At 44.3% G+C, this 207,060-nt stretch overlaps 1 protein-coding gene and 8 non-coding genes across 16 annotated transcripts; 1 reads left to right on the top strand and 8 right to left on the bottom strand.

The window, feature by feature from the left end:
• Positions 1-9,836: 9,836 nt before the first annotated feature.
• TRNAS-AGA lies at positions 9,837-9,918 on the bottom strand. The gene has a single exon. It is a non-coding gene; the product is annotated as a tRNA-Ser (tRNA).
• A 452-nt stretch (positions 9,919-10,370) lies between these two features.
• On the bottom strand, positions 10,371-10,452 carry TRNAS-AGA. Its single transcript has one exon. It is a non-coding gene; the product is annotated as a tRNA-Ser (tRNA).
• Positions 10,453-10,902: 450 nt separating this feature from the next.
• On the bottom strand, positions 10,903-10,984 carry TRNAS-AGA. Its single transcript has one exon. It is a non-coding gene; the product is annotated as a tRNA-Ser (tRNA).
• A 450-nt stretch (positions 10,985-11,434) lies between these two features.
• Positions 11,435-11,516, bottom strand: TRNAS-AGA. The gene has a single exon. It is a non-coding gene; the product is annotated as a tRNA-Ser (tRNA).
• A 10,616-nt stretch (positions 11,517-22,132) lies between these two features.
• Positions 22,133-22,214, bottom strand: TRNAS-AGA. Its single transcript has one exon. It is a non-coding gene; the product is annotated as a tRNA-Ser (tRNA).
• Positions 22,215-24,231: 2,017 nt separating this feature from the next.
• Positions 24,232-24,313, bottom strand: TRNAS-AGA. The gene has a single exon. It is a non-coding gene; the product is annotated as a tRNA-Ser (tRNA).
• A 411-nt stretch (positions 24,314-24,724) lies between these two features.
• Positions 24,725-24,806, bottom strand: TRNAS-AGA. Its single transcript has one exon. It is a non-coding gene; the product is annotated as a tRNA-Ser (tRNA).
• A 458-nt stretch (positions 24,807-25,264) lies between these two features.
• Positions 25,265-25,346, bottom strand: TRNAS-AGA. Its single transcript has one exon. It is a non-coding gene; the product is annotated as a tRNA-Ser (tRNA).
• Positions 25,347-41,480: 16,134 nt separating this feature from the next.
• Positions 41,481-197,479, top strand: BPTF (bromodomain PHD finger transcription factor). Of its 8 annotated transcripts, none has more exons than XM_030208438.1 (32): positions 41,481-42,789; positions 63,705-64,527; positions 85,617-85,840; positions 90,708-90,920; positions 97,189-97,374; positions 98,096-98,284; positions 113,749-113,939; positions 114,345-114,700; positions 125,719-125,850; positions 126,595-126,724; positions 126,991-127,126; positions 127,684-127,947; positions 128,691-131,106; positions 135,986-136,110; positions 137,021-137,149; positions 140,595-140,745; positions 141,452-141,575; positions 143,022-143,274; positions 145,593-145,757; positions 147,024-147,175; positions 155,355-155,481; positions 156,199-156,419; positions 156,779-156,998; positions 158,556-159,553; positions 161,155-161,237; positions 164,559-164,784; positions 165,230-165,558; positions 173,485-173,658; positions 175,556-175,748; positions 176,768-176,852; positions 190,961-191,147; positions 196,487-197,479. In XM_030208438.1, the coding sequence occupies exons 1-32, from the start codon at positions 42,276-42,278 to the stop codon at positions 196,521-196,523; spliced, it is 9,753 nt and encodes a 3,250-aa protein (XP_030064298.1). In that variant the 5' UTR covers positions 41,481-42,275; the 3' UTR covers positions 196,524-197,479. The 8 variants fall into 8 exon arrangements, with proteins under 8 accessions (XP_030064298.1, XP_030064300.1, XP_030064297.1 ...); XM_030208440.1 differs by having other exon boundaries at positions 98,093-98,284; positions 141,452-141,494; XM_030208437.1 differs by having other exon boundaries at positions 98,093-98,284; positions 145,596-145,757.
• The last annotated feature ends 9,581 nt before the right edge of the window (positions 197,480-207,060 follow it).

Genomic DNA, 207,060 nt, shown 5'->3' with positions numbered 1-207,060 from the left:
CCGTACTTTATTTATTTATTTTATTGCATTGCATTTGTATCCCACATTTTCCCACCTATTTGCGGGCTCAGTGTGGCTTACAATACATTGTGAATAATGGAAATACAATTTGTTACAAATCAGTTATGGATTACATTGTGAGAAGTTAAGCGAAGACAAAGTCAAAGTATCGTTGGGGAATAGGACAAGGAAAAGAACAATGGAACAGTGGAAAGAGACAACGGGAAATTGATAGGATAATAGAACATTAGCAAAAGAACATTCCGTATAACATTTTCTGTGAGTAAAGGTATAAATGTGATAAAATTACGAGGGATGAGTGTTCAGAAGAGAATGTATTGGTGTATTTCTGAAACAGTGAGTCTCCGTACTGAAAATGGCTGCCTTAAGTTTCATCGGCAGTCTTGCAGCAGCCATTTTCAAGGAGCATAGGAGGATCACTCCTGTGCCAGCTTACCACTAGGGCTTTAAGGTAGGCCCAGGAGGGGGGGGGGGGGGGGGGAATGTGTGCTCTTTACAATGGCAGGAATGAGTAGTTGGAGTTTCCAATAGGAGGCAGTGCCAGCTGTGGCAGGAAAGAGAGGGAACGGTGGAGGCTATAGGGACAGTGGTGCCGGTTATTAGGTGGGGAGGACAAAAACACTGGTCATCAGGTGGGGACTTGAATATAAACAGATAACCCCTCCCCCCCCATTTGTACACCATTTTTTGGTCCAAAATCTCTGTTTATATTTGAGTACATACAGTACTCCTGATTCTATAAAGGTTACCCAAATTTGAACACAGATCTGAGATTGCATGCAAACTAATTAGTTAATGAGCCATTAATTATTGACCTTCAGTGGCACTAATTAGGACTTAAGAGCAGATCTGCCTAAGCGCTATTGTATAATACTGCATGCTTACCTTAACTTGTCTAACGTTTAACTCAAAAAGGGAGCATGGCTGGGTCAGGAACATTCCCAAAATTTAAGTGCAGTGTTATAGAATAGGGTTGTTTATGCACCCAATAGCAAATGACATGGGCACAGAGTTTGTCCCCACCCTGCCCCTCCATGTTTTATAGTATTACATAAGGCCTTTTGTAGGCCTATAACCAAAGAAAAATATTAAATATATATTAATCAAAATATTGTTATGATTTTAATCTGTGGATGAATCTCAGGATTGAGTCTAGTTCTCCTTTTTTCCCCACAGTCCTTCCCATAATAGGAAATTTGCTCTCGGAAGATGTGCTTGTAGCAGGAATGCACAGGATCCCCCATGCAAGTTTTCCTAGTTTTGGCCTGCTCTTTTGCTTATTTTTCCAAAATGAGACAACATCATCGTCTGCATTACTTGACCATAAATAACTGTCCAATTCCAGACATTCCAAGTCACAGGCATTTGTGCCCTCCTCACGCATATTCTAGCTCCCAACCAATGTTTCTTCCAGGCTGCATGACCGCATACCATTTTTTTTTTTTAAGTTGCTGCAAAAGAGTTCTCTACTGCTGTGCAGCATGGGCACAGGGACTTTTCCTCACCTCTCTCCTGCCACTGCCCCTGCTGCTTCTGTAGACAGAGGAGCAGCAGTGGCAGCAAAAGGAGCTGTACTTGCTGTGGGGCAGGACTCTCTATAGGTGTGGCTGCTGGTCCTTCCCTCTTGGATGTCACTTCCTGTTCCAGGGCAGAGCTGACAGTTGCACTAATGAAGAATCTGGCTCCACAGTGAATGTAGCTTCCTTTGCTGGCATGGGTGTCAGGGCAGCAGGGGCAAACAGAGACGGGGACACACCCTGGATGGAAGGGGGGTGAGAGAGAGAGAAAGAACATACCCTGGGGGGGAGAGGAGGAGGGCATAAGAGAGATGCTGGTCCTGGGGGAGGGAGGTCAAAAGGGACGAAGCTGAACAGGAAGAGACATAGGGACAGAGAGATGTGATGCTGGACATGGGGGAGGGAGATAGGGTCACAGAGGAGTGCTGCTGGACAGGGCAAGAATAAAGATACAGAGAGGGGAGATGCTCAACATGGCAGAAAGATAGGGATACAGAGGGGTTGAATAATGGATATGGACAGAGAAGAAATGGGAGACCCTGGCAAAAGTACTAAGAGAAGACAGAAACCAGAGACTGGAACCAACTTAATTAGAAAAAATTATAAGACAACAAGGTAGAAAAAATAATTTTATTTTCTGTTTATCGATTAGACTAGGTTAGTTCTTGTAATGTACATGTGCCAGAACTGGTGTTGGGCCTGTGAGAAAAAAAAATCAGCTTTAAATCTCCAGCTGTGGGATGGGCCACCCTTGGTGTCTCTGCAATTCATTAACAGCAACCTTCAGAAGAGACATCCTATATAATAATTCTCACATCCAACATTCTATGTGTCTGCCTGCCTGTGTCTGTAACTTTACTACTACTACTATTTAACATTTCAAGAGCGCTACTAGGGTTACGCAGCGCTGTACAATTAAACATAAAGGACAGGTTTAGAAGCTCTACAGATTTTTCAGCAACAAAAATTGAACTGGAGTTGTGCAAACCATTCCATTTTAGTAGTTTCCTTCATGGATTACAATGTAAAATACCACCAACGTTGGAGATATCTCACATCTTGCCTACTGCCCAAAAGACCTGGAGGTGGCTATGTAAACTGCATCATTGTTCTTACAAAGTGACCCCACTTTTGCCAATAGGAGGAAACCCGGAATTCCCACCAGGTACCCTATACTCTATATTTACTAGATGGACAAAACAAGGAGTCACGTATTTACAACCCATACTTACGGAAAATGGAGACTGCAATCTTATGGGCAGTTACAAGGCCTAAAGCTTCTAGGACCTAAGGACCAGTTTCACTACTGCCAACTAAAACACTATGTGACCAATTTGCCCTGGGAAGCACTTGCAGAGGATATTCAAGAGGAACTTCCAGCAGCTTTGTCCTTAAACTCGCAGCAGAAAGTACCATTATCATACCATCACAGGCATATAAAAGACACCAAGTCGGAACTGGACTATGCTAAGTATGCTAGAGACTGGAGTAAGGAGCTATCGGTGCAGGTAACTCCTAGCATGTTTAAGGAACATGTATTGACATTAAAACAAACAACCAATTGGGCCGCGTACTGGGAGACTCAATACAAGTTTGCCCTCCAACTTTATATTCCACCGCGAAGGGCTTTCCACATGGGTTTATCTCCGGACGGGGCTTGCCCCAAGTGTGGAGAGGCTGGAGCAACTCTGGGGCATATGTTCTGGAGTTGTCCCCGGGTTGTGCAGTTCTGGACTAGCCTAGTTAGGCAAATAACAAAACTATGGAAGACAAGATGGATATATTCGCCCTTACTGTTATTTGGTAAACCGCAGCTCAGCAGGCCGAGACCTAAAGGTTATTCTGAATTTGTGAAAAGAGCCATCATGATAGCAAAGAAATCTATCTTAGCAGACTGGTTGGAGGTAAAAGGGCCATCGATTCAGATATGGAGAACTCAAATGATACTTTTGATGAGGTTGGAGAGACTAGCATGTAAGGAAAGGCCTCGCACAGAGCTTGATCTATTTATAGTCAGATGGAGCCCATTCCTTGACACAATGCCCTCGGAGGCAAGAAGCCTATTATTGAATATGTAATTATGTGTCATTGTTGTACGCTGTGAATAGTATAAACTGGGGGAGTAAGAGATGGGTTAGAGGGAGGGGAGAATAGGGAAGGGAGGGGAAGGGGTAAGATAGAGTAGGGAAGGACATATATAAAATGATGGTAGATGTTGGCTTAGTGGAAGATTGTTTGAATGTATTGTTTCATACCATCAATAAAAACGATTAAAACATAAACATAAAGGACAGTCCCTGCTCAAAGAGCTTACAATCTAAAGGACAAGTGAACAGTCAGTCCGATAGGGGTAGTCAAATTGGGGCAGTCTGGATTTCCTGAGAGGTGAGAGTTAGGTGCCGAAGGCAGCATTGAAAAGGTGGGCTTTGAGCAAAGACTTGAAGATGGGCAGGGAGGGGGCTTGGCGTAAGGGCTCAGGAAGGTTGTTCCAGGCATAGGGTGAGGCGAGGCAGAATGAGCGGAGCCTGGAGTTGGCGGTGGTGGAGAAGGATACTTTCTTCTCAGATGGGCTCCGAAGCCCTAGCTGATGTCACTAGACCCATTATGACACGTCCTATATAATTCTCACCTCCCACCCCCAATGTTCTATGCGTCTGCCTGCCTGTGTCCGTAACTTGCTTCACAGATGGGCTCTGAAGCCCCGAGGGTTGGCGGCGGGAAGGGGGGCTCAAGAGGGTCACGGCAGGGGGGTCCAGGGGTCAGGAACTCCGAGGGGGGGTCAGGAAATCGGAGGAAGGAGGTCTGCAAATCGGAAGAAGGGAGGCAGGGAGGTGGGGTCTTGGACTCGGAGAGAGAGAGGGGTCTGGAACTCCGAAGGGGGGTCTGGAATTTGGAGGGGTGGAGGGAGGCAGGTCTGGAACGGGGGGAGGGATGGGTCTGGATCTTGCAGGAGGGAAGGAGGGGGGAATGCACCACCTGTACAAAAACGTTTTAAAAACCGGGGGGGGGGCGACGACCCTGGAACTCGGAGAGAGGGAAGGGGAATGACGACCCTGGAACATGGAGGAAGGGGGGACACTAGAACTGGGTGGGAGGGAGGGGCCCCAGGCACACACACTGTCTCACAGACACACTCACACCCAGTCTCACTCACACACACTCACAGATTCACTCTCACACTCAAACATACACACTCCAAGGAAAGCCTTGCTAGTGCCCGTTTCAATTGTGTCAGAAACGGCCCTTTTTTTACTAGTTCCATAAAAGTTGCTCAGAAAACTGTTAACATCCATTTTCATTCTTTTGGAATGGGGCTGCTAGACTACAAGGCAACCAACCCTTCTATGCTGCCAAAGACCAGGTGGTAAATTTCTCATATTGCTCTCACATTAGAACATCCTGTGAACGTCACTGCCTTGCTGTAGAATAGACAATAGGCTTGTTGCGATACTGTGCGTCGTCTACTGTGCGAGTTAATTCAGGCGCTGACCCCCCTTTCTGCATTGTTCACCTGCTAATGTGTGCGTTGAGCTCTCATTTACCACATGCTTCTACCCATAGTACCTTTCTGCATCAGCACAACCATAGGCACAAAATTAGAAAGAAAAGACCTTATGAATAAAATCGTGTGACAGGTTTTTAGTAGAAGTTGCTTTTGACTGGCTGGGGTTCCCTCAGGACAGGTTTAGGAATAACTGAGGTGTTAGGAACACCGCTATTAGAAGCCTATTCTAGGTACATACTTATGGAATATATCACTTAGCTGGAAACTTCTCAGAGAATGAATGACATGAGGACAAAGTTTGTCCCCACCCCATCCCCGCAAGCTTTGACATTCCAGCAAATTCTGTTAAAATTATTACCATTACTGTGGATCCCTATCAGTGTTCCTGCTAAGGTGAGCGCATAAGCGATCGCTCATACAAATTGGGAGCATCGCTCACTTAAGATCAATACGTGCTCACTTCAGAGGGATGCAGGAACAAAACTTTTTACCACCCCACAAGAATGGTAAAAAATGTTGTTCCCGCAGTAAAATTATTTTCTCCCTTCCCATCTTCCTTCCCGCAGTTCTCACAGGATCTTGCAGCTGGCAACGATTCACAGTGTCTCCATGGCCTTCCTCCAGCGTCCCGCCCTCTACTGCAACTTCCTGTTTAGTGTCAAACAGGAAACTGCAGTAGAGAGGGCGGGACATGGCAGAAGGAAAGCCATGGAGATAGCTTCTGTTTGTGACGGTTAATCGCTGCCGGCTGCAGGAAGCCAAAGAGGTTGGATAAAAACAGGAGATGGACTGCTGCATCCATATTGTCATTCTTTATTACTGCTAGCATTTTTATTTAATCTCACTTATATATTTAAACATGCCGGCTTGTGCAGCATGTGCATGTACGCGGAGGAAGAGGAAGTATAATGGCGGAATAACTTGGTTTGATTAGTAACTGAGGTTACCTGTGTCCTGCTCTTACTATCTTCCTGATAAACTATTGACTCCTTTATTCTATTTCACCCCCCTTTTTATTCTATCCTATTAACAAAAAAAAAAAACCCTGTCCTTTCATGTGCAAAGGGTCTGACCTCTATAAGGTTTTCTATTTCTGTTGATGGCTCTCTCATTCTCCCTGTCTCCTCAGCTCAAAACCTTGGGGTCATCTTTGACTCTTCTCTCTCCTCTGCTCATATCCAGCAGATTGCCAAGACCTGTCGTTTCTTTCTTTACAACATCCGTAAAATCCGCCCCTTTCTTTCCGAGCACTCTACCAAAACCCTCGTCCACACGCTTGTCACCTCTCGTTTAGACTACTGCAATCTGCTTCTTGCTGGCCTCCCACTTAGTCACCTCTCCCCTCTCCAGTCGGTTCAAAACTCTGCTGCCCGTCTCGTCTTCCGCCAGGGTCACTTTACTCATACTACCCCTCTCCTCAAGACCCTTCACTGGCTCCCTATCCGTTTTCGCATCCTGTTCAAACTTCTTCTACTAACCTATAAATGTACTCACTCTGCTGCTCCCCAGTATCTCTCCACACTCGTCCTTCCCTACACCCCTTCCCGTGCACTCCGCTCCATGGATAAATCCTTCTTATCTGTTCCCTTCTCCACTACTGCCAACTCCAGACTTCGCGCCTTCTGTCTCGCTGCACCCTACGCCTGGAATAAACTTCCTGAGCCCCTACGTCTTGCCCCATCCTTGGCCACCTTTAAATCTAGACTGAAAGCCCACCTCTTTAACATTGCTTTTGACTCGTAACCACTTGTAACCACTCGCCTCCACCTACCCTCCTCTCTTCCTTCCCGTTCACATTAATTGATTTGATTTGCTTACTTTATTTTTTGTCTATTAAATTGTAAGCTCTTTGAGCAGGGACTGTCTTCTATGTTTGTGCAGCGCTGCATACGCCTTGTAGCGCTATAGAAATGCTAAATAGTAGTAGTAGTAGTAGTAGTATAAGTTCCTTATCTGTCTCTATCCTATTGCTTATATTGCACTGTGATTTTATATTTTTATGCTGATATTGTCTTAAAGGGATTTTAGAGAATTGTGTTTGGAATATCTGTGCTAGTGATTTAATCTTTTTATGCTGGAATTGTCTTAAAGGTGTTTTCATTGGAACTGTGTTTTAACCTGTGCTAAGTGTTTTAAACCTGTGATTTAATCTGGTGACATTGAATCTGGTGTCTTGTTTTCATTAGAATTGTGTGTTGAATCTACACTGCCAGAGACTTAATTCAATCGGTTTTTGTTACATAGCATCTGGTGACTCATAGCTCTGGAGGAGGGGCAATTTTGTTTTGAGCTGGGTAGTAGAACTTACGTTTACCTTGTGAGCTGGGAGCTGTGCTGGGCATTTTCAGACTTGGTTTGATTGGTAACTGAGGTTACCTGTGTCCTAGTCCCACCCACCCCTAGGTAAACTCCCTTTATATAGGGCAGTGGCGTAGCCAGACAGCCAGTTTTAGGTGGGCCTGAGCCCAAAGTGGGTGGGCACAAATTTTTCTCTGCTCTGCCCTATCTCCACCTCAAAATATAAATACTTTAGGTAATGAGGATCCTCAAGCTCTGTCAGCTGAAGACTTTCTCTGGAGGTGGCCAGAACTCTCTTTTACCAAGCTTGGCAGGCAGCAGCAATGACCCTAAGCCACTGATGCCAGCACCCCACACATGCTTAGCTGTCGATGGCTCAAGGATGCTGTTGCCAGAGCTTGGTAGAACGGAGTTCTGGCCGCCTTTGGAGGAGGTCCTTAGCTGGGGATGCCTGGGAATCCTCACCAGCTATACAGGGACTGGTGTTTGACCTGCTTGGGCCCAGGTCAGAAAATAAAGGAGGGCTCCCCTCCCCGATTCCCTCTCCTCTTTGCCTCCCCTCCAATTTCCCACCTGCCATTACTATCACACCAACAGACCCTCACCAAATACAGAACAAGGGATCACAAATTAGAAATAAAAATATTTAGACTAAAATTGAAAGGGAACCCCAAGAAGTTAAACATACTGTAATACTGGAAACAGAGAAATGCATTTCCTTTTCTACAGAACACAATACAAAGGCGTTTGCTATGCACATTTCCAAAAGCTAACATATTCCATTTAAAACATTCAAAATAAAATGCTTTGTTTCTACCTTTGTCTGGACATTTTATTTTTCCATCTTGCTGGTTCCAATTTCTCTTTTCTGCTTTCCTCTCTGTTGTCTGCTAATTCTTCTTCAAGCGGCTACAGTCCATTTGTCTTTTCTCCTCTCTCCTATCTGTTCCCTCACTATTCCTGTCTCTGAGATATTGATCATTCCTTTTTAGCTCTTTTCTGCCTCTCTCTCACCCTTCTTCGTCTCCTTTTTACTTTTCAACTCCCTATCAAATTTCCATCTTCTTCTTTCACCCACTAGCTCTCCTATTCCTCATCTTACTCTTCCCCATCCCTACTTTCTCTTTCATGTTTAATCTACTCCCCGTTACCATATTTCTATCCTCTGTAATCACTATCATTCATTTCCTTGCCACCCCCTCCTCCCCCTCATGGCCTCTCCCACAGGGTTCCACCATTCCCATCGTCTTCCTCCCTCCACCCTTCTAACCAGCATCTGATCCCCTCCCCACCCCACCCTGGTAGCCTTATATTTTCCTGCCCCTTCTCTCTTCATTCCTGTCCTCTCCCCCATGGCCCAACATTTTCCATCTTTCTCCCTTTACCTCTCCCTCCCTCTCATCCAACCCCATTTCCATCTCCCCCTCTCATTCCCACTGTCCACCATCTCTCTCTCCCTTGTGTTCTGGGTCCAGTATCTCTCTCCCTTTCTCATACAGCATCTCTACCTTCCTCCCCTCTACCATTATGTCCAACATTTTTCTCTCCCTCTCCCTTTCCCTTGTGTTCTGGGTCCAACATCTCTCTCCCCTTCCCATGCAGCTCTCCTTTCTTCCCCTCTACCATCATGTCTAACATTTCTCCCTCCTCTCCACCCCTATGTTCAACATTTCTCCCCCTCTCATCACCTATCCCCTCTCTATGCAGCATGTCTCCCTCCCCTCCACCTCATATGCAGCCAAGACTTCTCCCTTCCTCACCCCTCCACCCCTTTGCTGCATCTCTCCCTTCTTCCCCGTGCCTAGATCAAAATCAGTGGCATACCGAGGGTGGGGCAGTGGGGGCGGTTCACCGCAGGTGCACGCTGCAGGGGGGGGTGCAGGGAGCAACTGCGTGGCTGTCGGCTCCCTGCTCCCTCTGATGTTACTTCCTGTTCTGGGGCAGGGCACCAGTAGAGCCAACAGACGCGCAGCTGCTCCCAGCACCCCAGAGCAATGCAGGAGGAGGGGGGTGGGGACGACAACGCTTCACTGGAGGAGGACTCGCAGTGGCGATCTGCACTGGGTGGCAACTGACCAAGAAACACCACTGTTAGCAGGTACATATTTATTTATGGTTCATGGTAGGTCACAAACATTCATAGGTTTGATTTATAGTAAACTTAATATTGAGGATCATTGTACTTTGGTAACTTATATCCTGTTATTAATAGGTTTTTAAAAATTAAAATTTAACAAAATAGTATTAATGTATTGGTTAGAAGGGAGAAATCACTAGTCTGATTTTTTGCCAGTGATAATTTTTTTTTTAAGTTTCTCTACAATACATGACTTCTTGAAATTAAAAACAAATACAAAAGGTGTATCAATATTACTCACCAGTAGTTAATGATACTGTACAATTTTGTTTGATACTTTTTTTTAATGTTGACCTTTATTTCTACATTTCCAAGTGGACCAACAACCAATGTGCTCCCCATCCTAGAGAAAACAGAGCGTAGTCGGCAGGATTCGAACCTGCGCGGGTAGAACCCAATGGATTTCTAGTCCATCGCCTTAACCACTCGGCCACGACTACAACTTGGTTTATGGTCTTTGAGGAATCCAGTATCTTCTGCAACAAAATAATGTAGCCTCATCTTCTTTTAAGTGATCGTTTAATCAGAGGAGAGAAGCGGAAAATTCAAAAGCAGCCCGAAACGAGTAACACCTTGGGCAAGAAGTAGTTCGGGAGATGCTTTTTTTTTTTGCTTTTGGATCCTCTCTGTAGCAGGAAAAGGAGAAAATTGGAGTAGAATCGGGGATAGCGAACGCTCCAAGTCCAAGACAAGAATTAGGTTTCTGCTCAACAAAAATTGATATAAAAGGTGTATTAAGCAATTAATTTTGGAAGGGATACTGTGCAATTTTGTTTGGATACCTTTTTTGGAAAGGTTGACCTTTATTTTTACATTTCCAAGTGGACTACCAGGAAGGAACCAGCTGCTGCCATCATAGAAATTAATTAGTTTTCATAGAGTGAAAACAGAGCGTAGTCGGCAGGATTCGAACCTGCGCGGGTAGAACCCAATGGATTTCTAGTCCATCGCCTTAACCACTCGGCCACGACTACAACTTGGTTTATGGTTTTTGAGGAATCCAGTATCTTCTGCAACAAAATAATGTAGCCTCGTCTTCTTTTAAGTGATCGTTTAATCAGAGGAGAGAAGCGGAAAATTCAAAAGCAGCCCGAAACGAGTAACACCTTGGGCAAGAAGTAGTTCGGGAGATGCTTTTTTTTTGCTTTTGGATCCTCTCTGTAGCAGGAAAAGGAGAAAATTGGAGTAGAATCGGGGATAGCGAACGCTCCAAGTCCAAGACAAGAATTAGGTTTCTGCTCAACAAAAATTGATATAAAAGGTGTATTAAGCAACTAATTTTGGAAGGGATATTGTGCAATTTTGTTTGGATACCTTTTTTGGAAAGGTTGACCTTTATTTTTACATTTCCAAGTGGACTACCAGGAAGGAACCAGCTGCTGTCATCATAGAAATGAATTAGTTTTCATAGAGAGAAAACAGAGCGTAGTCAGCAGGATTCGAACCTGCGCGGGTAGAACCCAATGGATTTCTAGTCCATCGCCTTAACCACTCGGCCATGACTACAACTTGGTTTAGGATCTTTGAGGAATCCAGTATCTTCTGTAACAAAATAATGTAGCCTCGTCTTCTTTTAAGTGATCGTTTAATCAGAGGAGAGAAGCGGAAAATTCAAAAGCAGCCCGAAACGAGTAACACCTTGGGCAAGAAGTAGTTCGGGAGATGCTTTTTTTTTGCTTTTGGATCCTCTCTGTAGCAGGAAAAGGAGAAAATTGGAGTAGAATCGGGGATAGCGAACGCTCCAAGTCCAAGACAAGAATTAGGTTTCTGCTCAACAAAAATTGATATAAAAGGTGTATTAAGCAATTAATTTTGGAAGGGATACTGTGCAATTTTGTTTGGATACCTTTTTTGGAAAGGTTGACCTTTATTTTTACATTTCCAAGTGGACTACCAGGAAGGAACCAGCTGCTGCCATCATAGAAATTAATTAGTTTTCATAGAGTGAAAACAGAGCGTAGTCGGCAGGATTCGAACCTGCGCGGGTAGAACCCAATGGATTTCTAGTCCATCGCCTTAACCACTCGGCCACGACTACAACTTGCTCCATTGAGGAATCCTAATGTCTTCTGCAACAAAATAATGTTCTATTTTTCACCTACTTCCTTTTACAAAACTGGTTAAAATAAATGTTCTAATCGTATTTCAGCGACATTACAAGTTACTTCCACAACATTCATATCACTAAACACGTGCTCCCTCTCCCCTCCACTTTTCTAGCTCAGCAGGATCCTCTCTAATAACCATTATTCTCTGAATGGTCAGTGTCATAAACTATAGCACCGATTTCTCAATCAACCTGATCGTATTCAAAAGTAGCCCGAAACGAGTAACACCTTAGGCATGAAGCCGCTAGGGAGATGCTAATTTAGCGCCAATGCTATTGGAGCCTCTGTAGCAGGACAAAGAGAAAATTGGAGTGAAACCGGAGAAGGCAAGTGGGGATAGCAAATGCTGGAAGACAAGAAAGAAGTTTTGCTCGCCAAAATTGCTGCTTATTGTGTAAACAAGCTAGGGGTATACCTCCAAGTGTTCATTTAAAAGGAAAACTACGTGTTGATCTTCATCTACGCTACAGATTCTACAGGTGTCTCAAAAACATCTCTGAGTACAGATGAAATTCGCAGTGCGCCCTAATTACATTGTGACGTCATCAATAATCGTCAAAGTTAGTGGGTTACTGGTTGGTGCTACACAAGGAAGCAACCTAACTAGGAAGGGTTTTAAAGACCTCCTTGGTGCCACATGTGCTATGTTATTGATTTAGCGAGGGTGTACTGAGATTAATCAGTAATCTGTCAAGTGACAAATTCATCTGATATGGCTGCTATATAGCACTGAAAGTTTTTGATCTCCTTTTGCTACATAACAATTTGAAAATTAAATCGAGACGCCCATGATGCACCCCTGTGAATTATTGAGAGAAAGCGCTACTGCTGCTTAAAGCAAAATATATGTTAAACTCTCTAGAGAACTAATGGCCGGTTCGTGCACTAGGCAGTACGGTAACAAAATCCAGAAATACCTTTATATAATTATGTGTTGCAAAAAAAGATAATTAAATACATGCATAGTTCAGAAAGATGAGACTTCACAAATCATACATTTTTAAGAAAGATGCACAAAATCAATAAGAAAAAAAACGTTTAGGAGCCCCATCTAGCTCTAGTTTTCTTACGTCCCTGTGTACTAACAATACTAAACACTGTCACTAGCAAACCTGCAGTGATGGTGAGGCACTTGCTTGGTGATTGGTTGCATGTGTAGGGATGGGTGAGACAGTACCTGCCATACATGGTTTCAGTGAGTCCAGCAGGCAGTGATACCCACCTCATACAAGTTGCACCATCACATTATTCCAGGCTTGTCCACTCTTTTTCTATTGAGGGTCGCATATTATATTTTGTAACATTTGGAGGGCCAACACACACACCATTGTATTTTGCTGCATGTCTTGTCAAATAGTGGTAAAATATGACAGTGTGTTGTCCTCTATCCAGCCTTCACCGATCTTCTCTCCCTCTCTTCCGCTCTCTCTCATGTATCTCCCCCCCCCCCCCCCCCCATTGTTAAAGGACTTTTAATTACAAACATTAAATACGTATAGCTATATATTGATGTTTCTTCCTATCTCAGAAAGTTTGGAACATTTTGCAGTAGCTGAACTAAGCATTTAGTAACACATAACACACTATATTTTGAGACTGGGTAAAACCGGATTGTTCAGATTCATTCTATATCCTACTAGCCGTTGAGCCCGTTAAAACGGCCTAGTTGGTCGCCGCTGCCCCCTCCACCTGAGGTCGCCGCTGGCCCCTCCCCCCCGAGTCACTGCCGCCACCCCTCCACCTGGCCCGTCTCTTCGCTATTCAACTTACATCTCCGCAGCAGGCAGATCAGCTGAGCTCCTGTCGGCCTTCCTTCTCTGCCTGTGCCCCGCCCTTGTGTGATGTAACGTCGGCGAGGGTGGGACACAGGCAGGGAAGGAAGGCCAACGGCAGCTCAGCTGATCTGCCTGCTGCAGGGTTGAATAGTGAAGAGATGGGCCGGGTGGAGGGTGGCGGCAGCGGCGTCTCCGGGGGGGGTACCAGTGGCGGCGACCTCAGCAGTTCCCTCCCCTTCGCGCAGTTTCCCTCTCTGTCCTGCCCCCCATCACGTATTGATGCGGGGGCGGGACAGAGAGGGAAGTCTCTACTGCGCATTTGCGAGTGAGTACGGTCACTCGCTGTTTATATGTTTGATAGTCTTGTTTGTGGAGGATCTGACTTCCCAAAGCAGCTGAGGAATCAGAGCAGAGCATAAGTAAAAGCCAGAATCTTCATGAAACAGATTATAGGAGGTTTAGAACAGGTACGGGATAATCTGGCTTTTACTTATTTCCAATATTTAAGCCCTTGGCGCATACCTAGTTTGCCTTAATCCAACCTGGAGAACACATTATGAGCCACATACAACCAAAATTTAGATTACTTCAGGAAATTTAATTTCATTCATTCTTCAACCAGTACAGAGCATGATTTTTTTTTTTATTCCTGTGGCATCACCCTATTTGTTGTCTCATTTGAAAATACACAACTTCAAATCTCTGTCAAACCTTCAATAACTCTTTCTTTAGGTATATTATGTGTATGAGATCTGAGCATTCATTTTGGTCAGCCAGAGCCAGTTTTGAATTCCAAGACTCTGATGGGAGAAGCCTGCTGGAACTTCCCAGTTAAAAGAACATTTAGTATTATTTTTTAATCTGCTAAGAGTAATTGATTTTTTTTCTAACTGTCCTTGGCTGTAGGTACATTTTAATTTTAGCTTTGGTAAATTATTTAGGGATAAAGTGTTCTGTCTTGGTGCTGTTTGTTTTTAATTCTGTTTGTAATCATATCTGTCTGATTGTAAACTGTGTACTAAAGTCTGGTCATATTATTTGTGGATGCTGTAAAACATTTCAAATATTTTATGAAGAAAAACCATACCAATATAGTAACACTTGCATCCAGAGCGTGTGCAAACTGAGGGTCCGATGCTCAAAGGTTCATGATAGAGTGAAACTCCACTGTGAAAAAGGCACTGAAAAATTACTGTGGCATGCTCAAAGTAATGAGCATTCAAATTCATTCCACATTAAAATCACAGCAATAATCTGTTGCTCGGCGGAAAATGTCAACTTTCTTGTCAGTGTCTGAGCGGTGAATGTCTTTGGCTTTGACAGGAAAATTGACATTAAAAAAAACATGCTGCAATTCAACCTGACAGCTCTTCCCACCCCCCTCCCCAAACATATCCCTGGTGTCTAGTGGCTCCCTCCCAGTCCCACATATTCAACTCTCTTATCCCCAAAACCTTTAAAAAATTGCCCTGGTGGTCTAGTGGAAGCCCACTCCTCACGCCAGCCCCCCATACCTCATAGGAGGCAGGAGTGATGTCCACTCGCTTCTGCCTCTGAGCATCATCATCTTCAAAATGGCAGCACCTTGCCCCATTATTGAAAGATAACTGAAACACCGTCAGTTCAAAGCAAGCAGCCTTGACTCTGTTGAATGCATTACATTGTCGCAAAAGGCTTCAGGATGATTTACAACAATACAGACAGAATGAACATTTGCTATAAAAGCTACAACTTTTCAGACATATTCAATATCAAGTAATCATAAGCAGTCAAAAATCAATCATAATTTAGAAAGCTTGCAAAAATAAAGCAAAATGTCACTCATGTTATTGCATTGAGTAATATGCAGCAGTGGCGATCCTTAGTTGGCTGCCACATAGTGTGGATCGCCGCTGCGCACCCTCCCACCGGGTGAAGCAGTGTCCGTTCCCCCCCCAGGTGCAGCACGACACCCCCCCCCCCCCAGTGCATCAACACCCCCTGGGTGCATTCTTACCTGCTGGGAGCAGCCGCGCAGCTGTCGGTTCCGCTGGTTCCCTGCTCCCTCTGCCCCGGAACAGGAAGTAACCTGTTCCAGGGCAGAGGGAGCAAGTAACCAGAGGAGCCAACAGTCACGTGGCTGCCCTCTGCACCTCTCCAGGAGCGTGCACCCGGGGCGGACTGCCCCACCACCCTGCCCTCAGTACGCCACTGATATGCAGAATTTAAGTAAGTTCTTTATTTAGGTACATGTTTAGTTATTTAGTTATTTATTTATTGGGATTTATTAACTTCCTGTATGAAGAGATTCACTGTTTAACATAACATGTACAATTTTGTTAACAGCATAACAATAGTAAAATAACCAAGAATAAACATAATTACAATAAAGAGTTAAACTTGAAAACATTAAATTGAAACCTAATAATAGATCTACCGTGAAACAGTATCAAAAATATACACATTTAACAGCACTGGAATTCAAATAGCAGAGATCCAATACAATGTTAGCATAATACTAATGATACACCCAATAAGCAGCATTAGAACATTCAACTAACATAGATATGATGTGTAGGGGTATTTCCCTATGATCTAGCCTGAGCTGGTCTTGGCCTATACAAGCCTATGACAGCTTGGTACAATAAGATGGCTGCTGCACCCTCTGACCTGCACATCTCTGTGTCAGCAAGATCCAGCTTCAGCTTGTGGAAAATCACTGACAGGCTTACTGAAGCCAAGGACATTCTGTGTTCTAACCATTCCCCTTCTATCTCTGAGACGCTGGGAAGGGAGTCATACTCATGGCACCAGAAGTTACCATCTCCAAGGTCACAAAACAAAGAACTCTTCTTGCCCATGCACTGGACTGTACGAGAGGCTAATTGGTCCGGGCTATCACCTGACCGGGAGGTCTGGAACGCGGGAAGAGTGGGAGAAGTTGGTTAGTCGGAGACCCTCGGAGGAGGAGTACCAGTGAAGGACCTGAGAAATCCAGCAAGGCTCGGGGTGAGCTAGAGACTGTATGATACCAACCTTGTGACCTGCATAACTGGTGCAAATACCTGTGGCAGAGATATTGGCTCTGCAAACCAACGGAGAGACGGAAACCTGCTTGTTTGCTGAGGAAGACCTGCACTATATCTAAGACACAGACAGCTGAGATAGCATCTGGGGAGATTCTGCTCCGGTCTCATCTGAAGCCATCATCAGGACAGCGTGGTGAGATCACAGTGATATATTTCCTAGTCTGGGGTTACGCAGTGGTTTTATCTAAGTACGACTGGTTTATGTCAGCTCTTGGTCAGGGAAAGCTGCTAATGTGTATTTTGCATAAGATGTGATAAGTTTTCATAAGGATCATTAGGATATCATTTGTACTGTTCTAATCATTACTGTACGTAGTCTCAGGATAATCAGAGTGTAGTTAGACAATATATTTTGTTAGTGTGCATATCAGTAAGATATATTATATTGCATATAAGCTATTGCAGAGTGTTCCTATTTTTCTACCTATAATAAATAATAATAATATCATCTGTGACGTGGCTTCGGTTCTTTGGCAGGGAACAAAACACTGGCAGGGTGCCAGCACCAAGGTTCCTGTATAATATCCCCTAGACTGAGCTAGGAACCTTGTAATAAGTATTATCAGGGAATAATTATTGTCCTAATTATTTATTTTCACCCTACAAATGAGGGCTTGCGTCCCGGGATGTCATTCAGTTTATAACAGTTTAGACCCCTAGGTTTGTTCTCTGTTACACAAAGAAATCCTAAGCTGCACAAGTCTGAGCTTTGTTGTTTACATTCTCTTACTGTGTGTTCACTGAAGGCTGTTGAAGCGTGTCTGGTAGTCGTAAATCTGTTGCTTTTGCCAGATTTATGACCTGGCAGTGAACCAGGTTTTTTTTTTTTGTTTGTACTACCTGTGTTAATTGCTAACTGGGTTTTTTTGTTTTTTTTTATTTCACTTTCCTGTCCGTTCAGTGTCAGTATGGCGGCACCTAGCCATAGGCTCTCGCCTCTAGAAGTAGCAGTGTTTGATGCAATGGTAGCAGGGGCCAGTCTAAAACTCTTACGGAGGGCTCTCTGAAGTCTATGTTGTCCTTCTTTCGCAAAGAAGATGCACAAAGTTTCAAAGCATATGAGGCAGTCTTAAACCAAATCTTGAAGGTAAAGCATAGATTGACTGTTCCAGCATTGGTGGAGCTCTCATGCACCCTGCTGGCCAAAATGGAAAGTGCAGGTTGTATTTGCTCTACATTGCAAAACGAAATCCAGCAGTTGTGTACTGAAGTTGACGCCCTAACAAAAGAGAGACTTGATTTACAATTGGCTCTTGAGAGCAAAACTTCACAGGCAACTGGTGGAAGGGGGGGGGGGTGACTGAGAGTTCCCATGATCATGGTATATGCGCCGAATGTGTGGGCCTTCAAGACAAATGTGCTGCTTTAGAGTAAGACAGATTGCATTGGGAACAGACTGCCCAATCTTTACAGACTGATTTGAGGCTGAAAAATGATTTCCTCTCTGCTAAATCATATCAATTAGAGGAGGTGATGCGAACTTTCAGTTTGCGAACGAAAGAAGTAAATCACACTCACTCCTGGCAACAGGAGGAGAAAGAAATGCATCAGGATATGATTTCTGCTTTGCGTAGGGAGTTACACCATGAGAAAGGGAGTCATAGCTTTACTCAGCATGCTTGGCACAAAGCCGAGGGAGAACTAGCGGAGTCCTGGGAGAAAAATAATACACTGTCACTGCAGTTATCTCAGGCTTTGCAGGATAAAGAGATGTGTATAAAAGCACTCAATCAGCATAAAGGAGACCTAGAGATGTTGCGGAAAGAGCTATGTGACTTGGTGGATGAGGCTACGGCTACACCCACGGAGTTGCAGGATAGGGATGACATGAGATCACCCAGCCCTGTGCTAGAACAATTTTGCCTGCCTGAATGGGTCCCTTGTAATGAATTAGAGCAGGAGTCTAATCCTTTTCAGTTGACAGCGCCTCCCCAGTACAGTACTCTTGGTCCGCAGACATTTGACAGCATGCCGGAGCTCAGGCTCCGCCCAGTCCGGTCACGGAACACTGTATCCCCCGATGAGGACACTGACACTAGTAATCAGAGACTCCCACCAGTCAGGTTCCGGAATACTATGCCCACTGATGAGGTCACTGGTACCATTGGGCCTATGCTCCGCCCAGGAAGGGCACAGCTTTCTGTCCTGCCTGATGATGTCACCAGGAACAGTGGGCCTGTGCCACACCTAAGGAGGTCACAGCCCTCTGCACTACCTGATGACATCAACAGTACACCCGCACCACCATTTTCGTCCCCTACTGGTGAGCAGCGGTATTCCTCTCAGACACTTAAAAATAACACTTTATCTAGGGAACAACACTCCCAAACAATTAAGACTATTCACACTATGATCAGACCTTTTAAGAAGTCTTCTAAGGTATCCATACATGCTCATTTGCGGTCAGTCCATGAAATCTTTAAGACTTTACAGGTCACTGCAGAGTCAGATAAACTGGCTTTACTTAAGTGGACGTTTGACGAAGAATGTCAGGTGTACTTGGAGGCTATAGTGGAAGACAGCCCAGACCTGTTTACTGTGGAACAAGCTTTGAAGAAGCGATATGGTCTGTTTGCAGATGACACGGAAGCAAAACGGGCGGCCTATAATATGCTCTGTGGTCCCAAGGAGAGTCCATGCAAGTGGGCCTTTCACTTGAAGCAAGCCTTTTTCCAGGGGCAGGCCATACCAGACGCAAAGGATCTTGAATTTGGTGAATTCAGAAATCTTTTTCTGAAAGGGCTGCCTGAACGAGTGAGATTTCACTTGATGGGACAACAGAAAGAACCTTATTCCAAGCTTCTGAAACAGGCAGATGAGGTTTTTGATATGTGTCGTGCCCGGCCCACGGTGGAGGCACCCAAACCTGCATCAAAGCATCACAGCCCGGGGGCTCAACCCAGTGTTTGTGCATTCACCTCCACCCTTGCACTGGAAAACAAGGTGTCAAGTCCATCGACACAATCACGGCCTAGCAATACCCAACCTCGCCAGCCAGGTGGCACCGCGCAACCTGCTGCACATGAAGGACAACAACAAGACCCGAATAAGAAGCATTTTAACAAAAGGCAGCAGGCTCAGGATAAGATCAGGAAGCAACAAGCACAGATTGAGCAATTGTTGGCGCAACTGCAACAAACAAATTCTGAAACCGCACCTCAGCCATCCTCTTCACAAAACAGAGGAGGCAACTTTCCGAAGAACAAGGAGAAGCCTTTCGGGCCAACCACAGTGACTGGGCCTAGTGTCAACTCCATTGAGATGGAACCTCTGTCCATGCCTGAGGAAGATCAGGCATGACTAGGCTTGGATCCACCTACACCACCATCCATGCCCACAGTGCAGGTGGAAGCTATGTCAGCTGTCAGTGATGAGTCTCCTGTGACCCAAGCTGATGTCCACCCCTCAAACCCGGAACGGCCTCTATTATGTGACTTGATTAAGGAAACCAGGTACTTTATGGGTCAACTTACTCCTAAAGGTTACAGATATACCGTGGAGCTGTTGATTCAACAGACATTTTCCTGTCAGGGTCTGCTGGATACAGCCTCAGAGGTGACTTTGATTACCCAAAGCCTGTTTCAGAAACTTGAGGCATCTCTGGGGGGGGGGGGGGGGGGGGGGGGGCGGGATGTGCTGAGTGTCACTCCATGTGATTTATCCCTAATGGCCTATGGCAACCAGAGCATCGGTATGGTGGGACAGGTTTGGCTTTCCTTACAGCTCGGTGAGATGAGTATCAAACACCCTGTCATCATTACCACCAGTGCTGGCGAAGAATTCTTAATTGGCAATGATCTGTTAAAAAGATTGCGGCCTGATTTGGATTATCACCATGAAGTCATCTGGGCCCAAGTCATAGGTCCCCTTCCATATGGGAAGGTACAGCATATGAGCAGAGTCAGTGGTTCCAGCTCTGTGGGGCTTAGGGATTCTCCATGTCGAATTAATTCACAGACTACAGAAAACCCTCTCACCTGGGAGATCCAGTTGAGTGGTGCACCAGGGGGGGGGGGGGGGAAGTCCAGAATGCTGAAGTAATCCAAGTCCAGACAGATCGGATAACTGACATCGTCATCCATGATGACAAGTTGGAGATTGTTTTGAATAACCCGCCTACGACTCATGACACTCCAGATGATGCTACAGACATACCTCAAGAGATCACGGCATCCTCTTCCAGTTCTGACCCACCACATCCTCACAAGTTGATTGACATCCAGCAAAAGGATGATGCTTTCACCATTCCTGTTCAGATAGCTGACATCCGAACACTTCAGTCCACTTTGCTGTTGCCTAGCAATGTCTCCTTCATCAGTGACACTCTGTTCTTCCGTCTGCGCAAGTCTGTGCAACTTCACTTCAGTAAGTGTTCTTCCACTTCGGTGCAGGTACCTGGACAAGGTGCCAAGACGCTCGTGGGAATGTGCAGTCTCCCTTTGACCGTGGGACAGAAGACGTTCACACACCACTTCTCTATTGTGAAAGGCCTCCAACAGCCCTTATGCCTGGGCTCCGATTGCCTTGTGCGACTGGGAGTTTATGTGGATCTGGTGAACCTTGTCTTGTGCAGTAGACTTGATAGCAGCCCCGTGGAATCCGAGGTAACGCCTGTTAGCTTGAAGTCTGGACAGACCATACCCCAGGTCTGTGAAGTAGTCTGTGATAAAGATGTGATCATTCCGGCAAGAGTGAGGGATTTTTCCATCAAGCTCCGTCTGGCTCAGGGACAGCGTCTGTTGGACAAAGTGGTGTACTTCAACCCTCATGCTCATTTTCGTGACCTAGGGTTGTCCATCGGTGTTCTGCCATGTTTGGAGGTATCTGATGCTCCTTTCCACTTGTTGGTCACCAATCTGCAATCAGATGAAGTTGTTGTGTCTAAAGGAGACACTTTTGGATTTCTGGTGGAAGTCTTTTACTGATGTCGAGGTAAGTTTGCCTATTATTGGCAGGCTGCCTTCCTCTTGGAACACCTGCCGGGGGGGGGGGGGTGGAGACTGAGAGTCTGTTTACCTCTCCCAGAGGCCTCATATCTCTGGAGTTCATGTGGCCATATGATGCAATGGATTCACAGGTGCAGTTGGAAGACGACTTCTTGATTTTGTCCAGAAGGATGTCTCTACCCCAGAGGTCTAGAGTGGGGTAGAAGCCACGGCTTCTGAGATTTCTTTAAAGGTAGGGTGCGGGAGCTGGTTGGACGGAGTTGAGGAGGGTAGGCACTGGGTCGGGGGGGGGGGGGGATGACATCGTACTGCACCCGGGGGGGGGGGTGCAACGGTGAACCGCCCCGGGTGGCAGCCCCCCCGCTACGCCACTGATTATACTGTTTGTAAGTCATATCCAGCAATAGGTTTAAAAAATGAGAATGAAAAAAAAAAGAGTATTAATCTATTGGTGAGAAAGGAGAGGTCTCCAGTCTGACTTTGTAATGAAACTGCTGGGGCCGTGATTTTTTGTTTTTCTTTGAGTAAAGTGATGTGTGTTTTGTCTTTGTATGTAACATTTCTGTACAATAAATAACTTATTAAAATTAAAAACAAACACTAAATTATTTATATAGAAGGTGTATTAAGCAATTAATTTTGGAAGGGATACTGTGCAATTTTGTTTAGATACCTTCTTTGGAAAGGTTGACCTTTGTTTTTACATTTCCAAGTGGACTAACAGGAACAAATTCGTTTTCATAGAGAGAAAATGGATCGTAGTCGGCAGGATTTGAACCTGCGCAGGTAGAACCCAATGGATTTCTAGTCCATCGCCTTAACCACTCGGCCACAACTACAACTTGGTTTACCTCCCTTGAGGAATCCAAATATCTTCTGCAACAAAATAATGTAGCATCGTCTTCTTTTAAGTGATCGTTTCATCACAGGAGAGAAGCGGAAAATTCAAAAGCAGCCCGAAATGAGTAACACATTGGGCAAGAGATAGTTCAGGAGATGTTTTTTTTTTTTTAGCACCAATGCTATTGGATCCTCTCTGTAGCAGGAAAAGGAGAAAACTAAAGTGGAATCGGGGACAGCTGAATGCTCAAAGACAAGAATTAGGTTTCTGCTCAACAAAAGGGCTGCGTATTGCGTAAATAAACTACTCCAAGCATTCATTTAAAAGGAAACTTATGTTTAGATCTTCATCTAAAGGTGTTTCAGAAAAAAATCAAACACAGAGTTTTAAATTTAGACCTGTAAGGAACTGGTCGCCAGTGTACCATCACAGGGATGAATTAGTTGGAGCTGATACAAACTCTTTTTTGTTGGTTTAGCCAGTGTACAGGGCATTACAGTAGTCTAGTTGTTATCATGGCATGGACCGCTGTGGTCAGACTCATCTTTTCAGTATATGGAGATAGATTTTTTTTAGCTGCTGTAGATGATAGAGGCCATTTTTGAAGGTTGTTTGAATTTGTGGGATCAGAGTGAGTGATGAGTCTAGTAGTATCCCAAGATTCCTGACCTGTGATTTTGGAGTTAATACTTCCCAAAAGGTATTTTGAAGTCTGGTATTTGTCCATGTGTGCTTGGTACCCAAATAATCTCTGTTTTAGTTGGGTTCAGGCAAAATTTGTTGTTGTTTGCCCATTCCTGAGTTGCAGTTAGGCAGGCAGGCAGGCAGTTTATTCAGAGTTGTGGGTTGATCGGAATTCAAACATGCGTGGGATATGCATAAAGGAATCCTGTGCAGAAGGAATGGATCCTCAGAAGCTTAGCCAAAATTGGGTGGCGGCGCAGGTGGGGGGAAGAGGGGTTGGTGGTTGGGAGGCGAGGATAGTGGAGGGCAGACTTATACAGTCTGTGCCAGAGCCGGTGATGGGAGGCGGGACTGGTGGTTGGGAGGCGGGAAGTACTGCTGGGCAGACTTGTACAGTCTGTGCCCTGAATAAGGCAGGTACAAATCAAGGTAAGGTTTACACATATGTTTGTCTTGTTGGGCAGACTTGATGGACCGTGCAGGTCTTTTTCTGCCATCATCTACTATGTTACTATGATCTGGTTCTATGGGTATGAATAGTTACACATCGTCAGCATAGATTTAGAATTTTGTGTCCAAAGCAGCTCAACCAGAGGCTTGAGATAGATATTTCATAAAATGGGAGACAGTATGGATCCCAGTGGCACCCCACAGTTTAGTGCTCAAGGTGATGATGTGCTGTTGCTGATCAGAACAGATTGTTGTCTATCTGACAGGATTTGAATCAAGTAAATACTGTGTCACTGATACCTGTTTCTGCCAGTCTGGTAAACATGCTATTATGATTCACAGTATTGAAGGCTGATGAGAAATTGAGCAACATTAGTGAGGCAGATCATGGTGGGTCCTAATTAAACATTCATAGATCTGATTTATGGTAGACTGTTAATATTGAGGATCCTCCTTATACTGTTTGTAAGCCATATCCAGTTATGAATAGGTTTTAAAAAATGAGAATGAAAAAAAAAAAGTATTAATCTATTGGTGAGAAGGGAGAGGTCTCCAGTCTGACTTTGTAATGAAACTGCCGGGTCCTGCTTTTTTGTTTTTCTTTGAGTAAAGTGATGGGTGTTTTGTCTTTATAAAGTGATGGGTGTTTTGTCTTTATATGTAAGGTTTCTGTACAATAAATAACTTATTGAAATTAAAAACAAACACTAAATTATTGAAAGGTGTATTAAGCAATTAATTTTGGAAGGGATACTGTGCAATTTTGTTTGGATACCTTTGTTGGAAACGTTGACCTTTATTTTCACATTTCCAAGTGGACTAACAGGAACAAGCTGCTGACAACATAGAAATGAATTAGTTTTCATAGAGAGAAAATAGAGCGTAGTCGGCAGGATTCGAACCTGCGCGGGTAGAACCCAATGGATTTCTAGTCCATCGCCTTAACCACTCGGCCACGACTACAATTTGGTTTACCGCTTTTTAGGAATCCAAATATCTTTTGCAACAAAATAATGTAGCATCGTCTTCTTTTAAGTGATCGTTTCATCACAGGAGAGAAGCAGAAAATTCAAAAGCAACCCGAAACTAACACCTTGGGCAAGAAGTAGTTTGGTTGGTAGATGCTTTTTTTTTGCTATTGGATCCTCTCTGTAGTAGGAAAAGGAGAAAATTGGAGTAGAATCGGGGATAGCAAATGCTCCAAGACAAAAATTAGGTTTCTGCTCAACAAAAATTGATATAAAAGGTGTATTCAGCAATTAATTTTGGAAGGGATACTGTGCATTTTTGTTTATATTGACCTTTATTTTTACATTTCCAAGTGGACTAGCAGAGGAATAGAAATGAATTAGTTTTCATAGAGAGAAAACAGAGCGTAGTCGGCAGGATTCGAACCTGCGCGGGTAGAACCCAATGGATTTCTAGTCCATCGCCTTAACCACTCGGCCACGACTACTATTTGATTTATCGTCTTTTAGGAATCCAAATAGCTTCTGCAACAAAATAATGTAGCCTCGTCTTCTTTTAAGTGATCTTTTAATCACAGGAGAGAAGCAGAAAATTCAAAAGCAGCCCGAAACGAGTAACACCCTAGGCAACAAGTAGTTCGGAAGATTTTTTTTTTTTTTTTTTTGCTATTGGATCCTCTCTGTAGTAGGAAAAGGAGAAAATTGGAGTAGAATCGGGGATAGCGAACGCTCCAAGTCCAAGACAAGAATTAGGTTTCTGCTCAACAAAAATTGATATAAAAGGTGTATTAAGCAATTAATTTTGGAAGGGATACTGTGCAATTTTGTTTGGATACCTTTTTTGGAAAGGTTGACCTTTATTTTTACATTTCCAAGTGGACTACCAGGAAGGAACCAGCTGCTGCCATCATAGAAATTAATTAGTTTTCATAGAGTGAAAACAGAGCGTAGTCGGCAGGATTCGAACCTGCGCGGGTAGAACCCAATGGATTTCTAGTCCATCGCCTTAACCACTCGGCCACGACTACAAGTTGGTTTGTCGCCTTTTAGGAATCCAAATATCTTCTGCAACAAAATAATGTAGCCTCGTCTTCTTTTAAGTGATCGTTTAATCACAGGAGAGAAGCAGAAAATTCAAAAGCAGCCCGAAACGAGTAACACCCTAGGCAAGAAGTAGTTTGGGAGAAAAGGAGAAAACTGGAGTGGAATCGGGAACAGATAATGCTGCAAGACAAGAATTAGGTTTCTGCTCAAAAAAAACTGCTGCGTATTGCGTAAATAAACTACCTCCAAGCGTTCATTTAAAAGGAAAACTACGTTTAGATCTTCATCTAAAGGTGTTTCAGAAAATAAATCTCTGAACGCTGTGTCCTAATTATACTGTGATGTCATCAAAAATCGACAAAGTTAGTGAGTTACTAGTTGGTGCCACACAAGGAAGCAACTCGAGGAGGTTTAATGACTTCCTTGGTATTAGTGAGAGTATATTGAGAAATCAATAATCTGTCAAGTGACAAATTTCGTCAGATGTGGCTGCTATATAGCACTGAAAGGTTTTGATCTTCTTTTGCTGCATAGCAATTTGAAGAGGCGCCCGTGATGCACCCTTAGATTAAACAATATGTTACATTCTCTAGCGAGATAAGACAGTAGTACTGTAACAGAAGCCAGAAATATCTCTATATAAATATATTTGTTGCAAAAACATCATACATGCATACGATCAGAGGGATGAGACTTCACAATCATAATTTTTTAAACAAGATGCGTAAAATAAGAAAAAAAATATATATATATATAGTGTGTGCTTAATTCAGCTACTGCAAAATGTTCCAAACTTTGTGTCTAAACATTTTTGCAACAAATATAATTTAAAAAAAAAAAAAAGAGAGAGGAAGAAACATCAATATATAGCTATAAGTATTTCATGTTTGTAATTAAAAGTCCTTTAGCAATGAAGGAACAGATTGCATTAGCTTAACATGCCCTACACAGAATTTAAGAAAACCCCGGGAGTCGGGACAAACGTTCTTCCACCACTAGGGACTCACGTAGAATGACTGACGTTATTCGCGAAGAGAGATTCATTTCTAAAGGGATATCCTGACATTGACATTTCTGAGTTCTGGCTTTATATAAGGGGGTTTTCTCTGGAGGGAACACCGTCTACGATAGACTAATATATGCATTTCCATGTGTGTATTCCTCAGATCACGTTTTCTATAGGAGATTTCATTTAAATCGCTAGAATAAGTCTTTAGAAGGATTCCACGTGACAGTAGCACAGCTTGAAATGTCCACAGCGGACATCAGAGCTTCCTGTCATACAGGGGGCTAAGAGGGTAGGTGCATTCTATTTATGCTACAGATGAATAACCCACTTTCCATTAATCATAGGAGCCACCTTTTCAACATTATTGGGGGTGCTAAGCCCAATGGAAATGACCCCTCCCTGGACACATACAAGGAATTTTTTCAATATTGGGGGTGCTCAAGCACCCACAGCACCCACAGAGTCGGCTCCAATGCCATTAATATTCAAAGCTGATATCACGTTAAACATAGACGAATCATATCATATTTAAGGGCACCAGTCAGTGTGGTTGATTTACTCACGTTGTGATTGCAGGGAAAGAACAGATCAATCGGTTCCACTGCATTGGTTTATACGGGCGACATTCCAGGCTAATTATTAATAATTAATGTATAATATTAAATACAATCTGTTAGATTACTACAATCTAATTAGAAGTCAGGGCGAATACTTGGTGCAACGGCTATGTGGTTGAGTGACTAATTGCTCAAATGTACCTTTAACAAACAGTACCTGCAACAGTGGAAACCTTAAATAAAACCTTAAATATACTCCACTTTCTGTTGCCAGGATTTCAATGCAAGCTTCTGTCTTCTGGTCTAAGCATTCCTACCGTTGCACCACTTAAACCCTATAAATGGTTGGAATGAATACCAGGGGCGTAGCCAGACACCCACATTTGGGTGGGCCTGGGCCCAAGATGGATGGGCAGAACTCCGCCCTGTCCCTCAAATGATTTGGTCTCTCACTCTCTTGCCTGCATGCCATATAGTCTCTCAAACATCCCCCCTACCCCGCATACCTTTTAAATAGCAGATTTTCACCGGCAGCGAGCAACAACTAATACACACTGCTCATGTTGGCCCCACAGCCTTCCCTCTGATGCAACTTCCTGTTTCCGCATAGGCGGGAATACATCAGAAGGAAGGCTGGTATGCAGGAGGGACGGTTGTTGGGAGTTTTCGGCTGGTGGGGCTTGGGGATCCCTGCCAGCCACATCATGAGCGTGCTGCTACTGGGTGGGCCTGAGCCCAAAGTGGGTGGGCCTGGGCCCATTCAGGCCCACCCTTGGCTACACCAATTATGAATACCGAGGCTAAATAATTGCTTCTAGAACCACTTAAATTTGCACAGGCCTTCATTACTCAGGTAGTAACACCATAATATTTTCTTCACATCAACGTATCCTATAATATCTAGTTTCAGCTCAGTATTAATAGTCTCTGAAGGAGACTAAACATAGCATTAACATACCTGACCTTGTTCCAGGTGTAAGGTAGCCACACCCTGTGGTTTAGTACTTATTTTTTCTTTGAGAATATCTGACTGGCATGGGACAAATACATAGCATTGGGTGGACTCGGAAAGGACGTGCTGCTCTTCTCCCACCCAGTCAGCAGCAGCACCAACACAGATCACTGGAAGGGGAAGAGGAGTCAATATCCACATTGCCATGGGCCCATCTATGTTAACCTGAAGCCTCACTAAAAAAAATCAGCTCTGGCTGCACCGCTGACATGAGATTGACTTATCCAGTCACTCGTTTTATTTATTGGGATTTATTGCCCATCTTTCTTCGTCCAAGGCAGTGTACATCAGGTACAGTTTAACATAAAATGTACAATTTTGTGAATAGCGTAAAATGGAAAAATATAAACATAAATACAATCAATTAAGTAAACTTGGAAATTGCAAATTGAAAGCTCCTAATAGGACTAACGTGAAACAGTATCAAAAATTAACACATTTAACAGCACTGTAAAAACAATTATACAACAGTAATATGATAAATTGTCAATACAATACAAACAATACCATAATAGCATGGAAGGACATCCATATAACATAGAAGTGATATAATTAAACACCTAATAAACAGCAACCAGACAGTGAAAATATCTCTCTGTCTATCTATCTTTCTATCTATCTATATTCTATTTATTTATTTATGTTTTAAGGTGGCAAAGCTGTGTTTGCCTTCTTTTGAGATCTGTGTATATTAGACTCCTAAAGCAGGCACTGCCGTCAAAACACGGCCCCTGTCAAGTCATGTAACTTATTTTAAGCCAAATTGTTTATTGAAAGTTTTGTTGAGAAATAACTTTGGCTACTCCTTGGTACTTGGTCATTTCCACTGTTTGGTTGCTGTTTTTCTATTTGTGGAGATTTGACCCTTTTCTTTGCTTGTATTTGACATCTAACAAGCACGCATTGGAATATTCAAATAACATAGATATGGTGCTAATGATGATTATACAATACAATGAAACATCTTACTATGTAGACAAGGGGCCAAGTGCAGCTGAGATACATAGACAGGAACAAAATGGGTAGTAGAAAGTCAATTGGGTTAAATAGATGGGTGGCTAAATTGAAGGCAAATTATATGTACAGTTGAATAAGGCAGTGCTTCGCAACCCAGTCCTTGGGGCACACCCAGCCAGTCAGGTTTTCAGGATATCCACAATGAACATATATGAGATTGGCATGTATTTTACTCCTTGGTATGCAAATCTATCTCATACATGTCCTGAAAACCAGACTGACTGGTTGTACCCCAAGGAATGGATTGAGAACCACTTGAATAAGATATGAGGAGTTACAGGGTGTGCAGCAAACTAGTCCAGGTGTACAGTGAGTAGATAGTCAAGTCACCACAATTAATGTACATAGATATACTTTTAAAATAAATAGGAGGAAATCTTTTTCACTTAAAGAATAAGTAACTCAGCAATTAGCTTAGCGGAGTTTAAAAAAGGTTTGGATGGCTTCCTAAAGGAAAAGTCCTTAGACCATTATTAAATGGACTTGGGGAAAATCCACTATTTCTGGGGAAAGCAGTATAAAATGTTTTGTACATTTTTGGGATCTTGCCAGGTATTTGTGACCTGGATTGGCCACTGTTGGAAACAGGATGCTGGGCTCGATGGACCTTTGGTCTTTCCCAGTATGGCAATACTTATGTACTTATTGCGGAGAATATGGTAACAGCGGTTGGCATATCTGGGTTTAAAAAAGGTTTGGACAAGTTCTTGGAGGAAAAGTCCATAGTCTGCTATTGAAGCAGACACGGGAAGCAACTGCTTGCACTGGGATCTGTAGCATGGAATGTTGCTGCTCTGTGGGTTTCTGCCAGGTACTTGTGACCTGGATTGGCCACTGTTGGAAACAGGATACTGGGCTAGATGGACCATTGGTCTGTCCCAATATGGCTATTCTTATGTTCTTATGCATTAAAGGCTTGGGAGAAGAGCCAGGCTTTCACTTGCTCCCTGATACAGAGGTAGTCTTGTTAGATGTAGCCCCTCTGGGAGTGAGTTCCAGTGTGGGGGCTACTCCTGAGAAAGCTCTGTGGTGGTTATTACATTGTGTGATTTATTTTGATAAGGGTACAGATAATGATGGTCCTTGAGAGGACCTTAGAGGTCTCAAAGGTTTGTAGAGAGCTAACTTATTCTTGAAGTATTCTGCCCCATTTTGTCAGAGGACCTTTAAAATCAAATATAGAGTTTTAAATTTAGCCCTGTAAGCAGGGATGGATCACAAGTTTGTGGGTCCCTGGGCCAACTCGCACATAGAGGCCCCTCCCCCTTTCCAACCGCAACTGCCAAGTACATCGTTTTACTAGCCATCACACAAGAAACAAAATATACATGCTTGCATGTGTTGGGATAAGTCCCTGCCTGGAAGGTACTGGTAGCCAGTGTAGTTTTTGTAGGAAGGGTATGGATGTGGTCATGCCACTGGCAGCTTTCTATCAGTCGTGCTGCAGTATTCTGAATTAGTTGGAGCTGGTGCAAACTTTTTTTTTATTTGACCAGTATATAGGGCATTACAGCAGATCAGTCGTGACATTAGCATGGCATGGACCAATATGGTCAGACCCGTTTTTTCAATATATGGAGAGAGATTTTGAAGTTGCTGCAGGTGATAGAGACAATTTGTAAAGGCTGTTTGAATCTGCAGAATCAAATAAGTGATCCCCTGGGATTCCATATATGGTGCTCAGATTTGCATGCCCAAATTCAAGCACACTTCCAAGATGTGCATGCAAATGAATTGACTAACAAGCTCTTAACCTTCAATAATCGGCTTCTAACAAACAATTATTGACGTTAATTGGCACCCATTAGAATTTGTGTGCGCTTCTGGTTGCACGCTGTTCTGTAAGACATAGTTCCTAACTGCCAGAGCACATATCTTAAAAGGAAGCATGGCCATGGGGGGGGGGGGGGCATATCAGGGGTTTTCCAAAAAGTTTCCAAAAGCCAGCTTGGGCATCAGCATTTACATTGGTTTTCCGCAAGCGTAACTCTGATGCCTAACATTTGGCATGAGAATTGGTGCCAAGTGCGATTCCATAGAGGGGGCACACCCATTATAGAAACACGTTTGTCCCAGGATTCTATATATGTTACCTTAATTTCCACATGAAAATTGAAGCGTATTCTATAACAATGTGCATTATTGAATTGGTTAACTAGCTAATCAACGCTGTTAATTGGATGTTAACAAGCAATTAGCACTAATTGGAATTAATTGAGATATACATGCACAACTCGCTAAGCATATTCTGTAACATGGCATGCCTAAATTCTAAGTTACATAGTTGAAAAGGGGGCGGGGCATGAGCATTTCTAAAATCTATGTGTATTATTACAGAACACACCCGCTCTGTGCCTAATTTAGGTGTCTGGATTTATGCCAAGTAAAACATAGCATAAATGGTTGCAATTATATTTGGTTGCGTGGAGAGGCACTCAGCATTATTCTGTATACCGCATGAAAATTTACACCTATTCTATCAAATGTAGGCACACTTTACAGAATACGCCTAGGCATATTTCTTTTCCAGCGGAATTTTCAGGCACCATATAATCTAGCCCTTAGCCAGTGGCGTACCAAGGGCAAGGTGGTAGGGGGGTCTGCCCTGGGCGATCACAGCAAGGGGGTGCAGGGAGCAGCCGCACAGCTATCAGCTCTGCCGGTTCCCTGCTCCCTTTGACATTACTTCCTGTTCTGTTGCAGAGAACTGGCAGAGCCCACAGCCATGCGATTGCTCCCTGCACCCCTGCCCTGGAGGTAAAAGCGAATGCTGCACGGGGGTGGAGATGATGCGCCGGGGGTGGGGGTAGTGGAGGTGATATGCCCGGGGTGGTGATGTGCAGGGTGGTGCTTGCCTGTGACCCACCCTGGGTGTCAGCTGACCTACGAATGCCACTGCCCTTAGCACCTATCTTTTTCGGTGCTTTTTTAAAAATACCATTTATCTCAAGGTATGTGAGAATGTTGAAATCTTAGAAAATCTGTAAACACATGCTTTCGATTCTGTTATTGTTATGTTCAATAAAAATGATTTAAACATAAAAATACCATTTATAGAATTTCCCCCTATTTATCTAGAAGTATACCAAATTCCTGACCTGTGTTTTTTTAGGGGCAGTTCATTCTTCACAAAAAAAGTGTTTTGAAGTCAGATACTTGTCCACCTGTGTTAGAACCCCAAAGTATCTCTCTTTTACTTGGTTTCAGGCAGAGTTTGTTGTTGATTTTTTCTGTTCCCATTCTTAATTTGCTGTTAGGCAGTCAGTTTAGTTCAAAGGTGTGGCTAGATTTACTTCAGTGGGTAAGAGAAAGAATACCACCTAGATTGATGGACTCTGGATGTTCCTTTTAGTGCCTATACTTTGGAAGCATGTATCCAGCTTCACACCTGTTTGGCGTCAATGTCCTGAATATGGAGAGAAAAATAGAAGCACAGTTTAGAATAGGTCCTAGTCCAGATTAACATGGAGCAACAGCACCAATCATATTTCAAACAGGGCCTGGTTGAGGAAAGGGTTTTCTTCCATGCAATACCTGTGTGAACTCTCATGAGATCTATTGGTCAAGAAGGAACTAGTGTAGATGACTTTCTTGAAATTTGAAAACTTTGCTGTTTGATCGATTCTTTGCTCAATGTTGCTTTCTGTTCTATCTTTGGAGTTTTGTTGGCTGTGAGAAGAATACCTGGGGCTATAGGACAGTTGAGTTTACAAGGGAGAGTGGTGGAAGGATATATGGAGGGGGTTTATTTATAAATTGGATTAACTTTTGTATTATTTTAGATGTGGTTTTATGTTTCCTCAACAATACTAACACAGGAATCTAATCAAACAATACTTCCTCCATATTAAATCCAAACAATCTTAAAGAAAGTTCTTACATTAATCATAACATTATATTGTGATACAAATGTATTTATTTAAAAAATCGCTTTTCTAATAATAGTAACATAGTAGATGACGGCAGAAAAAGACTTGCACGGTCCATCCAGTCTGCCCAACAAGATAACTCATATGTGCTACTTTTTGTGTATACCCTACTTTGATTTGTACCTGTGTTCTTCAGGGCACAGACCGTATAAGTCTGCCCAGCACTATCCCCGCCTCCCAACCACCAGCCCCGCCTCCCACCACCGGCTCTGGCACAGACTGTATAAGTCTGCCCAGCACTATCCCCGCCTCCCAACCACCAGCCCCGCCTCCCAAACACTGGCTCTGGCACAGACCGTATAAGTCTGCCCAGCTCTATCCCCGCCTCCCAACCACCAGCTCTGGCACAGACCGTACAAGTCTGCCCAGCACTATCCCCACCTCCCAACCACCAGCCCCGCCTCCCACCACTGGCTCTGGCACAGACCGTATAAGTCTGCCCAGCACTATCCCCACCTCCCAACCACCAGTCCCGCTTCCCACCACCAGCTCTGGCATAGACCGTATAAGTCTGCCCAGCACTATCCCCGCCTCCCAACCTTGACTAAGCTCCTGAGGATCCATTCCTTTTGCACAGGATTCCTTTATGCTTATCCCACGCATGTTTGAATTCCGTTATCGTTAATAAAACACAGCAAACTATCAAAAACATGTAAAACATAATCCCACATTCATCCATTCATTCCCACATCTATAGCTTAATTCACAGCAATATTTAGCCATGCTGGCAAATGTTTGGTCCTCATTTTTTTGTTGTTGTACTTATCTAATGCATTTTATTTGGTCTCCCCAAAAGATATGTTTAAACAACCTCCATATCTCATGCAATTTTTAACCCTCATAACTGCTCCTTATAATTTCCTTTGATTAAGGGGTCCGTTTACTAAGGCAAGATGCCCATATGAATATAATGGGCTTCTTATATGAATTTTGCTCACATGGTTTTCAGTACTCGAGGTAAGTTATAGTCAGGCAATGGAGGGCTAAGTGATTTACCCAAGATCACAAGGAGCAGCAGTGGGATTTGAACCTGTCACCTCTGGATGTTAAGAATGGTGCTGTAACCACTAGGCCACCTTAATTTAGGACATGCTAATGCTGTTAGTATGCCTTAGTAAATGGACCCTAATTAGCTTCATTTATTATTCTTCATCCAGTGCATAGGTGTTGGAAACAGGGTGGAATACCTGGGCCACAGCTTGACCAGCCTTGGCAAGACAGTGTACTAATTAGCAACTTTCTCTGCAGTATCTGGTACTTGTCCTCCCAATGTGAGATTATCAGACATTTAGCCAATGGGAGCCCTCGTGACTCCTGTGATCTAATTCACACACAGACTTTGCACAGATGTAGAATAAACACATGGTTGCTGGAGCCAGACATGTGCAGAAGCAGCTGCGTCCGCTGCCTGCACGGAGTAATTACTTGCTGTCACAGCTGCTGCTGCTGTCACATCATCCACTACCCAATCTCATGAGCCTGCCACCATTTTGCTGACATCAGTTAGTACTGCAGCATTCGCAGTCTGTCTGTAATCCCTCCCATGATCACCTGTTGCCTGCTTGTCCTGCAGCCTACCTTTTGGTCCAGCTCTATGAAAATTCAGAAGACACTGAGGGGGTGAGAAGGAATAAGATGCTGGTCAGACAGCCTCCCCATTGAAATCAGTGCTGCACCTTCCGTAATGCATATGTCAGAAATCCATGACTGAGCTAACATCTGCCTTTTGAAACTGAGTAACTTGGCAGCTGTTCAATTCAATTCAATTCATGGGTCAGTTATCCCATTTGCAGGTCCACACCGAGGCTGAGAAAAAACAAAGGAGCAGGAGAGAACTGGCAGTTGAAAAAAAAAAAATTGGCAGTCCTGTCCCTATCTTCTTGGATGCAACCCTTAGTGTGAGAGAATAGCACATCGCCTGGAAGGCTGGCTCCAGCTACAGGATCACTTCCTGCTCCAAGGTAATACACTCCTTCCTGGTGACCTTGCCCTCTAAAAAGCACAGGAGCTCAGGAGCTGCCAGAAAGGAGGTGGGACTGTTCAACTATATGTCCCTAAAGGTATAAATTATACCCCTCTATCTGCCTCTGCTCCTACAGGTCTGCTACTTTATCCTCCAGAGCTCACACTAATTCTCGGGGAGCTAGGAGCTCTTTGCACCAGTTGCACACATATGACCTCTCCCCAACATAAAGACAATCATCCATATGCCATTCAGTATAACAGATTGAATAGCCCCCCCCCCCCCCCATATTACTGATGTCTGTGTTTCTTGTTATTGAGTTGTTAGAACAGGTAAGGCTTAAGGAAGGTTTTAAAGTCCAAACTATGTGGCTTTAGATGTTAAGTTAGTAGTTTATTAATAGAGATTTAATACAGCTAATCTTTAAATTAAACCAATACTGCAGGGTGTGCTCAGGCATCTCAATAGTTTTGGCGTCTGCACGCACTTCCCACATGCTATGTTATTTTTGAGTGCTGGGGCGTGTTTGGGGGTGGAGAGTAGGCGTACCCAGTGCTAATCAGTTAGCACAGCTATATCACCACGTACTAACTGATTAGTGCATGGTTAGCGCCTGAGCCCTTGCCACCTAGTAAATAGGTGTAGTTAAGGGCTCACGCACTAATGACCACACAATAATGGGGAAATTAGCGTGCAGCCATTAATAGAGGAAATGGGAAATGCCTCCATTTTACAGCTGCATTAAAAGTGGGCCGAGCGTGTGGAAAACCCATGTGCTAGTCATAGTACAGGCCACTTTCTAACGCAGCTTAGTAAAAGGGCCCCTTAGATTGTTAAAAGTCCCCCCCCTTCCTTCTATTTTAATGTTAATTGTATTCATGCCACCTCTGATGCATTGTAAGCCACTTTGAGCCTGCAAAACTGTGGGAAAGACGTGGGATATAAATGTACAATAAATAAAGAAATAAAATAATAACCTAGTGCAGTGGTCCTCAAGGACCACAAAGGATGTCCCTAATGAATATGCATATATCATATAAATGCAGCTATATATAAATACAAAAATGCATCAATGAATATGCATGATATATTTGTATACATATCATCTTCACTAAATGCAAGTTTAATGCATATTCATTAGGGGTATCCTGAAAAACCAACCCGTTTGTAGTTTTCAAAGACCATCAGTGAATATGACTGACGTAGTACCTTTTTCCTTCAGCTTTCTCTGCTTGTGACATAATGTTTGGCATTTCTCTGCACTGAAGGCTCTCTCTTTAGATTGTAAGCTCTCTTGAGTAGGGACTATCCTTCCCCATGTTAAACTTGTACAGCGCTGCGTAACCCTGGCAGCGCTATAGAAATGCTAAGTAGTAGTAGTAGTAGTAGTCTCAATTCAGTCTATGCACTATTATTCACCTTTGTTTGTATTGTTGGGCGCATTAATTAATGAAATAATTCCATTCCATGTTACTGAAGATAGAAGATCTTGGTGAAACAGACTTTTCAGCAATAAAACATGCAAAATGCACAATTATTCTAAACCTTAAAGATTGCACGTCATCCTTCCTTTGACAATGCAATAGTTTAACAGGGGCCAAGAATAGGACTGAGTTTGATGTTCCTCTGCTCCCTGGACCAGTTAGGCTGGGGATGCTCTGAAGGCAGCACACAGACTCTGGGTGGGCGAAGTCAGTCATCACTTAGCCATGAGGCCTAGTGATTGGACACAGGGCATATGACTTCAGGCCACCAGAAGGACCTCAATACATGGAACATGATCCCCTGCTGAGGACCATCACTGCATTGACTAGGCTAAAGTGAACTTCAGGAGGGGGGAGAGGGGAGGGGGAGAGGGGAGAATAACAAACAAAAACTCTCTGGTTAACTGTAGATGTATGCTCAATGTGCCCGATTCCAGTTCATCACCCCCTACCCCACCTCCAAAAAGAGAGGAAAACAGTGAAATATACAGCAATAACACAAAAGGAATATCTGGTTGATTATTTTTTACACTGCTAGTTTCAATTCTGTTAGCATCTATAAGGCAGATGTGGCTTCTCTGAGAAGCGCATGTATGCATTCTATACAAGCGTTGTATCAGAGGAGACAACGAAGCACGCTCACCTTCACAACAGTCTTTCTAAAGACCTCCCTTTGTTGAGGATTGGCCTTCATCAAATAGTTCTCAAAAGCATTCAGCATTAAGACTCCTGATGCAGGCCTAACGGCCGAAACACGACGTTGTATCGAGTCTTTATAACTCAATAAACATCTTTATTATTATATATCCTTTCAGTCTTTGGAATCCTTGGTCGTCCTCCCACTTTTATTTCATTTCTTGTTGTTGTCCGTGGGGCGTCTAGAGTTCTCCGCCTTCTGGCGGATATTTTTTCTCTTGGAATATAAAAACAGCATGTTTAGATGACGGCTTTAGTGAGACTCTCACATTTCCATGCAGTGCATTGTATGTGACGCTTTTCTGTATCCAGATTCCCTGAAATATTTTTCGAACTTTCTCTAAATGTTTATTGGCCTGAACCTCAATAAAAATCGGAGACGTAAGAGAGGGAATCCAAAGCACACGCAAACAGGATAAAAATGTGAAACGTATGAGGAGCCTTTAAGAAAAGGAGCCATCAAATCCGTACTTTACTGAACAGACCCGATACGGTCCGTGTTTCGGCGAAAGAGGTCTTATGCAAAGGCAATCTTCAATGTGATCTGCCATGTAAAGAAAAAGAAGAAGTCTTAAAAAGCTTAAAAACAACGAAGACGCCCGTGAATGGCAAAGCGTCAAGCGAAATAGTAGAGGCACCGCCGCACAGTCTGAGCAGCGTAATTTGGCCGAAGGAAGCTCAGACTGCGCAGCAGTGCCTCCACTATTTCACTTGACGCTTTGCACCATTCACGGGTGTCTTCGTTGTTTTTAAGCTTTTTTAAGCAAGACTGCTTCTTTTTCACTATATGACTGATCATATTGAAGATTGCCTTTGTACAAGGCAGTTTCACCAAAACACAGGCCGTGTCAGGACTTTTCAATAAAGTACTGCATTGACATCCCCTATTCTTGAAGGCTTCTTGTGCTTTTTTTTGTTTGTTTTTATCCTCAATAAAAACCAACACCAACAAAAAAAGGGCAAAACAAATGAACTGAAATGATTTTGGTTCAGTATTTAACTGACTCTGAGTGGCCTAGTGGTTAGGGTGGTGGACTCTGGTCCTGGAGGAACTGAGTTCGATTTCCACTTCAGGCACAGGCAGCTCCTTGTGACTCTGGGCAAGTCACTTAACCCTCCATTGCCCCAGGTACAAATAAGTACCTAAGCCGCATTGAGCCTGCCATGAGTGGGAAAGCGCGGGGTACAAAAAATATGCATTATTCTTCGTTACCTATAGGGAATGTATGTGGTAAAGAATAGAAGTATCTATTTCAGAAGAGCCCAGGTAGAAGCATTTGGGTCTCGGAGGTAAAAGGTCAGAGGTTATGCAGTTAGATTGAAAGATGGGCAGAAATCCCTGGATCCAACCTTCTGTTGCCTGTTGGACTATCTCTAGAAAACCTAGTTAAGCTGGGTTGTGTAATTGAGTTTAAGTGTTTTAAGACATACAAACAGTTGAATTGGGCCATTAACTGATGTTTTAAGTTAGGTTGTCTCATTCTATGGATTGTGTGTATTGTGCTCCTGTTATGTGCGTAGATGTTTTGTTGTAACTTGCCCTGTGCGATTCTGGACAGAAAAGATGAATGTCTAATAAAAACCTAAAAATGAATATATGATAATCCAGAGCGAGGTGAAAAAATGATACAGAAATGAAAAGAATTATTTCTGGACCCCTCAAATGCTGCATTTGACTAAGAATTGCTGGATTTACATCTTTAATCCCTAACGTGGTTATATTAACAAATTAATGCATACCTTTTTTTTCCCTGCAAACACCTGGCCAAATGAATTGATTTAGTGTAGTTAGCTATAAAAACGTTTAGAGTTCAACGTTTTTATTGATGACATTGCAAACATTACAAGCCACAGCTCAAGTGTACAGACATACAACTATGCTGTTAACCACAAGATACTTCACTGCGATCAGCGCGTCATCAAGTTTTTTATATTTAGACAAATAACCCTGTCTCCAGGCAATCGCAACTTGCTTGTAGCAGCATAGTACAACTCTTCAACATATATTAACCCAACCCCTGAACTGCATCGTAAACTTCCCTTCCCCCTCCCATCCTCAACCCCCTACTCCCCCCAGACCCTACCGTCCATACCCCCCTGCAGAAGCCCCCCCTTTCCCTTCTCTCTCCCCTCCCCCCCTATACCTCACCATAAGGATCCAACTCTATTAATGTGAGACCTGGCCCTCACCCCGAGACTGCCTTGTTTCTCCCAATCTTAAGTAAGGGAATCTCCCATCGGATTGACAATAAAACTACGCGCTCGTGGCGCTAGAACCTGTATGTAATTTTTCCAGGTTAAATAAAACTCCTTTTGTCTTTTAAAGTGCAGGTGAACCTCTCGCAGTTCTATTAATAAGAAAGCATGCAGCCGGTCAAGCCACTGCCAGTATGTAGGAGCTTCTTGGCCCACCCAATTGACTAGTATGCATTTTTTTCCCAATTAAAAACGCCTTATAGAGTAGTAAGTTTTGATGGACAGCACCAGCCCCTGCCAAAGCATCCACCCCCAGCAGAACATTCTCTAGCTGTAGCGAGATACTGATAAAAGAGTCCACTCCTCCCATTAAGTGCAATCTCAGCTTAGACCAGTGGCGTAGCGGGGGGGGGGGGGGGGCTGCCACCCGGGGCGGTTTTCCGTTCCCCCCCCCCGGTGCAGCACGATGACACCCCCCCGACCAGCTCCCGCACCCTACCTTTAAAAAGAATGTCGGAATCCGAGGCGAGGCGCAGCCCCTCGCGCTTGCCCTGCACGTAAAAGAAATGTGGACCGTCGGGCCTTCTCTCGCTCTGTCTGTCCCGCCCTTGCGGAAATAGGAAGTTGCGTCAGTGGAGGGCGGGACAGATAGAGCGAGGGAAGGCTCGACGGTCCACATTTCTTTTATGTGCAGGGCAGGCGCGAGGCGCTGCACCTCGCCTGGGATTCTGATATTATTTTTAAAAGGTAGGGTGCGGGAGCTGGTCGGGGGGGGGGGTGTCGATGCGCCGAGGGGGGGGAGCTGGCAGGGAGCAGCCCCCCCGAGCTGACACCCGGGGTGGACCGCCCCTCCCGCCCCCCCTTGCTACGCCACTGGCTTAGATGTATACACTCGCAGGATCACCCTAACTTTTAATTACAAAATTTTACATAATTTCAGCACAACTGGAGCAACCCCCCCCCCCCCAAAAAAAAACAAACAAACAAATAAACTCTTCCTTGGAAGGAAGTGAAAGGTTTTATCTATCGGCATATGAACTGATGCCTCCATTTGTTTGTTTGTTAACTGTTTCAGTGAATCTATAAAGTTGAAATCCTTAACTAAACTATCCAATCTTCTTTCTGTTGTCTATTAGATTGTAAGCTCTTTGAGCAGGGACTGACTCTCTTTGTTAAATTGTACAGCGCTGCGTAACCCTAGTAGCGCTCTAGAAATGTTAAGTAGTAGTAGTAGTAAGGATATCAGTTAAGTATACAGTGTTATGTGTGCCCTGCCTATGCAGGACACATAGGAGCCAGCTCTGTGGGTACCAGTGGGTACTGAGCGCCCCCAGTATTGAGCAGGTTCTTTCACTGTGTCCAGAGAAGGGTAATTTGTATTGCGTTTGGAACTCCTGATCATGTTGAGATGTTGGCAACTATGGCAGAGGGCCATATGCTTGTCAAAACTGGATATAGGACTCTGTACATATGACCTTCAGTAATGTAGACAGTAATGTGTTGCCTCAGCCTGTGGGTGAAGTATATAATGTATTTATTTATTGGGATTTAGGCAGTACAGTTTAACATAAAACTTACAGTTTTTGTTAACAGCATAACAATAGTAAAATAACCAAGAATAATTATAAATACAATAAACGAGGTAAACTTGAAAACAGTAAATTGAAACCTAATAATAGAACTATCATGAAACAATATAAAAATTTACATATTGAACAGCACTGGAATTCAAATACCAGAAATATAATACAATGTTAGCATAATACTAATGATACACCCAATAAGCATGCAATAAGAATGTAAATGTTAAACATAGAACACATTCATTTATTAACAAGGCAATGGTCAATTCCTTTCAGAAATCTTCTGTAGCTTGTTTATTTTAATTTCATTGGGCGCATACATTTTGAGACAGTGAAGGGGATCGGTTCAGCAGCGTTCAGGTATTTCTGATACCTGGTTAGGGCTGCAATGAGAAAACGTTATATTCCTATCTAGAATAGGTTATTTCCATCAAGTATGCAAACTGAGCTTCTATTTTCAAGTAACACCGGCCTGATTCCCATTGCAGAGTTTGTGCAATATAAATGCGTCTAAAATAACTGGAATCGGGTAGGTGCATTGATTACGGTAATAATCTGGGCAACACTCAGGGAACAGGCCAATTATTTTGTCCATGGTGTACTGTAAAATCACACACGCGAGGCTAACCAGTAATATAATAAGCAGACCCCCCCCCCCCAAAAAAAAAAAAAAAGGCTGCCAGTATAGTCTCTGCAGCTTTATTCATGCAAAGAATGCGGCTGAAAGTGAAGCCGAAACTGTTTCGGTCCAGGTAAAAGGAGTAAAAAAAAAAACAACAACAAAGAACCGCATCGATTTTTTTTTTCTCGCTATTCCGATGACAGGTTGCGAATGAGTATCATATGAACGCGCATCTGCAATTGAATACTATTATTATAATACGCGTGCTTAGTTAAAAAGAAAAGGCAGATGGCTGGATAGCGGCAGCCAGACGGGCTTGGGGCACGCGCCGCCACAGACAGAAGAAGAGAGTCGCTCGCGCACGCATCCTGCCCATCCACACACACACACCAACAACACGGCTCGCGCGCCGCGCGCGAGACACAGAGGGGGGGAGCGCGCGCGCGCCGTCACGTTACCCCCGCGCCCAGGGCCTGGTGCTGCCGCTGTTGCCTTTCCCACAGTACAGGCGAGAGAGAAGAATAAAAATGGCGGCCGCGGGCGATCCGGAGCGGGACGCCGGCAATTCGCATTGAAAGCCTTCTTCCCTCCGACCGGGCCCCGAGGCCCCTCCGGCGAGGCGAGGAAGCCGGGCTAGGGGGGCGGGGGGGAGCGTCGCCTCCGAGGCCCGCCCGTTTTTCGGCCCCCCCCCCCCCGGTTCAGCGAAGGGGGAGGGGGCGAAAACGGAACCGTGCGAAATAGTGTTTTCACAGAGAAGAAGAGAGAAAAAAAAAAGCGGGGGCCACTTGTCCACGCGCAGTCACGTAGTTCGTCGGGATCCTTCCGCGTAGCTCGTCGGGCGCGGCATGAGGGGGAGACGGGGCAGGCCGCCCAAGCAGGCTGCGGTGCAGGACTGCTCGCCCGGCCCGATCGGGGGCCTGAGGTCCCGGCAGAGGGGCAGCAGCCGGGGCAGGTGGGCGGCCGAGCGGCTGGGCGCTCGCGCTTCTTCCCCTCGGGGCAAGAGGAAGGGCGGCTCGACGACGCCGTCGGGAGGCCGCGGGGGGCGAGGAGGAGGAGGAGGCGGCGGTGGCGCGAGCGGCAGCCTCCCCAGGTCGTCAGCCAGGAGGAGCGGCGGCGGCGGCAGCAGCAGCAAAGTGGTGTACGATGACCACGAGAGCGACGAGGAGAGCGCGCACTCCGACGAGGACGGGGACCCGGAGGAGAATCAGGACTCTGGGGAGGAGGAGGAGGAGGGCGGCGGCGCCGGGATCATCATGGAGGAAGAGTCCGACTACCTGGAGGAGGACGAGGACGACGACGATGCCAGCTACTGCACGGAGAGCAGCTTCAGGAGCCACAGCACCTACAGCAGCACCCCGGGTAAGAGAGGGGGGGACCTTGGCAAAAGAGGCGCATTGTTCAAAATGGAGATTGCAGAGCAGGGCCTGCACTTGGAGGAAAATGCATGCTCCCAAGCAAACTTTGCCTTGCACTTCTCTTGCTTATTTAGCAAAATTGGGGAGTGCAACTTCTCGCAACCACACTTGAATGCAGCAGGCTTTTTGTTGTTGTTGCAAACCCAGCGCTGTGTGCATGCTTTTGCTTTGCTTTTCTGCGAGGGTTTTGTGGTAGTGCTAGCTGTTGTTTTGATCATTGCTGCACAATTTGGACAGATCACATAGGTGCTAAATGCGGGCATGCAACAGTTGCCGTTGCAAAACTTCGCTGATCATTATTTCAGAACTTTTAAACATAATAAGATCGCAATTTGTAATAACTTTGGGAACACTTCTTAAGGTACGTGCTAAAAAGGACTTTTTGCTTTGGGAAAAAACCAAGTGCAGTTCACCTGTTGCAGAGGGATGGGGCTCTGCTTATTTATAGGCTTAAAGTGCTTGTGTCAGGTTTTACTTGCCAAATGAATATGGGGCGCATTTCATTCATTTGTTTGGGTCATCCGTCTTGAATGCTGAAGGACAGCATCTGGATGTTTAGCTTTTTCTATTTTAATAGCGCTCTTGATTTGTCACAAGATGTGAAACGGGCTTGTTGATATAACATTCACATTTTAAAATATTTATTTAAGGAAGTACTTGTAAATACCAAAGGGGGGTAAGGATATATGTTCCTATGTTTATTTTAGAATACAGACTTTAATTTACTAATATAGTTCTATTTTTTGTTCACTTGGTAAATATTTTATTCTTGCTTAAACTGAAAAGTTTTTCAGATCCATTCACATTTAAATGCAGCTTTGGATAGGGTTTAAAGTGATGTTAGGGCCTGATTTATGAAACTTTTTCTCTTCATAAACTCAGAATCGGGGCAAGAGTGAATTGGACCCATAGTGAAGCACGTTTTGCCCCATTCTGTGACCAGTAAAATAAGTAGGTTCTTAAATAATATCTGATCTATCCTAGGCTTCATCTTGAGTAATATTAAAATTTATTTGAATGATCTTCTTAAGGATTCAAGTTCTTATATTCACTGTCTCAGATTACAATCATGAAAGTAAAACAACAGAAGATTTATGTTATTTGCTTTTGAAGGCAATGCCCCTTTATATCAGAAAACTCAACATAGCCAAGGTTTGCTCTCAACTTCAGCTGTATATGGAATTATATATGGAGAATGAAGCACATTGATTTTGGTGTCTGTTTATAGTGTTGAGCATTTATTTTGTAAAGGGTGGCAGTTACATTGCTTCCAGTATTAAATCGAATTCTCCCTTTACACAAATATCTATGTATGACTTCCTTTTATGTTTAAAAACGAAATATCCTGATAAATGTCAATATAGCATAATGCTGTCATATAGGCCACAGTCTAACAAAAAGTAATGCCTGTTTCACTTGATTTGCAAGGGAATTTTCTAGTTCTCATAGCTACAGAAACTGAGTGGTCTGTGTTTTTCCCATAGACACAGAGGTGGCAATAATTAAATTACCTGCAGGCTTTTACCACTGTAATTGAAGAAAAAGTATGTTCATCATTTTTCTTTGCTTATTGTCCCTATGAGTAGGACCCACACAGATTTGCCATCACATTTTTCAAGACAAAAGTACATGATAGCTTTGATTAACTTACATTATGTGCCTACTTGCCTCTCTTCTCCACTCAGTTTATAAGTACATGCACAACAGCGTATGTACTTCTACCAACCTATATACAGGGTGGTCAGTAATCAGAAAACAACTTTTGCATGTAAAACAGTTTTTACCTGTGGAAAGGAATTTCATTATTATCTTGCCCCTGGAGAAAATCCGTACATTTAACCCTATATTCAGTTGTAATGGTCACAGCAATAGCTGTTACTCTAGCGAAATATCTGTTTAAAAGGTGCATATATAATTATTTCTATATACTAGTGGCATACATTATTCATGTCTTTGTAAAAAAAAAGTATTGTACTATATATACTAATAGTTGGATAAAACTAGAGTCTTTGTAGATTGTAATACCTATTAAAGGAATAATCAAATAGGTTTTATTACATGAGCTTTTGAAGAAAGAGGCCTGGGAGGACTACTACTACTACTACTTAACATTTCTAGAGCGCTACTAGGGTTACGCAGCGCTGTACAGTTTAACAAAGAGAGACAGTCCCTGCTCAAAGAGCTTACAATCTAATAGACAAGTGAACGGTCGGTCCGATAGGGGCAGTCAAATTGGGGCAGTCTGGATTCACTGAACGGTAAGGGTTAGGTGCCGAACGCAGCATTGAAGAGGTGGGCTTTAAGCAAAGACTTGAAGATGGGCAGGGAGGGGGCTTGGCATAAGGGCTCAGGAAGGTTGTTCCAAGCATAGGGTGAGGCGAGGCAGAATGAGCGGAGCCTGGAGTTGGCGGTGGTGGAGAAGGGTACTGAGAGGAGGGATTTCTCCTGTGAACGGAGGTTACGGGCGGGAACGTAAGGGGAGATGAGGGTAGAAAGATAGTGAGGGGCAGCAGACTGAGTGCATTTGTAGGTAAGAAGGAGAAGCTTGAATTGAATGCGGTATCTGATCGGAAGGACTCAGAATCTTAAGTACTACAACATCTTTTGTGTTGGTCCTTAGATATCAGAACCTGAAAAGCATACTGTGAGAAGGAAAACAGAGCTTTAATGCTTCTGACTGAGGACTTCCCAAACCTGTCTTGGACTTCACAGAATTTCAGAATATCCCCAAGGTTATCAATAGAAATCAAACAAAATAAAACATGGAAAAGAAAATAAGATGACACCTTTTTTATTGGACATAACTTAATGCATTTCTTGATTAGCTTTCGAAGGTTGCCCTTCTTCGTCAGATCGGAAATAAGCAAATGTGCTAGCTGACAGTGTATATAAGTGAAAACATTCAAGCATTACTATGACAGTCTGACAGTAATGCTTGAATGTTTTCACTTATATACACTGTCAGCTAGCACATTTGCTTATTTCCGATCTGATGAAGAAGGGCAACCTTCGAAAGCTAATCAAGAAATGCATTAAGTTATGTCCAATAAAAAAGGTATCTTATTTTCTTTTCCATGTTTTATTTTGTTTGATTTCTATTGATAACCTTAAGAGTGGACTAACACGGCTACCACACTCCTCTACTTTTGAATATCCCCAATAAATATGTATGAGATAAATCTGCATAGACTGGGTCTCTAATATGCAGATTTCATCATAGATGTCTTGAAAACCCGGTAGCCTTATTGTGTCATGTTTTCTAGGAGATTTTCTTTGATTTCTCTGGTTATAGAACATTTACTTTCGTGCGGGTTGGAATCGCTCACTAAGCTTGAAAAGTGTGTCTGTGCTCTGTTTTGCATGCACCAGTGTCAAATCTAATTTTGGTAGTGATAACTCTTTGAGTGAAGTGAAACTTCATGCATTTGTCTCTTGCAGGTTAGTGTTTAGTCCTGTAAACCAGTGGACAAAATAATTCCTCCCTCTGGGCCCTCCCCCAAACAGACAAAATAAGATCCATTATGGAGAAAATAGCTGATAGCATACAGTAACAGAAGCAGGAAAATACACACACATTTGTCTACTGCTGACTTAATCATTTGTACTTACTTCCGGTGTGGATTATAAAGAATATATCTTTCTTATTTTGTCCATCATCATGAGTCCTTGGAAGTCTTGGGTCATGATATAGAACCTCATTTTCAGCAATGCTATAGAGTTAAGAAGTGGGGAGTCTTATTAGAAGCTTGGCCCTCTGTTTGTGGAGTCATGCAGGGCTCCCCAATTTCACCCATTCTATTCAACCTTTTATTGCAACCTCTGGAAAAGGCACTTGATACTTTGCTGGTGTCCTCCTTCATTTATGCCGATGACATTACTATACTAATGCTGGTTCTTAAAGAATATTCTAACTTCCGCAAAATTCTGAAGACCCATCTCTTTAACAAGGCATACCACAAAGGTCAACAAATGTGAACCCTATACATAAATCCAGAATTGTCTCACAATATTTGCTTGTTATACTACTACTATGTTTCATCATTATCATGCTACCCAAGATGTATTCATGATGTATTGTAAGCCACATTGAGCCTGCAAAGAGGTGGGGAAATGTGGGATACAAATGCAATAAATAAATTTCAATTTGCATATTGGGCTTTGAGTTTTCGCCGGAAGCTTAATAAGGGGAAAAAACCACATTTTTATGGTTGGGTCCTACTAACATTATGGGAAAAGAATAAATACTGAATTTAAACTTGTTTCATATCCTAGGGATTGAGGTAGATAGATAGTCAACTCACTATGTTTAATCTAGTAACTAAGGTAGCAAAGAGCTCTTTTGTCTTATTAAGAAAATTATGAATTATCTGGAAATATTTTGAATTATCTTTTAAGCTTGTGGTCCAATCATTATTTTCCAAAATCAATTACTCTAATGTGGTCTATGTGGGCTGTACTGATTCTTTAGTAAAGAAATTGCAGACAGTTCAAAATCTGGCCATAAGGGTGATATATTCGTTGAAAGAGGATAATTCAGTCAAACCATATTTCTACAGATGTAATTTTTTAACCTGTCATGATGAGGGTCCATTTTAAGCTATGTACTTTAGTTTTTCAACCTTTGTATGGCTTTGCATCTTTCTATTTGGCTAATGTTTTTTTTTTCACTTTTGGACAGACATATAATGCGGGGTCAGTTTCTCTTTAGATTTCCATCTGTAAATTCGATTTAAGTTCTTCAGACAGTTATCTTCATCTTGGTCTTATCAGGCTTCTTCTGTTTGAAATTCTCTTCCTTCTTTAGTGCACTCTCAAGGAGAGTATCCAAGCTTTCATAAGCAACTCTATCAGAGATAATATTTAACCATCTCTCTGACCTCATGTTCAACTGTCTTCAAATCAGTCACTTTACTTTCTAACTCTTCCTACTTTCTTACCCATCTATATGTTACAACTTTGCCTTACCCTTCACTGTCAATTAAAATGTTCTATTACGTATTGTGTTGACATTGTAAGTAGTATGCCATGCCATACTTTGTATTGTTAGTTGAATATTTTTACTGCTGTAACTGCCTATTGCCCATGTTTGATGTATTCTTACTGTTACCGCCTTGAGTGAATTCCTTAAAAAAGGCGGTAAATAAATCCTAATAAACTTAAGCACTTTTTGTTTATGAATTATGTCGGCTGAGCTTGTTTTATGATATGTAAATTTTGTTGTCCATGCCACATAAATGTTCTGGTATTGTTTCGCATTGAACTATAAAGGCCTTTGCTAAATATAAAGCAGACGTGTAATGTAAAGTTGAAATATTATGGCATGCAGAAACCATACAGTAAGTCAGACATTTGTAAAAGATTTGGGAAATCAGTGGCAGCATTACAGCTCCTGAAATGTAGCACCTATCTTGTGTTGGATGTTGGTTGTTGTTTTTGTGTATGGCTCCTGGGAAAAAATTTGGAAACCATTTTTTCTTAGCTTAAGCTCCATTGTTCTGAACCAGTGGGTATTATCCCCTCTTACCAGTGGGTGGAGGTAGAGAAAACTGAACTTGCCAGTGATATCACTAGCATGAACAAGAGGTGCTCCTTGGACAGTCCAGTATTTTTCTTTATCTTCAGCAGGTGGTAGGTTGTGCTGCCGGTGCTCCTGTCTCTGGCCTAGTTCCCTGCTCCGCTGGTGTGGCCGCAAAGCATGGTCGAGTGTATTGGCCACTCCCAGGTCACAGTCTCGGGACTGTACCTGGTTGAGCTTGGAGCTTGGTTCCACAGCTCCTAGTTGCACTTCTTAGTATCACTGTGTGAGACTTTGGCTCGGTCCTGTGTGGCCTTACCTGAGGGGTATGGGTCCTCATTCCCCACCCCTCTTGCCTGTTCACCCTGTTTGAGTGTATTCCCCACAGGCTCCCCCTGCAGCTCCCAGGCTTACCAAAAGTGCTCACTTCGGCAGCACTTATACCAAATAATAATAATTAATAATAATTCAATTGTCCTGGCTAGCTTCATGCCCTGTGTTAGGGGCTAATGCTGTTGTAAAGTACTACCGTGTTTCCCCGAAAATAAGACACTGTCTTATATTAATTTTTGCCCCCCAAAATGTGCTAGGTCTTATTTTCAGGGGCTGTCTTATTTTTCGGGGAAACATCGGGGTTGGCCCGCCCGCCCTCCGTCGCTCCCAGAACTAACTTTAAACGCCTCCTTTCACCTTCCCAGCAAGCAGCAGCAGCAGGGCAGGCCACTCCTTCCTTCCGTGTCCCGCCCTCGCCTGACGTAACGTCCGCGAGGGCGGGGCACGGAAGGAGAGGTCTGCCCTGCTGCTGCGAAGGTGAAAGGAGGCGTTTAAGGTTAGTTCCGGGAGCGACGGAGGGTGGGTGGAGGGGGGGCCCGGCGACCTCGGGTGGGGGGGGGGGCGGCCCCGGGGGCGGCCTTGTCCGGCTCTCGGCGGCCCTGCTTTCAAACAAAAATTTGCTAGGTCTTACTTTCGGGGGGGGGGGGGGGGGGGTCTTATATCTACCAATTCAGGAAAACCTCTACTAGGTCTTATTTTCGGGGGATGTCTTACTTTCGGGGAAACAGGGTAAGTAGGGAATTTCCCTCTAGGCGCACCCAGAGATAGCGGAGATGCTGGAGCCTGGGCCAAGATAGACCAGGGCAGTCAGGCAGGCCTGTACGTATCTGCCATGGGATAGGGCATGCTGACGGTACATGCTGTGTGGCATTCAGAGCCAGCAGCTGAGCAGTGGTAATGGATTATTTTTATAGTGTGTAAATTACATTGTCTGCTTTTTTTCTGTGAACATTTTATATGTGCTGTTCCTATCCTCCCTTCAGCTAAAGTGGATACATTGCTCTTGCACACTATTCCTGCCAGAACAAATTGGCAATTAGAATCCTCTCTTCTCTCTCAATTCACTTGGACAGAGAGAGAGAGATAATTCCATGGTCATGTGACAGGCTTTTCATTCCTCTCCATCCCAGGTCTCTGGGCAGGGGGGGGGGGATCCCGGTGGGGCCCCAGTAGTTTTCGGCCTCAAAGCTTGACCCATTTGGTTAAGCAGGCCCTGCACACATCACCTCTTGGTTCATAATCCTAGCCCTAACCTGTATTCTTTTGGTGGGGGGACCTGAGATGATCAGCAGGGGCTTGTTTTAGAGTCTCAGCGTTGTGGAATGGATCTGGTTATTCTGGAGGGTCTGGGTTCTTTGGAGGGAGCGGAGGAGGTCCTCTTGGGCTTCCAGTCCCCTTTGGACTCCAGTTCTGAGGACCCTCCCTGTTGGGAGGCTGGGGAAGAGCAGTCCCATGGGTTCCAGCTCCTATGCCCTGAGGAGCTGTCTTGTCTCTTAGACGAGGTCATAGGGACCTTGGCTATGCTTAAGCTCCCGCATTGGGCTCCTTGTGGCCCTGAAGCATTTTCCGCACCATCTGCTTGAGGGTGGATTGGGAGTTCCTGGTTGGTCTCCTTGGGATCACTGGGTCTCTTGCTTATCTCTATGCCTTGGTTCAGGAGGTTGAGAAGTGTTGAGTCTTCCTGAGGGGTGGATACCCTGGTAATGGCTGTCATGCAGACGACCGCTGTATCTGTCCAGGGGGCTCCACCCTCAAGGTGCTCCATGAAAAGAATGTGGAGCAGCAGCTCCACCTGGCCTTTTCAGTGAGTGGATCCAGCATTTATTTTCTACATTCAGGCTGCTATTTGTGGCAGTTAGGTAGGGCCATTGTGCTTTGGTCCAGCAGGTGCTGGAGTCTCTGGCAATTTCTTGCCTGGAGCCCAGGATGGCCTTTGGGCAAATGTTCTATCTGATGTGGTCAGTCTGACTTCCTGCTCAGTGATAGCATCGGGGGTCGCTGTTGGTTGTGGCTTCGCCACTGGGTGTGGCTTCCAAGAAGGTTTTACTGCTACTTATCATTTCTATAGCGCTACTAGACTTACACTTGAACATGAAGAGACAGTCCCTGCTTGACAGAGTTTACAATCTAATCAGGACAGACACAGGACAAATAAGGGATAAGGGAATTACTAAAGTGGGAATGATAAAACAGACATTGATACTGAACAAGTGAATAGGGTTAGGAGTTTTTTATTTATTTATTTTTTTTATTTATAGCATTTATACCCCGCTCTTTCCCGCTCGATAGCAGGTTCAGTGCGGCTTACAAGGTATGGTACAATGTTTCACAGAGATAATACAAAGTATGGTACAAAGTATCACGGAGGTAACCCAGTTATAGAGAGTAGGACAATAGGAAGAGATGTGGGGGAGAGGATTGGAGTTTGGGTAGTGTTAGTGGTGTGGATTATGTTCGAGAATTAAGTCGGGTTGTTTGGGTATGCTTGTTTGAAGAGGTAAGTTTTCAGCAGCTTTCAAAAGGGTAGATGTTCATTGGTTGTTCGGATGTGTCGAGGTATTGCGTTCCACAGTTTGCTGCCTATAACGGAGAAGTTGGATGAGTAGTAGGTTTTGTATTTGAGGCCTTTGCAGTTGGGAAGATGGAGATTGAGATATGTTCGAGAAGATTTGGACCCGTTCCTGGCTGGTAGATAATCAAGTTGGTCATGTAGCTTGGAGATTCGCCAGGGAGGATCTTGTGGATCATTGTGTGGGCTTTGAAGTTTATGCGTTCCTTGATAGGGAGCCAGTGAAGTTTTTCACGTAGTGGTGTTGCACTTTCAAATCGTGATTTGCCAAAATGAGTCTGGCTGCTGTGTTTTGGGCGGTTTGGAGTTTTTTCATGATTTGGGCTTTGCAACCGATGAAGATGCTGTTGCAGTAGTCGGCATGGGTGAGTACTGTGGATTGTACTAGATTGCGGAAAGTTTTCTGCATCAAAAAGGTGGGCTTTTAGAGATGGAGCTTGACATAATGGCTCAGGAAGTCTATTCCAGGCATATGGTACAGCAAGCTGACTCAGCTTGCTGCATCCATAGGGGGCACTTGCTCTTTGCTAATGACTTTGAAATGTTGGTGAAGGATAAGGGGGTGTGGCTCTCTATCTCTGAGCTGCGCAAAGGTGCACAGTGATACTTGACCTTAAGGTAGTCGGGCTGCTTTAGTTCTGCTTGGTGCCCTTTGGCCCAGGTGGTGGGCAGAGTAGATTCTTCAAGCAGGGGTCCTTTCGAGGCCCCATGCTATCTAGGCCCTCAGGTGGGAACACAGCCACTCGGCCTGCCCAGTGAGGGTGCCCCTCATTTCCAGTGCAGACTGTCTCTTCTGCAGTGAGTGGGTCTGCATCACCTCAGATCAGGGGGTTCTGGAGATGGTTGAGTGGGGGTACTCTATGGAGTTTGCCCATCCGGTTCCGGACAACTTCATGACCTCTCCCTGCGGCTCGGCTCAGAAGTGTAGGAGTGGTGGAACCAGTTGTGTCAGCAGAGCGTGGCCTGAACAGGTACTACAATCTATTTTATGATCCCGAAGAAGGGCGGTTCCTCCCTCCCCCCCCCCCCCCAAAAAAAAAAAATAATAATTCTTGACTTCATGGGGGGTGGATGCTTGTCTGTGAATCCAGCACTTCCAGATGGAAACACTTCTCCCAGTCATTGCCTTGGTGTAGCTGGGGGAGTTCTTGACTTCCCTGGACCTCCCAGAGGTCTACCTCCACATTTCTATTGTAGATCATCCCAAAGGATATCTGCTCTTCCGTGTGTTGGGGCAGCCCTTTCAGTTTCGAGTTATGCCTTATTTGCATACACTGTCTGCAAATCTCTCATGAATATTCATTGTTGATATCCTGAAAACCTGACTGGCAGGAGTGCCTCCAGGACCAGGTTTGGGAACCACTGGAATAAATGTGAATATAGCGAGTATAATTTAGGGGTAAAAAGTGCTAAAATCTAGTGTTAAAAAAAAGCCCAATTTGAAGGAACAATTATAAATATCATAAACTCCATCAGTTATTTGTATTCCTTCCTTAAAAAACAAAAATGAACTTGGTTCTAAATGTGAAATAGACCATCACATACACATCTTCTAATCGTTGGTTCACGGCAAGAGTATGTGTGCACAACTCAAAGGTAACTCAAATATGAAAATTTCAAAACATCAAAGTCTTAATCAAAAATTGTACTTTACTTCATATGGAATTTCTTGCTGTTAAATGGTAAAGATTCTTTCTTGAATAGCAGTCTGTACAGGTCCCTTATTGAATAAATCTGCCCAGCTCTTTCTTCAAACCATAAAGACACTGACATGATTCCATGTTTCAAGTGTTATACTGTTTCATGGTTTCTGTCCGATGCTGTGGACCAGTGATTAGAAAAAGTTTGTGTGGTGCTCTGTCTTCACTGTGGTGAGTGAGCTGTGATAGTCCATTTCACATTTACAGCTACGTGGTTTTTTGTTGTTGTTGTTGTTTTAATGTGGTATTAAAAAGAAGGAATATATATTACAGAGCTGTTGGCTTTTGATATTTGAAAAAAGGGCTAAAAAGCATTTTCCCGCCCCACAGGAAGGATGGTGAATGAGAGGGAGCAACCTTCCAGTTAAAGGTGTTTCAGTTCAAGAAGGAATAAGATACAGGGAAAGCAGAGGTTGAGTAGAGTCTGTTGTTCAGTAGATGGTCCTCGTCAGCTTTATCTGCTGTCGTATTCTTCATTTCAGTACAGGTAGGTTTTGCAGCAGACTGAAACTGGGATTTTTGTTGAGGTGTGCACAAGGGGCTAACCCTCCAGCCCTTGTGTTCTTCCCCTACTGTTGGTCGTTCCCTGTGTGTTTGCTGGATTTATGCTGCTCTCAAGCTAGTAAATTCTGTTGCTGGCACTATTATCAGACATTAGGGATGTGTAACGATAATTGATAATTTTGAGTTAAATAATCCCTGTGTCCTTGCTTGTGATTGGGTTCTGCTACCAGTATCCTAGGGCACAGTAGCCTGAAGACGTCTGTGTTTTTTTTAATTTTATTGTATTTTTTTTTAACTTCTGCAAGTCAGATGGATTGTAGCTTCCTAGATTCAGGTATCAGCTATCGTGTGAAACTGGACAGCACAGTGTGTGTGTGTTAATGTGAATTCTCTCTGAATTGATCTCTCAGGAAGGAAGACCTATGATGCATTTCTCTGCTCCTCACTTGTGAAGTTTTCTTATCTTTTACTGTCATAGTGTTTCAGAATTGTCCCAAGCTATTGCACACACTCTCCATGTTTTGAGTTTCCTTTTCTGATCTCGGTGTAAGAACTGACTTGGCTTTTTATTATGGCAGTGCATGTGTACAGTGCTTTAACATAGGCAAGCAACTGCTGACGGATAAGGAGAAGAAGGCAAATTTAATTTTGACGTTATGGGGCATTCTGGAGCACTTTGCTTGTCTCCCAGGTTTGTGACATATTAAACTTTTGTGGTCTTTAATACAATTGCCAAGAAATGCCCACTATTCTTCAAGCCTTATAAATGCATTGAAAAGTGTTTGTATAAACACTATTCTGAGGAACCTTTGGCCTAATTTATATTTTACCCATAGACACAGACTGGCAAGAAACCTTTAAGTCAGGCTCATTGTCTCTTTGCATCATGTGCTAACATTTTTTGAGGGCTGCCAGAATTTCCTCTTGCTTTCTTTTCTCCTTTTCTTTTCTTTTCGTCTAATAACTTCTCTAAAGTCAAGGATTTGCAGCAAAATCCAGCCCTACCACTGCTGCTTTTCAGGACAGACACTTGTTCTCAATGTTAGAGCCTGAAATTCAGAATGATTCAGTTAAGGAGTACTATTGGTATTTCCAGGTTGCTGTAGTCTGTTGGAATTCACCAGCTTAAAAGGTGTATAAATCTGTACCTGAATGTAACTTGCCTTGAGTTACAACTGAAAAAAGTTTGAGCTAAATACAAAATCCCTTTATTCCCCTTTAAAAGAAGGATATTGCCTTAAATTTGATATACGTGTAAAGAGAAGGAACTGTCATAGAGAATTATAATCTTGTCTTTCACTGAGGCAGGAATGAGATCAGTGGTTAGCGTATGCCTGCCCTGGGATTGGTAGGATGGAAAGTTGCTACTATCTGGGTTTCTGCCAGGTACTTGTGACCTGGATTGGCCTCTGTGTTGGAAGCAGGATACTGGGCTACATGGACCTTTGGTCTGACCCAGTATGGCTGTTCTTATGTTAAAACATAAAGCTTATTTAGTTTTAAACGGCTTTTCCAAACAAGTAAATATGCGTTATTTTATAGATCTGTTACTTTCAGTTGTTGGCAATACAAGAATAACCTATTGGTCTTCAGTGTCACAAGCCTTTATTTGCACCCATCTAGGCTAGGCTGAATAAACTCAGAATGCCTATAAGTGGGCCCCAGGTGCTAGGCTGTGAAGAGCCGCTGAAACTGGGCTCGGAAAACGCTGCGGCCAGACATAAGGAAGAGACTGAAGGGACTGGAGAGTGGAAAGAAGAAAAAGTAGAGGACAGCAAAAAAGAATCAAAAGACTTTGTGGGGGGGGGGAGGGGGAGGAGAAAGGAGCATTATTCAAATGTTTCATCTTAACGCGTTCTCTACAGCAAAATTTCTAATTTTGCCTGCCTTTCCACACTCCTCAAGCTTGAGAGTCTAATGCCCTCTCCCCTCCCCCCACCCCTTTGGCTTAGCTTCACATTATGATTTGGTTAAGTTGTTTATTTTAATTGTGAAATTATTTTGTTGTTGCTGAGGAAAAGGATGTTACCATTGGTGTCCCGCAAGGTTCGGTTCTTGTGCCAGTTCTTTTTAACATTTTTCTAAACGATATTGAAGGGCTGTCTGGCAAGGTTTGCCTCTTTACGGATAATACCAAAATTTGCAGATGGATAACACGAGGAAAGACTTAGTGAAGTTAGAGGAGTGATTTGTAATTTGACAGCTAAGATTTAATGCTAAAAAATGCAAGGTCATGGAATTGGGCTCCAAAATCCTGAGGGGACAGTACAGTTTGGGGGGGTGGGGGGTGAAGAACTTTTGTGCCCGAACGAGTGGGATTTGGGTGTGATTGTATATGATGATCTTAAGTGGCCAAATAGGCAGAAAAGGTGACAGTGAAAGCTTGAAGGATGCTTGGGTGCATGGGAAGGGGAATGGTCAGTAAGAAAAAGGAGGTGGTGATGCCCCTCCATAAGACTCTGGTGAGACCTCATTTAGAATATTGTGTACAAGTCTGGATACTGTACCTTCAAAAAGATATAAACAGGATGGAGTCAGTCTAGAAGGCAGCTACTAAAATGGTCAGTGGTCTTTGTCATAAAGCTTATGGGGACAGACTTAAAGATCTTAATATGTATTCTTTGGAAGAAAGGCAGGAGAAGGGAGATGTGATAGGGATATTTAAATACCTATCTATATATATAAAAGGCACTTTGAAGCCTCAAGCCGGAAACTTGAGGCGCCCGAGATATCCGGTTTAGCCTGCAGGCTCCAGTCACTGTAGCTCCGCCCTCGCGTCAAAACGCGATGACGTTGAGGGCGGGGTGGCCCTCGCAACCACGTCACTAAGGGACGAAGAGGAGAGGTGTGCAACTCGGAACGGAGGCACGGAGGGGGTGTCTGCAACTCGGGAGGGGGGGGGGATTACCCTGCTAGCGCCCGTTTCATTTTTGCCAGAAACGGGCATTTCTTACTAGTGTGCCATAAATGCATCAATTGAAAGGAAAGGAAGCTCTGGAACGAGGGGGCAAAGGATTAAGGTGAAAGGGTATAGACTCAAAAGTAACCTGAAGAAATAGTTGTTTACGGAAGGGATGGTGAATTTGTGGAACGGCTTCCTAGTGCAAGTTGTGGAGATCAAAATCGTATCTGAATGCAAGAGAACTTGGGACAAGTACATAGGACCTGTGAGAGAGTGATAGGAAAAGTAGGTGGCATGGATGAGCAGACTGGATAGGCCATATGGTCTTTTTCTACCTACATTTTTCTCTGTTTCTATCTACGAAAGCTGTTTAAATCCTAATTGCATTTATAGGGACATTAGATAGCATGAAAAATGGGTCACAGCGTAAATCAGGCTCTTTAAAACATGCAGACCTAATAAATGAAGTAACTGGTGACTATCCATAGAAATAGCTGCCATCTTTTGAATATATTGTTTCCATTGTGTTAGAGACAGTAGCTCAGACCTTGATCCTGTTTTCATTGATTCTGCTTCTCTGCCAAGCTCTTGATGTACGTGCTGCGGCCCATTCATAAAACTGGAAATAGTACACCAACACGGAGAGCTCCACACAAATGTTATTGTTCTTAGTTATAATGTCAAACTGAGCTTTGTTGGTTCTAATATTTGTTTTGATTGGAAACTTTGTTTATTTTAAGTCGCTTAATTTTTAGACCAAGTCAGTCTTTAAAAATTAAAACCAAACTACCATTCATTAAAGGGTTACATGTGGGATTCCACTGCAGCTCCTTGTGAATTTGAGCAAGTTGCTTAACCCTCTATTGCCTCAGGTACAAAATTAGTACCTTTATATAATATGAAAGTCAATTTAATTGTAGCCACAAAAAGGTGGTATATCAAATCCCATCCTCTTTCCTTTCCTTTCCTTTATATTTCTGTATTTATCATATGCAATATCAAATCAAGTTTATTTAATATTTAGGTTACCGTAATTTCTGGGTTATAAGTTGCTCCTTTGTATAGGTTGCAGGAACCAAAAATGGTAAAGTTGACATATAAATAGCTCTTATGTATAAGATGCGGCAAAACATACAGTGCCAGCAGTTCGAATCTCACTGGATAACATCTGCTACTTAAGTACTAAAAGCATTGTAAAGTGCTTGGCTAATATTGTGTAAATTAATATTTAAGTAATAATTTTATTACTAGCACCGATACTAAGTTTATCCTGTAAGTGCAATAATAGACAAGGAACAGCTGTGAACCAAAGACCATCCTAGTACTATTCGGTATATTTATCAGTTCTAAGAGGAGGCTTACTGGTAAATGAAGTAAGTATCGTTAAAAGAAAACTCAAATTTCTGTTACATACCTTTCCACTTTTCTGGAACCTGTAGGATGGTTGTGTCCATCAACCAGCAGGTGAAGATAGAGAACTGAAAACTGAGCTGAGACATATGTCTCTTGGCATTCAGTCTAGCCCCTCAGTATTTTCTGTTTTCAGAAGGTGGAAGGACACACTTTTCAGCTTCTGGTTCTGAGTGCTTTGCTCCTGTTCCAGTTGGTCAGCTGGTCCCCAGTTGAGCATTGCAGATGGTTTGAGTCTGCAGAGTCATATCTGGAGGTATTCAGATTCCTTTCTCTGGTGCCCTTCAAATTTACTTCTTCCCTCCCTTCACCTTCCTCTGTTTCCTGTGGTGCTCTCCTTTTCCAGCACAACAGTCTTTAAAAAAAAAAAAAAAAAAAAAAAATTTTACTGGAGAGTGTGGAACAGAGTATCAATCCTGAGCCTTTCTCATCTGTGGTAAGACTTGTGGAGACTGAGTTTGGGGATAGCAGCCGGTAGTTGTAAGTCTGACTTGTTTGACTTGGAACCACTTGGTGCAGGAAGGGATACTGATTTTCTGCTTGGGACACGTTGTGCTGTTCTTGTGACAGGTTGACTGGTGACTCTTGTGGAGGCAGTTAAGTGGTCTCACTGTGGGACCTGCTGGCCGGCATGGGGGCATTTCACTCTATGCAACCTGGGAATCCCGCGGGACATGGAGGAAATGGTCAGCGGCAGCACATCTTTGGATTTGGCACAGCATCCGAATATGCCAGGGTCTTCAGACTCTCCGGCAAAGCCCCAGTGCATTGTTTTGATGCAGGACAGCGTGGCATCGAGTACCATTTTGTCAGGATGACTGTCGGTGAGGAGCAGTCTCTGGCTGATCACATGCGCAGTGCAGCCACCATTTTGCAACTTCAGGCCCTGACAGAGCATTCAACTGCATTGGGATCTTTCTCTAGAGTTCATATCGCTCTTACACCAAGTATATTTACTGAAGCATGGACAATCGGTGTTGCTGCAAGGTGCTTCACTTTCTTGCCCCTCCAGGCTCCTAAGAGATCTCATTTAGACCTCCAGCAGTGGGCAGATGAGGCTATCTCTGTTTCTCCCCCTTTATCTGATGTGACCTCATTCTATTCAGAGGAGCCATCGTTGAAGTGGTCGTTAGAGGAGGGAGGGGGATGAGCCAAAAGTACTGAGGTTGTTTCATAAAGAGGAGATCAGTACTCTTATTTCTGAGGCACTGGCAGTTCTTTCCATTGAGGAGCCTTCTGCTTAGCCTTGGGAGTTTCATCTTGGTCGATCATGAGGGGGGCTTAGAGGTCCTTCTAAGGCCTTGCCGATGTATCTAGATCTTCATGTTCTGATTACAGCAGAACAAGTCTCACCGGATGCAGGACTGAGAGTGGGAGCCATGGCTAAGAAGACCACTTTGCTGGTGGAAGTGGGCATTGCCCTAAAAGACCTACAGGATAGGAAGCTAGAAGGCTTGCTGAAACAAGCCTTTGGAGTGGCTTCTTTGTAGCCTTAAAGAGAATGCCATCAGCAGTCAGCGACACAAGACAGGCATTATAACACCCAACCGTCATATGGTAGTGGAGGTGACCTTCCTCATGAGTTGGGCAGTGTCATGGAACGCCTAGCACCCACCTGGTGTTAACTATATGGCCACCTGGGTCTGTCCCCAGCACTGTACCTGGGCACGCGCTCTACACTGGCATACCCTTTCATCCATCTGCTGGGTTCCACTTGCCTATGGGTGAGTCTCCTACCTGCAAGTTATCTTCTTGGTGGTTTCTGGGGCCACAATCCCAGGGGTCCTACAGTTCCTAGAAAACACAGACCCCAAAACACACATCACCCGGATTCTTAGTCCAGGATATCAGAACTAGTAAATTAATGGGTTTATTATCACAAAAATAGAACAGTGAATGATATAAAACAGATGGAAAAACAACAAGCAATAACAGGTAATTGAATAAGGAACAATATTAAAACTATCTAATCACTTTGTCACTACCACCTGGGTAGCACCTGGGGAGCTTCAGTAAAATAGCTGTGCAGCTCAGTTCTTGAAGAGGGCCTCAAGGCAGAGATGTTTACCCTTTGCACTCCCTTTCTGAGACTGGGGAAAATCCAGTACCTCCTGGCTGGATTTAAAATCCAGGGCCAATCAGGACCCAGACTTTGAAAGTATCTGGCCAGTGGCACTGCAAATTACATTCCCAAAGGGCTAAAACAAAAAAAACCAAAACAGTTTTCTCTGCAACAGCTTTAAAACAGATAACAACAAATATTACCTGCTGGCCAAACAAGAGAAATACACTACATGGAAACATTAATACAATTCACAGGTGGAAAAAAAAACTTCTCAGCTTGTCGACAGCTCACATCGTGGGGTCCTTGAATGTGGAGAAAAACTTTTTCAGCAGGATCTCCTTGGACCTGGGAGAATGGGAACTATCCAAGCAGGGGTATCAGCTGATAGTGGACCGATGGGGTTCTCCTGTTCTGGACTGGATTCTGATCAAAAAGAATATCAAAGTGTCCAAGTTCTACAGCCATCAGAAAGAACTGGGCTCAGTAAGGATCAATTGTTTACTTGGCCCATGGTAGGCTGCATGTTGAAAAGGATCGTACTGCACTGGGGTTGAATAATTCACATTTGCTCTGGTTTGGCCCTAGAGGCTGTGGTACGTGGACCTGATTCCAACTGCTGGATTGGGGGTCTTCTCCATCTTCCGCAGGTATGTGGCTTACTGAAGCAGGGTCTGGTGCTCATGGAGGACCCGTGCCCTATTTAATCTTACGGCTTGACCATTGTAAGGGCTCAGTTGAGATGAAAAGGTTGTTATTTTGATTGTCATTGCTACCTTGTTTCAGGCTTTATATCCATGTATGTGAGGGTGCATTGGATGTTGGAGGGCTGGTGTACTTTCTCCCTTCTCTGCTCAGATCGCGCACACCCTAGCATTTCTCCAGGCTGGGTTCTCTAAAAGTTCAAGTTGTGGTTTTGGCCTGTTTCAGGGGTGACTGCAGAAGATGTCTCTTGCTGCTCTGGCACCCGGGGCGGGTCGCTGCTGCGCACCACACCCCCCCCTCCAGAGCGAACCCCCCCGGACCGCATTCTTACCTGCGGGAGGGTCGATCCGCCCCGAGTGCACGTCACTCGGAGCTGCATTGGCCCCGCTGGTTCCCTGCTCTCTCTGCCCCGGAACAGGAAGTAACCTGTTCCGGGGCAGAGGGAGCAGGGAACCAGCGGGGCCGGCACCCCCCGAGCGTGTGCACCCGGGGCGGACCGCCCCTCCCACCCCCCCTTCCTACACCACTGTTTGTAGCCTTCTTTTGAACCACTCTGCAAGGCCTCCTTGAAAGATGTTGCGCTAAAGACAGCGTTCTTGGTGGCTGTTGGTTTGCACGTAGGGCTTCAGAGCTTTAGGCTGTTTTGTCAGGATCCTTTTCTTCGCTTTTCGGAGGCTTTGATCTCCCTGATCACGGTTCTTTTCTTTCTTCCAAAAGTGGTATCTGCATTTTATCTCAAATAGATTGTCTGTGCGTTTTGTTAAATGGAGGCGTTGCCTCATTGCTTCCAAGCCCACAGTTGCTAGATGGCTGAAGGAGAATATCGCGTCTACCTGTTTGCTTCTGGGGAAGCAGGCTTATTCGATGAAGTGTGTAGTGACATCCTGGGCGGAGACGATCTTACTTTCTCTGGATATTTGCAAGGGCGTGATGTGGGCAACGCTGCATACTTTTGCCAAGCACTATAGGGTCGACGTTGCAGTGCACTCAGAAATCAGTTTCGGGTTTTGCTGTCAGAGCGGCAGCACCAGGATCCCACCCACTCTAGGGATTGCTTTTGAATGTCCCACAGGTTCTGGAATAGTGGGAAGCTATGTAATGGAAGGAAAAATTAGGTCTTGCCTGATAAATTTTCTTTCCTTCAGTCCTTCCCACTATTCCAGAGGCCCACCTGTGGTTTCTGAGATGTTCAGTTGGTGCAATGGGTCAGATAACAGCTGTCACCTAGCAAGGTACGTCCTGCATATCTTTTGTTCTCTATAAATTGTCCCAAGATGAGAGAGGTCTGCACATATTTGCTCCTCTGATTAGTGTTGGGTTAGAGAGTTGTTTAAGGTTGCTCTATTTATTATTGTGGAACTGGACTGGATGCCAAGAGAGATGTTTCAGCTTAGCTTTCAGTTGTCTATCTCCACCTGCTGGTTGATGGACCCAAGTGTCCTACAGATTCTGGAATAGTGGGAAGGACTAATGGAAAGAAAATTATTAAGTAAGACACTTCATGTACTGGTAAAACAATTCTGTCATAGAAATTGATGTTTATTTTAGAGGACTCTAACTGGTAAATGAAGTCAGTAAGTAAAGAAAACTCAAATATGTAAAACAGTTCTGTCATAGAAAATTTGCGGTACCTGTATGTATTTTTATTCATCAGCATCATTTTCTAAATATCCTTCAAAGTTCTCATCGTCAGTGTACTTGTGAAAACAGTCAAAAATTTCCAGAGGTGGTAGTTCTTTTCCATTAGCATCTTAATTGTCTTCATCATCATTGTTATCATTATCTTCTTTGTTCTCGATGATCTTTGCTTTTATGAAGCCAGATTTTATTTTCTTCTCACTTATGACACCTACTGAGCCACTTCTGTAAAAGTGGCATGGTGCATGCGGCCAGTAGCTGTGAAGCTGTGTTTGCTGTTAGATGTCCAGTTCTCCCATAGATGACACAACATAGATTTGAAGCTTCTATTACTGTGACGTCTAACGGCTGCAGCATTTTGGTCATACCATCAGGTATAATAACTAGTACTGTGTTTACAGCTTTAATTTTCTTTGTTTATGTTTTCTGTATGCCGCCTTATGCTGTCCCTGACCAGCAGCGCTTTCTTCTCTTAAAAAAACCCCCACCAGGCCATTTGCATTGCCCAGCCAGCTAGTCGTCATGCATTCATCCATCCATCCTTTTTCAGTCATACCGACAACAGTATTCAGTGGGAAAGTCACGTGGCTTTATCTTTCATTTAAATATAATAAGTGGTGGCAGCTTCTTGCCTCAGGAGTCTGCAACTTTATCACACCAGATTTTAAACAGCCCATTAAAAATGTGATTACCGGTAGCATTGATATATAGGCTAAGGTAACTGCTGTTAATTTAGCCAAAATCTGGCATACAGTACATGTGCAATACTATAGAAGGGGTCTGCCCTCTGTGAAAATGATGCTACTGGTAATCCAGCTGTAAAGACCATTATATCGTACTGCATGTGAAGGGTAGTTCTTAATGATATGGAGCTCGAGGTTTGTACACCTATGTTGCAAGGTGCCGGTAAATCACCCTTAAACTGATGGAAGTGTTATACCATGTGTGATGATGATTTTTCTGTAATGTACCTAATGATGGAAATACAGAACCGGTAGGGTGTGTTTCAAGCTTTCATGTGCTTGAGTCTTTTGAAGACTACTGGATAGATTGCCTTGTCATGGCTATTGTTAAACTTCAAATACCAGTACACTCGGTAACGAACTGTGGAAAACAGGTTAAAGACATCATTTTATAGGTTTTTGGATATCATTTATCCCATGTGTGGAATCCTTGGTAATGGTGATTGTATACAGTAGATCAAAGGGGTGGCGAAAGACCTCAAACCGGTAAAGCCGGTGACCATTAACTGATGCAGTGTCACACAGTAAGATGGCCTGCAACAAAGGTTGGAAAATTGTATATTTTTAAAGTTTTGTATATATTAGGGAGTGTAAATGTGTGCAGATATATCAGAGAATTTCTGCAGAGTGTTGTGACAGAATTTTTTAGTGATTACTACAGAATGTATTCATCAGCTGCTACAGAAATATTGAAGTGTTCTAAAGAAAATATCTAAAATCTTAAGGTATTTTGTGTTTTGTGACCAGAAAAAGTCTTATTTTCATCTTTCCCTTGCAGGAAGGAGGAAACCAAGAGTTCATCGGCCTCGTTCTCCCATATTTGAAGAAAAAGATATCCCACCTCTTGAATTCCCTAAGTCTTCAGAGGATTTAATGGTCCCCAATGAGGAGTTAATGAATGTTGTTTCTATCTATGAGGTATTACGGAACTTTGGCACAGTTTTACGTCTATCCCCTTTTCGTTTCGAAGACTTCTGTGCTGCCCTGGTTAGTCAAGAACAATGCACCCTGATGGCTGAGACACATGTAGCACTTTTGAAAGCTGTTTTACGTGAAGAAGATACATCAAATACTACCTTTGGACCCGCGGACCTTAAAGATAGCGTTAATTCCACACTGTATTTCATAGATGGAATGACGTGGCCAGAGGTTTTACGCGTATACTGTGAGAGTGACAAAGAATATCACCATGTTCTTCCTTTCCAGGAATCGGAGGATTATCCATATGGACCAATAGAGAATAAAATCAAAGTTCTACAATTTTTAGTGGATCAGTTTCTTACAACAAACATTGCCCGGGAGGAGTTAATGTCTGAAGGAGTAATCCAGTATGATGACCATTGTAGGGTTTGTCACAAACTTGGGGATTTGCTTTGCTGTGAAACGTGCTCTGCTGTGTACCATTTAGAGTGTGTGAAACCACCTCTTGAGGAAGTGCCAGAGGACGAATGGCAGTGTGAGGTCTGTGTAGCACATAAGGTTCCAGGTGTAACTGACTGTGTTGCTGAAATTCAAAAAAATAAACCATATATCCGACATGAACCCATTGGCTATGACAGACGCAGACGGAAGTACTGGTTCCTTAACAGAAGGTTCATTATGTAAGTAAATTTGAGCACTTTATTGTCTTGTAAAGAACATGGTTTCTTTGCAAGAGTTAATTTTTACAAGATGCTTTAAGAATGTAAATGAAAATATTTCCAAAATGTCTGCCTTTTTGTGTGTGTTTTCTTTTTTCCCCCCTTAGTTATTTTGAAACTAGTAAAAGAGGCCTGTTTCCGATAGAAATGAAACAGGCGCTAGCAAGGTTCCACACCCCCTCCCTACCTCCCTCTCTCCCTCTCCTCCGAGTTCCAGGACCCCCTCTCCTCCGAGTTCCAGACCCCCACGCCTCCCTCCCTCTCTTTCTCTCCGCACCAAGTGCAAGCACGACCTGTCCTCCGGCAGCCCCTCACCTTCCTAAGTGCCAGCTGTAATTTAAAACTTGTTATCTCGTGGTCTGGGGGCAGCAGTGAAGGCGAGCGGTGCTTCAGACTGCCTTCCCATCTGTCTCAGCTCTGCCTCTGGTCCCGCCCTCATTTCCTGTTTCCGGAAGGGCGGGACCAGAGGCAGAGCTGAGACAGATGGGAAGGCAGTCTGAAGCGCCACTCGCCTTCATTGCTGATGCCGGACCCCGAGGTAAGAATTTTTAAATTACAGCCGGCACGCAGGAAGGCGAGAGACTGCCGGAGGACAGGTCGTGCTTGCACTGGGAGGGGGGAGAGAGAGGGAGGCGCGGGGGTGTGGAACTCTGAGGAGGGGGGGCATGGAACTCGGAGGAGGGAGGGATGGGCTGCAACTCGAAGGGGAGGGGGGTGTCCTGTAACTCGGAGTGGAGGAGAGGGAGGGAGGGAGGGAGGCTGGAACTCGGAGGAGAGGGGGCATGGAACTCAGAGGGAGGACGGGTGGGGGGGTGATTCTCTACTCACCTCCAAGGTTCTGTGGCTGGCTGGTGCTGGCTTCCCTTCCCTTTCTCTGATCCACCCTCTGACGTCATTACCAGGGCGGACCAATGGGAAGTGTGTTATGAACCCAGGCATCCAGATGTAGAAGGTTGGAGGTGCAAATTATTATATAGGATTCCATGTTGATAGTGCATACATGTGAGCAGTCTTAAAGCAGCAGTGGCCATTGCTCAAGACTAGGCAATAGAATGATCCTCGTTAATGTAGGACAAAGACCAGAAGGTTTGTATTTTCTAACATCCTATTCTTTATATAATTGGGGGCCACAATAATATCTTATAGACTTCCTCCTCCTTGTTCTTTTTGCATCATGTTCATAACGATCTGGTGTTTGAGAAATGTTTTCAGCTGCTCAGTTCTGTATATTAAACTAGTGGAACTACCACAGATTAACAGACCTGCTACTGGAGTTGGTACCAATGATCAGGAAACAGATATCTACTGTTTTTCTCAAAATAATAACAAAGGCCAGTAAGTGCCCCCTATTTTCATTCATCTTTCAAAGGAACGTGAGGCCTTGACACCTTGCTTTTCATAGAATTCCTTTAGAGATGAATCTTGCTGTTAAGACTAATAGGACTGGGATTTATTTTGTAAGATGCATGAATGGATTGAGTATTCACCTGTATGTAAAAGGCAGTTCCTCTTCATGCCTGCAAAAGCAGCCCAGGTCAGAGGGTTAGGCCCTTCTTTCAGGGGGGGAGACAGAGCAAAAACTGCTTGCTTCCCTGTATTTATATGCGGATGCATCAGGGAGCAGCAGATCAGGATTTGCTCTGTCTCCAGTAACATTGGCTGGTGCAGTAGGATAGAAATTCTCAACTGAGGCTCCAGCATCCACTGGTTGGTTGTAGAGCACGGTCTGGAGCTCCTGAGGTCTTAATTGCTTCTATAGTGGCATGGCGTTTCCTCCCCTCTCCTTCCTCTTTGGGCTTTGAAGGAGATCCTTGAGGCAGGCAGAGCTTCCCTTAATATCCTCAGATATGTCAATCCAACCCCATCACTTTATCTACTTTTAGTTTAGCTATCTTCTCATGAGCCGTCTTCTTAAGTCTGCTTGCAGTCTGCTTCCCTTCCATTACTGAGTGTGTCTGTTTTTTGCAGTCCCTTGCTTAGTGAACGCACTGAATAGAGATTGATTTACTTTTTTTTTTAAATTTCCAAGCAAATATCTCAGCTGTCTGTGCGAGTGAGTTTTACAACACTGTTGTATAGATCTTGGTGAACAGAGGTTGTTTTTTTTTTAAAAGTAATTCTACTTTTTTTCACATCATCCTCTACTTCAGGCATTGGCAAATAGTTTTTTTTTTCAAGACATGAGCCAGGCCAAAAAGGTTAGGAGCCAGTGACTGAGGCCTGTTCTTCCTTCCCCAACCCCCTGCTTCCTCCAACAAAGTTGAAGAATTGGTTGGGGGAAGAAGAGAGATTCTTTCTGAGATCCTTTAAAGTTTGATTTAATTCTAATGCTGTTTGGCGTGGAGGAGTAGCCTAGTGGTTAGTGCAGTGGACTTTGATCCTGGGGAACTGAGTTCGATTCCCACTGCAGCTCCTTGTGACTCTGGGCAAGTCACTTAACCCTCCATTGCCCCTGGTACAAAATAAGTACCTGAATATATGTAAACCGCTTTGAATGTAGTTGCAAAAAAAAACCTCAGAAAGGCGGTATATCAAGTCCTATTTCCCCTCCCCCCCCCCCTTTTCTCTTTGTGTGTCTTATTGTCATAGTGCCTGAGATTTTATGTCGTAGTTCTGGCTACCTCTGCTACAGGCATGGTTTTTCTGGCTACCTTCAGCATAATTTTGAGTTTTCAATGAGTTTGAGCTGCACTTGTACACAGTTAACAGTGAGCCATTTTGTGTGTGTGTGTGTGGGGGGGGGGGGGGGGGTAGGAGAGCTGTTTGTTTCTGCTAGCACTGTGCAGAGCACATTAAGGGTCTGATGTATTAAGATCTCTTCCATGGCATCCCACCGATCAATCCAGAGACTTGTGGGTTATGCCCATCTACCAGCAGGTGGAGATAGAACGCCAGAGCTCTGCCATATAAGGTACTGTGCAGCAGCCTCACTTCCAGTATATTCTCTGTCTAATATGTGAATGGACATAACCTGTACAGCTCTAGATGGATTGTATCTCCCGACCTGACTCATAGGCCCAGTAGAGCTTTGAGGATGAGGATTCTATTTTCTGGGCTCAGGGATATACCTGGTGAGGCCAGGTCTCTCCCTTCTCCCCTGGGTGGCTCATTTGGCTTAGCTCCTGAATTTTGTACTTTGGTGCACAGTGCTTAGATCTCCTGCCTATTTTAAGAAAAAAAAAAGAGTGAAAGTAAAACCGGCTGAAGCCATTCTGAATGAACCAGCAGCCTGTTTTGGTGGTGGGGGAGCATTTTTCCCGAGGAAAGGTACTACTTGCTGCTCTGTCAAATCCACCCATAGAGTCAGTGATCTGCAGTCAAGTCGATTGTCACAAAACGCCTATCCACCTGCCTGGGGTTACCCTGCAACGGCTTAGAGGGTCTATTCCCAGCTCAGGTCAGCCTGCACCTGCCTCTTGTGTGCTACACTAGCACTCTCCTCCCACCAACTGGGTCACAACTGCCTCTGGGCGAGTCTCCCGCTTTCCAATTATCCCCAGTTATTTCTAGGTTACTGGAGCCACACTCCTCCCAGTGGTGCCACAGTTCCCAGAAAGCACTCACCGCAGACCCAACACACAAACCATCAGGATTCTTTATCAGTCCTGACAAACAGGGCGAACAAACAATTATGTTTATTCTCTTAAAAAGTGTTGAATAGTGGAACAAAATAGTGCAATTAGCAAGCAATAACAGGTAACTGAAATATGGATCAATTATAACACTAACTAAACATTTGTATACTTTCAAGAAAGTACCTGGGGGGATCAGGGCATATATCTGTTCTCAGAGCTTCAGCAAAGAGATCTCTCGTCTCGTTACCCATCAACTGCTGGGTAATTTCATACTCCAGGCCAATCAGAGCCCAGAATAGTCAAGTTTCAAATAAAAGCTGGTTACATCACTACAAGCACTTCCTATTTGTGTGTCAACTAAAAGAAAGAGAAGTCAATCCTCTGTAACAGCCTTAACCATAAACATGCACCATCTGCTGGACAAATAGGAGAAATACACTTTCCTTGTCATCAAGCAGATGAAGCCATTACGTATGGGTTATGTCCATCAACCAGCAGGGGAGATAGAGAGCACTCAAACTTTCACAGTGCCCTCTTGGCCAGCTAGCTCCACTGCCTCTTTAGTATTCTCTATCTCCCCTAGCAGGGTGGCTGCAGCTTGTTCGAGCTCCAGAAAAATCTGCCGGGAGGTGGTTCCTGGCTTGCCAGTTGTTAACCGGGGTGTTGGAGGCTATAGCAGCTTCACTTTAAAGGCACATAGGTTAGCCCTTTCCCTGCCTTACCCATACCTCTGTGGATATGGACATATTGCCTTGCTTTCCCTGTCCTTACCCACCAACAGTGGATGCAGGCATATAGGTTCGCCCTTTCCCTGCCTTTCCCACTCATCTGAGCCTCCGGAGTCTTCAATACCTCTGCTTTCCTCACAGCTTAAAAAAAATTTAAAAAGCGTCGCGTTTTTAAACGCAGAGACGCTGGAACAGAGGTTTTTGACCTGATTTTCAGCAGGATCGTAGTTGTACACTAGATCCTTTGAGGTAAGAGTGTTTTCCAACTCCTCCGGGGTGGGCCCGCGATCGGGGCGATTTTGGCGCGAAACCGCCATTTTGGATTTTACCGCCGTTTTTCGGCGATGGCTGCGGACAATGTAAAGCGCTGTTCCACTTGTGGCAAGCGCAAATCAGCAGGGCTCTGTAAATCGTGCTGTACTGGCGTAGGAGCCGGCCCGAGCATGGCGAGCGATGTTTCTTCCCGCTCTGAGCTGGCAGCGGGCGCCATTTTGCTTACACCGCATGGCGCGGCCTCCGTGGACACGGAGAGACCTGAGCCGGGTGGGGCACCTCGAGATGAGGTTATTTCAGGAGTGGCTAGCACCGGACAGGATTTGGGTGCCCAGGGTGAGATTTTCTCCCCGGATTTTGTGCTTTTGCTGCATAAAGCATACATGATGAAAAGAGCCCTTCCTCAGGGGTCGCCTGAGGCTCCTCTGATTGCCCCCCCCCCCCCCCCCCCGATGGATTCTGGCCTGGGACTGCCCAGTGAGGTTTTTTTCCTGGATGCTTGGCCTAAAGATAAGCGCAGAAGGGTTAATTCCCCTTCAGATTGTGGTGCACCTTTTTCCCCCCCCTTGGTCGGGGTGTGAGGATTCAGAGAACTCTGACAGACGTTCTTGGTCTGAGGAACCAGAGTCAGGTGCGGATTTACCACAGGATCTGGATGATCCCTCCGCGGTGAGGATTTTCCACCGTGATGAGCTGCCAGTGCTTATTTCAGATACCCTGCAGGCCCTCTCGATAGAGGATCCTGACAGTGGCATGGCCTCCTCGGGTAATCCCAGGATGGCTAGTACCAAGAAAGCTGCTCGGGCCTTCCCTTTGCATGACTCCATCCTAGAGCTTGTTTCGGCTCAGTGGGCTGACCCCGAGGGACTTTTAAGAGTTTCCAGGGCTATGGGGCAGTTATACCCTCTGCGTGAGGGACATTTGGCTCGTTTTCAAATGCCTACAGTGGATGCCCTAGTCACTGCGGTGACAAAGAGACCTACCCTCCCTGTTGAAGGAGGTGTTGCCCTGAAGGATGTTCAAGACCGTAGGCTGGAAACAGCATTGAAACGGTCCTTTGAAATTGCAGGTCTCACTGTTCGGGCGTCTGCATGCAGCTGTTATGCTGTTAGAGCCTGCCTAGCTTGGCGGCAACAGGCAGTGGCTCAGCCCGGAGATGGAGCGGAGCCTTTCTTGGATGTGGCTCCGCGGATGGAGGTGGCCTTGTCCTTTCTGGCTGATGCCCTTTATGACCTTGTCAGAGCTTCGGCTAAACAAATGGCAGTAGCAGTGGCGGCTCGCCGTCGTCTGTGGCTACGACACTGGGCAGCGGACATGGCCTCTAAGCAAAGGTTGGTGAAGTTGCCTTTTCAAGGACTTCTCCTATTTGGTGAGGAGTTGGAGAAAATTGTGAAAGGCCTGGGTGATCCAAAACCCCAGCACTTGCCCGAAGATAGGCAGAGGCCTTCCTCTAAGGGCCAGGCGGTCCACTCCTCGTACAGACCTCGCTTCCGTGAAGCTAGAAGGTACCGCCCGGGGCGTTCTGCTGGGTTCACTTCACGTGCCCGTGGTCAGCAGAGGAACTCCTTTCGCTCGGACAAGCGTTCCGCAGCCGGTGGCTCAAGACCAGGAGTTCAGGGGCGACCCTCTCAATGATGGTGCGCCGGCCCTCTCCTCGATGCCTGTCATCGGAGGACGGCTTTCCCTCTTTGTCGGAGTGGGCCAAGATTTCCTCAGATCAGTGGGTTCTGGACCTGATCAGAGATGGATACAGAATAGAATTCAATGCCCCAGTAAGAGACGTGTTTGTGGAGTCCCGATGCGGTTCTGCTGTCAAACGGGCGGCGGTGGAGGAGACTTTACAAGGTCTGATTCAGTTAGGGGCAGTGACCCCGGTGCCTCCCGTTGAGCAAGGCTGCGGCCGATACTCCATCTACTTTGTGGTGCCGCGAAAAGGTGGGTCCTTTCGCCCTATTCTGGACTTAAAAGAAGTGAACAAGTCCCTCAGAGAGCGGCATTTCCACATGGAATCCCTGCGCTCCGTCATTGCGGTGGTACAGCCAGGAGAGTTTCTCACGTCTCTAGACCTGAAAGAAGCTTACTTGCACATACCGATTTGGCCCCCGCACCAGAAGTTTCTGAGGTTTGCGGTGTTGGGAAAGCATTTCCAGTTCAGGGCCTTGCCTTTTGGCCTCGCCACAGCTGCCCGAACCTTTTCGAAGGTAATGGTGGTAGTAGCTGCTTTTCTCAGGCGAGAGGGTATCAGGGTTCACCCGTACCTAGACGACTGGCTCATCAGAGCAGACTCTGCAATAGAGAGCTTACAAGCTACAGCCAGAGTGGTCTCAGTACTGCAATCTCTAGGCTGGGTCGTCAATATGGCCAAAAGTCACCTGACCCCTTCTCAATCTCTAGAATTTTTGGGGGCCAGGTTCGACACAGTCTCAGGCTATGTGTTCCTACCCGAGCTAAGGCGGTGCAAGCTTCAGAATCAGGTCCGTCTGCTCCTGAGGATGCCCCGCCCGCGAGCTTGGGACATTGTCCAGCTGCTGGGATCGATGACAGCCACGAAGGAAGTGGTACCCTGGGCGAGAGCGCACCTGAGACCTCTACAGTATTCCCTACTCCGGAGATGGTCTCCTATTTCTCAGGATTACCAATGCAGACTTACTTGGCTCCCTGCGGCCCGACTCAGCATGGAGTGGTGGCTCTCGGACAGCATGCTGCGGCGAGGAATGCCACTGACGCTCCCCGTTTGGTGCCTAGTAGTAACAGATGCCAGCCTGAAGGGCTAGGGCGCACATTGCAAGGGGAAGCATGCCCAGGGTCTATGGACACCCAAAGAGTCGGAGTGGTCCATCAACCGCCTAGAGTTGAAAGCGGTGTTTCAGGCGCTTCTGGCCTTTCAAGTGACCCTGGAAGGATTGGCTGTCAGAGTGATGTCGGACAACACGACAACGGTGGCCTATATAAATCGACAAGGCGGAACAAGGTGCAGAGCACTAGCCGCGCAGGCCGAACTGATTTGCCACTGGGCCGAGCTGCATCTTCAGTGTCTGTCGGCAGCTCATATTGCAGGTCAGAGCAATGTGCAGGCCGATTATCTGAGCAGGCATCAGATCGATCCAGCAGAATGGAATCTGGCAGACAAAGTATTCCTGCAGATTTTTGCCAAATGGGGCAAGCCCGTGATGGATCTAATGGCGACAAGTGCCAATACCAAAGTCTTGTGCTTCTTCAGCAGACGGAGAGATCCTCGCTCGGCGGGGTTGGATGCCTTGGCTCAACCCTGGCCTCCGGGTCTACTTTGTGTTTCCCCCATGGCCCTTGATAGGGCGCCTGCTCTTGCGGATTCGGCTGCACCCAGGAGAAGTGGTCCTCATCGCCCCGGATTGGCCAAGGAGACCTTGGTATGCAGACCTCCGACAGATGCTCCTGGAGGCTCCTCTGCCGTTACCTCTGGTACCGAACCTGTTGACTCAGGGACCGGTAGCCATGGAGGACGCCGGCCGCTTTGGTCTTACAGCATGGCTATTGAGATGGCGCAATTGAAGGATAAAGATTATTCCAATAAAGTTATTTCCACTCTCCTGCAAGCCCGCAAGCGGTCCACTTCCGTGGCTTATGCCAGGATTTGGTGCCTGTTTGAGTCTTGGTGTGCTTCCAGAGCCATTGCTCCAATGCGGGCTCCTGTCTCGCCGATTCTGGACTTTTTGTAGGAAGGTGTACAAAAAGGCTTGGCCTATAATTCCCTGCAGGTGCAGGTGGCAGCGTTGGCCTCCCTTCGTGGTAAGGTGGAAGGCGTGTCTTTGGCTGCTCACCCAGATGTGGCACGGTTTCTTAGAGGGGTGCTTCGGCTCCGACCTCCAGTGCGAGCATCCTGTCCAGCTTGGAACCTGGGGCTAGTTTTGAAAGCCCTGCAGGCATCTCCTTTTGAGCCGCTTCGGCGAGCATCGGAGAAAGATTTGACACTGAAGGCCGTTTTTCTGGTGGCCATTACCTCGGCGAGACGGGTGTCAGAGCTCCAGACGCTGTCCTGTAGAGACCCATTTCTGCAATTTTCAGAGTCCGGAGTCACGGTTCGGACCGTGCCTTCCTTTATGCCTAAGGTGGTTTCAGCCTTTCACCTAAACCAGCCTATTTTCTTGCCCGCTTTTTCAGAGGAAGAGTTTCCAGAGTCTTTTGGGCAGCTGCACCTTTTGGATGTGCGCAGGACTCTGCTGCAGTATCTGTGAGTTACTAACTCTTTCAGGACTTCTGATCATCTGTTTGTTTTGCTATCCGGTTCTCGCAGAGGGTCTCCAGCGTCTCAAGCCACTATTGCCCGCTGGCTCAAAGAAACTATCTTTTCAGCTTATCTGCTGGCCGGCAGGGTTCCGCCTGTAGCCTTTAAGGCACATTCTACTAGAGCGATTTCTTCCTCTTGGGCTGAAACTGGAGCACTCTCTCTTCAAGAGATATGCAGTGCAGCAACATGGGCTTCTAAGCTCTCCTTTGCTCGACATTACAGGCTGGATGTGGCTGCCAAGAGGGATGCGCGTTTTGGTGCACAAGTGCTAGCGCGTGGTGTGGCTTGTTCCCACCCTATCTAGGGATTGCTTTGTTACATCCCATACGTAATGGCTTCATCTGCTTGATGACAAGGAAGGGAAAATTAGGTTCTTACCTTGGTAATTTTCTTTCCTTTAGTCATAGCAGATGAAGCCATGAGCCTTCCCTGTATGATTGTCTGTATGCTGTGAATCTGTTTTTCAGGTTCTGTTCTAATTTCCTGAAGTTCCTTCCTTGGGAGAAAGTTGGAAAACAATCTTCAGGATTCATGTTCAGTTTAAATTTAGGAGGACGTGTTCATTCCCTCCAGCATGTTTTTTTTGGAGGATGTGTTGATTCTCTCCAGGAGGCGCATGTGTTCCCCTCCAGTTCTATAAATAGGCGGATGAGTTCATTCCCTCCAGTGTGTTGGGAGAATGTGTGATTCCCTCCAGGAGGAGCGTGTGTTCCCCTCCACTTATACAATAAGGAGGATGAGTTTATTCCCTCCAGGAGGATGTGCATTCCCTCCTTTATGAGTTCATGCCCTTGTGATGGGCCATCGTTCGCTGTGAGGAAAGCTCTTGTGATTCCCATTGCGGTTTGCCATACTGCTTTGGAAGCTTCAAATACTGAAGAGGCAGTGAAGCTAGCTGGCCAAGAGGGCACTGTGAAAGTTTGAGTGCTCTCTATCTCCCCTGCTGGTTGATGGACATAACCCATACGTAATGGCTTCATCTGCTATGACTAAAGGAAAGAAAATTACCAAGGTAAGAACCTAATTTTCCCTTAGAACATAATTAGTGCATGAAAATATTCAATACATTTTACAGGCTTAAAACACACTGTTTCTTCACATCAACCAAGAAACAGCACCAAATAGACCAACTTATGATGAAATATTTCCTTAATATATAAAAATGCTCGACGTGGCCACATTTCTCCAAATGGCTGCGTCAGGGGCTTATGACACACTGTTGGACAAAACAAACATAAAAATCCTTGCAACAGCCAAATCAAAACATATTTACATGCATATTAAAATTTAAACATTATATAAATCATATATACTTGTTACATGCACGCTCTGTGGTATATTGGTGAACATTTACATTGATGTTACATGCATATTGGAAAATAGATACACATTTTTCTCACATGCAGTCTCTATTATGTGTTTGTGAGCAAACATTTAAAATGGGTAAAACAGAACAAAATCATGCAATGTGTTCAAATATATCAGTTAAAAGCATTGAAGTGAATCAATTAGCGTTTTAAAACCTTCCAAAGCAAACTTGTGTTTAAAATGAGAACTACTTTTTACCAAAAAGAACACATACCTAGAAGGGGTTTCTAGATTGCTTCCCCTTAGTGGACTGTGCTCCCAAGACTTCCTTTTAAAAAAGACTTTCTTTAAATAATACAGCAACGTTGAAAGTAAATGTGAAAGACTAGGCACAAAGTCATGTACTTACTACCGGACTGTTCTTGGGTGACAAAAATAGTTTGTTTTGTCCAACAGTGTGTCATAAGCTCGTGATGTAGCCGTTTGGTGAAACATGGCCCCGTTGGGCATTTTTATATATTAAAGAAATATTTCATCATAAGTTGATCTACTTGCTGCTCTGCCAAGATTTCTTCGGTGTTGTAAGTACAATTTTATTTGTTTCACGGCCACCCCCTCCAAATTTGGCGAGCGCTATTCCTGATGCGGGAGCCGGAGAGCAGCGTTGGGAGTCAGCGTCTCTTGTTTTTGCAGAGACTGTAGCTGACCTACTTACAGGCGCAGGACAGTCCAGGAACTTCTGTGGAGCTATATTACGTTCTCATGCTGAATCGCCATTGGGCTCTCAGCAACTTGCTGGCCCCTCATCTTCAGCAGTATCCCGGGACACTGGGGGGGGGGGGGGGGGGGGTCAGATTTAGCCAGTTTGGGAGCAGAGGCATCAGATGTTCCATTCTTCCCGGAGTTTGTATTGCTGATGCATAAGGCTTTTTTGTTGTTGTTTTTTTTTTAAAGATACCCCTTGGTAGGACCACATGACGCCATGACCGTGAGAGGCTGCTAGAGGGAGCTTCTCCGGCCCCCCGTTTCCTCCCCCGAGCTTATTAAACGGACCTGTTTTCTGGCTCTACGAGTCCAAGGTACAGGGTATCTATTTAGCTGTGCAGTGCTGTGAGATGGCAGCGCGAAGTTCTCATAAAGAGAAACTCTAGGGTAAGAGCATGGAAGACAAGATTGCGGCACCTGCGAGTCCGCCTGGGCCTACAGTATATCATCAGCGTGGATCACCGAAATTATAGTGGAAGTGCCCACGGTGTTGGAGAGCATGTTGGAGCGGCGACTGGCACTGATTGACGAGAAGTTAGAGCATGTTCAGTCGCAACTTACTGATCTTTCAAGAGATTGTGTGGCCTGAGGTGGAAGACAGTCACAACGATGGAGGGAGACGCAAGAGTCACTAAAGAAAAAGCTGCTTACCCTGGAAGAAAAGGTGGAAGATTGAGAGAATAGGTCCAGGAGGAACAATTTGCACCTAGTGGGGCTACCAGAGTTGATTGTGGACAGAGAGCTCAGAACATTTCTGACACGCTGGATTACAACAGAGCTGCAGTTACCTGAAACCATGGGACCTTTATGTATTGAAAGGGCCCATCGGTTGAGCCCACGGCAGATGGGAGCATCAAAACCGCATGTGGTCATTTTAAAGATGTTAAACTATGCCCACAAACAGGAAGTGCTACAAGCAACAAGATCAGGCAAAGATCTAATGTATGAAGGCACCCGCATTCATTGCTTCCAAGACTACTCGGCGAGGGTGGCAGCGAAGCGCCGCTCTTTCTCTGCCATTCGTTCCAAGTTGTTTTACAAGAAAATCAGATTCACCTTACAGTACCCTGCCAGGCTGAGGATCCATCATAATGGGGCCACAAGATTCTATGACTCCGCAGAGGCTGCCCAGGAGTTTCTGCTACAATTGGAGGGGTCTGAATGTGGAGACAGTTAATCAGGAGATGGTGGTGAGATGACTTTCACAGAGACTTTTGGTGGCTGACTTACTAAGCAGAGGTCGTACTGAACTCTGTTTCGAGAGCCAGGAAGATGGACTGCAGAGTCCACGAGAGTTGGTGGAAGCATAGGGATGGGAATACGGAGCCCAACCACCTGAAGATCAGTTGGAGTTTATACGGTCCAGATAAGACTGATTATAGTAGAGTAATATGGGAAGTGTTGCATTGATATTGAAGTAAAACATTATCATTTTTTAAAATTTATTTATTTATTTAATTTAGTTATTTATTTTTTTAATGAGTGCGGCTTTGGCTGAATGGAAGGTGAAAAATCTGTGCATTAAGGGGAGGAAATGGGAGAGGTGTTAGACATGGTAGTTCCTGAGGAGGGACTCTGGTATTCGGGGTTGGGGAGGGGGATAAGGGAAGGGGGGAGTTGGGTGACGGGAAGGGGAGGAGGGGGGAAGGGCGAAGGGTTAGGGCAACAAGGAAAAGAACGGTACCTGGTTGGTGGGTAATTCTGGAGTGGGCAAAAGATCTGGTTTCAAGGTTACAGGGTAACAGAACTGGCAAGCATTACCATAGATGGGAGAGATGGTGGCTGGGGTGTCCCTCCTGTTCTTGCAGTATGTTAACTGCGAGTGGACTCAAGTCTCATGTTTCTAAATTATGGTGAAAATTGTTTCCTGGAATATTGGGGGAATTAGCTCGCCCATAAAATGTTCGAAGATTGTGCAATATCTCCACAGACAAAAAGTAGACACAGCTTTGCTGCAGGAGACGCACCTAAGCTAGCCAGAACATTCCAAACTAAAGACATGGTGGGTAGGTGAGGAAAGTCAAGTGGTCACCGACCGAGTGATTGCGGTGTTGCAATCCTTAGGTTGGGTGGTCAATATGTTCAAGAGTCATCTGGTTCCTAGTCTGGAGTATCTTGGAGTGCAATTCGATATGAAGCGGGGGAAGGTGTTTCTCCCCGAGGGGCAAAGGATTAAATTGCTTTCTCAGGTACGGACCTTATTGAGTCGTTGCGCTCCCCAAGGGTGGGACTATGTTCAGCTCCTCGGTTCCATGACGGGGACCTTGAAGGTCATTCCATAGGCAAGGGCTCACATGTGGCCTCTTCAGAATTTTCTTTTGAGCAGATGGTTGCCGACGTTGCTGGATTATCAACGATGCCTTCCTTGGTCGAACCGGGCCAGGGACAGTCTCGCATGGTGGCTGCAGTCAGCCAGTTTGCAGAAGGGTGTTTCTCTGGCGTCTCCCAATTGGGTGGTAGTCGTGAAGGATGCCAGGTTTGTGGGCTGGGGAGCCCATTGTCTTCATTGAATAGCACAGGGATCGTGGACCCCTCTCGAAGCGACTTGGCCGATAAATCATCTGGAGTTGTGAGCAGTCGTGAATGCGCTGCGGAGTTTTCAGGACCTTCTACAGGGGCAGGCGGTTCGTGTATTCTCGGACAACACCACGACGGTGGCCTTCATCAATCAGCAGGGGGACACTTGCAGTCTTCCCTTAGCAGTGGAAGGGTCTCGTCTTCTAGTATGGGCGGAAGCGCATGTTTAGAGTCTGTCGGCAGCACACTTTGCGGGTCAAGACAATGTTCTCAGCCGGACTTGGATGCAGCGGAATGGACGCTGTCGAACTCGGCTTTTTGGCTAATCTGTCAATGTTGGGGAAGACCAGTAATGGATCTCATGGCCATGGCTTGCAATGCCAAAGTTCCCCAGTTCTTCAGCCACAAACGGCAGCCAGGATCCGCAGGACTGGACACTGTTCTCCAGCCATGGCCGGAACAACAGCTACTGTATGTTTTTCCTCCGTGGCCCATGATAGGGAGAGTTCTTTGCCGCATAGGGCGGCATTGGGGGCCGGTCGTTCTAGTGGCCCCAGACTGGCCCCGACGGTCGTGGTATGCGGATCTCGTTCGAGCACTGTCAGAGCCACCATTTTGACTTCCGGTGACTCCCGATCTGCATCAAGGGCCAGTTCAGATGGAAAATCCCTCCCGCTTTGGTCTTACGGCCTGGCTATTGAGAGGCGGCAGCTGAGGAAGAAGGGATTTTCAGAACCAGTCTTTGCCACTCTTTTGGGGGCACGGAAGCAGTCTACTTCAGCAGCGTACGCGCGAGTATGGAAAGCTTTCTCGGCATGGTGTGCTTTGCATGCTGAATCGCCTTTTTGGGCGGACATTCCGGTTATTCTGGAGTTCCTTCAGGATGGTCTTCAAAAGGGATTGGCATATAATTCCCTTTGAGTGCAGGTGGCCGCGCTAGCTTGTTTTAGGGGCAAACTGGACGGTTCTTCTTTAGCAGCTCACTCTGATGTCCATTTCCTACGTGGGGCTCTTTGGCTTTGGCCTCCTCTGCGGCAGCCATGCCCGGCATGGCATTTGAACGTGGTACTGCGAGCCCTCCAGGCCCCACCGTTTGAGCCATTGAATAAGGTTTCTGAGAAGGATCTAACACTTAAGACAGTGTTTTTGGTGGCCATTGCTTCGCCTAGGAGGAGTTCTGTAATTCAGGCTTTGTCTTCCAGAGATCCTTTTTTGCAGTTTTCTGAAGCAGGGGTTTCGATCCGGACGGTGCCGTCGTTTCTACCTAAAGTGGTTTCGGCTTTCCATGTCAATCTGGCGCGGTTTATTTTCCGTCTTTTTGAAGAGATGATTATCCGGGGGAGTTTGTCTCGCTACGTTTCCTGGACATGCGGGAGAGCCTTGTTTCGGTGCTTGCAGATCTCTAACGAGTTTCGACGCTCGGATCATCTTTGTGCTCTTGTTGGGATCGAAAAGAGGTGAGGTGGCTTCTAAGGCTTCCATTGCTCACTGGATTAGGGAAACCATTGGAGCAGCGTATCTGCTACAAGGGCGGACGTCTCCAGTGGCCCTGAAGGCGCATTCTACTCAGGCACAGGCGGCTTCTTGGGCGGAGGCGTCAGCTGTATTTCTGGGAGAGATTTGTCAGGCGGCTACTTGGGCATCCTGTCATACTTTTGCGAAGCATTACAGGCTAGACGTGTCTGCTCAGGAGGATGCGAGTTTTGGGGCGGGAGTGCTGGCACGGGGAGCGTCGGCTTCCTATCCTACTTAAGGAATGGGACGACTTTCCTATGAAGAGAGGCTGAGAAGGCTAGGGCTTTTCAGCTTGGAGAAGAGACGGCTGAGGGGAGATATGATAGAAGTGTATAAAATAATGAGTGGAATGGATCGGGTGGATGTGAAGCGACTGTTCACGCTATCCAAAAATACTAGGACTAGAGGGCATGAGTTGAAGCTACAGTGTGGTAAATTTAAAACGAATCGGAGAAAATTTTTCTTCACCCAACGTGTAATTAGACTCTGGAATTCATTGCCGGAGAACGTGGTACGGGCGGTTAGCTTGACGGAGTTTAAAAAGGGGTTAGATAGATTCCTAAAGGACAAGTCCATAGACCGCTATTAAATGGACTTGGAAAAATTCCGCATTTTTAGGTATAACTTGTCTGGAATGTTTTTACGTTTGGGGAGCGTGCCAGGTGCCCTTGACCTGGATTGGCCACTGTCGGTGACAGGATGCTGGGCTAGATGGACCTTTGGTCTTTCCCAGTATGGCACTACTTATGTACTTATGTACTTATGTACATCCCACTAGTTCCTGGATTCATCTGCTGCAAGTGACAAGGAAGGTAAAATTATGTCTTACCTGATAATTTTCTTTCCTTTAACACAGCAGATGAATCCAGGATCCCTCCCTAGTTCAGCCGACGTTTTTTTCATTTTCCGTGCAGTGTGGCTATTTTTTCCTTCCGGGTTCTCTTTTGCAGAGTTCAGACAGATATGGGAACACGGAAAGGATTCAGATTTCTGGATCAGGTTGCAGTTATTTCGAAGTTCTTATTTGGTTCTCTGTTTTTCATAGTGAGGATGATTTCTGGTTGTTATTGGTTTCATATTTTTCGCCTTGGCAAATACTTACGAATGACATACTGAGGAAGGAGCTGGCCATCTTGCATCACTGCCTTTAGTTTGTTTATCTCTATTTCCACCTGCTGGTAGGTGGACTTAACCCACTAGTTCCTGGATTCATCTGCTGCGTTAAAGGAAAGAAAATTATCAGGTAAGACATAATTTTACCATAGTTCCTGGCGTGGGGAAAAGAATAAATAGCTCTTGAAGCTTACAGAGTGTTCCAACATGATTATCCATGCATGTGTGCTGTGTGCCATGCTGGTATGTTGTCATGCAGGGTCACCTTTTGAGTCCTCCCCCCCCCCCCCCTTCTGTGGACATATTTTGATGTGCCTATTCTGCAGGTTATCTATTCTTTCCTCTGTGAGTAACTTGTTTTACCATTCTCAGCGTCAGCCTTTTGCTTTCCTCTCTAGTTTTTATAGAAATAAATTTGTCTTCTAGGTTTTCTGCAGTTTTTCATGTGCACTGGTTCTGGTGCATTGAGTGGTGCTTGTTGATGTTTTTGGGGGTTTTTTTTACCATCAAGCTGTTTGATTTCACTTTAAACGTTTTTCCATCAATATCCCAGAAGGGACCTCCCAGAGAAAAGGAACCTATAAGCGGCATCAGGAGGTTCCCCAGTGCTATGTTAGATGCATACAATTGAGGTCTCAGCATTTCTTGTTAAAAACTCTGGGAGCCAGTGCTGAGATCTTTTCTCCTCCCCCCCCCGCACACCCACCCACCCACCCACACTCTAAGTGATAGGAAAGCTTAGTAAATCTGGGCTTTAATACACCACTATAGGTGACTGGCAGTTCAACACAGCATGTATCTCCTCTCTACCCAGCTTCATTCCTTGTATCCTACCCCCTACTTTCCCTCTATTATCCCTCTGCCCCCCTCCCCTCCCCATGGGTCTCATTTCTACCATTTTCCTCCTTTCCCCTCACACACAGGAAGCCAGTCAACCACCTTCTAAGCCTCCAGACCCCCATGTAGCCAGCTAATTCCCCTCCTTGGCAAGTGACTCCTCACAGCCACTTCACAGCCAGGTAGCCTTATGCTAGATTTGCTCATATTGTGGCTGCTGCTGGAGCAGGGGCTTCCTTTTTACTGCATTGCACATGTCTTCGCAAGTTTCAATCAGGTGATGCAGAAACTACCACCTTGGATTTATGAGATCCTGAGGCTAGAGTTAGGAGTTCCTCTATACCTGCATATTTTGGGATATCAGCTCTCTGTATCTCCAATAATTTCTATCTGTATTCTTTCCCCCCCTCTGTAACCCAGTGTTTCCTTCTCTCCTACTTTCTTTTTCACCCTACAGATTTCTCTCCCTCATTATTCAGAATTTCCCCTCTCTTCCCTCCCCCCCCCCCCAATCTATGAACCTGGGAATTTCTCCCTCTATGCCCTTGAGATACCTCTCTGTCTCTACCCATGACTTCCCCGCTCTGCCTCTGGAATATCTTCCCTGGGTCCAAGATACTGCTCTTGAAATACTACTACTATTTAGTATTTCTATAGCGCTACAAAGCGTATGCAGCGCTGCACAAACATAAAAGAAAGACTGTCCCTGCTCAAAGAGCTTACAATCTAGTAGACAAGACCCCCTTGATGTTTTATTTGTTATTCTGAAATCTAGACTTTGTCAAGACTCCCAAGGAACCTAGTCCGAGATGCCCTTTCCTAGGAGTCACTAAAATTCTGCAATTACCCACAGAAAAATAACCACTGGAATATAATAGAGATTCCTGGGCTTTATGTGAATCATATTTGAAGTTATTGCACTCAAAATACCAGATTCTGACTCCAAAGTATGTGCTTTTCTGAAACAAACGCGAACCAAAATTAAATAGATCGTCCTTCAGGACCATTCAATAACTGATCTAATTTAATCTTTACCAAGGAGTAGATCAGAAATAGCCACTGCAGCATGAAGGGGTTTTTGTGCTCTGTCACCCAGAGTGAGTTGGACAGCTACTTCTCCAGGACTTATGAACCGCTTGTGTCCAGTGGTGCAGTAGTGCCATGGCCAAGCGCGACAGCAAGGGACCTCCCAAGCTTCCCCAGCAAAGATGTGGACAAGGGTCCGGCTGCCAGCATGGGAATTTCACACTGCATTGGTTTGAACTCAGTGAGCCACACGTTGCAGTAGCTTTTAAAATATATATACAAATCGTTTTGGATTACTTTAGAGACGGAGGTGCGTAGTAGCATTTTTAACTTCCCTTAATTTGTTTCTTTATATATCCGATTGTACTCCTTGATATTTCTTTGCAAACTGTATTGTTAAAATATCCCTATAAGGGCAACAGATGGGACAAAGGAGCTTTAGGGGAGTGGGGGAGGGGGTGGGCAAGGGAAGAAAGAGAGAGTACTTAAATTGTATTGTTAGTTTCAGCTTATTCTTTATCTGTGTTATTGGTTAATTCCCTGAGACTAATAAAAATGATTTAGACAAAAAAATATATATATACAGAACGAAAAGCTTGTGTGTGCCATGGAGTAATTTCTAGTCACCATGGCAACCTGGCTCCTGGGATTTCTTGATCTCTGAGGGAACAAGTGCCTGGTGTGCCTTGGGCCTAATCACAGTTCACCAAAATGTCACAGGTAGTGAGAGGAGCTGTTCAAGGTGCATGAGCAGATGAGGCATCAATCCACATGGACTTGGACGCTGCACTGGTCCAGAGGACGCATCGATGACGAGAGTGCATCATGGTCCCAAAGGAGGGTGATTCCATCCTGGACTTCAAGATGGTACATGCTTGTCTGTGAGTCCCCACATTGCCAGGTGGCTGCTCTGTACTTGGTCTTCCTCTCATTCAGGACAGCACCAGATCATGCACTCCACTAAGGACTAGGTCTACAATTTTTCCTCCTCTTGTTGTCTCCTGTACCAGTTGCTCTATAAAGCAGTCCTTGATTTCATGGAGGAATTTTACCTCCCTACCATTCCCTGATTTCACATTTACCTAGTCAATATCGGGGTAATTGAAATCACACATTATTATTGAGTTGCCCAGTTTGTTAGCCTCCCTAATTTCTGATAACATTTTTACATCTATTTGTTCATCCTGGCCAGGTGGACGGTAATACACTCTCCTATCACTAACCTTTTCCTCTTTTACACGTGGAATTTCAATCCGTAGTGATTCTAAGATGTGTTTTGTTTCCTGCAGAATTTTTAATCTGTTTGATTCAAGGCCCTCCTTAACATACAATGCTACCCCTCCACCAATTTGATCCACCCTATCACCACAATATAATTTGTACGCTGGTATAACAGTGTCCCACTGGTTATCCTCCTTCCACCAAGTCTCAGAGATGCCTGTTATATCTAGTTTTTCATTTAGTGCAATATATTCTAACTTTCCCATCTTATTTCTTATGCTTCTGGCATTCGCATACAGACACTTCAGGTTATGTTGTTCCTATTTACATCTTGCTAAGCAGTTGACAGTGATAATTTGCAGTCTTTTGTCTTATTTTCTGGTTTTTATTTAAAGACACCTGTTGTACTATGGTCTCTATTGCAACCTTGCTATCGGGATACCCTATGTTCCCTGTTTCAGTGATATCTTTGAAAGACACCTTGTTCGAACCATGGTCGGCTCTTCATTCCTTTGCTAAGCACTACAGATTGGACATGCTGGCCAGATCCTGCTTGGAGTTTGGCAGAGCCATCATTCATGGGGCCTTGTCTTCCCCCACCCAATAGATCTGCTTCAGTATATCCCGTTGGTTCAGAACAAGAGATGATGCTAAGAAAGGAGAAATTCCTTCAGCGACACTGTTATGAAGTCCCGCCCCTGAAAGACTTCAGCCTGGGGTTCTGAGTGTTCTCTGGGCTTCCTCTTCAGTGCTTCAAAAAAAAAAAAAAAAAAAAACATTTTTGTGATTTGGCAGCCATATGGGTTCCAGTGATATGGCTATATCCTGGTCTATGCAGAGTAGCGGATGCCACTCTGTGCTGTTTTGCTTGCTTGACCATCATTCCAGCTGCATGGTTGATGGGGCATGGGTACGTAACAGTGGGACTTTCTGGTGCTTGGGCAGGTGCCTATTGGATTGTTTTAGGGAGCGCCACAGATTATACTGGTGATGTCACTGGTAGAATTCAGTTTTCTTTACCTCCACCTGCTGGCAGGATGGGATAACGCCCATTGCTTCAGAACAGCGTTGCTGACTAAAGAAAAGAAAATGAATCAGGTAAGACATAATTTCTCCTTCTCTGTCATATTTTTGCCTCAGATTATGCATTGGGATTGTTTTCTTGTTATATTAAGTACATTGAGTCGTTTTGCAGTCTCGGATGTAACCTGAGGAAATACTTCTTCACGGAAAGGGTGGTGAATTCGTGGAATGGTCTCCCGGTGGAAGTGGTGGAGTCAAAAAGAGGATCTGAATTCAAGAGAACATATGGGACAAGTACATAGGACCTCTTAGGGAGTGATAGGAAGAGTAGATGGCATGGATGGGCAAACTGGATAGGCCATATGGTCTTTATCTGCCTACTGTTATCTATGTTGGTCATATTTAATTACTGTGGTATATGGCTAGTCTAAAAACAAAATTATCTTTTATTGAACCAGGAGTTAGCAGAAGCTTTTTTTATTTTATTTTGGAGAATTATTACTTCCTATTTTGCTGCCTTTGCTGAAAGATTTAAAAGCTGATTTTTTTTTTTGTCCAAGACCAGTTTGCTGGACTACTTTATATAGTAATTGCTCATTGCTCCTGGCCTCTGGATCATTGCTGCAATGATCAAACTTGAGAGTAAGTAACATTGGTTACTCTAGAGGACATATAAAATCTCCCCAGGGGTTATTGGTCTAACTTACTGAATCTATGTCAATCTTTTGAGAATTGTGCTCTCCTTCAGGTTAGTGAAGAAAGTCGACTTAGGTTTAAATAGTATAGATTAATCTAGGTCTTAGGCTGCCTGCTTCTATATTCTGAGAAAGGAGATGCAGAAATGTTTAATTTACAAGAAGTTGTCATTTTATGTGTTTACAGAGAAGAAGATTCGGAAGATGAGAAAAATAAGAAGATTTGGTACTACAGCACAAAGATCCAACTGGCAGAGTTAATAGACTGCCTAGACAAAGATCACTGGGAAGCTGACCTTTGTAAAACAATTGAAGAAATGCGTGAAGAAATTCATCGACACATGGATATAACAGAAGATCTGACTAATAAAGCTCGGGGAAGTAACAAATCTTTCCTGACTGCAGCCAATGGTAAGAGGCATCATCACATAAATTGTAGTGTTTCATAGAACAAAAGTGTATTTCCTTAGCATCCCTCCGGACCGGACCAGGATTGGACTGATGGGTTGTGCACGCCTACCAGCAGGTGGAGACTGAGAAAATGGTCCGGTCCGGAGGGACTAAAGGAAAGCAAATTAGCAGGTAAGATCTAATTTCTCCTTGTCTTAAAAATGACTCAAAATTTCACAATCATGATAGTTTGATTCAAGTCCCAAGACATGGATTCCCTCGTATAGAATTATTTAGATAATTATTTTTGCCTGAGTGTTGGAATGTTGCTATAGGGTGAGGTTACAGTCTGAGATACATTTTGAAATGGTTTTATTTTAATTACTTCACTTTAGTAGCAAATCCTCACCTTTGTTGTCTGTGTAGCACTGTGTACGTCTGGTAGTGCTTTCGAAATAGATAGTAGTGAATTGAATTTTGAACTGGAAGTATTCCCAGCATGATTGAAGGAGGAATGCTTAGGACTAGCCAGTGACAGCGAACAGGCTTAGGAGAGTATTTTGAGAAATATCCTAACGCTGAACAGATTATTTACAGGCTCTTATGCCATTATTCTTTTCTCCTCTATTTTCATAAACCTCCTTACCTAATTGTTTTATTTAATACAGTTTGTTAGCCACCTTTCCCTGTAAGATTTCTCACACACAATATGTAATACAATGAAAAACCTACCATCTGTTGCAGTGTGGATCTGTTTTAGTAGGCTGGTTTTCCTACAAATATAGTGAAACGGGTTATCTGTGTATGGGTGGGCTCCCTCTTCTGGCCTTACTATTAACCACAAATTCTAAACTATAACGTGTTATATTGTGGGCCTGATGTACTAGGCTAGTGGTTGCCAAACCTGGCCACGGATGCACCCCAGCCAGTCAGGTTTTCAGGATATCCACAATGAATAGTCATAAGAGATTTGCATGCAGTGGAAGTAGTGCTTGCAGATCTCTCTCATGAATATTCATTGTAGGTATCCTGAAAACCTGATTGGCTGGGGTGCCTCCAGGAACAGGTTTGGGAACCACTGTACTAGGCATTCGCGAAACAGCTTCTCTGTGTATGGGCGACTTGCCTGTTCAGACTTTACTGTTAACCACTTTGACAGAGTTAAGTGCTGGTGCAGAAAGCCGTGTGTTAGAGTTGTGTACTAAAACTGACATGGTTCCTAACTCATGTGTATTAATAAAAAAAAAAAAAGTTTTGCTCTCCAGTACAATAACCAAATAGTATGTAGATATTTTATGTACAAAAATTGTGCACATAGAGCATGTGTGCATGGATCAGCGCTAGCAGCAGCTACCTTTTAAAAAAAATTAAAAAAATGTTATCAACACTCAGTTGCATGTGCATGTATGTGCATATGTACTAGGAATGCCATTCTGCACATAAATATTGTTGATTTTGTGGAAAGTAGCTGTGGGCACTGTGTATCCTGAAATGCAATTTTGTACATATGTATCTATATACATATTACTCTGTGCAGAAATATTATTGAATTATGTTAGCAGTTCAGCACTTTACTGTTTGTTGCAGCATACCATCCCCTTAGGTCTTCACCCCATGCTGTAGGTCAGGGGTAGGCAACTCCGGTCCTCGAGAGCCGCAGGCAGGTCAGGTTTTCAGGATATCCACAATGAATATGCAGGAGATAGATTTGCATACCATGGAGGCAGTGCTTGCAAATCTATCTCCTGCATATTCATTGTGGATATCCTGAAAAACTGACCTGCCTGCGGCTCTCGAGGACCGGAGTTGCCTACCCTGCTGTAGGTTCTTTGAAGACAAGAAACAGGCATGAATTCCTCACAAACAGTGATTTCAGAAGAACCTTGTACTCCTCAAAACCCCAGCATTAAAAAAAAAAAAAAGTTATAAAATAAACTACTCTGTATTCAGCCTCTTTTGCACATTTGTTTGCATCTGGGTGTAATAGCTAAGACCTTCGTTACCGTGGAATTTAAATGAGCAGGTGCTGATATCCTTGTGAATCTTTTTGCATAGTTAACATGTATGCAAATCTTGTTCAAACATAGGGCACCCAGAATTGCACACAAAATTGTATATAGAAGCCCCACTAACCTGTGTTCATGTTATCAGCTTCTAAAAATGCGGTGGTGTTTTGACTTTCAAATACTTCATGTATAAGATGAGACTTGGGAAGGGCAAGGTGTTTTTCTTGGTTTCACGTCCATCACATTTAGGAGTCCTTTTTCTTAGGTGTGCTAAGAGATTTAGCGCATGCTAAATGATAAGATGCCCATATGAATATAACGGGCGTCTTATTTTTATTTTTTTATTTGTTGCATTTGTATCCCACATTTTCCCACCTTTTTGCAGGCTCAATGTTGCTTACAATGTTCGGTTATGGCATTCGCCATTCCAGAGTAGAAAGTTACATTTGGAGTTGCATAGAGAATAGGATAATAGGCATAGAAAGAGATCAGTTAGACTATAAGGTGAAGTGGTGATGTATAGTTTGCTTCTGAATTAGCCTTCATCTATCGATATCTGTGCATCTAGTAAGAGTCTGAACTGTATCTGACTGACCACTGACTCCTTATTCAACTTTTCAGGATATTATCAGTTTATTACTAAATTTTCTCTACAGTGTAAATTGGTGACATAGTGTTTCTCCCTACTACGATTTTTGGGTTGTTATTGTTTGGGACAGTTCATTTGGTGGTGAATTAAGAGTTTATCATCACAAGCCCTTTTGCAGGTAATTTGGGTTTCCTGTTGGATTCGTTGTCTTCCAGTTTTATAATTTTGCATTATGGGTTGTTTGACTTTAAAAATTCCTGGTTTAAGATTTTAATTAATAGTTTGCATCTGTGAGAGTTAATCTGTTTGGGTAACTGTGGAGAGGGGAGGAGGGGAGGGTTTGAGAACGAGGGCCATCAATTTCAGGTCCTGTTGGGGTCATTCTCTTTAACTATGTGTTATAAATTAGCAGCATTCTGATACTGATGTAATAAGCATATTGCATTTAATTTTACTGCAGATTTTTTTGTGTGCTAGGTGATTAATTAAATTTGTGTGTGATTGCAGTTAATGATTTGACAGTGAGGAACTAATGCAGGGGTGTCCAACCTCGGCCCTCACCAGGTTGGGTTTCCTGAATATACATGATCTATTTGTATATAGTGGAAGAAGCGCATGCAAATAGATGTCATGTATATTTATTGGGGAAATCCTCAAAACCCGACTGGATTGAGGCCCTCGAGGACTGAAGTTGGATAACCCTGAACTAGTGTATTGTGTTGTGTGTGTGTGTGTGTGTGTGTTTTTAAGGATTTACTGTTTTATCACGTTTTTCTTTTATTGTGTTTGATTTTTGTACTTTTTTTATAAATTTAATTTAATATTTAGCTCATGCCTTTCCAGTGGTAGTTCAAGGCAAATTACACTCTGGTACACTAGGGGGCTCATTTTCAAAGCACTTAGCCTTCCAAAGTTCCATAGAAACCTATTTCCCTATCCCCAGAGGGCTTACAATCTAAGGGCTTCTTGCATAAAGCGGCACTACCGATTAGCATGCGCTGAATGCGAAGAAGCCCATGAGAATTGAATGGGCTTCTTCGCATTCAGCACACCGCTGATCTGTAGCGCCGCTTAGTAAAAGGAGCCCTCAGTTTTATACCTGAGTCAGTGGAGGGTTAAGTGATTTGCCTAAGGCCACAAGGTGTGTCAGTAGGGTTTAAATTCTGGTGTCTCTGGTTCAGAGCCTGCTGCTTTAGGTGGCTGCTCCAAGTTCATGATTAAGTATGTTAAGTAAATCAAGTAGCAGCAATTAACATAATTGGAGGGGGGGGGCCTGTAGTTCAAAATGGCACAATCTCTTATATGGCAGTTTGACTGCTAGGGGTTGCTGGTACTACTACTACTACAAATCATTTCTATAGCGCTACCAGTCGTACGCAGCGCTTCACAATTGAACATGAAGAAAAGACAGGTCCTGCTCAAAAGAGCTTACAATCTAAATCGGGACAGACAGAACAAATAAGGGATAAGGGTAGGACAGACAGATAGGACACATAGGGAAAAGGGGGACTATTGAAGAGCGGAAGACAAGATAAAGGTTACGAGCAGGTGACAAGTTAGGAATTAAAAGTACTGTTCTAAGCCTGTCACCAGCAGAAGCAGGAGTAAACAAGAATGCCCTAGATCAGCAGTTCTCAAACCTGCCAGCCAGTTGGATTTTCAGGATTTCTCTAATGAATATGCATATGAAAGATTGCACATAATGGAAGTGACAGTCATTCAAGTCTGTCTCATTCCATATTCATTAGGGATATCCTGAAAACCCAACTGGCTGGCAGGTTTGAGTCCCACTGTCCTAGATCACTAGGGATTGCAAAAGGTAGGCCTTGGGGGTGGCTATGGAAGGATAGAGATCTTTTGGGGGGGGGGGGGGTTGTCTCTGGGCGGCGGAGAAAGGTTCTACTCTGGCCCATTTAATATGTTGCCCAAGAGTATTTGGGAGCTGGTGGTATTTTTCTTGCAATAATGCAGCCTGTGGTGGTCAGTGCAAGTTGTATTATTGGATTTACATAATAATGAGGTGTTTGCATGCTTTGCATTTCATTATGTTACCTGCAGTAACCTAAACTAACACGTGTTAAGGTAATATTTAACACATGTTAAGAGGCAAATAAAGGTGCCATCCCCCTAATGGTTATATTCTATATTGTATGTCTGAGGTGAAGACCTGCAGTGCAAGTTGAGCTTCATCTGCCGTGGAGTCTCATACAAGCACAGTTTCCAGCACTCACTATCATTGAATCTTCTATGAACGTGTGGATTCTAAAACTTGCATTTTTATTGCTCATCATAGAGGAAATTCTGGAAAATCTTAAATCCAAAAGAGGAGAAAACACAGAAGAAATGAAAAGCAAAGGAGCTGAAGAGCCAGAGAAGACGACAAATGAAAATGAAATTAACATTGCATCTGACAGTGATAAAAGCAAGGAAGAGCCTGGCAGTAATCCAGAAAAAAGTAAAGAGAATAACACATCTGAAAATGAGCCTCAGAAAGGAAAACCAGAAGGTAAACTTTTCTTCCATTAACACAAAAGAATATAGAGAACAGCAATGTGCCCCTTTTTTGTTCCTCTCCTAGCATCTCGGCTATAGACGTAGCCAGTGTGGAATAACTGGTTCTCACTCTTTCTAGATTTCTGTCTGTCTTGGCAGAAGAACCATGGCAGATTTCTACCTCGTATATATTTCCAATGTGATTGCAATCATTCCAGACCCAGTCTGCAAGTTATTGCACATTAAATGTTGCTCTATTCCAGGCCAGTACTTAGTGCTTTTGATTTCTTGAGTCTAGGAGTTAAGCCTACCTGACATCTCTCAGCAGAGACCGCCAGGCTATCAGACCTTTTCCAAGAAATTTACTCCTGGTTAAGTATACTCTGAGAGCCACTTTTAATTCTCCACTCGGGTGCTTTCCTGCTCCTTAGACTTTTTGAGCTGGGTGTGCTATTACAAAACTAGTATGCTGGTTCAGTTTGGTATAAGCATCTTTTAACATATTAATTTGGGTAGAAACTTCTTAATGTTCCATTTTATAGTATATCTGAGCAATTTTGGACAAACTAAGGTGGTTAAATATATGAAATAGTAATGGAGACATTATCAAATGTATATACATTGATCTGTAATCTAGAAGCAAATCTGACACTGGAAGTGGGTGTCGTGGTTTAAACCGTACTGGGTTTCTTTTTCTGAGGCTGATACAATGAGCAATGCATTAGGGCTCTGCACAGATGCACACAATTTTCTAACACATGCTTTATATTTAATTTCTTTATTGACGAGGAACAAAAGAGTCTCAAGATACATGCTACCAGGTGTCAAATAATACACAGTGATAAGCCTCAATACAAGCAAAATACACCCAGAGAAAAGCATCCTTTGCCATACTTTGTTTTTCGTGTTTTCCTCCCCCCCACCTCCCCTTAGTGAGACAACATAACTGTAACAGCATCCCAATCAATATGAACTATATATCAAAAACACTAGTTAATTAACAAAACTATGTAAGTAAGAACCCCCCAATTCTCATAAACAACTCCTACCCCTTGAGCTTCCAACCCCCCCGATTCTCTACCAATCCCTGTGTAACAAAATCTAAAATACCCCATCCCGAGGGATTCCTCCTAAGTTCCTTGTGACTCTGGGCAAGTCACTTATCCCTCCATTGCCCCATGTAAGCCGCATTGAGCCTGCCATGAGTGGGAAAGCGTGGGGTACAAATGTAACAAAAATAAAATAGATACTATTGGAGATTCTACATGGAATGTTGCTATTCCACTAGCAAACACCCACAGAAGGTGAACTCTCCACAGGAAAACCAATGAAAGGCAAAACACACAGTGGATCCAAAAAAGTCCTCTCACAATGAGTGTCTTCCTGAACAAGGTCTTTATTGACAGTAGCAGAAATGACCCGACACGTGAGGCATTAGAAACATCATTAAAAAGCATTGGCATATTTTGGAGACACATACCTGCTTTACAAATCAAGTTCCAGTCATTGCACACGCCCGCAACCGCAACATTAGAGAGTTTTTGGTTCCCTCTACCCTTCCAGAGCCCCATTCCACAAGAGGAGATTCCTTTGGCCATATACCATGTGGGAGATGTTCAGTGTGCAAACACTCACTTACTATCACTTCATTTCACAGTAAACATAATAACAAAAACTACACTCTGTGTGTTTTGCTATTCTACTAGCAACATTCTATGTAGAAGGCTGCGCAGGCTTCTGTTTCTGTGACATATGTGCAGGACGTCAGACTCACAGAAGCAGAAGCCTGCGCTGCCACATTGGTGATCTGCAAGGGCCGACTTCTACATGGAATGTTGCTAGTGGAATAGCAACATTCCATGTAGAATCTCAAATAGTAGCAACAGTGGAGGAGTGGCCTAGTGGTTAGGGTGGTGGACTTTGGTCCTGGGGAACTGAGTTCGATTCCCACTTCAGGCACAGGCAGCTCCTTGTGACTCTGGGCAAGTCTCTTAACCCTCCATTGCCCCATGTAAGTCGCATTGAGCCTGCCATGAGTGGGAAAGTGCGGAGTACAAATGTAACAGTAATAATAATATTATCTTCAAACCCTTATATAGGGAGGGTCCAAGACTGTATGATCACCCTAACACCCCCGAAAAGACAAAAAAACAAAAAATCTAACACATGCTTTATAAAATGTTTAAATCCAATGCAGCAAACAAATTGTTCAAGTAAGTTGTGTACAAACAGGGAAGCATGATTGCTGGGGAAACGTGTAAACGTTTTAGCTGCTAAAGCAATATTTTGCACACAGATTAAGACTGGGTGTAGCATGCATATTAGGTTGTGTGTCTAGAATTGTGAACTTTGTCACAAAAATTTCTGTACTTGAGCACATTACCCATCATTTCATAGCCATGACATATCTCCCTTTACCCTGCATTCAGTGATATGATCACCTCCTCTCCTTATCCCCCTACTAAATTTTTTTAATGAAACAATTGCGTTTGATAAAACAAGAAAAAAGTTGCAGGTTTTTTCATGCTCATTCAAAAAAAGAAGAAACGGGCACGAAACCCTCTCTAGGCACAAAACCCTTTGTAGGTAAAGAAGAATGAGCTAACCTTTCTCTCTTCAAAGCATACCTTAAAATTCCAGTGCTGGAAAACCATGCACACAGCCTTCAGGTCTTCCACACACTTCTTTGTGTCCGAGTGTTATGACTAATATTCCTTAGCGTCCCTCCAGACTGGCCCAGCAAATGACTGATGGGTTGTGCACACCTTTCAGCAGGTGGAGACTGAGAATTCTGACTCATCAAGGGGAGCCAATAAGAGCCCTTGCCATGAATAGAAAGATCCAGTATCCTCAGTCTCCAGCAGGTGGATGGTGGTGAGCCCTTTCAGTCTCTCACTTTTCTTTATTTCTGCTTTCTTAGCTTGCTAAAAAAAATTAATTAGTTTTTCTTCTGTGCACTTGCTGCAGTTGTTGTAGCCTGTGTTGTTGAGGTAGAAGTCCAAGGGGGCCTTTTTGCACCTCAGGGGTGTTATACCCGGGTGGCCAGGTCCCTCTCCCTCCCCCCTTCCTAGCCCTCTGGTACCTGTTCAGCATTTGCTGGGGCTGGCAGAGACTCACACTCTTCGGGGGAAGAGCTCTTTGAGTAAAGGGAGAGGCAGCCGTGTTTGAATCAAAGAAAAAAAAACCAAACGCTGTTCTTGGCAAAGTGTGTTATAACTGATATTGTCATTACCATTGGATTTACATAAAGAGCATGCTGAAGTCTGCACAGGTATTGGCACACAGTTTTCTTGTGTTCTAGACTCCTTTCTGCATGGAGAGTCCATAATAGCACAGAAATGTGTGTAGAGAACCCATGCCAAGCTTTATACTAAGCCTCCTGCCTTTATTGTGTCAGCTCCTGTTGGGCAGTAGCCAGAAATGTTTTCCTTTAATGCCTGTGGATGTGATACTTCTTATAAACCTTTTGCTTCCAAGACCGAGTAAAGCAGACATACTATATTCTTTCCTGAATAACTTCATCCTTTCACTGTGATTACTATTACTGTTAAGTAATCAAACTCAACACTAATATAGGCTTACGGACTTATTAATGTCAGAGATCCAAGCCAATTCCACAAGTGGTAGGTAAAGCAATCAGGTGAAACGGAGAAGCTCCGTAGAGCACAGCCTTAACAGCTGAAATTCTGCAGCTATTAAATATTGAGAGAAAAATGTTTTAAAAGTTGAAACATTATACAAAAAATAGATTAGAATATTAGAAGAGGAGCAGGTTTTTATGATTTATGATGGCAATCACTCTATGCTATAAAAATTAAGGCAATGGTACTACTGAAGTCTTTTCCTCCTCCCAATTAGTTTAGATATATAATATCAGTTGGGAAGTGTGGACTTTGTGGAATTTGACTTGGATTTTTGACCACTACTCTTAAGAAGATATACTTGACAAGCTAAACAGTGTGAGGATAAATTCCCTCAAAGAAAAAGGAGAAACAAAATCACTATATATGTGTAGTGAAAATGTAACACCTAGCCTGAACATGCCCCATTCTTTCCCTTAGGCTCAGGGACTTCTAATTTGCAAATGATTTGTGTGAAGTCATGCTGATGTCAGTGTGACCTTATTAACACCAGGAAGGGATGTCTTATTGTGCATGTTAAGGCTTACTTTCTAGCACACTAACACATTCATATTTATTCGCTATAATAGCTAGTTTGAATACATGTCCAGGACTTCTCCTGAGTGATAATCTAGTTCTCTATCTACTCAGCCCATACCTCCTTCCTCAACATAATGAAAGAGGGGGCAGATCACGCAGCAACTTCCACTTAAGTGTTTCTGCAATGAAATAAAGGGGATTTTTTTTCTCCCCCATTTGTAGGATTTAACTATAAGGTGGAATTTTGATTTTTCTTTATAGTCTGCTTTAGTGATTTCCATCTGCATTGGGGCTTAGCATCAACTATTAATTTTTTTCCTATAGTTTGGATTTTACTTGTTCTCAATTTTAAGGACTTTAATATAAACGATAGAAAGCGTTTGTAATTTTAAGTGCTTGACACAAACGAGGGAGGGCAGTTCCCTCTGTAGTGACTTATTATTTTTTTTTAATGAAAAATAACCTCCTTTGATTGTCGGCCTCAAGACCAGTCTAGATGCTGGCGCTTGTTATGCTCGCCTACCAGCATATGGTGACTGAGAACACTAGAACTTTGAGGCTCATATAATAGTCCTGTGCCAACCCTTAGCCAGCTAGTATGTTCTCAGTCTCCAGCAGATGGTGGACGAGTAGCCCTGTAGCCAGTCTGGTAACGCCCTGGAGGAGGGGGTCCTACATTTTAGTTTGGAGTAATATAGTAGATGACGACAGATAAAGACCTGTATGGTCCATCCAGTGTGCCCATCAAGATAAACTCATTATATGTGATTACTTTATATGTATACCTGACCTTGATTTGTCCTTGCCATTTTCAGAGCACAGACCATAGAAGTCTGCCCAGCACTAACTTTGCTTCCCAATTACCGGTGTTGCCACCCAATCTCCATTAAGCTTCTGTGGATTCATTCCTTCTGAACAGGATTCCTTTGTGTTTATCCCACGCATTTTTGAATTTTGTTACAGTTTTCAAAAATGCATGGGTACTGGTGGTGTTTGAATCAAAATTAAAGAAAAAACAGGGAAGGGAAACTCACAAAAGACAACCCTGTATTTTTGAATGAGCTGTTCTCCTTTTGCTGTCTTTGCGTGGTAGTTGGTCTGTGGGGGTCATGGTTACTCCTGGGGTATACACTCGGGGCGGCTGGGTACCCTCCCCAGTGTCTCCACCTGCCGGGAGGACCTGAGTGCCTTGGCCCCAGTTTCTGCTGGGATGCTTGAGTGCCGTACTTGTCAGCGTCCGTTTTGGTGGGAAATAAAGAAAATATCAAATAAGAGATACCAAGAGAGCTGTTTGTTTATTTCTAAGTGGGGCTTCCCAGTGCTGTGCGGCTGGTCCTCCGTTTCCTTTCTTTGTCTTGTGCAGACAGTTCAGGGAGCATCTGTGCCATAGGGCCTCCCATGGAGGGGAGTCTGACCATCTCCTTCTACCCCATCTCCTTGGCCACCTTTAAATCTAGACTGAAAGCCCACCTCTTTAACATTGCTTTTGACTCGTAACCACTCGCCTCCACCTACCCTCCTCTCTTCCTTCCCATTCACATTAATTGATTTGATTTGCTTACTTTATTTATTTTTTGTCTATTAGATTGTAAGCTCTTTGAGCAGGGACTGTCTTTCTTCTATGTTTGTGCAGCGCTGCGTATGCCTTGTAGCACTATAGAAATGCTAAATAGTAGTAGTAGTAGTAGTAGTAGCATTCAGCTACACGATCGCCTCCATTCCTTATCTCCCAACTAATTTTCCGTCTGCCTTGCAGAGCAACCAAGGCAGATTTCTACCTACGTTTCTAAGGTGATCTAGGAATGCCATAGTGGTTAGAGCAATGGACTAAGAGCTAGGGAAGCCATAATTCAAATCACATTATTTCTCCCATGGACACTTATCATGACTGTGGCAAAGTCACCTTATCTCTTTTAAGCTCTTTGGGCAGCAGGATACCTAAATACTTTTATCACCATTATACAGGGCTCTGTAATACTTTCTTCTATACAGATTTTATTATTGAATGAGTAGCATTAAATGTGTCTCTCTGCTTCTGAACTGAAACTTTGCTGTGGTCTGTGCCAGTGCTGCGACGCTGTCCAGCTCATTGTTAAAGTCATGTTGTACGTTTCACTGTAGAACCTACAGAGGAAGAGAAATGTTCCCCAGTGGCATCCAGCACTAGTGGCAGCAGCACAAATTCTACTTCAGAAGAAAGTAATCCCTCTGAAGGGAAGGACACGGCAGGATGTCCATCAGAAACCCCTGATGGCATCAAAGTGGCAGAGAAGAAACAGGCTTCCCAGCTGCCCCAGGATGTAGCAGGTACAGAGGAAAATAACAACGCCTCTGTCATTTGGGGAGCCTTTCACAGTTTAATATATCATAGTTGTGAACTCACTGTGATGCTATATGCCTGTTGCAGAGCCATCCTGTGCTGCTGCATGCCATCTAATATTTAGACGTCTGCGGTGATTTTTGTGCTGCTCCATTGTTCAGTCTTGCTTGTATTCATTTCATTCTGTCTTTAAAACGCACATTGCATTGCATTTTACCCCAAATCATGATTGCTTCAGTACATAATGCAGGTATGAGTATGCTTTCTGACCCTAATAATGCTTGAGATTTAACAAGACCATATTTAGATACTTTACTAACATGACATTTATTTACTGATAAAGAAATGTATTTGATCTGGGAGGTTTTTTTTATGGATTCTGCTTAGTTTTTTTTAATTAAAGTTTTGATTAGATCCCCAAACCTAACAAAAACGAAGAATACATTTTGAGGCAAGCCAATATGCTTCTTAAACAAATGAACTGGCCTAAAAAAATCCCCCATGAATATATGTTCAGGTACATGATCATATGTAGTTTGTGCCAGCTTCTTTGGCTTCATTGTAGCAAAGTGTGACTACAGAAATGTGTTGGGTGGTAGGATTTGGGATGCCATGAGCTGGGGGTTGTCAACCAGGAAGTTGGTATATTTAAACTTTCATCTGTTAAAGTTCAGTGTCTAAAGAGAAATTATTTATATTTTAAAGAAGAAATGATGGATCTGATCTCCAGCAGCAGTACAAACAATAGAGATGCCACTCCTCAAGCCAGCGATGAGAATAGCAACACTGCTTTCAGTGTACAGATTTTTACTCTGAATGAAGCGAATAAAATGTTGGATGAAATTGAAAATGCAGAGAGAGGATCACAGGCATCGACCTTCAGTCAGGAGGAGTCAGGTGATAACATCAATAGATAATATTTAAAGTATTCACAATGTTTTGAAATGCTTATATGGTTTGCACGTCGCAGTTATGTTTTGCTGTTTCCATGTTTTAGGGCACAATGTAAAAAGGTGAGCCTGTGTCTGTTGTACGCGAATCGAATGCCTTAACCCTAAACGTTAAGCATACATGAACCCTAACTCCTTTTTACTATTTTGTTAGATTTTCTTCCCATCCCCTTACTTTCTCCAGCCTCTCTCATTTTCTCCCCATGAACTTTTATTTGTGCTGCTAATTATACTTGCACTTATCTCATGCCTCCAGCCTGCTCCTATTTGTTTCCTCCCCCTCTTTTTGGGAATCACTTTTCACCACTGGACGGAAGGATGGCTGCCCATTGACAGTGGCTCTTTCCTTAGCGTCACAGTAGATGAATCCAGAAACCTGTCAGTTGTGTCTGTTTACCAGTAGGTGGAGCTAGAGCACTGATTTGCCCTGTGCATATAGGACGTGGCGCTGCCTGACCAGTCAGTATTCTCTACCTCCAGCAGGTGGACGGATGTGCCTTACAGGCTCCTTGCTTCATTTGTGGTGACTCCTGTTCTGGCTTGGCTAGTTCAGTAGAGGGTGTTCTGGCTGAATGGCACCAGCTTCAGGGGGGGTACACCTGGTCACTCCAGGTCCCTCCCCACCCTGTGTTCTCATTTCCGTAAATTTCTTTGCCAGCCCTGCCTTCATCAACTCTGCCTCTAGTTTCCAAAAAAAAAAAAAATATATAGAGGAGCTTTGGCTGTTCAGGGAGAGAGAGCTTCCTGCAGCTTTATTAGCTGCGTTGGTGGGATTCCTTCTTTCTTCAGGCTCTGGTGGTGAGTTTATTTTCCCTTCTTTTCTTCAGTTTAAAAAAAAAAAAAAGAGATAAACAGAGGGACACAGGAAGCAGGATCTAGCAGACCACTATTTGCAGGCTGTCTTATGGCTGTAGAGTTAGTGAAACGCTGCTCCCGCTGTAGGAAGTGGCGAGCAGTGTCCAGCCTGTGCTCTGCGGGGTGTTTGGGCTCCGAGGCCTTAGATGGTGCTGACAGCAAGGTGAAAGTGAGGGTTTCCCACGTGCAGGAATCACGCTCTTCTCCTCACACTGAAGACACGGTGGCCATTTTGTCCAGGTAGGGAACGGTTCCCAAGTTTATTGCAGCGCTTTCTTCTTCAATAGCAGTTGCTGTCGCCGCTGCTGCTAGCTACTCTGGCTGCTGGGGGGAGAAATGGCCTTTCCTTTCTCTCCGGAGTTTGTCTTATAGATGCATCGTACTTTTTTGCTAAAGCAGTCCGTCTGCAGTCACGGAGCCTGTTCTTCCTTTGGACTCCGGCGCTACAGAGACAATGCCCCCTGCATTGAAGCCGGGGGGTGTTGGAGGTCAGAGTCTGAGGGGGATTTAGACACCCCTGGCTCTCCTGCCCCTTCTGACGGGGGGGGGGGGGGGGAGGGGTTGGCATCCTTAGCAGCAGCAGACTCGGAAGGGCTACAGGATCCATACCTTCAGACTTTGGAGACAGATGATACCATGGCAGTATGGGTTTTTCATCGGGAGGAGTTGCCCTCCCTTATATCCAAAGCCTTGTAGGCTTTGAATAATTCTTTTCCTAAGATGCAGTCCACATCTGCTGCTAACCCTAAAATGGCCAACACTAAGAAGCCCCCTAGGGCTTTTCCGGTTCATGAAGCTATTCATGAACTTATTTATACTGTGCAGTGGGCCACGCCTGATGCAAACCTCCGTGTAGCGAAGACCATGGCTCGTCTTTACCCACTTAGGAGGAGTTGGACTGCTTACACTTACCTAGCGTGGATGCCTTGGTAGCAGTTGTGACTTAAGAAGACTACCCTGCCGTTGGAAGGTGTCATTGCCCTCAAGGATGTACAAGACTGGAAGCTGGAATCCGTCTTGAAGGTGTCCTTTGAGGTGTCTGCCTTGTCTTTGCAGGCGGCCATCTGTTGGCCCAATCTGCCCATGCTTCCATTTCGTGAGTACAACAGGCAGCTGATGCCCTGTTGGACTCAGGAACTCAGCCATCCTCAGAGTTTCCTGATTTGGAAATAGGGTCGCCTTATTTGGCAGACACGTATGATATGGTAAGAGCTTTGGCCAGGCAAATGGCTTTGGTTACTTTGGGATGTTGGTTGTTGAGGTTGCACCACTGGGCTGCGGATGCAGGGTCTAAGCAACATTTGGTCGAGTTACCTTTTAAAGGTAAACTCCTCTTTAGGGAGGATTTGGAGAGGCTGGTCAAAGACATGGGGGATTCTAAGCGCCTGCTGGAAGACAAATCTCAGTCGTCTTGTCCTTCTCAGCAGCAGCAGCATAGTTTTCGTGACTCTGAGATATATTCTTGGTCGCCCTTCTAGCACGCCCAAGTCTCGATACCAACCATGAAAGTCTTCTCGACAGTGTAAGTGCTCTTCTGGGAGCACTGGCAAGTCCTTTCCTGCTTCCTGGCCTGCCCAATGATGGGGCGCTGGCCTAATCCTTGGTTCCTGTAGGGGAGCAGTTGTCCCACTTTTATGAGGAACAGGCCAAACTGACGACAGGCCTATGGATCTTAGACCTTGTTCAAGATGATTACAAGCTCAAATTTTCCTGTCCCGTCACAGATTTTTTTCTTGGCTTGCCTGTGTGCTACTCCTCAAAAGCGGCAAGCCGTCTCTTCCACTCTGCTGCAGCTCCAATCATCTGGGGGCAGTGGTTCCTGTTCCTTTGCTGGAGCGTGGTAAAGGATGTTACTCCTATATATTTTTCGGCCCCAGGAAGGGCAGCTCTTTTTGTTCAATCTTAGACCTTCATCGAGTAAACAGGTCTCTGTGGGTGCATCATTTTTGCATCGAAACCGTACGCTTGATCATCGCTGCAGTTCAGCTGGGGGAATTTCTGACATCATTGGATCTTAGAGGCCTACTTGCATATTCCCATCTGGCCTCCTCATCAGAAGTTTTTATGCTTCGCAATTCTGGGTCTAAATTTTCAGTTTCAGGCCCTTCTCTTTGGCCTCGCCACGGCTCCATGCATGTTTTCAAAGGTCATGGTAGTGGTGGCAGCCGCTTTGCAGCAGGAAGGAATTTGAGTCCATCTCTATTTGGATGACTAGCTAATTCGTTCCGCCTCAATCCAGGACAGTTTGTGGGCCACTTCTCAAGTGGTCTCCCTTCTCCAGTCCCTAAGCTGGGTGATCAGTGTGCCCAAGAGTCACCTCGTCCCAACTCAGACCCTGGAATACCTGGGAGTGCTGTTTGACACAGCCCAGGGCCAAGTTTTTTCTGCGCTGGTAGAGGCAGGCTCAAGCTTCAGCGCCAAATTTAACTCCTATTCTGGAATCCTGTTCCCAGGGTGTTGGATTATACCCAGGTTTTGGGGTCCATGAGAGTGACCCTGGAGGTGGTCTTGTGGGCCCGAGTTCACATGCGGCCTCTACAACAGTCCCCTGTTTCAGAGGATTACGAGAGAAGTCTACTTTGGGAACAGTTGGCACGCTGCAGTCTGCACTGGTGGGTCCAGTCCTGTCTGGACGGTACTGATAACTGATGCCAGTCTGACAAGATGGGGAACGCATTGCCTCTCCCGTTACAGACAGGGACTGTGGTCTGTGAAACAGGTGCTTTGATCCATCAGTCGATTGGAGCTTCGGGCGATTCGCAAGGCACCGCTGGCCTTTCAGGATCTGCTTCAGGGGAAACTGGTATGGGTCCTCTCGGACATGACAGCAGTGGCCCTCGCAGTCCTCTGTTGATGGAAGAGGCAGACTTGCTCCTGACTTGGGCGGAGAAGAATTTTCAGTAGCTGTCCGCAGCACACATTGCTGGGGTGGACAATGTGCAGGCTGCAGTACTCTAGATCTGGGAGAATGGGAACTTTCACCAATGGCCTTTCACTTGATTGTCCAACGCTGGGGGACTCATGCAAAGATCTTAATGGCGACATGCACCAATGCCAAGGCTCCTCAGTTCTTCAGCAGAAGAAGGGGGCATGACACGGACGGACTGGATGCTCTTCTGCAGCCATGGCCAGCAGATGTTCTTTGTCTTTCCCCCATGGCCATTGATTGGCAGGGTTCTGCGTCGAGTTCAAGATCATCTGAACTGTGTGGTACTCATGGCTTCTGATTGGCCCAGACGACTGGGGTTGGGGATCTCATCAGGCTATTGGTGGACAAACCGTTCTGCCTCCCTCTGTCCTCAGATCTTCTGCGGCAGGAGCCAGTTCTCATGAAGGATCCCTCCCACTTTGGTCTTATGGTGGGCGAAGTTGAGGAAGAGAGGTTATTTGGGTTCTGTTGTCACTACGCTGCTCCAGGCTAAGAAGCAATCTACCTCTGCAGCTTACGTGCGGGTCTGTCGCATTGGTGCTCTGAATGGGCCGTTTCGCCCTTTCAGATTTCATTGCCGCATTCTTCAGTCTGGGTTACAGAAGGGTTTAGCTGCCACCTTGCTGAGAGTGCATGTCACTGCTGTTGCCTGTTATCACTGTCGCGTGGCTCAGCTTCCTCTGGCTTCTTATCTGGGTGTAGTCCGTTTCCTTAAAGGAGTCACACGTCTTAGGCTTCCGCTTATTCGGCCTTATCCTAGTTGGAACTTGAATCTGGTTCTACAAGCACTTTATTCGAGCTACTATGCTTGGCCTCAGTGAAAGATGTCACTGTTAAGGTAATTTTTCTAGTGGCCATTTCTTCAGCCCACAGGGTATCTGAGCTTCAGACGCTCCCTTGTAGAGACCCCTTCCTTCGTTTTTCAGAAGCAGGGGAGACAGTTCGGACTGTTCCTTCGTTTCTCCTGAAGGTGGTTTCCACCTTTCACCTTAATCGGCCGTTGTTCCTACCTTCCTTTGGCGTAATGGCGTGGATCAATATCCGCGGGAATTTCACCACATACGCTATCTGGATGTGTGCTGTACTCTGATTCGTTACTTGGAGGTTACTAACAGCTTTCGTTGATCGGATCATCTCTTTGTACTTTTCATGGGACCGCAGAAAGGTCAGGCCACACTGAAGCCCAGTGGTTGCAAGAAGCTATCTTGGCGGCCTATATCTTGGCTGGCCGTTACCCTCTGGGGCAAATAAAGGCTCATTCTACACGGGCGTTGGCGTCTTCCTGGGTGTAGACTCGTGTTGAAAATTTGGAAGAAATTTGTCGAGTATCTAAGTGGTCCTCTGTACACCTTTGTCAGTCATTATTGTATAGCCATTTCATAAGTACATAAGTATTGCCATACTGGGAAAGACCAAAGGTCCATCAAGCCCAGCAGCCAGGGTGGATTCTGCTTTTGGCTCTGTGGTTCTTGCTGCCAGGCTTTCTTCTGCTAACCCTGTTTAGATACTGCTCTGCTGCATCTCACAGGTCTCTGGCTTCATCTGCTGCTGACGCTAAGGGAAGAAAAATTGTCTTACCTGATGATGATTTTCTTTCCTTTAGTCGCAACAGATGAATCCATAGTCCCACCCTATTGGTCTGCTTGTTCAGTTTTGGTAGAAGGTTTCTGTCCTGCGCAGGGTTTTGCTGCAGGGTTTCAGGGGGAGGGGATTGTTTCCTTTGTATTTCTTCTTTTTTCTAGATGTTTAATTTTTCATTGGTACCTGAGAAGCATGTCTGTGAGGGGTTTCTATCCTTTGCTTTGTCAAAGTTACACTGACTCCAGGCAGCATCATGTCCTATATGCAAATCAGTGCTCTCTGTCTCCACTTGCTGGTAGATGGACACAATCCACAGGCCTCTGGATTCATCTGCTGCAACTAAAGGAAAGAAAATGATCAAGTAAGACATAATTTTTCGTTCTCGGTGGCCTAGCAGCAGGGGGCTGCCCTTTTCAAAGTAGCTTCTCTTGTTTTTCTAAAGTCATTAGAGCTGGTTGTAATTGACCAGCTTTGGCAAGGGACTCTTGAGGATTTGTTATAAGTATTCCAACTCTAATATTTATGATTTTGGGTCCTGACCACTCTTGAGTAAAATATAGGAAATTAAATAACCTGGAAGTAATTGAGTAGTAAACATCATACATGGAGAGTTGCGTGCAGTTGTAGTTGCTACATCTCAAAAATGGTATAGTGGAACTAGAAATGCTTCAGAGAAAAGGAGATGGAAAGGCTTCTCCATAAAAGGATAAATAGGTTATTTTTATTTTTTTATTTGTTACATTTGTATCCCACATTTTCCCACCTTTTTGCAGGCTCAATGTGGCTTACATATAACCGTTAACGGTGTTAGCTGATTACTGTTTGAACAAATACATAGTATGAATGAATATAAAGTGATATTGTGGTATAATGAGGTATAAGTATGGTAGGAAATAGTTGGGGGAACTTAGAGAGGGAAAGGGGGAAGAAGAGTCAGGAATGTCCGTTGCAGTCTTTGGTTATGTTGTGTCGCAAGTGACCGGTATTTTTATGTTGGGTCAGTGGGGTATGCTCTTCTGAACAGAAAATTTAGGTGGTCGAGCATAGTTTTTACTGCTTATGGGGCTTTTTGGCTTGGAGAAGAGGAGACTGAAATAGGATATGACGGAGGTTTATAATTTAACTTATTTTTAGATACTCGCTTTGATCCTAGGATCCCAAAGCAAAGTATCAATTAGTATAGAGTAGAATAATACAGCATACCATATTATAGATACGTTTCCTAAGTTAAAGATTATGCTTGCTTAGGCAATATGAACAACCACATTTTTTAAAACTTTTTCCTGAAATTATAATCTTTTGCTACAAGCTATGTACCACTAGGGAATACTGTTCATAAAACAAAGACCTTATATGTAAAGCCATGAGTGAGGGGAACATGTAAACAAGGAACAGTCATTTACTTCCTTCAGTTAGAGCTAGGAGTCACACCATAAAAGTAATAAGGTTATAAAACAAATATACTACCAATCCGTGGAACTTGTTGCTGGAGGATATGAGATTGTCAACTAACATTCTTAGGTTAAAAAGGGGTATGGGCAAGATCCTAGCCAAAAAGTCCATAAAGCTGTTAGCCACCACTCATCCTTCAGCATGAGCTATAGGGACTGGATCTGCTGTTTGGCTATTTGTTACCTTGATTTGCTGCTGTCAGAGACAGGATGCAGGGCTTAATGGAAGCTTTCTCTGACCCAACATTTCACTTGTTGGTTTTCTTTGATCTCATTTTATTTTAATAGCTTAACATTACTCTTTCTTGCTCCATGTTTCTATTATTAATTTTTAAAGCTATGTAGGGTACACATTTGTATGTTGTCTCCCTTGAGAAATGCAAGATGGTTCACAACATATTCAGATACAAAAATGAGTAAACAAGCTCGGTACAGCATAAAATAATAGGCTAGAACCTTCTCATTTCCCTTCACTTCTGGTTTGTCTGAATCACCCCATCCGTTAATCATATTTCTAGAGCCATATAGCTCACAGCTGGTCTTCCAGACCATAGCACATTAGTCATGGGTTCAACCAAGGGAAGTCCTCATGAGAGACTCCAAAGAAAATTAAAGAGTCATGGGATAGGAGGCAAGGTACTGGTGTGAATTAGGAATTTGTTGTTGGACAGAAAACAGAGGGTAGGGTTAAATGGTCATTTCTCTCAATAGAGGAGGGTAAACAGTGGAGTGCCACAGGGATCTGTACTGGGACCGGTGCTATTTAACATATCTGTAAATGATATGGAAATCGGAACGACACGTGAGGTGATTAAATTTGCAGATGATACAAAACTATTCAAGGTTGTTAAAACACAAGCGGACTATTAAATATTGCAGGAAGACCTTAGGAAATTGGAAGACTGGGCATCCAAATGGCAGATGAAATTTAATGTGGACAAATGCAAGGTGATGCACATTAGAAAGAATAATCCGAATCATAGTTACCTGATGCTAGGGTCCACCTTGGGGTTCAGCACTCAAGAAAAAGATCTAGGTGTTGTAGATAATATGTTGAAATTTTCTGTGGCGGCGGCCAAAAAAGCAAACAGGATGCTAGGAATTATTAGGAAAGGGGTGGTGAATAAGGCTCTGTATCGCTCCATGGTGTGATTACACCTTGAGTATTGCATTCAGTTCTGGTCGCCATATTCAAAAAAGATATAGCGGTTAGAAAAGGTTCAAAGAAGAGCGTCCAAAATGATAAAGGGGATGGAACTCCTCTCGTATGAGGAAAAGCTAAAGAGGATAGGGCTCTTCTGCTTGGAAAAGAGACAGCTGAGGGGAGATACGATTGAGGTCTACAAAATCCTGAGTGATGTAGAATGAGTAGAAGTAAATTGATTTTTTACTCATTCCAAAAGTAAAAGACTAGGGAGCACTCAAGGAAGTTGCATGGAAATACTTTTAAAACAAATAGGAGGAAATATTTTTTTCACTCAACAAATAGTTAAGCTCTGGATCTTTTTTCTGGAGAATGTAGTAACAGTAGTTATTGTATCTGGGTTTAAAAAAGGTTTGGCAGGATGGAGGGTTGAGATTCAGTTAGATTTTGTATTAGGTTTAGAGGATGGTCTCTATCATATTGGTTGTAATTGAGCAAAGTACGTTTGGATGAGGGATGTTATAACTTTCAATTTTTCAATTAAAAAAAAAGGTTTGGACAAGCTCCTAGAGGAAAAGTCCTAGTCTGTTATTGAGACAGATATGGAGAAGCAACTGCATGTCCTAGGATTGGTAGCATGGAATGTTGCCACAATTTGGGTTTCTGCCAGGTTCTTGTGACCTGGCTTGGCCACTGTTAGAAACAGGATACAGGGCTAGATTGGTCTGACCCAGTATGGCTACTCTTATGTACTTATGTTCTGTTGGTTCAACACCAGACTGTTTTCCACCAAACACCTGAAAGCCACCATTCCTCAGCAACCCTCCAGACCGGTCAAGACGCTTGGGTTATGCATGCCTACCAGCAGAGGGAGACTGAGAAAACTAACTTCAAACTGAGTACATATAACCTGTGCTAGCCCTCTATCTCCAGTATTTTCTCAGTCTCAGCAGAGGGTAGACATGCAGCTGTGCAGCTTGTCCGGTCTGGCAGGATTTAGGTCCATTTTGTGAGACTAGTTTATTTTCAGTTGTTTCTAAGGAGAAGTTGGTGAAAGATCAGTTGATCCCTGTGCCTGGAACTCTGTGGTGTGCAAGGGGTTGGTAGGTCCGGTGGGGCCTACCATTGTCCCCTCTGGGGTGTCACACCCGGGTGGCCGGGTCCCTCCCCCGACTGGCTCTCCCGTTTTGGGCAGCTTTGTGCCTCGGCTGCAGTGTTAATCCTGCAGCCTTGAGTGCCATTCAGATTATAGCAGCAGGGCTCAAATAAAGTTAAAAAAAAAAAAAAAAAACAACAAAAAACACCTCGTGTGGAGAGCTGCAGCAGCTGCACTCCGGGGTTTCCGGAGTTGTTCAGCCGGTCTGGGAGAGCTGGGCCAGTGATTCAGCGCCGGTGAGTGTTATTTCTTGATTTTTACTTCGCCGGTAGTAATCAGCTGTTTAAGAGGCGCGAGTATGTCGGGGAAGTTTCTTCGTTGCCGGCTGTGCGCGCGTCGGGGTGTTGAAGCGGCTGGCGGTCCCTGCCGCTTTTGTGGAGAGCCCAAGGCCTCATCTCCCGCGCCTCCGGTGTTAGCAGCGGAGATTCCTTCTGCGGGAGCGCAGGAGGGTGGTGCGGCTCAGTTTGGCGCTTCAACGGCGGTCCCGATTTTGGCGGGAACCGCCGCCATCTTGGATTCGGGTCTTTTGGGTGCTGAGACGGTCGTGGGACCGCAGCCTTTCCCGATTTCGAGTCCCGCTGGGGGGGAAGCCTCGGGCAGCATGGGGTTCCCTCCAGAGTTTGTTTGGAGTTTGTTTCAGGCTTGGAAGGCGGGCCCATCGGGTGCGGAGTCCCTTAGTCCAAGGTTGGGGGGGGCTACCGCTAAAAGACCGCGAGTGGAGTGCTCTGAAGATGTAGAGGTCTTTTCTCCTGCAGACTCGGAGGGTGATTTTAGCCCCCTGGAAGAGGAAGAGGGGTCGGTGGCAGGGCAGGATGGGGACCTGGCTTTGCCGGGGGAGGACCCCTCGGTGGTTAGAATTTTTCACAGGGATGAATTGTCGGAACTCATTGAGCAGGTGTCTGCCACTTTAAGGTTTGATTCTGCGGCAGCTCCCATTGGGGATGGGAAGCAGGTGGATCCTTTGGTTAAGGGGATCAGGCGGGTCTCTCGCTCCTTTCCTATGAATGCGGACTTGAGAGATATGATCTCGCAGGAGTGGCAGTCGCCGGAGGCTCAGTGTAAGGTAGCTCGGGCTATGGCCAAGCTCTATCCCCTTCCTCAGGAGGACAGAGAGTCTCTCAGGCCTCCGACGGTGGATGCCGTGGTTACGGCAGTGACTAAGGCTACTGCTATTCCAGTGGATGGGGGGGCCGCGTTGCGGGACCCTCAGGATAGGAAATTGGAGACCTTCCTAAAGCGGAGTTTTGATCTGTCTGCCTTGGCGCTGCAAGCGTCTGTTTGTGGAGGTCTGGTGGCGCGGGCTTGTTTTCGTTGGGCGGAGAGGCTCCTGGATGGCCCGCAGGCTGATAGGGCTTCTCTGGTTCAAGATCTGGCCAAGTTGGAGATGGGGTCGTCGTTCTTGGCGGATGCACTGTATGATTTGTTGAGGGCATCGGCTAAGAACATGACTTTTGCCGTGGCGGCTCGGCGGGCCCTGTGGTTGCGGGGCTGGGTGGCTGATGCCACTTCCAAGACTAAACTTTGTTCCCTCCCCTTTAGAGGCTCTTTGCTTTTCGGGGAGGAATTGGATAAATTGGTGAAGGGTCTTGGTGATGCTAAGGCGCCTCGGCTTCCTGAGCTTCGTCCCAAGGTGTCTAAGGGGGCAGCAGGACGGGGGCGTTTTCAGGAGGCTCGGCGGTATCGACCCGGTAGGTCTTCTGGGGGGACTAGGGGTCGGTTTTTCCAGAGAACCCAGTCCTTTCGAGGTGGCCGTCGCGGGGGGCGAGGCTCCTCTTCGGGAGCGTCCGGTACGTCCCGTGTGTCTCAATGATGGTTTGGGGACCCAGCCTCTGGTTCGCGTGGGGGCTCGCTTACGCTTGTTTTACCAGAGGTGGGTCCATATCACGTCAGACCAGTGGGTACTGCAGATAGTGCGAGACGGGTACGCCCTAGAATTCGACAGTCCCCTCTCCGACTTCTTTCTCGTGTCTCCCTGTCATTCAAGAGGCAAGGCGAGAGCAATAAGGGACACTCTGTCGCGTCTCATCGGTTTAGGGGCGGTGGTACCGGTCCCCAGGTTAGAAAGAGGTACGGGCTGTTACTCCATTTATTTCGTGGTGCCCAAGAAGGAAGAAGGTGCCTTCCGGCCCATTTTAGACCTCAAAAAGGTCAATGCGGCCCTAAAGGTTCCCTCCTTTCGGATGGAGACTTTGCGCTCAGTGATTGTAGCGGTGCAAGAAGGAGAGTTTCTGACGTCTCTGGACCTGACAGAGGCTTACTTACACATTCCCATCCTAGAGGCGCACCAGCGTTTTCTTCGCTTTGTGGTCTTAGGGAGGCATTTTCAGTTTTGTGCACTACCTTTCGGTCTGGCGACTGCGCCTCGCACCTTCTCCAAGGTGATGGTTGTGGTGGCGGCGGCGCTGCGCTTGCAGGGCATTTTGGTGCATCCATATCTGGACGACTGGTTGATTCGGGCCAAATCAAGGTCAGAGAGCGAGGAGGCCACCGGCCGTGTGGTGACCTTCTTGCAGTCGCTCGGTTGGGTGGTCAATCTGGCAAAGTGTCACCTGGTGCCTTCCCAGTCTCTGGAGTATCTGGGAGTTCGCTTCGACACGAAGAAGGGCCGGGTGTTTTTGACAGCTCCTCGCATCTCCAAGCTGCAGGGACAGATCAGGCGGCTCCGAGCACAGAGAGCGCCTTCGGCTCGGGCGTATCTTCAGGTGTTGGGTCTGATGGCAGCAACAATAGAGGTGGTTCCTTGGGCCAGGGCCCATATGAGAGAGTTACAGAGAGCCTTGTTGTCTCGTTGGTCCCCTCAGTCTCAGGACCTGGAGGAGAGGTTCCCTCTGTCGGGGGTTGCCCTTCGCAGCCTTCGCTGGTGGCTACACTCTCTGAATCTGGTGAAAGGAATGCCGCTGGACTCTCCCACTTGGACGGTTCTGACCACGGATGCGAGTCTCTCGGGCTGGGGAGCGCATTGCCTGGGGCAGGTAGCTCAAGGACTTTGGACGGTGGAGGAAGCATCGTGGTCCATCAATCGCCTGGAGACTCGAGCAATTCGGTTGGCTCTTCGGTCCTTTCACAGCCTGATAGAAGGCAAGGCAGTCAGGGTTCTTTCCGACAATGCCACGGCCGTCGCTTATGTAAATCGGCAGGGGGGAACGAAGAGCCAAGCGTTAGCTGTGGAGGCGGCGGAGTTAATGTTGTGGGCAGAAGCTCATCTGCAGAGCATCTCGGCGGGCCACGTGGCAGGGGTGGACAACGTGAGCGCGGATTTCCTAAGCAGACACACGTTAGACCCCGGAGAGTGGTCCCTCCATCCCTCAGTGTTCAATCGACTGGTGTTGGCATGGGGGCGGCCGGTGCTGGATCTCATGGCATCGGCCGACAACGCTCAGGCCCCTCGCTTCTTCAGTCGTCGAAGAGATCCTCGGGCCGAGGGCATCGACGCGTTAGTGCTCCCGTGGCCGACTCAGCAGTTGCTTTATGTATTTCCGCCATGGCCGCTGGTGGGCCGCGTGGTGCAGCGGATCGGGCACCATGCAGGTCTAGTGGTTCTGATTGCGCCCAATTGGCCTCGACGTCCGTGGTACGGAGACCTGGTTCGGTTATTGGTGCAGGATCCCATTCCGTTGGGCTCCAGGGTGAGATTGGTTCAGGGGCCGATCGAGATGGCCGACCCTGCTCCATTCTCGCTTACGGCCTGGCTCTTGAGAGGCTCAGATTAAGGAAGAAAGGTTTTTCAGCCAGGGTAATTGATACCATGCTGCGTTCTCGTAAGAGGTCTACTTCTTTGGCTTATGTGCGGGTGTGGCGCATTTTTGAGAACTGGTGTCAAGAGCGGCAGTATGTTCCTCTACGGGTTTCCATCGCGGAAGTTTTGGAGTTCCTGCAGGACGGTCTGGACAGGGGGCTCTCGCTCTCTTCCCTGAAAGTGCAGGTTTCAGCGTTGTCTTGTTTCCGTGGAAAGATTCAGGGGATTTCCTTGGCGGCTTCGCCGGACGTGGGGCGGTTCTTGAAAGCTGTCAAGTTGCTTCGTCCACCTCGTCGGCCGACGGTTCCGCCTTGGGATTTGAATTTGGTGTTGGAGGCTCTGGTGGGTCCTCCGTTTGAACCGTTGGCGTCCATCTCGTGTAAAGATCTTACGTTAAAGACAGTGTTTCTGGTGGCCATTGCTTCGGCGCGTAGAATTTCGGAGCTACAGGCTTTGTCTTGTAGAGAGCCTTTTCTCTCCTTGGCTAAGGAGAAAGTGACTTTGCGGACAGTTCCTTCGTTTGTTCCTAAGGTGGTATCCTCCTTTCATGTTAATCAGGTGATTTCGTTACCAGTGTTGGGGGATAGGTCGGGTGATCTCTCTCAACGCCGTTTGGCTAAGTTAGATGTTCGACGCATTTTGCGGTCGTATTTGAGCAGAACGCAGGACTTCCGAGCGTCGGATCGTTTGTTCATTCTGTATGGAGGTCCCAGAAAGGGGGAAGCGGCTTCCAAGGCCACTTTGGCTAGATGGTTAAAGGAGACTATTGCCTCGGCGTATTTGTTGAAACGTCGGGCAGTTCCCTCGGTACTGAAGGCACACTCTACTCGGGGGGTAGCCGCCTCTTGGGCGGAAAGTAGTTTTATTCCCCCTCAGGACATTTGTAAGGCGGCGGTGTGGTCGTCCATTCATTCTTTTGTAAAGCATTATAGAATTGATGTGCAGGCAAAAGAGGATGCTCGGTTTGGAGCGGCTGTGTTGTCTTCTGCTTTTCGTGGGTCCCACCCTTAATGTGTCTACTGCTTTGGTACTTCCCAAGCGTCTTGACCGGTCTGGAGGGTTGCTGAGGAAGGTGAAATTAGGCCTTACCTGCTAATTTTCTTTCCTCTAGACCCTCCAGACCGGTCAAGAGCCCACCCTGGTTCGTATCAGAAGTAATTCAGCAAAAGTAATTTTCAGCCGGGTCAGTTATCAGAAGTATTTTGAGCCGTGTTCTGCTATGTCTGTTCATTTGATATTCAGTATGGTCGGAGACATTTTCTTTGACTCTAATGTTCTGCAGAGTGGGACGCCTGAGCGTTTCATCTGTTTAAGCACACTGTTGGTGTTTACCTATTAGTTTTCCAGGTACAGGGGTTTTATTAGTTTCGGAGTTACTGTTACAGGGATGTGTTTCTCTGCTTTGCTAACTGTATACTGGAGATAGAGGGCTAGCACAGGTTATATGTACTCAGTTTGAAGTTAGTTTTCTCAGTCTCCCTCTGCTGGTAGGCATGCATAACCCAAGCGTCTTGACCGGTCTGGAGGGTCTAGAGGAAAGAAAATTAGCAGGTAAGGCCTAATTTCACCTTTAAGCACCTGTTAAATTTTGCTACATCTTTCAATGTGTTAGCACTCAAGCTATCATAAATGTGTAGATTACGTAGTAGCATATTAAGTGACAGCAGATAAAGACCTGCATGGTCCATCCTGTCTGCCCGTCACATTCATTACAAAATTGTTATTGAACCAACAATCTAATAGTAGTGCTACAACATTTTACTTGCTAAGTTCCACAATATGATTTCTTCCCCTCTCTCACTGAGATATACGGGACCTGAACTGATATGATATGAATGTGGTATAAAATATGCATAATTGCACTTGATCCATCCTCGCCCTGCACTGACCCTGTTTCCCAATTACTGGAGTTGCCATCAAATCCCACTTCAGCCCATCCTGATCTGTCTTGCCATATACGGGATATAGAGGTCTGTCTGGCATTGTCGTCTTAGCCAACTCCTGGCGTTGCCGTTGAAGCCCTTCCAAGCACATCCAATTCTGTCTTGCTATATACAGGACATAACCCATAGAAGTCCGTCTAGCGTTGACATCACTTCTCCATTGCTGGAGATGCTATCTTAAGTGCCATTCCTGCCCATCATAAATGAACTTACAATTGATGTTATTTTTTTTTTGTTTTGACACTATCCTCTTTCTGTTTAGAGATTCTTTGTGTTTATCCTATGCATTTTTGAATTCTGTCACTGTTTTTGTCTCCACCTCCTCCACCGGGAGGGCATGCCAGGCATCCACCACCCTCTCCATGAAAAAGTATTTCCTGACGTTACTTCTAATTTCATGCATATCATAATTTCACTTTCATGCTCTCAGTAAGATACAGCAGACGTTGAAAGTATATGCTGAACAGGAAAGGGAAGAATAGGGATCCTTTTGGCTCTCTGTACTCTTAACAATCAAGGAATAAAAACAGTGTGTCCCTATTGAAAGCTATATGTTCTCATTCAAGAATTATCTAAAGCTGGTGGTAGTGATTAACTTATTTACTTTGTGTACCAGGAGACTTTAAGTTGGAGAAGACTAATGGTGAAGCAAGTGATTCCTCATCAGGGTCAGGGAAGGGCACCTCCCATTCAACACGGATGGTGACAAGGTTACGAAATCCTGACAGCAAACTGAGTCAACTCAAAAGTCAGCAAGTTGCTGCTGCAGCACACGAAGCAAATAAGGTCTACAAGGAAGGCCGAGAGGTCTGTTTTCATTCTGTTTTCCTTTGAAAAATAAAATTTGTCAACGTCAAAATTTTAAACCTTTTTTTTATTTAAGATAACTCAGATTATCTAACATACAGCAAATGTGATGCATAAGCTATTGCTTTGTGTCGTTAATATGTAGATAAATCTCACAACTACACTAGTATTGATCCCTTGTCAAATGCCAAAACTAGCTGAAAGCCACATGGACATTACTAGTTATGCTAGATTGTTTACCCTAGATAGCTTCAATGTTGAAGGCCCTGTCCTTTTGTCTCCAGGGCTTCTGTTAAACTTGAGTTGATGAGACTTGTCATGTTGCAAAACTCCTCTTGTACATTAAATACTCTCTACTTTTGCTTTTTTTTTTTTTTTTTCCCCCCCCCCCCTCTCCCTCATAAGGTCCTGGTGGTAAACTCACAAGGAGAAATTTCCCGGCTAAGCACCAGGAAAGAAATTGTGATGAAGGGAAATATTAACAATTACTTTAAGCTAGGCCAAGAGGGGAAGTACCGGGTCTACCACAATCAGTACACCACCAATTCCTTTGCACTGAACAAACACCAGCACAGGGAAGACCACGACAAGAGGCGACATCTCTCCCATAAGTTCTGTTTGACGCCTTCTGGGGACTTCAAGTGGAATGGTTCTGTACATGGGTCCAAAGTTCTGACCATATCCACTCTGAGACTAACTATTATCCAGCTAGAAAGTAACATTCCAGCATCATTTCTTCATCCTAACTGGGCATCTCACAGGTAAAACAAACATTACTGTGTTTTTATTTTATTTTTACCTTATGTTGTTTCTAAACTATTATCGTATTTTCTATTCTGCCATACAGTTTTTCCTTCCTACCTGTATCCCAGATGCATTCCATGAGAAGTTCACAATTCATAAATACATAGATAAGTACATAAGTATTACCACACTGGGACAGACCAAGGGTCCATCAAGCCTCATTATCCTGTTTCTAGCAGTGGCCAATCTAGGTCACAAATACCTGGCAAGATCCCAAAAAGGCTCAATACATTTTATGCTGCTTAACTCAGAAATAAGCAGTGGATTTTCCCCATGTCAATTTAATAATGGTCTACGGACTTTAGGAAGCCGTCCAGACCCTTTTAAAACCCCGCTAAGCTAACCGACTTTACCACATTCTCTGGCAACGAATTCCAGAGTTTAATTACATTGTTGAGTGAAGAAAGTTTTTCTCCAATTCGTATTAAATTTACTACTTTGTAGCTGCATCGCATGCCCCCTAGTCCTAGTATTTTTGGAAAGAATAAACAAATGATTCATGTCTACCCGTATCACTGCACTCATTTTATAGACCTCTATCATATCTCCCCTCAGCCATCTCTTCTCCAAGCTGAAAAGTCCTAGACGCTTCAGCCTTTCCTCATAGGGCAGTCGTCCCATCCCCTTTATCATTTTCGTCACCCTTCTCGTGATATTTTTCTTACATAGCCCCTTTTATAAGGGCCCACAGAGCACACAGATCTTTTGCAGCTCCTGTTGAGAATGAATTTTATTATTTTGTTAGCATCAATTCCACTGTTCTAAACCAACGGGTGTTATACCTTCCTACCAGCAGGTAAAGAAAACCTGAATTCTGCCAGTGACATTAGCATAAGCAGAGGTGCTTCCTGTAACAATCCAGTATTTTTTCTCTACTTTCAGCAGGTGGTAGATTGTACTAACAGTGCTCGTGTCCCTGGACAAGCTCCCTACTCAGCTGGCTGCGAGTGCACAGCATGGTCGAGCCTAATGTCTGCTTCCAAGTCACAGTCTTAGGGCTGTACTTTGTTGAGCTCTGAGCTTGGCTCCACAGTCTCCAGTCCTCTTAGTATAACTGTGTGAAGCTTTGACTTGGTCGAGCATGTCCTTGCCCGAGGGGTGCAGGTCCCATCACACTACCCCTCTTGCCTGTTCACCCTGTTTGGGTATACGCCCCACAGGCTCCCCCTGTAGCTACTACTACTAATCATTACTATAGCGCTACTAGATGTACAGAGTGCTATACACATTACATGCAGGTACTTTCTCTGTCCCTAAAGGGCTCACAATGGAGGGTTTTTGTGACTTGCCCAAGCTCGCAAGGGGAATTAAACCCAGGTTGCCAAGATCATAGGAGCCAGCTCTGGGGGTGCTTGAGCACTCCCAGTATTGAACAAATTCATTGACTGTGTCCAAGGAGAGAGAATTTCTTTTGGGTTTACCACCCCTAATCGTTTGGAAACGTTGGTGCCCATAGCCAAGATCAGAGCCCGCCTCATTAACCATTAGGCCACTGTAGCTCCCCAGGCTTTCCAAAAGTGCTCATTTCGTCGTCTTATATGCCAAAAAAATAAAAATAAAATCAATTGGCCTGGCTAGCTTTCCCGGTAGACACACCGCAAGCAGAGGGCAGCAGACATGCTGGAGCCCCGGGCCAAGGTAGGCCAGGGCAGTCAGGCAGGCCAGCATGTGTCTGCCATGGGGTAGAGCATGCTGGTGGCACACGCTGCACGGCCTTCAGAGCCAGCAGCTGAGCAGTGATAATGCATTATTCTCCGAGGACAAGCAGGCTGCTTGTTCTCACTGATGGGTGACGTCCACGGCAGCCCCTCCAATCGGAAACTTCTCTAGCAAAGTCCTTTGCTAGTCCTCGCGCGCCCGCGCGGCCGTCTTCCCGCCCGAAACCGGCTCGAGCCGGCCAGTCTTCTTTTGTCCGCACTCGGTACGGTCGTGTTTCGCCGTGTCGAGCCCCGGAAAGTCGACCTCGCGCGTCCAAATTTATTTTGACGTGTTTTTTTCTTCGAAAAGTCTTTTAAAGTGTCGGGAAGTGCTCCAGAAACACCCCCCCCCCCCCCCCCCCGGGTTTCGTGCCAAACCCCTTCCCGTACTTCCAGCTTTTTGCCCCGATAAGTTTTCTTTCGTCGTCGGGGTAGGCCTCTTTTCGGCCTCGGTCGAGATTTTCTCCCTTAAAAATTTTTTGGTGCTCTTTTTCCGTCATTTCGGATTTTGATTTCGCCGGCGTGATTTTTCCGCCCATGACATCGAAGCCTTCCAGCGGCTTCAAGAAGTGCACCCAGTGCGCCCGGATAATCTCGCTCACTGATAGACACTCGTCGTGTCTTCAGTGTCTGGGGGCCGAGCACCGCCCTCAGAACTGTAGTCTGTGTTCCCTGCTTCAAAGGCGGACTCAGGTAGCGAGATTAGCCCAGTGGAACGTGTTGTTCTCGGGCTCTTCGTCGACATCGGCACCGGGATCTTCGAGTGCATCGACGTCGTCAGCGTCCAGACCATCTTCCTCGGCCGCCACTGCATCGAGTGCATCGAGGCATCGGGCCTCTGCATCGGCGCCAAGGTATCGGGCGACTGCATCGACGTCGGTGGTACTGGGACCTCGTCTGCTGATGTCGTCGGACGATGGTGCATCGTCAGGAGTGCAGGTGAGGGCTGTCCATTCCCCTGCTGGTGGCGGTGAGCCTTCGGGTGGGTCTCCTCCTACCCTGAGGGCTCCTGCGGTACAGCCCCCCCGAGACCGACCTCCTTCGGCCTCGGCCCCGAGGAAGCGACGGCTGGATTCTACGTCCTCCTCGTCGGTGCCGGGGAGCTCCGGTGACATGCTTCGGAAGAAGTCGAAGAAGCATCGACACCGGTCCCCTCCCCGCGTCGGCACCGAGAGCTCTGGGTCGCCGAGGGAGTCGGCACCCAGCAGGCATCGGCACCGAGAGGACCGCTCACCCTCTGTTCAGGAGGTGTCGATGCGCTCCACTCTGGACAGCCCGGAACAGCCTCCTCGCCCGGAACAGGTTCTGACGTCGACGCCTGCATCGACCTCTTTGCCTTTCTCTGCAGCCGCTCTGAACGAGAGCCTCCGGGCCGTTCTCCCAGAGATTCTGGGAGAGCTGTTGCGCCCTACCCCTCCGGTACCGGCGGTGCTTGCGCCTCCGGTACCGTCGAGCGTGGCGCCGGCTGGCCCATCGTCCGAGGTGAGGTCCCCGACGTCGGTACCGCGTGCGGTGCCGACTGCGGCCACCTCCCAGGAGGGCTCCCTGACTACGTCGGCGGAGGGAGCTTCGCCGATTCGGGCGAGGGAGTCTACCTCTCGATGCCCCCATCGTGGACGTGGCTCCACGGAGTCGAGCCGGGCGAGGTTGCAGACACAGGTTCGTGAACTTGTGTCTGACACCGAGGGTGAGGCCTCGTGGGAGGAAGAGGAAGACCCCAGATATTTCTCGGACAAGGAGTCTGAGGGTCTTCCTTCTGATCCTACTCCCTCTCCTGAAAGGCAGCTTTCTCCTCCTGAGAGTCTGTCTTTCGCTTCCTTTGTCCGGGAGATGTCTACGGCCATCCCCTTCCCGGTGGTTGTGGAGGACGAGCCCAGGGCTGAAATGTTTGAGCTCCTGGACTATCCTTCTCCACCTAAGGAAGCGTCCACTGTTCCCTTGCACCATGTCCTAAAAAAGACATTGCTTGCGAACTGGACCAAGCCACTAAGTAATCCCCACATTCCCAAGAAGATCGAGTCCCAGTACCGGATCCATGGGGACCCAGAGCTGATGCGCACCCAGTTGCCTCATGACTCTGGAGTTGTGGATTTGGCCCTAAAGAAGGCTAAGAGTTCTAGGGAGCATGCTTCGGCGCCCCCGGGCAAAGACCCTAGAACCTTAGACTCCTTTGGGAGGAAGGCCTACCATTCTTCTATGCTCGTGGCCAAAATTCAGTCGTACCAGCTCTACACGAGCATACATATGCGGAACAATGTGCGGCAGTTGGCGGGCTTGGTTGATGCTCTTCCCCCTGAGCAGGCCAAGCCTTTTCAGGAGGTGGTCAGGCAGCTGAAGGCGTGCAGAAAATTCCTGGCCAGAGGGGTGTATGACACCTTTGATGTTGCGTCCAGGGCCGCTGCTCAAGGTGTGGTGATGCGCAGGCTCTCATGGCTGCGTGCCGCCGACCTGGAGAATAGACTCCAGCAGCGGATTGCGGACTCGCCTTGCCGTGCGGATAACATTTTTGGAGAGAAGGTCGAACAGGTGGTAGAGCATCTCCACCAGCGGGACACCACATTCGACAAGTTCTCCCGCCGGCAGCCTTCAGCCTCTACCTCTACAGGTAGAAGATTTTTTGGGGGAAGGAAGACTGTTCCCTATGCTTCTGGTAAGCGTAGGTACAATCCTCCTTCTCGACAGCCTGCGGCCCAGGCTAAGCCCCAGCGCGCTCGCTCTCGCCAGCAGCGTGCGCCTCAGCAAGGCCCCGCGGCTCCCCAGCAAAAGCAAGGGGCGAGCTTTTGACTGGCTCCAGCAGAGCATAGCCGACATCCAAGTGTCAGTGCCGGGCGACCTGCCAGTCGGGGGGAGGTTGAAAGCTTTTCACCAAAGGTGGCCTCTCATAACCTCCGACCAGTGGGTTCTTCAAATAGTCCGGCAAGGATACACCCTCAATTTGGCCTCAAAACCTCCAAATTGTCCACCGGGAGCTCAGTCTTAAGCTTCCAGCACAGGCAGGTACTTGCAGAGGAACTCTCCGCCCTTCTCAGCGCCAATGCAGTCGAGCCCGTGCCATCCGGGCAAGAAGGGCTGGGATTCTATTCCAGGTACTTCCTTGTGGAAAAGAAAACAGGGGGGATGCGTCCCATCCTAGACCTAAGGGCCCTGAACAAATATCTCGTAAAAGAAAAGTTCAGGATGCTTTCCCTGGGCACCCTTCTCCCCATGATTCAGCAAAACGATTGGCTATGCTCTCTGGACTTGAAGGATGCCTACACACACATCCCGATACTGCCAGCTCACAGACAGTATCTGCGATTTCAGTTGGGCACACGCCACTTCCAGTACTGTGTGCTACCCTTTGGGCTCGCCTCTGTGCCCAGGGTGTTCACAAAGTGCCTAGCTGTGGTAGCAGCGGCACTTCGCAGGCTGGGGGTGCACGTGTTCCCATATCTCGACGATTGGCTGGTGAAGAACACATCCGAGGCAGGAGCCCTGCAGTCCGTGCAGATGACTATTCGCCTCCTGGAGCTACGGGGGTTTGTGATAAATTATCCAAAGTCCCATCTTCTCCCAGTGCAGAAACTCGAATTCATAGGAGCTCTGCTGGATTCTCGGACGGCTCGCGCCTATCTCCCAGAGACGAGGGCCAACAACTTGTTGTCCCTCGTCTCGCGGGTGCGAGCGTCCCAGCAGATCACAGCTCGGCAGATGTTGAGATTGCTGGGCCACATGGCCTCCACAGTTCATGTGACTCCCATGGCCCGTCTTCACATGAGATCTGCTCAATGGACCCTAGCCTCCCAGTGGTATCAGGCTGCTGGGGGTCTAGAAGACGTGATCCACCTGTCCACGAGTTTTCTCGAATCCCTGTATTGGTGGACAATCTGGTCCAATTTGACTCTGGGACGTCCTTTCCAAATTCCTCAGCCACAAAAAGTGCTGACAACGGATGCGTCTCTCCTGGGATGGGGAGCTCATGTCGATGGGCTTCACACCCAAGGAAGCTGGTCCCTCCAGGAACGCGGTCTACAGATCAATCTCCTGGAGTTGCGAGCGATCTGGAACGCTCTGAAGGCTTTCAGAGATCGGCTGTCCCATCAAATTATCCAAATTCAGACAGACAACCAGGTTGCCATGTACTATGTCAACAAGCAGGGGGGCACCGGATCTCGCCCCCTGTGTCAGGAAGCCGTCAGCATGTGGCTCTGGGCTCGCCGTCTCGGCATGGTGCTCCAAGCCACATATCTGGCAGGCGTAAACAACAGTCTGGCCGACAGACTGAGCAGGATTATGCAACCTCACGAGTGGTCGCTCAACTCCAGAGTGGTGCGCCAGATCTTCCAAGCGTGGGGCACCCCCTTGGTGGATCTCTTCGCATCTCGAGTGAACCACAAAGTCCCTCAGTTCTGTTCCAGGCTTCAGGCCCCCGGCAGACTGGCATCGGATGCCTTCCTCCTGGATTGGGGGGAGGGCCTGCTGTATGCTTATCCTCCCATTCCTCTGGTGGGGAAGACTTTGTTGAAACTCAAGCAAGACCGAGGCACCATGATTCTGATTGCTCCTTTTTGGCCGCGTCAGATCTGGTTCCCTCTTCTTCTGGAGTTATCCTCCAAAGAACCGTGGAGATTGGAGTGTTTTCCGACCCTCATCACGCAGGACGAAGGGGCTCTTCTGCATCCCAGCCTCCGGTCCCTGGCTCTCATGGCCTGGATGTTGAGAGCGTAGACTTTGCCTCTTTGGGTCTGTCAGAGGGTGTCTCCCGCGTCTTGCTTGCTTCCAGGAAAGATTCCACTAAGAGGAGTTACTTCTTTCTGTGGAGGAGGTTTGCCGTCTGGTGTGACAGCAAGGCCCTAGCTCCTCGCTCTTGTCCTACACAGACCCTGCTTGAATACCTTCTGCACTTGTCTGAGTCTGGTCTCAAGACCAACTCTGTAAGAGTTCACCTTAGCGCAATCAGTGCATACCATTACCATGTGGAAGGTAAGCCGATCTCAGGACAGCCTTTAGTTGTTCGCTTCATGAGAGGTTTGCTTTTGTCAAAGCCCCCTGTCAAGCCTCCTACAGTGTCATGGGATCTCAATGTCGTTCTCACCCAGCTGATGAAACCTCCTTTTGAGCCACTGAATTCCTGCCATCTGAAGTACTTGACCTGGAAGGTCATTTTCTTGGTGGCAGTTACTTCAGCTCGTAGAGTCAGTGAGCTTCAGGCCCTGGTAGCCCAGGCCCCTTACACCAAATTTCATCATAACAGAGTAGTCCTCCGCACTCACCCTAAGTTCTTGCCAAAGGTCGTGTCGGAGTTCCATCTGAACCAGTCAATTGTCTTGCCAACATTCTTTCCCCGTCCTCATTCCTGCCCTGCTGAACGTCAGCTGCACACATTGGACTGCAAGAGAGCATTGGCCTTCTATCTGGAGCGGACACAGCCCCACAGACAGTCCGCCCAATTGTTTGTTTCTTTTGATCCCAATAGGAGGGGAGTGGCTGTAGGGAAACGCACCATATCCAATTGGCTAGCAGATTGCATTTCCTTCACTTACGCCCAGGCGGGGCTGGCTCTTGAGGGTCATGTCACGGCTCATAATGTTAGAGCCATGGCTGCGTCGGTAGCCCACTTGAAGTCAGCCTCCATTGAAGAAATTTGCAAAGCTGCGACGTGGTCATCTATCCACACATTCACATCTCATTACTGCCTGCAGCAGGATACCCGACGCGACAGTCGGTTCGGGCAGTCAGTTCTTCAGAACCTGTTTGGGCTTTAGGATCCAACTCCACCCCCCGAGGGCCCTGTTTGTTCTGTTCCAGGCTGCACTCTCAGTTAGTTGGTAAATTTTTTAGGTCAATCTCAGTTATGTCCTCGCCGTTGCGAGGCCCAATTGACCATGGTTGTTGTTTTGAGTGAGCCTGGGGGCTAGGGATACCCCATCAGTGAGAACAAGCAGCCTGCTTGTCCTCGGAGAAAGCGAATGCTACATACCTGTAGAAGGTATTCTCCGAGGACAGCAGGCTGATTGTTCTCACAAACCCGCCCGCCTACCCGTTGGAGTTGTGTCTTCCCTTGAAGTGTATTGTCTTGCTACATACTGGACTGGCCGGCTCGAGCCGGTTTCGGGCGGGAAGACGGCCGCGCGGGCGCGCGAGGACTAGCAAAGGACTTTGCTAGAGAAGTTTCCGATTGGAGGGGCTGCCGTGGACGTCACCCATCAGTGAGAACAATCAGCCTGCTGTCCTCGGAGAATACCTTCTACAGGTATGTAGCATTCGCTTTTTTATAGTGTGTAAATGTGGCTCATTCAGTCTCTTCCTTTCTCTCAGTGAGCATTTAAACGTGTTTTTCTCTCTCCCCCCCCCCCCCCCCAGCTAAAATGAATACATTCCTCTCACACACTGTTCCTGCCAGGGCAAATTGGTAGATACATTCCTCTTTTCTCTCTCAGTTTACTCTCAGAGAATAATTCCATGGTCATGTGTTGGGCTTTTCCATTCCTGTCCACCCTGGATCTCTCTGTAGAGGGGTCCCTTGGGACCCTGGTGGTTTTTTGGCTCCAGAGCTTGACCCAGTTGGTTAAGCAGCTCTGCACAGATCCCCTCTTGAGACCTAACCCTAACCCTCACCTTAACCCTAACCCTCATCCTCTTGTTGGGGACCTTGAGATCTGCAGAGGCCCTGTTTGGGGGTCCTCAGCACTGTGGAATGGATCAGTTAGTTCCAAAGGAAATGGATGAGGACTCAGGTCCTTGGGCTCCCAGTCCCCCCATGGACTCCGTTTCCGAGAATCCTCCCTGTTGGGGAGGCTGTGGAGGAGCAGTCCCATGAGTTCTGGCTTCTTGTCATGAAGAACTGTCTTGTCTCTTAGACAAGGTTGGGAGTCTTTGGCTGTGCTTAAGCCTCCCACAGCAGTCTCCTCGCAGCCCTGAAGCATTTTCTGCTAAGGCCGTCATCTGCTTAATGAAGGCAGAGTGGGAGTCCCTGGATGGTCCCCTCGAGATTGCCGGGGCTCCTATACTTTCGCTTAGGAGGTTGAGAAGTGTTGGATTTTCATGAGAGTGGACGCCCTGGTTGCGGCGGTCACACAGGTGAGTGCAGTACCTTTCCAAGGGGGCTTGCCCTTTTGAGAGCTCCATAAAAAGAATGTGGAGCAGCAGCTCTGCCTGGCCTTTTCAGTGTGGGATCTAGCTTTCAGGCTGCTGTTTGTGGTGGTTACGTAGCTCCATGCTGCATTGGTTCCAGCGGTTGCAGGAGTCCCTGAAGATTTCTCGCATGGATCTGCTATAGACTTTTTGGGTGGACATCCTATACAATATGGTCAATCTGGCTTCCCGCTCAGTGGCAGCGGCGGGGATTGCTGTTGGTTGTGGCTTCACTACTGGGTGTGGTGTCCAAGAAGATTTAGAGTCAGCTGCCCTTAGGCGGCGCTTGCTCTTTGGTGATGACTTGGAAAAGTTGAAGGATATGGGGGAGGCGTGGCTCTCTGTTTCCCTGAACTGTGGCAAGAGTATGCAGCGATACTTAGCCTTGAGGGGGGTCAGGCTGCTTTAGGTCCACTTGGTACTATTCGGCCCAGATGGGGGCAGAGTAGGTCCTTTAAGCAGGAGTCTTTCAAAGCCCCAAGCGAGCTGGGTTCTCAGGTCCCTCAGGCAGGACCGCAGCTATTTGACCTGCCCAATGGGGGTAAAGTGGGCCCCTCGTTTCCAGTGGCTGTCTCTCTTCTACGATGAGTGGGTCCACATCACTTCAGATCAGGAGATTCTGGAGGTAGTTGAGAGAGAGTGCTCCATGGAGTTTACCTCTCTGAGGGAACAGATGGCTGCTTTCAGATTTCCGGGGAAGGGCATTTCTCTGGCTTTGCTTAGAGAGGTAGCTCAGACTCTGAAGGGGGTGACATCTGCACCCCCTTCTTTTGGCCTTCCTTTCCTTCTTGGGACCTCATTCTGGCCTCTGGGCACTGTCCGAGGCACCATGGCTTCCAGTAAGGATCTTACCCTCAAGACAGTGTTTTTGATGGCCATCACCTCTGCTAGGAGGGTTTCAAAATTGCAGGCCCTGTCATATCGGGATCCCTATCTCTCCTCAGAAGATTTCTTGTCCTTGTGCATGGTGCAGTCCTTTCTTCCAAAGGTGATATCTCCATTCCATGTGAAACAGGAGTTTTGTTTGTCCTCCATAGCAGCACAGGGACTGTCACCAGAGGGTCAGAGGCTTCACAAGCTGGATGTCTGGAGGATGTTGCTCAGGTACCTTGAGGCAAAAGGGTTTTGTCTATCGGACCACCTCTTTGTACGTTTCCATGGCTCTTGGAAGGGCTAGGCGACCTTGAAGGCCTCCACTGCGAGGTGGATTACAGTGGCTTTTGAGTCCTCTTATATTGGCAAGAATTGTCCAGGTCCTCAAGGGCTCAAAGCCCATTCTGCTAGGGCTCAGGCCTCTTGCCGGGCAGATGACCGATCAGTATCCCCTGAGGAGATGTTGAGGACAGTGATTTGGTCGTCACTTCATTGCTTTGCTAAGCTCTACAGATTGGACGTGCTGGCCAGAGCCCACCCTGATTTTGGTAACGCCGTCATTCGGGGGGGGGGGGGGGGGGGGCTTGTCTTCCCTCACCCAATAGATCTGCGTCGATACATCCCATTGGTTCAGAGCAGTGGAGCTGATGCTAAGAAAGGAGAAATTGTCTTACCTTTTAATTTTCTTTTCTTTAGTCAGTGACACCATTCTGAAGACCTGGCCCAGGATTCTGGCTGTGCTCTGTACTTCCTTTATAGTGCTTCAAAAAAAAAAAAAAAAAAAACCACACCAAACAAACAATTTTGTGATTGGCAGCCATACAGATTCCCGTGTTATGGCTATATCCTGGTATACGCAGGGTAGCGAGTGCCACTCTGTGGTGCTTTGCTCTCTTGATTATCTTTGCAGCTGCAGGGGTTGATGGGGCATGGGTGCATTAAAAAGGGACCTTCTGCTGCTTGGAAGATGCTTATTGGATTGTTCCATGGAGCACCTCTGCTTATGTTGGTGATGTCCTTGGCAGAATTCAGTTTTCTGTACCTGCTTGTAGGAAGGGGTAATACCTATTGGTTCAGAACAGTGTTATTGACTAAATAAAAGAAAATTATCAGGTAAGACATAATTTCTCCTTTGCTTTTGTCCCATCTGTACACTGTAAGAGAAATACTTAAAGAGCTGGATCCTGTTGGAAATACACTGCACTTCCAACTTGGCAGCAAAGAAAGTTAGAAGTGACTAGTTTGGAGCACTGACATTATTTCAGGTTTTTTTTTTTTCCTTTCAATTGTAGGTCAAACTGGATTAAGGCTGTCCAGATGTGCAGCAAACCTCGAGAATTTGCCCTAGCGCTGGCTATACTAGAATGTGCAATTAAGCCAGTTGTCATGTTGCCAATCTGGCGGGATGCCCTAGGCCATACCAGGCAAGTCCAAATATTTTGTTGTTAATATTTTATTTTCATTTTAATCAAAGAAAACAAAGAGAAAGTAGCATACAATATCAATTTGAAATCAGATCAGACATGACTTATATGCAGTAGAACTCTTCTTAATCCCAAAAGTCGCAATATTTTTTTACTATAATCTAGAAAGGTAACATACCGTAGGATTTTACTGGCCCTGATAATGAAAATGGATCTGCATTCCTTTACAAATATTGGGACATGTTTACCAAAGGGCATTAAGCCCTTCATCCATACTAATGGGTACCATACGATGGTGTTAAGGTGTTCTGCAGTTATATGCCTGTTAGCATGAATGTTAGGGAAGTTTTCTGGAAGTTTTCATGAGTGTGAAAATGTCCTGCTAGCATGTACTGAGTAGCAGCTGAGTTAATGCTGGATCACCCAGTGCCTCCACTAAGTGCTCCTGCGTTAAATCCTAGCGGTTACCTCGCGCTAATGTCTACATTAGCACATGACCTGCATAACAAAATACTCTCAAAAAGAAAAATGTTAGATTTGAAGTTAACACGGCTAAAATCGGCATTAACTCCAAATCCTAATGCCCTTAGTAAACATGCTCTAAAGTGACTTAAGTATTCTAGGAAAATTAACATTCAAAAAATATTTGTTTGGGCAGAGTATAGCAGGTACTGCTTTATACTTTACTGGGCTCCTGTATCTGCTTTATGAGGAGCATTGCATTTTATTTTACCTTCTTTTCAGATTGCTCAGGATGACATCAATTGAAAGGGAAGAAAAAGAGAAGGTAAAAAAAAGGGAGAGAAAGCAGGAGGAAGAGGAAACCATGCAGCAGGCAACTTGGGTGAAATACACATTTCCTGTCAAACACCAGGTAATTTTGTACTGGCCAACTTGGTTCTTGGCTACTGTAAAATAGGTCATACCATGTGCTCATAACTACTAATAAAAATTTAATTCTATTGGGGTAAAATGTAGAATGACTAGACACTTGCCCTTTGGTCTTTTCCAGCATATCAGTCTAAGTATTGAACAGGAATCCCTAGGGTTAAACAGCACGTTTTTAAGATGAATAACAAAAATAATAAAAGCCACAGTTATGTTACATATTATTTAATACACTGAACTTATTTTTAACAGGTGTGGAAACAAAAAGGAGAGGAATACAGAGTGACAGGATATGGAGGGTGGAGCTGGATTAGTAAAACTCATGTCTATAGGTTTTTGCCTAAACTACCTGGAAATACCAATGTGAATTACAGAAAAGTATTTGAAGGTAGGTTCATATCATGTTAGTTCATTGATTTGATAGATAGCATGTTCTGAGGAGAGCCAGGTTTACTTCCACATTATTATTATTATTATTAGCATTTGTATAGCGCTACCAGACGCACACAGCGCTGAACACCTAATCTTGAGCTTATCTGAGTACCATTAACTGCACAGTAATCACTGGTTCAAAAGCCACACACTAGCAGGCTTCTGTCCCTCAACCAGAGCAGGATTGAAGATTGCTACAGTTAGGCTTCATGCCCAGGTGTCAGCAGCAACTCACTAGGCCAAAAACATAAACATGAACCCAGTAAGTAGACTTATAAAATACTGCAGATTTTCAAGTTATAGTTTTCAGTAGAAGCTAGAAGGTACTCCCTTTGGAGATAAACTCTTTATATAATGGAAATCAATTTTCCAGTTATAAGGATAGAATCCCAGGTAAACAGTCCAGGGTTAGGTGAGACAAGAACAAGTCTGTTGCCTTGCTAATTTCATTTTTAGGTGTCAGCAGTTAGTATTATTTGTACATTTGGAATTACTATGAAATATTTGTTGTAGGTAGAAGTAATAAAGATGTGGTAGAAAATCAGTGTGAATCTGATAGAAGCAAAAGCCCAGCACAAGTGAAGATCAAGACAGAAACTGGTAATCCAGAGAAAATAAAAAAAGATCCCGAGAACTCGGAAGAGAAGGAGCAATCTGAAATGGAAACGTCTAACTCCAAGCACAAAAAACAAGCCAAAGCTGGGGCCTTATGTAGTGAAGACAAGGAAGAAAGCATGGAAACAGATACAAAATTTACAGAAGACATAAATGGTACAGGTACTGTGTTTTATATACTGGAACCCTCAACTCATGAACCCTAAATCTGGAGACTAGGTGTTAGAGTGCAGTGAAATTGATTTCCCTTCCTTACCTTGCCCCCTCCTCCATCAGCTGTTGGAGCACCCCAATCCCCAGCAGACTGTAAAATTGAACCCAGGTTCCTCTACATGGAAGTTCAGATTTCTTCACTGAGTTAGTTGTTCCAAATAATATAATGAGTAGTTAAAGCCAAGATCACCATGCTTGTAAAATCAAATAATAAAGCTGATTAAGTGTTGTGTTTAGTTAATTCAATCAAATTTGGCCTGCTGATATTGTGGGAGCTCATAGGAAATTTGAAAGGAGTAGCATATTCCTTAGCGTCCCTCCGGATCGGACCAGGATTGGACTGATGGGTTGTGTATGCCTACCAGCAGGTGGAGACTCTCACCTGCTGGTAGGCATACACAACCCATCAGTCTAATCCTGGTCCGGAGGGACTAAAGGAAAGCAAATTAGCAAGTAAGATCTAATTTCTCCATCTGCAAAAGAAAAGCAGGTAAGAGCTTGTCTCCATGCAGTCATGTTATCACATGTGCAGCTAAAGGCACTATTGCTATCATGGCATAATGGACCTTATTAGATGCCAAGGCCTTGACATTTGTCATAATATCCCCCTTTTTATATGCCCTGTTGATAAAATATTTCTTCTGAAACTGTCTTCTTAATAAGGCCATTGATGAAATGTCTGTTGTTGGCAGGAGGAAAAGAAGAGAAATCCATCAAGGATGAGCCAATGGATGTGGAAGATATAAAAACAGAGTCATCTTTCAAAGAAGAACCACCACCTTTGGAAGTAGATTTAATCAATGTGAGTGAGGGCTTTCAACAGAGGACTTGGTACAAAAAGAAAGTAAGGACATCTAAATTAGATGGCCTGCTGGACAGGAGAATTAAACAGTTTACACTGGAAGAAAAACAGCGGCTTGAAAAAATGAAACTAGAGGCTACTGTTAAACAAATAGAAAGGGTATCTGCACTGTCAAAGGAGAATAAAGATGAAATTTCCTTACCAAAAACCAAGGATAGAAGTCAAGTTAGCTTACTTTGTCAAGGTAAAGTGGATCTTCCAATTAATAAGGTGGAAGATGCTAGTCAAAATTCACTTGATGGCAATACGTCCTCTGCTAAAGTCAGTGATTCTGTCCAGCCTCCCTCACCTTGCACAGATAAAATCTCAAAAACTGATGACTGCATAGCTAATGAAGCCTTGCCTCCAAGTACTGAGCAAAACCCTAAGAAAGCAAACTCTGATGAGAACAACACAGTTAGCAGCTCAGTGTTAACTCGGAGTACTTCTCTGCCTTCCCAAGATGAAGAACAGAAGTTCGTAGAAAAAAGAGAGAATACTGATCTTAGAGGAAACGGTGCAGAGGAAACGAATAACAGTGAAGTGTCTGAGAGAGAGAATGAAGCTCACTCTGAAGAGATTATGTCTAATAGTAATAAGCCAGTTTCTCAGACAGATTGTGAGCAACCCTTACGGCCTGTGGTAACTGAAAGTGGCAGTGGCCAGCATCTTACAAATGCCACTGTGGAAGCCACATCAAATGAAAAAACTGAAAATCAAGACAATGCTGTAAAAAGGAATTTTAGTTTAGGAAATGATACTGAACCAGTATGTCTAAAAAATGAGACAGATGAGGCACTTTCTCTGAAAGATATTAACCCTGGAAATAAAATTGTATTTAATCAAAAAGAAGTCCTTGAAGGTCAGGCGCCACTAGCACAAAAAACATTAAAGAAGGAAGCTCCTGATCAGCTGGTCAAGGACACCCAGAGTAATAATGTATTCAACTCTAAGATACTTGAAACCAATGGTGAAAAAACAAAGCAAGAGCCGAAGTTGGAAGCAAATTCTGCAAATAGATGTTTTGGTCAGATAAATTTTTCAGGATTTAGTGACCTCAAAAATGGAAAGGCTGAGGGCAAAGTAGATGAAGAGAATCTATACACATTACAAATTAATGGCAAGGATAAATTTAAGTTGTTAGCAAAAGATGGCTGTTTCATAGAAAATCTTTGCGAAGCAAAGGTAGGGATGGCTATCGAACCTAAGGTTAACAACATTAATAAAACCATGAATGAACGTGAAATTAAACCATTGAAAGAAGTTCTTACAAAGCCACTCATGAATGGAGACCTTACCATGGATGTTATCAGTGATAAAAGTAATTGTGATACTAAATTATGCAGACGGAGTCCCACAGAAGATGGTGATCATGATGAATGTAGAGGTAATAAAGACCATGCTCTGCACACAGGTAAATTATCCCGATGCACCATACATGCTGAAGAGAAACTGAAGTCCACCGAAGAGTCCAGTGCTTTGGAAGACTTAACATCGGAGTCCTTTTTTAAAAAGAACCATGTAACTAGTGAGGTAGAACAGATGGAAACTGAAGTGCCTCAGGTTTCGAAAACTGCTCCTTCACCTGTAACATCTGGAGAGGAATCCAGTTTGAGCAGTGACTTTATGGATCAGAATGGTCTTCTGATAGAAAGTAAGATTGAAAATGTCAATGGAGAAACTAAACTAAAAACGGTTGTCACCAAAGTAACTACCACAACTACTTCGACTGTTTCAACAGAGTCAAAAACTGTTGTTAAGATATCCGAAGTAGTGCCTTCGCAAGCAGAGAAAGAAACTGTGATGTCCTCCTCCGAGAGCTCTGCTGTTTCAACCATAACGACCACTACCACCACAGTTACTAAGGTTACCACACCTGTTACAAGCAGTAATGTTGACTCATTCTCTGTAAAAGAACAAAGTAAAACAGTGGTTACTGCAACCATGACAGATTCTTTGACTGCATCCACAGCAATGTTAGTGGCATCCATGACTGTAAGCAAAGAATACTCTACGAAAGACAAAGTAAAACTGATGAAGTTTTCAAGACCTAAAAAGACGCGTTCTGGAACCGCCTTACCCTCCTATCGAAAATTTGTTACCAAGAGTAGCAAAAAGAGTATCTTTGTGTTGCCCAATGATGATTTAAAGAAGTTATCTAGAAGAGCAGGGATCAGAGAGGTTCCTGGCTTCAGTTACAATGCAAAACCAGCTGTGGATATCTGGCCCTATCCTTCTCCAAGACCAACATTTGGTATCTCATGGAGGTATGTATTAGTTCCTTGGTATATAAGAAAAGGTGTTAAAAAGCATAAAACTAAGAATATGTGTGAAAACGTAAGAAATTAACAATCTCATCCTGTGTACTAGCGCATTTCCATACAGAACAAACCCATTTATATTAGGTTTTTGTCTAGCTGTATTCCTTGTTTCGTTGGTGTATGCTTCATTGTGAGTAGCAGTTTGTAACCCTTCATGTCTGACCTATACATATTAACCACACTGACCTTTTGTTGTTTCACCCAGTTTATAGTATAAAAATGTAAAGTCTTCTCTCTCTCCCAGGTTTTCTCCATTTGAGTTTCACTTTCTCTTAGTCAAGTTTTCTTAACTCTGACAATCATTATAGCCATGAGGAATTTTAAGTCTGACTTGTGATAGTAGATATCTGCACATAGCAGAACTGTCTTAAAGTGGATTTCCTGACATCCTATACACATAAGTTTAGATAAGGTTCCACTATAATGGATAAATCGCCTGTTGTGAAAAATTGAAGGGCAATGCAAAGTGATTTAAAATGCAGATTATTCACACATTTGTTTCTGTTTCACTAAGAAAGTAATTCATAACTGTTCCGTTCAGCCAGTGCGTGATGTATCCGTAGATTAGAGGTTCTCAACCCAGTCCTCGGGACACACCAAGCCAGTCTAGTTTTCAAAATACCCACAATGAATATGAGATAGATTGGAGGCAATACATTTAAATTTCTCATGCATATTCATTGTGGGTGTTCTGAAATCTTGACTGGCTGGGTGTGTTCCGAGTACTAGGTTGAGAACCCCTGCTTTTAGATACTTGTGACCCAGGTTAGTGAACTTTTTTTTTTTTTTTTTTTTTTTCTTTCATAATGAAAATACTACTATAGTCATACGTTGTATCTTATTTAGTTTTAAACTTTTTGAATCCAAAACTCTTAATACTACTACTACTATTTAGCATTTCTATAGCGCTACAAGGCATACGCAGCACTGCACAAACATAGAAGAAAGACAGTCCCTGCTCGAAGAGCTTACAATCTAATAGACAAAAAATAAAGTAATCAAATCAATTAATGTGAACGGGAAGGAAGAGAGGAGGGTAGGTGGAGGCGAGTGGTTACGAGTCAAAAGCAATGTTAAAGAGGTGGGCTTTCAGTCTAGATTTAAAGGTGGCCAAGGATGGGGCAAGACGTAGGGGCTCAGGAAGTTTATTCCAGGCGTAGGGTGCAGCGAGACAGAAGGCGCGAAGTCTGGAGTTGGCAGTAGTGGAGAAGGGAACAGATAAGAAGGATTTATCCATGGAGCGGAGTGCACGGGAAGGGGTGTAGGGAAGGACGAGTGTGGAGAGATACTGGGGAGCAGCAGAGTGAGTACATTTATAGGTTAGTAGAAGAAGTTTGAACAGGATGCGAAAACAGATAGGGAGCCAGTGAAGGGTCTTGAGGAGAGGGGTAGTATGAGTAAAGCGACCCTGGCATAAGATGAGACGGGCAGCAGAGTTAATAGTAATGAACAGCGATGAAAACATAGCAAATCGTCTCCATTAGTTTCTAACATGTTCCAATGAAATTTCCATCGTGTCCTGTAGATCAATCCAGAGACTTGTGGATTATGCCAATCTACCAGCAGGTGGAAATAGAATTGTCAGAGCTGTGTGTCAAATAGGGTACTGTTCAGCAGCCTCATTTTCAGTATTCTCTCTAGCAGGTAGGTGAACATAAGCTGTGCAGCTCTTAGATTGATTGTAGCTCCTGACCTGACACACAGGCCAAGTAGAACTTTGAGGTTGATGAGTCTCTTTGGGCTCAGGGGCATACCTGGTGGGGCTAGGTCCTTCCCTTTTCTCCTTTGGTTCAGCAACTACATATATTTTGAGTGTGCTTTAGTGTACAGAGTTGCAATCTCCTGCCTCTCTAAGTTAAAAAAAAAAAAAAAAAAGCCCAGGAGTGGAACCGAAAGCAAGCCTGATCTGGTGAGCAGCGTCGGGAGCTTGTGCTGCTTGCCCTTGCACTTCCTCTCAGAGCCCTCAGCTTCCCAACTTCATTGTGCAAGCTAACTCGGGAACCACTGTGGGGACTTCAGGGGAAGTTTTGGCAGGCTCCCCAGTGCTTCTCTCAACCCATGCTGTCATGGGCACCATCTTTAATGTCCTGGCATGTTTTTCAACTGCCAACCCGCTATTGGGGACTCAGCAGAGTGCTAGTTCTGGTACCACAGGACTTGGGACTGGCTGATTTGGTCAGTGGGGACACAGAAGCTTTTTATTCTCCGTTTTCTCTATAGCTTGTGGTGCTGATGCATAAGGCATTTTTGTTAAAGCAGTGTCTGGTTGCTCAACCTCCTTCTCCCCTGGGAATCCCTTCTGCTGTTCAGCCCAAGAGGGCACTTGTGCAGCTCCAGTGGGGTATTGGTGAAGTTTCTGTGGCCTCAGCATGGATTGGTTGGTCCTCTCTCTATGAGGTCTGGCCTCTTGTTCTCGGAAGAAGGAGAGCTCCCCTCTGGGGGGGGGGGGGGGGGGATGATCCCATGGCAGTTCAGCTCTTCTGCAAGGAGGACTTTGCCAGCTCTCGTTACATGGGCGTTGGAGGTGCTTAACATTTCTTTTCTGGATTCCCTTTCCTCAGAGGCTACCACTTACCCCATGATGTAGAGTATCAAGTGGCCTCCTAGGACCTTATATTCATGTTGCCACGAAGGTCCTTATTTTGGCCCAGTGGGACACCCCGGGTGCGGGGTTGATAGTGTTGCAGGCTATGGCTCAGCTGTATCCCCTGGACTCCTCCCTCTTCAGCTCTTTTGGTTCAGCTGTTGCTTATATTTTCAGTGTGCCTCAGTGCACAGGTTTTCAATCTCCTGACTCTAAGTAAAAAAAAAACAGCACAGAATCAAAACCGAAAGCAAGCCGGCAGCAGCGGTTTGAAGAGCCAGTAATTGGATTCAACAGTGAAGGTACCGAGCACGCAAAAGCAGAGGTAACGCTGATGAGGTGGCCAAATGGATATACACGGGTACACTTCTGTGAGGTCTAGAGATAAGAAACTGTCCTGGTTATATGAATGCGATGATCGATTGCAAGGTTTCCATCTAAAAATGTCTGACCTTGAGAGCCCTGTTGACATACTTGAGTACGAGAATGAGACGAAAAGCCCTGCTCTTTTGGGGCACCACTAAGTAAATGGAATAGCAGCCAATCCAATACAGGGACTGCCTGAACTGTGCCCAAGTGCACCAGTGTGGAGAGTGTAGTCTGGACCACCATAGCCTTGGCTGGTACCTTGCAAGGGGATTCCATGAAAACATCTGTTAGCAGATGAGCAACTTCCAGCTTGTAGCCATCTCAAATCGCCTCTAAGACCCACTGATCTGACATAACCCTGGTCTGTTCCTATTGAGAGAGAGACAGCCGTCTCCCTATGATGACATCTGGGGAATGGATCAATGACCCATTATTGGGAAGCTTGGGCGGCTGAGGTGGTCTGGGAATTGGAGGTACCGGAGCGCCTGTCACCTCGAAAGGACTGCTGCTTGTGCTCAAATTGTTGTTACAATCAAAACGGTTTACATATTAATATGCGGGTGCTTATTTTGTACCTGGGGCAATGGAGGGTTAAATAGAAGTTTGCTCCTAAAGAGCAGCTGAGCCAGGTGAGGCTTAGAGACCGTATCAGTGGCCCACTGTCTAAGCCAAAGCCAGCAACGTGCCATAACCACCAGTGAGACCTCCTTTGTGGAGGCCCTAAGAAGGTCATACAGTAAATCTGCCAAATAAGCCAACCTTGCCTCTAAGGAAGGTAGGGACTGAATCAAGTCCTCCACCAAGGAAGTCTTTGAACCCAAGATAGGCAAGTGCAGGTGGCATAGGAGCTGTAAATAGTGACTTGGAAGCACAACGCTGCCACTGCAAAGAGGTCTTAGGGAGGACTCCAATTTCCTGTCCTGCGCGTCCTTGAGGGCTGTGTCACCTTCCACTGGCAATGCAGTCTTTTTTTTTTTTTTTTTGTGATGGTGCTGATCAGAGAGTTCATGTTAGGAATTATACCCCTGAGCCCAAGGAAGAGACTCCTCAACCTTAAAGCTCTACTTGGCCTATGTGTCAGGTCAAGAGCCACAATCAATCTAGAGCTGCACAGGTTATGTTCATCCACCTGTTAGAATACTGAAAATGAGGCTTCTGCACAGTACTCCATGTGAGACAGCTCTTCCATTCTCTCTATTTCCACCTGCTGGTAGATGGGTATAACCCGCAAGTCTCTGGATTGATCTGTCGGGACTAATGGAAAGAAAATTAACAGGTAAGAACTAATTTTTGCATGCATAAAGTAGAGTCCGATTCCTGCTGTGGCTGCTTGTGACTCTGGGCAAGTCACTTAACCCTCCATTGTTCTGAGTACAAAATCTTAGACTGTGAGCCCAATGGGGACAGAGAAAATACCTGTATGTAATATGTAAACCTCTTTGGTTGTACCGCAGAAAAGCGGAATATCAAGTATGTAAATCTTAGAGCATGGTGTCTAACAGGTGTTTCACATTTTGTCTCTGTGAGGAGAATTAGTGCATAGGACCCTTAATTTGCAGTGACAGTTTTTAAAAAGGTAATATGTTCTGTAATTTAGTAATCAAGTCATCCTGTGTATGGATAAATCTTATGTTCTTTCTTGGAAAACGAGACATCCCTAATGGTGTTTCACTGTACACTCATTTTAAATGCCTTGTTATATTTTCTCTGATATGAAATTTTTACAGTATATGAATGAGTTTTAGGATTTTGTTTGAGTATGAAATTATAGCTAGCATTTGTGTTGCTTGATTTTTTTTTCTTTCTTTTAAGAGCATACATCTATTTTTAAGCTGTGCTCCTCAGAGTGACTTTGTTTGGGTCTCGTCACAGATACCGGCTTCAGACGGTAAAGTCATTAGCCAGTGTGAGCCTTATGCTGAGGTTACTGTGGGCTAGTTTAAGGTGGGATGACATGGCTGCAAAACCCCCACCTGGGGGAGGGACAACACGAACAGGTACAATTTTGTTTTTCTGTTTTATTGAGCAGTATTTCTGATATATCTTGATTGAGTTTGTTGCAAAGATCGTTTGATATCATGGACATGAGTCCTGGAATAGGTAGCATTTTGAAATGCAGTTAGCTGGTTTGCAGAGTCCATACAAAGGATGGTTTCAGTTGCTAAACATTTGTGAATAAGAAGGAACTTATTTTTAATTCTGTCTAAGATTTTAAGATTGTTCAAAAGTTCTTCCTCTTTCGAGCATTTTAAATTGCAGTTAGGAATATCCGAGGCTACATGTATAAGTGTGTGTGTAAGAAATTTCATAATTGTAATAACACATTTGAGAAGGGAGAACAATTAAGGGAAGAAACCATATAAATAGAAATATAAATATTACTTTTCCATATAAAAATGGTACTGTTGTTTTGTTATGTAACTATGCTGTCTGCTCTCAGTAGTGCAGTTCTGCATATACAGAATGGTCTTATAATGGTTAATCAACTTGTAAGCTGTAACAAGTGAAACTTGTTGCTTTTCCATGGGTTGTGCACATTTATTTTCATTTGGTGCTTTGCCCTAATTGTTCAATGTTAAAGGGAAAGTTTCTCAATTCATAGTGACTTAGCTGTTCTTCTGTAACTAAGTTGTAATCAGGGCCGATGTTAGGGGTGGGCAAACAGGGCAATTGCCCTGGGCCCCCATGTTACGGGGGGCCTCAAATCTTCCTGAAGTTGAAAAAGGGACAGCTTGCAAGCAAGCTTTGGGGCCCCCTCTCTAGCATCTGCCCTGGGCCCCATCATGTCTAGCACCGTTCCTAATTGCTTTTTCTGGATAAACTTTGGTTCCTGTTTTTTTTAATCGTTTTGAATTTGTAAAGCCATTCATAATCACGGTTAAGAATATTGTTACTAAATCTCCACAGAAACGTCAGAGACAGAAATTACAACAACCGAGATAATAAAGAGGAGAGACGTTGGCCCTTATGGAATCCGATCAGAGTATTGTATAAGGAAAATTATTTGCCCTATTGGTGTTCCAGAAGCCCCAAAAGGTACGATTTAATTCTGGGGGGGGGGGGGGGGGGGGGGAGGGGGGGATTTTGTGTTTTGCATAGAAATGGTGAATCAAGTGTTTATCTCCCAGGCTGCTGACTTGTGCCTTCTTACTCTGTTACAAGTCTTACTCTGTTTATGATCTCCCTTAGAACATAAGAGTAGCCATACTGGGTTAGACCAATGGTCCATCTAGTCCAGTATCCTATTTTCCAAACAGTGGCCAAGCCAGGTCACAATTATCTGGCAGACATCCAGTTAGCATCAACATTCCATGCTACCAATCCTGGGGCAAACAGTTGCTTCCCCATCTCTGTCTCAATAGCAGACTATAGACTTTTCCTCCAGGAATTTGTCCGAACATTTTTTAAATCCAGGTACTCTAACCGCTGTTACACATTCTGGCACATAGTTCCAGAGCTTAACTATTCGACATCTCTCCTAGTTCAGAGTCTCCAACCTCGGATCTGCTGTGCAGGAGCATCTAGCAGATGTCTCTTTTAGTGGAGAAAACTTGTTTAGTGACAGTTGAGGAAGTGAGCGACCTAATAAAAAAACATAGATACTATAAATAAATTTTAAAAAACCTCTGTCTGGGCCACAAACTTCTGCTATATCCTCTAGAAGATTTGCAGGAGGATATTGAAGCTCCAATTAACTATGTGTTGTTACACTCCACCTCAAAGAACTACACCGCAACACTTCTGTCCAAGGCAGCGGGGTCAAAAATCCCAGACACTCTCTGTCTAAACAGCCCAATTTTACCTCCTTACTAGAGAGCATTGCCATCATACATTGCATTGCCAAGTGACCTACCAGTCTGAGAGAGGCTCATCCTTTTTCAGCAGGTGGCCTGTAATAATCTCTGACCATTGGGTGCTACGCACCATTCAGCACACTACATTCTGTGTTGACAAAGAAGACCTGATCATCCACCAAGAGAGTCTCGTTTCAGCTCCTTCCAAATGAATCTACTTCAAGAGGAGCTGTCAGCCCTCCACCTGCAGAATGCAATAGAACCTGTTCCTCCGTCAAACAGGGGTCGAGGTTTCTATTCCAGATAGTTATCATATCAAAAAAGATATTTGATCTGTGATACTTAAAACAAGTTTCTACTCAGAGAAATTTTGCATGATATCCCGGGGATCACTACTTCCCATGATACAACTCAACGATCAGCTAGGTCTCAGGGAAGCATACACACATACCTATTCTCCCTGCACACAGAAAGTTCCTCCACTTCTTCTGAGGGACTATGCACTATCAATGCAAGATCTTGGCTTTGGCTTCTCAAGGCTTCAAGAAGTGTCTGATAGTGCTAGCTGTAACACTTCACGTGTGGTGTGGGGCATCCATGTCTTCCCCTATCTGGACAACTTGTTAATCAAGGCAGACTCCCAAGAGTCAGCGCACACCTCCATCCTTTCCACTGTAAGACTCCTAGAATTCCTTGGGTTTGTGATCAATTACTCCAAATCACATCTTCAACCAGTTCAGATCTTAGAGGCTCTCCTCGATACCACTTGGGGTCAAGCCTTCCTTCTTCAACCAAGATCAAACAACATACTGACTCTCACCACTCAGGTATTCAAATCCACCCAAGTATCTGCTCATCAGATGCTCTGCCTACTTGGTCACATGGCTTCAACAGTCCATGTTACACCCATTCGCTCGCCTCCACTTCTGAGTTCCTCAGTGGATGCTCGCAGTGTTCCCAAGCCATGTGATTGCTCTCAGCTCACATTCGGGTCACTCCATAGCTACACCACTCTCTACAGTGGTGGATGGTGTCCCAGAATCTCACCTGGGGTCTTCCTTTCAGCCCCCTCCACATCACAAAATCCTCACCACCGATGCTTCCATGGTAGTTGGGGTGCTTATCTCGATGGACTTCACACAAGTTCTTGTCCCCACAGGAGAAACATCATATCAATCTCCTAGAATTCGGGCAGTCTTGAACACTTTCAAAACTTTTCAAGACCAATTCTCGATCAGGTGATACTCGTTCATGCAGACAATCAGACTGCAGTGTATTACCTGAACAAACAAGGAGGAAGAGGTTCTTACCACTTTTGTCAGCAAGCTTCTCAAAACATCTCTGTAAGAGCTATTTACCTAGCCAGCAAACAGAATGCTATGGCAGACAAATTGAGCAGAGTCCTGCAACCTCACAAATGGGTTGCTCAGCATCTTGTAGTTCGTCGAATATTCCAGGCTTGGGAGTCTCTAGCGATAGACCTTTTCACTTGTCCTTAGTGCAAGCTTCCTTGCTTTTATTCTAGGATGTATACACTCAACCGTATAGTCCTGGATGCCTTCTTGCTCCACCTATACACGTTTCCCCCACTACCTCTCTTAGGGAAACTCTTCTCAAACTGCGTCGAGACCAAGGAACCATGATTGTAATTGCTTCCTCCTTGCCTTGTCAAGTCTGGTTCCCTCTTCTCCTAGAGCAGAGGATGAGGTTAGATCCTTTTCTAACCCTAATAATGCAGAATGATGGATCCATTCTCCATCCAGACCCTTGTCCTCTAGCTCTGACGGCTTGGTTCCTGACATAGATTTACATTTCTTGAGCCTTCCTGATGGAGTCTAGGATACTCCTAGCCTCTAAAAAAAACCTTCTACACAAAAATGTTATTTCAAAATGGCATCAGTACTCTTGAGTGCATTAGGACACTGTTATATGCTTTAGTGAGAAGCACTAATCAAGTATCATATGCCATCAAGTGCCATTAGATGTTATCAGTGTCTATATTGAAAAAGCAATTTTCTCAAGTTTAATTTTTTTATATGCAAATACAAATTATACTTAATAGGTCTCTCATTTTTTGTATAAAACATAGCAAAGTAAGAAGTAGCTGTCAGTAGACGAATTCTTCTTCACCCACATAATGGTATATTACCATGAACCCTTTCCAGTCCCTAGTCATCTTCTCCCTTACCTTTAAATATCACCCTGTATGTCTGGCTCAAGCAATATTTTGAATTCATGTGGGATTTATGTATAAAACATTTTTACCATAGTTACAAAATAGGAAAAAACTCTTCTGTACATCTGTCCTCTAATGTGCTGTTAGATTGGGAGATCCTTTTAATGCCATGTTTGGGGAAACTAGAAGCTTTAATTTTACACCTTGGGCTACTTTGACATTTTAGTCATATTTGTGCTGATCTCTGCTGTGAATAGTTACCAACATTTCTTTTTAATACTTTGAGTCCACAAATAATTTTTCTATGATTAATATATTGTGTATAACTTTGTCTCGGTTCTGTCCTGTTTTAAGATAGGCCTACAGTACCAACAGCCTTTATGGCAATGGATTAAATATGTAATGAAGACCTTCAACAATCTGAAAATGTTTATGAAACTTTAAAATATCTGCATCAAGAACAGCATAGCATAAAGCTTGCATGTCTTTGTTTTTTGGTTTCCCCTTAAAGAAACTCCTACACCACAGAGGAAGGGCCTCAGATCAAGTGCACTGAGGCCAAAGAGGCGAGAAACACCCAAGCAAACGGGCCCTGTTATACTTGAAACTTGGGTACCTGAAGAGGAACTGGAATTATGGGAAATCAAATCATTTGCTGAAAGGTGACACCAACCTTATGTGAAAGTCTTTGCTTCTTAATGTCTTTTCTGAACTTCTTGATTTTTGACATATTTTTATCCACCTCATATATCTGTCCAGAGCAGCTAATGTGGATTGAAACTTGTTCATACATGTGCGAATAAAATGGCATCCATTCCAATGGCTGTTTTAAGTTCACATGTACTTTAAATGCATGTAATGTATAGAGTCCTTCATCAAAATGTGCCTAAAAATTGTATAAATGACCATATAATATCCGTTTTTGATTTTTCATTAAAATAAGTAGGTACTGATATGTGGGTTTCACTTCTGTGCCGTCAGTAGTGGGCCTTTGTTATTTTTTATTGTTTGGGAGAGGGGTTAGTTTTTTTGCTAAAATGCTTTTCTAGGTATACCTGGTGCAGAAGTTTGAGAATGACTGACTGGAGAAACAGCTGTTTTTAGCTGTAATGCCACTATTCACCTACAGACTCTCTGTTCTGTTTACATTGAAAGTATTCATGGTGTTTGTAGGTTTAACCTCTGTCTTCATTGACTTTGCCCAGGAACAAAAAGCCCGATGGTGTTAACATTGACTTCATAAAGCAACATAGTGATAAATTGCTGTAAGATGGTTTTTCAGTGGCAAATTCTTGCTTTCACCAGTCGAATTCAGGGTGGATTTTTAAAGTTGTGAATATGATTTGACTGATTTTTGTATCTTCATAGGGTGGAGAAAGAAAAGGCTCAGGCTGCCGAGCAGCAGACTAAGGTTAGTGAACAGAAGAAGGCTGAGGAGTTCAAGGTCCAAATGGAGGTTCAGCTTAAACAGCAGCGATTGGTTGCTCAGCAGGTGGGGACCCATTAACATACCCACCTGATGTCAAACCTGTACACATTATGCATAGGTTGAATCACAAACACGGTAGCACCTACTTAGGGTTAGCTCCTGTTTGCATGGGGAAAAATTTCTGTGTCACACAGCCATTTGCCCCAGTCTCTCCATAGCCTTGGTAAAACACTGAGAATTCATGCTTGACAGAGTAAAGACCAGAGATAAACAGTATGTCATTCTCAATTTATGCTTCAGCTGTCAATTGTTTTTTTGATCTTATAGCTGCAAACTTTCAAACAGCCACGTGTGTAAAGTGTGACTTTTAAAAGCAAAGCCTACCTGTTTGAAAATTAGTGAAAATATGCACACTAAAAGCAGCTGTGTACGTTTAACCCACAGATAAATCAGGTGAATTTTAGCTGTGAAATAAAACACATACTTTGAAAAATGGTGTAGAGGAATATCCTAGTACTTTAAGCAGCAGACTGAGAGCAAAATAATTTCACTACTTGTGACCCCAAGTCATGTTACTCAGTCTTAGACTGTATGCCATTTGGGGATAGAGGAATACTTAATGTGAAAAAGAGCATGTACTGTTTTCCCATGGCCCAAAATGTGCCCTCAGGAATGCCTCTATTTAATCAGTCTAAAATTACATGCATTCTTAGAAGCCCACACACACTTTTAGCCACGATGAGAGTGGGCACTTTTCAAACAGCGCTAAGTATTATATCTAGGCTTTTGAAAATGGTCCCAGTAATTAGACTGGGAATAGATTTATAGTCATCTTCAAAAGTGTTTGTATTAGTGCTTACTAAGGGTTTTCATTCGAACAGATTAACAGTTTGTCATATGGCCCCATTTTACTGTATTTAGATACACAAATGGGAAATAGGACTTCAGATAATCTGCTGTACACTGGGATTCATGATACTAGAATCCTGCTGCTGTATGTGTTAACATGGTTTTCTGTGATGTGCTAGTTTTGGTTATCTGTTACAGGTTTAACAGTTTGATTACAGTGGAGTACTCATATATGAATGGGAAGGGTAATGTTCAATGCATAATAGAGGGACATGTGTATTATTAGACAGGAGAACAATTCTTTGAAGGAGCACATTAAGAGGACCCACCAGTAAATACTGTTGGGATAATACACTGAGTAAAACACGAGTTATAAATATTGGAGTTTCATATAAAAGTTTATTGTTAATAGTTATGCAACTGCACAGTAATTATACATGTACACATTATAAATATAGGAGAAGACAAGAAGGAAGGGATAGAGGAGAAAAGTTTGGAAAACATTGATGATGGACGTTTCAGGTTTAGTAATGTGTACTAGACTTCGCTGTTATACGATTTATATTGACTGAGATGGAATTGTATACCATGTGACCTTCAATAAAAAATTGTTGAAACATACAGTGGAGTACTCATGTTATGCTCTTGTAACTTTCGTAGAAACGAATGGAACAGCAGAAGCAGCTACCTGCCACAACTACAGCTGCTACAGCCAGTACAACAGGCAGTACTGCAACCACAGTTTCAACACCCCAGAAAGTTGTGGTCGGCTCTTTGTCCAGTCCAGTTCCATCTGGAACCAAAGTAGTTCTGACCACTAAAGTGGGCTCTCCAGCCACAGTAACATTCCAGCAAAATAAGAACTTCCATCAGACTTTTGCTACATGGGTTAAGCAAGGCCAGTCCACAGCAGGTAAATAGCCTTCCTGTTCGAGGGAAATACCAGAGGGTTCTGTTGTTTCAAGGACGTGTCTTTTTGCTCACATTGGCTAAAGAACGAGGTCCTACAAGCAGTCAAACCTCTGAGTTCTGGCAGTGCTGACAGTGGACCATCTACAGTACTATGTTGGTTATGAGTCAGGTGTTTGAAAGAAGTTGATGTAGATTTTCTGTGATTGGCTGAAAATAGTTGCCTAACCTAAAGGACCAAGTTTTCAGCTGAAAATTCACCTAAAATTAAGGTCCTAAATTTGGGTATGAATTTAAGGCTGCAGTTCATTTGCCTAGAATTAGAAGGCTATGTTAGGTGCCTAATGCTGAAAACCAATGCTTAGGCTTCTAATTTTATTTTTCCCTGCCCTGAGTCTACACTACAGCTACCCAGGGTTAGGCTCCTAAAATGTGAAGCCTAGTGGAACTTAGCACTTGTCAGTTTCAGAGGGGCCAGTTTAGGATTCTATAACACATGAATATCCTATATGTTTTGAAGTTGTGTTGTTCATCTTGATGAACAGCAAACACCAGAGAGGGTCAAAATACACAGCACAAACTATCCAAAGGAAACTGCACAAAGGGCTCTCAACACTGGTACAAGTGTGTTTTATTGATGATCCAACATGGGCCGCGTTTTGAGCCTTTTGTTCATCTTGATGAGACATTGACTTAAGCTTAAAGTAAACGGTGGTGGCAACATTTCAGGTTCAAACATAGTTTTCATTTATAAGAACATTTAGTAAGCATGTACCTAATTTTAATATGCTAGATTTATGAATGCTTTTTACTGCTTGTTCTGTGGAGGTACATTGCTTTGTTATGACTAAAGACTCAAGTGTTTTTATTGAAAATAAAAAAATAATAATAAAAGAATACTTAGGAGAAAGATGAGTGAATAATGTAAATGAGTTGTAGGAGGTAGTGGAATGTGTCAAGGGTCAGTGAAACATTTACCAAGTCAAAAATGTTAATTATGCCTAATTACCAGGAAAATAATCAAAAGCTTTATATAGAAAAGCAGGGTTTGATTATTGCCCCACTGTGAGTATATGTGCTGGATAACAGTACACATAATTTCAGCTGCAAAACATAGAAAGTACACCTATCTAGTCTGCCAATCCACACCAACTGTTCATCTCTGCAATCCCTTCCTCTTCCTCAGAAATCCTGTGTACTTGTCGTCATACTTTATTGAATTCAAGTATTCTCATCGTCTCCACCACCTCCTCTAGCATTCCACATATCCGCCACCTCTTTCATAAAGAAATATTTCCTGAGTCTCCCTTTTCATCCTCATCCCATGACTCCCTCATTCCATAGTTTCCTTTGTGTTGCAAGAGGCCTGCCCCTCACTTTAGAGGTATTTTAAATGTCTGTATCATCTCCCCATCCTGCCTTTCTTCCATTGAGTTACTGTGTGTGTATGTATATAGCTCCACATCTGTTTGTGCTTTGATAAAGACTATTGACTCTTTTATTTTTATTATTATTATTTATTACATTTGTATCCCGCCCTTTCCCACTCAAAGCAGGCTCAATGCGGCTTACATAGCAATGGGAAGAACAATATAACAATATAATATAACAAATATAACAATAATAAAAGAGATAAGTAGGTAAAAAGATAGGTAATGTGGAAGGGAGGAAGGTGGGAGATTTAGTCTGGAGCAATGTCGTTGTCTTCTGGATATGTGTTGGGTAGATGGGGTTCATAAGATTAGTCTGGGTCAGCTTAAATAGATGGGTCTTTAGTGCTTTCCGGAAGGGGAGGGTATTCCAGAGTTGGCTGCCCAGGTAGGAGAAGTTGGATCCAAAATAAGTTTTGTACTTGACTCCTTTGCAATTGGGGTAAAGCAGGTTGAGGTAATTTTGCGAGGATTCAGACATGTTTTAGTAGCCACCCACTGGAGCACTCCAGAATTGCATGGTCATCCAAATGAGGTTGCATCAGAAACTTATGCAGAGGCACTATCGCCTTCTGTTTTCCTGTTGTCTATTCCTGTCCCTATGCACCCAAGCATCCTTCTGGATTTTGCCATCATGTACTTTTTGGTATTTACGTCGCACCTGACAGTATTCAGGTGCAAAGTGCACTGGCACTTTTGTATCCACAGCCGATTGCCCATCCAAACTTATAAAGGGTTACTCTTCAGAGCATTTCCCTTTGAAAGTAAGTGTACAGGTTCGTGGGTACAAAGTACATATGGATCTGCATGCTTTTCATAGAGTTCTGTTATTGTTTTCTAGCATTGTCTACTAGCTTTCTTATTTAATCTGTGTATTTACTGTGCATTTCAATAGCTACCAGCACAGCAGCCACATCAGCTACCACCATTGCCACCACAGGTCAGACGTTCCAAATTGCTGGAAGCCCTGTTACTGTGGCAGGTAAAGTGATCACCAAACTACCGCTCCCCGCCAACAGTAAAATCGTCGCACTCAATGTGCCAGCCACCCAAGGAGGTAGGAAGCAAAAACTCTCGGGCTCCCAATTACATATAATAACATTCTTTGTTGTGACTAACATAGTACAGTGCAGATGTTGGATTAACCTTGCCTCTCTAGATTTTTTTGCCGGTTATATTTTATTAGACAATAATCAGAAATAGAATTAACCAAAATTGATGCTTAGAAGATTTTGAGACCACATGGGTCACATTTTAGAAAGTTCTGTATAGTTTGCATGACTGGAAAATTCTTAGGCCGGGTGATCCTGTGAAAGCTAATGGACTAACGGGGATGATCAGAATCAAACGCCGGCGCTAGAGGCTGTTAGCGCCATACTAGCACTGGTGTTTGCTAATGCCCCATGATCAGAGCCCTTGAGCGCGTGAAACAATGCGCTCGAGGGCTCTGAACGCAACTAGCATGCAAATGCATGCTAAACAGGGCTAAACATATTCATCCCCAATGATCAGCAGCCAGCGCACCAAAGATTGTTGCGGCCAGCTCCGAGCTGGCGTTAGGGTTTGCATATCATTGGGGAGGAATGGTGAGCCCTGTCCAGTGTGCATTTGTATGCTGGCAGGCCCCCATTCCCCCCAACAGCAAACCTGCCAGCGATGGGGCTGTGGAGGTCCAGCGAACCTCCGGTCCCCCCCCCCCCCCCAGGTTCAGGGAGGGCTGGAGATCCAGTGGGTCTCCAGCCCCCCTTAACTCCCACAGCAAAAGGTCCCTCGTGGCCCAGTGAGCGACTAACCAACCCCCCCCCCCCCCCCAGTGACAGGGGGGGCTGGAGAATCCGGTGGTCCAGTCCCCCCTACCCCCCCTACCTTGTGTGTTGGAGGAGGGAGGGTAGCCTGCCTCCCTCCTCTTCCTGCGACGCCGCAAAATGGCAGCTCCCAGCCATGCCCCAGTATATAAGGTTAACCAGGAGCAGTTACTGCACACGAATTTGAATGTTAATGCATGACCTACAGTAAAATAAAATAGTTGAAATGTCCTTGCTCGATGCAGCTTTAGTTTTGGGCTTGCCAGGCATTAAAATCCCATGTTTTGACCAAAATAATGGTTTTTTTTTTTTAAATTTTTTTTGTAGTAGGGCCCTTAAATTTGCCTGACTAGAACTCAGTTTTTGGAGATAAATCTTCTGCATATAGACTCCTGTGTCTTACAAATAATTCACAATTCCTTTGGCTTTACCAAGAACTTTAAAAGGTGTTAAAGATGGTTTTTCATTCATTTTATTTAATGACTTCCTTTGTATGCATCCTTTTTTCTTTACCCTAGGTATAGTTCAAGTTCAGCAGAAAGTATTGGGTATAATTCCGTCTAGTGCAGGTGCAAACCAGACCTTCACTTCATTCCAGCCTAGGACAGCAACTGTCACTATAAGGCCTAATACCCCAGGGACTGTGGGCAGCACTGCAACTGCACCACAGGTAACCGTTCAGAAAATTCAAGTACTTTTTCTTACAGATGGCACAGAAAGAGGATAATATATGTTAAGTTTCCCTTTACATTGGGGAAAAATTATGTAAATATATTTGTAAGGATGTAGGTAGGTATTTTATATATGTAGATACTAATAAGATTCATTGTACCTGTACATAATGTTAATTTTTCTCCAAATAAGGTGGAAACCTGAGGCAGTGAGAGAGAGTCTAAGATTACATTAACTTCCAGAAGCAGGTTATGAACTCTAATAGTTCTCAGGTACTGATATTTTAAGTCAATAACATAGTTACATAGTAAATGACAGCAGATCAAGACCACCATAGTCCATTTAGTCTACCCAGTAAGGTGGCTAGAGTTGTACCTGCTGCTCCAAGCTTGCTTTGGTTCCGTTCCCTTGCTGTATAGGGATCCTCTGTTCTTTATTCAGTGCTATTTTGAATTCTGTTTGTCCCCTCCACTTCTGCCGAGAAGGCATTCCTCGCATCTTATTAAACTTTAAAATAGGGAGGAAGTGACGTCACTGACTGGGATGGCAGCATAATCGCGGAGCTCCGTCGGGGCTGTTGTTCAATTGAATATATCCCGCTGTTTTGCCAGGCTTTCCTAAGTCCCAGATAGTAGGGGAAGGCTCCTCTTTCCCCGATACTTTTCAACCTCATGATGATTCCCCTGGCCAGGTTACTAGCCAAGCTTGGACTCAATCCCTTCATCTACGCTGACGACGTCACCATATTTATCCCCTTTAAATCCAACATATCCGAAATCTCAGATAAAATTAATACTGGCATGACCACGCTAACCTCTTGGGCTAATGCTTTCAAAATGAAATTAAACAAAGAAAAGACACAATGTCTAGTTCTTTCATCCCAACACTCTTCACCTCCCCCGGCTACTCTTAGCACCTTAGATGTTAAACTCCCCATATCAGACAGCTTGAAAATACTCGGAGTAACAATTGATAACCATCTATCATTCGAAAACCATGCTAAATCCGCCACCAAAAAAATGTTTAATATGATGTGGATTCTGAAACGATTAAAATCTTATCTTCCCTTGAACACCTTAAGGAACTTAGTGCAATCCACAGTACTTATACACGCAGACTACTGCAACAGTGTTTTTCTAGGATGCAAGACTCTAATCCTCAAGAGACTTCAGACTACCCAAAATACGGCGGCCAGACTTATCTTTGGCAAGTCAAGATTTGATAGCGCAACACCTCTTCGGGAGAGGCTTCTTTGGTTCCCCATCAGAGAGAGAATAAATTTTAAAGTTCACACTGTGATTCATAAGATTATATATGGAGAATCCCCCAACTACATGAACAACCTTATCGACCTCCCAGCCAGAAATAGACCATCGTCACCTTGTACCCACCTCAATTTACACCTCCCCAACTGCAAAGGCATTAAATACAAGACCTTCTATGCATCCAGTTTCTACTTCCTGGGCAGCCAGCTTTGGAACGCTTTGCCAAGATCCATCCGAACAATCAACAAACATCTACCATTCAGGAAAATGCTGAAGACCCACCTTTTCAAGACATCTTAAACGAATAACTGTACTTAACTTTTAAACCCTTCCTCTTAATCCCGGTCCTGATGATTATTATACCTTAGTTTATATATCCCAATCTCCTTATACCTTCATCTTTCCCTCTCTATCCTTTACCATTTATCTTTTCTCCATCCCTCCTCTCCTCACCTCTCCCAATCTCTCTTCCTTTTGATTATCCTTTCCTTTGTTTGCCTCTACATGTTCAACTTTTTTTTATCCTCAAAACCCCACTCACTGCTTATAATATTCTTCTTCCAAGAGTTTGTAATTGTAATTATATTTACTATGTAAGCCGCATTGAGCCTGCAATGTGTGGGAAAGCGCGGGGTACAAATTTAATAAATAGTGCTATGCCGCTGAAAAAGAGCTTGGAGAGGTTTAGATACATGACAGTGCAGAGTGAGAAAACGAAGGCGGGCATGGCAGTGCCTGAGCCTCGAGAGAGCAAGATGGCGCCGATTCCCTCAGAGGCGGAGGAAGAGTGCTCCGTGGATGGTGTGACAGAGACCAGTGAGATTACCAAATCGGATGTGGTGGGGTGGTTCCAGGACTTGAAGGCGGATTTGACGGGGGTCCGAAAAGATATGCAGAATGCCCTGAAGGATATTCAGGCTGAAATTCGGGACCTCGGTGAGGTGGAGGAGGGGCTGGTGACGCTCAAGACGGACATGGGAAACCTTCGTAAGAAGGTGGATATGGACACTACCGAAGTACAGCAACTTAAGGAACAGATAGAGGACCTGGAAAACAGGTTGAGGCGCAATAATTTGAGATTTAAAGGAATTCCGGACCTGGATATATTTAGTAATTGTGAAGCAGTGATACGGGAGCTGTGTGGACGTATATTGTCTTCAGAGGATGGTAATTAATCTTTGGACCTTCGCATACAAAGAGCGCATCGAGTTGCGGGACCGCAACGACATTCTCACCCGAGGGACATTGTTGTATGTTTTGCGGATTTTCCCACGAAAGAGAAGATCTTGATTAAAGCACGGCAGCAAAAAGAGATCCAGTGGAAAAACTATAAGATTGGAGTGTATCAAGACTTGGCAGGGTCTACTTTGCAAAAACGCAGATCTTTTCGTGAAGTTACGGAATTTATGAGATCAAAGGGGATCCGCTACAGGTGGCTCTTTCCATTTGCAGTGTGGCAGACGGTGGACGGGAAATCATGCAAAGTTAAGACTCCAGACAAAGCATGGTCAGCATTGCGTGCTTTGGGATGTAGTGGAGTTCCAGCTCAGGCAAAGCAACCAGTTGCCACAGTAGAACGTGGAGCGGATTCAGCTTAGCAACTGGTGGTGGATCGTGGAAAGAAGTCCGACAAGCATGCTTCTTGAAGAGAGAAGATTTAAGAGGACTGGTGGAAGATTCTTTAAATCATTGAGGACAGTATGCAGATAAGAGAAAATGCAGGGTGTGACCCGTGCAGGGGGCTTGATGGGGAGAGGGGAGGAGGGATACGGGTCTCTAGAGAGAATGGGGGTAGTGGAAGCATGTTGAATGAATGTGAAGGGGGAAGGAGGAGAGGATAAGATGGCTGGGATTATGGGCAACATGTCTGTAATTTGTGGGTCCGGGGGGGGGGGGGGGGGAGGAGTGGAAGGAAGCCTGGTAGGAGTGAAAAGACGAATGAGTGCGGTGGTAAGTGAGAGAGATGTTGGAGGGGGATCAGGGGATAGATCTAGAAGTGCTTGTGCCTTCTGAGGAGTGGGGTTGTTTCTCGAGGGATGGCTGATCCAATGACACAGAGATCAGTAAAAGGGAGGGTGCAGGAATGGGTGGATGGGGGGAGGGGAGAGACATTGTTAGTGGGTTCTTGTAATGTAAATGGGCTCAGTAACCAAGGGAAGTAGAGTAGAATATTTAAGGAGTTGAATAGATTGAAGTGGGATGTGACGTTATTACAAGAAATGCATTTGAGACCAAAAGATGCGCATATGTTGCTTCGTAAGCCCTTTTGGGAGGTCGTGGTTCACCAGGGAGGAGGACCCAAGAGGATGGGGGGGGGGGGGGGGGGGCCATTTTGATAAGACAAAATTGTGGGTTTGTAATCCAACATGATTTCCGGGATTCTAGTGGTCTCTGTGTGGCCATTAGAGGGTTGATGCAGGGTAAGGAGCTTACATTGATCAATATTTATGCCCCGATTGTGGGTCAGAGGGGATTTTTCCAAACATTAAAAGAAGAGATCCAGGGATTTGTTGGAGGGCAAGTGGTGGTAGGAGGGGACTTTAATGTTGCTCCAGATGCATGATTAGACCATTCAACTGGAGGGGGCAACAGAGTAGGCCCAAGTGAAAAGCATTGCTACAGTTTATGAAAGAGCTGGAAGTAGTAAGATTGTTGGAGGTTGTTACATAGAGTGCAGCAAAATTATACCTTCTACTCCCATGCAGCACAGTCATACACCCGTTTAGACAGGTTGTAGGTGCATTGAAATAGCTGGCATATGGTTGGGGAGGCTGAGATAGAGGCCATTCAAATTTCAGATCATGCACCAGTGTGGATTAGGCTTAAGGGGCTGGGTCAAGGGGAGTGGAGGAGCAGGTGGAAGTTGAATGATTCACTTTTAGGGGATGAGAAAGTGAGGGAAGAGATTAAGTTGACTATTCAGGAATTTTGTTGCTTTAATGATAATGGTGAGGTCACAGAAGCAATATTGTGGGATGCATTGAAGTCTGTGGTGTGGGGGACACAAAGGGAAAGGGGACAGCGTTCCCTCGATCTTCGCTCGCGCTTGATGTATTTGGAAAAATTGCACAAACGAAAGCCCACATTGCAGTTATGGGAGGAACTTAAAAAAGTTAGGGGAGAATTAGATCAGTTGCAGATGATGGAAGTAGACTTTATGAGAACTAAACTTAAACAGCAATACTTTGTTTGCTAATAAATCCAGTGCAATGCTAGCCAGGTATTTAAGGGCTAGAAGAGTTAAATCCCTTATTCAAAAGATGAGGGATGGTAGGGGAGGATGGCACTATGCTGATTCTGAGATAGCAAGCTGTTTTTTGAAGTATTATCAAGAATTATATAAGGTCCCGGAGGAGGAACCGGAGGTAGACATAGTTAGTTATTTAGATCAGGTGCAGTTGCAACGACTGAGTGAATCAGAGCACAGCTTGGGGAACCTATTAGGCTGGGGGAAGTGCAGGGGGTGATTAAGAGGCTTCCGAACGGGAAGGCTCCTGGGTTGGATGGGTATTCGGCACGGTTTTACAAATGTTTTGTGGGTGAACTAGAGGATCTTTTGGTTTGGGTGGGTAACGGTGTTTTGGAGGGTAATGAGTTCCCAAAATCTGTTAGAGGCAGGGGTGACTGTCATGCCTAAACTGGGGAAGGACCCAGCGGTGTGTGGCTCTTACAGGCCTATTTCTTTGTTTAATGTGGATGCAAGATTTTGGCTAATAGGTTGGGAAGTGTTCTACCAAAGCTAATTCATAGGGACCAGTCGGGGTTTGTGCCAGGAAGGCAGGTAGGGGACAATATTAGGCGTACCCTACACTTGATATGGGAAGTGCAAAGAAGTGTACCTGCTATGGCCTTATTGGCCATAGATGCAGAAAAGGCCTTTGACCGGGTAACCTGGGGTTTTGAGGGAAGTCCTGAAACGGATGAAAGTGGAAGAGAATTTTAGTACTTGGTTGGCAGCCTTATATAAGGACCCGAGGGCCTGCCTTGATATTAATGGTAGTTACACCTCCTCCTTCCCCATTTGTAGAGGAACTAGGCAGGGGTGCCCTTTGCCACCTCTGCTCTTGGCGATATACATTGAGCCTCTAGCGGAATTGATGCGTCAACATCCAGATATTCGGGGTATAAAGGTGGGGGAGGGGGAACACTGTATTGCTTTGTTTGCGGACGATGTATTGCTTTATGTGGTGGATCCAGGGAGGACGCTGCCTATGATATTAAAGATCCTTCAGGAATTTGAAAAACATGCAGGCTTGTGGATTAATATGGATAAAAGCGAGCAGCTGGGGATCTCTTTGACTCATGGTGAGGAGCGAAGTTTGAGAGTAAAGTTTGCTTTTACATGGGCCAAGCATAGCATCTGATACTTGGGGATTCAGATACCTAGGGATTTAAGTAGAGTGTATAGTTTGAACTATGGGAAAATAGTGGACTAAATTCGGGTGGAGTTATCTAGGTGGAAGGGCTTGTGGTTATCTTGGTGGGGCTGCATGGCAGTAGTGAAGATGAATGTGTTACCTAGGCTGTTATTCTTATTTCAGTCATTGCCGGTGGCGGTCCCGATGCAGATACTTAAACAACTTCAGGGCTACGTATTACAGTTTATTTGGAGTGGCAGACACCCTAGGTTGGCTAGACGGGTGTTATGGGGGGGCCCAGGGGGGGACAGAGCGGTGCCTAATATTGAGTGGTACTATATGGCAGCTCAGCTGCGGCTGATATTGGACTAGGAGAGGGGGAAACTGAAGCCAGCTAGCCAGGTGGAGCAGTCATACTACCCTAACCGAGCATTGAGTTCGTATTTGTGGATAACTGAGGGCACAATGAAGGCATTGATGGGAATACATAATCCATACATAAGGCATTTAATGGGGTTGTAGGGGAAAGTGTGTAGGAGATGGGGACAGAGGGATAGGGTGTCTTCTCTCACGTCCATGCGATGGGAACCCAAATTTGGGGCAGGGAGAGAGAATGCCACATTTGGGAGGTGGGAACAGGTAGGGTTATTGAGTTTTAGGGATGTGCTGCAGAGGGGTAGGGTGAAGAGTTTTGAGACGCTACACTCTATGTATGACCTGCCCGAAGGAGATGTTTTCCCACTTACAAGTACAGCATTTTGTGGGGACTTTGGGATGGAGAGGGGAGGCACCTCAAGAGATGGAAAGCCTGGAAAACCTGTGGATGATGTTGAAAAAGGTGCCCAGACCCATCTTGGTGATGTATACATTTTTTCGGGGATGGGATCCACAACCATTTAGGTTCCAGGGGGCATGGGAACGGGATTTACATTGTAGCTTTACTGATCAAGAATGGGAAATAATCTGTGGGGAGGTCCAAAAGGCTTCAGTATGTGTCTTGGTGCAGGAAAATGCTTATAAGGTGCTCACTCGATGGTATTACACACTGGAGAGATTGGGGCAGATGTACCCGGGTACATCAGATGTATGTTGGAGGTGTGGGGGGCAGTCGGGTACATTCCTGCATATATAATGGACTTGTCCTAGGGTAGTTCCCTTTTGGCAGGAGGTTATGAAGGCTTTGGTGAAAGTGATGGGTGCATCTTTGGTGTGCAGTCCCTCGGTGTGCTTTTTGGGCCTGCATAATGAGAGGGACTCTTGGGAGCAGAGCAAATGGATGCGTTGGGGGTTGGCAGCAGCTAAATGTCTTATAGCGCAGAGCTGGAAATCAATAGATGCCCCGACATTGGGTGACTGGAAGTGCAAAGTGGGACAATTAATAGCCATGGAACGCCTTACGGCATATCGTAAGGATGGAACACTACGACGTAAAGGGGGGTGGAATCGACTTCAACAATGTCTCGCACGACTTTAGGACGGTTGAGCTCTGGAAGAATGGGGGGGTTCAGAGCGGAGGGGAGGGGGAGAGGGAGTTGGTCTTAAAGGCTTGGGGACATTACCAAGTATTGTTGGGGTTCATTAGGGTTGGGGAGTTGGGTCGGGGAGAGCTGGTTGGGTATATTGTACTGTTTTCTTGCAGAATGACAATTGAAGAGAGAAATATTGCTGGTATGCTTTAGGTGGGGAACCACGGATACTAAACATGTATAGGTTCAGTGTGTGTGGAAACAAAAACATTGTTGATTGATGTATGTCAGTTTCTGTGAGGCTTGCAATGATTAAGTTGTTTCTAATAATGTGTGAATTGGATGTGTTAAAATCACAATAAAATATTTATTAAAATCACAATAAAATATTTAAAGTGGGGAAAAAAAACTTTAAAATAGGGCTGCACATTAATAATCACAGTTAATGCTGCAATTAACTTATTTATTAATCTCAAATAAAAATAAAAAAATAAGCTGTGAGAGGGAAAGTGCCGGAAAGGGGAAGGAGTTGAGAAGGACAGTTCTTGGTGGGAAGGAAGCTGGAAGTCACCAGAGAGAATGCTGGAGATGAAGGGGTGGGGTGCAGAGAAACTAGTATGGAAGGAGATTTGTCATGAAATAGAGGGGAAGAAGTTGGGAGGGAAGGAAAGGGTAAGAAACAAGCATGCTTGGGGGAGGGGGTAGAATCTTGGGAAAGAAGCTGTAGGGGAGGGAGAATGCCTGGAGTGGGCAAGAGAATAGCTGGCAAAGGAAGAAATTGAAAAGGATAGGAGTATGGACAAAGGCGGAAGAAGGAACTCTGAGGGAGTTTAAGCTGTGGGGAGAGTAATGGAAAGCAGGGAGGGATGGAAGTGACACAGAGTAAGAGTTTCTGGGGAGGGAGGGTGTAGAAAAGTAGACAAAAAAGCAAATGAAAAAAATTGAAAAGTTCCTTGGCTCATGAATTTTTGGAAGGCACTTAATTTTTTAAAATATTTTTCCCACTCTTGCTTTAGAGAGATAATAAGATTGGTAGACCTGCCGCTGCCTTATTTTCTTTCTTTCTGTACGTTCATCAAATTTTATAGGTGATAACAGCAGGAGCGCCACTTCGGCCTGGTGTAACTGTGATACGGACACCTCTCCAACAGTCTGCTCTGGGGAAGACCATCATTCGAACCCCTCTAGTGATGCAGCAAGGTATTCTCCCAGCTAGTACGTTCAATTTAATACTTAAAACATCTGTGCCTGTGTTTGCAATTGGCATCTTCACATAGCATTCACCTGCATGCTGGGCAAGTCATTAACCATCATGATTACACAATGTGATTATCCTGCCATTAGTTCTAAAGCAGTAATTTCAGGATTTTAATTAGTGTTTAGAAAAATTGTCTTCCCTTTTTTTTTGGGGGGGGGGGGGAGGGGAAGATAGGGCTGGGAGAATACCCGCCAATTGTCTCCTACATTTTTTGACTTTAAGTTCAGTCAAAATAACCATCTCATGAGCCTTCGTTTGCATCTACTATGGGAGCAGATGGGGAGGTCCTCATTTCTCCTATCCTGCCCAATTCACACAGTGACAGTCCATACTTGAGGGCCATGAACCACAGTTCTCTCCTGAAATCAGTATGCTTGTGTACTCTAGATTTCTCTGTTGTGTGATGGCTGAAACTTCTTCCTAAACCATCCTAGCAAAACTTAAGTTTCTCATCCTGAGCCTCTGGACCAGTGCTTTTTGGTTTTTTTTTTTTTTTTTTGGGGGGGGGGGGGGGGGTTCTCACTTTCATTGTATTATGACATTGAATAACTAGCCAAAAATACCTGCTGTAATAAAGAATGCGAAGCTTTCTTTAGTATTAAAGGGGTTCATTCAAAAAGGTCAGAAGTCCAGTAAGCTACAGCTGTACCTGTTAAATTCTGCTTTCACTGCAGGTCAAACGCAGCAGGTAGTAACACAAATCATCCGTGGGCAGCCTGTGTCTACTGCAGTGTCCAGCTCCAGCACAGTTTCTTCAACCACAGGGCAGCGGGTGGTAGCCCCTGGCACGCCTTCAGCACAACAGCAGCCAGTCTCCACACCACAGCCGCCTCGACCCCAACAGGGGCAAGTGAAATTAACAATGGCTCAGCTTACGCAACTGACACAAGGGCAGGTAAGTAAAAGGTAGAGGCCCCTTCTGAATGACCCATATTAACCTAACCTCACAAAAGGAAGGTCTTTGCTTGCTTGCTTGCTTGCTTGCTTATTTACTTATGAGTGCTTGGAATACCACTTTTAATGTCAAAGACCTAGCAAAGCAGTTTACCATAAAACTAAAGCAGAAAAGAGAAGAGAAACAAAAACTGGGAGGAAAGCAATGGACGGGGTAGAGAGGGAAGAGATAGGGGACTAGAGATGAGCTTGTACTGGGTTAGGGTTGATATTTGAAGGGGGGAGGGGGGGTTCTCACTAAAACTAAACCATAGGTATTTAATGGGGATTGAGTTTTATTTTCAGGTCTGTTGTTTGCAGGGTGGAAACCAAGGTCTAACAGTGGTAATTCAGGGGCAAGGACAGACTACAGGTCAGTTGCAACTGATTCCCCATGGGGTAACGGTGATTCCAGGACCTGGGCAGCAGCTAATGCAAGCTGCGATGCCCAATGGGACAGTCCAGAGATTTCTCTTTACCCCACTGCCTGCAGCGCCCACTACAGCCAGCACCACAGCCACAGTTTCAACCTCTGTACCAGGTATGCTCAAAAATGAAATATGAGAAAATCTTTAATTGTGAAGGGCAGTAATGATAGTTCCTTAGCGTCCCTCCGGACCGGCCCAGGAATGGACTGATGGGTTGTGCACGCCTACCAGCAGGTGAGACTGAGAAAAAAAAAAAGCCTCTGACTCCAGAGAGCCAATAAGAACCCTGGTCATGTGACCTTTGCCCCAGTATTTTCTCAGTCTCCCAGCAGGTAGGACGTGAGCCATTAGTCTCTCTTTGTGTGATAGCTTTTGTGCTAAGGAATTTTCTGTTGAAACTACTGTTATTAGACGCTCCAGACTCCGCCCCTTCTGCCTCGCATCACCTTATGCCCGGAACAGACTTCCTGAGCCCATACGCCATGCGCCCTCCCTGCCCATTTTCAAGTCCTTACTCAAGGCCCATCTCTTCTCCCTTGCTTTTGGTGCCTAACCACCTTCCCATTCCTGATACCTACACTGAGTACATAGTTTTTACCTTTAGATTGTAAGCTCTCTTGAGCAGGGACTGTCCTTCCCCATGTTTAAACTTGTACAGCGCTGCGTAACCCTGGCAGCGCCATAGAAATGCTAAGTAGTAGTAGTAGTTGCTTATCAGCCTCTGGGGTGTTACACTCGGGTGCCCCGAGTCCCTACCCCCCCCTTTTTCCTCCCCATCTCCCTTCTGTATGCGTCTCGATCTAAGATTAATAATTAAGGGAAGGGCTACCCTTTCTGAGTAAAGGTGTATTGCCTTTGGGAGAGGCAGCCAGTAGTTTAAACAGAAAAGAAACAGAGAAGCAAGAAAGCTAGCAAGTGTTGTTCCCCGCTGCCCTAACGAGCAAGCAGCTCTGATTTGTTTTTCTTACTCAGCTATTTAAATTAAAAAAAAAACAATTGCTTGACCCAGGAATATGATCAGAAGAGCTTGGCTAAAAAACGACAAATATATGCATTTTTTCCCTAATTGTATTGATTTAAGGTTTATTAAAAGAGATCATTAGAACATCTTTGCCTTGTAGACAGCAGGCTACTGTAAGCATGTAATACTTATTCTTTATGGAGAAGGAAGAGGTAATGCCACCACATGGGTGACATCTGTGAGGTTGCATTCCTTGCTGTCCACAGTGAGCCCCCATTACAGATAAGCACAGTTGCTTTATTTGGCACTGGCAAATACCGATCTGTAGATGTGATTATACCATAGCTAGATTTCTTGTTGATTTTAAATTGCCAAAAGCAAGATGAGTTCACACCCGATTCAAGGCCCATGTCCACTTTACTGCAGTCATTTTTATGGATTCAGAAATGGTGAAGAGAGAAAACGTCTGGTTAACATATCATTTGGGACTTGATGTGGCTTTTTTTTTTTTTTTCACATCGTGGAATACTAAAAATACATGAAGCTAGAAAGTAAGCTCCTTGACTTGCCGGTGAAATGGTAATGCATAAGTATCACCACTGTAAAGATTGTCACTTCTGTTTCATGCAGAAGAAAATCTAGTATAAGTAGGGATGGCTTATAGCCTGTTGGTGACTTAAAATTCATGGAATATCTGTATTTTTTATAGCAATAGCAGAATCAAAACAGACGTCACAAGGGCAGCAGACAGAGATGCAGCAGGGCCAAGCATCAGCACTACCATCACTGAGTCCAGCTAAGCCACAGCCACTGGATCAACCCCAAATTCAGACTCAGCCACAGCTTGAGCCCCAAGCTGCTCAGCCTCAGACTTCGGGGCAGTTGCAGACTACTTCATCTCAAAGTCAGCCCCAGACTGTCCAAGCTCAGACTCAAAATCAGCCTCAGCCTGAAGTCCAGACGCAAACAGAGTCTCCAGCCCCAGCAACCACTCAGTCTCCTGTCTCTTCTGAAGCACAGCCTGCTGTGCAGCAGCCAGCAAAACCGCATGTTACAATTCACGCTCAGCCCCCAAGTCAGATCCTTTGTCAGTCCCCAGTCCAAAGCCATCTTCATTCTCGTGTCCTCCCCCAGCCTCAATCCCAGGTTCAGACTGTACAGCAGGCTCCGATCCAGTCACAGCCACAGGCTCTGATTCAAGCCCATGCTGCTTTACCGATGCAGGTGCAAATGCAGCAACAGCAGCCACCACCACCTTCCTCTCAACCCCAAGCCCAGCTTCACACTCAAGGTCAGATTCTTCCAACTTCACAGACTTTGACTTCAGTTACTGTACAGTCTCCCACTCGCCCTCAGCTATCAATCCAGCAACCCCAGACCCAAGTGATTACTGTACCTCAGTTACAGCAGCAAGTTCAGGTTTTCTCCCAAATCCCATCCCATGTCATGGCTCAGATCCAGGCTCAGCAGGGTGGGATGCCACAGCAGATCAAGCTTCAGTTACCCATCCAGATCCAGCAAAGCAACCCAGTACAGGCTCACCAGATTCAGAACGTGGTGACCGTGCAAGCAGCCAGCGTCCAGGAGCAGCTGCAAAGGATTCAGCAGCTCCGAGAGCAACAGCAAAAGAAGAAGCAGCAACAGCTCGAGGTGAAACGGGAACAAGTCCTGCAGGCTTCTAATCAAAGTGAAATTATTCAGAAACAAGTAAGTGTATTGGTGGTGAAGCTTGTCAGATTTCATGGCATTTAACCATAGAGAAGTTTGATTTGGGTACAGTATCTGTGTTTGAAATTTTAAATGCCAAATGCTATGTGTTTTTGCAATCAGTTACAGGTGTCACTATCTTGTTTCTGGTCACAAATGCTAGAACTATTTATTTTGGTAAAAATATAAAAGTTGAGGCAAATGATTTTTTTTTCACAAATCTTTTTTTTTGTACCTTTATTTAGGGGAAAATTTCTCCATATAGGTTAGTTTTTCACATAATGCAACAGTAATGGACCTCACTCCTAAGTCTTTATAGGGTATTTATTTTATTTTTATTCTGTCTGTATTTTGAGTTTGTTTTTAAATACATATTTTGTCTACTGGTTTTGGTTTAGCTATTTGTATGTTTTGAATTGTATGTGTACCATTACTTCAGTGTATTAGTTCTCCATCTGGAGCTGTGGGTGAGTGGGTTATAAATATTTTAAATACATTTTTTAAAAGTCATGCCCTTCTCCTTACCGTCACCAACAGATCTGTCTAGAATTTGCAGATTGTGCCCATCTGTCTAGAATTTGCAGATTGTGCCCATCTACCAGCAGGTGGAGATAGAGTAAATAATTATGCTGAAATATGTAGTGGACTGTGCAGCTGCCCCTTTTATCTATTTTCTCTCTTGAGGTGTTTGCTTGTTTCTGATCTCCAGTACCTTGGTTTTTGAAGGTTTGAAGGTGGTTCTTTTATAGTTGTTTAAGGAGGCAGAGAGAGTTTTGGATGGCAGAAAATTATACCACCGCTTTGTTATTGAAATACTGAATTTGAACCAGTTGCACAGAATGCAGTTCTTTACTCTGTCTCCGCTTGCTGGTGATTGGCCATAACACTACAAGTTCTGGACTGATCTGTTGGGACTAAAGGAAAGAACATTAGCAGGTAAGACCGAATTTTTCCTTCGTAAAAGCATTAACCCAATCCACACACCCCCATCTATGATGACTTTGTTAGATGTTCTCACCTTCAACTTGGATACGTAATTGGCTCTGGATCACTTCTCCATAGAAACCATTGTGTACATACCAGGACCTCCCCATACTATGTGGTTTTCTTCCAGATAAAATGCCAACGCTACCTTGGCCAGTTCAGTAATAGAAGTGTTTACCATCAATTTAAGTACAGATCTGAAAATTGAAAATACTCTTTCATTATGAAATTATATATATATATAGTAGAAATGCAAATTACATTATTCTATACTACTTTAAAGAAGGCCAAATGTTAGTGTTTGGAACTTTAGCTATTGTTCTAGCAAGTATATTCACCCTTAATGCTCTGAATTAGATATCTTCAAGTTCATTTCTTCTGTGTGTGATTTTGTTCCGTCTGTAATCCATGAGGCCTTTCTTTATGTATTTTAGTAATGCCAGAGTTGCAGAATATAGGCATACACACTGGACTGCAGACACTTATGAATTATAGTCTGTTTCATTGCATTATATGAATATGTAATATCTTGTTTTAGTTGGAAAGTTCTCGTATTCAGAGCACCAGGGCTGAGTTAATGAATGCATTGAGTTGGGTTGTTTATTTTTTGTTTCAAGGTTGTTATGAAACAGAATGCAGTGATAGAGCACTTGAAACAGAAGAAGACCATGACCCCAACTGAGAGAGAGGAGAATCAGAGGTAAGAAAGTCCATGGCTGTCATACCTTAAAATATCTTTTCCATAGCGTACCACAGATCAGTCCAGAGATTTGCAAGTTACGGCCATCCACAGCAGGTGGAGATAGAAAGAACAGCAGAGCTCTGCCATATAGGGTACTGAGTAGCTCCCTCATCTTCAGCATTCTCTCTATCTAACAGGTGAATGGTCATATCCTGTGCAGCTCTGGTCTGGTTGTGGTTCCTACAGGCCTAGTAGAGCTTCAGGGGTTGAGGTGTCCCTTTTTGGGGCTCAAGGGTATACCTGAGGGGGGCCATGCCCCTCCCTTCTTCCCCCACCAGCTCTTTGGATTTGTTATCTACCTGTAGTTTGTATGTGTGTCTTTGTGCCACTGTGTCTTGTATTAGCTGTTAATTCCTGGGGGAAGGCAGGAAACTTATGGGGTGCCATATGCTCTGCACAGTCACCACACTCCAACTTCTTTAAATTTCAGATCCTTCTTGTTTAGGAAGGCTTACATACCCCTTTTTTAAACAGTTAGAAGTTGGGGTTTTTTTTTTTTTTTTTTTAATGACTTCAAAAAAAAATTTCACATTGTTCATTAAGGTGTTAGATGCCTTCTATCTTGCTCTGCATCTTTGGAACTAACTTCCAATCAAACTTTGAGCTGAAGGAGGTTTGAAAAGGTTCAGATCTGTTTAAAATCTTACTTTTTCCAAATTGAATTTGAAGGCCAGATTCAGGGTTTTAATGAAAGCTCCCTCTTAATGTGTATGTTTTGTTGGTGGTTGTTGTATACGTGTTATAATGCTTGTTTCTCTCTCTTATTTAGTTTGAGTTCTTTTCTTTTCTTAAAACTGAATTTTTTTTTTAAATTGTATATTACTGAGATCTTATTGGCTAAGCGATATATCAAAGCTTGAATAAATTACTGGTGAATTTCATTGTCAGCAGCCTCAGTTTACTAATGTCAGCATTTTTCCAGTTTATATTATTTATATTTGTCTAATGAGCAAAAAAAAAAAAAAGGTTTCTGAGACATACATTCACTCATTTGTACCTTGACATCTTCTTACTGTGTTTTTTAGTCTCGTGCGCTAATGAGGAGATAGTCCATTGTTTTTTTTTAAACCTATCGTTATTTTCCATTGTTTCATCACAAAACAGAGCTGAAATACTAGTACAATAATGGCACTCTGTTTTCTTTAGTGCGCTGCAGCACAGACATAACAGCATTATGTTCAACTGCTAATATACATATAAAGTAGATTCCCTCCCCTTCCCATCCACCCTGCTGTACCATTTCATCTCCCCCCCGCCAAAGTCCAATTCCCATATATAATAGTAACATAGTAGATGACGGCAGAAAAAGACCTGCACGGTCCATCCAGTCTGCCCAACAAGACAACTCATGTGTGCTGCTTTTGTGTATACCCTACTTTGATTTGTACCTGTGCTCTTCAGGGCACAAACCGTATAAGTCTGCCCAGCACTGGCCCCGCCTCCCAACCACCGGCTCTGGCACAGACCGTATAAGTCTGCCCAGCACTATCCCCGCCTCCCACCACCGGCTCTGGCACAGACCGTATAAGTCTGCCCAGCACTATCCCCGCCTCCCAACCTCCAGTCCCGCCTCCCACCACTGGCTCTGGCACAGACCGTATAAGTCTGCCCCGCACTATCCCCGCCTCCCAACCTCCAGCCCCGCCTCCCACTACCAGCTCTGCTATCCAATCTCGGTTAAGCTCCTGAGGATCCTTTCCTTCTGAACAGGATTCTTTTATGTTTATCCCACGCATGTTTGAATTCCGTTACCGTTTTCCTCTCCACCACCTCCCGCGGGAGGGCATTCCAAGCATCCACCACTCTCTCCGTGAAGAAATACTTCCTGACATTTTTCTTGAGTCTGCCCCCCTTCAATCTCATTTCATGTCCTCTCGTTCTACCGCCTTCGTATCTCCGGAAAAGGTTCGTTTGCAGATTAATACCTTTCAAATATTTGAACGTCTGTATCATATCACCCCTGTTTCTCCTTTCCTCCAGGGTATACATGTTCAGGTCAGCAAGTCTCTCATACGTCTTGTTACGCAAATCCCATACCATTCTCGTAGCTTTTCTTTGCACCGCTTCGATTCTTTTTACATCCTTAGCAAGGATAATACGAACTAAAAGGAGAGCCGCCAAAACCGAGGGAGTCGTTCTTAATACCTATGGTGGTGATAACTGGCTTAGGTTGGGCAGAAGCCCCATATCATTCTTATCTATACTCTGCCTCTACCAATAAGGGAATTAGGAATTGGACAAGTTTGTATCTCAGCTGTGGCTACACAGTCGAAGGGAAATACTTCATTATCCTGTTTTTTTAGAATTTTCTTCCACTATAACAGCAAATTACTTTTTACAGCAAAACCGAAATAAAAGTGTATGTCTGCTGGGCTGTCCCCTTCCAGCAATTACATCAAATATTAGGCTTGCCTGTTGGCTCAGTGGTACTAGAGCTGTAAACACTGGAAGGTCCTGGGTTCAATTCCCAACTTAAATTTGCTTCACACGTTGACTGGAGCAGGAGATGCCCCTAGAGCAGGTGTTCTCAACCCAGTCCTCAGGACACATCTAGCCAGTCAGGTTTTCAGGATACCCACAAGGAATATACATGAGATACATTTGCATGCACTACCTCCATTGTATGCAAATCTATCTCATTTATGTTCATTGTGAGTATCCTGAAAACCTGACTGGGTTGAGAACCTCTGCCGTAAAGAGGAGTGGGGCAGGCATAGTCATCGAACAATGACAACATCTAGTGGCTGAATTTAGGGCTCATGATTGCAAGATTGTATGAAGACCTGTTGCATGGTCTTTCCCCCCACCTCACCTCCATTCCCAGGTGAGGATTGCATTGACTGGATTAAAGTAAACAGGGAGGGAATGAGAAATAGGAGGATTTGATTTAACAGGAAGTCCAAACAAGCAGTAGGAAATTGTAGGATTAGTAAATAAAAATGAAATATGTCACACTTTGGATGTTTTTCCATGTAATTGTGTGGTGGTTAAAGTATCTGAGCTTTAATAACATGTCAGGTTCAATCAGAGTTTTAATTTCATAGCTGAGAAGTATCCTCTAGTTAACAGGTTTCCATGAGGTTTTGCAGGAAGGGTAAGCAGTGGTATTTCACTGAAGGCAGAATTTAGTTCCATCAGTAAACTGCTTAAGAGGCAGTGGTAGGCCATGTGCTCATGGAGCTGACTGCGGAATATACGTAGTCGTTTGTTATGCAGGGTACCACAATAAGAGAATCAAACGTACACTCCAAAATTTTCTGTAACATATTTATATTCCAGGATGATTGTGTGCAACCAGGTGATGAAGTACATTTTGGATAAGATTGATAAAGAGGAAAAACAGGCAGCAAAGAAGCGGAAGCGGGAAGAGAGCGTTGAGCAGAAACGAAGCAAGCAGAATGCCAGCAAACTCTCTGCTCTGCTCTTCAAACATAAAGAGCACCTGAAGGCAGAGATCTTGAAGAAAAGAGCCCTCCTGGACAAGGACTTGCAGATAGAGGCTCAGGTAAGAATCTTTTTCAGATGCCAGGAGGAAATATTCTTAATTTAAAACCATGTCATCTAAGACCACAGTTCTGGCATCCAAAGCAGTCTCGAGAGAGTTAATATTTTTCCAATTGCTGTTCTCAAAGATTTTTTTTTCCAGTGATGAGTTACTTCTGAAGACCTAAATAACAAGTGTAAGGGGTATTAGCGTGATTTCATCAGCATATTGGTGGACGTTATGGTTTGTTTGTTTATTTATTTATTTGTGACATTTATATCCCACATTATCCCAAACAAGTTTGAGTTCAATGTGGCTTACAATAAACAGTATAGGATACATAACAAAGATGAATGTGTGTATGTGTTGACATGTATGATTTAGATGTCCTAATTAAAGTGCTTTGAATTCATTTCGATCTTGTGTTCTTGTCAGTTTAATCATTTTATATTGCTTATTGTTTTAGGAAGAACTGAAGAAAGACCTGAGTAGAATTAAAAAAGAAAAGGAACGAGCCCAGGCTGCTGCTGCTGCTGCAGCGGCCGCAGCAGCAGCCACCGCAGCAGCCACACCGCCAGCACCGGCTTTACCACCTCCTCAGCATACAGCAAGAGTCACCTTTGCTACACCAGCACTGCCTCCACCATCATCTCACAAGAGAAAACGAGAGGAGGAGAGAGATCCAGCCACTTCCAAGACCAAGAAAAAGAAAATGATTTCTACTACTACCTCAAAGGAAAGCAAGAAAGATACAAAGATATACTGCATCTGCAAAACACCATATGATGAGTCGAAGTGAGTCCAGAGCATCACATTCTTTTCTATATCGATTGTTTTTCTAGCTGTTAAGAATTAGCAAAGTACAATCAGGTTAAGTTGCAATTTCCACAGATGTTTTGGATCCCATGAATTTTCAAAAATACATATGTTTCAGTAGATCTGTTCCATCTCATCATCACTCTTTTTATTTTCTTTATATGAGTACTTTGAGTTAAGGAGTTGATAGTGGTAGTAGCCTTAGTGATAGAGCAATGACCTGAGACCAAAGGACTACTTCCTTTTACTTTGAGAAAACCTAACCCACTGTCTAAAGACTTAATTAATCTGTTTGGCAAATAGTACTCGGAGGGTATTAAGTAAACAGTTTAGTTCTGAATGGCTATAACTGGATTTATTTCAGTTCTTCTGAACTCTTGGGGAGTGGGGATGGCTAGAAGGATGCCACGTAAGATCACACCAAATATTATCTGATCAGTTCATATCGAGTGATGCATTTTTTGACATTGTAGCTAGTAAGGACCAGTCGAGTCAGTGTGTGATGATCATTTTGGGCATTAACAAAAAAGCAGGTTGCTCTTAGCAATTATGAAGGAGAGCATCTTTAAGCAGTTTAAAAATGAGTAACTTAAAGAATTACCTTTTTTTAATTGAGAGCTATTTTGTGCTGTCTCTCAATTTTGCTTTTGAAGTACTACATAGTATGGAGTGAGTGGGGGTTTTTTTTTTTTTTTTATAAGCCACCAGTACTTCCTTCTCTGCCAGTTTGCCTTCTCCTCACAGTGGGATCCTGGCCTGCATTCTGCTTGCGCTAGGTGAAAATGGGGGATTCTGGATCAGATTACGGGTCTTGAAGGTGCTGCTGACATTTTAGATAAAGATTTTAGTATTATATTTAGAGAGAATTATGTATGTATGTATATATGCTGGATTTTGTTTTGTGTGTGTGTGCATTTTCTCACTGGCCTGGAGATGCAGCTAGAGCCAGGTGTTTTTGGAACCCTTGTCCCCTCACTTAACACTACGAAGTCTTCTGCTTGTGACACTGTTGCTGTAGAATTCCTGTATTGTCACAAACAGAAGAGTTTGGCCTCAGAAAAAGGATAAACTGCAGGCTTGTTGAGCCAGTTTACCAGCAATAATGTACATCACTATTTACTGACAAGGTAATGCATGTGGGGCTAGATTTATTTTCAACTACAAGGGGGTAATTTGAAGGCTGCCTAAATAGGGGGTGAAGTCCATAGGTACTTTTATCTGCTTACTTTAGCTTTGAAAAATACCACCTGCGTACAGTTACACCCACTAATGTGGGTATTTTTACCCAGAAGTATGCATATACTTTCAAGCCCTATCCCTCAGGAATTCTTTCCCTCACTGCAGATAAATGTGTACAGGTAGATGAGTTGTTTGCATGCTTTAACCCTTATACTGAGTGAACAGTTTTCCAAAACTCATTTTCCAGCATATACAGAGCACTGTTTAACTCAAGGGACTATATATGCATATGTAAAAAGTCCATAGTCACTTTTTTCTTTAAGCCTATATAGACAATTATGTGTCTTTATAAAATAGACTCTTAAAATGATCCCCATAGCCTGCACATGCTCTGACATAAATTTATATATGCTCCAGAGAAGGTGTAAATGTGTGTGTGTGTGAAAATATGCATGTACATTGCTTCTATGCCCCTGGGAATGCTTACATGGTGTAAACGTTCACACCATTTTGTTGATATATGTGTTCAATTTTATTTGAGGAAAATGCTGTATAAAATTACCCTCTATGTGTCTAGCATGTAGCCTAGCAGTAAGATGTATGAACTTTAATTGTTATTTATATATGATCATTGGAGGAAGGTAGTACGTTACCTGTCCTTAAATTTAAAAACTAATTTTTGGAGGGGAAAATTATTTCCTTATTAATTATGAGATAATAGAACCTCTGATTTCTCTTTTGTGCTCTGAAACTGTGCTGACACCCTCTTGGTGAGCCTGTGCTTTCTCAGCCTGCTCTTTGCTTGGCCCTGCAACAGTATGTAGAGATCAGGGAAGAGTTAGGGGTGCAAATGGTTTCTAGTGGCACCACCTCTAGAGAGAGCCCCATAAATACAGGGGAATGTAACGTTTGGGGGAAAAAAATGTATTTTTCTACTTTCCAAATCAACTGTGTCAAAATGCTGCTTAAATAGAAATTCCTTTCTGAGGACAAAATGTTATCAAGAGTTTGAAAGAATGTCTTTATAAGCCAAACATCCTTATAGGAGGAGGTGTTAAGTGGAATCCACTGTAATCGTTTCCAGTAGACTAGAAGTAAGCATGTACAGTAGCTAAGATAAAGCATATTGTCCTTGCATTGTATTATGCTTTTTGTCTGATTGAGTTTTGTTCTAGAATGTTAATCTTTTCCCTTTTAGTTCCATTTCTGTTGCATTTTTTTATGTTTGTTTAAATATCTCATTAAACAAGTAAGACAAATACTTTGGGTTTTTTTTTTTTTAATTTTACATCTTAAAGCAAATGTTTACTCGGCAGTCTTTAACTCATGGATATGTTCAGATTTTGATTACTGTATGGATGCTTAAAGCAATGGTTCAAGATGAGAGCTTGCTTATTTCTTTCCTCATGTTTGTCCGCGCAGCCTCGCATGCAATGTTGGCACCTGCCGCAGCCACTTAGCGCTTTTGCCTGTGGCTGTAATGCAATTGATCCCTTGTGTCACCTCCACAGCAGTACTTGGCTTGTTCCCCACTAGTTCTTCCATGTTATTTAAGTGGAATGACTACTTTTAAAGACATTAACCTGATCAAAGGTGTTCTCCCTTCCCCCACCGAGCATTGCTATGCATTCCTCTATTCTTTGGTTTTTAGGTGTTCTTTATGAAATCGAGCAGTGGACAAAACAAATACAGCAGCACAGTGGTGCCTTCTGGCATAATCTCATTTACATGAATGTACTGCTTTTATCCATCAAAAAATAATGAGTTATTAGCACTGACAAGATTATAAAGTTCTAGATCATAGTTCCGAAACTTGGTAGAAAAAGTGCTGCATTTATTAAACTGTTCTCTCAAAGGGAAGAAAACTCAGCAGTACCACTGTCTTAAATTCTCAGATCATATTTTTGATGGCAGATAGAGTAAAGGCCAGCCTTATATACCTGGGCACAGCATAGGGCCTCAAGCACTGCCAACATGACTGAGGATGGCAAACAGAATTCACCCATTTGGGTACCTCAGATTTCATCAAGAAGATTAGTTGTTTAAAATACTGAGGTCAATGCTTAAAAAGCTGCTGTGAGGGAAAGTTAACGAGGCAACTTTGTCTGATTTAACACTTCCTGGATATTTGTCCCAGATCCATGTGGTCTGAATATTCCCATCTAAGGTTGTCCAGGTATATTTTTAGGCCAGCTATGTGCTTGAAGTTGCACAGCTAACTTTAGCTGCTTGGCACTGAATGATACCTTGGACAGAGTTAAGCCATGGACCACAAACGCCCCCAATTTAGACTTTTTGTCTGGGTAAATTTTGTGAATACTGTGGAATGTCTGCAAAAACTTTGCTGTTAAGGTGGGTTGCAAGGGGACACGTCAGTTATGAAGATTTGTCTGGTTAGTTTCCAGAGTTATTCAGACAAACCTGCTGAATATCAATGTCACTGTGTCTGTCATAAAAATACACACAACCTTTTGGAGTGGGGAGCATATTTCACCATTACCCTCATTGAGAAAAATGTACCTTTTGAACCCAGAGTACTGTATTTCATGCATTATCCTTTTGGTTTTAATTTGGTCTACTCATTTTTACATTTGCCATTCAGTGATTATTGTAGCATGCAGTCACGTGTGTTTTATATGGAGTGTGACAACAGTTTGCTGTAGCCAGGCCAGCACTAGTTAAGTAAAGTTCTAGATCTGTGGTCTTGTGTACTTGATCTATGAGGGCCTTATTCAATAAAGAGTTTTGTCACCAGCTGAGTGAAAGTCCTTTCTGAGAAAGAAAGCTTCCTTCAGGTTTCATAGTATATGTCCTGTCCTAGACAGAAGTCACATGGCAGTGATCAGAATTACTGCCAAGTGAATCTTAAATGACCTCTGAACTCCCCGCTTTGTACCTTTTATTGTTGGCTTGATAAGTTGTCTAGTTATTAGAGGAGATGATAACAGAACAAAGGGTTGGGGTTTTTGTTTTTTTTTGTTAATAAAGAAACAGCATTCTGTTGTGGTGAAGCCTTTTCTCAGCCATTATGTGTGTGTGGATGCTAAAGCCCCAGGATTTAAAGTTACATCCTTGAAAGTGGACAAAATAGTACTTACCACTCCTGTTTATTTCTCTGTATTTACCTCTAGTCAGTCCAGAGACTTCCTGTGGCAATCCAAAGTTTGATGAATTTCCTTTTGCTAGGCCCCTCGTGGATTCATTGGTTGCTTGCTTTTTAGATGAGATCAAGGGTTGCCATTTAGCACATTCCATTAGTCCCTTCCAGTTGAAGCAGGTTTTCTGGAAATGTAGCATTAAATTGTTTATACAAGTGTACCTGTAATCCAGCAAAGGAGACCAGCAGCCCAGATTGACTGTCTTCCCAGGTTTAGTGTTTTAGAGAGCTGCTTGTTGAGGTGTCATCTGAACAAAATGTTGGAAAATATACCAGCATGATATTTTACAACAGTTATTCCTGCTTTCTTGTTAGTGTGGTTGTTTGGTCCAGCTTCTGGTAGCTCTGTTGTTTTCATTGGCTGAATTTATTTCTGTTCTGTTAGGTCACCACATATAAATTCAAACATTTTTACACCCACTTCCATGCAGTGTTCCTTCACGTCATACTTATATACTATTGACATCATTACATTTGCATGGTATGCTTTCTCCATGCATTTCCTTCTCATCTGTTAGATAAAAGTACTGAAATGTTAAAGGGTCATCTTCCAGGCAGAGGTGTACATTTAAAGGAGCAGCTTCTTCCTCTTGAAAAAGTTCAACCCAGATAATGAGATTTTTATGGTGAGGTTAGAAGCAATAGGTCCAACCCACCTGTGTGTGTCTGTCAAGTAACTCTTCACTGCCAAACACCAAACCTGGGGGTTTATTTCTCCCAGAACTTCTATGAGTAGAAATCTCAACCTATTCAGTTACAGCTGCTTATGTGAACAACTTCCTGCAGCTGCTGGTTTGCAGATACCTTTTCCTTTAAAACAATTTATTTAAAATGTAATACATGACACTGCTTTACACGTGCACTGCCACAGTTTTGTTAACATATATTAAAGGTGATAACTGGTTAGAAATGGCACTCATTTTCACTGAAGGAGGAAGGAATGAGACTCATCATTCAAACAAAACTAGTGAACAAGTTTGTACAATGTTTGGCTTTCTTGCCTGCATGGGTTACTCTCTACATTCTTCTAATATGATAACACCAAAGCATGGTATTTCTACTAGTGAAAAAGGCATGAGCTAACCCCCCCCCCCCCCCCCAAAAAAAAAAAAAAAAAAGAACCATAAAACGTTAAGCAGAGCTGATGGAATTTATCCAGCCTAAAGAAACCATGTAACCTAGGTTGAACTGTTGCTTTGGCAGAAGAGGAAGGGCCTTGATGACTTTTCTTGAGCTCATTGCTGGCTGTGGTCAAAACTTAAATTTAAAATACAAATATATTTGTGACTAGTGCACTGTAGCTTGTCTGCAGGCTAGCAGGGCATGAACATTTCATGGAGGTGATGACCCATGTCCTGAGGTGGAAAGATGATCTCATGTTGCATGAGGGGCCTATACTCTAAAGTATTGAAAGATTTTACTACGGATGAAGTGCCTCTTCCAGATTTCAGCCAGCGGGTGACCTCGGATCACTTGACAAGAGTTGGGATAAAGATAGAAATACATAAGACAAAAGATAAAGAACGTAAAGCCTATCTCCTCTACGTCCTGGTTCAGTAAGAACCAAGGTGTAAAACAAAACCCTCAGCATCCTCTAAAATGAATGCCTGCAATTTGCCATGTACATTAAACTTATGATTCTGCCAGTCTGGACCTTGAAATTAACTTGCTTAGTAGGGCTGTACCGAATATTCATATTCAATTTGATTTGGCCCAGAATACATTATTCATATTCAGCCAAATAGTGATTTAAATTTGAACATGAATAATCCAGGGCTCTACTGTGCTAAACCCTACTGAAATAAACACTTGATCTCTGATTTCACGTTGCTTTTATTATTTGTTATGTAAAAGCTCAATGCCCATTACTTGTATTCGGCCGAATAATATGTTTCATTATTTGTATTCGGTTGAATAATAAAGTAAGCTATTCAGTACAGCTGTACTACATAGCAAGCACATGGAAACATATTTCAGAATACATTGTGCTTCCTGTGTGGGATGTCTCTAGTCTCTTTGCACAAAAGTATTATTCCATAGCTAGAAAATGAACTGGAATCATTCAAGGCTACTGTTAAAAACTGTAGCCTCTTTCTCTATTTCCTTTTCACCTATTTTAAACTATCAAGCGACTATAGTGATTCATATTGGAACTAGAACAGAAAAACGACAAGATAAGACAACAGTTCCTTACTGATACATTCCCATCAGCTTCTTCCATAAGTAGGATGACTTCATAGTCCATGCCAAAAAGGGTAGTAAGCCAGACCTGATTTTACTCCTGTTTTAGCTATCGACTTGCAGGTTCAGTTTCTCATTATTTTTGCAATAAGAGTAAAACCAGTACTGGCTCAACCTATCAATTTTCATGTGGAGCTAAGTGGTTAACCAATTAATAAGCTCTGCCCCTTTATATATAGTGAGCAACCCTCTGATCAAAGGCTGTATTTGCTGTGGCTCATTTGTGAATTCTGAAAATGTTACACAAAAAGAGCAGGAAGGTGCAAGTCCCTGCACGTACATCTCTTCCAAAGATGCCATTTAGTTTTTGCATTCCCAATATTTAACTGCCTGTATAGTTCTATCCCTGCCTAGTAGGAATATAAACACCATTTTATTCCCTCACCAGTGTAAAGAAAAAGTGGATGAAAAGGAATCATAGCTATGAAAGGATGTGTATATATAGTAGACCCATCAATTCACTTTCATGTTTTCTGATAACTGTAAACAGCTTTGTGCAGAGATGAACTGGTTAAATCCTGTAAGGAAGAGAAAAGCACAAAAAAAAGTGCACTCTGGCTTGTGGATGAGTGGCTTAATCTCAGGGTCTGGACTGTTACTGAAACGGGATGGAAAATGTCAAAATCGAGCAGCTCTATTCCTTTTTGTGACATTTTTACAGAAACGAGCTTTAACAAGTTTGTTCTCTTAGGCTTCCGTGGCTGGCATCGTGATTGTTGCAGTTGCCCAGGTCTTGCCGCATCTGAATAAGTGGAACTGACGTTTCAGCACCATGGCTGAAACGCTGGATCCACTAACTCAGACGTGGCAAGAGGGAACAACTTTTTATCAAGTGTATTCTAATGTGCTCCAGTGCCGCGTGACAATGATCCTTTAAGATTTCAAAACTGCTTAGATGTTGAAGGGAATTTCGAGCAATCACTTGACAACTAAAGTTTATTTTTGAAGTCCTTTCTATATAATTTCGTTCATAAAAAGAAATGTCTTAACTGGAAAACACTTTGTAACTTACAATAAAATATAACCTTATGAAACACATTTTATCCAAAACATTGCACACTTGTCAAAATGATTTACATCACCTTTGTATCCCAGAGCCCCACCATCTTTGCTATTGTATTTAACATTGTAAACCGCTTAATGCATGGAGAAAAGCGGTATATCAAATTAATAAATTACATTACGTTACAGTACACCCTGCCCTCAAGCGTCAGGTGGCAGGGTGTAAATTAGGGCACAGAGAAAAAAAAAAAAAAAAGAAAGCAACAAAAGTTCCTTACGGTCTGAAATGACAAAGACCTTGTCATTTTCATTGTGAACACTTTTAGGTTCTATATTGGCTGTGATCTTTGTACTAACTGGTATCATGGAGAATGTGTTGGCATCACAGAAAAGGAGGCTAAGAAAATGGATGTGTACATCTGTAATGATTGTAAACGGGCACAAGAGGGCAACAGTGAGGAATTGTACTGTATCTGCAGAACACCTTATGATGAGTCGCAGTGAGTTCTGTTAAGAACATCTTACTTAACATTTAGGTAGCAAACTGCTCTGACTTGGGTTATTTAAAGAATATTAAACTAAGTATGTATATTTTCAATATTTCTCTCCCTTCCAGCAGTATTGTTGATATTGCGTGGCCATTAAAGCAACAGATTAGTGCAGCTACTGTATTTTTTTGACTGGGTTGGACGTGCTTTGCATTACATGTATGTTATGTGTAAAGCACTTCCAGTTTGTAATGTAAACTGTAAAAAAAAAAAAATATATGGATTATAACTGGGAAGGCTAAGGCATAGCTAGATCAGTGGCTGGTTGATATTTTTATGTGCTTGGTATGATGATTGTGATAGTGGCTGGTTGATTTATTTATGTGCGTGGTATGATGGTTGTGATTGTTGCTCATTTTAGACTGAGGAATAGTACTTTCCTAGAATCGTCCGGTAGTGCATCTCCTCTTTAAATCTTCTCTATCCTTTATACATTAAAAATAAATGAATTAAACAAACCACCTGCACTCGGGCGTCAAAAGTACATAGAACTGTTATCACTCGTGGGGAAAAAAAAAAACAACCCAAATTGAAGGGTCGGCAATAAGTCAGAGCCATAGCAGGTTGTCACATTTATGAACAGTGCATGAACTTTGCTGGCTGATTTTTGAAATACATCCATGGTGCCCCCAAAATTGTCAGAGTGGAAACTAAGATGTAAAAAAAAAAAAGTCTGAGAGGAAAATTGTTCCCTCCTCTTCTCCCTACCCCCCTTTTCTAATAATTTTGTGCAATGCTCTGAGTGTGGGTAGTTCCTCAAGCTCCATAAATGTTTTATTTGTGCCCTACACCAGAAAAATAAAGCCCATTAGGCTAACTGCCTCTGAGAGGAGAGAAATTGTAATTTTTTTGTCATTCCTTTTAAGCCTAAAAGTTCAAGCCCTGTTTGTTTACGTTCAATGTTTGTGGCATTGTGGGTATCCTGAGCATGATTTTGGCTTTGCGCTGAGAGACTCCCTTGCATAGCAGAGTTTGAGCTTGTGCAGTATTTGATACATTCCAACCACATTCAGCCTCAAAAGAATACCAATTGGAAGTGCTTGAGAATTGACGCATTTCTCAGAAAGTAAAGGTTATTACAGCATTAAGGCATTTCAAAAGTTTGAATCCTACTGTGTTCCACAGTATTGTATTTGCTAAAGACAACTTATAAACAAGCCTTTGGTCCAAACTGGGTGAATCTTTGATGCAGCAAGCTTTGCCTTGTATTTAACTTTTGAATGAAAAATTTCATGCAAGATATACTGTACCTCTGTTTTTCACTGATTACAAACAGGTGCCTAATAGTAAGTTAGCTCTGCCCGTCAGTCTGCTTCATGGACTATATCTGGTGTACTCAGGGACCCCTGTACCGTTTCAATAGGGGCTACCAGATGTACATTTACACAGCACCCCTCTTAAAGATTACAGGAGCAGAGCAAAATGGCTGCTTTTGTTCAATAAAAATGTTTGTAAAGTGAATAAGTTCTCTTTACTACTACTTATTAAACAAAAGCAGCTTTTCCCTTATACTGCCTGCTTGGTTATTTTTCTTCTTTCTCTAGAACCTTAGAGACCCTGAGTGCACTGGAATATAATCCTTGACATAGCCTGGCTTGAGTGCCGTGAGAGCAGATTACCAGGCAGCTGTTTAGAACCAGCAGCAAACAGATGTTCACTACATTTCAAGCATAAGACGACTGCCCAGAAATTACAGCCAAAGCATTTTGGATCTCAGTTCCCTCCTTGTTTAATCACACAGCATAAGCTCAGTCTTCTTAGTGCAGCTGAACATTATGGAGTGCTTCGTGTGCTGTCAGCAGTTTTGTCGCCTCTGGTTGGAACTAATATTTGGTTTTTGGAATTACAGATTTTACATTGGCTGTGACCGGTGTCAGAACTGGTATCATGGGCGCTGTGTTGGCATTTTGCAAAGTGAGGCAGATCTTATTGATGAATATGTATGTCCTCAGTGCCAGTCTACAGAGGATGCAATGACAGTTCTCAGTCCACTGACTGACAGAGACTATGAGGGACTAAAGAGAGTGCTACGTTCGTTACAGGTGAGGACAATCTACATGTTAAAAACAAAACGAACAGGAGAAGGCTTTATGATCCTCTACCAAGAGAGCAGAGTGGCGTAGAAAGATCTCATACTGCTACCCCTCAGGCTCCTGGAAGGAGAGGCTGATGCAAGAGCGGTGCCTTCACTGTTCCTAGAAGAGCACCATCAGCACCAGTGGAACAACAAGTACTTGAAATCCCAGTTACTGTCTGCTCAGGAGCAAAAGAGAATAATAAGTATCTCTGAGGCATGGACATTTTCCATGTTTGCAGACTGCCAGGAAAAAAAAAGCCCTGCATTAAGCATCAAATGTAGAATGAGAGTAGGCGTTTCTGGCCGGAACTAGTAATAGCCAGAACTGTGTTTGGTGATCGCTACAATTCTCAAAGTTGTACCTAAAAGGAAAGGAGTGTCAGGGAAACCAGTACACAGTCTGAACATGAAATGCTGAAGAGTCGGTCTTAAGTTGTACGGCTTATTTTTGAAGCTGTCTAGTAGAATTAACTATTAAAATTTTACTTTTCAACAAGTATGTTCCTAGTAGACTAAGTCAAACTTATGAAACCTCTCTGTGTTGTATGCAAAACTTCATAATCTGACCAGCTCTACCCTGTAGAAATTATACTTGATTAGAGTTAATGCTACAGTCGTTCACCTGGCAGTATAAAAATGTGTGAATTTTATAAAATCAGGCCTGGGATCATCTTAGTTTTATTTTACATTCTGTAGAGTGGAATGTTAGTTTTTAGACTCTTCCCCCACCCCCCTTCACAGCGTGAGCACTGTACAGATTTCTTCACCTAGCCAAAGTATCTCTACCATGTCAGGCCTTGCCCCTCCTGAGTCGTATAACTCATGCTAGGCTAAGCCAAACTGAAATCCATTTGTGTTTATCACAAACGTCACATCTATACTTGGTTTTCATGAGGAGACAGGCGACTAAGCCCCTTGCCACTGCTCTGTACTTTTTGTGACAAATCATTTCTCCTGAAATGAATTTTCTGTCTTTCACACTAGGCTCACAAAATGGCGTGGCCGTTCTTAGAAGCGGTAGATCCAGTCGATGCACCAGGTTATTATGGTGTTATAAAAGAACCCATGGGTAAGCATGTCTGGGCTATTTTGGGAATGTGAGAACAACATGTAAATGACATGAAATGCACCCACAGAATGGAACTTTTTTCTAAGTTTTTGTTAATGTTATCAGTGTACAGCTTGTACCACTTTCTGCGAGTTATGCTAGTGTTGGCAGACTTAGGATTCTACAAGAGCTGTCTTTCTGATAGCTTTAAAAGATGATCATATAAGCTCATGTTATTAACAGTTGGGGTAATTTACACATTCATTTCTCTGAAATCCTTTTACAAATGATACAGTCTGTCTTAGGTAATTCTTGAGATGCCCATCTTAAGTCTGTTTTCCATATGGATAATACCTAAAATGGTTAAAAACAATTCATTATACAGTATTTTCTGGATTTGTTTTATAGATTAAGGGGGGGGGGGGGTTATTAGTGTGTGCTAACATACATGTTAACCTGCAATTGAATGCATAACGGCTAACAGCTGAAGTAGAATGAGATGGAGAATGAGCAGGTACTTTATCTTAATGCAGAGGTAATTACCACACATTAACTTCTTAGCATGACATATAACACAATTGAATAAGCATAGCTAACTGCATTTTATCTGCAAGGCAATTAACAGGCTGTAAAAAAAAAAAAAACATTTCCTCCCTATGGGAAGGGACTAGGAGTGCCCCCTACAGTTAACACAAAGATGTTGCTGTATTGGCATTTTGGCAATTAAACATGCAATAACTGCAAGACTTTAGTAAATAAGGGCCCTGGGGGGGGGGGGGGGGGGTCATTTGCTAACTGTGTGAATGTGCATCCCTTCTTGTAAGGCCATATTATGCAGTAAATAGTAGATGACGGCAGAAAAAGATCTGCACGGTCCATCCAGTCTGCCCAACAAGATAACTCATATGTGCTACTTTTTGTGTATACCTTACCTTGATTTGTATCTGTCTTTTTCAGGGCACAGACCATTTAAGTCTGCCCAGCACTAGCCCTGCCTCCCAACCACCAGCCCCTTGATTTGTATCTGTCTTTTACAGGGCACAGACCGTATAAGTCTGCCCAGCACTAGCCCCGCCTCCCAACCACCAGCCTCTTGATTTGTATCTGTCTTTTTCAGGCACAGACCGTATAAGTCTGCCCAGCACTAGCCCCGCCTACCAACCACCAGCCCCTTTATTTGTATCTGTCTTTTTCAGGCACAGACCATATAAGTCTGCCCAGCACTAGCCCCGCCTCCCAACCACCAGCCCCTTGATTTGTATCTGTCTTTTTCAGGCACAGACCGTATGAGTCTGCCCAGCACTAGCCCCGCCTCCCAACCAACAGCCCCTTGATTTGTATCTGTCTTTTTCAGGGCACAGACCGTATAAGTCTGCCCAGCACTAGCCCCGCCTCCCAACCACCAGCCCCTTGATTTGTATCTGTCTTTTTCAGGGCACAGACCGTATAAGTCTGCCCAGCACTAGCCCCGCCTCCCAACCACCAGCCCCTTGATTTGTATCTGTCTTTTTCAGGGCACAGACCGTATAAGTCTGCCCAGCACTAGCCCCGCCTCCCAACCACCAGCCCCTTGATTTGTATCTGTCTTTTTCAGGGCACAGACCGTATAAGTCTGCCCAGCACTAGCCCCGCCTCCCAACCACCAGCCCCTTGATTTGTATCTGTCTTTTTCAGGCACAGACCGTATGAGTCTGCCCAGCACTAGCCCCGCCTCCCAACCACCAGCCCCTTGATTTGTATCTGTCTTTTTCAGGGCACAGACCGTATAAGTCTGCCCAGCACTAGCCCCGCCTCCCAACCAACAGCCCCTTGATTTGTATCTGTCTTTTTCAGGGCACAGACCGTATAAGTCTGCCCAGCACTAGCCCCGCCTCCCAACCACCAGCCCCTTATTGTGTCCCATAGTATGGACTTTATTTGTAGTGTCACCAAGTCCAAAGCTATCATCAAATTAAAATTGCTTTAGAATTGAAACTTCTACCTTTTTACCATTCACACAAGCTATAGAATAAAGAAATTAACCCTAAGTCTTTCCTTTAATATTAAACCTTTGCAAAGATGTTGCATAACAATACTTTTTAGTCCTATACCCAGTGGTGTAACTAGGACTGAATGGGCCCCGAACAGAAAAATTAAGATGGGCCCCCTATAACCAGTGGCATAGCTATGGGGGAGCCTTGGTGGCTTGGGCTCCCCAATTTGGATTCAGGCCCCCTAAAGTCTTCTGGTTTGGTTGGCGGGGATCCCCAAGCCCTGCCAGCAGAAGCTTTCCTTCAGCGATATTCACTGCCACACTACCTGCCCTGCTTCCCCCTCCTTTGTGCGCCAGCCCGGGTATATGGGGTTGCGGGGCAAAATGTACCTCCCTTCTACTTTGGGCTCAGCCCCCCTCCCCACACACACACACACACACACACACAGAAAATTGAGGTGTAGCTACGCCTCTGCCTGTAACACCATCTCTTCCAAGGTGGTGAGGGCCAGGGTGGAGGAGGGGAAGAAGAAGGTGGAATTCCTTCAGAGTTCCAGTATACAAACCTTGCACACAGACCTGTATAGAATACCTGTCACAGTAAATCTGCACTACCCAAGCTGCAAAGGACTTAAATACAAAACAACTTACGTATCTAGTTTTTCCTACATGAGCACACAACTGTGGAACGTTATGACCACCTAAACTTCCGGAAATCACTAAAAACCAACCTGTTTAAAAAGGCATACCCTACCGATCCAAATTAAATGCCTAATCTCTGCAACACAACCAAACTAAAGCAAGTAATGGACATAACACAGCTCTTCCGTTCTCCAATTCCCTAATGTGGCTGTGCCAGATGAACTTGATCTTACCACAACATCACCCTGTATTTGTTCACACCGGAGCCTGCAAAGGCCTCTCCAGTACTATGTAAGCCACATTGAGCCTACAAATAGTTGGGAAAATGTGGGATACAAATGTAACAAATAAATAAATCCAGATAAATAATAGAAATAGAAACTGAAATGTAACATATCAGGGATATACACTTCCTAAAGCTGACATATTATAATTAATTTTTTTTTTTAACTTTTTTCCACCTTTGTCTGAGCATTGCATTTGTCCCAGTGTCTGTTCTGTTTTCTCAGATTTTTTCTTTTCTAAGATCTCGTTCTTTTGACACTTCTCTCTCTGTCCACATCCATCTTTCTCCTTCATCCCTCTCCATCCTGTCCAGTGTCTCCCCTCTGTGTCCCTGTCTCTATCCTCCCCCCATGTTCAGCATCCCCCTTGTGTCCAGCAATGCCACTGTGTCCCTGTCCCTCCCCATGTCCAGCTTCTCTCCTTCCCTTTCTCCTGCACTCCCCACCCCTGACTCTCCCCCTAGTTTGGCATCTATCCCCCTCCCTTCCATTGGTCCACATCTCTCTCCCCACGTTTCCTCTACTTCCCCCTATACTCCCCCAGTCCAGACATCTCTCCCCCTCCCCTGTGCTCCAGGTCTGTCGGTCTCTCTCTTCTGCTCCCCTGGCACTCCTCCAGTACCACCACCTCCTCTGGTCATCCAGACATGGCAGTCGTCTGCAGAGATAGCTCTGAGCACAGGCTGCCTGCGAGCTGGCCCTGGTGAGACTGGCTCGCAGGCAGCCTGTGTTCAAAGCTGTGTCTGTTGACGACAGCCACACGTCTGGAGGACCGGGGGAGGGGAGGATTCAGCTGCAGGCGACCCCTACCATTGGGCTGCTTTGGGCATTATGCCAGACTCAGTGGTAGCTACGCCCCTGTTTGCTACATACGTAATGACAAAGACCAATTACAGGTGCATAAGAAAATGCAATAAATGATCATCTCACACACACATCTACAGATTAAGCATGACAACATGAATTACTCTCACCCTCCAGAAATCTCATCCGCACATCATTTTGAATAGAAGATCAAGGACGGTACTTTTCAGCTTCCTCCCAAGCATTTATGCCCCTTTCTGTGGTGGGTCACTATAGTGGTCCAACCAGCTGGAGAACTTACAATGGAAATCTGTACATATTTAAATGAGCTGACGTATAAACTGGTTGTGTGTTCCTTGATTATGTAGAAATAAGGGACAACAGATACCCCTTTATTTGACTAACTTGAATCATCTGTGACTCTCATCAGGTTGCTCTGTTCATTTATAGGGGAGAATAACTCTGAAAGCTAGTACGGAGATAGTCATAAAGGTCTCAACTGCAACTTATTTGCTGAACCTCATTCATACCTATTCAGTGGATTAACATGGCAAACACAATACCTAAGACTACAGACATTTCCAAGTTTGCTTAAGACATCTGTGTGTGTTTTCTTGTTTATGCACATAGATATGGCCTTCCTATCTTCATTAGCAGGTTTAGCATTCCCAAGTACATATATATCGAAGTTCAATCTGTCTTTCATGAGTTAAACTTAGTTAATGTAGGATTCCCTAAAGCTATGCTCAGGAGATAATTTCAGGCCTTTAACACTTTCTGGGGCCGACGTAGAAAGTTATTGTGAGCAGAAGCACTTGGTTATCGTGAGACGTTACATACGTGTCGCAGGGTACACATTGCATAAAGGGGTTTATCGCATATTATATTAAAACGGGTTGTAATTCCTCTGCAATACACTGAAGTAAATGGGATTTCGAAGCACACACGTAAGACGTTCCCCACCAGTTCCGAGACAGTGTAGGAGGGTTAGTCGAGAGGATTTAATGCCAGTTTGTGGGATTTATTGCAAGTTTTTTTTTTTTCCCCTGTGACCGTAACAAGTGTCTGCGGCTTTAAAAGATAAAACGGGAGGTAATGGCTCTGTTCACGTGTCCAAGAAAATGAAAACAACAGTACCTATCTGCAGTAACTTGACTGTTGTTCTGTGCATAAATATTAGCCTTGCAAAAATGTTATGTGCAAGCAGTGGCGTACCAAGGTGGGGGCGGTCCGCCCTGGGTGCACGTCGCTGGGGGGGGTGCCGCGTGCCGGTCAGCTTTGTTCGTTTCCATGCTCCCTCTGCCCCGGAACAGGAAGTAACCTGTTCGGGGCAGAGGGAGCATGGAAACGAACGAAGCTGACCGGCACGCGGCACCATCCCCCCCCCCCCCCCAGCGGCGTGCACCCGGGGAGGGGGGTGTCCTTTCGCCGGGAGGGGGGGTCACGCTGCACCCGGGGGGGGGGGGGCGCATCGGCGATCCTCCCCGGGTGTCAGCCCCTCTAGGAACGCCACTGTGTGCAAGGACTTGTGAGGCAAATATTTCTAAGCAGAACAACTTTCTGGATCTTGCGCAGATGTGTGCTGGCACTTTTCAGTTTCTTCAGATATGCACATAGGAAGCCGCTCTCACTACAAAACCTTTGTGCATATGTGTCCAGCAGGCTTCTCCCAATTAGCATGCAATTTCTGCATGCTCTGAATTTACAACTCATCAGCTTACTGTGTGTCTGCAGTTTAATTCTGCAGTAGAAGCCGCACACTCGGCAAATGGCTCTACCGCATGGCTTTCTGCATTGATCCCTCAGTCACAGAAATGTAGAATGTGATGGAGTTAAAACTTTAAATGCAAAGATAGATACAAAAGGTTTTTACATCTGCATGCAGCTTTTTGAAGCTGCTCTTACTGTACAAACTGCTTGACTGCAGGACAGTTTTGTTTGGGAAGTGAACTTTCCAAATAGGTTGTAGAGAGAACATAGTTATCTTTTCCTGTATGATCTGTCAGTGAAATAATTAAGGGGTTCTTTTGATAAGCTGCGGTAACAAATTTCCTCAGTGTGCTCTTACGTGGGTCACTCCCACATGCTAAAAGCCATTTTTTGTACAGCCATAAAAATTGATTAAAATTTTGTTTTCATTAATGGCTGTTCTCTAAGGTTGCATTAGAGCTCAACCATTTTTAGAAATTACCATGGGAGTGCTTACTGCCACCTATTTTTTTAGGCAGTATGAGTTCCTACATTATCCGTATGCCAACCAGTTAGTATGTGGTAATGTAGATGCAGTAACTGGTTAGTGCGGGAATGTCCACTGACTCTGTCACGCTCCCCCCAAAAATATTTACGGCACAGTTACTGCACAAACATGCAAAATGAATATGTGACGCTTCAGTGCATGCTGCGTTAGGGACCCCTAAGGGAAGGGTTAGGCAGAATCTACTAAATAAGACCTGGCATGAATTCCCTAACAAGAAGCAGATTAGAGGGGAGGTGTTCTTACCGCATGCTAGAATAAGTTTCTCAGAAGCTTAAATAACAGAGAATAAAGGGCTCAATTTACACTACACAAGAGGGGGGAGACCCAGTGGTTACAGATCAGTAATCAAGATCGTGCCCCTGTCCTTTCCTTTGTGTGCTCAATATTTAAGACCCTTAGTTGGATTACAGAGGAATTTGCTTGTGTTTCACTAGTTAAGCAATTTACTCTATAGCTGGACTCAGTAAAACCCACTTCAGGCAATGGAGTTTGCGGTTTTGAGTTGGAAGTCTGAATGAAGATGCAACCTGGGCTTCTCTTCTTTTTGTGGGAGGTTTTTAATAGTGTGCATTTGTTTAAATGGGTTAGCATTCATTGTACTTATACATTAAAAACTACCGTTTTAGAGATTTTTACAGATCAATGGTGGTTGGCCTGTGGGGGAAAAACCATTACAAAAGTACACTGGGACCTATGCAAGGAACTGACTCTAAAAACCCAAGTGCATGAATTTGATTTTAAAATCCCCACACCTGCTTTTAATGGTTAAAACAACACATTTGTAGGTTAAATGCTCCCTCTGGCATGGGCCCGCCAATTCATTTTCAAAGGAAAACTCTTCAGTCAATTTCCTTTTGAAAAATGCCTCACAAGGCCACTGGTACAAAGTAGAAGCTAAGGATGCCCCACTGAAAATCACCCTCCCTGTGCCATGATGCTGAGTGCTGAGCTGCTCAGCACCATGACTGCTTGTAAGCTGTTAGTGTACCATAACATTAGGACACTGAGGGAAGAGATGTTTAATAATAATAGGTTCTGTATGCCAGAATATCTTGATGAGGAAAACCAAGCCATCTGACTAATGGGTCTATTGTGAACTGGATCTATGTTCAGCATGGCACACTTTACAATGATATGACCAGCCATCAAGTTAGATCACCTTTCCATTATGTAGCTTCCCACTATTCCGGAACATGTGGGATAGTTATGTCCATCAACCAGCAGGTGGAGATAGAGAACTGAAAACTGAGCTGAGACATATCTCACTTGGCTTCCAGTCTAGCTTCTCAGTATTTTCTATCTTCAGCAGGTGGATGGATACTCTTTTTTGCCTCTGGTTCTGAGTGCTTTGCTCCTGGTCCAGTTGGTCAACTGGCCTCCAGTTGAGCTTTACTGGTGGCATGAGTCTGCAGAATTCTACTGGAAAAGGAGAACTCCACAGGGAAGAGGTGAAAGGAGGGAAGAAGTAAATCCACGGGGCACCAGGCACAGGGATCTGAAGACTTCCAGACAAGACTTATTGTATTTAATATTTGTTTTTAGACTCCTGAAGCAGGCCTTGGGCCAGAACATGGCACCGTATTGAGTCTTTGATCAATAAACCTTTTTAGGCATCAAGTTTGTTCTCCTCGTTTCTGGAGTCCATGGTTCATTTCCCACCATTTTTCTTGTGCTCTCCTTTACCAGCACAACCACCTTAAAAAAAAAAAAAGAGAGAGAGAGAAGGAAAAAGGTTTTCTGGCGAGCGTGGGTCAGAGTATGAGAGTATAAGTCCTGAGCCTTTCTCATCTGTGGTAAGACTTGTGGAGACTGAATTTGGGGGGAGCAGCCATCGGTAGCAAGTCTGACTGAAGTTTGACTTGGAACCACTTGGAGGTCCGCAAGTCATCATTGGTGCACTGGAGAGATCCTAACCCACCGCTTGTAACACGTGCTGCGCTTGTGACAGTCGAGGTGAATGAGGACTCCTGTAGAGGCAGTTAAGCAGTGTTCCTGCTGTGGGACCCACTGGCCGGCATCAGAGCATTGGAATATGTGCAAGCCGAGAATCCTGCGGGACGCAGAGGAAATGGTCAGCGGCAGTACATCTTTGGATTTGGCGCAGCATCCAAATATGCTGGGCTCTCCAGGAGGGCTGATGTGCAGTTTGATGCAGGAGAGTGTGGGAACAGGCACCATCTTGTCAGGGCCAACTGGAAGTAAGTAAGCAGCCTCTGATCATGCATGGAGTACATCCACCATTTTACAGCCTCAGGGTACAACAGAACATTCAGCTACATTGGGATCTTTTTCTCCAGAGTTTATATTGCTCTTAAACCAAGCCTATTTACTGAAGCAGGGACAGTCAGGGTTGCTGCAAGACCATAGTGGAGAGATTAATTGAATTGTTTACTTCGATTTTCACTGAGGAAGATGTTGGAGAGATACAAGTGCCAGAAGTGGTATTCATTGCTGATGAGTCAAAGAAACTGCAACAAATATCTGTAAACCGGGAAGATGTAATGGGGTAATTTGACAAATTGAAGAGTAGGAAATCACCTGGACTGGATGGTATTACATCCCAGAATACTGATAGAATTGAAAAATGAAATTGCTGAGCTATTGTTAGTAATATAAAATTTAACTTTAAAATCAAGCATGGTACCAGAAGATTGGAGGGTGGCCAATTTAACACCAGTTTTTAATAAGGGTTCCAGAGGTGATCCAGGATATTATAGACCAGTGAGCCTGACATTGGTGCTGGGCAAAATGGTAGAGACTATTATAAAGAACAAAATTGCAGAGCATATGCATAAGCATGGATTAATGAGACAAAGCCAACATTGATTTAGTCAAGGGAAATTTTGCCTTACCAATCTACATTTATTTAAAGGGGTGAATAAACATGTGGGTAAAGGTGAGCCAGTTGATATTGTGTATCTGGATTTTCAAAAGGTCTTTGACAAAATACCTCTTGAAAGACTCCAGAGGAAATTAGAAAGTCATAGGATAGGAGGTAATATCCTATTGTTGATTAATTGGTTAAAAGATAGAAAACAGTAGAGATAAACGGTCAGTATTCTCCATGGAGAAGGGTAGATAGTGGGGTTCCCTAGGTGTGTCTGTGCTGGGACCACTGCTTTTTAACATATAAATGGTTTAAAGATGGGAGTAACTAGTGAGGTAATTACATTTGCTGATGTCACAAAGTTATTCAAAAGTTGTTAAATTGCAAGAGGATTGTGAAATATTACGAGAGTACCTTATGAGACTGGAAGACCGGGCATCCAAATGGCAGATGACGTTTAATGTGAGCAAGTGCAAAGTGATACATATGGGAATGAGGAACCCAAACTATAGGTACGTGATGCAAGGTTTCACATCAGGAGTCACCGCCTAGGAAAAAGATCGAGATGTCATCATTAATGATATGTTGAAACCCTCTGCTCAGTGAACAGCGGCATCTAAGAAAGCAAATAGAATGTTAGAATTATTAGGAATGGAAGCCAAAATGAGACTGTTATAATTCCTTTGTATCACTGCATGGTGTGACTGCACCTCAAATACTGTATGCGCTTCTAGTCACCACATCTCAAAAAAGATATAGTGGAATTAGAAAAGGTACGGAGAAGGGTGACAAAAATAAGAGGATAGGACGACTTCCCTATGAGGAAATATTAAAACAGCTAGGGTTCTTCAGCTTGGAGGAGAGACAGTTGAGGGGAGATACAATAGAGGTCTATAAAATACTGAGTGGAGTAGTGTGGGTAGATGTGAATCACTTGTTTACTCTTCCCAAAAAATACTACGACTACGGAGCATGCAATGAAGCTATTAAGTAGTAAATTTAAAACAAACTGGAGAAAATATTTCTTCACTCAATGTGTGATTAAACTCTGGAATTTGTTGCCAGAGAATATGGTGAAAGCAGTTAGCTTAGCCTGGTTTAAAAAAGGTTTGGATAATTTCCTAAAAGAAAAGTCTGTAAGCCATTATCAAGATGGCCTTGCAAAAATCCATTCCTTATTTCTAGGATAAGCAGCTGGACCACTCATCTTTCTCTGGTGGGAGGACATCTTGGAGTTTCAGGAGGAGTGGGTCAAAGTCGCAGCAGACCAGTGGGTTCTGGGTATTCTTACAGAAGGTTGCAAGTTGGCGTTCTCCCACCCGGTTCTTCCTCTCTTCTTGCGGTCACCTTGTCAAAAGGGAACCAAGGTGGTCAAGGTTCAAACCCCTGTAGATTCCTTGCTGGTGCTCCAGGCCATTGTTCCAGTTCCCCAGGCCAAACAAGGACAAGACAGATACTCTATTTACTTCATTGTCCCAAAGAAGGAAGGCACCTTTTGTCTGGACTTAGATCTCAAAAGTCCAAACCAGGGGCGTAACCAGACTGGGAAGGGGGGTCCAGAGCCCGAGGTGACGGGGCACATTTTAGGCCCCCCCCCCCCCCCCCCCCACCGCCATTGCCGACCCAGCCACCACCACCAACTTTGCCGCCCCTCCCTGCCGACGACCCTTTTGACCCCCTCCCTCCCGCCGCCAACCCGCCATCGCCTACCTTTGCTGGCGGGGTTCAACCCCCGCCTGCCGAGGTCCTCTTCTTCCCGCTGAAGGCTTCGTGCAGGACGTCAGAAACAGAAGGAAGCCTTTTGCGGGAAGAAGAGGACTTCGGCTTGCGGGGGTTGGGGTCCACCGCCAGCAAAGGCAGGCGACAGCGGGAGGGGGGGTCGAGAGGGTCGTCGGCAGGGAGGTCCAGGGCCCCCCTGGCCCCAGGTAGCTATGCCACTGATCTAAACCGCTGCCTCAGAGTGTCCCGCTTTTGCAAGGAGATACTAAGAGCAGTCATAGCCTCGGTTCAAGAGGGAGAATTTCTCACCGCCCTCAGTTTCAAGGAGGCGTACTTGCATATACCCATATTGCAGTCGCATCAGAGGTTTCTAGATTTTGTGGTGCAGAACTGTCACTTCCAGTTCAGGGTTTTGCACTCCGGTCTCGCCACACCTCCAAGAATGTTTACTAAGGTTATTGTGGTGTCCTTCCTTCAGTGCCAGCGAATCAGAGTTCACCCGTATCTTAATGACTGGCTCATTCATGCATCGTCCTATTCGGACAGCGTGGTGGCAACTGACAACGTTGTCAGTCTTCTGCAGTTGTTGGGTTGGGTGATCAGTTTCAAGAAGAGCAGACTAACTCCTTCACAGATGCTGGAGTATCTGGGCATTCTATTTGATACAGTATGGGAGAGGATCTTGGTTTTGACAAATTCCTGAAGGAAAAGTCCATAATCTGCTATTCAGACAGACATGGGAAGCAACTGTTTGCCCTGGGATTTATAGTATGGAGTGTTGCCATGATTTGGGTTTCTGCCAGGTACTTGTGACCTGGCTTGGCCACTGTTGGGAAAATAGGATACTGAGCTAGATGGACCATTGGTCTGACCCAGTATGACTTATGTTTATGTTCTTATCTTCCTCATGGAGCTCAGGAGGTCGAAACTGGCTCAACAGATTCGTCTTCCACTCAGTCAAGGCAGGCTCATGTCTGGGACTGCGTCCAGATTTTGGGGTCAATGACGACAGCAATGGAAGAGGTGCCATGGGTAAGAGCTGATATGCAGCCATTACAGGAATCTCTTTTCAGCTGTTCTCTGGTGTTGCAGAAGTATGACCTTCATCTTCCTTTGATGCTGGTTGCCAGACGGAGTATGCGGTGGTGGTTGTTTTCCTTTACTGTTGGCTCTCCCTTTCTGATAATACAGTGGGAGGTGGTGACAACAGATGCCAACAAGTCAAGTTGGGAAGCTCATTACAAGTTCCATCTGGCACAAGGCACCCAAATAAAACAAGAGTCTTGGTGTTCAGTAAATTGCTTGGAGCTCAGGGCAGTGTGCAATGATTTACGTGACTTTGCTCCCTTTCTGATGGGGGCCCTGGTCTGAGTTTTCTCCAAAAATGTGACTGCAGTGACTTTTATCAACAATCAAGGCAGGAACTTTAGTCATCCGATGGTGGCGAAGGTGGCCTCCGTCATGAGTTGGGCGGAGAAAAATCTCTGCATGTTGGCAGCTCACATTGCGGGGTCATCTAATGTGGAGGCGGACTTTCTCTACAGGTACTTGGAACTTGGAGAATGGGAACTATCTAGACGAGTTTCAGTTGATAGTGGACTGATGGGGTTCTCTGCTTCTGTACTTGATGGCAATGAACAGGAATGCCAGAGTGCCTAAGTTCTGCAGCCGTTGGAAAGAACAACCGGAGACACATCTACTGTACATCTTCCCTGAATCCATGTAGGCCGCATGTTGAAAAGGATTGCATTGCACTGGGGTCGAATAATTCTTATAGCCCTGGATTGGCCTGTGGAGGCCATGGTATGCAGACCTGATTCAACTGATGGACTGGGATCTTCTCCATCTTCTGCAGGTGCACGGCCTACTGAAGCAAGGTCCAGTGCTCGTGGATGATCTGTGCCCCTTTGGTCTTGCGGCTTGGCCGTTGAAAGGGCTCAGTTGAGATGAAAAGGTTATTCCAATTTGGTCAGTTCTACCTTGCTTCAGGCTTAGAAACACTCTACATCCATGACGTATATGAGGGTGCAGATGTTTTCCCCTTCTGTGCTCAGATCACGCATATCCTAGCATTTCTCCAAGTAGGCCTTCAGAAAGGATTGGCATTGGTTTCTCTACAAGTTCAGGTTGCAGCTTTGGCCTGCTTCAAGGACCAACTACAAAAGATGTCTCTTGTGGCTCACCCGGATATTACTTGATTCTTGCGAGGAGCAGGCTGCTTGCAGCCTCCCTTTTATACACAATGTCCAGAGTGAACCTTTAATTTAGTCCTTTGGGCTCTTCAGAATCCTCCTTTTGAGCCACTCCAGAAGACTTCTTTAAAATATCTTACGCTAAAGACAGCGTTCTTGGTGGCTGTTGTGTTGACAAGTAGGATTTTGGAGCTTCAGGCTCTCTGGTCAGGATCCCTTTCTTCACTTTTCGGAGGTGGGGGTCTCCGTGTGCACAGTTCCTTCCTTTCTTCTGAAAGTGGTATCAACGTTTCATCTCAACCAATCTGTGGAACTTCCATCCTTTTATAGAGAGGATGAAGAAGCTCTGTATTCTTCCTTGAAGCTTCTTGATGGACATCCTCATTAGATATCAGGAAGTCACGGTGAGTTTTGCAAATTGGACAGACTGTTTTGTGCATTTTGTTAAACAGAGGCTTGGCTTCATGGCTTCCAAGCCCACAATTGCCAGATGTTTGAAGATGGTTAAAGAAGACTATCACGTCAGCTTATTTGCTTGTGAGGAATCAGACTGATCAGGCCTGGTGGACTCATTCTACAAGGTGTACAGTGACATCCTGGGTGGAGACTGCTTACTGTCTTCAACAGATATTTGCAAGGCAGCAAATTGGTGAGTGACGTATACCTTTGCCAATCACGATAGGGTGGACATTACATCTTGCTCAGAAGACAGTTTTACTACTACTACTTAACATTTCTAAAGCGCTACTAGGGTTACGCAGCGCTGTACAATTTAACATGGAAGGACAGTCCCTGCTCAAGGAGCTTACAGTCTAAAAGACTTACAGGTGTACAATCTAAAGACAAAAGACAAGTGTAGAGTCAGTCTGATAGGGCATACTGTTTTGAGGCATCAATCCTCTGAGCAGCAGCGCTAGGAATCCCACTCACTCTAGGGATTGCTTTTGAACATCCCACAGGTCTGAAATAGTTGGAAGCTACGTAATGGAAGGAGAAATGGGTCAAATAATGACTGTTGCTTTGCATAGTGCTTCCTGCATATTTCTTGTTCTCTACAAGATGGCCAGAGATGAGAGAGGTCTACACATGTTTGCTCATCTGGTTACTGTAGCGAGTAGGTGCTTGTGTTCGTTATAAGTTTCTCCTTACTGCTTGTCTACGTAAATACTGAGGAACTAGACTGGTTGCCAAGAGAGATATCTCTCCGCTCAGTTTTCAGTTCTCTATCTTCACCTGCTGGTTAATGGCCATAACTATCGCACAGGTTCTGGAATAGTGGGAAGGACTAACGGAAAGAAAATTATCAGGTAAGACCTAATTTCTCATTTTTTTGTTATGACAGTAGTAAAAATAGCAGCTTTATATCTTTATTTAACTATATCCCAAGAGACATGGAATTCTGAAGTATTCTGTATAAAATTCTGTTTTTAAGACCTTGCCACCATGGAGGAAAGAGTACAGAAACGTTACTATAAGAAGCTAACAGAATTTGTGGCAGACATGACCAAAATTTTTGATAACTGTCGTTACTTCAACCCCAGCGACTCCCCTTTTTACCAATGTGCAGAGGTTCTTGAGTCGTTCTTTGTACAGAAGCTAAAAGCATTCAAGGCAAGCAGGTAAGTCAACAGCCCCTGCAAGCTTTTGCTTTAATTTCACAAATACTCCGGTAGATGTTTTCTTAAACTTTGAATTTTTGTTTAAATCATAGTCAAAAACTCCAGGCATAGGCACTTTGAAGCATGGTGTTCTAAGAGTAGTTTGTTCGTTGGCCAGGCCAGCATCCTGCAGTTCTTGCACTGGTGGTAGTTGTGTTTCATCAGCGGATCCTTTACTGCTGTTAACCTTTCCTTGTTCCTGTCTTTGAACTGGGCATTCACAAATTCTGCATAGTCTGAACTGACCTCAGATATGAAGAAGTTCTGTAAGGTCACCAAAATTCAGTGTACAGTAACATCTACACATAAAAACATTTTGGTAGTCCAAGCCAGAGGGCTTACAATATGCAGCATATCTGTTTTTCTTTGCACAGACATAAATATTTATCAGTCTTGCATATATTTTTTAATCATATATATGGAGGAGCAGTAATACAGTCCATCATCTTTGGGAACCCCAAGCCCACTCCTGCTGTCTGAAAATATATATTTTAAGTAAATATGGGTCCTTCTACTAAGGCGCACTAATGATTAGTGTGCGCTAAATGATAAGATGCCCATTATATATCTGTGGATGTCTTAATTAGCGCACGCTAATTGTTAGCGTGTGCTAAATCTGTTAGTGTGCCTTAGTAAAAGGACCCCTTTGCTAGCAAATGCTGTATTTTTTTATTGCAGGCAAACATTTTGTCTAGAATTGCTGACGATGCGTTTTTAGAATTAGATGCGATAATGTTGAAAAAGCTTTTCTCTAAGGACAAGCAGGTCAGTTGTATTCTCACATGTGGGTAACATCATCCAGCGGAGCCCAGTGAGACACTGCCTAGCGGGTATTACTTAAAGTTTTAGTAGCGTCCCACCACGCATGCACAGGACCATTAGTTTCTTCTGCGGAGCTAGTAGGACGCGTCTTTGCGGTCTCTCCTTAGCATGTTTTTTCCTCAAAATTTTCAAGTACCTTCCTATATGGGCTTTTATCCCTTCTTACTTATTTTCCTCAATATTTGTTTGTTTTTCCTGTTAAATCTTTATTTTCGATACTTCAAGTTTTATTTATTTATTTATTTGCAGCTCTTTAGGCCCGCTTAGGCTCCTTTTCACATTCAAGATTGAGGAGTTTGATTTGGCTGCGATTCTTTTCTTGATGTCTAAAACCACCCCTGGGGGCTTTAAGAGGTGTGCCCAATGTAATCAAATGATTTCTACGATGGACCCGCACAATTGGTGCATTGGGTGCCTAGGGCCTAATCGCCAGGCTGGTTCTTGTTCTCTCTTTTTAAAAATGCAGTTGAGAACACAGAAAGCACGTCAGGTCCAGCAGGAGAAACTTTTTGGCCCATCTCTGTACAGCCTCTAATTATTTGATTCATAAGAGGCTTGTTGTTACATAAGTATTGCCACACTGGGACAGACCAAAGGTCCATCAAGCCCAGCATCCTGTTTCCATCCGTGGCCAATCCAGGTCACAAATACCTGGCAAGATCCCAAAAAAGTTCAATACATTTTATGCTGCTTATCCCAGAAAATAAGCAGTGGATTTTCCCCAAGTCAATTTAATAATGGTCTATGGACTTTTCCTTTAGGAAGCCGTCCAGATCTTTTTAAAACCCCACTAAGCTAACCGCCTTTACCACATTCTCTGGCAATGAATTCCAGAGTTTAATTACACGTTGAGTGAAGAAACATTTTCTCTGATTCATATTAAATTTACTACTTTGTAGCTTCATCGCATGCCCCATACTCCTAGTATTTTTGGAAAGAGTAAACGATTCACGGCTACTCGTTCCACTCCACTCATTTTATAGACCTCTATCTTATCTCCCCTCAGCCTTCTTTTCTCCAAGCTGAAGAGCCCTAGATGCTTCAGCCTTTCCTCATATTTGTTATTTAGGGGAAATATGTGTTCTTTGAACTAGAACATCCAAGTCTTTCATGGACCTGAAAAAGTTATCAGGAGTTAATTGAGAATTTATTTGCAAGGAAATTGGGCTAGGCCTTTTCTTATGTTAATCATTTTCTTTTAATATTCTCCTAAGTATATAGAGTCACTCCCCCCCCCCCCCCCCCCCCCACACACACACACTTTAGTGATCTAAGTAAGTGTTTCCCAAGTCCAGTCCCCTAGTCAAACCGCCTCACGGCATCTCAGCATCATTCTCACTAAGCTGATGAAGGCTTCTTTTGAGCCACTTGTCTCCTGTCATCTGAAGTATCTGACCTGGAAAGTTGTGTTTTTGATGGCGGTCACTTCAGCTCACAGATTCAGTGAGCTTCAGGCCCTAGTAACTGATCCACCTTACACAAAATTTCATCACAAGAGACTAGTTCTTCACATTCACCCTAAGTTCTTTCCTAAGGTGGTGTCAGAGTGCTATCTTAACCAGTCAATCGTTCTGCCAGCATTTTCCCACAAACCTCATGCTCATCCTGCAAAAAGTGCACTACATACCTTAGACTGTAAGAGTCTTTGTCTTCTATCTGGAGCGGACTAAAGCCAATGCTAACTGTGCTTACTACCCCCACTCACCAGAATGGCCACATCTTGATCTGGCTGAGTACTTTCATGATAAGGTTCACAAGATTAAGCTTGAATTCTAAACCAAGCCACTTCCACCTCGCCTTCCTTTAGTCCATTCTCTCAACTCTCCTTCAACCACTGCCTCCTTTTCTGAAATCACTGAAGATGAAACTGCACATTTTCTTTCCTCCTTGAAACTAGCTACCTGTTCCTCTGATCCTATTACCAGCCATCTACTGTCATTCCTTTTATCTGTCATATCCTTATTCTTTCACTTTCCACTGCGACTGTTCCTGATACTTTCAAATATGCTGTAGTCACACCACTCCTCAAAAAACCTTCATTGGACCCTACTTGTCCTTCCAACTATTGCTGCATCTCCCTCCTCCCTTTCCTATCCAAGATACTTTTAAGTGCTGTTCACCACCGTTGCCTTAACTTTCTTTCATCTCAAGCTATTCTTGATCCACTTCAATCTCTTTCGCCTTCATTCAACTGAAACAGTGCTTGCTAAAGTCTCTAGTGACCTGTTCCTGGCCAGATTTAGAGGTCTCTCTTCTATCCTCATCCTTCTCGATCTATCTGCTGCTTTTGATACTGTTGATACGCAGTCCTCACTTGGATTTCAGGGCTCTGTTCTTTCCTGGCTTTCTTCTCTCTCCCATTGTAATTTTAGCGTATACTCTGGTGGATCCTCCTCTACTTCTATCCCACTATCAGTTGCTGTACTTCAGGGCTCTGTCTTGGGACATCTTCTTTTCTTCATCTATACTTCTTCCCTTGGTTTTCAGTATCACCTTTACGCTGATGACTTCCAGATCTACCTCTCCACACCAGAAATTTCAGCAGGAATCCAGGCCAAAGTATCAGCCTGCTTGTCTGACATTGCTGCCTGGATGTCTCACTACCATCTGAAACTAAACATAACCAAGACTGAGCTTCTTATCTTTCCCCCTAAACCAACCTCTCCTCTTCCCCCATTCTCTACCTCTGGATAACATTCTCATTCTCCCTGTCTCATCAGCTCGTAACCTTGAAGGTCATCTTTGATTCCTGTCTCTCCATCTGTGCACACATTCAACAGACTGCTAAAACCGTCATTTCTTTCTCTATAATATCACCAAAATTCATTCTTTCCTTTCTTATCACACTACCAGAACCCCTTATCTACTCTCTTATCACCTCTCAATTAGACTATTGCAACTTGCTTCTCACAGGTCTCCCACTAAGCCATCTTTTTCCCCTTCAATATGTTCAAATTCTGCTGCACGACTTATATTCTGCCAGTGTCGCTATGCTCATATTAACCCTCTCAAGTCACTTCATTAGCTCTGTATCCGTTTCCACATACAGTTCAAACTCCTCTAATTGACTTACAAGTGCGTTCACTCTGCAGCTCCTCAGTACCTCTCCACTCTTATCTCTCCCTACACGTCTTCCCGCGAACTTAGTTCACTGGGTAAATCTCTCTCCACTGCTAACTCCAGACTCCTGTTCCTTCTGTCTTGCTGCATCATGCCTGGAATAGACTTCCTGAGCCAGTACCTCAAACTCCATCTCTGACCGTCTTCAAATCTAGGCTAAAAGCTCACCTTTTTAATGCTGCTTTTGACTCCTAACCTTCACTTGTTCAGTACCCATGTTTTATCATGCCCACCTTAGTAATTCCCTTATCCCTTATTTGTCTTTTTTGTCTGTCCTAATTAGATTGTAAGCTTTATCGAGCAGGGACTGTCTCTTCATATCCAGTGTACAGCGCTGTGTATGTCTAATAGCACTATGGAAATGATAGGTAGTAGTAACATAGTAAATGATGGCAGGTAAAGACCTGTACGGTCCATCTATTCTGCCCAACAAGATAAACTCATTACCCATGGTATGTGATACTTTATATGTATACCCGAGTAGTAGTAGTAGTAAATATATGCTCAAAATTTCATTGAAATCCTGAATTTAGGAGTTTAAAAAGCAGGTTGCAGCAGGAGTGGATTTAGGATTTTAGCACTGATTTTCAGCACCAGGCTCATGATGGCAGGCCTAAACTCAGGTGAATTTTCAGCAGAGAACATAGGCATCCATGTTCAACTGAAAATAAGGGACAACCTTAGGAACTGTGCATTTTTTTTTTCAACATCAGACACTATCCTCGGGATTCTATATATGGCAACCAAAGTTGCGTGGGCTGCTGCTAACCAATTATTGGCATTAATTGAGAGTTACACACACATCCTATTATAGAAAACGATGTGTGTGGAACTCCTATAGCGCATAATTTCAAGGGGCATGGACAGAGGTATTGGGGGGGGGGGGGCATTCCCAGAATTTACACGCATTGTTACAGAATAGACTTGATTGGCGCCTAAAGTTAGGCACGGTTTATGCACGTAACGCTATTCTATAAAGGATGTGGATCCTTCATAGAATAGCACTTTGTGTTTAAAAGTTTCAGTGCATTTATAGAATCTTGTCCTATATGTATATTAAAGTTAGGTACAGACATATGCTCTATACCTTGGAAAGGTTTCTTCTATACCACTGAAGAGTACAGTGCAGACTTTAATTAGTAATTGTTATCCCCCAACTTGAGAAATTTCATTGATGCATGTTGGAACAACTTGAAGAGTTCTGATAAATCACATTTGGAGAAGTTCTTGGGTGTGGTTTTCAATGCTCTTTTGGTGGTCACAGTAGCCAGTATTGTAGCTGGTTGCCTCTCACCCTCTTTGTACATCGTCTTTTTCTTGTAAATACTTACTTGTTCTCATCTTTCTGTGTTCTGCAGGTCTCATAACAACAAGCTGCAATCTGCAGCCTCTTGAGCTCTCCCGTGTTACCCCAACACACAAGCAGCACCGTCTGGTTATCAGAGAGAGAGAGTTTTTTTAAACTAAGAAACCAGGGGCATTTTAGTCAGGTTATCCTGGCAGAGAGATGACCTGAAAACTGAATTTCTTTTATTGGTCGCAGCAAATTAGACCTTTTGACTTTATTTTGTCCAAAGGACAAAGGAGAATTTAAGTACCAATCGGCAGCACTGGTTTTTTTGTCTTGATGAAATCATTGTTACTCGTGTGGCAGAAGCAGGAAAATAAAACACCAAAAAAAAAAAAGAGAAAGACTTTCAGTTGAAAGAGGAATTACTAAGCAAGACAAAACCAATACAATAAGATTGAATGGGGTTATGTTAGGACTCCATGGAAATGCCACGTCCGTTCTTCAATGAAGAAGCTGATCCGAGATCCACACAAAAGAACTTTAACTGTATTTATTTATTGCAACAGAGACGCTTTTTTATTACTACCCTCATTTGTCAGCTAATTATTTTTTTCTTAAAATACCCTCTTTATCCTTCCCCAATCTCCTTCCAGGTCTGTGTAACCCGTTCCGTATTTTAACATGATTCCTGTAGATAAAAATGCAAGGCCTGTCGCCTTTTCTTTCTGTGAAAGGAGCTGCTATGTACACACACACTCGGACGCAGAAGGACTCAACAAGGAGTTTCTTGGTCTCGCTAGAGGAAAAAAAAAAAAGGACAAATTAGGCTGATATGAAAGGTTGGGCTGACGTGCTCATGGACTACTCAGACTATTGCCTTGACTATAGCAGTAAAAATTGTCATTTTACCCTGCACCAGGCTCAATGAGTAAATTCTATTTGAAGGTATCTTGTTTGTAAACATTTGTCAGATTCTAATTTTTTTCTTTTTTTTGTATTAAGGCTCAAAATATGGATGTATATGACAATAAAATAAATGGAGATCACTGCTCTCCCTGCAGAGGTGTCCTTTGAATGTGTGCCAATAAAATCTTTTTTTTTTCTTAGATATTTGGGGGTTTTTATTTCTAAGACAAAAGGTTACCCCTGGCGCTTTGGGAAAAGTGAGAAGAAATAAGGTTTAAATGTGATTATTTTGATTGTGAGGTTTACTTCTTTTTTTTTTTTTTTTTCTTATTTTGTGTTCCAACTGCCCACGCATAGCAATAGCAAAAAAAAAAAAAAAGTGTCATATCGGTCGGCTTAGGAAAAAAGTGTTGTGATCTCTTTAGGGTCAAGCTTTGTTGCAGAATTTTTTTTTATGTTTTCTAAACATGGCAGTGTTTCTATAGGTACAGATCCACGTGCAGGCTTTCTGGGAAATAAAGGACAAGCAAAGCTAGACATGGCACCTTCTCTTGAACTAGCTTAATAGGTTTGGGATTGACTTGGAAATGCTCTGCTGTTTTCATCAGCTGGCTGCAAAATTTGTATTTATTTTATTTATTAGGATTTATTTACCGCCATTTTGAAGGAATTCACTCAAGGCGGTGTACAGTGAGAATAGATCAAGCATGAGCAATAGACAATTACAGCAGTAAAAATATTCAAAAACAATACAAAGTATGGCATGGTATACTATTTACAAAGTCAACAGAATACGTAATAGAGCATTATAGGTGATAGTGAAGGGTAAAGCAAAGATGTAACATATGGAAGGGTAAGAAAGTAGGAAGAGTTGGAAAGTAAGATGATTGATTTAAAGAAAGTTGCACATGAGGTCAGAGAAATGGTTAAATGTTAGCTCAGCTAGAGTAGGAGTGGATAAACATGTCCTGCTGCAGTATATGTAGCCTGAGTACGCCTTGTGTGAGTGAGGCTAACGAGTTAGTTACTTCTTCCGTTAAAGGCCTGGTTGAAGAGCCAAGCTTTCACCTGCTTCCTGAAGTAGAGATATGCTGCGAATGTAATAAGTTAGTCCAATGAAAAGTTCACAATTCAGATTTAATATTCTGCAAATCGCAACAGCTACGTATTTTACAATTAAATGATAGTAACAGTAAAAATCTGTGGGAATATGAAGGGGAAAGGGGCACTAGGTTCAGTGGTGTAACCATGGGGGAGTGTGGAATGGAGGAGTAGCCTAGTGGTTAGTGCAGCGGACTTTGATCCTGGGGAACTGGGTTCGATTCCCACTGCAGCTCCTTGTGACTCTGGGCAAGTCACTTAACCCTCCATTGCCCCAGGTACAAAATAAGTACCTGAATATATGTAAACCACTTTGAATGTAGTTGCAAAATACCACAGAAAGGCGGTATATCAAGTCCCATTTCACTTTCCCATTTTCCTTTGGGGCCTGGTCTCCCCACTTTGGGCTTGGGTCCCCTCCAAACCTGCAGCACTCCCTTAAGTGACTGGTGGAGATGCCAAAGCCCTGCCAGTCAAAAAAAATGCGGTACCCGAGCCGCTTCCCTAATCCTTGCACTGCTTCTGTAATGCAGAAGTCTGCGGTGTGCCTCCTGCTGCTGACGCAAGGACTTCACACATGCTCAGTTCACACAAGAACTGAGCAGGCTCAGAGAGTCCTGAAGTCAGCGGCTGGAGGCACACTGCCAACTTCTGCATTACAGAAATGTCGCAAGGGGGCGGGGGAGCAGCTCGGCACTGCATTTCTTTGGCTGGTGGAGCTTTGGTATCCCCACCAGCAAAGGTATGTTTAATGTGGGGGGCAGTGGAGAGAGGAGGAATGCATTCCCCCCCCCTCCCCAGGCTACCCCTGGGCTCCCTCCACCCCCCCCCCAAAAAAAAAAAAAAAATTGGAAGGCTGTCTATGCCCCTGCCGAGGTTACAGATCTGTTGTCTAAAGAAAAACAAACAATAGAAACGTGACTGTCTCTGGGGAAAAGGTGACTAAAGTCACCAGAAACAAAAAGCGAGGTTTAATGAATTCTGTTAGAGCAAACAATTTTTAATACAACAGTCCAAACCCCATTGTTTTATGTGAAAAAAATAAAAACATTACAGAAGTTCAAACATGCAACTTTTGCATATTACTTCTGAACCCATGACATGAAAAATTGGCTATTCACAATATTTTGGATTTGCTACTTTAGTCACCTTTCCCTAGAGATGGTAAGAAATAATAAAGCATGAAAAAAAATGTAATCAACATTTATAAATAATAAAGCAGGAAAAAAATTTAATCAATTTATAATTGCATAAGACCCAACAGGGAGGGAAGAGGTGCAAACAGAAAACAATTGCAAACATAATGCAATAATGTTACTGCTAAGGGGTTTACAAACTGGCAGCCTTTTAAGGGGCTTGAAAGGATTGATGAGGAAAAGCTCTTGACTTAAATTTTAAGAAGTTTTGTGTCTAAGGTTTAGTGGTAAGTGCATTCCAAAGAGGTGGAGCTATCACTGATATGATGAACCAGCTCGGTGTGATTCAATTTGTGAGTGGGAATAATGAGAATGTTTTGCTGTGAAGATTGTATTTCACTTGGGAGAATAGGGAATGAGGGAGCTGCTAAGAAATAAAGGTAACCCTGCAAAAAGTATGTGAAAACTTTGGAAAAGAATTTAGTATGTAATTTGAGAAGAGATGGAAAGTCAGTGATCAGCAAAGGAGAGAGACTATCATATTTTTGTACCATTAATAAGTTTTATTTCTGTATTCTGAATAAGTTGTAAAAGGGTTCACCTACAGCTTGTGTTTCTTGTATGTCCACTTGAGCTAACACAGGATCCACGGGATTTTTATTTATGCATGCTTTTGGTACTGAGAAGAATGGATTGTAAAGGGGAACCTGTTTACCTGTGATCTGACCTGTTGGATCTGCTTACTGGTTCAAAGCAAATTGTTACATACACAAGAGAAAACCTTATGTGCTTTTTAATCCAACTTTTGAATGCTTTTTCTTATTCTGCTTCTAGTACCCTAAGTGGTTTAGAAGTTTAACAAAATAAACATAGCTTGTCACACTTTCCTCACCTTCAGATTCTCAGGCGCTATAAAGTCGAGGATCTGAAGGCAACAAACCAGTGTGACAAGGTGGTGGCAGTAACCAGAAGGATGCTAGGCAGTATAGAGAGAATCATAACCAGCAGAAGAAAGGTGGTGCTGATGCCCCTGTACAAGTTGTTGCTGAGGCCCCACTTGTAGTATTGTGTTCAGTTTTGGAGGCTGTATCTTGGCACGAGTCACCAGATCTGAAAGGTAGTTGCACTGTTAGGATAAAGCCACCTGAGATTACCAGCATAAGCAAAAGTTGCTGATGAGTTCTCATCTGTTTCGCACATCTACAGAGAATTAGTTGTGCCATGGTGATTTTCTGTGGTCAGATCAGACAGGCTGGTTTATGCAGGTCCATGAATTTCCCTCAAAATTAGGAAGCCAAGCCTTTTGCATGTATGTGTGTATATGCTTCACCTATATTTTTTGGAAAACTTTTGTCTATACCTTTGAAAGCAGAACTCCTGTTTGCCACAGCTTTTTATGGTCAGCCTCTGTTGTCTACTTACATGTTATTTTTCCATGCCTAACACAAGATCAGAACATTTTCTGCATCTCAAGACTACTGCTACTATAAATCATTTCTATAGTGTTACCAGTCGTATGCAGTGCTTTACAATTGAACATGAAGAAAAGACAGTCCCTGCTCAGAAGAGCTTACAATCTAAATCAGGACAGACAGACAGGACCAATAAGGATAGGACAGACAGAAGGACACATAGGGAAAGGGACTATTGAAGAGAGGAAGACAAGATCAAGGTTACGAGCAAGTGACAAGTTAGGAGTCAAAAGCAGCATCAAATAGGTAGGCCTTTACCCCGGATTTGAAGGCGGCCAGGGGTGGAGCTAGACGTAATGGCTCAGGAAGCCCATTCCAGGCATAAGGTGCGGCGAGACAAGGAATGGAGTCTGGAGTTAGTGATGGAGGAGAAGGGTGCAATTAGGAGAGATTTGCCTAGTGAACGGAGTTCCTGGGAAGGAGTGTAGGGAGAGATGAGGGTGGAGAGGTAATGAGGGGCTGCAGAGTGAATGCAGAGGTCAACAAGAGGAGCTTGAATTGTATACGGAAACGGATAGGGAGCCAGTGAAGTGACTTCAGGAGAGGGCTGATATGGGCATAACGACTGGCGAAATATTAGTCGTGCAGCAGAATTTTGAACAGATTACAGAGCAGAGAGGTGGCTGAGTGGAAGACCTGTGAGAAGCAAGTTGCAGTCATCTAAGCGAGAGGTGATGAGAGTGTGGATGAGGGTTCTGATAGCGTGTTCAGAAAGGAAAGGGCAGATTTTGGCGATATTATAAAGGAAGAAACGACAGGTTTTAGCAATCCGTTGAATATGTGCAAAGGAGAGGGAGGAGTCGAAGATGACTCCAAGGTTATGAGCAGATGAGACAGGAAGAATGAGCGTGTTGTCGACAGAAATAGAGAATGGGGGAAGGGGAGAGGTTGGTTTAGGTGGGAAGATAAGGAGCTCAGTTTTGGACATATTGAGCTTCAGGTGGCAGTGAGACATCCAGATAGCAATGTCAGAGAGGCAGGCAGATACCTTGGACTGGATTTCTGCCGAGATTTCTGGTGTGGAGAGGTAGATCTGGGAGTCATCAGCATAAAGGTGATACTGAAAACCATGGGAAGAGATCAGAGCACCAAGGGAAGAAGTATTACAGTAGTCGCTGTAGTCATTCGTCTACAATTTGTTAGAAGGAATTTTCATAACTGTAGGCAATCCACTGCTGTACTTTTAACAAAATGTGATAAACTTTTAAAGAAAACTTCTTTTCCATATGTAATAGACACTTCACTCAAAAACAAAACTGAGTTTATTACCTCATTTGCAATTATTATGAAAGGCTCCTCAGTGCTCTATTGACTAAGAATATTTTTGCAAACCTCCTTTAACAGTGGGATTTAGAGGTCATTGTACTAAGTTTATGGTTTATTGAGATTTGCTATACCACCAGTCTGATTGGGAAAGGGAAATGGAGCTTGATACACCGCCTTTCTGTGGTTTTTGCAACTACATTCAAAGCGGTTTACATAGAGGGGCATAATCGAACGCGAACGACCAGCTCCATGGGCGTCTATCTCCGAGAACAGGTACGTGAAGGGGCGGGACAAACTGTATTTTCAAAAAAATGGGCGTCTATCTTTTTCCGATAATATGGTTTGTGCCAGCCAAATGCATCGGATTTGTGCGGATTTGAGCTGTGCGGTATCGTTTTTCAGCGATAATGGAAACCGAAGGCGCCCAGCTCAAAAACGACCAAATCCAAGGCATTGGGTCATGGGGAGGGGCCAGGATTCGTAGTGCACTGGTCCCCCTCACATGCCAGGACACCAACTGGGCACCCTAGGGGGCACTTGTAACAATTAAAAAAAAAAAAAAAAAGGTAACTACCTCTGAAGTCCACAGCTCCCTTCCCTTGGGTGCTGAGCCCCCCCAAATCCCCCCCCCCCCCCACAAAACCCACTACCCACAACTCTACACCATTACCATAGCACTTATGGCTGAAGGAGGGCACCTAGATGTGGGTACAGTGGGTTTTGGGAGCGGTTTGGAGCGGTCCCATTTACCACCACAAGTGTGACGGGGGGGGGGGGGGGATGGGCCTGGGTCCACCTGCCTGAAGTTCACTGCACCCACTAACAACTGCTCCAGGGACCTGCATACTGCTGTGATGGAGCTGGGTATGACATTTGAGGCTGGCATACAGGCTGGAAAAAAAAAAGGTTTTTAAAGTTTTTTTTGGGTGGGAGGGGGTTAGTGACCACTGGGGGAGTCAGGGGTGGTCATCCCCGATTCCCTCCAGTGGTCATCTGGTCATTTAGGGCACTTTTTTGGGACGTTCGTGAAAAAAAAAAGGGTCCAAAAAAAGTGACCCAAATTCACGCTAAAAACGCCTTTCTTTTTTCGATTATCGACCGAGGACGCCCATCTTGCCTCGGCCGATAAACACGCCCCAGTCCCGCCTTCACCACACCTCCGACACGCCCCTGTCAACTTTGGCCGTTTCCACAACAGATTGCAGTTGAAGACGCCCAAAATTGGCTTTCGATTATACCGATTTGGCCGCCCACGGGAGAAAGACGCCCATCTCCTGATTGGGTCGAAATATGGGCGTCTTTCGAAAATAAGGAGGATAGTATATATAGGTACTTATTTGTACATGGGGCGGTTAGGTGACTTGCCCAGAGTCACAAGGAGCTGCAGTGGGAATCAAACCCAGTTCCCCAGGATCAAAGTCCACTGCACTAACCACTAGGCTACTCCTCCACTCCAGTTCTTGGCCGTTTACATTAAAATAATACAAAGTCTCATAGGAAAATGAAAGGAACTGCAAAATTCAATAGGAAAGTGGATAGACCAGAAGCTTCAGAGACGAGAGAGAGTCAAAGAAAAGAGAGTAAGAATCTCATGTAGCTGAATGGTTTGCCAAAATGTTACTCTATGTCAAAAGCTTCAACAAAGAGCCAGGCTTTTAATTTTGATTTAAATGTTTTAAAAGAGGTTTCAACACAGATGTCAAGTAGGAGGGAGTTCCAGTGGAAGTTGGTGTGCATCCTGCCGAATTAGTGCATGCTAATCCTGATGCTAACACTTTTTAAAATGTTTTTATGGAAGGTTCATGTCAGGGGGCAGAGAGTAGGTGTTCCTGTACTAATCAATGCATCCACGTTTACTGTGCACTAACTTACTGCGTGAGGCCTCTCTCCAAAATAGGTGTCTTGTAGTAATTTCTAATAATGGCAACATTAGCGCATGGCCATTATTATAAAAAAAAAACAAAAACAGAAAATTGGTCATTTTACTGCTGCGGTAAAAATGGCCTTAATGTGCAGGGAAACCCCATGCAAGCGCACACTACTACTATTAAACATTTCTATAGCGCTACTAGACTTACGCAGCGCTGTACAAATTAACATGAAAATACAGTCCCTTCTCAACAGAGCTTACAATCTAAATTGGACAGACGAACAGACAGCTAGGGGTGGGGAAATTGCAGTGGTAGGGGTGATAAGTGAGGGTGTTGAGTAAGAGAGTCATGGTTAGGAGTCGAAAGCAGTAGCAAAGAGGTGGGCTTTAAGCCTAGACTTGAAGACAGCCAGAGACTGAGCCTGACGTACTGGCTCAGGGAGTCTATTCCAGGCATAGGGAGCAGCGAGATAGAAGGAATGGAGCCGGGAGTTAGCAGTGGGGGAGAAGGGGGACGACAGGAGACATTTACCCAGCGAACGGAGTTCACGGGGAGGAATGTAGGGAGAGATGAGAGCGTAAAGGTACTGAGGAGCTGCGGAGTGGATGCACTTGTAGGTCAAAAGGAGAAGTTTGAACCGTATGCGGAAGCGGATAGGGAGCCGGTGAAGCGACTTGAGGAGAGGGCTAACGTGAGTATAGCGACTCTGGCGGAATATAAGATGCGCAGCAGAGTTTTGGACAGATTGAAGAGGAGATAGATGGCTGAGCGGGAGACCAGCGAGAAGCAAATTGCAGGAGTCTAGGCGAGAGGTGATAAGGCTGTGGGTAAGGGTTTTGGTAGCGTCCTCGGAGAGGAAAGGGCGAATTTTGTTAATATTATAGAGAAAGAAACTACAGGTTTTGGCAATCTGCTGAATATGAGCAGAGAAGGAGAGAGCGGAGTCAAAGATGACTCCAAGGTTGCGCGCAGACGGGACAGGGAGGATGAGAGTGTTATCTACCGAAATAGAGAACGGGAGGAGAGGAGAGGCAGGTTTAGGGGGAAAGAGGAGAAGCTCGGCCAGTTTTTGCCATGGCAGTGAAATAACTGCTGTAGCTATGCCTCAATTATTTTATATCATCTAAGAGGTTTTTTGGGGAGGGGTTGGGGGGGGGGTTGAATCTCATAAATGTCATTTAACAATAGCAACTTTGAGCAGTTTTGCTTAGTTGCTTCCTATCATGTTTTTATGGTCTTCAAAAACAAAGTGAAGGTGATATGCCCCAACCAACCAATTTCTAAGAGGTATAACGGGCTCTCCCTTCAGAACATTTTTGCCTATGTTAATATTGTACCAGATGCCTGATGTTCAGTAGCAGTTGCTGAAATACACAATTGCTGGGTTTTTGAGTATGCCAAGTACACAGACCTAGGCAGAAGTTTTACCTCGTGGTGGATCAGTTCTACATGTTTTTTCACCTTCAGAATCCGTCATTGGGTCTCGGAGCAGTGCCGTCTTTTGTGATTGCATTTTGTGACGAGGTTTGTAAGTGAGGCCTCCTGAGTCTGTGGGGCTGGAACGGATTCATCTGTAATCAGAAGATTCTGACTTAAAATAACTACCTGCTTCCTTATGCACCAGACCTAGGTGTTCCTTTTGTCTGATACCTTATGCCTTCACCAAGCAAAGTTGTGTAGGCTGGTGCTTGACCATCGCTGCTAGTCCTTTGGAGGTCGACCACAGAGTGATACTAAATGCACATCCCAATGGATCGAAGGCCTTTGTTTAACTGGCCCAGTCTGCTGCTGTACTCTCTAGACTTGTGTTTAATCTTACTGTGTCACACTAATAAATGAAATACACCACCTTCCTCTCAAAGTATTCCCTTCCTCTAACTATTTACCAAATTATATGGCGTTTTATGCATCGGTAGGGTGTCTGCTTCACATTCTTCAGCTGCTGGATGGTTGATTTGACTGCATTGAAAGATATCCATGCACAGTGGTGGAAGCCCTTATGCTAGGGACTGGAAAGGTTACCTCTGCCACCCCAGTCCTAGCCTGCCTAGTAAGAGGACTACCTGGTCCAGGAAGTAAATCTACTAAATGTTTCTGAAGCTGAGACTCTGTCATTTAATGATACCATGGCTAGTTTTATGACTCTTTTCAAGGGCAATTTGTATGCATATTTAACATTGTTAGCTAAACACATGTGCTTGATTTTTTATTTATTTATTTGTTACATTTGTATCCCACATTTCCTCACCTATTTGCAGGCTCAATGTGGCTTACGTTATACCGTAGAGACGTTTGCCATCTCCGGTAGAGAAACAAATACAGAGAGGAGTTGTGGTCTAATAAGGTTCATGTGTTATAGACACAATGGGAATCGTGGAGAGGAAGAGTTGTGTAGATTCTATTACGAGCTTTGGTTTCATTGTGTTGCAAGGTTTAGGCACTTAGGTTGGGCCGATTGGGTATGCCTTTTTGAACAGGTTTGTTTTTAGTTCTTTCCAGAAATTTAGGTGGTCGTATGTTGTTTTTACTATTTTTGGCAGTGCGTTCCATAGTTGTGTGCTTATATTGGAGAAGCTGGATGCATAGGTTGATTTGTATTTGAGTCCTTTGCAGCTTGGGTAGTGGAGATTTAGGTATGTTTGTGTTGATCTGATTGTGTTTCTTGTTGGTAGGTCTATGAGGTCTGTCATGTATCCTGGGGCTTCGCCGTAGATGATTTTATGGACCAAGGTTGCAGATTTTGAAAGCAATACGTTCTTTGATTGGTAGCCAGTGTAATTTTTCTCTTGAGGGGTTTGGTGCTTTCGAATCGCGCTTTTCCAAATATAAGCCTGGCTGCTGTATTTTGAGCGGTCTGAAGTTTCTTTATGAGTTGTTGTTTGCATCCCG

The sequence above is a fragment of the Microcaecilia unicolor genome, chromosome 6 (genome assembly GCF_901765095.1).
Source record: "Microcaecilia unicolor chromosome 6, aMicUni1.1, whole genome shotgun sequence".
Taxonomy (NCBI): Eukaryota; Metazoa; Chordata; class Amphibia; order Gymnophiona; family Siphonopidae; genus Microcaecilia; species Microcaecilia unicolor.
Note: the sequence above shows the minus strand (reverse complement) of the source record. Positions and strands in the feature narration are given on the sequence as shown.

Excerpts from the sequence above, each read along its gene's own strand:
- BPTF (XM_030208436.1), top strand. The coding sequence starts at position 42,276 with ATGAGGGGGAGACGGGGCAGGCCGCCCAAGCAGGCTGCGGTGCAGGAC. Across the intron at positions 145,758-147,023 it reads TGTGCCAGCCACCCAAGGAG|GTATAGTTCAAGTTCAGCAG; the intron begins GTAGGAAGCAAA and ends TCTTTACCCTAG. Across the intron at positions 161,238-164,558 it reads GAGAGAGAGGAGAATCAGAG|GATGATTGTGTGCAACCAGG; the intron begins GTAAGAAAGTCC and ends TTTATATTCCAG.